Here is a 288,358-nt window from a genome sequence, read left to right on the forward strand (position 1 = left end):
CTGGCCTACAACTTCCATTATCACTGGCTACTGGTGATGGGAGTCCAACAACATCTGGAAGACCACAGGTTCCTATAAAATGGTTGACAGGCTAAAGAGTTATACCAATACCCATCTGGAAGACAAGAATGACAATTATTCAAAATTCTGGCAAGTATTTCATTTTAAGCATTGGCATTTGGATGCAGATATTTCTCATATCAAGTCTTCACTGTAGAACAGTTTAACCAGACAAAGTAATTATGGAAAGACTACAGTTAAAAATAAAAATTCTTTATTTACCAATTTTCTACAAAGCACGTAGTAAAAATAAGTCACATGACAAAAAACCAATATTGCACAGTAGACAGAAAACATTGTTTGAAGATGGAAAAGCCACACATTAATGAAGTTCTCTCATAGTGACCAAGTATTTGTAAGCTAAAATAATCTACAACAAATCCGGTTTCAGGGAGGCTTGCAATTTTAAAAAAATATAGGAAAATATTTTAGTACTATTCCTGTAAATAAAATAGTTTTTAAAATGATGTAGATATCTTTATGAAACCACCCATTAAAGGGTTTAACAACTTTTCTCCCCGGCATCTCAAAATCGTCGTGAAAATGACCACACATACATGCTGCAGATGTCTACAAAAATAAATTTGCACCCATAAGTCCTGTACTAAATACTAAACCACACTTGTCACACCAGTCAGCTTCAGAGAGGAATTGGCAGGTGTGGTGAACTCCCACCCCCAGCGCTTTAAAACATACCCTCAATGCCATTTCACGAGGCTGCTTTTGAAGCTCTCAGAGTAGTTTCATCCATGCAGTGGGTGGCTGCTATAAAAGAAGAAAGTCACAAGCCCAAGGTTCTGTGGAGTGTGGAATTAATCATATGACTCTCTGAATTTTGACACTTTTAAGCACTGAGAGTTTTCCATGTGATTTAAAAATTACATGTAAAGCCTGTGCATAAGTGACTGTAGAATCAGAATTTAAGTACATGCCATTAGATAAAGCTTCATTTCCTCAAAATGGCCCTCCTCGTGTTATGCTAAAAACGACCAATTTAAGTGCAACAGGATATGCACAACATGTTGATGTGTGAGCAGCATTAAAAAGTTCAATTACCTAGTTTATGATGAAGAAAAACTACATCAGGCAGGGTTCATAGCTACATGCACGAAATGCCACGAGTTGCTCTGAGAGAAGGTTGCAGATAAAGCAAGTATTATTTACCTCTTTCCCGAAATACAAAAATTAGAAGGCACCAGAGCAACAGAAGCAAACTGAAAATCAAGATACTGTACTTGGGGTATCCCGTGATGAAATCTGCTTGTACAAAGGGACTTATGGTTTCTTTCCCCTCTGTAATCACTTCCAATATACTCCCGAGTGTTCCCCAACCCTCTTGAGCAGTTTCTGGGGGTACTCAAGGGTAGGAGAAGCCCTGCTAATGCTGCGTTGGATTTCACCCTTATTTTATACAACTCACAATTAAGTTCTGCAATTTATTGGTTCAGATAAAGTTGATTGCTAGCCAATTGCAGAAGGCAGACTCATATTCAAAAACACCTACAAGCTTCTGACTTATCAGGAAAGCTTGGAAACAGCCACCATCACCACAGCAGCCACCCAGGAATAAATTAACCCATGATTATCCTGAGACGACTTCTCTTTGCTAAAGCATACGTTACAATATGCTGTCGGACTGTATCTTTGGCTCAGAGGCCAGATCTTGTCCGACAGTTCTTACGTGTTGGTATCAAGCACGGCATGACAAGTTTCTTGGACATATTGATTAGTATGCATATGTACATTTATGTCTATTTTATTTCACTTTTTAAATTTTTACACCACCCTTCATCCAAAGATTATAGGGCTGTTCCCAACATAAAAATGAGAACACAAATTACACATTAAAAGAAAAACAAACCAATACCCCCCCAATACATTTAAAAGGCCATAGAATGTTAATCAGCCCAAGGCCTGGACGTTGAGAAATGTTTTCGCCTGGTGCTTAAATATATGTAATGAAGGTGCTATGCCAAACTCCCTGGGAACTACTGCAGAAAAGGCCCATTCTTGTGTTGTCGCCCTCCAAACCTCTTATGGAGGGAGCACATGAAGAAGGATCTCAGATGATAAATGGAGGGTCTGGGTCAGTGCAAATGGGGTGAGGCAGTCCTAGTTAAATAAAAGTTATTTTTATCCCGTGACTAACTCCTGAAATCAGCTCTGCTATTCAGCAACAAACAGCATTTTCTATACAGTACTAACACTTCAATCTTCGGAAGTTAACTTTAGGGGCACAAATAACAAAAACGATAAATCTAAAAAAGCTTGAAAATTAACAGAATGCAGTTACGGATATCAGGTGTACATTAAGGCTCCAATTACAGATGGCTTTCTAATATAATTTTATACCATTCTCCACACCACAAGAGGCCACAATGTTAATGATATATAGTAGTATAGTTAAAGTGACTACTAGGTCAGTGGAGAGGAAATTGCCTGTAATTCAGCAGGTAAAAGAGTGCCAGTTGTTTGAGAAGGCAAAGAGGAGGGGCAATTAAAAGCTGAAATGTGTTCTGGTCATGTTGACCCAAGCTTCCTCAGTAGCAGACTCCTTCCTCTTATTTCAATACTGTAACTCAACATTCTATATGCAATCATTGCAACCCCCAGATTATTCTTCATTATGAAAATATTATAATGCCAGCTAAATCAGTCTTATGATTAGTTTCTCCCGTTTGGGAAGATAGCTCCTTGGTGCAGAATTCAAGGGGTAATTTTGTTTTTTGGATACTAGCAATTTTTTGTATGCTTCTCTGCAAGACTGTTTCTGAACTGACAATTACTGTTGGCTGATAAAATATGGGAATTTGTGGGAACAAACATCAATTAAAACATTTAACAAATAAGTCACTGATGCATATTTCAAGAATAATTTATTATAATTTTGGATCATAGATTATTGAAAAATAGGATAGGAATGGTTAGACACTGGCGCAGGGTGGGCGGGCCGCCAGGGATTTTTCATGCATACAACTTTTTTTAAAGAAGCTAAACAAATTACTGGATATCTTAGAAAGGTGAAATTACTTACTGTTGTTAAAAGCAACTCAAATATCAGAATACTGATGGGATTGGGTAAAGTCAGGTTTGGGAAACAGGCATAATTCTATCCACTAACCTGAAATTCATTCAAAATATTCCATACTAGAAAATATGCCATATATTTCAAAATTATGTGTCACTGAAAAAAAAGCAGTCTGAAAGTAATTTTTAGGATGGCACAATATTTTGTGAAATTCTTTGCTGTATCCATTCAGGCTCTGAGTATATCCTCCATAGTTTTAAATAATGAATATTATACTTCTTCAGCAGTGACTGGTTGAGGTATGCAGCCTCTCAAAGTGATTAATCACAAATGACTTTTTTCTAGAACAAAAAATCCATTTGCTTTATATAAAATTAGATCCATTTCACAAGAAACAAACTTAAAAACCCTGAAGATCTAATGATGTATTGCAATAGTTATAAAGCAGATCATGTTCGAAACGGATCTTCATGGATTAAACATTTTCACTGTTGACTTGGTTCAGGGTAGTCGAGCTATTCCCCCCCAATGGCTTCATTCATTTCATTAAGCTCCATTTTATGGATTTCTTCTTCATCTTGTGCATAAAATCTGCTGTTTACATTTTCTTCACAATAAATACACTCCTTCCAAAAAAAGAAAAGAAAAAAAGTAACTCATACGGTATTTCTTCCCTCAGTGGTATCTTGTAGTTTGACCTGTTACTAGAAATACACAACAGCATGAATTTCAAAAGCGTCTCCCATACTATGTCTGAAATCTTGTGCACACAAACCTGGGAGTAAGCCCAGTTAAAATACCATGTGACTTGATTATGCAAAAACATGGTTAGGGTTACACTGCAAAAATGGTTCTGAATGCTCCAACTCTGTGATTTGAGTACTCTTAAGTCTCAGATAGAAGTTAATGCTTTTATACTGAAAGAAGAAATAACCATTGAAACATACCGAATTAGTAACAGCCCCCGGTAGTCCACCCTTCTGAATCCATGGGTGTACTTCAAGTAGCTCTCTCGTTTGCTCCTCAGTAAATTTTGGCTGGAACTTCTGCATTTGTTTCAGTTTCAGTTTGTCGTCTTCTAAAACAGTTTCTAAGTTTCTGAAGTAAAATATACAAACAAACCCCTTTCAGGTCTTCAACTACCCGAACATGCAGACTTTATAAATAGTTGATTACTCTGGAGCTCAGGCTTCCTGCCATTGCAGGTATTATGCCAAGCACCCAAATGCCAATTTCCATTTTGTCTGAGAAGGTAAATTAAGTTGAGGGAACTAGGAGATCATCTTTAGCACATTTGCTAAGGCCACATCTACACTAGACATTTAAAGCACTATTATACCACTTAAACAGTTGTAGCTTCCCCAAAAGAATCCTGGGAGCTGTAGTTTGTTAAGACTGCTGAGAGTTGTTAGTTGACCCCTATTTCCATTAGAGAGCTATAGTTTCCAGAGTAGTTTAACAACCAACCCCTCTTCCCAGGGACTTCTGTCAATTGTGGCTCCTGAGTCTCTCCTAAACAACTCTCAGGACCCTAAACTGTACAAAGTCAGCCCCTACATTCATGTAACACAGATTCTGCATGTTTTGACCATTGGAAGACTGTTATATGCCAAGGCATAGGGAAGTATACGTAAATCAACAAAGCAAGGATATCCTTCAAAAAACAAAAAAAATGATTGTCAGCTATGTTGGGTGAATGGAGTTGATTATCAAGAATTAACACAGCTTACAATTGCTGAGTATGTAAAAAGAGAATTGAATATTTCAGGTGTTGGTGTGGACTACTTCATGTTATAAAAATACTTCAAGAAAAGGATGGTTATGAATGGAATATATATATATGAAACATTACTGGCATTTGAAATTTACACTAACTCACTTCATTGTAAAGAGAATGGTTTTCCTATTTTATTATATATCTGTATATTATCTTTTACTTGTTATTTAAGTTTGGTTAAATTGGAGGAAAGAGGCAACAGAAAGAAGTTCTAAGAAATGAAATCTTTTAGAGATATTTCTAGTATACATCTACTTGAAGTGGCAGTTCACAGTGAAAGCTGCTTCAAGTTTGAACTAATGTTGAATTACCGGGAGGGAATCTGGTAAGTCATCATAACAGTGTCATCTGTATTTGCCATCAACCGCCAGATGGGATCCTGGAGGACATATTTAATGAACTGCTCATTTACTTCCAGTTCTGATCGCTTTGTTTTCGGATTGTTTTCTGATGAGTCAATGCTCCCAAAATATTTGCTGGTATGACTTGTTTCACTATTTCCTTCAGAAACAAGAAGAAAAAATATGTGCTTTTAATTATGGAGAACAGATTTTTCATTGAAATAGCCTCATGATTTCTTAACTGTGCACATGATGTTACCTGTTCCACTGCCTGACATGCCACATCCATTTGAAACTGAGCCTAAGGACTCAGCAGCTGCTGAAACACCACTTCCTGACAAAGCAGAGAGAGTGCCTGAACTTGCATCTTCCTGGAGTAAAATATCAAGTAAATCACTAGATATAGAGAAGGCATCACTATTTTGAACTTCCATTGGCGATCCAACCTGAACAATGAAAGAACAAAACCACAAAAAACAAACTGTCAATTCAAAAGGTATTTTTTGTTGTTCATAACTCTCCAGTTCCTAATCTAAGATTATGCAACAAGATGATGATGATGTCTTACATTTGGATACCACCCTATATCCGCAGATCACAGGATAAAACAAGAGCTTGAGATTCATTTATAGTTGGCTGTTTTATTATGGTTTGTTGTTTATTAGTGTTTTTTTAAAAGCTTTAAATGATTTCACATTATATATTTTTGTCTGTACTGTAAAATGCCCAATATTTTCTTTACATTGGGCGACACATAAATTTAATAAATCTAATAGTGGCGCTGTGGTTAAACCACTGAGCTTAGGGCTTGCTGATCAGAAGGTCGGCGGTTCGAATCCCTGTGATGGGGTGAGCTCCCGTTGCTCGGTCCCAGCTCCTGCCAACCTAGCAGTTCGAAAGCACATCAAAGTGCAAGTAGATAAATAGGGACCGCTACAGCGGGAAGGTAAACGGCGTTTCCGTGCGCTGCTCTGGTTTGCCAGAAGCGGCTTTGTCATGCTGGCCACATGACCTGGAAGCTATACGCCGGCTCCCTCGGCCAATAATGCGAGATGAGCGCGCAACCCCAGAGTCGGTCACGACTGGACCTAATGGTCAGGGGTCCCTTTACCCTTTACCTAATATTAACTAGTACAAATCTTCCCAAGGAACATGCAAAATTTGAAATTGTTTTAAAATGGAATTGTTTAAAAATTGAGCTTATTGAAAGAGCTCTCCATGTGCATAATTAGATAAAAATGTTGTTTCCCCCCAGACAGATATTTTCCAGGAAGTTACAGACAATGCTTACAGGGGAAGATGCTTTTCTGTTGCAGTCATCTGAGCTCATGGGTTTGCTTGTCGCCCCTCCATCAGTTACAGTTCCATGGCTTCCTAGTGTACCAGCAGCACCACTTTCAGCCACTTTTTTGGGCATTTCTTCTAATTGCAGAAGGTTCAACTGTAGAGGAGAACTGCACCTGGACTGGAACAATGGTGGTGAGGCTTGACCTTGTGGGCCAGGAGACTGTGGAGTGCATGAACGGGATTGCTCATTTCGAGATTCTACAACAGCGGTCTTTTCACTCCCTGCCAGTGGATTATAATGGAACAGTTGAGGTGGGAATGTGTTCGAGGCAGTGAATGGAGGCTGTGCTGTAAACACTGCTTGGGAAGAGAAAGAAGGCTGAGCAGGAAAGCTAGGTGGATCAGGATAAAGTGCTTGAGGAATCCCATTGTTCACTGGAGGATACATGTAGTTGGGGAGTACAAGTGCTACCACTGGAGTCATCAGAGGGTTGGGAAACTGTGATAATGGCAAATGACAGGGATTTCCCGAGTCCTGCGATTCACTGAAAGCAGAAAGAGGCGCTTCAGGACCTGGTGGCACAGTTCCTGTTGGTGGAAAAACTGCAAGTGGGTATGTAGACATAGCTGTAGGAAAAGGCATTCCTGGATAACTTGCTTGAGAAGTATCTGATGGAGACCAGGCTGTGCTATTTGGGACAAGCCGGGGAAACCTGCGTGGAGGTTTGGTACCAGAGGTTGTGCTGTCTGAAGAATTGTGTAGCTTCTGTCGTTTTGGCTTAGATTTCCTGTTCTTCCCATTTTTCTTCCAAGACTGATCTACTCCAGAGCCATGTCGTGGTCCATGAACACCTGGAGAGAAAGGCAGAAAATCTATTCAACAATGCATCTAACATTTTTAAAGGGTGACATCAGGACTCAAGCACATCTTTGGACCCAAAAGCTATTTCCTGTAAATTCTAGATACATGGAAACTGGCTACTGCTTATAAGTAGACAAGAGACACTGTGCACATTTAGAGAGACATTCTTTTCTTCACAGTTACCAGGGCTGAACTGGTATTTAAATGAGGTTCTAGTTCTAAGCTGTGGGGAGCCCCAACTCAAATCATGTCACTTCCACCATCTCATTAATCCTCTGTGTTCCACATGTTATGGCAAACCTCTAATCTAGAAGAACAGCACAATCCTATGCATGCTTGCTCAGAAGTAAGCCTCACTGTACCCAGTGAGCCTTGTTCCCCAACATGTATGTTTAGGAAAGAAATCATGTTCATTCTTTTGCACACAGTAGCAAATCATGTGCTCTTTAAGTCATGGAAAAGGGGAAAAGTAAGCATCACTGACAATGTGAGTTTAATCCCACATCCACCTGCTTAATACTTCTAAGGTTGCATATTGAGTTTCTGGAGCAACTGATTGTCAGCCAACTACAATTTGGTTTGATAGTAAAACTGAACTAAGCACCCTGAACTGCCTATGCACATTTGCAACATGTCTAACTGACAATGGGTTTCTTTCATTCAGATGGTGATATGAGGCTATAAACAAAGAGAGCCGTACCACGGTTACCAGGATGTCCTTTGTGTCTTTCTTGAAAGTAGTAACTGCAATTATATTGAAAAATATGGAACCTTTTGATTTCTTTACATTTGGTCAGAAAGCTCTGCTCTTCTTTTTGTGTATGCACTGCAAGGACTTCCTTTGTAAGCCCCAATTTCTTAAATGACTCTTTTTCTTGATTCTTTTGAGTAGTAGTAGATTGTGGAGCAATAAGCTGACTCTCCATGGGTTCTGTTCCACTGGGACCATCTTCGATTATTTCTAAAAACAAACGAACAAACGAACATTTAGGGGAAACAAAGTGAAATGCTGATCTCATTTTCATCTGATCAGAATTTGTTCTTCCAAATTCCCAAATGTGTTCTTCCAAATCTGTATTCCCATGGTTCACTTCTACATAAAGGAGAGCACACAGTCATTCTTAAATCTGATTTATAAAAGTCTACATTCCTCTCAGAAACTGTAAAGCAGTACTGTACCTAATTCAGGCTGTGTTTTTTTGTCTCCAACATGAACTATGGTGCTGCTGTAGCTGCACTGACTGGTTAAAGATACAACACTCTCTGGCTTGCCAGGCAAAGTTAAAGAAGTTAAGTGAGCACCAACAACAGCAGAAGCATTCGATTTCTCAGCTATCTCCAACTCCACAGGGCCTATGTGGGATTTTGACAGCACACTTTCTTCTAAAATACCAACATATAACAACACAGAGATACACGCACACAAAGAAAAGAACAAGAAGCGTATAAATGTAAGTTTCTCAAGACAAAATAAATATGACGGCAAGTGAAGCATACAGCTCAGGTCTAACTAAATTGCTTTGAGGAGTCAAACACAGTTCCCACCCCTACTTAACATGACAAGTGATACTGACAAGTTTTTATACAGTGCATTATTAGTGGAAGCAGTGGAGGCTGGTCTGTTAGGCAAATGGGGCACTCCTCCACCAACCTCAGTCTGCCCTCAGCCAGCCCCCACCTGCCTGTCTTCTTACTTGTTTACAACCAGTCAGGGAATGACTGTGCCTGTCATTGGCTCTGGTGCCACCTGCTGTTGGTCTCATGCCTTCCACCCCATCAGTCACCAGCCACCACTGAGTGGGACTTACTTATGAAAAAACATGCATAGGATTGCATTACAAATTCGGTTAACAGTAAATACCTGTGGGTGTTTTAATGTCATGCCTTTTCTCTCTAAGCATATCAGAATTCAGTGAAGCAGCGTTTGAGGAAGGCTGTGATTTCTTCACTGCATCACCTGCACTGCAGCTTTCCAAATATCTACAAGTCAAAGCAAAAAACCCTTGGTTAAAAACACACACCCTGATCTTCTTAAAATATAGCCATTGCTTTACTGGAGTGGAATGTTGTTCACCTGATAACACTGTCTAAACAGCTGATCTGCTGATAGGAATAAACAGGTTGTTCTCCCCAAGCCAGTTCTTCTGCAGCCAAGCTCCTCTGACAAGCCATTCCAACACCATCATTTTCTGCTGGCTGAGTAGCACTTTCCATATGGTCACTGGATTTCTCTGTGCAACACAAAAATCCCAAGAATGTTTATATATGGACCTTTCAAAAGCCAGGGAGCTGCTGCTGAACACACTCCTGGGAACATAGGTGGGGGGCTTTAAGTATGAGCATGTGAGAGTTTCCAGTCTACAGCAAAGCTGTTTGTGCAAAATGACAACTACAAACAGGGATGGGTTGTGTGCACTTGACCACACACTGTAGGCAAGGTATTCTTGGTTAAAGCTAAACTATTGGAGTTATTCCGAAATTTGATTTCAGATTAACTTGGCTATCATACCTGCATATTTTTTCTCACTTTCAAGCTTCGATCTGGAATTGACGAAGACGTGCTCTTTATTTTTGGCCTCACGTCCATTGTTACATATACCTTGAGAAGACTTCTGGAGTGAAGATTTAAAACAAACAAACGAGTTACTGAAAAAGCTTACAGTAAGCCATACACGGTAATCGCTGATTGGGGTGAATGAAGAAGGTATTAGACTTCAGTGGCTCATGTTTTTAACAGATCTGTTAGAAAAAAAACCCAGGGTCAATTTCCCATTAGACTGAAACTATTAAGATAAGATAATGAAAATCTTACAGGCTTGGGTATCCGCTGGGTATCTTCATTATTGTTCCCATTGCTGTCACTGGATGAAGCCACACTCATTAGGTGCTCATGTGATCCATTGCTTCCCAAACTTCCATAGCCACTAGAGCCACTGTTATGTACAGGCTAAATATAAATACATATACACACACATTTTCAACAGAAAAGCAAATGACTAGCTGGAGTCTATATACATGCAAATATTCTGCATACTGTAACTAGTAAGAATCAACCAAGCAATCAAGCAGTTCAAGAATCAATCAAGGTATCAAGCAAGTCGAGTAGTTTTCCCTAATATTAAAGAAATAATTTTAGAATTGCACCTAGAATCATCTTCACAGACACAACCTCCTGTATAGGCAGACAATGATTGCAGGGATATATTTTCATGATAAAACAGGATAAGGCAACATTCTAGTTAAGAGAATGAATGTCATTTTGCAAATCACCCGCAGCATAGGTGGCATGGCACACCTGGGAAAATGCAAGTACTATTCGCATGTCCATGCTCCAGAACAGAAATGGGGCAAAGATTGAGTCAGCATACTCATAAAACCCGTTGTTCTAGTTTATGGTGATGTATTCCCACTAATTTCAAGGTGAGCAGTCCAGTTTAGTATCGCCTGAGCCTTCTTGTCCATAAACCTACAGTCAACAGAACTGCTGCAGTGGCTGAAGTAATGAGAAATTTCTTAAATAATTGAGAAAGGAAGCCCAATGTTAATTTCTAGGTCAGAATTCTAAGAGCAAGTATCTAAATACTTTGTAAGCCTACATTACTTTGGGACAAAAAGTTATGAACATTTTACCTTATAACAGTCTTCTATAGGAGACCCCAGAAGTTTAGGTAAATTTAGATTTAAAAGACAGTAAGCATAGTGTACCTGTAATAATAACCGATATATTTCCTCTGTAATTTCTTGGATGCTAGGGTGAAGGATTTTTTCTTCTGCGCACTGAGGTGTAAACACATCTTCGTTCAAGGGACCACTGTAAAAATCATTGATAACATCTGGAATATGACAACTGCATTCATTTCAGTTATATCAGCCCTTGTTTTTCTATTGCATCTACAAACTTTTAAACTAATAAAATATTCAGGCTTACTCACTCCAAACATGACTTCTTCATTCTGAAGTAATTCTTGACAAGATTGGAAAGATCTGCAGCACTTACAAGTTTCTTGTTAAAAACATTTACTTTATAGCACATATTTAAAAGAGCAATTTGAATTTTTTCATGTACCCTCCCCCCTCAACAAATCTATGTTCAGAAATATGGTTGCAAATAGATTCCATTTTTTTATGTTTGAACTTTCCATGCTCTACACATTTGACAAAAGTCTCCATAATTACCAGTACTAAATACACAGAAGCAAAAACACCAGAACTATCCCAAATGTAGTCAGATATTATCCAATTAGCCATAATGTATAGCAATTATTATCATATGAATGTTCTACATTGAATGGAGGTGGTTCTTGCTACTACTAATATGAAAGCCTGCAACTGTTAGTAGAAAGGTTTTCCAAAAGTTGTGAAATATCCACATCATAGGGGCACCCAGCAAAAACATCCCCGCACCGGCACGCTTCGGCTCCGGGTGACGGGGCCGAAGTGCGCCGATGCAGGGGTGTTTCGGCGGCTGCCTTCCCCTTGGCTTGGGGAAGGCAGCCAGTGAAAACGTCACCGCACCGGTGCGCTTCGGCTCCGGGTGACGGGGCCGAAGTGCGACGATGCAGGGGTGTTCCGCCGCCCCCCGCAAAAGCAGGCTTGCTAGCTGCCGTTCCAACGGCGCCTAGCCTAGCCTAGCAAGCCCGTCCAGGTGAGGGGGTGGGCGGCGGCGGGAGCAGCGCCCACTCCCTCACCTGGACGGGCTTGCTAGGCGCCATTGGAACGGCGGCTAGCAAGCCTGCTTTTGCAGGGGGGGCGGCGAAACACCCCCGCATTGGCGCACTTCGGCCCCGTCACCCGGAGCCGAAGCGCGCGGGTGTGGGGACGTTTTCGCTGGCTGCCTTCCCCATCCTCCGCTCCCTCCCCACTGCCCAAGGATCTGATGAGGCTGGAGAAGCCTTGTCCCATCCCCGCCTTGTCGGGCGGTGGGGGGGGGGGAAGCGGAGGATCCGAAAAGCCCCCGCCGCGGACTGGCTTGGCGGCGGCGGGAAGAATCCACTTCTCCCCCCCTTCTTCCCGCGCTACAGCCTTTGTGTTCCGCTGGTCTCTGCCGGTTGCCCCTCACCGGCAGAGACCAGCGGAACACAAAGGGGAACGAGCTGCAGCACAGGAAGAAGGCAAAGGAAGATCAGCTGAGAGGCAGTGACAGCTGTCAGCGCCTCTCAGCTGATCTTCCTTTGCCTTCTTCCTGTGCTGCAGCTCGTTCCCCTTTCGCTAGAGGAATGCCCTGTAGGTTTTGTGATCAGAGGTTTTTATGGCCACGCTTCGCAAGACGAAGCGCCGGCCATAGAAAACCTCGTCTTGCGAGGCAACCTCCGATCGCAAAACCTATTCGTATAGCAGAAAATTCATCTGACAGGGCATTCGTCTAGCGAGGCGCCACTGTAGCAGATGAGCCCATCCACCTCAGTTCAGGACTGCACTTGGAGTGGGGGGAAGGGTTAAAGTCCTCCTTATATCTGCCAGTGTCCTGATCCAGAATGGGCACTCCACACCTGTTATTTACTTTTTAAAAGCCATTCCCATAATTTCTGGTTATATAATGGAATCTCAGTTTCCAAAGATGTGTAGATCAGCTCTTAAAGGATTTTTGGGGGTGGGTAGCATTTCCAATAGGTTGTTGCTACTCAGGTAGTTGTGGAAATCAGGTTTCCACATTATTCTTTTCAGTATTTAACAGATCAATCTCAAATAATTCATGACACAATAACTTTCATTTTTATTAGCACTTAATTACTTACGTTCTAACTTTGTGTCTTCCAATTATAAAAGAAATCTTTCGACTCCAGGGATTGATGAAACTGGACCAGCTAGTATCCAGAGTTATGTATTCACCATTTCTGGTGCAGAACCTGATTGGTGAATAATCAAATGGCTGTCCACCGCACTGAAGAACTAACGAAAAAAATTGATTCAAATTTCAGCTTTATTGTAGAAATATTTACAATTTCTCATTTTAAATGATCCATGTATTTGTAATTCCCAAGATTTCACATTGAAAGGTTTAAATAAAGGTATCAAAATTAAATGTGCTTGAGACTGAACTGAAGACTACTGAAAATTCACAGCTAAGCATTACTCTATTTTAAAATGCTTCCCTGATTATTAATCTTATCTATTTCTGAGTGGGGTGGAGGAATTTGTGGTGGTCTTAACATCAACATGGAATCAAATGGGGCTGTGGGTATATAAGAGTCAGTGAATAATGTGAAAACACCAAATGTTATAAAAGTTTCAGAACTAAGCAGATGTAGACCTGGATGGGAGACCCATGTACAACCTAAAACAATAACAAATTTCAGAACAAAAACAAACAAAAAATATGGGTGCACTAATGACATATTATGCCTAATTTAATATGATCTAGCTCATGATACTTGAGTCTACAATTAACAGTTTGTGTATGTTTTTATGATCTAATAATCAGAAGAGCAATGAACTGATTAAAAGTTACCAAAAACTATATGAGGATCCCTTATTCTTTATTGCCCCCAACCTTCATGAAAAACACACTATGCAAAAGGAGTCACCTACTTTTTTTGTGAATTCCTATCATTAAAGGTCTGTCACTTGGATGAAGATGCACTAAGACAGGAGTTCCAATTAAGTCCTGAGGCAAGTATCCCAACAAAGGCACCGCTCTAACAACAACAAAAGGTTAAATAATCATGAAGCAAAATACATTTAAACACAGCCTTAAGTTCATTTACAGACTTTGTTGAAATAAAATCAGAATAAATGTTTGGACTTGTATCAGGTTTAGTTCTGCAAACCAATACGTGGAACCTAAATATTATTAGATTCAGGTAGGTAGCTGTGTTGGTCGGACATAGTCGAAATAAAAATCAAAAAATTGTCCAGTAGCACCTTATACACCAGGGGTGGCCAACTCCCAAGAGACTGCGATCGATCTACTTACAGAGTTAAAAACTTGCTGTGATCTACCCCCTTTTTTGGGGTTCAGGTCAAAGTTGTTGAGCTTTTTTGGGGAGGAGGAAGGCCCATTTTAAGGCATTCAGATCAAAAGTTGTTGTTGAGCTTTTTTAGGGAGAAGGAAAGTGCCATTTTTGGGAGGTGCAGGACAAAAAAAATTGAGCTTTTTTTTTAGGGGAGCCAAAGTTGTTGAGCTTCTTTGGGGGGAGCCAGTGATCTGCCATTGATCTACCACAGGCATCCAGTGATCTACTGGTAGATCACGATCTACCTGTTGGACGTGCCTGTTATACACCAACTAAGTTTGTTCTGGTATAAGCTTTTGTGTGCATGCACACTTCTTCAGATACAGATAAATATTATTGTGTAATATTTACGACACTCTTTTCTGTGCTAATTTTCAGGACGTAAGAGGCAATTATGAAGCATGCAACCTCCAAAAAGTCTAGTAACTCTAGCTGTTGTGGTCACCTGCGATAAACCAAAGTGGTTTGCCAGGTGGGGCAGAACTACTACATTGGCTTCATGGCAGGAGAGTCTCTCTTGCTTATCGGGGGGAAGGCGAGATGGCAGGGATGCCTAAAACAAAGCAAGATTCTAGGGGACTTATAGTGCAGACAAAAATATACTATACAAAACAGAAGCAGCTCACTGGGTGGGGTGGAGTCAGTATGCCAACTTCCTGGCAGGTGGGTTGCAGCTGCTTATCAGTAGCGGGTGAGGTGGTGGGGAGGTGGGCATGGTGAAAATGCACCACCAGGAGCGCCATATTGACTATACCAGTAGATTTACACCACACCAACCTTTTCCCTGCCTCACCTTTCTCCCTCCTGGTAAGCAAGAGTGACCCACCTACTGGGAAGATGGTGTAGTAGCTCTGTCCTACCCAGCAAGCTGCTATAGTGTCCATCTTCCCCCTTTTCCTACATAGAACAAGGTATCAAAATAAGATTAAGTTATGCAATTTTAGTATGAGTAAATAAAGAAAATAAAATAAAGGAGTTAAGAGGTCATCCTAGAAATGTATCCCATCACTGTTTTGAAGAACATTTCAAGAAAATGGGCAACAGAAAGACCTCTCCTGTCCATAATGCAATAAGGGTCAAACATGGATCAAATTCACAACTAGATTCACCAAGGTTTTGTTTTGTTTTTTTAAAAAATTAATATCCTCATTATTTAAACAACTGCAAAGGTATCCCACCAAGGACATTTCACCATAGTCACACATCAATATTTCCTACCTATTTTTGCATTTTAGTCAATACTACAGCGAAATACACAGCCATGCATATCATAGTTTTAGTAATTCACCTTTCATCTACATCTTGGAACAAACAACTTGGGGTGTGTGTAGTTGTAAATATCCTTTTATTAGAAGGAATTCTGGGTGCTGAAAGGAAAAAATAAGGACAAGGTTTGTAGAACTAGAGCATTTATATGAACAAGATGCTTTATTTCAAGCACACACAAAAATTGCTGTATTATTACCTTCATAACCAGAGTGGACCTTTTCTGCAAGCAACACACAACAAAGCTGATCATCTTCATCCTGTACTTTGATAAGGTATGGAGTCATACGAAATGGGTGGTAGCAGATCTCACCAGTATGCTCCTCTTTCCCTGCACTAAAAATTAAAAGAAACAACAGTTGAGTTCTTATAGTTTACATAGCCCCCAAGCAGAATAAGGTATTTGGTAGCTGAATCTAAGCGATGGGTTTCGGACTAAAGGGCTGCATGCTACTTCCATGCACATAGGGAGACTCTTAAACCCTCCTTCTTACTAAAGCATCCTCTGAAAAATCACCAGTGAAAAACAGAGACTCTCCAAGGTGACACTCTAGGAAGTGCAAGGAACATGGAATGTTTTCCATGACCATGTATGTGCAAGGGCCATTAGGCCTTATTATGTGAGAAGCAATACGTACAGTAGTGGCCAGTGAGGCAGTGAATCATAGAATCATAGAGTTGGAAGAGACCACAAGGGCCATCCAGTCCAACCCCCTGCCGAGCAGGAAACACCATCAAAGCATTCTTGAAGGTGGGACTATGTTGCTGTTCTCCTGGTTTCCCAACACAGGAGTCACTAATGCTTACCGAGAGGGGGAGGGGGAGGGGTAAGTCATGGGGAGAGAGACGTGGTGGAGTCAACCCCCCTCTTCACTCTCTTGGTAAGCAACCCACTGTGTTGGGAAGCTGGGAGAGCAACAGAGCCCACCTGTACCACCTCACTTGCCACTACTGAATATGCAACAGTCTAGAAACTGCTTTTTGTGGTGACTTCTTAAACTGTAAGGTCTATTCAGCTTATCGTGAGGATTCTGGAATTCATCTTCGTAAGTCGGCTAAGCCACTACCAATGAACATAAATAGATTGAAGCAAAACATCTGTTAGTCCCCAGGCTGACTTTAAAATTTGCCTCACCTGATGCGGCAAAAAAAAGACTTTTCCTCCATGCACTCCTGGGTGGTAGACTCTATAAAAATATAAAAGTATGAAAATGACTTTATAATCTACAGTAACAGAATGAAGTGTATACTCTGAAAGTCAGAAAGATGTCCTCTGCAATTACACAGCTGAAAACAATTCAAACACAGTAACTGGCAGAAAAAGGTGCCTTTATTCTTGTTATTTTAGTGCAGTTAAGAGAACTCTACATTGTGTTTGCACCAAACTAATTTATCTAATATCGGGTTGCGAACATGATCCGTGTGGGAGGCATGTCCGCAGCGCCATGTCTGCGTACGCACACTTCGGCATAAAGCGTGATTTAGTGTTTCTGCGCATGCGTGAGTGCCGAAACCCGGAAGTAACCCATTCCGGTACGTCTGGGTTCGCCGTGGTACGCAACCCAAAAACGCACAACCTGAAGCATCTGTAACCTGAGGTATGACTACTAGATGTAATTGTTAAAATAGGTTTTCAAAGCTATAAGAGAAAATCCGTATTTTAAAAATTGGAAGCTCCTCCCTGTTCAAAGTTGCTGTCTCTCACTATCTCTCAGGGCATCAGAAGACTGGGAAGTAACGACATGAAGGTTGTTGTTCTATTCTGAACAATACAGTTTTAAAAGCTGGACAGAGTATATTCACACCAACTGTATGATGTTCCAGTGAAGGGACTGGAATAATATCAAAAGTAAAGTTTTGTTTTGCCAAAGAACTGAATGGAAGTATGCACAAAACCAACAAAAATTCTTCCGGGACCTTAAAAACTAATATACAGTGGTACCTCTACTTACGAATAACTCTACTTACGAATGTTTCTACTTACGAATGGAGCTCCATCCGCCATCTTGGATGCAGTTTAGATAGGATTTTTTTCTACTTACGAATTTTTAGATAGGGTTGCTTCGACTTACGAATTTTTTCTCCCAATGCATTCCTATGGAATTCGACTTACAATTTTTTTTCGACTTACAAATGTGCGTTCGGAACGCCTTAAATTCGTAAGTAGAGGTACCACTGTACTTACTGTAACAAAAGCTTTCCTCACCTAGAGTCCACCTTATCAGACAAATAACTCAATTAAGTAAGCTCAGCCCCATGAAAGCTTCTGCCACAATATTTTTTTCCCTTTTTTTTAAAGGTACCACAAGGCTTTTTTTGTTGATTTTGCAGCAACAGGCGTACACAGTCACCTCTCTGGAGCATGTAAGTACAGTGCTTAATCATCCTATTAGCCAGATGAAATGAGCAAAAAAGATCAGAATATAAAAGATTTGTATCTAATAGTTACAAATGACTGTGCCAATTAAAAAGAGCAAAAAGCTAAAGAAACAGCAATTAAGCAAAGACATATCCTAGTGGCTCAAATGCAGATGTGCCTCCCCACTGCTCAACAATTTAAACACACTTACCAACTCCATTGCAAATAGTCCAGGATGGCAATCGGTATGGAGTAGTAGAGCTGTAGAACACACTGACATCCTGAGGTGCCAGAAACTCCACAAATTTGGCATTTTTAAATACATCTTTCTTACAGCGGAGAATAAAGGCAGCCTGATCGGAGATGTACAGAATTTTCCCAGTAGCCAAAGAAACAGCTACAGCAAACATATCCTTAAAAACAAAACAAAAAACACCACACAATAAAGCACCCAATACATAGCAAGTCAAAATTAGTTTAGTCAGGGAAAATATTAAACAGAAGTTTTGTGAGTTACAAATATTCTAAAGCAATGAGACATGGTAGGTTTACATTTTTTCCCTTGTTAAGAGTATTAGTATTTACCTGCATATTTATCAATGATTTTGTAATAAAAATCTGGCAGTTGTAATCTAAAGCATATTTTCTTAGATGCCACACCAGAAGAGTAACTACATATAAGATTGTGTGGGGTACTCCAAGCAGTCATCAATACACACTATTCTTTGCCTCTTCCCCTTCTTGCAGATTGCCTTTGCACTTGTTTGCGGCAGACTTCCCATTTACTTAGAAAGAATAGGTCCCCATGGCTTACTCTTGACTTTTAACTATGGTTACACAATTATGAATGTTGGATCAATTTAGCCCCAAGTGTTTTTCTAATGCTACTGAATTTCCTCTGGAAGCACTCAAAAGGCTGCAAAATTAGTGCAATATGGAAATTCACAGAGATCCCCCATATATCACTGAAACTAGACCGAGAGCATTTTCTGTTCACTTTGGAAGGCAGTAGTTTTCTAGATTTTATTTTTCATTTCTTACAATGTTATTCTGCCTTTCCTCCCAAAAGCTGAAAGCAGCATGGGGATCTGAGTTCCTTACCCCAATGTAACCTCACACAAACTGTGTGTAGAAGACAGCCTGCCCTGGGGTCATCAGTGATATTTACAGGCAAGAGGGAATTTGAACCTACATTTCATAGACCAGGTTTAACACTTTAACCACCACACCACACTGCCTGTCATGTAACATGGTGATGCTGTTATTTGATTTAGAAATATAGAAGCTGTGATTATTAACAACCGTGAATTTCTGCAACTCCCAGTTCAGTCTTTTAAAAAATCATTTGTGCATGTGTTCATGGGCAAGGATACTCACTGCATTCTTCATGATGTATTCTGTGGTAATGTTTTCAACATCTTCCACAGTATAGGACAATACATCAAGGCCACAAGGATAGCTTTCATTAGTCATCAACAACTGGTAATATTCTTCATTGGCTACAGGAGAACCAAGTTTATATTTTGAATAACACTGTTTAAAATAAATCATATTCTGTAAAGAATACATGGTAGTGTAATTAGAACAGAAATGTAGCTCAGGAGTGAGCATTCTACCATCAAGGTTTCCAGTGGCTTAAACAAACATTCAGAAAAGACAACCCCTTCTCAGGTTGCTAAGCAGGTAGAGGGTAAAACCCTCCCCCACCTCGGGTTATGACACCACCTCTCAGGTGGCAGGTAAGGCAAGAGAGAGTGAATGTGTCTAAACATGCAAGTGGTATCTTGTTTTACAGCAGTTAATCTGAAATTTTTACTCTGCAATGCTTTCACACTGTTCATGTGCAATATGTGTTCATACTGAATAGACATCAAACAAGTCCCACCCTAGTGTTTTAGTTGAAGAAAGTAAAGACCAAGAAGAGGAAGATTATGACAAATAAAATGCTCCAGGAATCCAACCAGCATACTAAGAGACAGTTATTAATTCAGCATCTCTCTTGCTGCTTGCTACTGTAGTTCGACAATGAAGTTTAAATTTCACTGATTCAACAGAAGGTTTGATATAGTTACCTCTAACTTGCTTAATGCTTCCAAGCGCATACTTCAGAGTTGCCAGGATACTAGGTTTGCCTTTGATCCTTTTATCAGGAGGAAGATGCCTTTTTAATTCCTGCAATGTTTTTATTACTTCCTTCTGGGTTTTAGATTTAGATGATAGTTCGCTGCTAGACAACCTGAACAAAAACAATTCTGGTTTAAATGTAGTTTGTATTCTGCAAAGCCCAAGTTCTTAATGTTTATTAATTAAAAGAGCAAAATGATTAATTGCATGTAGACTGGGTATACATTGCTCTTAAGACAACTGAGATTTATAATTATTTCTTCCTTATATGGACTGTTTGTTCATATAAGGATCTAAAAAATGTGTGGTATGATCATTCTTAATTTACTGTTATTTAATATAAAAGAGATTACTTGAGAGCAGACCCAATGAAATTAATGGACAAGACTAATGTAGGTCTCTTTTATTTCAGTGGGTGAGATCTAAATGCAGCAGCTGCTAGTGCAACACAATTCTCGTAGTAGAAGCCTTATTCTTAACGTAGTAGGGATGCCCTCATGGGATTTCACAGGTCTGTCTGACATCCTGTGAGATCTCATGACAGCATCTCTGCTGGTCCCAGAGCCAGCACATCAAACAGGCCTTGCCTGAGAAGCAAGGTAGAGAGCTTAAAAGTTATTTTGGTGCCTTGTAACCCAAGAGGACAAGGGACCCAGGTGGCGCTGTGGTTAAACCACTGAGCCTAGGGCTTGCTGATCAGAAGGTCGGCGGTTCGAATCCCTGTGACGGGGTGAGCTCCCGTTGCTTGGTCCCAGCTCCTGCCAACCTAGCAGTTCGAAAGCACGTCAAAATGCAAGTAGATAAATAGGAACCGCTACAGCGGGAAGGTAAACGGCGTTTCCATGTGCTGTTCTGGTTCTCCAGAAGCGGCTTTGTCATGCTGGCCACATGACCTGGAAGCTATACGCCGGCTCCCTCGGCCAATAATGCGAGATGAGCGCGCAACCCCAGAGTCGGTCACGACTGGACCTAATGGTCAGGGGTCACTTTACCTTTACCTAACCCAAGAGGACACAGAGTGAAAAGAGCATTCAAACTCTCGCCTTGCTTTCTGTTCAGCATGCTGGCTCTGGTCCCTCCTCAGTTTGCGGCAGCCCAGCTCCAAGGGAAACATGATTTTGACTATAGGTGACTTTTGCGTATACACTTTACCCTTGGAACCGAAACCCCCTCATAAGATGTGAGCATATTACATCTCAAGTTAGGACTTAAAAACCACTAACACTCTCAGTATCTCCATATAAATGACTGATGAGTGAAGCATATCCAAGGCACCATATTGGATGATTCTGTAGTTACATTAGTGCATGTTACATATACATACATACACACACTCATTCATACAACCAGAACTACTGTGTAGCATCATTACCTTTTATAACAGTCTAAAGATTCCATAATCATAGTTGCCTCTTTCCCATTTTCTTCACCCTCATTGCTATGTGAATCATGCCCACTGGAGTAATTTTCACTTGCATCATTTGCACTGGATCCACCATTCATTTCAATATCTTCCTGAAGGGCATCCAAATTCTGTTCATTCTTCATCTGAATATCCATGTTTTCTGCATTTGCCATTTCCAAATATTCACTCATTTTGAGCAAAGAACTTCAGGGCCAATGACTGTTATAAAATATTTTCAAAGAGTTCAAATTGTTTTATATAGTTCAGAATCCAGCTCCTCAGTTATAGAACAGAATACCTGTACTTAGCACAAGCTGCTGTACAGTTCTGATATTTTTAAAGCCATTTTTGTTATCAGTATTCAGCATTTTCAAATTTTACATTTGAGTTCACCTAGGAGGAAGAAAAACAGTTGTTGAATAAGCATGCAAAGAACTACTGGTTGAATCTAGATGAAGTTAGTCACACTTTGATCCCATTGAAGTCAGCAGATCTTAAGTGTATCCAACATAGTTTGCATCTAACCCCATAAATATTAATTGTGAAAAAATGAGTTCATATTTTGGTTGTATTAACAAAATTAGTATATTGTTGAAAGTCATATGGTACATCACCACTTTTGATTTCCTGATTCACCATTTCTATATAAATGATGGAAGGATAGAGAAATTATCCAAAAGCCCTTTTAGAGTGTAGTAGAGTCTCATTTAGGAGACTTAATATAACCGTGGTGAACCAAAGGTTTATATACCCTAACTGGATTTTCTAGACATTTTACATCTTGCCCCCAAGCTTTCACAATCATACACCACTCTTCTTCCCAACCATCTAGAGATGCATGCAAGATAATTTGCTTTTGGTTGAAAGAGGAATTGCAATTTATGGGCATTGCTAAACTACATTACTACGGTACTGCTAGCCATACTTGGATACTTTCTATTGTGAAACTTACTATTCCTCTTACACCAAGAAACAGCCTTGAACCAAATAGCAGCTAGTAACAAGAGGGAATAAGCAAATAATTAGATATATGTATTTGCATAAATCTATATTGAGAGAAATGGTAAGTTACTGGGATCACATCATGAAAGACAACTGTCAAAGCTATCAACAAATCTACTGATAGCTCTTTAACATAACATAACGCCTGCAAGCTGGATTTCGAAAGGGCAGAGGAACCAGACACCAAATAGCAAACATGCGCTGGATTATGGAGAAAGCTAGAGAGTTCCAGAAAAACGTCTACTTCTGCTTCATTGACTATGCAAAAGCCTTTGACTGTGTCGACCACAACAAACTATGGCAAGTTCTTAAAGAAATGGGAGTGCCTGATCACCTCATCTGTCTCCTGAGAAATCTCTATGTGGGACAAGAAGCTACAGTTAGAACTGGATATGGAACAGCCGATTGGTTCAAAATTGGGAAAGGAGTATGACAAGGTTGTATATTGTCTCCCTGCTTATTTAACTTATATGCAGAATTCATCATGCGAAAGGCTGGACTAGATGAACCCCAAGCCGGAATTAAGATTGTCGGAAGAAATATCAACAACCTCAGATATGCAGATGACACAACCTTGATGGCAGAAAGTGAGGAGGAATTAAAGAACCTTTTAATGAGGGTGAAAGAGGAGAGCGCAAAATATGGTCTGAAGCTCAACATCAAAAAAACCAAGATCATGGCCACTGGTCCCATCACCTCCTGGCAAATAGAAGGGGAAGAAATGGAGGCAGTGAGAGATTTAACTTTCTTGGGCTCCTTGATCACTGCATATGGTGACAGCAGTCATGAAATTAAAAGACGCCTGCTTCTTGGGAGAAAAGCAATGACAAACCTAGACAGCATCTTAAAAAGCAGAGACATCACCTTGCCTACAAAGGTCCGTATAGTTAAAGCTATGGTTTTCCCAGTAGTGATGTATGGAAGTGAGAGCTGGACCATAAAGAAGGCTGATCGCCGAAGAATTGATGCTTTTGAATTATGGTGCTGGAGGAGACTCTTGAGAGTCCCATGGACTGCAAGAAGATCAAACCTATCCATTCTTAAGGAAATCAGCCCTGAGTGCTCACTGGAAGGACAGATCGTGAAGCTGAGGCTCCAATACTTTGGCCACCTCATGAGAAGAGAAGAATCCTTGGAAAAGACCTTGATGTTGGGAAAGATGGAGGGCACTAGGAGAAGGGGACGACAGAGGACGAGATGGTTGGCAGTGTTCTCGAAGCTACGAACATGAGTTTGACCAAACTGCGGGAGGCAGTGCAAGACAGGAGTGCCTGGCCTGCTATGGTCCATGGGGTCACGAAGAGTCGGACACGACTAAACGACTAAACAACAACAACGCCTGCTTTATCAGGCCAATGGCCCATCTAGTCTAGCAACCTGTTCTCTCAGTGTCCAACCAAGTCCCTGTGGAAAACCCACAAGCAGGACCAAAGCACAGGAGCACTTTCTGAACTTCTGCAGTTTCCAGCAACTGGAAGCATACTGCCTCCAACTGTGGAGGAAGAGAATAGCCAACATGGCTAATAGCCATTAATAGCCTTATTCTCCACGAGTCTGTATAATCCTCTTTTAAATCTATTGAAGTTGATGGCCATCACTGCCTTCAAGATGTTGCAAATACTCTCATAGATCACAACAGCACGGCTGGTTATTTCAAAGCAGTAAGAGAGGGCATTACTGCCTCAGTTGTGCTGGGATTTAAAGGAGTGAGGACAGGCAGCACAAGTGGTCAGTTCAGCACACCATATTTGTGGATTGGACCCCACAAACTTCAAATTGACATGGAATTGGCTGGCAGTCATTAAAGTACTAGTGTGTGTATACAAAACTCATTTAAATAAATTCAGAGGCTAGAAAATTGTGGTTCAGGCACAAATGTTCATACTGATGGGCTCTAACAAGAAGGCACCAAATTAAGACATGCTCAAGATCTCAAATTAGCAGAATAACTCTGCTACTGAAAGAATGCCAAAATATATGGCAATAATTATAATACAATAAAGTTTGTGCCACCAATGATCTCAGAGCAATATTTTTAAAGATTTCTGTACACAAGATGAACTCTGTATTGAAAAAGTATGTGCAACAGACAGTTCAGCTATGACACAAAATAAAAGCATTCTGCAAAATCAAAATGCTACTGCTGCTACCAAACTATAGCTTTGCACAACATCCCAGCTTATTCTTACACATGAGTAATAATAATAATAATAATAATTTATTATTTATACCCCGCCCATCTGGCCGGGTTCCCCCAGCCACTCTGGGCGGCTTCCAACAAAACAGAAATTCTAAAATACAGAAATCCATCAAACATTAAAATACAGAAATCCATCAAACATTAAAAGCTTCCCTAAACAGGGCTGCCTTGAGATGCCTTCTAAATGTCTGGTAGTTGTTGTTCTCTTTGACCTCTAGTGGGAGGGCATTCCACAGGGTGGGTGCCACTACCGAGAAGGCCCTCTGCCTGGTTCCCTGTAACTTGGCTTCTCGTAGTGAGGGAACCGCCAGAAGGCCCTCGGAGCTGGACCTCAATGTCCGGGCAGAACGATGGGGGTGGAGACGCTCCTTCAGGTATACCGGACCGAGGGCGTTTAGGGCTTTAAAGGTCAACACCAACACTTTGAATTGTGCTCGGAAACGTACTGGGAGCCAATGTAGGTCTTTCAGGACCGGTGTTATGTGGTCTCGGCGGCCGCTCCCAGTCACCAGTCTAGCGGCCGCATTCTGGATTAGTTGTAGTTTCCGGGTACTAATATGCTCCTGTGTACCGGAGGCATAGCACACCAAAGTTATAGTACTAGTAGTTAAACCAGAGGTCTAACTTCCAGTAATGACATTTCTATTCATTGAATAGTACATTTCTTGGCCTCTCCATGTGAACCAGACCATTATCTCAGAGTGGTTCTAGATACCCTTCATTAAGCTATTTAGCCACCTAGAATTACATATATAATCGAGTATAAGCCTACTTTTTCAGCACCAAAAACGTGCTGAAAAAGCCGCCCTCGGCTTATATTCGAGTGAGGTGGGCGGCGAAGGAAAAAGGCACAGGACCAGGGGTTCAGATAAGTGCTGAACTGCGACTCTCCAGACCCCCGTCCTATGCCTGCTCTGTGTGAGGCGGCGGGGAGGAAGAAGCGGCGAGGAAGGGATCCTTCCTCGCCGCTTCTCCCCCCACCGTGCTGCCGACAGCTGGGAAAGGCATAGGATGGTATTTATTTTTATTTTTGAAATTTACCAGTAGCTGCTGCATTTCTCACCCTCGGCTTATACTCAAGTTAATAAATTTTCCCAGTTTTTTTGAGGTGAAATTAGGTGCCTCAGCTTATATTCAGGTCGGCTTATACTCGAGTAATAACTTTTGCCAATCAGACACACATTACTTGTGACCAGTGGCGGAGCTTCATGCTCTGGCACAGGGGGTGGTGGTGGAGAGCAGGCAGGGGTGGGGCTGGCGTGTGTCCTGGGAGCGGGGCACACAACCTGCAGAGGCAGGGCGCCCAGCTCGGGGGGGGGGGGGGAGGAGGAGATGCAATGGCACCCCACCGGGATCGCACTGCCGGGAGCAGTATGCTCCCCCCGCCAGTGCTTGTGACACATCCTACTTACTAATTTAGGAGATGTGTATTTGCAGCCTAACCCAGCAATCTCAAAAACAAAACAAAAAAGAAATTGTTAAAAGGACCAGTGAGTGAAACAGGAAGCCAATCAAATATGCATAAAGTTAGTGTTCAGGAACCATACAACCCCTTGAACTAAACACAAACTACAAAAATAATCCATGCTTTTCAGGCATTAAATACAAAGGCATATACAAGAAAGTGTACTACAGTTCCAAATATATCTTTTGCCCACACATCTAATTATAATTTTGAGACATTTATTTCCACTATGTCTCTACTACCATCACAATCCATTCTTTTTTTAAAAAAAGCAGCCAACATCTCCTAATGTGCCTAATTGACCCACATAGTCATAGTAGGAGAGCTAATAATAATGCCAATGTATTTCACATCTGGCCATGGGCATAGCCAAGGGGGGCAGAAGGGACAGCTGCCCCCCTCAATAACCCATCAAAATCAATACAAATCCAAGGTTCTGCCCTCCTAACAAAAGCCTGCCCCCCAACAAAAATCTTGGCTACGCCAATGTGCCCCTTTGTTTTCAGACAGTACAGTACAGTACATGGATTGATGAGTCTAAAAAGACCATGATGAGTCTAAAAAGACCAGGACACAAATTTTCATGGCCCTCTAGTGGCTATGGTGCCTCATTTACCAGAAGTAATGTATTTACCGGTAATGTTAACTCTGGAAGTGTATGCTTTATTCTAACCAAACTAAGCCTCCTAATGTATATTGTACTCTAACTAAGGACTTCTCACCCATACCACTCTGAGACCGTTACCTGGCTGACTGCATCAAGTTTGCTATGAGTGTTTTTGAATCTTGGTAAAGGCAAGGCCACTTATAATATAATCCATGATAAAAGTAAAAATGATTTATGCAACTAAGTTTGCAACCCTATGCACACTTGTTTGGGAGTAAGTCATGCTGATTGTAATGGTACTTACTTCACAGTAAACATGCAAAATATTGTACTGCAAGACAACAGTCTTGTGCACTTTTACAAGGGAGTAAGTCCCACTGAAACTGGGGGCGTTACTTGTTTACCAGCACATCTGAGGATGATGAGCTGAACTCCATAAACAAAACAACTAGAAACTGAAGGAAGCCAGAACTTAAACTGCCTTATATCAATTATTTGGCATCTGATGCAAGCAGACTGCTTACATATGTAGATCATCTTTTAGGAAAGCATTATTTTCTCTTGTGCATCAAGAAGCTCCACAGTGGAAACCACACAAGCTAAACTGAGTAAGACATTCAAACTTATATTAATATAACAGTGGTCATTCTGGACAGAAATGGTTGAGGCATACACTTTGTGAGGTCAGCAAAATTTGCACGATTCTGTCATTTTGGAATAAGAAAAGTAACAATTGTTTTTGCAATAAACACATTCTTGACACACTTTAGCTTCAAATACAGTATTTAAAATTACATTTTAAAGAAGTTTCATTGCCTTGTTAACAGCCCAGGAGATTAATGCAGAACAGAGATAGTGCTGTATTCCCCCCCCCCCCCCAGGATCAAATTTCAGAGTGCAAGAATAGTTGAAGAGCTTCTTTAAAAGGCTCTCAGATACCTTTTCCATACTGGTCAAGGGAGTAATTCTATACACAAGAAAGTGGCGTAAAGCAAACCAGCATAAATTAGGCGAGTATAAAGTGCACCAGATCTAAACCCATTCAGCAACAAGTCTACTGCTGGCTGAGCTAGCCTAACTCTGACACAAGCTTGAGTTACACCATTGCTTTTGCCAGCTTACACCAGGTTGTCAGGTCATGAACGACCCTGCGCCTTTCCCCCACCGCCGCCAAGCCAGTGCCAGAGCCGAAGTGCGGCGCTGCGGCTTTTCACTGTCTGCCTCCCCCTTGGCTCGGGGAAGGCAAACGACGAAAAGCCCCCGGCCGCAGCGCCGCACTTCGGCTCCGGGGGACGCTGTGTCGGTCAGGGTGGGGGGGGGAAGTGGACTCCGCTTTCCCCCCACCCCGACCACCACAGTGCAGATCTGATCTGAGAAGGTCTCCGAAGCGCCGTCTCATGCCGCCGGTACGCAGCGAGGCGATGGGGGGGGGGGGGAGAAGCGCTTAGCGCTTCTCTCCCCCGCCGCCTCCCGCCTGTCTTCCCCGGCTGTGCGCAGCGGTGCTGTGGCTCTGGGGGACAGAGCCGAATCGCGGCGGGCGCTGCTTGCCCCCACCTGTCTTCCCGGAGCCAAGGGGAAGACAGGCAGGGGCAGCCGCCGCACCGCCGCATTTCGGCTCCGTCCCCCCTGGCAAAGGAAGATCAGCTGTCAGCTTCCCGCGCTGAGAGCTGATCTTCCTTTGTCACTTTCTATGGCCGCGCTTCGTAAGACGAAGCGGCGGTCATAGAAAATTTTGTTGTCTTACAAATGCCTCGCGCAACGCAAAACTCTTTCGTCTAGCGAGTTTTTCGTTGTGTGAGGCACCACTGTATTTGTTTCAGTTACTGGGACAGGGACAGGGATTTAAATATGGAGGATTCATATTAGAAATTAATGCATCAACATTTGTTTTTTAGGAAGAACAGTGATCATGGAACATTCAGGCATGGCTAACATTTTAACATGCCACTTGTAGGAACTGTCCAAGCACCTCTCTCCTGAAAATCCAAATCTCCTACTCAGGTTTGCAACATCAAGCATTTAATGCAAGTTAATATTCTAATACCGTTTCCTGCTTAATCAAGAAAAACTAAACTTTTCTAAACTTCAAATGGCTCCACCATTTTTATTTGTACAGTGGTACCTCGGGTTACAAATGCTTCAGGTTAACTCCGCTAACCCAGTAATAGTACCTCAGGTTTAGAACTTTGCTTCAGGATGAGAACAGAAATCGTGCTCTGGCGGCGTGCCATTAGCTAAAGTGGTGCTTCAGGTTAAGAACAGTTTCAGGTTAAGAACGGACCTCCGGAACGAATTAAGTTCTTAACCAGAGGTACCACTGTATTCTTCAAGAGAAATAAAGTGGAGAAGTAACGGATATGTTAAATTGTGCCCAGTTATACCTAAGAGGATTGGAGAAGATCGGTCTACATCCCAATTCCAAAGAAGGGCAGTGCCAAAGAATGCTCCAACTACCGCACAATTGCGCTCATTTCACACGCTAGCAAGGTTATGCTTAAAATTCTACAAGGCAGGCTTAGGCAGTATGTGGACCGAGAACTCCCAGAAGTGCAAGCTGGATTTCGAAAGGGCAGAGGAACCAGAGACCAAATAGCAAACATGTGCTGGATTATGGAGAAAGCTAGAGAGTTCCAGAAAAACATCTACTTCTGCTTCATTGACTATGCAAAAGCCTTTGACTGTGTCGACCACAGCAAACTATGGCAAGTTCTTAAAGAAATGGGAGTGCCTGATCACCTCATCTGTCTCCTGAGAAATCTCTATGTGGGACAAGAAGCTACAGTTAGAACTGGATATGGAACAACTGATTGGTTCAAAATTGGGAAAGGAGTACGACAAGGTTGTATATTGTCTCCCTGCTTATTTAACTTATATGCAGAATTCATCATGCGAAAGGCTGGACTAGATGAATCCCAAACCGGAATTAAGATTGCCGGAAGAAATATCAACAACCTCAGATATGCAGATGACACAACCTTGATGGCAGAAAGCGAGGAGGAATTAAAGAACCTTTTAATGAGGGTGAAAGAGGAGAGTGCAAAATATGGTCTGAAGCTCAACATCAAAAAAACCAAGATCATGGCCACTGGTCCCATCACCTCCTGGCAAATAGAAGGGGAAGAAATGGAGGCAGTGAGAGATTTTACTTTCTTGGGCTCCTTGATCACTGCAGATGGTGACAGCAGTCACGAAATTAAAAGACGCCTGCTTCTTGGGAGGAAAGCAATGACAAACCTAGACAGCATCTTAAAAAGCAGAGACATCACCTTGCCTACAAAGGTCCGTATAGTTAAACCTATGGTTTTCCCAGTAGTGATGTATGGAAGTGAGAGCTGGACCATCAAGAAGGCTGATCGCCGAAGAATTGATGCTTTTGAATTATGGTGCTGGAGGAGACTCTTGAGAGTCCCATGGACTGCAAGAAGATCAAACCTATCAATTCTTAAGGAAATCAGCCCTGAGTGCTCCCTGGAAGGACAGATCGTGAAGCTGAGGCTCCAATACTTTGGCCACCTCATGAGAAGAGAAGACTCCCTGGAAAAGACCCTGATGTTGGGAAAGATTGAGGGCACTAGGAGAAGGGGACGACAGAGGACAAGATGGTTGGACAGTGTTCTCGAGGCTACGAACATGAGTTTGACCAAACTGTGGGAGGCAGTGCAGGACAGGAGTGCCTGGCGTGCTATGGTCCATGGGGTCACGAAGAGTCGGACACGACTAAACGACTAAACAACAACAACAAAATACCTAAGAACAAAGGTTGCATCCCTACCAGGTACAGTAGTACCTCCAGTTACGAACTTAATTCGTTTGGGAGGTCCGTTTGTAATCTGAAACCGTTCTTAACATGAGGCATGTTTCCACTAATGGTGCCTCCCACTGCTGCTGTGCCGCCGGCACACGACTTCCGCTCGCATCCCGGGGCAAAGTTCGCAACCGGGAGCATCTACTTCCAGGTTAGCGGAGCTACCGTAGTAACCCAAAGCATTTGTAAGAAGTATGGTACATAACATGAGGTTCCACTGTACTGTTCATCACAACCATCATTAACTGACAGTGCAAAGCTGTGCACATTTGCTCAGAAATAGGTCATATTGAGTTCAAAAGAGCTTTCTTCCAAGTAAGTGGGTATGGCAGCTTTTGCCAACCTGGACCCCTCCAGATGTTTTGTACTGCAACTCATGCACAACTTTACTAGCTGGGGAACCAGGTCAGCAAATGCTGGTATACAGAACCGCACTCACAGTTTGCCAATGGTCTTCAACAGCAGACACATCTTTCCATCTCATAACCATCTCCAGACGCTCACTACAGATACTACGGTATAAGAATTAATTGGCTTGTTGCTATGTTACTTAGTAACTAGGCCTTTTTGGCAATGAAAACCAGTCTGTCATAGGTATGTGCCATGAGTTTACATAATAGCTTAAGGACAAAACATTTTCACTGACTCAGCTATGAGCAAGCTACATTTGTTACTAAAATCATCTTTGCGCATAAAGAGGTCTATGACCAATCCTCTACCTGTCCTTTCCATCATATGCTTCTGTATGTTCAACATATGTTTAAATGAAAAGCTGTCAAGAAACACCAATACTGTAACATTTGTTTTCAAAAGAGAACCATTCTTACAAATGAAGTACCGTAAGGGTTTTCATAAAAGGAAGCTGAAAGGTTAAATTAAAGATGTTATTTGACCTGCCCCTAATTTGACACTTAGATTTCAGTGTAAAGCAGGATCTCCAAACTAAGGCCCAGGGGCCGGATCCGGCCCAATCGCCTTCTCAATCCGGCCAGCAGACGGTCTGGGAATCAGCATGTTTTTACCTGAGTAGAATATGTCCTTTTATTTAAAATGCATCTCTGGGTTATTTGTGGGGCATAGGAATTTGTTTATATATTTTTTCAAAATATAGTCCGGCCCCCCACAAGGTCTGAGGGACAGTGGACCGGCCCCCTGCTGAAAAAGTTTGCTGACCCCTGGTGTAAAGTCTTGTCGAAGTGACGAAACAAGAGGGCTCCACAAATTCTGACAAAACTGAGAAAGCAAGTGTTAGCCCCGTATGAAAATCCAACTCTGGTCAGAACAGCTTCAATTCCATCCTCAGAAAAAATAAAACAAGTGCAGGGCCAAGTACAGATATTCTCAAGTATTCTGCCACCTTGCTATGGGCCACTAGAATGGACCTCGTGGACCACAGCCTGAAAACCTCTATTGCAGAGCATGACATGATTGCCTCTTTTTTATTCAGGATATATGAATCCCGAAGTACAGTATAGGGGACAGGGAAAAAATAAGAGCACTGGGAGAAAGGAACAGAAGGATTGCCAACAAAAATGGATAAGATGTCATACAAGTTTACTGAAGTTGCTGAAAATATCACCTTTTAGTCTTTAACAGAATAAGTTTTGTTCAGCCCAAATGCCCATCATTTGCTCCCCATTTTGTACTAGAGCTGACCACCATCTTAAAGGTTTCCAGTTCCACATTTGTCTTTCTATTACTAAAGAGCTTTCAAAATTCCACTCCTGTGTTTCATAAAAAGCAGCAATGTTCTTCCTTGTAATTCCAGGCCACAAGTACATAAATGACTGTGTCAGAGGCACAAAAACAGTATGCATGCTTAAAGGAACACAGCAGAAACTTGAAATAACACTTCTGATAAGAATGTCTCACCTAGATTCAACTACTAATCTCAACTCCACTTATAAGCTGCTATAAATGATGTATCAATTAGAGCTCCAATTCTATGCATATCTACTTGGGGGAAAGGCTTATCAACAAAGTGAAAGTTACTTCTGTATAGGATTAGCCTACAGTAAAAGTTCTTAAACGTATTTTACATCACTGGGAAAGGCTGCAGCAGGTGTTTCCCTTGCAAATAACATTCTGAAATCCCAAACCAATGAGAATTACTCAATGCAGTATTTCTTGAAGTACTATACTGCTGCACATCTAGTATCAGGATGTTTTAATATTTTAAAGATGAGAGTGACATGAAAGTTTACTATCCAAACTAGTTTTAAAAAGCAAAATTATAAAGTCTTTTAGAAAGCAAAATATAATTTGCCATTCTCTTTCTCAACAATGCCCATACACTATCTATGAATATAACAGGTGTACTACTCTGAATTTACCAGAGGAGTACTAAAAGACGAAATACTGTATCACTTTTGTAATCTACAAAACTATTAAAAATCCAGACTAATTTAACCACTATCTAAAATGATAGCCATTCAGCATCAGCAAGCATTTGTAGAATCAATCATGAACCTAGGGACTTGTTGCTAAAGACACAACTACTATCAGTTACATCACATCATTCTGCAATGAATTTGGGGAGCGGGGGTGGGGGGGCGTCGTACAAAATTAACAAGGCATGCAGCCAGCCAACGGGGAGAGTTTACAGCACCTAGAATTAAAAACACATATTGGCTTACTGAAAGCGCAAGTGAAGCGTTTAGTGTAAACAATTATTCTATCCTACCACCTAACGCTAGGCTCAAAGGATTAGAGAAAGCCACCCTGGCAACCCCTGCGCAGCTTACCTGACAGCTCGCCTCTTCCCTCCTCCCGCCCCCAACAACGTACAAAGCGTGTAGTACTGCCTTCAACGGAGGCTATGCAGAGTTTGGCCACAACTGACACACGGAAAGCAGCCCAGTGACCCAGCAGTGGCCTAAGGCGATCCGGCAGTGTCAGTCACTTACAACCCCCTATAGGAACCAACTCCGAGGGGCCTTCGCACTCTCCACCCATAAAAATTTGACGGGACCGCCCCCTCCCCAACTTGATGGGTATAGCCATTCAAACATTGTTCGCGCACCACGTCACGTGATCGATTATGCGGGGCGGGGCTCACCCCTCCCCAATATTTTATTCAAGTTGGCACCTGAGGGGCTCGCTCCGGTGCGTGCGTTTCAGGAGCAGTGCAGCCTTATTATTTAGTAGCACACTTACACAACCCAGGGACGCGCGAGGCCACTTCTTAAAAACTTCCGCCGCTGCACCCCGATCCCCACGTGTCCTTCGACCGCCGCCACACACCCACCCACACGCCTTCACCGAAGGTCGCAAAAGCACCGCAGCTACATTATCTGCTACTTCAGACCGCCGCATTTAATGCCCAAGCACCTCGTTTCCTTGAATCCCATTTAAAAAGAGAAAAGAAAGACAACCTCCACCATCACCACACAACGAAACGCCTCAGAATAAGAGGAAACGTGGGAACCTCCTCCGCCTCCAGGTTCCTATTAGTTAAGTCCCTCCATCCCACCGATAGATAGGCAAGAGACACCCTCCCCGCCCCTGAAACCAAACCAACCCAAGCATTTTCTCCCGCGCACAAAAGCAGCCTTGGCTCCACCGGCGCTGCCCCCCGCCCCCTTCCCTCCCGCAGGAAGGGGGTGTGACGGGCGGGAAAAGGCCAGACCCCCCAAACACCACCAGCATCGCTTGCTTACCCTGACCGAGGCTCCCGCAGCCCCCGCTCCAGCCCCGGCGGTGGTGACGGGCGCGAGGAGCGGCTGACCCGGCTGGCGGCAGCCGCCGGTTATACAACGAGTGACGCTGCCTGCCTCGAAGGGGCTCCACGGGGGCGTAAACGGGGCGAGGAGGGAGAGGAACGGGAGCGGTCGGCAGTCCTTCCTTCGCCCACCCCCTCCGCTCTGCTGCTTCCCTCGTTTCTCCCCTCAACAGCTCACTCGGCGCCGCCTCCTTCCCCGGGAAGCTGCCCCCGCCTCCGCTTCCCCCTCACAGCCCGGCAAACTCCGGGCTTCATACTGTCAGAAACGTGACCGTGTCTGAGGGGGCCCGCTCGGGCGGGCGAGGATTGGCTGACGCGAAGCCACATCTGCATAGCGGGTGGGCCGCGCCGCCGCTCGGGGAGCCTCCATTGGCCGCGGCGGACGCCACTCGAGTTGCATAAGCCTCACGTGTGACTCCATGTTTCCTCGACAAGTGGGCTAGTAGAAGCGGCGGCGGATGGAGCGACGTTGTTTCTCGGTGCAGCGGCTGCTCGCCTTCTTCTGCTCGCTTCAATCTTCGCCCAAGGAAGGGCCGGCTTCCCGGAGGAGCCCGGGGAAGGGGACGGCCGGCCGGCGTCCTGAATTGCCGGCGCCCTTGGCTTAGGAGGACGTTTCTCGCGCGTGTCTGGAGGGTTAGCGGGGTGGGAAGGCTTCTGCAGGGCCAGCCCCGTTGTTGGGCCCGCAGGAGAAGCTACCCCAAGGAGGCAGCAAATCTGGGGTGTCATGAAAGGGCAGCTTGGGCTGGACCTGAGTGTCTGCCTTCTTTCTGTGCGAGGAAAACAGGGCAGATGGTGTTCCTTTGATAAGCAGTGGGGTGGCCCCGATTTAAATAGCCCCCATGACGCCACTGCTTTAAACATTAAAAAGCACCGTAGCGTGGTATGTTATTATTATATATTAATTTATACCCCTTATGTTCTTTCTGCCTTTTAGATTAGCTGATGCCTTCACACACTTTTACATCAATTAAATGAGCTGCTTTTGATGTTAACAATTTCAATAAGGAAATCCTCCAGGAGCAAGTGCTCTCCACCTCTGTGCAAAGGGCCAGATCGAGGGTAAAGCAAACTTAATTAAGGCAGAGGAGGGATGATGACGTAAAACTAGTAATTACAAATGTAGTTATTGCATCACACAAGTTGCTAACCCTGCAGAGCCATTCATTATTTCTGGCGTCAAGTACATTGGTTTGGTAATGAAGTTGCACCTAACTGGTTTTAAAGAATGGGCTCAGATGAGCCTGTTACCTTTCACGTCATCTGTCTTACAATTTTTTCAACATCAGGATGTAGAAAAGATTATAGTATGTTGGTTTCTACATGTATTTTGTTGTGCCTCAGAGTATTTCAAAGCGTGTTGGGGATTGCACAGTAACAATACCAGAGTTAGTGGACAGACATCCTTGAAAGACTATTGCCCATCATCACCAGGCTTCCTAAAATCCAGTTCCTGTGGAGTAACAGTGAAGCCCAACTAGCCATATCAGTGCCCCAACACCCCATGTAAATGCTACCCAGTGTGTCTCTAGTCATACAGACTTTTCCGCAGATAAGTTTGGACATCCCAATACGTACAATGTTTGAAAAATCTGCTTTTAAAGCAACCAATGGAGTGATTTGAAGCAAAGTCACAGTTCATACCCTCTATAGCAGTAAGTTGCTGGTGCTCTTTAACCAAAACAAGGTTGATAAGGCAGCTTTCAGTGATCAATAATAAAACAGGTTTCTGGTCCCACAGGAGGATGCTCCTATGTAAACAACACAGAGATAAAATTCCTTAGTCAACGACAGTATCCATGAAATCCAATTACAAAAGAGAGAATAGGTAGAGGATACCAGGAATGGACAGCCCAAATCTGCCTTGCCCACTTGACACATCACCAATGCCACATTTCCTTTTTTATATATAAAAAATGCAGAAGATACCCGATTACATTATTTCATATTATGAAATATATTCAGGGTTCCTGAACAGCAAATTTTAAAGTAACCCAGATATTTGTGGAATTGGTGCTTGTTGTTTGTTTTTAAAACCTGCCTGCCTTCTGTTTCTTTCACATTTTTTGTCTCCAGCTGTGGAATTGATTCTCCATTGATTCTCAGGAGGTCAGAAAAATTGCCTGACCTCTTTACACATACTTTCTGTGCCTTTTAAAAGAGGTAAAATGTTTACTCTGATATCAGCAATATAACACTTCGTTGAAGGCAATATATCTATTGCTATGTACTGATAATACTTTTATCCTGTCTCATTTAGTGGTGATTTTTGATGTTCATTGCCCAAGAACATTTAAAGAAATAATTATGCATTGGCTTTGTCTTGCACATCACACCTGTGACTACATGGCTGTGTGCTGATGTTTAGCTATGCTGGAGAAATCAGACAGGTGCAATGCCCATTTGCACTACTGTTGTTTCCTTGCCATGTAGGATCCCTTCCGTTTTTCAAAAAGAAGTTCTGTGCTCCTGATTTCTCTCTTAAAAGCTGCGACAACACCAGCAGATGCAGGTAAAGTGTAACATTCCAAAGAAAATACCACAATATAGTTCTAGCAATTGTTATTGCCAACATTTATGTCAAGGAATTGCTAGGAATGTCATTAAAAAGTGTTGGCACCAAAATTTTGTCCAAAGTAAAATTTAAAGCTAATGCAGGTGATTCATAGCAAACGTTATGAAGAAATATGCAGGAAGTCAGACGAATTTCAGTAAGGATAGGAAAAGATCTTAAAGGGATTTCATACATCCAGTAACTTTCCAAATCCTAAATGAGGTACATTTGGTTAAAAGCATTTATGTATTTCATTTTCCATGGGCGTGGGTACACATGCACTTGTATCATAAAAGTCCGTCTTTCTGACATACAAGCACTGCACAACTTACCTTAATCTTACTGCTTCACTGTCACCACCCTTCTAGGTTAATTCCACACTTGTTCAGAGAAGAGCATTTTGAACACTTAAGAGGATGAAAACTGTAAGGCTCCTCTTCCAAATCCCATTAGTTTACACTGACATTTCCTCTTAGTTCTAGGTCAGATTTTGTAGTGGAATGAGCCTGTCATTTGTGATGAAAGAGTTAGCACTTACTGGGCTATGTACTGTAAGTAGGGTGGTCCTCCTGTGTTTCTAAATGTCTTGTAGGAACTGAATCAGAGGTTAGCAAAGGAAAAATCACTCTGTCTAGCAGAGTGCTGTGTTCAGCAGAAAATTTTACTAAATTTAACTAAATGTCTTTCATATTCTTGCCAAGATTTTGAAATACAGACGTGGTAGATGGTGATGATGCTGATGATTATACCCCACCCATCCGGCTGGGTTTCCCCAACCACTCTGGGTGGCTCACAGCATATATCAGAACATACTAACACATCAAACATTTAAAACTTCCCTAAACAGGGCTGCCTTCAGATGTCTTCTAAAATTCAGATAATTGTTTATTTCCTTGACATCTGAAGGGAAGGTGTTTCACAGGGAGGGTGCTTCTACCAAGAAGGCCCTCTGCCTGGTTCTTTGTAACCTTGCTTCTCACAATGAGGGAACCAGCAGAAGATGCCTGAAGGAGAACCTCAGTGTTAGGGTTGAACAATGGGGGAGGAGATGCTCCTTCAGGTATGCTGGGTCAAGGCTGTTTAGGGTTTTAAAGGTCAGCACCAACACTTTGAATTGTGCTCAGAAATACACTGGGAACCAATGAAGATCCTTTAGGTCCTCTTCGCCGTCGCTATCGCCACTTGGTAGGCTCGACATTGAGCTCTTAACCCGTGTTCAGTCCAATTCAGAATGAGTTTTCCTCCACCGGTGCTCTAGCCGTCTCAGCGATTGTTTCATCACCCTCAGCTCTGGGGAAAACCATGGGGCCGTCTAGACTCCATGCAATTGGAGAGGGCATTTTGGAGCCAGATAACCCTGGTTAGCTCTGCATTCCAGAGGGCCACCAGGGAATCAACTGAAAGGCCATCAACATGGGATAAAACACCCCCTACCACTCTCTGGAAACCATTTGGATCCATTAAGTGGCGGGGGCAGATCATCCGAATCAGTCTCACCTACCTGCAGAGGGGAAGGATTGCGGAGAAGTCCAGTAGTAATAGGAAGTGATCCAACCATGGCACTTCTTTTGTTTTACTTTTACTTAGTTTCAGATCAACCACATCCATAGAGATGAACACCAGGTCTAAGGCATGTCTGTGGCTATGAGTTGGGCCAAACTTATTCAGGGACAGCCCCATGGAGGCCACACTTTCTTTCCACAATGTCCAGAGTGACCCTTTGTAAGGTTGTGTTGGCATGGATGTTAAAATCCCCTAGGACAACCAAGCTAGGTGTCTCCAAAAGGACATCCTCCATGACCTGAAGCAACTTGGGCAGGGAATCCTTGTTGCAGTGAGGAGGTTGGTACACCAGTAGGAATCCTGTACTGCCTCTATTGCCCAACTTCCAGAACATGCACTCAGGAAGCTGGGTCTTCCCAATAGGGTGCCTGGTGCTGGCTAATTACTTCCTAAAGAATTTGTCAACTTCTTTGGCTTCATGGTGGCATCTGTTTGTATGTCTCCACATATACTAGCACCAAAAAGCTTGTTATCTTGACTAGGACACCAAAAGCCATACATTGCTGTGTAAATTTCCACTTGTCCTCTTTTTGGAGTAGCTCCTTCCAAAGACACCTCTGAAATTGCATCCCATGAGATATGAGTTGCCACTTGAAAACTGGTATGCACATAAACACACCTAGTGAATGGGTGAAAGTAGTGGGCCTTTTGGATCCCGGCCCCAGTGTTTATGCAGTATAGCCCCCCCCCCTTTATATGCAATAAATAAATCTCTGAATTTATCAAAGTCACATAAAAATGCAATTATAGTAATCACCTTCTTAAAAGAAAAATTTATTGGTGCAAACATCCATATTACAAATGAGTACAGTAGCCTCGAAAAATACACCACCACTTCAAAATTCCACTATTCACAAAAGTATAATGCTATCAGATTCTGTAAATAGTGCACATCAAAAGAAGTCAAGATATTTACATGCAGAATTTCATTACTTAGATGTGCATTTTTGCTGACCTTCTTGAACAAAATTGCTGGACTCTTGACAGCTTTTCCCAGTGACTATATTAAGACATGGTGGCTGGAATGTATTGTAGAGGCATGTAAATCACAACAGTTTGTTCTGCATAATAAAATGTGCAGAATGAGAGGTGCTACCTAGCGCGATATTTGTTTCAGAAACACATTAGCACCAAACAGATGTTAAGTACAGTGGTTATATCTCTCCCATTGAGATCAATGAGATTTGAATGCAGTGACACTGACTTTTGAGTAAACCTACTTAAGACTGTGCTCTTGAATGGGCTCTTTGTGACCAGTGTTGGTCATTAAACCTGGAGTATATGTACCAGTTTAGTGCATAGAGGGGAGACCAATACTGTTTGGAGTAATTGGAAAGAAAGGATGGGGAATAGAATGAAAACTATTTTTCTTTGCAATTACAATTTCATCTTCTTTGATAATGAAAATTTCATATTCATTATCAAGTGCTAATGCGATCCAAATGCTCTGTTGAGCTACCAAAGGATGCGTCAGTAAAAAAGGAAGATGGATGATTGACAAAAGACCAGTCCCTCTGTCATTCTCTGTGCATATTAAACTCCTGCTAAATTCAACATATTCTTTGTTATCCTGAACCTGGTATGCAAAATAAATTTCACTTGAGTAAAAAAACACACACACACACCAAACTTTATCCAGATAAAGAGGAAGACACAGAAACTCTAAAGCGATGACTTGATTCGAAGCTCCAGAAAGTGTACTTTCAAAACAAGTGCTTAACATGTAACATCTGGGCATTTTTACTCAAAAGTAAATATATTTACTTGGTTCACATGAGCCAAGGCGAGCAACAGCTGGGGGAAAAGGTTTGAGGAAATAATGTATTGTACTGAATGGGTACTCTGTGTTTCAGACATTTCGCTTTTCCCCATTATGTATGAAATGGATTGTGGTTGCAAGCAATGCATATTTTGTTAGGTGAGCACTTGTGGGGGGTGAGGAATCTAAAAAAATAATACCCTATTGCAGTATATTTCTCATGGTTGATAATATATTCTCAGGGCAGTCTTTTGAGATTTCCAGATCCCATGAACTGGTTTTGCTAGAGATTATCTACTGCTGGTGTTGGGGCCAGCCCAACACATTTTGCTGCCTGAGGCAAAGCACAAGATACACCCCCTCTTTTATCTCCCAAAGCCAACTAAATTGGTGGCTGAATATTACTTCAGCACTGGTGACTGGACAGCATCCTCCTCCGCTATATCTGAAGCCATCAGTCTCGTTTAGGAGACAGAGAGCTGGCCACACACATTTCAGTTCTTCAGAACTTTACTGCTCTGCCTGCCCCCTAGCATTTGGACATAAGAAGAGCCCTGCAGGATTAGACCAAACACCCATCTAGTCCAGCACGTCATTCTCACATACCCACGGGAAGTCTGCAAACACAACCGAGAGCAAAAGCAACTCTCCCTGAGGGGGCTGCCTCTATTTACCTACAAGGCACAGTAAGCTATATAACTGCTTACAGATTGTTTTTCTTACCATCAAGCAGTATGTAAACTTTATGAAATAAATAAGATATCTTATTTTGACCTTCGGATTAACATTAAAAGGCAACAATACGGTCAGCTCTGTTATTTTATCTGCCACCAAAGGCGGAGGAAGGATTCTGAATTTCTGTCTCAGACATCCAAGTACCTTAGCTCATTTGGTTAATGTTTCCACTGTCTTCCCAGAACTTTCTACATGATCAAGTGTCACAGTTCTTAGTAACAATTGGTAACCATTATGGGATGTGAGAGGAGACACTCAAGAGTGTTCACATAGCATTTATTGGTTAAGACAATAAAATTAAATTCAGGACTACAAGTAGCTGACTGTGCCAGTGTCCAATCCATCAAATGGAGCTGCAGACAATAAATGATTTATTTCTATATTTTGGAAAGTGGTTTGTTTGCTGTGTATTTGGACACCTCTTAAGATGTTGTAACCAAATTTACATGACGGTTTCTGAGACCAAATGGCAGGTTTTCATCTATATTTGGATAAATGGACACCAATTTGAATCTTTCAAAGGGAAGCCTGTTTTCTTTTCCTTTTGCCTCGGTCCAGTATACCTGAAGGAGCGTCTCCACCCCCATTGTTCTACCCGGACACTGAGGTCCAGCGCCGAGGGCCTTCTGGCGGTTCCCTCGCTATGAGAAGCCAAGTTACAGGGAACCAGGCAGGGGGCCTTCTCAGTAGTGTCACCCACCCTGTGGAACGCCCTCCCACCAGAGGTCAAAAAGAACAACAATTTAGAAGGCATCTTACGGCAGCCCTGTTTAGGGAAGCTTTTAATGTTTGATGGATTTCTGTATTTTAATGTTTTGTTGGAAGCCGCCCAGAGTGGCTGTAGATAGATGGGCGGGGGTATAAATAAATTAATTAATAATTATTATTTTGAGTTATTCTTTTTTATTAACCCCGCCTTCATTCCAACAAGATGGTGGCTGCGTCAATAGCTCACTCCTTGCCCACAATTTTACCTGCTCAATAATCCTCTGAAGTACATTTGGCTGAGAGAAGGAGTTATTGACCCCCCCCCCCCGGTAAGACAACTTCATGACTAAGATCTGAACCTTGGCCTTCCCAGTCCTACTTTAACTATCATTCTACATTGTCTCTTCTGTTCTGCCTTGGCACATACTTGACTATTGTATGCAAATGTAGCTGTTAATCATGGTTCTTCGTCTTTTCCAACGAAGCCATGCTAGATGTTCGCTCAGTCTTATCTGGAGAAATGGTGCATGTTAACATTCATGACAGAATGAGGTTACTGCCTAAATGACTCACTGCTGCATAACTAGGTGTTTACACTCACAGAGCTACATGTAATTGGACCACCTCTGTGCTTCCTTTTCATTCACAGATGTAGCCTTTTAAATGCCACCTCAATGGGAAGCTGTAACTGTGGTGAGTGACTTGAGCCCCTATTGTTTGTGTACAGAGGTGCTTAATATAGTGGCCTTCCGGTTCACAAAGGGAACATCAAGCCCCTGAGATGAGCTGCATTGAAGTGCTGTAATGAATTGCAGGAGAGATATCCACAGAAAGAAAACACCGGAGGGGGAGAAATGGGAGGTGGGACTTCAGGAAGAGTCAGTTGGGGAAGAGAGAGAGAAGGTGCTTCCAGGTGTTGATGTTGCCCTTATGCCCTGTGCAGATCCCACTACATGAAACATTCTCAGCATCTCAAAACTTGGCTCTGTTGAAGTTGTGACAGAGGCACATATGATGAGTAAATCCATTCTGCAATACTTTTTATAGCTTTTTTAAAAAAAGAAATAGCAGGCTGCAGTTTGACGGAGGAGACAGGTGGATGCAGGGAGACAGAAAGAAAAACCAGCTCTTAAACTATTTTCCTGCTGAAAATCACCTTCCTCCACCAACCCGCTTTTACTAGTGAAATTACTGTCACTTCTACATTCGGTCCCCCCTCTGCTTTTCTTTAGGAAAGATGTCCAAGGGTTTACAGGGGAGAAGTGAATGGGAAAAGTGGTGCTTAAATGTTTCTTGGCCTCTTGCTTCACCCTCCACAGGTTCTGGATCTGAATTGGCTGGTTCTTGCAAAAATGTTGGCTGCTAAGAAGTGGAGAAGTCATTCTGCTCCTATGTTAAAAGAATCATTTAAAATATAAAAGGTGGTAGAAGTGTCAAAATTGATAGAACTGATGATATGAAGAGATAAACAGAAATTAGAGTAAGTTTCTGTTAGCATGTTCAGCTCTAGTTACTGCATGAAGGGGTTAAGACCATAGAATAAGCTGTTTTTCCTAGACTCAGCTAGGTCACACCCCTCACCCCTGATGACAGTTAAGGAAGATCTTTGTTTTCTTCCTACTGCTTGTCCTCTTCCACCATGTGAACCTGACCAGGGAGCACAGGGGGGGGGGGTCAATATACATATTTGAACAAACATGGTGGAAGTGCTGTCAATCACATTATAGTCTCTTCTTCACTATTCACTTTTGTGAACACTTTTGAAGTGTTAGAATGAACAGCTGTCAGTGACCCCATGTGTTTCATTAGAATGCATACCAATACCTGAATCTTCAAGAATGTGTGGAGAAATAAAGGGTATGAAAAGGCTGAAATGGTCTCACAGTTTGAGCAGCAATATTCAAGATACACTATATAGTAATCCTCTGATGAAAAAGCACCCATTTTTTATAAGCAAATCTCCAAGCCTTCCAGCCAATTGTCACAGAACTCAGGTCCTATTTGATAACTTGTACAATTAATAACTACACACAATCAACACACCTTGGTTGGTTTGACAGTCAATGCAAAATGGCTAAGAATTTTCTGGCTAAGGCAATTTGGGGTTTGCATAAGAACCCAAAAGAAGAGGTCATGGAAAATTTGATCAAATGTAGATTGGAATATGAAAGTCTGCTCAAAAACAAGAAAGCTGAATATACAAAAAAACAACCCAGTGTGACTAGCAGAGTGAAGACAAATTCTGGGAAGAAGAAGAAGAAGAAGAAGAAGAAGAAGAAGAAGAAGAAGAAGAAGAAGAAGAAGAAGAAGAAGAAGAGTAGTTTGGATTTGATATCCTGCTTTATCACTACCCGAAGGAGTCTCAAAGCGGCTAACAATCTCCTTTCCCTTCCTCTCCCGCAACAAACACTCTGTGAGGTGAGTGAGGCTGAGAGACTTCAGAGAAGTGTGACGAGCCCAAGGTCACCCAGCAGCTGCATGTGGAGGAGCAGGGAATCAGACCCGGTTCACCAGATTACGAGTGTCAGCTAAGGAATTGGCTCTTCTGGATAGAATCCAGAAAGGACCTACAACTAAGTAAAAACACCAAATTTCCCCCTTGGCATCCACTCTTGAGAACAGAGCATTTTAGAAATACTGGTAGTTATCTGACCAAACTCTCACCAGTTACCTTAAGAAATGCTTTTATTGAGCTGTGTTTCCAAGTGATGCCAACTGCAGTCTTGGATGGCCACTACAACAGGGTCTAGTATACAGAAAGACTTTGTATGTGTGGTCAACCTGGTGGAAGACATCACTCATTATGTTAGCCTGACCCTTATATAGAGACTCAAGAGATTGCTTTCTGAAACCTTTGTCCAGACAAACAATCAGGCACACCCCGGCAGAAATGGTTCAGCTTTTTTTGAGTGACAATAATAGCTTCATGACACACTTCATTTTTCACTGTCTGAAAAAAAAAATCAGGAAAAAGGAGCTAGATAAAAATCACTATAAATTGTTGTGGTGATTCAGAGGTTTAATCTGAAGCCGTATTTGTGTTTGTTGGTGTCTCTGGTAACTTCTCTCTCTTTTGCCATAAATACTGGCAACTGGATTTTAAAAAGGCAAAATAAGATTAGAATCGGAGCTGTCAGAGATGCACAAGGGAAACTGTGTTTAAATGCTCAGCAACTTGGCAAAGTCTTTGCAGATTTTTACATTATAGATGTATGTTTTGTATTATTTTTATTAATACTATTGCTTAGTGCAAGTTTGTAATGGTCTTTGGCTAGAACAATAAACTTGTGAACTGAATTGAATGAAAAATGGATACAGTTTAGATATTAGTTTAGATATTGACAAATATAGAAATTTGCTTCTGGCAAATAAAATTTGTCTATTTGTATTGGGTGATGTCCAGCACTGTGCAAGCAGACTTCCACTTGTGCAATGGGACTTTCCCATCCACTCCTCCCACATGAAGCTCCTTTATGTCCCCAAATTTGTTCCAGGGGATCCAGTCCCTCAGAATAGATTCTCCCCACATTGACCTTTCCCCTTTTTATTCCCCTTTATTTTTATGTGTGGTATTACAGGTTTTGCTTTTTATATTTTCTATATCCCTACACTTGATATTTTGTGTATATGTGTATATTATAATATGTACATCATAAGGGGTTGGGGAGCACAATGAAAATCGAGAAAACAGAATGAAGATTTCTGTGCCAGACTGAGTGAAAATAGACTCAGTTCCCATCTTGTAAAAGCACCAACCTGAAGGAGGAAAGTAGATTTAACATAGATGTGTAGAGTATTGAAAGGTGGCTGTGGAAAGTAAAGAAGAAGAGCTGGTAAACTATGTGGCAAACCTAGTTCTCATTTTTTTTTTTGCAATGAAAGAATCCAACATGCACCAAGAGGAGAAGGAAGAAGGTTTTGGTTAGAGGTGACAGGTTAAGAAGGCAGAGGAAGCCGTCTGCTGGTTGGGTTTAATATGCTGAACAATGTACAGTACTTTCTGCTTGGAGTCCAAACTGGAGACATGACTGTGAATGAACACTCCCTTCCTACTTCAAAGTCCTCGGTTCATCCTAAGCAAAGAATATAGTCATTGACCTTACGGTATGCACTGCATATCACACGTATAGGAAAACGCTATTTTTAGGAGTACGTGCATACATTGCTAATGAGATGTGTTTTCTTGATCTACGCTATATATTCAAGATATTTCCCTGTCCTGAAAGTAGAGTTTCTTAATAATAATAATAATAATAATAATAATAATAATAATAATAATATATTATTATTTATACCCCGCCCATCTGGCTGGGTTTCCCCAGCCACTCTGGGCGGCTTCCAACCTAATATTAAAAACAGTACAGCATCAAACATTAAAAACTTCCCTAAACAGGGCGGGTGCCACTACCGAGAAGGCCCTCTGTCTGGTTCCCTGCAACCTCACCTCTCGCAATGAGGGGACCACCAGAAGGCCTTTGATGCTGAATCTCAGTGTCCGGGCTGAATGATGGGGGTGGAGACGCTCCTTCAGGTATACAGGACCGAGGCCGTTTAGGGCTTTAAAGGTCAGTACCAACACTTTGATCTGTGCTTGGAAACGTACTGGGAGCCAGTGTAGATCTCTCAGGACTGGTGTTATGTGGTTAACTCAGGAGGAGACCATAAAGTGGCTTTTTTAGGCTGGACTGGATTTGATTTAAAAAAAAAATGTTTAAAAAGAAACAACAAACAGAATAGTGGGTTCCATTTTATCACCTGCTTGCCAAGTAGCCAATTACGTGGTGTTCTATCCTGCAAGGTGCAAGTCAGAAGTTACACGTGGTTTTCATCACAAAGAATCATACCCTTAAAAGTTTCAGAAAACTGAGGAGGAGGACAACAGAAGAGAACGAGAGAGCGAGGGTCTGGCCGAGGAAATTTAGTAGCAAGAGCACTGGAGAAGGCAGGCAGGCACCAAGAATGGTAGTTTTTCCATAGGAGGGAAAGAGAGAGAAGTAAGCTCTCAAATCTCCCCTGTGATGGTGAACTAGGACCCCCTCTGGGCCAAAGAGCAGAAGCCAGGAAGAGTCTCAAGCCCCCCACCCCTGCCTCCTGACATTGGAGGGAGCTGAAAACATCCTGAGGAACTGATAACTAAGACAGCTTCGGAAAAAGAGAAATATTCACTCACTGGTACATATACTCCCTGCAAACTTTTTCTATGCATTGCTTATTCTTTCCTAATATACATACATGTGTTATTTGTCCAGAAGTGTGCGTATCTATCTCTCTGTCTATTTCCCCCATGAGTAGTCATTTGAATACAAGGTTGAGAAACCTGCAACTCTCTACATGCTGTTGGACTACAAGTCCCATCATCCCTGGCCATGCTAGCTGGGGCAGATGGAAATGGGAGTCCAACAACACTTGGAGAGCCAGAGAACACTCCCCACCCCTGTTTTAATATACGTAATGCTCTTAGGGGTGGTGCACCATGGGCATAGCTGGGGGCGGTGCAGCTGTCCCCCCCAATCAAGTAAATAAATAAAAATACTTAACTGACCAATTGCATCACAGATAACTCGGTTCTGCCCCACCCCCAACATAAAGCCTGCCCCTCCTAAAATAAATCTTGGCTACGCCCATGTGGTAAACCTGTGTTAATAAAGTCATACCTTGGTTTTCAAACTCCTTGGGAGTTGAACGTTTTGGCTCCCGAACAATTGAAAACTGGAAGTGATTGTTCCAGTTTTCGAACATTCTTTGGAACCCGAACGTCTGATGCGGCTTACGATTGGCTGCAGGAGCTTCCGCCTTGGTTCCTGAACATTTGGGAAGTCGAACAGCCTTCCAGAAAGGATTCCATTCAACTTCCAAGGTACCACTGTATAGTATAATGCTTAGAGTGGTGGACAAAGCTGGCTTCAGGTTTGAGGGCGTCCTTAGTAAAATGTTTTCTGGTGGACTCCCTCTTTTGTTGGTGGTGTGGGATATTCAGCCTCATATAAGCAACATGTTGTTGTTGTTGTTGTTGTTTAGTCGTTTAGTCATGTCCGGCTCTTCGTGACCCCATGGACCATAGCAACGTGCTTGAGTCTAATTAATATATGAAGGGGTTAAGACCATAGAGTAAGCTGTCCTGCTGGGCTTCACTAGGTTACTGCCCCTCACCTTGGGAAGGAAGGGTTATCAAGCACTTGTTCTTCCCATTTCACCATGTGAACCCTACCAGTTAAGAGGTCTAAGCCGGATGCTCCAAGTGCTGCATGGCTTAAGCAAGCCATCTTTGCATTTCTATACAAATAATTTAGAAACTCTCATCACTTTGGAGCCCTACTCTTATTGGGATTGATCCCACCTTTTGATAGTAAAATTACACTTGCTGATAAAGTGCCCAGTAGATCTGAAGCTCTTGTTAACCTCAGCGTATTTAGTGGGCGCTCAGCTTTCACAACAATCATATCTCACTGAGACAGAGGTCTCCTAGGCACGTTTTGAAAATGATGGCCCCAATATCTAATCACACATACCTGTTTTGGAAGGCGCCTTTACATACAAGCTCCGAAATTGTTCTTGCTCAATGTAAAATATTATTTTTTTTAAAAAAAAAATGTTTCCAAAAATTAGTTTCTGAAGGTCAGCATGGACACATGTGAAGACACAGTGAGAGATCAATGAGTGGCATTGGTTGGCAGTATTTGCTGGAACACTATACAGTATATATATATACGTATATATACACACGTATATATTTATATACACACACACGTGTGTGTGTGTGTGTGTGTGTGTGTGTGTGTGTGTGTGTGTGACATAATACCAAAGGGAAACAAAATCAGACTACACTGAATCACTGAATTCTTACATACTGTTGCAGGCTAAGAGCCCCAAGACACAAGGAATTAAAAAGCAGGCTTCATTTGAGAGATTATCAGGAAACAAGCCATTTGCCACGAGTGGTTCAGCTGCAGAAATAGACTGGAAGAAAAGAAGAATGAAGAAGGTAAATATTTAATATTTCAGTCAGGGAAATGAGCATGCTTATCCAAACAAAACAGAAAGAGAAATTCAATGATAAAATTATATATGCGAATTTTAAAATGAAATTAAATAAAGTAAGCAAATAAAGGCATTCACGGATATGTCCAAGTTTTGTATTGGAGCTAGCAGGACTTGAGTAAAAAAAAATGGGGCAGTGGGGCAGGCCATTTTATCAGGAGGGATATTACATCTACCCACACCCCTCGCTCTTCATCTGAGGTTCAAAAAGTGGTTTACAATATAAAAACACAAACATACATAACAATACAACAAACAAAAACAATAACCCCACCAAACAATTTGAAAGACCATAAATTGTTTAATTACCCAAAGGTGTTTTTTCCATGCACAAAAATATATCCAAAGAAGGCACCAGGAGGTAAGTCTCCCTTGGGGACTGCATTCCACAAAGGCTTTATGGGTCAAAACCAGCACTTTGAATTGGGCCTGGAATGGCATTAAATGCTCAAATTGTATTGCCCCAGTGAGCAACCTGGCTGCTGAATTCTGCACCAGCTAAAGTCTCCAAATGACCTTCAGAGCAGCCCCACGTATAATGCATTGCAGTAATCTAACCTAGAGGATACCAGAGCATAGAGTACCAGCCCAAGCTGATGGGAGGCATTCCGTGCCGCTGAGGCCACCAGAGCCTCAAGCGACAGCAATGGATCCAGAAGTACCTGCAAGCTGAGTACAGTACCCGCTTTTGAAGTCCATCTGTCCATAGCTACCACAAGGTGATGAAATTATTGCCACATGCTTGTGTCTATGCTGCAATTTTAATGCAGCAAGTAGGTTTAAAAGCCGTATTTTCTTCTTCTGTTGCTCATAGCAAAACTGGTTAACTTAATGCAACTCTTTTGAAATGCTGGTAGTCATAGTGAAACATTGGTAGTGTTGATTATTTTTACCAAACCAGATCACTATTAATATATTACCTTCAAGGTGCTATCCTGTGCACAATGCATAGGTTTGCACTGTCATGAAACTGTACTGTACAAGATAAATCTATAATTTCAGGTGCAATGCCATATTCTAAATATACCAATGCTTGCCTTAACAGGACATTGAATGTGGGTTCACAGTATTAAAATAAATACATTACTGTCCTAGGAATACACCTTGTTATGATGAAATCTCAACACATCTCAAGCTTTCCAGGTTTCAGGTTTCCTAATCCACCCCTACCAAGCCACCAGAAGGGCTTTGTCCAGCCACTGAGCTAATTTAATGACCGACCCTGGATTCAGAAAGACTTTTGTTGTTGATTTTAAGACCACGATTAGAGCTTTTATAATTACGTAAGTGTTCTACTTCATCATGAAAAAGGTTTGTCCCTTTAGCAATGAGAAAATCAAGCAGTTATACAATGGATACTTAAGCAAAAACAAGCCAGCTATAAAGGAAGCATTACTTCGTGTGGCTCCTTATACAAGGGGCAGTGGTTTTTTCTGGGGGGATGTATGGGTACACGTACCCCTAAACATTTTGTGAATTTAATGGGAGAGAATATTCAGTTCCGTTGAATAGCATGGTGAATGATCAGTTCTGTTGCTACCCCCCAATGGCGGCCTCATTTCCTATCACGGTATTTTCCTGAGTCTCAGACAGAATGAGAGTACCCCTAAATACTTTTTAAAGAAAAAAGCACTGAGAAGGGGCATTGGTGATCTTTTTTGGGGGGGGGGTTGGTAAGAGAAGGGGACACTGGGAAATTCCAAACTTGTAACATTATTTGTTCACTCCCCCCCCCCCTCTTCAGAATGGTTTGTCAGTAGTCATGAAATGAAATGTGAAGGTAATTCAAAACAAAGAATTGAACCACTCACTTATAATTATGATGAGAATGACTGCACATACGATACCCAGAATGATCATCATCTAGATAGAGAGAGAGGGAGGGAGGGAGAGGGAGAATCAGTTCAGGGGAGGAAAACAGAGAAAGGTTAGCTTTGAATGTACATTTGGACAGGCTGTTTGCCTTCTTCTACAGCTAATACTTCAGCTTTTCCAGGCAACAAACATGTGATGTAAGAAAAGTAGATCATAATCTACTTGTAAGATGTCTGAGCAACTTGCAACAGATTGCCATGTGGTTTCTGACTCCCAGTCATTTAACAATAGCTAAAACAATTAGGCTCGTCTCCCACCAAAATCAGACTGGCTAAAGGCAGAAATGCAGACGTGAGGTTTGAACTGAATGTACTGAACTCAGTTCTGGTACAGTTCTGGTACTGAAAAGGTGCTCTCTTCCTTAATTTGAAGTGTACGACCTCCCATCTCTACCTATTTTGCACCTGACTTTTGTTGGTGGAACTTGGGGTTCAAATGAAGAAGAAGAAGAAGAATTTGGATTTGATATCCCGCTTTAGCACTACCCGAAGGAGTCTCAAAGCGGCTAACATTCTCTTTTCCCTTCCTCCCCCACAACAAACACTCTGTGAGGTGAGTGGGGCTGAGAGACTTCAAAGAAGTGTGACTAGCCCAAGGTTACCCAGCAGCTGCATGTAGAGGAGCAGGGAAGCGAACCTGGCTCACCAGATTACGAGCCTACCGCTCTTAACCACTACACCACACTGGCACAATGAAAACACAGCTGCTGCTGCTGCTGCAGGCTGAATGTTTGGCCACCCCTGGTTTAATCTTTGCACTCATTATTTTGGAACTATGTCCTGATTACACCCTTGCAGTAGTAACGTTTACCTTGCAGTTTTTCCACCAGTTTTTCCTCTTCAGTTTAGCTGCGCTAGTTTCAAACTGGGAGGCACCAGCTTGCAAGGCATCTGCCCGGTTATCCAACTCCGAAAGCTTCTGGTCTCTTTCTAGTACTTTGTCCACATTGACTCGCATTATATCCACCACCTGAAATGGGCATATCAATAGCTTGTAAATCACTGGGGTGGTGACCTATAGGCCTAGTCAGGTCTTTCCCCTCCATGCAGAGAAACAGAGAGCTATGCTCTTCATCCTTGCCCCTCCTCCCACTGCATTTTCACACTTATGCAATGTCCAAAAGGCTTACCTTCCAAGTCCCGGACTGCAGAATCCGGGGCCGGCAGCCGTGTGACACCGGAAGTTGCGTCGACGTAACTTCCGGTGTCGCTTTGCCCTTCTATGGGCACAAAAAATGGCCGCCGTCAGCTTCGAAAGTCGCTTGCTTGCATGTCAGGAAGTGCATCGACGCAACTTCCGGTGTCGCTCCGCCCATCTATGGGCACCAAAAATGGCCACTGCCGACACCGAAAGTTGCGTCTATGCACTTCCGGACATGCGTAGATGCGACTTTTGAAGCCGGTGGCGGCCATTTTTGGTGCCCATAGAAGGGCAAACCGGAAAGAAAAAAAATGGCCGCTGGCAGAAGATAATAATGGAGAAAAAAGGGAGACAAAGTGATATGGGGGACCACCGGGAAAAGGTAAGTTAAAACGGGGGTTTCCTGGGGAAAATGGGGTACTTGGCAGCTATGCCAAAAGGTGAAACTAAGCATGTTCAGACAATGGGCAAATTCATGGGCAGATGTCTGGGTATGGGGCTGGGGAAAGCAGTGATGTCCTACTGCCCGTCCCAATAACCCCTCTGTCTATTTGCTCTCTGCAGGAAAGAGCAACAACTGAATTAGCCAAATACAAGGTGGGGATTGATGGTTGAATGTCTTAGGCTGTGATGGAATATGCAGAAATGGCAAGACTAATGGGAAAGATCAGAAGCCAGGAAGAGCAAGGTTTTTTTTTTAAAAAAAGACTGGAATAACTTTATTGTATACTTAAAAGGCCACTGTAGACAGTTAAAATCATTGGCAGGGATACAATGACACTTGCAATGTGATATGAATTTTGGTTACTATGATTATATAATACATGGATAATGGTAAACGATGCAGAAAAAAGGAAAGAAAGAAACATTTAGAAATGGAACCCATGGGGAGGGGGGAGGAGGTCTGAAGGTTCAAAAGAACCTTGTTATTTTTATGATTTGGAATGGTTATAGTTATCGTGTATAACTTTATATAAAACCAACGAAAAATTTATTCAAGTAAATGTCTTCGGCTCCATTTCTAATTGCACTCGCCAGGAAATAAGCCCCTTAGTGATACTTTTTCTGAGGGAAAGGCTAGGGCTGTTTATTTCCATTTAGAAAGAGAAAAGAGTAGCTATGTTAAATGAATACCATTCTAATTTCAACTAGTTAATTTTAGCTAATGGTGAAGAAAGTGGAAACACTCAAGACTGAAAGGTTTCCTTAATGAAGTACTCCAGTGAATGCAAGCTGCAAATAATACCAAACTGATTCAACAGCTTGACATCTTTCCAGTGAGAAATCAAACGTTCTTAAATGTAGCAAATTACTGTTTGCTACATGGTTCTAGCCAGAACGGAATCACCAGATAACATGATCATGATGATCAACCCCATGATGTCATGGTACAGTCAATCAATATTGTTATGACGTTGCTCAACCATATTGCTGTCATTGCGGTATGTGCAGAGGGGGACTTTTAGTTGCTTTTGCTACAAGATATTGCAACAGACTAGCAGGTCACACACACACACACACACACACACACACACACACACACACACACACACACAAGCACACATAGAAACACAAAATTGTAATTGATTTTTATGGTGTGGATGTTTAGTGCCACCTTGAGGATATGTTTAATATGGCATCACACTTTAATGGACATTATCTAAGGATCTTTTCAGATGGACCCCCCCCCCCACTTCTCCAAATTACAGCAAATGGACAAGAACTGTTACGTGCTTGTTCTGTAAGATCCCAATGCAATCCCCAATGGAAATGATTCTTTTGTGGGAATATTGCATTTCCCCAATACCAATGCCAGTATTTTGTAGAGAACTGAGCACAGATTTTTCTGTTACTGCTGCTCCCCTCACACTGCCACTCAATACTGTCAACTGACTTGGAAGTAGAGGGGGAGGGGACACAACTGGCTTGGCTACAGGTTTGTTCTGGGACAGGAGGCAGCTGGTGGAATCTGGTGTTTGCTGTTAGCGTGTGTGTGTGTGTGTGTGTGTGTGTGTGTGTGTGTGTGTGTCTGAAATGCATATTGGCTCTCACCTCTCTCCTTGGTCTTTGATGGTGGCAAGAAGGTGGCAGGAGAAGAGAAGGTTGTCGATAAGCACAAGCACTGGCCTGATGGCTGGCTGGCTGGCCGACTGGCTCATTCATTTGTATGTGTGAAGGCAGATGCAAGGGCAGAGTACTGAGACAGAAGTGGTGACTCAAGCAGGCATGGGGGGAAAAGCAAGCAGCAGATTTGCAGAGGCTGGTGGGTGGCAGTGGCAGGCTGAGCTCTGAGCTCAGGCATAATAACAACAGTAGTGCAAAACGGTGGGTTGCCTGTTATGTATTCAGTAGCCTGTGTTGCCTGAGCTTGAGTCTGGACTAAGGATTCTGAGCTCCTGTGTTCTGATTCGATACATGGTGTCCAATCACAGAACATTTCAGGATTTGGGCCTCTGCCATTGGCCCTTGAACTCCGAGTTGTAATTTGCAGCTTGGAAGTTTAGACAGCCAATCACGTTGAGAGTGGGAGTGGCCCAGGCTTTCAGAAATGTATATAAGCAGTTGCTTTGCCCCATTACCCAGTTCTGTAGTCAATAAAGGTTTGTGCTGTTATCACTGTGTCTTGCCTTGTGGGAACCCACCTACACTTCATTGCCCACCCCAAGTGGGCCAAATGGGGAGGTCGCCTGTTGGGCCAGATTTGCTTCATGCGATAAAGGTTCCCCACCCCTGCTTTAGTGGATTTCTTCCCACAAACTCCCAGTGATGTTAGCTGTGTCCTGTGCATTGATGATAGACAGTGTTTGACTCTGCTTCTTGTGTCTGTCGATGCATGAAGGAGTGAGCGTTTGTGTGCCTGTCGCTTTCTTGAAGCTGTCTGTGTTGTCCAAAGCTACCCCAGCTATGCCCCGTTCCGTCTTCAGCTTCTGCCTTAAACATACAAGAGCTTTTAAGGCAGAAGAGAGACAAAAAAGACGATGCACAGAACCTGAGACACAAGAGCTACTCAGCTGGCTGTGACACATAGATTCCCAGTGCAATCCTAATTTGTTACATGAGTTTTCACCTCGGGACAATGACTGTGCACCCTAGGTGAGTGGCATATTCAACACTGAAACTCAACAGATGATCCAGATCACAATCCTGAAATCCACAGATCTCAACAAAGACAACGCAAGGTGCCTTGTGCTCAGCTCACCTCATTCACTTGAGCCTGTGTCTGCTGCAGCCTACGATTGCTGGTCACGTTGGTCTGGAGCGGAGGCCCTGCTGCACCTGGACTGGGGGCTCCTCCTGCACCTTGGGAAGGAGCTGCTGCTGACCTAAATCGGAAACCCAGCACATATTTATACCCTCGTATGATTTGGCTTACATCCTAACCCACGTTCCACTGGCAGGAGCATCACATCACGCAATGTTGTATTTTTCTCTGATTGCTGAGTTACAGTTCCGAGAAACTCTGAACAAGCTACAGTGCTCAGAATTCTTTGAGGGGAAAGGATGTACTTCAAAGGTGCTTTAAAGGCATAGAGTGCACCCAGCCAACCCCACTCTCTTCCCCCAGAATGCTGCCTATGGAAATATCGCCGCCTTTAGGACATGGTTCAGCAGATATTGTGTCATTAGCAACTTTCTGGGGGCCACACATACCCTCCAATATTTATCCGATGAAAATCAGGATGTCCTATTTCATCATCATCATCATCATCATCATACCCCGCCCACCTGACTGGGTTGCCCCAACATATAGATAAACATAATAAAACATTAAGCATTTTAAAACCTCCCTATACAGGGCTGCCATCCGATGCCTTCTAAAGGTTGTATCTTATCTCCTTGGCTCAGGGGTTGCATCACTCCATACCCTCCAACCATACCCGTCCTAAGGAAAAGTGGGACATTCCGGGATCAAATCAGAAACCAGGATGGCTTCTTTAAATCCAGGATTGTCCCTGGAAAACAGTGACACTTGGAGAGTCTGGCCACATGCCCCTCTAGCCACATGCCTCAAAAGTCGCAGATTGTGGCCTGGAAGCACCTGAGCTCACCATCTTGTTGAAGGGAACCTCATGCAGGCCACTTTGGATGTAAGGCAGGATATCAATGTAAAGGGGGGGGGATAGATAAATGTGGCTAGGGCCAGAGGCAAAAATATGGTGGTGCAATTAATTTGAGGCTCTGCCTGTGTATAGTAGGCTATGTTCGAGCCACACAAAAGTCTTAGGTTTCTATTCTTCTCCCCACAACATTCATATCTATCTCTCTATTCTCCAGGCAAGGAAGAGGCACCCTCACAGTTCAAGGGCACATTCCAGCCTGAAGAAGGAAAAAATCCCTCAAGGAAGGTGAGAAACAGGGTTGGGTTGGATGCCTGTGGTAGCCAGGGCCAGATTGAAAGTTTTTGTTGTTGTTTAGTCGTGTCCGACTCTTCGTGACCCCATGGACCAGAGGACGCCAAGCACTCCTGTCTTGCACTGCCTCCCGCAGTTTGGTCCAACTCATGTTTGTAGCTTCGAGAACACTGTCCAACCATCTCATCCTCTGTCGTCCCCTTCTCCTTGTGCCCTCCATCTTTCCCAACATCAGGGTCTTTTCCAAGGATTATTCTCTTCTCATGAGGTGGCCAAAGTATTGGAGCCTCAGCTTCAGGATCTGTCCTTCCAGTGAGCACTGAGGGTTGATTTCCTTCAGAATGGATAGGTTTGATCTTCTTGCAGTCCATGGGACTCTCAAGAGTCTCCTCCAGCACCATAATTCAAAAGCATCAATTCTTCGGCGATCAGCCTTCTTTATGGTCCAGCTCTCACTTCCATACATCACTACTGGGAAAACCATAGCTTTAACTATACGGATTGAAAGTAGGGGGACCAATAAAAGTGACTCTTACTTTTGCCTGATAAGGCTACATTTCAGCCACACCTAAGTCACAGGTTCTACATGCACACATTGTTTTCTATCCAGGCAAGTAAGAGGCATTTTCATAGTTCAAGGACAAATTCCAGCCAGAATTTTGCACACTGAGGAGGGGCCGAGGCACGTCACATTCCATCCCATTCCCCCTCTTGGGGTGCAATGGAAAGTGCTAGAAAGAGGTTCCTCAACTTTGTCCTAGGGCATCACTATCCCATGTATAAATCTAGGGACGCACAAGGCATCTATTTGCACAGTTCCAGGCCTGGAAGTTTAGTGCTTTAACCACTGATCTGCACCACCTCCCTTCATTGATCCGTATTTCACATTCGAGGTCAGCTTCCTAAGGTTTGTAAAGAATGAACAGAAAAAAACAACCCCTGATACATTGATATATGAATGAGAGGAAATTGGCATTTGTTTCTGTTCAAATTAATCCACAAGGCAAGTCTTTTCTCTCCAGGAGCCTGTTTTTTATTATTATTACCAATAACATCCCTTTGGAGGTTTCCTGACAGATTCAATCTGTACTGGTGGCTGAACATCGGCCAGCAAGTCTTCCTCACGCCCACTGGCCTGACAGTTCCTAATGATTCCTTCCTCCCACACTCCTGTGACTCACTGTCCTTTCTGAAAGGTCCCTCGTCATTTAATCCCGTAGGGGGACAGCCAATCTCCTCTAGAAGTGCCAAAGAAATCCATGGGAATGAAGCAAAATGCAAAAATCAAACACCCCACACAAATCTTCTCCCAACAGTGCTGATATCTCCGCACACACACTCTCTCTCACACACACATCCTGCCCCGCCCCCAATACCAGGCCAAGGGATTGCAAGATCAGAATCACTCCAGATCCTCCAACCAGAGTACAGTAATGGGGAAAGAATGGTGACCCAGGTTTGAACATCTCTGTAACAGCAAATGATTAGGGATGGGGTGAAAACTGATTCAGGTTGCATGAATCAAGAAGGGGGCTGCATGGAATTCTGCCAAGCTGAGCAGGATTCCTCCCCCTGCTGCCACAATTATTTTGAGGAAGGAATGTGCTTTAAATATGTGGTGTGTGCACAGCTTAATAGTGTGTTATTAGGGTATGTTACACGGCATCCAGTGAGTGGCTCTAGAGCTCCTGGGATCTTTCACATCTCACTTTGAAAACTATAGGCACAGAGCAGGAAAAATCCCTAGGAAAGTGCAAAGGGGCAAGGAAGTGTGTGGTTTGCGTGGACAGGCGGAGACCCCCCAACCCCAGGTGACACCCGAGCGGAATAATGACGCAAGACAACGTGCTATGGGATTAAAATTGGCCACAACTTTATTAAGTTTATTAAGGTTGTAGGGAGACCTTGGCTTAGGCATTGGGCATTTATCCTTCGCAGTCCCCAGCCGGGGATGTGAGAGACTTCAGGGTTATCCAGAATGTGTGGGGATTGGGCTGGCTCTGGAGAACATATGTTCAAGCAGAGAGCCCGCCCCCCATTTCGCCACAGTCACAGGGGAGAGCAATGACAACCTATTGGCATATGGCCAATACCTCCCCTCAAAACAGCCCCTTTAATGGGGAACCCTGGGATCGCTGCCGCGGGATGGTGGTGGGTCACCATTTCACACGCACACACAACCCACATTTAGGGAAGATAGACTAAAGGATTCTGCCCAAGGCCTGAAACCGCCAAAGTTGAGACGTTTTGCTATAGGGAAGGCAAAACCTGCCAATGCAGGAAAATTATTTTCCGGCCCTTCAACAGCGGCCATAACATAGCAGCGCCTGCGTACCTGTGAAGAAGGGGTTAACCTGCAAAAGAAGGCTTAACTGAGGGAGGGCAAGGTGGGAGAAGTTCTGGAGCCGACTGAGAATTCCCAGGTAAGTTCCACCCTCTATTCATAGCTGCCAAGTTATCCCTTTTTAAAAGGGATTTTCCATTATGCTGAATAGGCTTCCTCGCGAGAAAAGGGAAAACTTGGCAGCTATGCCTCTATTGTGTGGGCAGGGCGGTCCCTCCCCTTACCTGGCCAACTCTCTCCTGGCAACGCCTCCCCAGCTGGGATTGAATAACTGGTAGAGGTAGGTGGCAACCTCCAGTTGTCCAGCCTGGCGGGGGGGGGGCAAATCCAGGCTGTGCTGCCGGGAGCCACATGGGATCGTGGCGGCTGTGCGCAACCAGGCAAAAGGCACCCCCCATTTGATGTGGGGAGCGGTCATTATCACCCTCTGTTTATTTGTGTGCTGCTGTTACAATCTATTGTTTTAACTATGAATTAATTGTTCTGCTGCATGCCTATAACTCATTACTGACAGTGGTTGCTATCTATGGTAGCGCAGAGTCTATCAGTTGGCTGCCAACCTTGCAATGATTGATCATACAACATATAATGACATTAATAACACTGCCTACTACCAAAGACACATTGCCATGCTGCGAGAAATGAAGATCTGTTTGTAAGAGGCTTTGCAGTGGGTTTATATGCAAGCTGAGATGCTTGTGAATGCCTACAGTAAAAGGAAAAGGTAAAGGACCCCTGGACAGTTAAGTCCAGTCAAAGGCGACTATGGGGTGCAGTGCTCATCTCACTTCAGGTCGAGGGAGTCGGCATTTGTCTACAGACAGCTTTCTGGGTCATGTGGCCAGCATGACTAAGCTGCTTCTGGCACAACAGAACACTGTGACAAGTGCCAGAGTGCACAGAAACACCCTTTAACTTCCCGCCACAGTGGTACCTATTTATCTGCTTGCACTGCCGTGCTTTCAAACTGCTAGGTTGGCAGGAGCTGGGACAGAGCAATGGGAGCTCACCCCGTTGTGTGGATTTGAACCGCCAACCTTCTGATTGGAAAGCCCAAGAGGCTCAGTGGTTTAGACCACAGCGCCACCCGCGTCCCTGCAATTGTGAATGCCTACATGCTGCAGAATGTCTACAATTAATGCCAGCAGATAACTTATCAAGAAAAAAATATTCTAAATAGAGTGGTGGAGCAAAGAATAAGTGATGTTCTGAGATGTGACTTCTAAAGCCGATCTGAATATTCCTCACAACGTCTACAGTGGTACCTCGACTTATGAACGACTTGACAACTGATTTTTTCGACTTACGAATGGGGCTAATGGCCGCACGCTTACGAATGTCTTGACATCCGAAAGGAAACTGTGGCGGTTTTAGATAGGGATTTTTCGACTTACGAATTTTTAGATAGGGTTGCTTCGACTTACGAATTTTTCCGTTTCCAATGCATTCCTATGGGAAATCGCATTTCCAATTGCATTTTTCGACTTACAAATTTTTCGACCTAGGAAGGTGCCTTCGGAACGGATTAAATTCGTAAGTCAAGGCACCACTATTAATTTATGACTTGCTTCCAAATAGGTGCCTCATTAGGGCAGCTCCATGCATTAGGATTGTTTCTAATGTTTGACATTTCCTGTGTTTTTATTATGTTTGAAGTCTGATGGGCAGGGTATTAATAAATAATGTTGTTGTTGATGATGATAAAATATAAAGGGTCTTCTCAGTGGTGGCACCCCAATTTACTGCTCTCCACGGGTAGGATAGGATTGGTGGTGGTGGTGGGGGCTCTCACAGCATTAACACTCCTATAGATCTTGCTTCCCCAGTAGGTTTCCAGGGGATCTCTAAGCCAAGCACAGAGCACCACATGTGTCCCCAGCTTCCAACATGAGCCCAGATCCCATTGTTCTTCATCTTACAATGATGGGCATCCAGCCAGGAGAGGTGGAGAAAATTGTCTTTAAGGCAACAGAGCTCACTCTTTCAAAATGTGAATAATGGAAACTTAGCTGAGCAGCTAAGGCCATCATCTTGATAAAAGAAACGGTCTGGCAGATTTCCTCTTATAGACTCTACTCTCACAGATACGGGATCACAGGTTTGGAAGATTCCTATTGTATCATCCAGACCCAACTCCCTAAACTAGTGGATTTATTACCTGTCATCACACCTACCAGATCTTTCTTCAAGCCAGACTGAGTCAGAAGGTAGCATTTGCTCACCTTGAATCCACAATGAACACATCTGACAAGCACCAAGATGAATCACTTCTGTGGTTAGCACTTTGTAATACTCACATAGCAGAAGGAAGACCTATTGTGGTATAAGGTCCACAGATTTGTTTCCTTTTTTAAGTTGCATAGTTTTGATGATGGAATATATTCCTCAGACGGGATCTTCTTGGACCCCGTGTGAGGAACACATCTGTTTTGCCACTAGCCTAAGTCTCCTTGAAACATTTTCCACAGGTCAGTAAATTTTGGCTACCTCATAAGCATGGGAACTCTTTTTCTACCTCACGATCAAAGAGACCACACCATCATAATAAATGCTAAATAATACTGTCACATGCCACCCAAATCTCTGAACAGTGAGAGATACCAGGCGTACCAGGGACTTAGCAAGCTCTGTGTTTCCCTTTGGACAGCGAGAGAGTGTCTTCATAATATATGGTTTATTTACACATATATACAACCTGAGCCTACGATGGAGGAGTTATAGCATTACACTGCAAGCGGGTCCCGTCTCTCTTGTAGCTGCCACATAGGATCCAAAACTGCCAGCCCCCATTGTGCTCTGGCCCCACTTTCTCCAGTTCGCAAGCAAAAAGCCATTCTCCTCTGCAGGTGCCCTCACTGCGCTGCTGAGAAGGATTTATTTCCCTCCAAGGAAACAGACCACTCCACCAAAAACGTTTCACAGTATTTTACAAATTGATTGCGCTTTTAATAAAAACAGGGTCCCAAATGAGCACAAGCAATGTGCAAAAATATTGCAACATGTGCTGGATAAGACTGATTGCTGTTGTCAGCTGATCAGCACTGAGCACTGCTGTCTCTACAGCAAAACGACAAAACCCATAAAGGTGGGGAAAGCTGGATTTGCCTAGACCGGGGATGAGACTGAACGATGTTGTTGGACTCCAGTCCTCGTGAGTAAGGGCTGGCCTACCCATGAGGCAAGGTGAGGTTTCAGTCTGCAGGATCCACAGGGGCAGCAGAGCCAGCCTCCAAACAACGCATTGCCCACTGCTGGGCTGTGGCACACTCCTTGGAGGCCAGATGTCAAAGTCACTCCACACTCAAAGGAACGCACACAGCAGGCAGTTAACTCTTTATTGTCAAGCTGGCACTTACAGTCATTCTATGACTCCAAATACCCACACACACACCAGTCTAGCATCTAGGCCAGTGGTTGGCAAGGCTTACTGGGCATGGGCTGGATCACTCCCGTGGAGATCCTCTGTGGGCTGGACCGGCACAGTGTGACACTGGAAATCGCTTCTGCGCATGCCCAGACACCAAAAATCACACCTGCGCAGAAGCGATTTGAGGCGTCTGGGCATGAGCAAAAGTGATTTCCGGTGCCACGGACATGTGCAGAAGCAATTTCTGGAGCCGCGGAAGAGAGGCCCCATGCCATGCTGTGCTGGATTAGCGCAGGACACGGGGACTAGCCGAGTGAGTGGCTCAGTTCGGGGGCGCCTCATGGGCCGGTTAAGTGACCCTCATGGGCTGCTTCTGGCCCATGGGCCTTAGGTTACCACCCTCTTATCTAGACAGCTATTCTCAGGCCTGCACTCCTTGGAGCATTTGCAGCAATGGGCCACCCCCCTCCACCAGTTTAGGTAGCTCCCCCCGATGGGCTGTGTGCGTACAACCAGAGACTACGCCTGTGTGGAAGTCGTCTCTGCTCTTCCCACTTCAATTTTCTCCTGGTTCTGGATGACAGTGGTGCAGGAGTGGATGGGGAAGCACCTAGCCCAGGGGTCTGCAACCTTTAAGACAAAAAGAGCCACTTGGACCCGTTTCCGAAGAAAAAAAATAAACTGGGAGCCGCAAAACAGGGACATAATTAGAAATCAGAGGGCCCCATAGCAAAATTTGCTATGCCCAATAATAAATGCCCCAAAATGCCATAGAAAATTATTCAGGGCCCCAGTGTACCATAAATCCTAATCAGTGCCTGATGTAAATAATAATTAATAATGAGTGCCCAATGTCATCCTTGTCATTATAAAAATAACTGAGTTTGGGCTGCCTTGATTACTGGGAATGGGCAAAACTCTGACTCCCTTATTAGGACACCTGTATGGTTTCATGTGTGTTGCTCCCATCAAGTGAACTTATAAAAATTTCCTCATATTGAATCAACCCATTGATTAATACATCTACCTCAATCTCCTGACCAGGCCGGCAGGAGGCCACAGGCAGGCCGCAGGCAGGAGCAGCAGCAGCAAACACGCGATCCAAGCCCGCAAGCCTTTTCTGCTGCTGGGCGGAAAGAAGCGCGCCCGTTTAAAAAAATAAATAACTCCGCCCCCGCCCCCCGTGAGCCTATTGGCTGCAGAAATGCGGCAGGGAGGGGCTGATGCAGGGAGGGGGCCGACCACGCTCCCCGGGCTGCTAACGTCACCTTGCGTCCTTTTTGCACAGCGCACGCGCACAGCGGAGTTGTGGACTCCGGCGGGCGCCATGTGGGGCGCAGGCGCACAGCACGCCGCCGCAGCAGTGTGCTCTGGCGGCGGTGGGCACCGCGCGAGTGTCTGGCGGGCGTGGCGGGCGCCGCCGCATGGCTCCGGCGGCGCATGGCTCGGGCGCCTCCTCCCCTCGTATCCGCTCCAGAGCCGCAGCAAAGGTGTAAAAGAGCCACATGCGGCTCCGGAGCCGCAGGTTGCAGACCCCTGACCTAGCCCTTCACTTGCCTGACCCACCACCTCCTCCTCTTCTTCCAGCGCATCCTGTGCTCCACCCTCCAGCTCTGAAGCTTCCCTTGCCTCTGACTCTTGCATCCTGATTGGTACAGGTCGCCACAAATCACTGGCCAGAACTCACCATGAGTACCTCCCTTGTTCTCTCTTACAAAGGCCATTTGAGAGGTGCCAGAACTGAGTTCTAGTGAGTTCCAGCTGAAAAAAAGAAAAGTCCCAGGACTTTCCATGACTGTTAAAGTGATATGAGTGCTTTAAATATATGGTGTCAATATGCCCATAGAGCACACAGTCTAGTCAAGCTATGTAAACCCTATTTATTTATTAAATTTCTACACCACCGTTACCATCCAAGGTTTTTTCCTAATAAAGGTGAGTGGAACAAAATTTAAAGGGTGGGTTTTCGAGGGGTTGAAAATGTGGGCAGTTTTCAATATGTACTTGACAAAATTACTTTTTGCATCAACGACTTCTAGATTTATTCTCCAGGGCATGCACGGAAGCTAAGAATAATCAAGTGCAAATTGTTCGGAGAAAAAGCATTCAGATGCCATTTAAAACAGCAACAAGGAAGCATGCAGTAGCTTGTTATAACTATATCTTTATGCACATGCAGCCATCAAAAACTGTGTGATACGAAGACTTCCTGTCCCTGTGAAGCAAAAGTGTTGGTACAAGCAGTGAATATATTTACACCAAGGGTTATCACACATTTTGCACGTAAAAACGTTTTCATCTGTGATACGTACTTGCTGATTTTTCTTCCTTAAAAATGATTATTCACACCATTAACCATTGACCAACCACAATCCCAGGAAAGTACCAATAAAACCAGATACTTGCTTCTCACTCCCAGCCATACCCAATCCCTAAACTTGGCATACTTTTAGTAAACACTGCCAATTAAGGATGTGTGAAAACACACAGGAGGAATTCTATTTCTATGCCTGTTTCCCCAAGTCTAACAAATCTTAACATACGGTGCATATCTGGAGGTGAAAAGAGAGAGGAGAGGACACAAAAATACTACCGTAGGAAAGGAAGAAGAAGAAAGAAAAAACACAGGCTAGGAACTTCTGGAGGCCAAAGATTGCTGTCAGCGGCAGTAATGCTTCTGAATACCAGTTGCTGGAAACCACAGAAGGGGAGAATGATCTTGTGCTCAGGTACACTTTGCAGGTTTTCCCCAGGACACCTGGTTGGCCACAGTCAGAACAGGATGCTGAACTAGATGGGCCACTGAATTGATTCAGCAGGCTCATTGTATGTTCCCCACTGCTAGTGTATAGGATTGTAGCCTTAGTGTTACTTGTTTTGCTCATCCATCCTGCATCATAGGTTTACCATTAAAAGTTGCAAGCATTAATACTCCCAAAGAGGCATTGGGAAAGGAAATCGCTATCACTTCTCCATTTGTGGTGCATAGATCTACCTTTCAGAGACTGATGGGGCAAGGGAGGGCCTGGTAAAGTCTTCCCCTCTCCACAGCCTTATGATTTTATGAAGTGAATGATGAGTAGCAAGCCTTGCCAGCTATATCCTTGTTGGTCTGCCCAAGACATTCCATTGCCTGAGACAAAGTACCACCCCCATTTCCCATTCGGCACATCCTCCGCATTCAACCCAAACTGGTAATTGAATCTTACATGCTTCAATGCACCTGAGAGCAGCAGGGTGACTTAGGGGGCACTGGGCAGCCCCCTGTATGGAATCCGCAGCTGTGCCCTCCAATGCTTATGCTTCATCACTGGCTTCCCACCCTCCAGTATCTGCTGCCTGAGGCAGCTGTGTTGCTTAGCCTAATGGTAGGGGTGTGTGTGTGTGTGTGTGTGTGTGAGGTATAATAAGCCTCCTGCAAAGCTGAGGGCTGAATAATCTTCTGCACTGTCCACGATCTTTTGCAAACTACTTAACAGACATCCAGGAATGGAAGAGTAGTGAACAGTAAGTGTTGAATCAGTAGTGTTGACTCATCATCCGCTACAGGTAGAAAAAACAAAGGGAGGAGGCTAAATCATTTCCTGGGATGAAACTATAACAACAGAACGTTCCATTTTATCTATATGCTGCCATTAAAACCTGCTTTACCCCTGCAATCAGGCAATGTGCAAAAGCTAAAAGCTCATGAAACCCACACCAGTGAAACCGATTGTTGTTATCCAGGTGTAACAATGGAAGACAATGCATTTGCAGGGTGACAGAAGGCCAGGATGCCAGGAACAGAAGGTCATTCAATCAGTGACTCATTCCCTGGGAAGCACTTACAACAGAGATGACTGTGACCAGTGATGCTGTCAAGTGAGACAAGGGACTGGTGTGACGCACTGAGTCAGGTCCCAGCACACCCATCTTTGACTCCCACTCACCCATGACATTTCCAATATGATCCTTTGATGGTAACATTTCCAGTTGGTGGCTGGCTTACGGAAGACCTAAAGGCTTCTGAATGTTTCTTCATCTAATTTTAAAAGATTGCAAACATGCTTTGATGTTATCAAGGCATCTGATGATGTGAGACTTGCCCTTTCATACATAACAACCCCATAAGCAACATGTGGTGGTGCAGGGAGATGGTCACCCTTTCTATTTACCATGTTCAAAGGCAAGTGTTGGTGCTTCTGTAGCCAAAATGGCCATTCTAACTTTCTCCCCCTCGAAGCAATGTTTGGATGAGAAACACATTTTGACATCTCTTCAAAACGGGAGCACCAATCAACATTCTGGTAGCTGCAAATTGAAACAATTCAGGTTATTAAAGTGTCTTCAGAGGTGTTTCATACAGGGTGTGTGTGCTTACCGCATGAATGACCAAAGCCAGGTCCATCTTGTCTAGGAAAGTGTGCAGCTGGTGCACCAATTGAAGGCAGTAAAAAATGTTCCTAGTCACTATGACCAAGGCTGACATCAAGGGTCACCATGGCTGGACATCTAAAAATCAACTAGAGGTTCAAGCTTGGTTCTCGCTTGAGCCAAATTGGGGATTAAACTGAAGAACTGCTTCATGCAATGCTAATGTTCTACCAAAGAGTAATGTCTCCTATCTAATATCTTGTTGGAACTTCCTAGTTCCTACAGGCTTTTAGAGACTGTTTGTAAGGAAAAGGGCTGGTGCTGTGATGTTTTCATTGCAATGATCTGTTTGTTTTAATAGCTCATATATATGCATGTGTTCTATTAATGTTTAATTGATCTCCCCCCCCCAACATTTTTGGCTGCTTCTATTTTAGCTGTAAGCTGCCCTGAGTCGCCTGTCAGGTTTTTGTGCATGACTTTGTTTTGAATAAATATGGAAGTACTAGAAAACACACAAAGCAAGATAAATATAGAAGGTCTATTAGTACAGTTTATGTAATGTGGCAACAGGAAATAGTTGCATTAATCACCAAAGCCCACACAAATAAAGGTATTTGACGTCATCCTACCTACTTGCATACACACAGCTAGGCAACACAGCAGCAATAGCATGAACTGCAGGGCAAGTTTATAAATGCTGGAAAGATACAAGGTGCCACATCAAACCAAGCAGTGTCTGAAAGAATAGCTACACAGTTAAATGAGTTTTATTTTAAATCAAAGAAAAAGATCTTAAGTTATGTGTTTGTTTAATAAGAATTGTTTAATAAGAATTATCCTATAGGGTGCATAGGATGAATGATTAAGAAACTGATTGACTGAAGGAGCTGATAGCCAACATCAAATTTTGTTTGGGTGCTGTCAGTGGGCTTTACTCTTCAATAATCTAGGCAATAAATTTTTGCCTTAGCTCCTCGGGGACAGATCAGTGACATACAGTACATAATGTTGTTAATGCTTTTTTCCTTATGAGACATACAGAGCAAGCTTACACATGTCTACTGAGAAGTCCTGTTGTGTTCAGTGGAGCTTCCTCTAAGGTATGGGTGCACAGGAGTGAAGCTTCAGGCATGACTACCGTATCTTTAGATGAATCATGTCCAATGTCTTGCCATGGAAGAAGGAAAGCATTTCTAATGGTATGTAAATGTGAAGCAATTAAATTATGATGTACATATTCAGAACGGCAGGATCTGTGAATCTCTTAAAATGCAAGCATAAGTATTTACTACATGCCACGATTTTAGGAGGCTGGGTGTTGAAAGCCAGACTGTGCAAACATATGTACAATTAGCTTTGTAAAATCTACAGCCCTGTGAGAATTAGCATGGTATCCAAACTTGATATTTGCTTGTGTGTGTAGAAATGAGCCGACTGTAGGTATTTTTTGGTTTGCTCAGTTATCTCTGGTCCCACCCACAATTGGCAAGTGGCCCTTGGAAGGCTGCCTGGAAGGTTTCGTGTGGCCCTCAGAATTAAAAATGTTCCCCATCTTGGTTCTAAAGTAAATCTAACAGGGCTATAGCTTCTGGGAGCAGCTTACCTGGGGGTAGCTGCTATTCATGTAAGAACAGGGGACAAGTACAGTCTGGTGGCTTGTCTTGGGTAAGGTGTTCCCTATCCAATTCACTCTGCAACAGAGCAGGGTGGGGGGACGGACTTCATTTTCTTCATATAATCTGTTAGGAGCCACATCCCAGTGGAGGCTGGGCAGAAGGCAGAGGTGGGCAGAACCAGTGCAGAAAACATTTTCCCTCCCTCCCTCCGACACTCCTCCTGTCTATCTCAATCACCCTTCCCCATCAGTCAATGGACTGCTGGAAGAGCACAGGTCAGTGCTGTCATATGCTTGACCTGCTCATTTTCTGAGGACCTTTGAAATCAGGGCAGGGTTGCCAACCCCTGCACGGGAGACCTTGCAAATGTTCCAGAGCCTTTGCTTGCTCCTTGCCTGGTGGGCACACCCAGTGATGAATGGGTTCTCTTGTATCTGCTTGGCTCCAAGCACTGATCTATGTTTCCATGGGAAGGCTATGCTTGCCTTGGCTTGGCACCAGATGAATCTCTGGAGCCTGGAGGTATCTGGGAATAAAAAGCTGGCATCGTGCAGCCACATTCTATTTTCAAGTGAGCCAGACCTAGAGAAAAACCAGCTCATATTTATCCCATAGCTTCAGAATGTGCCTAACTGGTAATGTATCTCATATTTACAGTGCCAAACTGGCTTCTCATCCTTTCATATTTTTTTGTAGTGGTTTGATAAGTGCAACTGAGTGGCATGTTGCCCATGTTCTGGAGCAATCAACACAACTGTGTCCATATGGGCTAGCTTTGCACAGATTCACTGGCCTTAATAATTTCATTCCAGTTTATATCTGCCTATAAATATTGATGTCAATAATATGAATGAAATATGTGAAAACCAGAAAATAGATTTAACAACTGTCATCATTCAGAAAAGTGCTCTGCCATGGGTGCCTATCTTTCCAAAACATTTCAATACATATTAAATAGAGGATGTTCTGATAGGAGGTGGAACTTAACACCTGGAAGGCCACAGGCTTCACATCCCTGCTGTAACATTGCTTAGATAAGAATGTTAGAAACACAACTCTGCAAGCTATTGAAAATTTAGAGACCTGAGCAGATCATAAAGTCTTGTTTCTGTAATAGTAATGAGTATCCTACTCTGTGTCTTAGCAGAAGTGTGAGCACATTATTCAGCACAAATGACCATCTAGGGCAGGGATGGGTAATCTCAGGCTTGTGGATTGAATGCCATCCTCCAGACCTTACAATGTAGTCCTTGGGACTCTTCCCAGCCCAGCTGTCCTGCTTGAGTGACTCTGCATGGCTGGAATGTACCTTGAACTCTAGTAATTCTTCTTGCTTGCCTGGATGGAGAGGGAATGTGAGCATGTATAGAAACTAGCCTACTGCATAAAGGTAAAAGTCACACTTGTGGCTCCACCCACTTTTAGGTCGATTCACAGGAGGCCAGTGGATATAGAAACACAAAATATATTAAGTCCCTGAGTCCATCTGCAATTCCTTTCCCTCCTCCTCCTTGTGAGAAACACACCAACTCCCATGGTCTGAAGACTCTGCAGGTCAGCAGACAGACTGCTTGTGAACTGGCATCTTCAATATCAGCCACCACCACCTATGTCTTTTTGTCCTTTCTCTCTGGTGAAAAAGCCTGGAACATAAAGTGTATCACCCTCTGCCAGGAGCCCAAAGCTACTGCCCCCAGCCTTGGTACCCTTAATTATATTACAGTGTGGCTTTTAATTATAAGCTGCTTTGGGAGACAATCTTGACTGAAAAGCAGTGTGTAAATATAATAAATAATATAATATAAAGAAAGGACCTATATCAAGTCGGGCTAATAGTCTGTCTGTCTAGTACTGCCTGCCCTGCATGGTTGCAGTTTTCTTTGTTTTTGTTTGCCAGGGTTCACTGAAGTTCTTTGTTGAATATGCCAGAGACCAGGATGAAGCCAAGCTATTGTACAGGTAAAGTATGTGTTAGACCACTTCATTGCAGCTCTCCCTAGAGAGGAAGGTTCTGGGTAAATTATAGTCAGCGGCAAAGCAAGATGGTCATCTGATTGCTCCTTCCTACTGCTAGCTTAAAGCTTTCAGCCCACAAGGAGGCAGGTAAGAAATTTTCGCACACCTCAGTGTGGACTACTTGGCCCACCCATTGCTAAAACAAAGGCATCAGATCACTATTTTGCTCTACATCAAGCTGAAATATGTATTGGAGATGTGTCTTAATCAGAATACTGAGTATTTCCAGCCCTCTCTTTACCAACATATATCTTGTAATGTAATCTCAGAAAAGTATATTACCTACTGAACTGCCAGTTATTACTACCTTTAAGTGCCTATAGGTCCAATGCTAAATCAAGGGTGAGCTCCTCCTTTACTTTAGTGGAGTTTCTATTACAGCCTCATTCACCACTCAGCTATACCCCATAAAGCACAAATGGAGGTTTTCTGTTCCACGGTAATCCCCTTCTGCAATTCAGAACAAAATACAGAACAAAAAGCCATCGCACAAAAGCTCAAATAGCAACTTTTCATGGTTCCTAAGCAGGCATGAACTTTCAGGGGACTGTGTGGGCTTTCCTAAATAGAAACCCTTCCGAGGTCTAAGTTCCCCCACTTTCTACTGAAAGCAGAAGCCTATCTGGGGCTTGGAGTGTCCCCGCAAAAGAATCTCGACCCCTCGAAGCCTTGTAGCCCTCCTGTAGTTGTATAGGAAGGAACACGCCCATAGCTCAAGCTGAGTAGTCGGAGTTTTTCAGCACCACAGCTGCCGGACAGCGCCCGAACACCGCTTCGACATCACCCGCGTTCCGTTCGGGAGCCCCCATAGTAAACCCATCGGCGCTGGTAGGGCGAACCTTTTAAAGGCAAAACCAAATAGGCGATACTCACATTGTTTCCCTTTTTATAGTCTCTGCTTTCCCTTTCTCACTCTCAGTCGCCAGCAAAGATGGCTTTCCAGTTCTCCTTCTGATGCAAACAGCCTCTTAGGATTGTAGGCACTGTTGCTGAGGCGAAGGCACTAGCTACTGAGCATGTCTGCACCTCATCGCTCCCACCCGCGAAGACGAAGTGCGCTGCTTTCCACCTTCTGTATCAGCGGCAGTCCCAGGGCAGCCGGCAGGGGTGGAGTTCTGAGTCCCCCTCCTGCCTGGGAAAAAAGAACGAAATCCCAAGCAGCTGCGTTGGTAAAGAGGGCTAAGCAGTGAAACGCCAACATTGTTTTTATTTCTTATATTTGAACCCATCTTTCCTCCAATGAGTTCAGGGCTCCTCCTTTCCTCTCTCACAACAACCCTGTGAGGTTAGGGTGAGAGAGACAGTGACTGGCCCTAGATCACTCAGTGAGCGGACTTGAACTTGAGTCTCCCCAGTCCTTAACAATGCTCTAATGGTTAGAGTCTAGCTAGTAGAGCACCCTGGCATGACAAAGTTACACTTTGTAAACTCCAGCTATTTGACCCAGACTACAATAATGTCCTGTGCAACAAGCACATGGCTGTCATATGATGTTGCCAACTTTTGGGACAGTCCCTGGTTGCTGTGTCTTTAACAGCAGCAACTAGTGGTGTTCATGCTGTGAAAAGCTTCACCTTTGGAAGATGCAGAAAAGCCCTTGCAACATAGGCTTCAAAGGAAGGGTCAGCCCATCAAAGCAAGGGAGTTTTACACCATCATTCTACTTGGATGCCTAGAGAGTGTAGGGTCCAGTTTTGAATGGGGTTTTGTTAAAGGACTGAAATGTGTTCATTTCAGAACATGTCCCTTTGATGCACTCTCAGGTACCATAGGATGTAAGCTCCCAGTATATAACAAGAAGCATCATCCATTTTATCCTCCTACAAAGCAGTTTCCTAGTAACACGAAGAAGAGAATGAAAATGCTTAAACCTTCATGTTACATCGAACACACTGAAATGGCTCTGAGTGACAATCATTTCCCTGTCCTTCGTGCATATATATATATATATTGTTTTAGGTACTCAATAAACACTGTCCCTATATAAGTGTGCATTATTGAATCAATCTGCCAAGATATGTTATTTCCATGGTTCAAGGATTCTAATACATGTGACTCTTAGAAAGGGGATAAGTGAAACATGTGTCTACTAGGGAGGCTTGCTGACCATGCTAGCTGGATTGATGGAATTTGCAGTCCAACAGCAACTGGAGGGCCACAGGTTTCCTCTTCCTACAGATCCACCTCCAGAGTAGAATGCAAATATAAACCATGGCCACACCTCTTGGATAGATCATGAGTTTGACAGGCAGCATGGCCTATTGGATAAAGTAAACGTTTGAATTGTAAAAACAAAACAAACAAAAATTAGTCATGTGGCTATGCCCTTGGGATGGAATTCTGTAAGTCGCCTCCCCCCCTCTCCACGCTTTGCTCAGGTGAGTTTTCCTCCTCTATCCCTCCCATCCCCATTTTATTTAACATCTGCATTGAGAACTTGAAAGCTTGCTCACAATTTTGTTAATTTTTGGTTGCTCCTAATGTGTTTTTATATTTTGTTGGAAACTCCTAGAGTGGCTGGGGGGGCAACCCAGTCAAATGGTCAGGAGTACAAATAATGACATCATCATCATCATCATCATTCCACAGTGACTGCTACCCATCTCCTCCAGCTACACAGAAAGGAATGTAAAAAGAGTAATAAAAGCCCCCTCTCCATCTCTTATCATATATAACTCAAGGGTCAAACTTGAGTTCTCATTGCAGGTTTTGGATCTCTGGTGACCAAGTGCAAAGGAGTATAGGTTCCTATGCCTTTAAATGGTTGTCTAGAAGAAAGAATTTTGGCAGGTGTAGCTCATTGTGCAGGGATAAGAAAAGCTGCAACTGAACCCTCCATTTTCTCCCACACAGTTAAAGGAACAGGGAACCCAATCTCCTATGCATAAGTGCAGGCATCCCCAAACTTTGGCCCTCCAGATGTTTTGGTCTACAATTCCCATCATCCCTGACCACTGGTCCTGTTAGCTAGGGATCGTGGGAGTTGTAGGCCAAAACATCTGGAGGGCCACAGTTTGGGGATGCCTGCATAAGTGCCTAGGAATTTACTTTGACCAACAAATATTTTCAGAAACTGCATACTTTACAGTATGAGGCCTAGAGAAAATATTATTTTTTACTTGCAGTAAAGCAGTGTGCTAAGTGTACTGGACTCCCTGTGTTGAATGTCCAAGTATGATTAAACCCAATGATATTATTCCCAAAAGTATCAAAGCTCTGTAGTAAAATACTGTTATAAGAAGTCAGGAATTCCCCAGATACCTGTAACAGTCAATCTAAGCTACATTGTAGCTTTAAGAAGTGATGCCTGAGTTGGCTTGTTCTCTCTTCCATTTTGTGTCATGTCTTTCAGAATGCTACCCTGTGGTCAGGGTATCTCTTGGTATTATTGATCTTAGAATCATAGATTTGTAGAGTTGGAAGGGACCTCTAGGATCACCTTGTCCAACCCCTTGCAATGCTGGAATCTTTTTCTCAATGTGGCATAGCTGCCAAGTTTTCCCTTTTCTCGCGAGGAAGCCTATTCAGCATAATGGAAAATCCCTTTAAAAAAGGGATAACTTGGCAGCTATGATGTGGGGCTTGAACTCACAGCCCTGAGATTCCCATGCTCTGCCAACTAAGCTATCCCAGAGCTCCACCCACCCACCCACAAAGCATTTCATTGCTGAAGAGAAAGGAAAAAAAATACTACAAATAAACAAATTATCATAATTATAAATAAGAATATGCAGATAAATTTGATTGAGGTACCACAGGTATAAAAGATAATACATTCAATAATTAATATTGAGATATGAAGCCTGTCTACATTTACACAGATGCAAGTCTCAATGAATTAAATGAATTTACTCTCTAGTAAATGTGGATAGGTTTTAAACATGCAGTTGATGCCCTACAGCAGTTATTTTACCTTATGAAAAAGGAGATTGTTACTGGAAGAGAAGGGTGTCACTTGCTGCATTTGGATCACATTCCTTCCCTTGGCGAATTCTGAGCACTGCAATTTACCCCTCAAAATGTTAGCATTCTGAGAAAACTACAGTGCCCAGAATTCTTTGAGGAAAAGAACGTGCTTTAAAGGTATAGTGCATACACAGTGCCTCCAAACCAACAAACCAACAGAGGACAGCTTCGATTCCATGAACAATCGCAACAATTCTTTTTGCCTCATTCACTGCTCTGTGTTAGATCCATTGGAGGTAGGATTCATAGCTGATCAAGCCAAGCCACTGGTCCATCTAGTTAGTTCAGCATCTACAATGACTGGGAACAACTCTTCATGAATTCAGGCAGGGATCTCTGTTGGTTTGACTTGGAGATTGAACCCGCACCCTTAGGCATCCATGTGTTCTGCTACTGAGCTATAGTTTTTCTTATTCATGATCCACCAGGTCAGAAAGCATAGAGCCTTTCTCTCATTTGCAGAGGTGATGTCACAAAGGGGTGGGACTTAATTACTGCTGGTAAAATCTGGACATTTGGCAGGTGATGGGAATAGTAAGGTGAGGAAGTCTCTAGGGTGAATTGAAAATGGGACTATCTTCCCCTGTTTCTGAAAAGGGATTTCAGTCTGGATTTTGGGTAAATATATTTCTTAATGTTAGAAAGAGAGAGAGAGAGAATCTGCCCAAAGACCCCAAGCCTATAAGACTATGAATTTTACTGTCAGACTGGGCCCCCTTATGCAATTCTATAATTTGATAGCTTCTTAAACAGACTATAATTAAGGAATAGTCAGTATGATGTAGTTTGGGACTGCAGTTTAGTGCAGGAATAGAAATACTTTGCAACTACTCTTCAAAATTAGTTTTAATTATCTGTTCTTAGAAGTAATTATTGGGAAGTGGTTCCAGATCTGACAAATTACCAGGATGAGCCAGAGGTACTTACCGGAGACCAAGAGCAAGTGTAAACTGTGGGGCAAGTCCATCAGCTAAAAGTAAATACAATTACTAAAATATTAACTGAAGAGCAGAGAGACTAACGCAATTAGAGTAGGCAAAAGGATCTGTCTTGGAGATGCAGTGACACGTCGCGGAAATGAAGACTAATCAGTTGATTTACCAAAAGGAGAAAGAAATTGTTTATATGCTGTGCCCTGAGCAACATTTCGCTTTCTGGCTTTGCGCTTGCTTCATAATAAGAACTGAATTCTCCTTCCCATGCTCTGCATACACAGGAGACTCTTGTTGCTTCTACCACTGCTCTGTAAGGGTCATTTGGAAAGGAAGAGAGGCAATTTTTAAACTTGGCAACCACTGCTGCTTCTGATTTGTTGTGTTAAGAAGTAGGCGCACCTGGCCATCTCTTCTTTCTTAGGGCTCCCTGAAGCTGGAGTTTTCATTGCCTGAGACACGCTGCTTTCCAAAGATGCCTGCAGGTTAGTATGCAACTTGGACTTATGGCCATCCCACCTTCCTTTGGGGAGTAAGCTCCTTATGTGCAAACATGATGATCAGAGAGCATACTTTTACATTCTGCTCCGCCATTGAGACAGGTCGGAGTTTGAAGAAGTCAAGAAGGGAAGAGGGTATCGATGATGCAAAACACTGCAGGAAAAAGGATGGGCATCTCTTTAAGAAGAGGCTTTCAACACTCAGTCTCTTTTCTGGACCTTCACGGAATGTGATGTAAGTGTTTCTCTTTTTAATATTTTATTTCTAATGAAAATTTAAAATGCTATGGGTTGAACTAAAATTGTACACTGGAGCCATTGTGAACATTGAATAATCATGAAAGCCAAAAGAAGGTTGATCAACTAAACAGCTGAGACAGACAAAGGGCGGCAAGATCAAAGAGTGCCATATTTTCAGGGGGCTCCATTGCCTTGAGCAGCAGCTTGCTATGCAGGCACCAGCAATTAATAATATTAATTAATAATATCTTGGGGGTTCTTTCAGACCGTTGCTATTTTCGAGGGGGGATTCATTTACTAATTGGCGAATTCAGTTTGCAAAATTACAGCTAATTAGAGGGTTTGCACAATAAAGGCACTTCCCCCCAAATACTGGAAGTTCTGTGATAAGGAAAGCGATGGGAGAATTGAACCGGAAAGAGGGGAGTATTACTTCTTTGATGCGGCTTCATCTAACCTGCAAGCAAATTGGAATAATGCTTGTTAACTAGCCAGTGTCCTTGAATCTCCCTGGGAATAAATTGGGCTGAATGCTTCATAAGCGGCTCATCTGGAAGTGCTGTAGGTTTATCTGCTGTTTGCTTATTAAGGTGCTGTTAAAGGTACAAGGGGAGGTACAACCATCCCTCTGCTGACCAGCTGGCAACCCTAGTCAAAATCGCCATCTTCACTGGCTCAGTTCAAGGTTCTGCTGATTACCTTTAAAGCCATAAATGTTTTACAACCATCTGCTTCCATATTGTCCCTCCCATGAACTATGATCAACTGTGTTCTATTTCATGTGTAATCTGAAAAATGTAGATTTTTTTTGCACTGTGCACCGAAGGAAGAGCAATGGTAAGAAAACTCTGGACCAGAATATTATATGTAGAAATAATGGGGAATAAACAGAATATGCTTGATTGTAACACAAATATGCTTGGTTTACAAAAAGAATACAACAATAGAATTATTGGGCCGGGGGGGGCGCCTATTAAAACAACAATTAAAAACATTCACAAAAATTAAACCAGCAAAAATTAAAAACACATCATTCTAGATATCTGGGTAGGCTTGTCTAAACCAAACTGTATAGCTTACTGGTTACTTTTGTAAGGCACAACACTTTGTTTCATACAAACACTCTTTACAGAGATATTTAAGATTATGCTTAACTTCATATTTTAAACCTAACTTTGGAAAGAGATTTTCTTTCTAGGATGGTTATTGTCTTACACTACCCAGTCCCTTCTAGAATCCTAAACTTCCCCTCAGCTAGTTAGAATCTGTTCCCACTGACAGATATACCCTACCCGAGTCCACTGAAATAGTCAGATTCCAGTTGCCCAACCTGTATCCAATCCCAGGGTTCCTGTCTAACCCATAGACAATCTCTGACAGTCCCAGCTGACTATTAACTTAAATTCCCCTCGCTCCCACCGAGGCAAACCCAGGGCCTATCCCTCCCAGGGCCCTTCTGCTTTGGTGGCAGGATATTAGACTGAGGAGGTAATAAATCCCTTTAAATCTTCCAAAAATAAATAAATACTCAAATGGCTTGTTTCCTTTTTTGGTAGTTCACCAGTGCGATGCCTCTTTCTGCTATGCAACGCTAAAATTCTATGATTCATCATACATGCAGTGAAAAGTGGTGATAATACTAATAATTTATTTAATTATGCCCAGCCACTCTGAGCGGCTCCGAGTCCCAACAGAATTAAAAGCACAATAAACTATCAAACATTAAAAACTTCCCTAGACAGGGCTGCCTTCAGATGTCTTCTAAAAGTTAGATAGTTGTTTATTTCCTTGACATCTGGTGGGAGGGCATTCCACAAGGTGGTCGCCACTACCCAGAAGGCCATTTGCCCTGATGCACTTTGGGAAATGGTAGCTGCCGCTGACTGTTCAGATCACTATTTTGTCTTGGCTTTTCAGTCCTCAGGAAAAAAATGGGCACCTTGAAGACAAGAAGAGAGGTGTGCAAAGAATAGAGTCTATGCAGCTGAAAGGCCAGAAGGGGATGTGTTCCTTGGGGAAGGCTCACTCTGGGAAAATGTGCCCCAAATGCGAAATTGTCATCTGCAGGGTGTGCCACATGCTACATACTGAAAGCAGCTTCATTGCTCACAGTTTGCTAGATCACTATGACAGAGGAAGGCACTCATCCTGCTGCTTGGATTCTGAATTTCCCGAAGACCACCATGTATGTAAGCACTGCACAGAATCATCCTTCTCTCATGGCAGGTCTTGTAACCTGACTACATTGGAAACCCAATCTCTACTGTGACTTTCTCTATCCTGACTTTGTAGAGACAAAGTGAAGAAATTTCCTTGCCCTGCATAGCAGGCATTCACTAGCCAGATCAATTCTTTTCAAATTGCTCAGTAGTGTGCACATTGCCGAGTTTGTGTGCAAGGTTAGTATGTGAAATTGCCAACAAAGCACAGGAATCTATATTCCCTCTGCTGCATGAAACACAATTGGTTTCACTTCTTTGCCAAGAAAAGAATAGGATTGCATTGATGCAGATCTTGGTCAGGCTAGTTCAGAAAAATATATTGTCTGATCTAGGACCTGTTGTCAGAAAAATGTTCATTGATGTTCTAGTATATTAAAGTTTTATTGAAGTTTTAAACAGTGTTTGTATGTGGCTTATACAGAAGACTGGGACTACTTAAAAGCCACTGGACAAGGGCATTCTCTGGGTGAATCCAGACAACCAGGAGTTGTTCTGGAGACTTTCCATCTCTAGCCACAGCGGAACAGAAAATGAGCAAAGTCTGAGATAATACTCTGTTTCAGCACTCAAAAGTATTGGCCGGCTCATGTGGCTACAGGTGCTAATCCAGCAAGCTTTTTCATAGCTGGATTCACACAATGAGCCATTGTCTGGACACTTGGAAACAAAATGGCCTTTCTGGGTAAGTCCAGAAATCTATTTTAGGTCAGTGGCTTCTGGAAGTTCACTAGCCATTTTGGGGGGTGTCCCCCACCCCCTTATTTTTTTCTTTCACATCTTGACATGGTAGTCATAAATCCAATATAGGTAACCAGCTACCCAATGTTAAGGTTTGGTTTTGACCACAGATTTGCATAGTCTGCACTGAGGAAAGGCTACTGGTGCTAGAGCATTTGCCTTACATGCAGAAGGTTCTAGGTTTTATCCTTGGTATGCCCAGGTAGGACTGGCAATATCCCCTGCCTAAAACCCTGGAGATCAACTTCCAGTCTGTGGCAACAATACTGAGCTGGATGGACCCATTGTCTGACCTGATATGGCAGCTTCCTGGGGTGTGACTCCCACCCCCCAACCAACAACCTACTGTTTGCTAAAGACCGGGGTCCTTATGAAGTGGTAAGAGACTCCCACATTAACCATTTGGTAAATTGATTGCATTCCCTTTCAGAAGTTATAGAGCTGTGTTTGGTCGACCTGGCTCTGCATCCTCCCCCCCCCTCTACCATGGGACACAATTTAAAACATTTGGGGCAGCCCACATCTCTAGGTCAGGATCCACCCCCTTCAGAGCTATTCCCCACCCACCCCACATGGATGGGGTGCAGAGAATGCTGTAGGTGGGGCAGAGCCAATAAACGTGCCTCAACTTCCCCTCATGCAATTGTATTCATGTGAGGGAAGAATGTTTGAAAAGGGCTTGTTTGTATTAATAACCCAAAGCAGGTGATATCAAAGTGGGGAACTATTCTCCGGGGCTACTATGTCCCAGCAAGAGCTACTTTTAAAGAAACATCGTCATCTTTGCTTTTTCTCCATGTTTTTCAGAATTTCAGATTTCTGTTCCTAGAGGTGTTTATATATTCTGAAATAGTTAAATATCTGTGGGCTTTTGGCAGTTCTCCAAAATATCTGCTGTGTTTTCAGAGGAGTTCTTTTTCAAAAAATATCTCAGACTTTCACCACTGCAGGCTAAGAAAAGTGGCGGTTTCTTACTGGAAAACAATGGGTAGAGGGGAACAAAAGCCCAAGGGTGGAATCTTGATCTATCCCATAACAAGATGGTCAGATCACCGGTGTTTGAGAGATTCTGTGATTATGGAAGGTATTGTTATCGCTGTGTGTTGTGCAATGAAGAGTTTGGAGGGCGTGTGAGAGTTAACTGTGAAATTACACACAGTAATGGGTGCCATGAGCTAAACAGCAGCACAACCTTTTTTAAAAAAGTAATTCCTGAGATCAACTCCAAACGGGGGGGAATATTTTATTGACCTCTTTGAAACAACACTGTTATCACTATGCATCTACTTTTCAGAGTGTGAGAATGTGTGTTAACCATCAGCTTCCCAAGGCAGAGAACCAGCAAGTACAGAAGTGATAAAACACTGCAGCAAGGCATGGAGAGAAATGTCTCTTCACTCCATAGCAATAGAACAAGCCAGTAACTAGGGGTGGAGCAATGACAACCACAGCAAACACAAAGCCAGCCAAGGTCATCTGTTTTCCTTTTAGCACATTTTAATGCCCATGCAAGCAGCAGGCAAACTCCCAACTTAGCCATGTGGTAAATTGGTCTGTTTTCACCCAGAGCCCGTCAGCTTGGAGGATCGACATAGTTATCATAGATAACACCTGCTAATCGGCATCATCCATAAGAGCTGGGGAGGGAGAAGAAATACCTGCATTTTTCTTTAAGCAGCACATTCCTAAAGTGATACCATAAAGGAGATGGGCTAGTCCTAGGATATATTCACAAGCTGTATTCCATAGCCTAAAGATGTTATAAGGAATAGGATAGTGATGGAAGGAATGTGATGGAATGTTTAAAAAAATCCTCTAGCTACCACTTCATTCCACCAGCAGCTGCTAGAAATCTCTGTGAGCAGGCCATATTAATTCGTCCTTCCTCAGCAGGGAGCAGTTGACTCTTTCAGACTAAAGCTCCACAGAAAATGGTCTGACCATGACAACAGGGTTATCTCAAGCCCAACCCCTCTCTAATATCCAGACCTACACACATCCCTCCTCCAATCCATCACAACTTTTACATGAATAATAAACAAGTTTCCCCGGGTGTCACTTGCATTCTGAACCATTCCCATCCTGAGTGGGGTTTGAACACAGAACTACAATGAGGCCAGAGACTTCTCGGATTGGAAGCCATTTCCAGTCACACATTGAAGAAGCAAATTATTTGGACTGGCAGAGGCATAGGAGAGCCATCCAAGAGTAAAGGCAGCCAAAGCCCTTAACAATATCTTCCAACATTACCTCAGCAGCACAGAAACCACAGGAGCATGTCTCCTTTCCTGGACTGCTTTGGTAATGTTGGCAGGCCAGGAATGTACATTCTTTCCATTTCAGCATTACGTCTCTTGGAGCTGCTATAACGCTGGCACAAAAAAACCTTGCACTATGAATTCCTTCCGTACGATCTAGGGCACTATCATACTGGGGCATCTCCTACATTCTGAAATAACATGAGATGGGGCTCTCAACGTGGCCTATCAAGTAAATTGGCATTTGATCTATTTCTGAGAATGTCAGCTAATTGTCAATGATGGGATGAAGGTCTTACAGGCCAGGGGAAACCTGAGTAGCCTGCAAGATGTGCAAGTGGCTGAATAGAGGATGGAAATGATGGCCTTAATTATTACAAGTATCTCAGCTGGAGGTATGGCTGGTAACAAAGAGAGCAAGACTAAGCTTCTTGCCAAATTTTCTGCCCATGGTAAATATTGCACCCATAAGGTGCCTGGTTCTGAGGCAGCAGCAGATCTTCAGGCACCTCATCTAGATCTGCTGGCTAGGCCGCCTTCATGCCAGCATGTCGTATGTTCAACTCCTTACTAGGATATGCATTCAGATCAACAGCACACTCTCTTATTTATGCACCACCTTTCTGCCAAGGCACCCAAGGTGCCTCGCAACTTAGAACCTCAACACAAATGGTAATGAATGTTATCAGACTAACTTCAGGAGCAGATGCCACAAGCTCCATGGGCCTGGGCTTCCTCACTTCCGTCTTCCCTCAGGAACCCACAGGTCTATGTGAAGATGCCTCAGGAAAGGGGGCGGTCTATCTGATATTTCTATTGATGGTCTCTTCAGGAACTGGTGAATCCCAGCCTCCCTCATCCCCCCCTTACACGGGTCTTAGCTCCAGTGAAGGTGGGAGTGGGGCTGCAGCAGAACAGAAGGGCGTTACCTTTCTGTAAATGACCATAGTAATGACTCCCTTATGTGCAATGGATCCCAGCAATGCTTTTCCATCTGTAGCAGAACTGTTTTATACCTCGTGCTAAAGTGCTGCAGGGCAACAGTGAAACTGAATGCAAAATTTTTCTTGTGTGACATCTTCAGCCAGCGAAAGCACAATAACTGATGTACAACTCTTGCAAGGGCTTGCCCACAGTGTTGGCATCCGTTTCTCTTCCACTCACAGTGTAAGGGTTATCATTGGCTTGAAAGGTAAACAAGGGACAGGATTCAGAAGAAAACTGTGATCACAGGCGTCCTATGACAAAAGGAAAGTGCATTCATTTGAACAACTAATGAAAAACTAAAAGACTGAGCCCCGCTTGTTTGTTAGAAAAACTAATGGGAATTCAAGTGAATAAATTATAAATGAAAAGCAATTAGGTATTCATTTGTTTTTCATTGGTTTCTATTGCAAAGAAAAATCACAACACTCTTCCAACAGCCTTAACGGGTACAAAAACAATGCATGAAAAAAACGGGAGGCGGGGGGGGGGAAGAGAGAACATAGTGCCACATATAAATTGGCATCTATAAAAGGGGGATCTTTTATCCTGTTGGAGATTCGGCAAGTCTGATTCTTGGAGGCGGCTTGAAATTTTTATGCCAAAAGGATATAAACACAGAGAAATTACAAGCGGGAAAAATGGAGCTGGGCCTCACCAACAAAATCAAATCTGAAGAGTATAGGGCAGCGGATAGTTGACCTTTCTAGACTACAAACTCCATCACCCCTGACAACTGGTCATGCAGTTGGGAGTCCAGCAACAGCTGGAGAGCCACAAGTTGCGCACACCTGGTGTGAGGTGCACCTCTTAGAATTACATATAAAACTGAAACTGTCCAATCTGCCTGAAAAGCACTATATCTGATGCAGAGGGTACGTGTCGTGTAGTGGTTAGAGTGCTGAGACCAGGGTTCAAATATCCACGCAGCCACAAAGTTTACTGGGTGACCTAGGTGTAGCCACACACTCTCCCAACCTAACACCTCACTGGGTTATTAGTGCGGATAAAATTGAGAACCATGTGCACCATGCTTGGAGAAAAGGTGGAAGATGATAGATTAGATTAGATAGATAGATAGATAGATAGATAGATAGATGATAGATTCATGCCACTTAGATGGGATGTTTCACTGTCATAGCACCAGAATACAAGCTGGATCTCCCATTGAAACACAAACATGGGAATAATTAAGCAGCTGGATTCCAGATTGATGATACAGAATAGTAAATGACAATACTGAAATAAATGAAATTTTAATAATGGAAAGAGTAATTGAGAGCTTCGCAGTGCTACTGTGCGTATGCTCACATACTTGTGCATGATTATTGCAATTAGTGTAATTTCACATTTATGACATATTTCTCATTAAGCTTTGGCCTCTTAGCATATTCACAAATTGTGAATCCCCAACATGATTGCAGCTTAATATTAACACAGAGCTCTGTCCAACTGAATATAGTATACTTTAGAGAAACACAAACACATTTGACAAAGTAAAATAGACTTTAATGCAATTCCTATTTAAAATCATTGTTCTGATTCAACAACAACTTTATATATAATTACTTTCATTCAATCAATCAATCATCACCAAAGTTAAGAACTACCAGTGTTCTTTGGCGAGTAAGCAGTAGTTAGAAGTCCACCTCGCCACTGTTTCAAAACATTTTATGTTTACATCTTTAAACAAGCAGTTCCTATTGCACTTTTAACTTGAATTACTCTTTTGTTATAAGCACCTTAAAGTATGGTACCTCATTGGATAAATTAAAATAAATCCAGTTTCTCCCATGTATCAACTTAGGCAAAACACAATCTTCCTTGACAAAACAAACTGCTGTAGGCATTTAAGTAGTAAAGAACAGGTCTGACTCCCTTCTGGAGTACTGTTTAAAAATGCTATAATAATATAGCATTTTTAAAAATGACAATCTCTTGGTTTTGAAAGTACATTTCCCTTAGTTTGAGCTACATATACAAAACCTGACTATGATGCATAATGCTTTCTGTTTTGTGATTTACACAAATGTGTGCAAATAATATACGGTAGTTGTGATGGGTGGCCTGTTAGTTTTCCAGTGACAAACTCTTTATTGAAGTATCTTCAAAAGCTTAGATGTTGTAGGCCTTCGCTGAATGCTCAATAAAATTCAAAAAGGCAGTAAACGTTGAGGTGGAATTTCCAAGAGCAAAAGGTTGTCCCAAACATGTATGCTCTACATACATTCCAATACATTTATATCAACACAGAGCACTTGGGGCAAAAGGGTCTCTTTAAATATTTTTTTTTCATTATTAAATGTAGAAACCTCTCTTCTTCTGGCAGTAGTTCAAGACAATAAAGCAGCACCCTGCTGTACAATGAATGATCTGGCAGTTATTTACAGCAGAACAAATATGTTTGTGCCAGAAAAAAAGTATATATACATACAGCAATGTTCAGTTGCAGCAGAATTAAAGACATCTGAAACATCTCTGATGCCGTTTAGCAATCAGATCTTCAAAAAGTCTCTACCCATCTAGATCAAGTTAGAGAACACTGTCCAAACATTAAAAAATCTCAAATATTTACAGCTTCTCAATGTATCAAAATAATAATAATAATATAAAAGCTTAGTAGTAGCTTCCAGCGTGCAAAGTCAGCAGAAGCGTTTGAGGAATCTGCTAATGTTACAAAATCCTGAATCTTGTTGAAGCATTCCAAAGCAGAGTGCAAAATAAAATCAGGAATCGTTCAGGCAATTTCCTTGGGTCTGTTTTGAGAAAGGGTCTGTTGTTTCCCTTTTAATACTTTATTGTCAGGGTAACATTAAGCTTAGTGCAATTTCATGAACCACCTAGGATCGGTAATCTTTCCGGACCGTGTGTGCCATCCAGTTCACTTTAGTAGTCCAGCTTTCTCTGAGCGCCTCGTCAAATTTCTGCTTAAATTGCTTTAGTGCCTCTTCATCATTCTTTCCTAAGGCAAGGGAGTCCTAAGAACAAAAAGTAGTATTAAGAAGATTGCTATTTGCCTTGAATACCCAACCCTTGAGATTCCTTTACCAGCCAATACTGTTATTCCATGGCAAACTGCCACTGTTTTGCTGCACACAGTAAGAATGTGCTTCTTATACTCTATGAACAGTATTGTTTCTTCAGTCTGATACAAAAATAAAGCTGCCCAGTTTGAGGACTAAATAGCAGTGGTTTTCAACCAATGTGCTGTGGCACCCTAGGGTGCCACAGGCAACACTGGTCTCTGCCCCTGTTTCCTTCCATCCTCTAATGCCCTCTCGTATCTCTGCCTCCCAAAAGCTTGCACAGCTGTTTGTTGCAGCAGCCCTAGCTCTGCAGGAAAGTGGTGCCTCTGGGGCTGGCCAGGGGGTGCTTCCCTGCCTCCTGTGGGGCAGTGTGAGAAGGCACCTCTCTTGGGGGCAGGGGGGCAGCTCAGAGATCAGGAGCAGCAGCTGTGGCTGCCCAGAGGACTCCCAACGAGAGGGGAGAAGAAAAGAGGCTGATGTAATCCTCCACAAGGAAGGGGTGAGGGGCTGCCAGCTCTGCAGGCAAGGGGTGACATAACTGGGCTCCTAAGCCCCACAGGGGTGCCGCAGAAAGAATGTAGTTGGTTAAGGGAGCCATGGACTCAAAAAGGTTGACAACCTCTGCTATGTAGTATAGACTTATTTAGTATTCAGATGAAAGAAAACAAACAATGTAGTTTGAGGTCTTGGACAGCCACTGTCCTTTGAAGTAGACAGAACGAGACTAGAGGGAACAATGATCACAGCTTTTTATGTTCACAGCGTATGCGGAAGACCACAACAGTTACATTAGGATCATCACAGTGGACAAACTTTGAACATGATTAGGAAAAAGCACAAATATCACCTAAGGTGCCTATCAGAGTTTTACCTTTAGATACTGGATGTCTTTAACAGAGGTTAACTCTGGAAGCCCAGCTGTTAACATCAGTGCAAAGAGAGTGATAAATAGGTTTCCATGTTTTCGCAGAATCAAGTACGCTTCTTCACAACATTGGCGGAACCTTTAACATGCACAAACAAATACACACTGTAAAGCAGGGCAACGAAAAGTAGGCCAGACCCCAGGCAGCCTGATCTGGTTCAAGAGACATTTGTTTGAACAGGATTGACTCATTGCTGTCATCTAAGGTAACTGAACTTGCTAACCCATCACCTGCACCCATCTTGCAACACTTTGCAAATCGACGTGGACAAACCAAGGGCTGTTCCCTCTTTAGGTGAAAAAAGGGATCCCTTGCAAATCACTTGTTTTTCCTCCTGCATAGCAACAGAAAATACAAGAGCAGCACAACTCCAGTTGCTAGAAGGAAGGAAGCCAAATATAGTAATTTGTACTGCAGCGCCAAAGCAAATTAATGTAGCCAAGGAACAGGTGGTGACTGTATGGTTTATGGGGCGTTGTTCTACGGCATGCAGGAGGGAGAGGGAGGGAGAGATGCATGGAGGGATTCACACATATTGCAGCCCACGTGAAAGTACCAGGTTAACTAGTTTGCAAGATTTGCAAAGGATTGTGATGGATTATGGTGCAGCAGCAATGTAAAGGCCCTCCAAGACAGACTTGACTGTAGCAGAAACGGTTTCTTAGTTTAGGGAAAGTCATACCAGGGTGATTCCACAAAGGAGGATCAGAAAACTGGACATTATTGTAGATATGCTGTTATTGGAAGCAAACTTGTCTGAACTGCTCCCTAATGATAGGAATACATATCCTAAAGATACCATTTCTTACACTTAATTCCACACATTTCTGAGTGTGTTTGTACCTTAATATGTCTTCCGAAATTAAATTCTCCAGTGTGTTTACTATGCCTAGTTTTTTTTTAGCCTACTAACAGGAAGATTAAGAAATTAGACTTGATACAATGGGAGTGTTATATATTCCTTCTAAGTGCTTTTTATACCATCCTTCAATTATATTTCCCAGGGAGGTTTACAAAAAATAGCAAGTAATTTTCTTTTTTTTCCAACAAGGAGAATGAATGAAAGGAAACCTTCAACTCTATAATTCTAAGTACATTGCAAAGGGGTTGTATATAAAGCTGTCTTTCTACTTGTATAACAGATTCTACTTGTGCAATGAGATATTCCTGTTCTTTCCTCTGCAGTCCCCTGCAAAAACTCAAAATCTTCTACAAAGGGTTGGAGTCCCTCCAGAGCAGGTTTGGGTGGTGTGCAGGAGAGAAGAATGGGAAGTTTGTTGCTCCACATGTGCAGCACTGGATACAACTCAAAGATTCCACAATTTCTGAGTGGGGCCTGGTAGCCAACCAATTTCTAGCAGCCAATGAAGCTTATCATTCTCCCCCTTTGCTCTACAGTGGCAAAAGATGTGCATCCCTTTGTACCAGCTGTCAAATGAGAGAGTGTGTATTTCATATTACGACAGAAAAACAGAAAGAGTTTACAAGGGAAAAGAGATCAGCTGTGTGAATGTATAGGTGGTAGTCCACTAAATTTTACTCAGAGCAGACCCATTGAAATGAATGAATTGCTTTAAAAAAAATATCAGTTTCAACACTGAGATTATATCGCGTGATTTTGTTCATAATTATGGCTTTGTTTTTATTTTACTGTTTGATGACTTCATTTTGTGGCCCACTATGATATCTTAGGAAATTATTTTGAGAATTTAGGACTCACCGGCCAAATTTTTCAGTGTTTCCAGTTTTCCCCTGCTGAATGACATGTATAAAATCATAGGTAAGGATGAAAGGCACTCGCTCCCTTTTAATTCCAAATTTGGATTTGAAGTTTCCAAGAATATGGCCAAAATCAATGTGGAAGAGCTGCGAAAAGGAATAGGAAGAGAAGTTAGTGAATAAACCAATAATTTCATAATTCTGTTGCTCTAATTTTTAAAGCATTATTACATGCATTTTCTCCAAAATGCAACATGAATAATTTTTCTTCCAGCCTCAATGCTCAGAAATGTTTTGTGACTTAAAGTTACTTTATTAGCAAGTAAATCAGCACAGCACCAGACATATGGCCCTGGGGAGAAGCCACTGTTACATATTAATGAAATGCAAAACAGAGCAGGTTTCATAGCCCCAAACACAAAGTTATTTTCTACATTTAATACCTGTGTAGGAAAACACCATGTAGAAAGTGGTTCTTCGTATTTATAGAATGGTACATGATTAGAAGGGTTACACTCCTGCCAACCTAGCAGTTCGAAAGCACATCAAAGTGCAAGTAGGCACCGCTCTGGCGGGAAGGCACCGCTCCGGCGGGAAGGTAAACAGCATTTCGATGCACTGCTCTGGTTCGCCAGAAGCAGCTTAGTCATGCTGGCCACATGACCTGGAAGCTGTACAGAAGCTTCCTCAGCCAATAACGCGAGATGAGCGGCGCAACCCCAGAGTCTGGACCCATCTTAGATTTGCAAATGTGCTAGCAGTTTTCTTTGTAGGAGGGACAAAGGGTGGGATATAAATAAAATCAATACTAGGTTCCAAGCAAAACATTCCCCCCAAAAGATCATGTACTGCGTTGTTTGCCTACCATGACCTTACCTGGCCATTCTTCCTGACCATAATATTGTCACTATGTCTGTCTCCTATGCCCAGCACGTAAGTAGCTACACAGTAGCCAGCGCAAGATAGAGTAAATGTCTCAATGGCTCGATCCAAATCATCTCTGAATTGAAAAGAAAAAATGGATTTTATTGGTATATTAATGCATTTTGTACAAATCCATGCTGCTTAAAATTAAAGAAGAGAAACTGGTGTTTACTGAATTGCCCCTTGCATAGCATCAGGAAAGGATCTTCCTAGATCAGGCATCCCCAAACTTCGGCCCTCCAGATGTTTTGGACTACAATTCCCATCATCCCTGACCACTGGTCCTGTTAGCGAGGGATGATGGGAATTGTAGGCCAAAATATCTGGAGGGCCGCAGTTTGGGGGTGCCTGTCCTAGATAGAAGGCAAACACAAAATCCACCTTAGAGTCTCTTTGAATATAACCAGATAATGAAACATTGTGAGCTTTGTTTTTATGGGGGCCTTCTAATATGTGAAATTGCTGTGCATGTTTACTGTACTTTTCCATGTATAAGACAAGGTTTTCTTTTTACTCTAAAATAATGTTCAAAATGTGTCTCCTCTTATACATGGATAGTGAATGGGGTGGACGGGTGATTGGCCGCAGCCGCGTGCAGGAGCTTGTCAGCAACGATTTGGTGGGTGATTGTTGTCTGCTAGAAGGGCTTCTTTGGATTAGGTGCTGCTGCTCTAACTGGGTTGGTGTTTGGTTTCTGCAGCAAGGACTGCTCTGGATTGGCTGTTGCTGCTGCGATTGGCGGCTGCTGTTCTGGGATGTGTGCGATTGTCAGTGGACAGCTTTTCTCAGGCGGGTTTGTGATTTTCAGCTGTGGAAGGGTCTGTTGTTGATTGGCTGTTGCTGTGGGAAGTGGGCGGTCGATTGGCGACTGCCAGCGATAATCAGCATCGGAGCTGCAGGTAAGCAATTTTCGGCAACAACTTTGTGCAACCCCCTCCAAAAGCTCAACAACAGAGCCATCTCTCTCTCCCCCCCATTTTCTTAAATTTGAGTCCTCCAAAATAGGGGGATTTTTATACAGTGGTACCTCGGATTACAAACGCTTCAGGTTACAAACTCCACTAACCCAGAAATAGTACCTCAGGTTAAAAACTTTGCTTCAGGATGAGAACAGAAATCGTGCTCTGGTGGCGCAGCGGCAGCAGGAGGCCCCATTAGCTAAAGTGGTGCTTCAGGTTAAGAACAGTTTCAGGTTAAGAACGGACCTCTGGAATGAATTAAGTTATTAACCAGAAGTACCATTGTACATGGGGGCATCTTATAGACTGAAAAGTGTGATAATTCATGGAAAGAACACAGTAGAGAGCTACACTTGTACTTTAAGAGATTTATTGTGAAAGCATACAATGAACAGGCAAGATTGTTTGGCAATGGGAACGCATCAAGCACCTCGCTGACAACATGGAACATGCCTCTTACAATTATTGCCTGCAACTTTCAAAACTCAGCTCAGAAACACAGTGCTGAGGATCAGTTAAACTGGATCTAAATGACTGCCTGGTTTGAAAAGACTGACTGCAAGTTCAAGCAAGGACACTGAAAGGAACGGTGACAGGAGACACTTAAAGCATCAGTGGCCAATATTTTTGGAAACTATGGGTGGAATAAACAAAGCCATCCATTTAATAAAATGGATGGGTGAGGGGAGGAATTTCTCAAGGGGAACATTACTGAAGAATGTTGGTTTTGATTACAATTTTAGGTGAACACTATACAGGTAGAAATGATCTCTCCCGGGACTTCCTGGTTGGTTGCGAGCGCCGGCGGCTGTGGGAGAGATTCCTCCCAGTCCTTTGAGGGGTTCTGGGGGGTCTGCAGAGCGCGCAGCCCCCCGAAACTTCGGATAGAGAGTTCCGAAGGCTTGGGGAACCCGGCAGTTGTCTTTTTTTTGCCTCCCTTCCCCCCCGAAGAGCTCTAATAAGAGTCCGAGAGCGGGAAGGTGGAAGGCACGGCACAGCGGGTACAGCGCTTTCCCTTAAAGGAGAAGCTCCGTTTACTGGCGGCGGAACAGCAACCAATCTCCTTCAAAATCTACAATATCAACATGGAACCATCTGGCCATCGTGAGTAATGAATCTAAAAAGCTTTTAAAGTCTCTAATCTGGACGGATTTGGTCAAAGGGGAACCTAAAATTTATGGAGGTCGGGTTCTTCCCTCCCCCCTGTGGAAGATTGAAAGCAAAGACAGTCTCCGCAGCACTTTAACCATAAAGCTTTGTAACTTTATTTCTTGGACTTTGAACTATCTAAAAGAGAGCAGGGCTCTGGAAAATACCCTGCAGTGGACAGCAATATTTACATTTGAGATTGCTTGCTCAAACTGGAAGCGGGACTTCGTTCTGATCTCTCTAGCCGTTCGCCATTGTGACGGCACAAAAGAAATTTCCATATGAACTTCTGTTTACCCCTTGACAGGCTTTGATCTGCCTGCAACTTTCCTTGGAGGATTTAAGGATGTTTTTCCCCCCTATTTTATAGACTATGCGACGTATCGACTTTTGAGCTATAAAGTGACTGTGTGAAATATTGTTCCTTTGCCTTGTTCCTTTGTCTTGAATTATTTTAATGAGCCAGTTTCAGTTTCAACATACAGGCAAGCATACAGAGACTGTGTTATAAGTTAGCAGTTTGGAACTCTCGTGCCAGCATTGACCTTGAAAAGACTGCCAGCTTCCACTTGTTTATACTATTTCACTGATAAAAAGACATCTGGACTACTGGCGGTGAAAGAGCTCTTACTGACTGACTTGAAGCAATCTATTGAGTGGAATTTTCCGCTGAACGGCTTGCTCTTTCACTAGACTGAATGGTTTATATTCTATTTTGTTGCTTTGATTAAAAGACATCTGAACTACTGGCTGAGACAGAGGGCTTAAGGCCTAAGTTGGGATTACTATCTGAGTGGAAATTTTTATTGAACTGTGTGCTTTGAGATTGGATTGATTGGAAGTATGGCTGGAACAGAGACTGGCAAAGAGACTGGCAAAGGAAAGAAAAAACCATCCATCTCTGCTACTTTGGAGGAGCAAATCTTAAGTGCTCTTGATCGAAATTCGAGAGAACAACAACGGACTACTGAGGAACTTCGAAAATTGCGGGAGGAAGTGGGTGCAATTTCTAAGGATATTGCGCAGGTGAGAGCACAGGTGACTGGTGTGGAGAAGAGACTGGACCATCTCGAGGAGGAAAAGGTACCTGACTTGGAGAAGCAAGCCTACAAGACCAAAGTGGACTTAGCTTTTGTACAACTACGTCAAAAAGAAGGGAATCTCAGGATAAGAGCGTTCCCAAATATTGAGAAGAGTGATCTGAAAGAGGCAATAATTGAAGAATTTGTGAAGGCCTGGAACCTATCAAAGGAAGAGCTAGAAGGACAAATGATAAAAGCATTTAGGTTTGGAGCAAAATCAAAAGGAGACAAGAAACTGATTAGTGATTGCTTGGTGTCATTTCAAACAAGAGAACAAAGAGATAGAATTCTGGGCCTACACTACGAGAAGACCTTAAAGGTGCAAGGAGCGCCAATAATAATTTTTAAAGACCTTCCAAAATTATTTTTGGACCTGAGATCCCAATATTCGGATTTGGTAGCCATCTTGAAGAGACAAGGGATCAATTATAAGTGGGAATTGCCGGAGGGCTTGAATTTTCAATTTCAACAGAAAAAGATAAAGATCAGGTCAGAACAGCAGAAGAGAGAATTTCTTCAGCAACACGAGAGAGAGTTGTCAAGAGTTGGGTTAGCAACCTCCACCCCGGGCCAACCAGGACACCCGATTGAGTTGGATTCAGATTCCTTCTTGGGAGCAGGAGCTGCGGCAGCAATTTAGAGATGTCACTGAGGATTTTGTCGTGGAATTCGAATGGCTTGAATTTAAAACGGAAAAGGAATGAAGTTTACCATACCTTAGCAAAACAAAGATTGGACATAATATGCCTTCAGGAAACTCATATTACAAGAGCACATCAAAGACTTTTAAAGAATAATAAATTTGGAGAAGAATTTATTTCTTCGGATGATGTCAAAAAGAGAGGTGTGGTGATTTACGTGAAAGAAAAATTAAAGCCAAAGTTAATATTTAAAGATGAAGAAGGGAGATACGTAGCAGTGGAAATCTCATCGCAAGGCGAAAAATTGTTGATTCTGGGAGTTTATGCACCAAATGATGGAAAATCGGAGTTTTTTAAGAAATTGCATAACAAACTCTTGGACTATTTGGATTACAAATTATGCTTAATGGGAGACATGAATGGAGTGGTCTCTACATTAATGGACAGATCACAAAGACAGTCTTGCACCAAAGAAGGAAGACTACTAAAGTCTTTCTTTGATTTGATTGAAAATTTTGATCTGATTGATACTTGGAGATTGAAAAATCCATTGGAAAAAGACCAGACTTTTTTCTCAAATTCTCAACAATCGTGGAGTCGTCTCGATTACATATGGATTACAAGAGAGTTAGGACCAAAAATAAACAATGTTGAGATCTGCCCAAGAACTTGCTCCGACCATAATGCTGTACTATTAGATCTAAGGGTATCTCTCCAGGGAACTTTCAGATGGAGAATGAACGACGCGTTAACAAGAAATGAGAAAGTAGTGGAGAAAGCCCAAAAAGTATTGAAAGATTATTTTGAGATAAATTTAAGGTCTACAACGGAGAAAAAAATTGTATGGGATGCCAGCAAAGCTGTGATGAGAGGATTTCTAATCCAACAAAATGCTATAAAGAAAAAAGAAGCCAATGCAAATAAAGAAAAGATTCTAAATCAAATGAAAGAAAAAGAAAAGAAATTGAGGGAAAATCCTAAAAATCAACAGGTGCAGAAAGAGATTAAGGCATTGCAAGTTCAATTTTCTAAATTGATGAATCAAGAAATTGAATCTAAAATTAAATGGATGAAACAGAAAGCCTTTGAGTCAGCAAATAAATGTGGAAAGTTACTGGCATGGCAATTGAAGAAGAGGCAGAAATTGAACACTATTGTAAGTTTAGTGCAAGATGGAAAGCATCTGGAGCACCCGACAGAGATACAAAAAGCTTTTCAGAAGTATTTTAAACAATTGTATAAACAGGAAAATCAAAATAAAGAGGAAGTGGAGCAATTCTTGGACAAATTTGGGCTGCATAAAATCCCAGAAGAGAACAAATCCCTACTGTCTCAACAGATATCAACGCAAGAAGTGGAATATGCTATACAACAAATGCAGTCGGGCAAGACCCCAGGACCGGATGGTTTGACAGATGCATATTATAAGACAATGAAAGATTGGTTAGTTCAACCTTTGAAGGATTTATGCAATGAAATTTTGAATGGAGGAGAGGCCCCTGAATCTTGGAAAGAGGCTTACATTACTCTGATACCAAAACCGGACACGGATAGAACGCAAGTTAAGAATTATCGCCCAATATCCCTACTTAATGTGGATTATAAAATATTTGCTAACATTTTAGCCTCCAGATTGAAAAAGGTTTTGAAAGACTTTATACATCAAGATCAAGCTGGCTTCCTTCTGGGGAGGCATTTGAAAGATAATATTAGGAATATAGTTGACATTTTGGAAATGCTGGAGCAGAAGATAAACAAAAAAGCCATTCTTATGTTTATAGATGCGGAAAAGGCGTTTGACAATATTTCTTGGCTATTTCTAAAAAGAAATTTAGAAAAAATGGGAATGGGCAATGGTTTTCTGAATGGAGTAAAAGCAATCTATTCAGAGCAAAAAGCTAAGATAATCGTGAATAATATGGTGTCAGATGAGATTAGAATTGAGAAAGGTACAAGACAAGGGTGCCCTCTCTCTCCTTTGCTTTTTATATCGGTCCTGGAAGTCCTGCTTGACAGGATTAGAAAAGATGATGAAATAAAAGGTGTAACTGTAGGGAAGAGACAATATAAACTTAAAGCCTTTGCGGATGATTTGGTGTTAACTTTACAAGAGCCAGAGTCCAGTGTACAGAGGGCTCTGGAAGTTATTCAAGAGTTTGGAAGGGTAGCAGGTTTCAAATTGAATAAATCCAAAACTAAAGTACTAGATAAAAATTTGAATAAGGAAGAGAGAGAGAAATTGCAAGAAACAACTGGTTTATCTTTTGTTAAAAAAGTGAAATACCTTGGAGTGTATATGACTGCAAAAAATTTAAATTTGTTTAAAGATAATTATGTGAAATTATGGAATGAAGTTAAGAAGGATTTAGAAACGTGGACCAACCTGAAATTGTCTTTATTGGGCCGTATAGCAACGATTAAGATGAATGTATTGCCAAAGATGTTGTTTTTATTTCAATCATTACCAATAATTGAAAAGCTGAGTTGTTTTAAAGAATGGCAAAAGGTGCTATCAAAATTTATATGGCAAGGGAAGAAGCCAAGAATCAAATATAAGATATTGACTGATGATAAACAAAGAGGAGGCTTCTCTCTACCTGATTTTAAAATTTACTATGAAGCAGCTGCCTTTTGCTGGTTGAAAGAGTGGTTTACATTGGAAAACGCTGATATTTTGGACTTAGAAGGTTATGATAATGTTCATGGTTGGCATGCATATGTGTGGTACGATAAGGTTAAGGCCCATGGAAGTTTTAAAAGGCACATTGTTAGAAATTCACTGTTCAAGGTTTGGTCCAGATATAAAGATTTATTAGAAAGAAAAACGCCAAATTGGCTCTCGCCTTTGGAGGCCAAGGTTCGCAAAAGATTAAATATGGAGACCGGTTGGTTGAAATATAGAGATTTGTTGATTCAAGATGGAGACCAATTTAAATTAAAAACATATGAGGAGTTGAAAGGTAAATTGGATGATTGGCTCCAATACCATCAGATAAATGAAGCGTTTAAAATGGATAGAGTAATTGGCTTTCAAATTGAGAGGTCAAAGGTGGAAACAGAATTGTTAGAACCTAAGACGAAAATACTTTCGAGAATGTATAAATTGCTGCTAGAATGGCATACAAAAGATGAACAAACTAAAAATGCTATGATTTTGTGGGCAAAGGATGTGGGACATAATATTATGATAGAGGATTGGGAAAAGTTGTGGAAGGAAAATATTAGATTTACTGCGTGTAGTTTATTAAAGGAGAATATAATGAAAATGATGTACAGATGGTACCTTACACCAGAAAAGCTAGCAAAGATTTACCACAACAATGACAATAAATGTTGGAAATGTAAGAAAGAAATAGGTTCATTTTACCACATGTGGTGGACATGTCCACTGGTGAATGACTTCTGGAATAAGATTTATAATGAACTTAAGAAAGTGCTAAAAGGCACATTGGTGAAGAGACCAGAGGCATTCCTAGTGGGCATTGTAGGGAAGGAGATTCCCAAGAGAAAGGTATCCTTTTTCATGTATGCCACTGCAGCTGCGAGACTGTTGATCGCTAAATACTGGAAGCAGCAAACGTTACCAACGATTGATGAATGGCAGATGAAGATGATGGAATTTATGGAATTGGCAGAGATGACCGGACGAATCCGTAACCAGGGAGAACAAGCAATTGAAGAAGAGTGGAAAGATTTTAAATTGTATTTTAAAAAATACGCTAAAGTAATATTTTAAGAATAGAAATTAAGTGGTAAATAAATCTGTGGATTAGGTAAAAGAGGTTATTTTAGAATAGAAAATAAGAATTTAGTATTAAAAAGTGAATATTTAGAGGTAGAATTTGCTAAATTGGAAGTGTGTTTGAGAAACACAGGGACGGGAACCCGAGGAGGTCCCAATATACACTGTGATAAAGATAAGTTATATAGTTTTCTATTTTTTCTTTTTTATTTTCTGGTTTTTTCTGTTTTTCCTGACTTTTGTATTTTTGCTTTTTTGTATTTCCCCCATCCCTTCTAAACCTTTGTAAATCACTTTTCTATTGTGAAAATCAATAAATATCTATCTAAAAAAAAAAAGAAATGATCTCTCCCTCCCTCCCTGGATGTCATGAAAGATCAGAGCATCCTTTATGCCTGATAGACCAGATTCCAACATGGAATTCTGGATGTGTTGAAAAGTTTCACAAGGGTGGAAGTCAGGAGTCCCACAGAGCCTGACACAATGAGGATCTTTTGGGATTTATTTTCCTGGGAAATAATGTCAGGGAGGTGCTGCTTTTTAATTAGAAGAAAGGCAGGGAGGTGTGTGTGTGTGTTTCCAGCTTTAATCTTTATGAGTTAAATCACCCTTTGTAATCTTGTTCAGCTGAATTTAGTTCCATTCACTAACTTGCATTAGTTTATGGCTTCTGTTAAATATCTTGTTTTGCAATATGCTTCTTGGAGAAAGTACTCAGGACCTGTGCTAACAGATCGCAACACCAACATACAAATTATGATAGCTCACCTCTAATGCACTGTAAAGGTCATTTGTGTGAACTGTGAGATGTCAATGTTTTATGAAAAATCCAATATTGTAAAAATAAAGTTACAGCTTACCCGGAATTGTATTCTTTAAGCCAATTTAAGAGAGCATCTTTGTTGAATGCAGCAGCAGCAGCAACATTGCTACTATTTAGCTGAATGTCTGCAATTGTCTCAGAAGTAGAAACAACCTCAATTAAGCCAGAATGATCTCCTGTTGCTAAACATCCATAAGGCAATATTCTGAGGGAAACAGAGAAATTATAAACAAATCAGAAACATGCTTAAAAATATTTCTCGGGACAAATATATAGGTTAATTAAAAAAGAAACAACTATTGGAAACTCAACACAACATGCTGTCCAAGTTCTAGCATTTCAAAGCAGAAGGAGAAAAATCATAGACTTGAAGTTCTAATATTCTGACAACAGATGGTGCTATTTCTTTTATTTATTCCTTCCAAGCTGCTACAATGGTATGTTGGCCTTACGGACCAGGTGGAAGCAGCAGCATGCAGACTTCACCTGCACAAAAGAGAAACTCTTTGCAGTGTACGCAGAAGCAAGAGCCTAACCCTTATTGATTTTGTAGGGAAATTCAGTCACTTTAATGTATAGGCCCCATTCGCATCTCACAAGTGGATCTTGCCAATTTGTACTTAAAAGTACTTTTGTACTTAAAAGGCATGAAATAGCTTCCGGTGCAGCAGCCACTTGGAGAGTCATTTGGGGAGCTTCATGAGATGAGGTTACTTACTTTAGCAAGGAATACAATGGTGGAAGGATAAAGCATCTGGATTCTGAAAAATGGATTCACAGGATGGGGCAGTTGAATGAAGAAGTTCTCCAGGCTTTAGGGGCTGGATAGTTCCATGTTGTGAATGGCACTGGAATGGATTTTTATTTGGTATTTGTGGTATAAATTTGATTTTCTGTTAAAGGGACGGGATAAAGGATGGCAGAATTGCCTGAAGTGGAATGAAGTTTGGTTGTTGTTTTTTATAAAAAAAATAATAATCAATTACCCGGAGCCTACAGAGTAGGATATACAATGCAACTTTTGGGGAGGATTAGAACATTATACGCAGGTGGCACTGTAGGTTAAACCACTGAGCCTAGGGTTTGCCGATCAGAAGGTCGGCAGTTCGAATCCCCCCAACGGAGTGGGCTCCCGTTGATCGGTCCCAGCTCCTGCCAACCTACCGTGTTTCCCCCTTTTTAAGGCGTAGTCATAAAATAAGCCATAGCAGCATTTCTAAGCATTTGAGAAATATAAACCGTACCCCGAAAATAAGCCATAGTGATAGGCGCTGTGCGGAAGAGATCACTGAGCTCCCCGAGTCAGCAGCAGCAACGCCGGCCGCAGCAGTGTTTGCTGAGTCCTTTCTTGCTTTTGGGACTTGGTTACTGTGCTGGCTTGGGATGGTGTGTGTGCAATTGCTGTTGCTGCTTCGTGTTTTTCAGCTGGATTCTCTGGGTTCTAAGCACTTTCCCCCGTTTGTTTGTGAAGCAGCACTCGGCTGCAGCCCCTGCCTCTCCCGACGGCTGCATGAATGCGAGGCTGGATTTGATCGCTATCTCCTTTTCCATTTCTTTTGTCTTTGAGCACCCGGCCCCGCCCCCTCTCCCCTTCGTGGAATGAAGAACGGAGTTTTAGCAGCATTTCCTCATTATAAAAAAAAGGTCAGGAACTTTTACTTTAACCTCAAAAATGGGATATTTCCTCTCTCTAAAAACAACTCTGACCTGAACACCAATATAACGGGGGTAGATCACCTCCAGTTTATAAATCCGCAAGTAGATCGCAGTCTCCTAGAAGTTGGGCTCTATACTTTGGCTGATTGCAAGCCTTTGCATCTTTAAAAAACAAAAACCATGCGCTTCTCAGTCTTAATTTTCCTTTAATTCATCCCCCTATACCCTCCTCCAACCATTGCCTCCTTCCATTCCTTACCCCCCTCCCTCTCTCCCCACTTCCCTCACTCCTGTGCGATCTCATTTAGTCATATACTTGCTTTTTCTGTTGTGTTGTCTATTTTATATTTAATATTATTACCCTTTATGATGTTATTTTTTCCCTTGCGATAATTATTTATTTTTTATCTTTAACTAACTTTCCTTTCCATATTTTTCCATATATAACTCAACACTTTCCCATTCCTTCTTAACTCTTTGGATAGAGTGCCCCCCCATTATTGTTGTTAATTTTACAATTCCTGGATTTTTTATGGAACCGAACAGCTCGGGTGCTTCAGAATGTGCCTTCTGTTGCTACAGGGCTATGGGGCTTCACTATTTGACCCCCCCCCCCAGGTTGGGATTTTTAAAGTAGTTCTGTGGGTCCCAGGGCACAGAATCACCCCCGATCCTTTCCTTTGTCTAAACAGACCTATTCCCCCCTGACTTTGGAAGGCTGTGCTTCAAGGGTGATACCAGGGGTTTTTTAAGACCTGCGCCTCTTAAGGATTGTTACAGTCCATAACTTCCATTGCTTTCTACAGGGTTGGGGGTTTAAAGCACTGCCACCCCCACCCCACCCTGCAGGCGCTCGGAACTGGCAGCGCCAACAACGCGCCCAGCAATGTGCAGAAGAGAGCACCGAGCATCCTGAGCCAGTGGGTCCCAGTTGTACCAGCACTTTTTTTTTTAAAAAAAGACACCCCCTGAAAATAAGCCACTGTGTGTTTTTTTGAGGGAAAAAAGTTATAAGACGGTGTCTTAAAAAAGGGGAAACACGGTAGCAGTTCAAAAGCACATCAAAGTGCAAGTAGATAAACAGGTAGCGGGAAGGTAAGCGTGTGCTGCTCTGGTTCGCCAGAAGCGGCTTAGTCATGCTGGCCACATGACCTGGAAGCTGTACGCCGGCTCTCTCGGCCAATAACGCAAGATAAGCGCCACAACCCTGGAGTCGGTCACGACTGGACCTAATGGTCAGGGGTCCCTTTACCTTTAGAACATTATAAGATAATTAAACAGATAAAAGCTCAATCTCAGCTTGATTTTCAAATAAACAACCTTTTACAGATTGTAAGCATTCCTTTTGTAGAACATTCCCCACAAAGTTCAATTCATTGTCTTTAAAACTAATGATCAATGCAGAGTTAAACAATGAGAAGCTGTTACTCCATCACTTAGGAAGCTGAATGTTAATGCAAACACAGCCAAGCCATGTTCATTGGACAGTTCCATTTTCAAAAATGCTCAGAGTAGAAGTCCAGCTATCCTCCTCCCCACTTGCTCTAAGTTTCCTACACTGCAGGGCTGGCAAACCTCTGGCTATTCAGATGTTCTTTTGTCTCCACTTCCCATCACGTCTACAAACACAGCAAACAACATCTGGAGGGACACCCTTTCCCAATCTGTGCCATCATGCTCAATTCAACATTTCCCCACATTATAATAATAATAATAATAATAATAATAATAATAATAATAATAATAATAATGCTGAATCCCACCACCAACTCTAGGCGATCACACAGCAGCTGCACTTCTGAAACTCCTGCTGCTGCGATCTAAGGAAGTGCATTTGAGCCCTTATCACGACCTGGGCGGGTATTGTGAGGTTAAAGTGTGACGCTTGCTGCCTCCTGCACTTCGTGACATTTCAACCCACCCTTACTTGCAGTTTTCGCTGGGCACGCTTCCAACAACTTCCCCTTCAAAAGCAGGCAATGATGAAAGCTGCTCAGCCCCCCTGAGGATGGTAAGCTCACAACCAGAGGAAAAAACATCCTCGTCAGAGAGACAGCTTGACAGGAGTCAAGCTGGGGACAAATCCTCAGGGCCCTGGTCCACCTCATCCTTGCCTTCAACATCTGTCAGGGGGATTCTTTCGTCCCTATAAAAGAACTATATAAAGATAGCCTACTGACAGATCTATAAGCCACCCTGAGAAATGACTGCTATTTTCCTTCTGCAATGTCCCCCTAAGGTCCCCCGTCAGTTCAAGCCCTGACTCTTTCAAATAAATTTGATGTGGTTTGGTGCTTTTCTTACATCAGAATTAATCTTTGAATTTATAACCTTCTTTGTAACAAAGACAAGATTTTACCACAGGCTTGTTGCCATATGTTGAAGAGCAAAAAAGAGGGCACATTTGCCGACTTCTACTTTTAACTATGGATCGCTATGACGACTCTCATTATATACACACCCATCAAAAAGAGGACATGTCCTGGAAAAAGAGGACACATGGCAACTCTAAGTTTGCTACATGTTTTGTTTATCAGCCTCCACAATGCATAACTTTATTCTTCCCTTCTTGGATTGTTGGGAGTGTGGAGTAGAGAGGATGGGTCAGCTCAGGAATAAATTGCTTGCATTACACAGAACTTCATGATGCTGATCTTGCCATTTCCCAAAGGCCTGGTTATTGGAGCACCCTAGAACCCATTAAATGTATTATATTTACCACTGTCTGTATCATTATTCCCTGATTTGGTGTCCTTTTGCCTGCTTTTATTTGTTCCATATATATTTCCTTTCCATGCCACATTTTTAACAATAAAAAGGAAACTTATTGCTCATTATTAGTGTTGTTCCTTTTTCTTTAACAGAAGATCAATCCTTTAATGGTTACATGGCAGGCAGAAATTCAACAGGTGAGGCTTTAACCTGCCACTTCCACCTCCATGCTAACAGAATAATATGTGCTGAATTTCTGCCAATATAAAAAGGGAAAAAGTTGTCAACCCTATTAATTAAAGGTAAAGGTAAAGGTCCCCTGGATGCTTAAGCCCAGTCAAAAGTGACTATGGGGTTGCGGTCTGTCTATGGACAGCATTTGTCCACAGACAGCTTTCTGGGTTATGTGGCCAGCATGACTAAACTACTTCTGGCACAACGGAACACCGTGATGGAAGCCAGAGCGCACGGAAACACCATTTAGCTTCCTGCTGCAGTGGTACATATTTATCTACTTGCACTGGTGTGCTTTCAGACTGCTAGGTTGGCAGAAGGTGGGATAAAGCAACAGGAGCTCACCCTGTTGCGCAGATTTGAATCGCCAACCTTCTGATCAACAAAGCCCAAGAGGCTCAGTGGTTTAGACCACAGTGCCACCCTGTCCCCTTTACCTTTTACCCTATTAATTAGAATTAGTCTGTTGACACACATCTGTACCCACTTTGTAGACATCATTGTCAAAACTGGACCAAAAGCAGATATGGTAGTGCCAGACCAAGGAACTGAAGGCAGGGAAAGCCAGGTAAGATCACCTTCTCTCCATTTGTCTGAAAGGGTGCATAGCCATCACCAATGCTCTGGAGGTGTTAGCAATGTGAGCCCCAAGCATTTGGAGACTGAGTCACAAGAATCCTGTTCCTCCTTGCAGTGACCTCTTTTGGTAATGAAGCAGGATACTGAACAAAAGTATGAGAATGAGAATATACATTGACCTTATTCGGCAGACTCTTTAGTTTCATAATTTTTGAGGTTTTTTTTCCCTTGGAGGGGAATACTTAAGCACCAGAACCTTCCCAGGCAGAGAATTCTTAGAGTGTGCCACTTTCTCAGCAGATTGTAAAACTCCGTAGTTCCAATCTTCAGAGGCTGGCCTGGTCATTCTGCTTTCTGCTTCCCTCTCTATGGAGAACAGGGCTTCAATGCAGTCATTGTCTTAGACCAGGCACCCCCAAACTCGGCCCTCCAGATGTTTTGGGACTACAATTCCCATCATCCCTAACTACTGGTCATGTTAGCTAGGAATGATGATGGGAGTTGTAGTCCCAAAACATCTGGAGGGCTGAGTTTGGGGGTGCCTGCCTTAGACCAACCTTCTCCAACCTGGGCCCTTCAGATATTCTCAGAGTACAACTACCACCATCCCCAAACATTAGGGTATGTTGGCTGGCTGGCTGATGGCAGCTATAGTAAAAAATATCTGGAGGATATTGATATAATGTAGATGTATTGTTAATGAGGACCACCCTTCCCAACTCCCCCCCCCAAGAAAAGCCTGGACAAACATCTGCTGGGGTGGCAAGCAGAGAAATCCAGCAGAAGGCTCTATGGCTGGGTGACATTGGTCTGAGCAGAAGCAGACTGTGCCCCATTTTCTCCAACCTAGATAAAAAGGTATTCAGTAGCTCCTGTAGGTTTTGGCTAACCTAAACTCCTCTTACAGACCCCAACATTGCAATTAAAAGGGGGTATAAAAATAAGCACAAGGATTTCTGATGGAGTTTATCTCAGTTCATTTAGCCTACCATTCCTTTTAAAACAAAACAAAACAAAAACCCTAACATTTGGAAAAAAGATTGACATATAAGACACTTAGTATAACAGCTGGTCAATCATTTCCTGAAAGATTTAAAAAGCAACCTTTGCATTGCCTCATCCTACTCCATTTCCTTAAGACGGCCTCAGATAAGAGTGAATCAGAGAAATCATTTCAAATAACTCTTACAAACTCAGTGCTGATTGCCAACAAAGTATGTGGGCAAGATTTATAAGCTCCACCCTACATTTAGGGAGGCAGCAAATGCAAAACAACTGCTCAACATTCTCATTTTTATTGTTTGACATATGCCAGATAGGGAGACCTTACCCTAACTAACTCTTAGTAAAAGTCAAGCTGCTTATTTGGAAGAAAAATATCTCCAAATATTTTTCCAGTTACCAAAAGAGATGGTAAATCAATATATGACTTCAGAGAAAATAAACACTCATTTGTTTACCCTGAAGGAAGCAAATAAATTTCCTGCAATAATCTATATTTAAATTCTTCTGATACCAGAGACATAATTAAAGAGAACCTCCTTGTGAATAGCATATTTGCCTGATGGGTCACTGTTTTACAACTGCCGCTCTTATCTGCGTGGGCTATTGCTGTTTGTCTGAAGCTCATTCTGTTCGTTCAACTCCTACAAAAAATATTTCAGATATGAGCTCAAGATCACCATCTGGTGTGTCAGGAATACACTTCCTAGCCTTGTTAAACAATGTGCACAGTAGCAAGTAAAATAAGCAAATAGAGTATTAACTTACGGCACAATAATACTCCTATGTAAGACACTCTGGTCCAGGAGACAAGAGACCAAGCATGTGACAAACGGCCAACAGAAGCACTTCAGAGGGTTTGGAAGCCACATTGTTTATTCTCATGTAATGTTAAGAACCACAGTTTAGTGCAGGAGCAGGGAGCCAAATAGACTTCTCATCTGCCTCTCCCGCCCTATTCTCTGGTCCACACCCGTTTAGACTGCTGCCCATTTTTACAATGGCACTGAAGCTCTGAATTTCCCTTCTGGGAGATGCTTATTCAGGACTCTTTTCTGTTGGGGCTATTCTGAAGTCAAGCAAAGTTGACTTCAGGGTTATCTTTGCAGTTTCAGGGTATGTTTAGGGTCCTTTCTGAAAGTTGCAGGGCTCTTTCCCAAAGCTCATATATTGGGTTCTTTATGTGTGTGTTTTTAATGTTAATTTGATTAGTTTGGGTTTTATGTTTTAAAACAGAATGCAACTATTTTAGTAAGTAAAATAAAACTGTGATTTGGAGAGGGAAGTGACTGCAGGTGGAAAAAGTGGAAACCACCAAATTTCAAGAGCAGGATTCAAGATGTGCACACACATTTTGTTTAAACTTTTGTATGTAATCTGACATTTACTTATTTAGTTAGTTTATTTAGATGAATCTTAAGGAAATCAGCCCTGAGTGCTCCCTGGAAGGACAGATCGTGAAGCTGAGGCTCCAATACTTTGGCCACGTCATGAGAAGAGAAGAATCCTTGGAAAAGACCCTGATGTTGGGAAAGATTGAGGGCACTAGGAGAAGGGGACGACAGAGGACAAGATGGTTGGACAGTGTTCTCGAAGCTACCAACATGAGTTTGACCAAACTGCGGGAGGCAGTGGAAGACAGGAGTGCCTGGCGTGCTATGGTCCATGGGGTCACGAAGAGTCGAACACAACTAAACGACTAAACAACAACAACAAAAGGTGAATCAAGTTGACTTGTATTTGCAGTTGCTCCATTTATCAGGGTTAGCATCTTCCCCCATTTTGTTGCTAAGTGTGCTTTTTTTTTTTGCAACTGTGGCCCAGCTCTCACTTACAGAGATCCTGGAGAGGTCTAGAACTTGTTACTGTGCAGAGAGATGTACTGCCTCCTAGATATCTTTGCTAGCGATTGAATTTTGCTAGCGATTGAATATTACACAAAAAATTGTAGAAGGCAAGAACTCTGGCCACGAAAGTAAAATTGTGTTGGACTAATAGTTCGAATGATTCAAAATATTTAACACCAGTAAAATTATCCAAGATGTATTGGACAAGTAGTAGAGTATGCTGGAAATGTAAAGAGAAAGATGGACAAAATTTTGTCATATGTGGTGGTCATGTGAGATAGTGAAAAGATTTTGGGAAAACTTATATAATGAGTTGAAAAAATGTTTAAATATACTTTCACCAAAAAACCCGAGGCATTTTTGTTGGGACTAATGGGAGACGAGATTGCTAAGGGGGACCAGAGACTCTTTATGTATGCCACAACTGCGGCGAGAACTTTATTAGCCCAAAAATGGAAAACACAAGAGGTTCCAACTATTGAGGAGTGGCAGACAAAAATGATGGACTATGCTGAACTGGCAAAGTTGACTTGTGCGATCCGAAATCAGGGAGAGACAAAGTTCCAGAGAAAGTGGAGTAAATTTACTGACTATATTGAGAAAAACTGTACAATCATAAAGACACTTGCAGGACTAAAATAAATCCTACGAACTGAGATCAAAGTTATAAGGAACTGCGAGATAAGCCTAAAAGAACAAAGCTCATGAGAGCAAAAAAGAGATGAGATGAAAAGGTTATGATGAGGATAATTGGTTTAATTGTTGTGTGTGTTTGTATGATGTTTTGTTTTGTTTTTTGTAATGTGTAATTGGAAAATGAATAAAAATTACCTTAAAAAAATAAAAATGAATAATATAAAAAGTGCAGTCATCTTTGCCATTTGTATGTAGTGCCCAACATGTTCATAGTCTAATTATACATCTCTAAAAAGCAAGAGCTTGGCAAGAACACAGAAAATCTAGTAACTGCAGGCACTCTCACCGAAGATCTAGACCAGCCTCTTTCCAAAGTAAATCCATCAGGCGTAACATCTGAAGTGTTAACATGTCTTGCCGTAGATCTGCAAAATAGGAAGGCATGATTTTATCAAATAGCTGCCACTAAGACATTTGAATTAAAGACCAACAGTGTTATGTGGATTGCAACGAACACAAATTAATTCAAGGAAATTTGTTCAAACCTCTACTTCAGGGATGGAGAACCTTTGGCTTCTGGATGTTACATCAGCCACACCCACCATGGTTAATGGTGAAGAATAATGGGAGCTATATGATGGAAGCTGTAGTCCAGAAATATCTAGAAAGCCACAAGTCCCCCGCCCCCTGCCTTAATTACAGTGGTGAAGTTAAATGGAGCCATGAATAAACCCTCTTCTTCCCACACTGCATTGTGGTACAAACAGCACCAAAACGATAGAATTTATCCAGTGCTCTTAACAAAACTAAGGGATTGCAGTGTCAAAATTATGTGGTAACAGTAGCACAATTATGATAATAGCAGTAAAGGGGGGGAGCTGTTTTGTTTACTCACCATCTCCATTTTTAAAGATGATCCCTACCAGATCGCCACCAAACACTTTGTTGTTGTATACAATCCATAAGGGCTTCATTTTAGAGTCCATGTATTTACATTTCTCCACACTAGGCCAAAGTGTAATAAATAATGTTAGTGACTTAAAAAGGGAAATGAACAATCCCCCTAAATGTAGCAGGGTAAAAATAACTCTGAAGGTAACTCAGTAATAGAACACTGCAACTTGGACAAATGCCTTTAAAAACTTTCATTTTGCAGCTACAGTATAAGGTACACTGGCAAGTTGGCATGCTATGTTACATATATAGGGTATATGGGGACTCAACTAACCTGCTCCACTAGTGGAAGCCAGCACAAGGGCTCCTGCTATCATCCCCCACTTTCTCAAATCAAGTCTAGAGGGCTGGGAGAACCCCCAGAATGGCATGTCGGGGAGGAGACATGAGTTTGTTCCGTCACGCAAGCAGAAAAGCTTGCATGTATGGAATAACCTCCTTAGTGATAAATTGAATTCCACACTGAAACCCATAGATCTTGGATCTCTATCTGGCAGCTACCAAGGCAAGAAAATAAGTGTCCATATTAACTTAAAAAACGTATTTCATTTTTTACACACACATATTCTCCCTATCTGGATTAGGGTCTGAAAGCCCAAGGAAAAGTGTGGGTGTGAAAGAAAATGTGTGACATTGCAGAACGCAGAGAACATCTGTCAAGGCATCAGCCTTAGCTTCGTATTTTCAGGCTTGGTGGAGCTTGTGCCAACATGAGATAGCCTTAAACTGGTAGGTTTTCTGATAGTTTAATATATCTTTGGTCAGTCACTGATTGCTGACATGATGATTCAAGATGATTCAAGATATTGTAATAATAATAATTTATTATTTATACCCCGCCCATCTGGTTGGGTTTCCCCAGCCACTCTGGGCAGCTTCCAAGAAATATTGGAAGAACACGTTTTAAGTATGAAAGGTCAATCACAAAAATCTTTAGTCCAAACCAAAACAGGCATCTTAACCTTAGGAAGCCAGAGATTTGCTTACATAGCCAGGTCAAAGCAGGAGGGAGTTGTCAGCCACATGCCGGCTTGTGTGCCAACGCTTCTGCTGAGCAATGCAGCCAACAGAAGTCAAAGAGCAAGAGCCTTCTGCCTGTCTGCTTCCACCTAAGAGCTACAGCGTACATAAAAGCAAGAGACCACTTCACTTACTACAGTTCTGAAAGCAAAACGGAAGGATTCAGAGGGGACTGGAGATTGGAAAGGGCTTCTTTGTAGGTCCTTTGTTTTAAACAGGTGTGCATTGCATCTTTTCCTTTGGCTCTGCTTTGCTTCACAGCGTTCAGTTTTATTATACTATTCAAAGTCTTCATCTTATTCAATGCTTCAACCTGAAATAAATTTGCAAAATAGATTTTAATTTCTAAATCTCTGTAAGGTCAAAGTCTAAGTCAATCGAAATGGAAGGGATTGATCTTGCAGAAAACACTGCATTATCTGACTGTCACCCTCGATTCTGACTGGGCAGCAATGACATCGAAAGGACGCCCATCATCTGCATTGCCCATCTGGAACAAAGTTAGCACCCTGGGATATAGCTGTGAAAAAGCAGCTTCCACACAGATGCTTTTTTTAATGTGAAAAGGATCCTTAACTACCTAGATCCGAAAAAAGCTTAATGTTTCTGTCATCTCGTGTGTCAGGGTCACCAGAAAAATATTTTGCTCATTCCATTTATTCAGATGCATGCCTGATTGTTTCAATGTGATCACAAGACTCCCCAACCTTAGCTATTTCTCTCTGCCCTTGTGCCTTCAAAACCCAGATGAAAGCTTACGTGCTAAATCCAAGCCAAAATAGAGGCTCTGTTTTTGGCAAACGTCGGTCACAAACACAGATCCCACTGCAACTTCTGCTTTGCCGTTTCTCCCAATTATCTTCAACTGTTATCTGCTTACTGTTGGGAGTTTCTAGGAGGAAGCAGTGGGACGCCTTGAAAATAATTAAGTGTTAACACTGCAAAAGTGTTGTGCACCTCTCTGCAGCTCCAACATAGATAAATTCCCCTATTATTAAGCGAACTAAGTTTGGGATAGGAGGCTGCGTAGGTTTCTCCCCACCAGCACTGATTCACTTTCAAATTTACAGTTGTTTCTTTGCTGTAAAAATTACCTTAATGCATCAGGCACAGTTTAAGGGCTGGAACTTTCTTACAGATAAGCTGATTTATGCCTGGCAGGATGCTGTGGAAGCTGTATGGAGTTTGATTACAGAAGAGAGGCAGTGGAGACCTGTCAGGTCAGCCATCTGTCAAAACCCAAAGCTCCCTAATTTCCACAATTCCAGGAGCTGTGCAAACATCAGCAACAAGGGAACAAAATGCAACCTGTGCTGTACAAACAGGAACTTTTTGAAGTATTTCTACTTTGTATTTCTTCCGTGTTTGCACAGTTGGGATTTTTTTTCGCCCATTCTTTGATTGCACTGACATGCACTTCCTCCTCTAAAGTGCACAGAAATGTCACAGTCCCAAAGCCTATCATTGCTGAAATGTGCTTAAGACTCCCATTCCCTTTTAGTTCATTCAAACACATTTGTAAGAAAGAAAACATTTTCAGTACTCCAAAGCTAAATGGTTTTCTTTAAAAAAAAAATTCCTTCAGTAGCACCTTAAAGACCAACTAAGTTTTTATTTTGGTATGAGCTTTCGTGTGCATGCACACTTCTTCAGATACAGTGAAATGGAAGTTTCCAGGCACTTATGTAGAGAAGGGGTGGGGAGGGGTGGGGATGGGGAGGGGGGATCAATCAGAAGGGTGGTGGAAATGGGTGATTGACTGACTGATAGCTGTTGATGACCGCAAACGACTGCAAATGGTTTTGCATGAAAAAGCAAGGGTTGAGATGGTTTTCTTTTGCAATGCAGATTCCATTAGAGCTGCTGAATTCAAGTAACTGTGGTTGCACAGGGAAAAACCACACACATCTAAAATTTTGCCAACCTACAAATCAACTATAAATAGCACCATTTTCAAAATTATTTCATTAGCAAAGACCAGTGCTTTTTTAAAATTGCATGCATGCAAAGATGCACTGCTATGCTAGGTGGTGTTTAAGCCTAACACAAAAGGGCAGAATCAGATTTATCAGATTAACTGCTAAAATTCCAGATTATGTCCAGGACACCTGCTTATACATCATAGTACCCATCTATCCTCTCTCTATCATCTCATTCCTATTCACAGGCAGCATTTGCATGTCTCAGTAAACCATTGTTAATGGTTTACCATGAACATGGAGATGGCTCCTCTCCTAGGATGAGCAGACACAACAAACCATAATCCCTGGTCTTAGTGTTATGCCCTGAAACCACAATATTAAGCCATACTTTGTTCTTGGCTTCATATCATGGTTTGTCTGAGCCAGGATAGGGGAACAGTGAAGTGGGAGCATTCTCCATGTACATAATAAACTGTTTCTGCGATGTGCGATGTGCAACCTGGACCATCACCGCATCTCCAGGAGTGACTTAAAGGTAAGGATTTAAAATAAGCAATACCTGTCTGGAAAGTACTTTCATGTGAGCAATGCTTCCACGGCAGTAAGCTTCAAGTATCACACCAAACTGCACTGAAATGGCAGGTATGTGCACTTCTGATCTACAAGATAAAAAAAACAAAAACCTCCATGTACAAATACATCTCTCACAGTCATTCTACATAATTAGGGAGTTGTATGAGGGATGTAACAATATCACGTCAGTGTTTTAAAAATAAAGAAATTTAAAGTCAGGTGGGCATGTACCCTTTCATTTGGGGTAGCATGGTACAACTGTGACCTCAACTCCTTTGCAAAACAGCTGTCTATCCCATGCTCCAAGTTAAGCATTCTGAACTCTCAAATCATACCTTGCTAAAAGGAATAAAAATGAGTGGACATGAGTCTTGTCATGAAGTCAGTCAAAAATACAGGAAACAGTGTGGGAGTCAAAGATTTTGGCAGGCACCTTCCTATATGGGAGGGTTTCCCCTGACTTCTACATTGTTAGCTTATTTAGCAATCTTCTACATTGTTAGCTTATTTTGTAGTAGGAGAAATGCATGCTGTAGCCTTGCTGGAGAGATGGGTTTCTGATGGGTTACAGTGCCGCAGCAGCATCTACCATCTTTCTGAAGTCCTTCCTCACTGCTGTTCAACGTGGCAGTGAGATGACTGGGGAAGAGCATAGCTGGAAGGGAAATCTCAAGCACTCTCCCTCTGGGCATGGCAGACTGTATCCTTCTCCCTAATAGCGCCTCTTATTTTACATAGACAGGCTACGACTGTTTCTTCTTTGAAGGCAGAGAAACTGTCTCAGAACAGGAGATTCTTCATTTTCCAGTTTTTCTGACAGAACATATAAATGAAGGGAGGATGCGACTAGTCTCAAGGACACCAAAATCATGGTATCAGTAAATTGCTTCAGGATTTCTGTGGAAGAGAGATAATTTATATGTGTGCATGTTAATAGGTGAGCAAGCCTTACCTCAAATGCCAAAACAGCACCTGTCCTATCCTCCTATTTGCCAGAGCTTTCTCTAGCAGGAACCTGGAGAGAGCACAGTCGAGAAAAGGTTCATATTTCAATACTTGCACAAGCTGCAGAAGATACTGAGAAAGTTCTTCATCACTGGAAAAAGATAAAGAAAACCCAAGAAACTAGCTTAGTAGTGGGAAGATGCATTAAATGAACAGGAGGGAAATTCTCAACATGAAATGCATCACTTTAGAAACATGTTCATGATATATAAAGCAAAGGGATGATGTGCAATGAATAAAAGCAAAGGATAGGAACCAGAAGGATTTCAACAGCAGCAACATTTATTACCATTTATCATGGGCGTACCCAGCATGGGGCAGGGGGGCAGCTGCCCTCCCCTAGAAGCAGGGCAGCTGGAGAGGACAGGCAGGGGTGCTGCCTGCTGTGCTCCACCTCAGCCTGCTTGGCTGAAGCGAAACGGCAGTGGCAGCAAAGCTGCCTCCGTCAAAAAAAACCTGGACTTGGACCTGGGCTAACTTCAGCCCACACTCCTTCAAGTCACAGCGAGCACAGCACAGAAAGTGCTGCCCCACAATGCTCCGCGGCACCTCATTTGCATACATGAAGTGCTGTGGAGCATTGTGGGGCAGCACTTTCTGTGCTGTGCTCACTGTGACTTGAAAGAGTGTGGGCTGAAGTTAGCCCAGATCCAGGTTTCCTTCGACGGAGGCAGCTTTGCTGCTGCTGCATCTTTTTAGTCACTGCTGCCATTAAAGGAGCGGGCGAGGCAGGAGTGCAAGTGCGGGTGGCTCCATGCAAACGGCCCCCTTTTCTCTGGGGTGTGTGCATGTTGACCATGCCTCCTGGGGGGATCCTGGCCACGTCATTGCCAGCTAGTCAATCGGGTGGCTGGGGGGCATGGCTGGTGTGCCCCCCCAGCTTTGATCCTGGGTACGCCCATGATAGCAGATATCTCTGATAGATGTACAAAGTATTCAATATCGGTCATATGAATTTGTCTTAAAGATCATCAGGCAAGTTCAGTAACTGCTTTTTGGCTCTCCTGTGCTTACCACATCTTTTTTTTTTAATTAAAAAAAGCTGGTTTGCAGCTGTTTGGGTTTGAAATGAAATTTGAAGTAATGGGTTTTTGTTTTTGTTTTAACCTAAGGAGGAAACATTATTCATTCATTTATTTGTGAAAAAGAATAACTATTACAGGTGACAAAATAAAACACTGCTGAACTACCAAATAGTTCACTGTAATTTAAGGGTTTCTTCTCATCTACTTACAGCCCAACCAAAAAATAATAATAATGTCCAAACAAATTAACATGTTGTACAGTGACTAAAACTGCTCTCCTGAAAAGTATGTCAAACGAAAAGTCACCCCCCCCAAAAAAAAATCACATAGGCATTCAAATATTTGATCACATCAAGGAGTTAATAATGAATATACCTAGAATGAATTCAAAGAAAACTAAGAACAACTCTATCAGATGTACTGGTTTATTACACAAGTCTAGACCAGCCTGACAGAGCAAATCACCTTGTTTACATTTTACTGAAGTCAAAATATGTTGTTAACAATTTAGCCTTGAAAATAATACAAAAATGCTGTACATCACATCCAGTACTCTTGAGAAGTCAAGGAAAATAGGAGCATAGCAGCATTGCAACTGATAATAACCCATTTCTTTCCTGGAGCAAAAATGGCATTAAGCCCATGAATATTTGAAGTAGATAATTAAAAAACAACAACTGAGAAGCTTCTTGAAAATACAGAGTTTTTACATCCACGAGCAAATTGGATGTACGCATGGCAAACTTGAGCATGCTTACTCAAAAGTACATTTCACGATTTTCAGTGAAGCTTATTCCCAGATGTTTGGATAGGACTGTAAACAGAGGACATAAGTGACATACATAGGTATGGAGGGAAAATGGATTCAATTCACATTTAAAGATGAACCTACCAAATCCACACTTTCTGAAACAATGCACAAACTGAAGCTTTGTCCTCCTTCAAAATCTGCACTTCTCTGAGTTTTGCAAAGCAGTTCTCCAGTTAAGTAATGTGTGAAAGCATTGTATTCTAGGCAAACCTTTAAAAACCCATCAGCTTTCCTTAAGGCTTTTGACCCAGATACCAAAGGAAGCCTTCTTCTGTCTCAACTGGACAACACTTCCCAAAGGAGGACCACCCACTCCAGTTCCACTGATACGATCAGTAAACTGGGATCGCAGCCTAGCCCACAGCTGGACACTGAAGAGGCTGCCTGCTCCTTAATTTGTAGGATTTATTTCATGCAGGGTGAAAGTCACTGAGTCTTTTCATTGTTGTTGCATTTTAATTCTATGAGTCAGTTGTTGAAATAAAACTTGCCAGCAAACTCACCTCATCTGCCTTAAACAGCCCACTGCGTATTCTCTTACATATTGATCTGGATAATTGAAATCCAATAACTCTAATGCTTCTCTGGGAGGCAGCTTGGACCATATCTGGAGAAGAGCCTGAAGCTGTTAAGGAAAATAAACACACACATAACTAAGCAAGGCTAAATAGATACATGTTTAAGAATATTCATAGGCAGATTTCCTGAGGAAGGAAGGTGAACTGTGTTCAACAACTACATAGCATAAATCACAGGTACCCTTCCCCACCTCCACCCCCAACTTTAGAGAACTTTCTGTTTTCATCTAGGTGGAAATGCCTTCCTCCATAATTGGAAAAAAAGGTCTGGGAATAGCTGGCATTGCTTTTCTAGCAGCAGCAGCAGCACAACCACCCACCAGAGGGCAGAACACAACAAGCACAAAGATCCGAGTATGGCTAATGAAGCACCAGAGGAAAAATGGGCGAAGGAGGTGTTTGTGGAGAGGGCAACAAATTGGATGTGGCATCAGATAAAACAATTAGGATTATCTGGAACTCCTTCTATGATGTGTTGGCACTTGACAGAATCATTCATTTAGTAAAGTCGTCTTGACTATGACGGAGGCAGGCAGTTTAGTTCAACCCTGAAGAATTAATTACAGATTCTAGAAAGCCTAGGGTACTGGCTAGTTTTATATGGCAAACTCTCATATGCATCAACCTGCTGTCCACATGTGGAACATGAGGGTCATTGATCCAGGTTATCTGCTTAGGACGAATTAATTGTGGACATTAGGCCTGGCCCAGGTAATACCTGGTTTTCAACATTGTGATGTATCAACACCTAAATACTGTGATATGCTGATATATCATGATGTCTGACTCTGGAATGTATCTCAGCTGTTTCTTCCTTCCCACCTTAGGGGAGTCGGAGGGGTAGGGGGCTTCCTCAAAGGCAGGCAGGCAGGCGGAGCCTGAGAAGCTTCTGTTTAGTGTCAGAAAGATGCTAGTCCTCCTAGATTTCATAAGCGGAGTCAGGAATAGTCACTGCTACTTGTGTGCAATGCTTGTGCATCTTCTAGGACAGGCATCCCCAAACTGCGGCCCTCCAGATGTTTTGGCCTACAACTCCCATGATCCCTAGCTAACAGGACCAGTGGTCGGGGAAGATGGGAATTGTAGTCCAAAACATCTGGAGGGCCGAAGTTTGGGGATACCTGTTCTAGGAAGTGGCACAATTAATATATGTAGGAATACCAGACAGGTGATAAAGGTAAAGGGACCCCTGACCGTTAGGTCCAGTCGCGGACGACTGGAGTTGCGATGCTCATCTAGCTTTACTGGCTGAGGGAGCCGGCATACAGCTTCCGGGTCATGTGGCCAGCATGACTAAGCCGCTTCTGGCGAACCAAAGCAGTGCACGGAAATGCGGTTTACCTTCCCGCCGGAGTGGTACCTATTTATTTACTTGCACTTTGACGTGCTTTTGAACTGCTAGGTTGGCAGGAGCAGGGACCGAGCAATGGGATTCAAACCACCGACCTTCTGATCGGCAAAAGCCCTAGGCTCTGTGGTTTAACCCACAGCGCCACCCACGTCCCAGGTGATACTAACCCACAAAATGCATGCTTATTTGGAAATACGTATATGGGAAATTAGTATGTGTGTAGTATTTCCATAGGAGCTGGCAAGCCTAAATTGGCAAAATGCAAGATTTAGCGTTAAGAGCAGGGATGGAGAACTTGTAGTCCTCCAGAGTTGGTGGATTGCTACTCTGATCACCCCTGATGGTTGGATCAAGCTGACTTGGGCTGGTGTGAGTTCAGCAATCAGGAAACCCATCCCTGAGTCAGTGCCTTGTTCACATTAGGTTGACCTTATCTATAACAGTAAGTAAACAATCTCTTCTTTTTCAGATCAAGCACTGCTGACAAAGAGGGTGCAGAGAAGTAGCCATGCAAAGTCCACTAAAAACAAAGAAGGATGTTGTGGCACCTTAGAAGATTTAAGAAAAAACCAAGATCCATTTAATGGCAGTTGGTTTCACTGATGAGCAGTTAATGGCAATTAAAATAAAACCTCCCACATTGCTACGCAAATAAAATCGCTCACATTCTGCCCCTGGCATTACTATTATTGCTGCACAGGTATTTCTTTTTCCTCTTACCTGAGCCACATCTTCAAGTTTGTTCCATTTGACAGAGAGCAACAGCTTTGGTAGGGATTGTGGGAAGTTTTCACGACAGTCATACCGTAAAGTCCAAATGAGATCCATTTCATTTTCACACAGCTGAGACAAGGGGTCCCTTTCCATGATCTCCTTTAGCTCAATGTAGAACTTTTTGCCACCACGACCCTTTGGTTAAAGGTTGAGAACCACAGTTTACAAGTTATGTGCATAACATCAAGACTACTGTGCCTGTTTCTATACTGCATGTCCAAATGGCATGAAGCTAGAACAGCATGAACTTTCCTTGCTAGCAACTAAGGTGCATTATACGTATATATTTTAATACTCAACTTTAGCAAGTTCAACACTAGAGGGGGCACTACTGCTATTTCCCTGTTTAATCTGGGAAATACTTCTGCTGAGCCATGCTGGAGGTTTACACTGCACAGGCACTGTAGATGTCTCTAGACCCACACAACGGATGAAAATTGAGCATTTCTAGCAACTTAAATGCTAGTATGCAAATGATGAAAAAGAGCACATGAAGTCAAAACTGAGGAACAAGTCACTAATACTTTAAAGCAGTTTTGCAGGTGATGCTAAAAACTGACTTTTGCATTTCCAACATCTGTTATTGAACTGTAACAACCACCACCAAAAACCTAACATTTAAAAACAACTATACATGCTATTTCTTCCGACTTTCTATTCCACATTAATTAAACATGCGTACAGAAGATGTTTCAGTGAGTTTCAAATGGAGCTACAGTATATATATCATGAGTGGCAAAAATTGTTTATAAAGTCTCTACATTCAAGAGGCTATTAGCATGTGAATTTATTATCTACACTCAAGTTATTCAGATGAAATATTTTGTTGATATAATTAATTCTTATTATTTTACACATTAGTAAGGAATTTGTGCACTATGCTGAATGGCATATTATTTAAGCTATAATTTCACAACATTAAAATTATGGGCTATGACAACCAAGCTGTTCACATTTTTTTAGGATTCCAAATTTGCAATCATTTTAAAATTATGGCCATATTGGCCTTCAGTGGTTTGTAGGGAAATGAACAGGTTTTGTGTGTTTACCCTGACCTTTAAAAATACAATTTTGAAAGTACAGAACAACTTTACTACAGCTTGAAGAGATGCTTTCTGGACAAGCAACAGGAGGGTAATAAAAATACATCTTGTTCTAAGTCTTAAATGGGGGAAGGATAATTGTTTCACCTTTGATACTTACTGCCATACCAGAGCTATCATTATTTCTTGCAATTTCAGCTGCCTTTTCAAGTATCTGCAACAACAAACACCAGACAATGACAATGTTGGAGAACAATGAAATTAAAGATGATCAAACGGTATGATCTCTATAGTTTGAAAAGTCATGTAAGTAAATAAAATATTTATGCTCTTCTTTCCCAATCCCTTTTGCTAAGTGCAGTATATAAATGCATGTACATTATGCCACAATACTCCTACATAAACAAAGTTCATAATTCAACAGGGACTGGATTAGTGCACTGCATCTTCTAACGCACAACAACAGAACTGAAAACAGCCTCATGTACGGAAAGAATTAGCCCAGGAGCACGTAGACTCTGAAACACTATGGTCCCCAAAAGGTCAGATTTATTTTGGCTAGAGTTGTGCACTCTGTGATCGCCCAAGTTTAAAACATATCTCTTACACTTTTCCATTTGGCAGAACTGTAATCAAAAATCATTGGGTTCAACAGCCTTGATACATTTGCAGTAGAAGTAGGAAAATGGACATGGGTCATCAGCTTGGCTCAGATTATACTCTGGTCTCCAAGATGGGTAGGTTTGTTGACTGTTTCTTAAGATGGAGTTATATATCACCCTTGGTTTAAAATTAGCACTAATAGGAGAAGGGTGGTTATGCTGAAACAGTGGAAAGCCCCAAAATGGGGTACTCTGAGGAGGGAGCTAAGCCAGCCCAAGATGTGCTGGATCCTGAGATGCTCTTATAGCTGGTACTGGTTGGCACAAAGCTTGATCACTGCAGCTGCCTGGAGCTGGTACAGGGATCAGGGTTTATCTGCCTGTCCCCCCACCCTGCCACCATGATATGGCTCTGCTGCTCTGCAGAGCCTTGGTGCCAGCAGCAGGGAACTGGGATTGTTCTGTTTGTGAATTACACTTAGTCATAACCAAGGGAAATGTTAGTCAATGACCAACTTCATTCCCATTGATTTTTTTGTGACTAACTTGCAGGGTAATCATATACATTTCTGCTTAGAAGCAGAAGTGTATAGAATTGAATCCTTTGTGAGCAGTGTGTGTATGTGTGCGTGTGCATGTACATGTGCATGTGCGTACATGCAGTTAGCCAAAACGTTTTCCAAGTTTAGTCAACTTTTTGTAGACACATATTCATATGCTTGAGTGTCGTTACAACAGCAAGAGCTGAGGAGCAACTCTGTAAAGTTAGAGAGAATGGATTTAGTATCATGCATGGAGGAAAAGAAAATACAAGAACCCATAACAACCTTACCTTATCAAAGGGAGGGTAATAAATAGGAAATTTGGAATACTCTTGAAATTTGATCTGCAAAGCTGTTGCATTTTCAGTGTATGGATTTGTCTGTACAGTTCCCATTGGATTCAACATTTCTTCAAGTTCATCTAGGCAACCAGAATATACATTTTGTGTTTATGTTTAAAAGCATCCAATCTGTAGCATAGCTAAACTAAATTCAAGTCTGTGTTAAATGTATACTAACAAGGCAGGCAGGCCACATTAGCAGACAAGTTCCCAGAGCCACAGTAAGAGAGACAAATAAAATCATCATCGTCAAGTAAGCAGAGCCCACTTTTCCCCCTATATAATTTTAACTTTAGAGGTTGGGTTTTAAAAGTCACAAGGCAAGCTGGGAGAGGTGGTCAACTTCCACTGATGACTTTCATAGAAATCCAACACACATTCTACCCATCCATGGCTCCCACTCTAAAACGAAGTGCAATAATTTCATCACACTGTGATGCACAGAAGTGTTCTTCTACTCCTGGGCCATTCCCATCTGGGCGTAAGAGATACCTTCTAATTCAATGTTTTCAAATCCCAGAGGTTGGAAAAGTCTACAGTGGTCTATTTCTATTTTAAACCCATAATAAACATGTAGCAGGCTTGCTATAACAGAAGTGAAAAGGACATGAATTAGGCTCCATTCAGGATTATCATTACTGTGTTGGATTTCAAGTTCTGATATCCTGCTTCAGTGGTAGATGCTGGACATGTCATTAGCTTCATATCGAACATGGTGACTGCTGTACAGTCATACCTCATGTTACGTTTGCTCAGGGTGGATTTGATTTAAATCAAACTGATTTTAATCACGATTTTAATCACGATTTAAATCACTAGTCAGTGAGGCTTGATTTAAATCATAGTTTTCTACATAAAGACTAATTCTTGCTGGTATAACTTTAATATGCAAGTAGATGAAGATTTTTAGAATAACAACTTTTCATATTAGTTTTTTATCCCCAGTTTAATAGGATATTCATATTTGGACAACTTTACTGTTGTACTTAGGAAGGAGAAAAATAATCATTACCTTAATATTAACAATTTAAATAGATTTATTCAACTGAAACAATAACATTACAGCATATGTTATTTGCTTAAACAAACATCCATGTTTGTTAACTAATTTGGCTAAACAAAAACAATATATATATATATATATATATATATATATATATATATATATATATATATATATGTATGTAAAGAAACTTAGACTGTCAGCCCAGCCTACACATGAAAAACTTAAATACTGTCCACTCCAAACAATCAGAAAAATATTGTTTCTATTCTATTCACTGAACTTCTTGAAACTTAGCACTGAAGGGGTTGTTTCTGTATTCATAGGTTTGTAGAACAATAGGATTAAGGTCTTTTTCTCAACTCTGTTCATGTTATAACATTTTTGCTGTGAAGAAGAGGCATGTGATCTCTGTTGAGTCAAATTCACTTTTGAGAACTGCAAAAGTAAACCAAGCATTTGTGATAATATCTTGTAGGCAGAGAAACTGCCCAATAAGCTTACAAAAACCTCTGGAAGAGCATGACATTGTGAATGGATTAATGGAATTTATTTACCCCCAAAATTAAACATATACAACCTTATTCTACATAATAAAAAAACTAATCTTTATTTCATGATGGAATAACCGTTGGATGGTAATATATTTTCCTCAAAAAGCATTTTATTTAAAAAAAAATCTGATTTAAATCAAAAAAATCGATTTAAATCAAAAAAATCCGATTTAAATCAAAAAAATCCGATTTTTTTGATTTTTTTAAAAAAATCATTGATTTTTATCCACCCTGCGTTTGCTTCAGGTTACGTGCTTTTGGGTTGCATTCCGTGGGAAACCTGGAAGTACCAGAACAGGTTACTTCTGAGTTTCACCACTTGTGCAGAAGCGCTAAATCATGCTTCGAGCATGTGTAGAAGTGCCAAATCATGCTGGCGCCTGCGTAGATGCAGCGCTTCAGCTTGTGAACACTGCAGGTTGTGGACGTGCCTCCGTCACAGATTACATCCGCAACTCGAGGTTCCACTATAGTTATAAAGCTATTGCCAAATGTATGGTACAACAGGCCTTGCTCCCAGTTAAGTGTATGTGGCAAGTGTAGCCAATGGGGCCCTCCAGATGTTGCTAGATGTGGTTAGGGATGCGGTCCAACATCTGAAGGGCACAGTGCTGGCTACCCTTTCTGTGCAGAAGACTGCAGCCTTCATGGACTTGTGGACCAGTGAGGTTTGGAATAATGTACTGGCAGCTAACTCTTTCCTTTAAACCAAGGAGCACACACAAGTCAATGAAGTGGTTTGGCACTATTTTACCAGGAATTTCTGTTAAAACTTTGATGTGAGGGTGGGGATTACTTTTGGGGCTGGATTTGTTTCTTTTTCTAAAGAGAGAGAAAGCTAGCAATTCCATTCCTGAGATATGATATCTCTTATAAAAATACCAAGATTCACTTTTTGCTATGTTCTGCATTTTAATAGAACCTCAAATTGCAAAAAAGGGCAAAATGTTTAGTCAGCAGGAACTGGTAAGGATCCATTGAATTAATAATGCCAATTCAGTCTGTAGTCATGCAGCGATTATCCTATAGAATGCCTACTATTCCAGACCAAGTTATTTCATGCATTCAGCCAAAGCTGCACCTTAGCTCCAAGCCCATTTCAGAGGAGTTAAGTGAAAAACATTGGAGTCAAAATTTTCCATAATAGCGCTTTTCCTGCACTAAGAAATTTATTTATTTTACCTCAGGGTAACAATTGCATTTTTTATATTACGAGACATATTTCATTATCCATATTCTATCTGTGTTTTATAACCATAATCATTATCTTCATGTGCTGAGGAGACACTGAACTCTGTATTACAGGAAGTACTGAATGGATTGTGATCTGATGTTACGAAGTCTTCATTCAATTTCAGAGGGGCTTAGGTGGAAGCCTAAGCAAGACAGCCTCTCTGAAAAGGACAAAGGCTGTGCAATAGCACAGCATAGCTGATGGCACAAGCAGCTTCTTATCACAAATTAAGCCTTACCAGGAAATGACGACCAGCTGTACAGTATGAGGTCTCCAGTTTTCAATTGTCCTTTAAAATCAAACACCATAGTATTGACCCATGCGACAGGGTAGTGCTGCAATGAAAAATCATACTGTTTGAAGATGAGGCCATAGTGGATTCAAAACCTTAAGACAATAGAACAACACACACACACAACATACACAGAGAAAAAGAAGTTGTGATGTGGATTTGGAAAAAAATCCTAAATGCAATGCGCAAAGAGTTTTGTATAATAAGAAACTACTAGTCTGAACTATTCTTGAAGCTGAATGTCTACAAGCGTAAATTAATATATGCATTTCAAGCTAATTGCTGTAGTATAACAGGCATGTCCAACAGGCAAATCGTGATCTACCGGTAGTTCACGTCTGTGGTAGATCAGTGGTAGATCAGTAGCTCCCCCCAAAGAAGCACAACAACCTTGGTCCCCCTAAAAAAAGCTCAATAACCTGAACCTCCAAGAAACTGGCCTTGCTCATTCCTAAGAAAAAGCTCAACTTTGACCTGAACCTCCCAAAACAGGGCTTTCCTAAAAAAAAGCTCAACAACTTTGACCTGACCCCCCCCCCAAGTGGGTAGATCACTGCCAGTTTTTAACTCTGAGTAGATCGCAGTCTCTTGGGAGTTGGCCACCCCTGTAGTATAAGATGCTGGAACTAGATGACGGATGGGGTGCATCATATTAGGTGAATTATTTCTGCTGGAGCAGGGTTTCCCAAACAGGGGGGGGGGTCCCTCCAGTTGTTTTTGGACTACAATTCCTATAATCCCTAACCACTGGTGCTGCTACGGATGATGGAAATTGTAGTCCAAAAACAGCTGAAGACTCAAGTTTCGGAAACCCTGCTCTGGGTCATGAAAATAGTTTAGTGCAGGGGTTGGCAATGTTTTGGGGGCATGGGCTGGAGTGTGTGTGTGTGTGTGTGTGTGTGTGTGCACATGCACAAACTCCATTTCCAGTGCTCCCTGCAGTGTGGAGGAGGCGTGTGCAGCTTCCCATTGGCTGTAGGAGCTTTCTGCAGCCAATGGGAAACCGCCCAGCGTCGCGGAAGGTGGCACCCGCTCTGCTCCGCACCGGTTTAGCGCGGCGCAAGGAGCCGACCATGCGGCCGAAGGGGGTCCATGGGCCGGTGGTTGCCTATGCCTGGTTTAGTGCGTACAACACACATACACAACAACGTTGAGTGCAATTGTGTTTGTTATGAGAAACACTATGGAAAAGCAAGCAAAGCCTCAGCAAACCTGACTTCTATGCACAGTGTGGAAAAACTCTTGAGAACTAGGCTGGACACAATTTGTGCAATATAGAATGCCAGCAGAACTACAGCAAATTGAATGTATGCTTTTTAATGTTTTCCCAACATGGCATTTATTATCCTCTGGCAGAAAGCAATATGTGAGAATATATATATATATATATGCAAATAGTAGAAGTGAGAATGAAGTAGAAAAAACAGTGAGGCAAGTCCTATCCCCCTGTTTAAAAATGAATAGCACATACTCAAGTATGTGTGTGTGTGTGTGTGTGTGTGTGTGTGTGTGTGTGTAAATCTCTCTCTCTCTCTCTCTCTTTGTGTGTGTGTGTGTATGTATGTGTATATATATATATGTATATGTGTGTATATATATCAGCATATATCCTGACTTTCAGTCTGAAGTTTAGAATTTTAAAAAGCTATGGAAATGAAAAGTATGCAAAACACATGCAGAGACTTCCCAGTACAACGAACAGGAATGTAAAGAAACGAATCCATTACCACTTTGCCAGCTTTCCTAATGGTCTGGTATTTGGACGGATTAAGTGTCTTGCTTGGATTATTTTTTTTCTTTTTATCCATCACAGCGTAGACCACAAAGCACAGCCTAGCCATTCTTGGCAAATCACAGACGTTGATATCGAATTCCAAGGGTTCGTTCCAAACATGGTCATTTCTCCCAGATATTTCTGAGCTTACGATAGGTTTACAAAGGAGCTCAGTTCCATGGAAGAGACCAGCCCTGACATGAACCTGCAAGAGAGACATGACAGGGAAGTATCCAAACACATTCCAGAGAGTAAGGATTATTAACCTAGAAGTATTTCCTGCTTAGAAAGAAGGCAAGGCAGCTTTGGAACATTTGCCCTAATTAGTGTTCTTATGCTATGTGCTAGAGTATTAGCTACACTGAAGATCTAAGCAATCTGTGGGTATTGCCAAGGAAAAATGATGGTAATTATTTTGCTTTTCAGGACTGGGCACAAAGTTTGCCAATTAGGAGAGTGGATGGTGTCAAGAAGCATAACTAACCTCACACATATATTTTTGCTTATATTTCTAGAACAGGAATGATAATGACGATTCAGGATGCCTTTGAATCTTTGGAGGCAATCATTACAACTGGGAAATGGTTCGGATTTGTTTTTGAATTGCAAATTTGTATGCACGTGATTATTTTCAAGTTCATATAATTGGCACATGCCTTAATATTCTATACTGTGTCCTAATGGAGTGGTATTCCTATGTAAACATAACTTTTTTAAAACAACAACAACATATTTCTAAAGCTGGAGTCCTTTCTCTTTAATATATTAGTGAACTTTTGGGGGCTGTCTAAGGTACCTTTGCCGAAAAGCACTTTTCAAAATAGTAATACAAGCAAAAAAGTTAGTCACTCACAGATTTCCTTCAGAGCTTATGGAATGGGTTTTAGCCAGAATTAATGCTAAATGTGTTTTATTTCTGACAAATCTTTGTGGCAAAACCTTAAATAGCAGTTTAAATGAAGCATTGAACACTGTTTTTTTCTGAAAATGTAGACAAAAACTTGCTGCACACATCATTGTCCCATTTTTTAAACAGATCATTGCACAGTCTCTCTTTCTCTCTCTCTCTTCTGTTTTCAAGAAGAAAAGGATTACTAGGATTATAGATATGCATAATTTCTGCAATATTCATCCAAAATAACAAACATGGAAACAATATTATATATTAATTAATTGATTGATTGATTAGCTTTGTATACCACCCTTCATCTGTAGATCTCAGGGCAGTTCACAATATAAAAATACAATATAAAAACACAGATTACATAAAACGCAAAATGGTAAAACATGTTTCTTAAAAATAGCTTTGTGGCATTCTGCTCCTTAGCAATTACTGCGTTTGTCTCCCTTTCAGTATATAAAAACTTGAACTGATTTTTGTTCAAAACAATTTGCCCTGAAAGGTCAGTGAATTGTTTTAAACACCATGCCAGTCATGCCACACTATGAGCCCATTCATATTTTTTTTGGTCTTCTCCAGCTGAAAATTCATTCATTCACTTAATTGTATGCCAAACAAACAAGGGAAAATGCATGCCATTCTATTTCACAGGCAAAATGCATAGGAAGGGGTTTGTGCAGTAAGCTCTTACATGTTACAACCTTGGTTTAAAATGCATTCTTTTTACAGGAAATACCATTTCATTTGCTTCTACGTTCAGCATCTTCAGTGAACTAAGTACAGAGCAAAATGCTTAGTGGAACCAGATTATACTTGCAAATCATTTAAAAGTTGGAAATTCATCTGAACATTTACAAAAACATTTACATATTAATGCCATAAAATTAGGAATATATTTCAGTTTCAGTTAAATTTGCAGATTGAGTAAGAGTTCACATATCACCTTACGTCATGATATTTCTGTCTACATAAACATTTTTCAAGACAAGTATCATTTAGCGTCGCTCTGTAGCTTTTGATTTACAGCTCAGCCAGAGATTCAAGCCAATTCCCAATTGTAATCATGTAGTCATTTAGACTACTGGTATTTAAATTAGGCACTTGTTTATTAAATAAGCAAATCACATACAGCCTTGACAAACAAAGGAAATTTGTTAAGACGACCAGCAGAAACATCTCTTGTATTGGGGAATAATTTAGTTACCTTAGCTGTCTCTTCTGTGTTCAACTTGTTGCCATTCACTAGGACTACCTTGAAAGGATTGTTAATATCCCACACACTTTGAGTCAACTGTTGTAGAAAGGAAACAGCCATGAGAGATTTCCAGGCTTTGTGAGAAACACATACAATTCAAGATCATGCTGCTTAAAAAATAGCCCTGCACTAAATCAAATCTAATGTCTCTCTTCTGCAAAGAATGTTTCTCTTTTGCCAAGAATGGCTTATGGAGGTAACAATACAAACATTAACTGTCAACTTTAAGCTGCATTTTTAAATGATTTGCTTGTACCTTCCAGACATGAATGCAACAATTCTTAAAATGAATGAGAAAACTCACACGTGTTTTTTTGGGTGGTAGAGGAACAGGAGGGTTGCCTGGTTTTCGGTTTATGGCAGCTTCTATAGCGACCATTTCCTGATCACACATTTTTTTTATGGTGCTGCATTCAACAAGAGTGAGCTGAGGAAGGGCTCTGCTCATCACACAACGATGGATATACTGAGAAAGGAAGAGAGGCAATGAATCTGTTATTTGCATGCTGAAAATTAAACATGAAGTCCTTAAAGCATGTTCTATTTAGGTCCATATATATACTTCAAAAAAGCAATGAACCAGTCAAGCACATCCACACTTAAAAGATTTGCTGCAACTCTTGCTTCAATTTCAAAAATGTTTCATATTTTTGGGTGCTTGGGCAACAAAGCACCTAGAACAGGTATAGTAGAGCAAACCACAGAGTTCACATCTGAATTGCCCAATTATATATTTCTTCATGTATGACATTACCAAAGAAGTAAAAAAACAGACATCTTGGAAGAAAACACCAACGTTCCACCCACTCAATAGCAGATTATTTTTTAAAGTCACACCTCCTAAACAATCATATCGCTTTAAAAGAAAAAAGAAAAGAAAAGAATACCTGGAACTGAATTAACGGATGGTCCCCAAAAACATATTCCAGTCTTCCACTAACTTGCAGAACATAGTCAGAAGGATCAACTTCTTCATCTTCTCTTCCATGGATAGTCAAACGTTTACGAATTGCTAGTTCATTCAGCTTGATAGGGTTTATATTAGGAGACACCTGAAAACTAAATACGTCCTGTTAAAAAGAAGAAGTAATAGCTATTACTTTCAAGTACAAATGAATATAAATAATTCATTTTACTTTAGAGAATTAAAACCCGTCTATCAGCCATATAACTTTAAATAAGAATATTTCCTGGTTTATATAAAAAAAGAAACCTAGTAGGTGTAGGTACCCATTGTACTATTTAATACGCAATTGTGCAAGATAAAATACATTTCTTTACATGAATCCTCATCACAGGGTCTATTATGTTGTGCACAAATGCTTTTATAAGAGTACATACAGAACTTATTTTTTCGAACACACTGAGAAGATGCAGGAATTCAAAAGCAATTATTTACAAATGCCTGCTTTCATTTTACATTTTATGATGAATATTATTTTTTTGTCTAGAGGCCTATTTATATAGCAGCCTTCTGGTAGCAAGCCAAACCTAGCAATGGAAAAATCGTAACCATAATGAAGAAGTCTGTCAAAATCAATTCAGTATTTTCTCTGTTTCAAAAGTTATCTGTTTCAAAACAGCTACTTTCCCTGAAGTTAACTGTCAGATACAGAGGCCCTCACAATTCAATTTTTTTAAAAGGAGACCTTCTTAAAACACAGTGTTTCTATAGGGAAAAAGACATTTATAAAATGTTCTAAACACTAATGTATGAAGGTCAAAATAGTCTTTAGATTAATGGCATACATTAAATCTCATGCTTTGGAACCCTTCATGAAGATGACTCAGAAACTTCAACTGGCCAAAAAAGCAGCAGTCAGATTACTGACTGAGGTTCAATTTAGAGCTCATATAACCGACTTTAAAACTGCTGCCACTAGTGGACAGATCATTTCTGGGTCCATTAAAGGTGCTCAAGGTAGTGTTTAAAGCCCATAACAACTCAGGCCTACAGCCATCAAAACCTATGCAAGATGTCTATTATCTCTGTTTGGACTCTGTTTAAGGCCCAACGAAAGAATTGTTGCCATTGTACCACATGGCTAACTAAGTGTTACAAATACAGTTTGCCACTGTATAAAGTTAATTTTTTATTGACAGCTGGATTAGACTTGATTTTAACAGTGTATTTATTTTATATACTGTTTACTTGTATATCTGTACTGAATATTTATTGTATTTGTATATTTGTACTGAAATGATTGCATGGCAGACAGTATATAAATAGGTTAATAAAGAAAGCAAACAGTACTGCAAATAGGGCAGAGACCACTGGACATAGATGTTACACACAGAGGCGTTTATATAGGGTACATAGCCCCCTCACCCTCTGCACTATACATCTAAAGCAGTATCATACTGCTTTAAACAGCCATGGCTTTTACCAAAGAATCCTGGGAGCTGTAGTTAGTTAAGAGCTATTAGAAGACACCTATTCATCTCACGGCTACAACTTCCTGAGTGTTTGACAATGTACATTTTGCGACTTGCAAGCAAGAATTACTTGAGGCAGTTGTGGAAGTGTTTTCTAACTATGGCCAATAATCCTACCCGGCAGTTGTCAAAATGAACAGCCACAACTAGATTGCCACCATAAAGTTTATCTTGGAGGTTTTCCTGTGTTGCTGGCTCTAGGTGCGGTGGGTAAGTGTACTTCAACCAGCCCATCCAAGACAGCCCCACAAGTGACTGCATCTTCTCTTCACTGATTAGCCGCATTTTAATCCGGAATTCTTTGACTTCTGGGTCTTGTAGAGCATCGAACTCATGGAGGCCTGAAATGATTTAATTAAACAATACATATTTTTAAAAGTGTCAGAGGAAAAGAATCACAATGCACCACATGGCCAACTGAGGTTTACTCCGAGTAGACCTATTGAAATTAATGGGCCTAATTCTGTTATAGACAGACACTAATTTCAATGGGGCTACTCTGAGTAAAATTTAGCTGAACTTAGCTAAGTTAGCCCCAAAACTTAGCCCCAAAAGTTGTTTCTTCTTTTAGTGTTATTACATGAACCAATTCAATGCCACATTTTCCATTAAAAACCCTAACTCCATTAAATAAATTGTGTGTGTGTGTGTGTGTGTGTGTGTGTGTGTGTGTGTGCGCACGCGCGCATTCACAGCTGTCATTTTGAACTTTCCGTGTAGAATATTCTGCTGAGGAAGCCTGATAATTTATTTTTATTTTATTTATTGATGTAGGCTGCTCATTCAAAAGGTTATGAATTGTTCCTTACGTATGCATAGTACAGTACTGGAGGTGTGGGAAGAGGAGCATTACATTTTCCAGAAATACTTTAGTAATAACTTCAGTTGTATTTGCCATTGTCTAAGGTGTTTTAAACATAAGCCTTCACTGAGGAGCACGTGGCATAAAGTGCAGGTCAAGCAGGTTTGAAGAGGAATAACAAATTCTACCCAGAGAAGTACAAAGAACCAGAGAACTTGCTTTGTTCAAAACGAGGAAAATTGCCCAGTCATTCTTTTTCAAAATAATCAGTTACAAAAATCTAAAAAAGAACTCTGTGCGTCAGTAGAAGCCATTGTCAGCGCAGACAAGTTAGGGTTCAGTTTGCTGTTGAAAGCTAAACAGAACTTGTAGATATTGTGCCAGGAACTAACAACTGCCCATTGTTTCTGATGGGAAGCATGGCCTGCCTATTGATTATTTTTAATTTCAACATAAAATACATCATTCCCTTTGCAAATTGCGAGCATGAAAAAAATGATTGTGTTAAAAATTCAGCAGCAGCTGACTGCATTATGTCTCTGGGTACCAGCTGCTGGGAATTGCAGGTGGGCAGAGTGCTGTTGTGATTATGTCCACCTTGCAGCCTTCCCACCAGGCATCTGGTCGGCCTGTGAGAACAGGATGCTGGACCAGATTGGTCACTGGCATGATCCAGCAGGGTCACCTTATATTCTTATGACTTGTAGATTCTGATGGTGAAAATAATTAAAATGGGTTTTTAAGGAAAGCATATCCGGTTACTAGGAGTTCTTTACAGTCCAATTACTGGGTAGTGTACATCCATCATACCTTGTATGCACATCATTAATAGAACATTATCACTATCCAACATTTGTAACATCCTAACACTGAAACACATATAATTGATTTCTGAATGCCTTCTTCCATATGGTATTTACTCTTAATTATGATGCTATGTAAAACTATTAAAATTTGGGTGGTTTTTTTCATAGTTAATTAGAACGAGGGATACACATTCAAGGACAGAAAATGGTCATGTTAGATTTTATTTGGGGTTAATCTTAGTATAGTTAAGCCCAGTCCTTTTAATGCTTTTGGGCTAACTTTAATCCACCTCAATGCTCTTTTGGTGCTGTATCTCCCTATCCACAGCCAAGAACACCAATATTTACCTTTTCCTATGAGGACACCTATTTTAGAGTCCAATTTTTCCCCTGGGTTGCAGCTTCTTGTAATTAGTTGAAGGACAGGAAGGAACGGTCTAACGTCACAGAGCCTGCGTGTCTCATCTTCCAGTTCTTCACGTACCGCTGTTTGGTTCACACAAGAGAACATATAGGAGTCGATCTCCATAAGAAGATGAAACAGAGGGTAACTCTGTGCTTCCTTCCATAATAGCTGCAAATAAGCACAGAGACTTTAACAGTAGAATGCTTTGTTCACAAAACCCACTCACTGGAAAGTAAGACCTCTGTCAACTGTACGCACAGCATTAGGTAGGTGTTTCTGTATCACTCATGCAAGCCCTTACTTCAGCTTAAACAAACTTCCTTCAATCAAACACAGCTGACTCAAGCCTCCAGAGAATAGTGGTGGGTCATTCATCTATTTTAAATTAATACAGCCATTGTTTTTTAAAACTAAAAATCCTAAAAATCACTGGTCCTGAAAGAAAACTAGTTCTCTCTGCTGTAAAGACTGTCCTGGAACAAAGTGTCAGGAGTAAAAAGGTACACTTGTCACTGTATTTATTCATGTTTTAGTAATGAAAACAAGTGCTAAGGGCTGGGGTGGAACTTCTGTCCCAAGGTGGTTCTTCTGCATTGTTTTTTTGACTGCTGGTTTGGCAAGATTATTGTAGAGTTTTGGCCACAAAGCATCTGAAAAAGGACATCAATTTCAGGCCAGTTGTAGAACTTATGGACCACTAAGATTTCTGCATCTATCAGCCAGTAAACTAGTTAAACAGATGCCATCTCAGCAGAAAAGAATCTGCCTGACTATCTTCTATGTCTACTAGTAAGAGAATATGTACCAAGCAGATTCCAGGGTTCCCAGGGCCCCATAACACACTACTGGTGGTGACCGTTTTCCATGGGGGTTCTGTTCCTGCCCCCCCCCCACATTGGCGGAGCACAAAGAAATGTGATCTTCCCCATTGTACCCCCATTATGCCCTGCCCCACTCCCATTATGTGCCATTACATTCCTGTCCTTTCCTCTTCTGGGTCCAAAAGGACCCGCACATTGGCAGTCACACATCAATTGGATGGGTGCAAAATGGTCACCTGCTGTACTTGTGAATGCTTTCCTGTAAAGTCCATGGGGGTGACAAGAACTGCATTTAGACATAAAGATTATTGCATTAACTTTCCTGGTTATAATGCTAGCACTTCTGTCCTGCTTTCTAAAGTTCCATTTACACTGCAATACTTGCTGTGGTTCGCATGAGTGGGTTTGATGTTACATCGAATTGTGCCATCATATGTGTGTGTGTTTCCAGGGCCGTCCTTACCTGGGGGTGCAGGGCACCTGGGCGCCAAATTCTGGGGGGCGCCAAATATTTTCTGGAGGGGCACCAAATGTATACCTACTATATACTGGTCCCTCTTGATCAGCGGCAATGAAAAGCAATGGAGCAAAGATCTCCCCCCCCTCGTTGCTCTGTTACACTGTAGCGGCAAATATTCCCGACTAGTCAGGAAACAAAAGCTCAACAACTTTGAGTCCCCCCCCAAAAAATGGGGGGGGGATAAATTAATTTGGGGGCAGTGGGTGGATCTTTGCACCCCAGTGGCACATATGAAGAAGAAGAAGAAGAGTTTGGATTTGATATCCCGCTTTATCACTACCCGAAGGAGTCTCAAAGCGGCTAGCAATCTCCTTTCCCCTCCTCCCCCACAACAGACACCCTGTGAGGTGGGTGGGGCTGAGAGACTTCAAAGAAGTGTGACTAGCCCAAGGTCACCCAGCAGCTGCATGTGGGGGAGCAGAGACACGAACCCGGTTCCCCAGATTATGAGTCTACCGCTCTTAACCACTACACCACACTGGCTCTCTATGCTAAAGATGGCCCTGTGTGTTTCTGTTCCCCCATGATTCCACCATGAAAACTATGGGAAAGAATTGTATGCTGGAATACCACCCCAAATTTCATCACATGGCATGACCCATGAAAACCATGGGGAAATTACACCACAAGATTTTCCAGGTAACTAGGGTTGCATTTCTCTGGAAGCGATTAACACAGAAATGAACGCTAAAATTTCCATAGATTTCCATAAATGTCCCTTAATCCATGTGAAAGATCACAAAAAGTGCAGAGATAATCAGGTAAGGAACCATTGGGAAAATTGAATAAAGTACTATCTGAATGCAGCCTACTTCTAACATACTTACAAGAATCTAAGTGATGTGCACACTTGCATGAAAACAACAATGAGATGATGCTCATGCAGAAGCTAATGTTTTATAGGGATCTGTCCTTCCAACCAGACCGCTAAGTCATGTTTCACAAAATTAAGTAAGGTTACATACTCAGGAATATTATTGTAAACACTTAAATTATATGAGAAGCAAAATGCACTTCAATGAGATGTAGGTAATAGACACTTTAAGAGCAAGCCAGTTTTACCTGTTCTATATTACCTGTTTTATAAGACCGATAGTGGCATCACGTGGGACATCTAGACTGATGTAAATTCCAGTAGGAAGCAGGAAGTCCACAGATATTAAGCCATCAGCTGCTATCTGTGAATCTACTGCCCAGATGTCTAGGGCATCTGCCATGGCAGGAGGCATAATGGACTTTAAATCTCATAACCATGTGGTCCTACAAGAAAAAATAAGTTAGAATAATTTACTATGTTTACTTCCATGGGACTGCTTTTAAATCAGAATCAAATACTATACAAACATCAAAGTGTACCAAACAGTGGCACCAACACTCACACAGACAAAGTTTATGAGAAGACGCTGCCTTTTTAGGCATGACTTCTGGTCAGAGCTTTACTTAAGTTTGTCTAATGTAGGGTAAGGGAGGAATAGGGAAAGAAAGAACTGCAATATTCTGAAGGGTGTTTTTCGCATTTAAAAAACTTCCAGTCTAGCAGGCATTTGGAAATGAGTTCTAGAAGGCAAAAAAACAACACACACAATAGATTGCTATGCTAGTTCTGAGCTGTGATTAGAAATATTTGTAATGGAGAGACTTGTCCAACTGTGAAATTAGAAGAAAATACAAATTTTAAGTTAGAATATTTTGCTCAGACATTGGGGGGGGGGGGAACAGGCACAAAAGTGTGATTACGAGATGTGCAACTAGTAAATAATAATCCCAGAAGGTCAATTTTTTTCTGCCATTGAATCAATAGTTTAAAGATAGCCCATCCCCAACTCCCATTTTGCAATGTCTGGGTGCACAAAATACATCTTATAATTCATGTTCTAGCCCAAGGTGGGAATTTACATTTACAAAGCTCAAGTACAAAGCCCTCTTGGACACATATTTACATGGTCCACTGGATTCCAGCATGTATGAAACAATGGGTAGAAAAGGGAGAATATCATAGTAGCTCTCAAATACCTAAAATCCTGCTATTTTTTATATATAGGAGTCGGAAAAGCAGAGCAGCAATTGGGTGCTCTAGAGATACTTGCAGAAGCACGAAAGGAAATAGGTTTCAATAGGAACAGATCAATTAACAGTTTAGCAATGTGTACAGGGCTAAGTTTACACATGCAATAAAGAGGTATGGAAGTGGCTTCAAACTGCCAGAGAGCGTAAGGCTGTGTACACAATACCAACTTAAAATACAGCAGTGGGAGCACAGTGGATGCACAGGACATGGGAGTGTAAGCCCAAATTTCCCTACAAAGTAAGCCATTCATGTCAGAAGCTTACCCTCATCCCAGGAGTTTTCACCTCATTCTTGCAAAGATGTCACAATGGACATGGCGAAAATCATTGAAGCCTTGTGGGAAGTGAATCCCATGAACAACATACCACACAATCTCTCTTCCATTTAATGGCTTTTTTCAAGTGGTGATCATGTCATAATGTCGTGTATGGATTAGATGTAATCCTATAAGCAATCCCACTCTCACCATGTGACATTTGATGCCTGCAGTTTTAGGACTTGGGAACTGTTTCAGGGGGTTAAATGTTTTTCAGATGTCAGGGCCACTAAATTAGTACACAGGCTGAAAATCACAGGTTTGGGAAAGGAAGAAGTCCCTAAAGAGCAACAAAAGCCTGAACCAAATATATTCCTCTTTTTTGTGAGGATACCATTTTATAAACTTCTGGTTTATTATTATATTGTGCATTCGATAGGAAGCTGCCAGGACGGAGGAAGTGTCCCAGGTGAATATCAATTTGCAAGCGTTCAAATCAAACTAGCATTCGGGTGTGTGTGTGTGTGTGTGTGTTTCAATATGCAAATACTGTACAACAACTGCACAGTAGAAAGGAATGAGTGAGCATTTTGTTTATCAACGAAACAGATTAGCTTATTTCAGAAATGACATCCAGTCACCATTCTAATTTGTGCCACTTGCGGACAACATAAAGGTCAGAGAAGTGCAAAGTATTTATACAGAAAATGGCACTTGTCACAGCCATGAGACTGCTATGAGAATGAATCACAGGCCAAACTGTATAATGCAAGGCGATGCCTGTGAATGACTAACACTCTCACATCCAGCAGTTGAAATAATGCCAAGGATCCATCTGTGGCAAATAGTTACATGAGAGGAATTTTAAACAGCCCCCAGCAAAAGGGGGGGAAAGTTTGTATGCAACTATTTATACCTAATGAGCCAGTTCAGACATCATGATGAACTATAGTTCACTGTGATGGGAATGAATGTTAGTGTGCCTTTGGATCTCACACTCTCCTCCACCACCACCAAGTGCAAGAAGATAGGCAGGTTTTGCTTCCATTATGCTTCCATTAAAAATAATAATAATTTAACTGCAGCTTGTTGTTTTGTTATCTTTAACTATTGTTTGTTTGAAACAGTACAACTTCTAAATCATTTTGATGAAGGAGAGTATAAAAATATTTTAAATAAGAAAGTTGAAATCTGTAGAGTTGATTTAAATCTGTAGAGTAGAACTGTAGAGTTGGAAGGGACCCCATGGGTCATCTAGTCCAACCCCCTGCAATGCAGGAATCTCAGCTAAAGCATCCAAGACAGATGGCCATCCAACCTCTGCTTAAAAACCTCCAAGGAAGGAGAGTCCACAACCTCTGGAGGGAGACCATTTCACTGTCAAACAGCTTCTACTGTCAGAAAGTTCTTCCTGATGTTTAGTCAGAATCACCTTTGTTGTAACTTGAAGCCATTGGTCTGGGTCCTACCCTCCAGAGCAGGAGAAAACAGGCTTGTTCCCTCTTCCACATGACAGCCCTTGAGATATCTGAAGATGGCTGTCATATCATATGTAATAGGTAAATGTGACAGGCAAATTTAAAAGTGTTGGTAGAAACACACTTTTTGTTTTGTTTGTTTTTATGTTTGTAGTTTCTGCAAGTACATTTTCTTGCGTGTTTATGCATTTATATACAAAATAGTATACAGTTTATATATAAAACAGTAGCTTGGAACTTTGCTATTTTAACTTTTGCTTGAGTTGCTGCACTTGATGATGTAAACTCACCTCACATTTTAATGTAGTAGAGAATTATTCTACATGACGCTGCATTGAAAAACTGCCAACTATTCCTATTAAACTGTGTATTTCTTTTTTAAAAAAAGTGTGTTACTTTTTTCTGAAGATACCATAATACATAATAATCACATTTTCTACATAATTTGTGCTTGTGAGTTGCAGTATTTGGTAGGGGTGTCTATCATCTCCATGTACAGTTCAAATTACGAAGCAAATAGGAGTGACTGCATTATTAAGAAGGTATCTCAAGCTGGATCAGGGACTTGCTAAAGTTGTTCTGTGAACTCAGGTGCCCCCAAACCACTGCCTTTTTCCATTTAAAGTGACCAAGCTGACTAGAGAAACACCCTAAAATTGAGTAGGGGTGTGTGTGTGTGGTCAGGGTGGGGTGTGTGTGTACTCTTTCATTTTGTTGAACAGGTCTATGTTTTAACCACAGTGATCGATTTTCACAGGGCACTCCAAACACAGTGATTTGAGGGAAGAGTGTTGGTGCCCTTATGTATCACTGTCTCTTTCATAACAGTTTAAAAATCAATACTTCTATCAATTTGTGTTCATTCTTTGTTTGTAAACCTTTAAGAGAGCTCAGTATAGGATCGTTCCAGGTTCCTTTAGTTCTGTTTCCGTTTTCACGTGATTTATTCGTTCCTTTTTATTTCAATCCCTTTCTGTTTTCCAACAAATACTTAAATTATTTTTCATTCCATTCTTTTTTTTCTTTAGGCTTCTGCAAACTTTTAATAGTCTCCATCCCACACAAAATGCCTTGTGTATTGCTTTTTATTCATTTTTATTCATTTAAAATGTTATTTCTTCCAGTTTTAGTTTGCTAGTTCAAGGCTTCATTCTCATGCCTCCGGTTTTAGGATGCCTGCTATTCCATTACATTGAGACCTTCCTGGTGAGTATTATTAATTTCTATTAAAGTTTTCTCCTCCCTTTTCTAGGTCTAGTATCTTCACATACACAGAGACATACTCAGCTACGGCAGCTTGTCCCTGAAGTACAATCCCAGCTGTGCTGCTCATTGCCAACCCATCATTACCCAATTATCCAGGGGCACCACCTTGTTGCCACTATTTTCCAGACTGATTTCTATTTAACCCACCACCACAAGATAAAGTCTGCCCTTGCAGGAAAACCACCACACCTATTCTACTGAAAGTGTCAGACTTTGGGATGTAGCCAATGCTTCAGCTCTTTGCATACAACATAATTTCCCCACCTGCCCCCTCCAGTCCCCTCTGTACCCTCAAAATCAGCACTGGAGGGCTGGGGAGAGCAGGGACATAAGAGGAAACAAAAGTCCTGCATTGGATACAACTCTTTATCCCTTCAGAGGGGCCAATAAATTGCCTGCAATTCTGTGAAAAAAATTAAGGGTTAGAAAAATATGTCAAGATTCCCTGCACACACATTTTTTTAAAAAAACCTGCAGTTTGGCTTGTTCGGGAAGAGCTCTGTTGCCTTTTCAGATTACCTGTTTTAGTCAATAGGAGGGGAGAAACAGGCTTTTGGATTTAACAGATATGAGGCAGACTTGAATAACAAGCCAAATCAGAAAGACAGTGGATTCAACACAGTTCAAGTTGTTTTGTAACGCTACAGATACAACGTGAATATTGTGGCTGGTGCACACCACCAGTTAACAGAATGCCATTTTAAGACAGATAGTGAACTGAATAATCTCTGGCCCCTGCCGGGTCTAAGGCTTAGATCACAAGGCCACAATCCCACGTACGCTCACCTTGAAGTAAGCCCCACTGAACACAGTGGGACTTTCTTCTGAATAAACATGCACAGAACTGTGTCATATGTACTATGGCCTAGTTCCTGGGGTGTTAAGTCCCATCCAGTTCAACAGAAGTTCCTAGTTAGGTATAGGAAGCAGACTTATTATGCCAAGCCATTGGGCCATCTAGCTCAGTACTGTTTATTGTTGATTGGCAGCAGCACTCTGGGATTTCAGGCAGGAGTCTCTACCAGCCCTAACTGGAGATTCCAGATATTGACTCTATGACCTTCTGCATGCAATGCACATGCTCTCCTATTGAGCTATGGGCCTTTCCCAAGTGATCAGGCTTGTAAGAGGCTGTTACTCCAGCATGGCTCAACAATGCACTGTGTTTACCGGAAGGCATTCTGAGTTTCACAGTGGAAGAGCTATACACTGTTTCTCTGAAGGAGGGTATAAATAATTAAAAACAAAATGGCTTAACATTGAGCGGAAGCTCCTGCCTTTGTTCTGCACATCCCTTTTAAAGTACTCTTTAGTTGGCTTCCTAATTATTCTATTAAGAGTATGCATGGCATGCTCAGTAATTCGTAGCGCCTCTCATTTGCTCTAATATAATAGAAAGAGATGCTGTAATGCCTTTTGGAACAGCATGCATCTGTATAGGTCAACTGCAGTTCAGGGGGTCAAGTTGTCAATGAATCAGTGTTCACAATACTTATCCCAAAAACTCACATGCTCCATTGTAAAGTTGATCTTAATAAGAGTTTCTTTTCCTGGCACTTTGTACCAATTTTCAACATGACTACCTGACTCAGTCAGTACTGTAGTCTCAGCACTTTTCTAGCAAGTTGTAACTGTAATTAAATTTAAGCCATAATAGAATCTGGGAATAAAAATGGGGTAGAACTGGGGGTGGGGCGCTCACCCCTATTGATGTACATTTGGGGATAAAAGTGGACTCGGAAAGGTTGGAACGGGAAAGTCGGAATTGGTTATAATTATGGGATATTAATTAGATTGAGTATTTTTCTTCTTTCTTTTCTTTTTTGTTCTGAATTTTCTTTTATTTTTCATTTTTGTATTTTTCTTCTTTTTTTCCTTTTTGCAATATTGGCAATATAAAAAATTGTTTTTTTCATTCTGTATTTCAAAAATCTTTCAATAAATATATTTTTAAAAAAAGTAATTAGGAGGAATTCTTCTTCAACCCTTATCAATGCTTTCAAGTATGTTTCATTACAAACCCTGATATTTCAATAAATGATCACGGACTTTAACAACCACCCTGGAGAAACTAACATACATAACATTAAACATACTGTATATTCTTGGTAAATGAAATGAAGTGACTAGCTATTTAATACTTCAAGACCCTGAAGCAGTTTTGTTGCGCTGATGAAATTGGCGGATGAAATTTAGAACTATTAATAAATATTCTCACCGTTGCTTTGCTGTCATTTGGGAAAACTCTATTGCTCCCTCAATTTCCAAATAGTATTTTCAGGATTAAACACATTTATTGAAGAAGTGCATTTGTTATATTCTGGAACAGGAAATTTCTGGACAAGGTGCACCTTTGTTATTTCTTCTCTATGTTACAGTGTTTTCCTACATTGTGCCTCTTTTGTATTTTTCTAATATTAAAAACATTACACCACACATTCACACTCCTTCTATAAGCAAACACTAATGAAGAGTAGAAACAGTAATATAGACATTCAATACTTTTAAATGAAATATTTTCATTCTTGCTACATTTCATAAGCTTTACACAGCTGCTTAGAAGAATGACAGTGTGATTTTGTGGTCAGAGCTGAATTCTGCAGGGCAACTTGATCCTATACATGCTTACTTCGATGTTAATTCCCACAGAGTTCAATGGGACTTACCGGCACTCTCAAAGTAGTATGCATAGTACTGCAGACTCAGTCTGATCACTGAATTGTTCAATATTAGCAAAGCTTGCTGTAGTCAAGAGAATATTTGCTTTCCTGAGCTATGAAAGACAGCCGCTAACAGGCCCTTCTGCACCATTACACAGAATATCCCCTTCCTGGAGAGCAGTGAAGTTAGCTGGCAAGAAATCATTGTTTGAATGTCTGTGGCCACTCTGTCTTTCTCCCTTTATTTGGAGCTTCTGTGATACACGAAACCTCGCTCAGGAGCAAAATACAGTGGAAGCTGTACCACAAGTATGTTTTTCAAGACTTGTAATATTTGGACAGGATAATTCTTATTGAAGAACATATTTATTATACGGAAGAACTGTGAAAGTACAATGTTTGGAGATGTTAAAACAACCACTAGGAATGGTTTTTATTCCATCCAGAAACTTAGATTTCGCACTAACCAACACTGAAGAACTTATTGTGTAAGCCTGTCTTTGACCACATGCATTTATAGAATGTATTTAAAAGATTTTTATCCTCCCTAACAAAGATTAAGCTGGTGTGGCATAGTAGCCAAGAATGCAAGCTGGGGGATTGTCTCTCAAATCCCACCGCAACTCCTAGGTAGAATGAAGTAATAGTCAATGTTTCTCATCTATAAAATGGGGCAGTGATATTTACCTACGTTATAGGAGAGCCCCCCACAATCTAGTGCCCTCCAGATGTTTTGGACTACTACTAGCCACAGAATGGCCAATAGCCATGCTAGCTGAGGCTGATAGGAGTTGCAGTTCAAAACATCTGGATCCCCCAGGCTGGGGGTGGTGGTGTATGGATTTCTGAGTACATTAAGAGTACTCAACACCCCAAGTAATATAAATATGCTGGGCTTCCGGGTTCAGCGCCAGCGCCGATCGGCGGGGTTTCGTCTCGTCTCCGAGACGGCCCGTCCCTGCTAGGAGTGGGGAGGGCAGCGAGAGCGACGCTGCGCCCCTTAGAACCTCGGGAAGGGCGTCCCGGGGGCAATTTGCTCGGCACAGCCCCAATCCGGACTCCCCAACTCTTCGGTTAGCTCTAATAAGAGCTCCGGAGCGAGGAGGGTAGAAGTCGTGGGGGCCATTTTGAGCGGCAACGTTATTCTAGCAGGGAGAAGCTTCAAGCCGAAGGCGGAGAGCGCTGGATTCTTCCGAAAATAAAACGATTGGAAAAGACTGTAAGTAACCTCACGATTTGGATTATAAAACAATTTGGATCTGGGAGAGAGGGGAGAAAAGAGGAAGCCACCCCCCCCACGGCAACAAAAGAGACAGTAAATAGAAACCCGAAGCCATAAACAGAAGATTTGCAATTCAAAAGGATCCCTCAAAGGCATCAAAGAGAATCTCCCCTTTGATGCAGGGTGAGAAGGGGAGAGAGACTGTGGTTTATGACTGCCCTGCTGCAAGAGGTAAAGACTGAGAAAAATCTTTCTTTTCCTCGGGAGCCGGCAGCCCAGACAACCCAGTGAGTTGATCAGGATTTATGAGTCAACTTTTATTTCACTTTGTATTTCTGGATTTTGTAGAATTTCTTCTTTGGTTTAAATGTTTGTGAAATGTGAGTTCGAACTTTATTGTTAATAAGACTTGAAGAATGCAGCCAGCTTGTTAAAATGGAGTCGAGAAAATAAACTGTGATCATATTCCACCCCACGTGACAAGTTTTGACCTTGGCAGGATTGAATTATGTCAACAAAAAAGTGTTCCCCTGAGTTCCAGCGGTCTGTTTTGACCTTAATGTGGGAAACAAGAATAGAGCTATGTCAAGAGGAGACACAACGGCAAGAGTTACAGCAAAAATTTCAGATGGTGATGGCAGAATATGATTTTTTAGGAGATGAAGCTTTTGACACTGAAAAAGATGAATGTGAGAATGACAATGATGATGACTGTGATTTGGAAGGAAAGGATGAAGATGAGGACTGTGATGATTCAACACAAAATGAAGCACACCACGAAAAAAATGATGACTTTACTCTACAAAAAGTTGGATGGAGTGCCCTGCTTTTGAGGGGGGCACAATTGGTATTATTGGAACTCCAGAACGCCCACAGGGAAGAAGGAAAAAATATGCAGAGAAGAGAAGAAATTCAGGGGTCCTGTATGGTGGCCTGTATGGCAAAAGACTGTAAACAGGGGGTGGGGTGAAGGGAAAGTGATGTTGTGATTATATGGATGGATTAACAGGTTTATAACTGGTCTGCTGATTATGGAATTTGCTGGATTGGGGGGGTGGAGCCGGTAATCGGGGATGTAAGGTTAAATTGAGAATAGTTATAGTTTTAAAAGTGAATGGATTTTGGAAAATGTGAAAATATGGAGGCTTATAGAGGGAGAAAAAATTAGGCACGGGAAGATAAAATGGGAGTTTGATTTTTCAGTGATTTGAATATTAGATGAAAATGTTAACAATTGATTTATAAGTTGTATAAGATACAAAGGCGTATTTTTATAAAGTAAGAAACTGTTGCAGATGATAAAAAAGGGATGAAAACCGGGGAAGGGGGGGAGGGGAAGCCCACAAAATATGGTTTTACAATCATGAATGTAAGAAAAATTTTTCTGTTTTGTATTGTTTTTTTCTCTTTTTTTGCCCTTTCTTTTTTTTTCTTTTTTCCTATTTCTATTTTTCTCTTTTTTTGGTATGACAATAGATGGTTGGATGGATGGCCTCCTGCGTACTGCCCTGGTTTGCTGGAGCTCCCTGGTGGCAGGGGGGGGGCTTTGGGGTCAGGGGAGGGGGAGGAGGACAGAAATCCAAGCATAAAATGGACCATCTCTGACTGTTCACATACATGGGATACTTCTGTGGCAGGGGAGGACCCATGTGGGTGGGTAGGAAGGAGGTGGAAAAGGTGTTTATATATGTACCGTTTTTTTTGTCTTTTTTGTATTCTGTAAAATTAATAAAAAGTATGTTTAAAAAAAAGTAATATAAATATGCTGAGTATTACTATTATTGAAAACATGAATGGCTTATAAATGATTTTCATGAAGTCTATTCTGTTCTCATACCATCCACTGAAAAATAAACAGGAATTTGACAGTTGCGATCAATATCTCAACATTTAGTTCAGGCATCCCCAAACTTTGGCCCTCCAGATGTTTTGGCCTACAACTCCCATGATCCCTAGCTAACAGGACCAGTGGTCAGGGATCATGGGAATTGTAGGCCAAAACATCTGGAGGGCCAAAGTTTGGGGATGCCTGATTTAGTTCTAACTACCATGAATACCAAGAACATTCCTATTTCTTTGTTCCTTTATGTGCCTAGTATTAGGTCCCAAGTTTCACTTTAGCGTATACTCTCTGACATCTATCCCCGGTGTTACACACACACACACACACACATTTCCTGGTTCTTTCAGTTTTTCAGGGGAGGAAACCCTGGGAAACAGCCCGTTTTCCCTTAAGTATTAACCAAGTTTTCAGGAAAAAACTGGGGGGGGGAATAGGGGGGTGTAGTGTTTACCCCTCTAATTTTCTCCCTGGAGCTTCACATCTCTCCCACAGGCATGTTATAACTGCAAGCATCTTCAAACAGGAACACAAGCAATTGCTATCGACAAATACCACTGCACAGCAAGGTCAAGCGTTGGGTTAAGACCAGCAAGACCCAGGCACAAATCTACACTTGCTCATTAGGTGATGTTGGGCTAGTCACATATAGCCCTCCAAACAGGGTCACTGGTAGCAGAAAATTGGGAAAGGAGCAGAACTATGTACCGGTATGCTATCTAGAGCTTCCTGAGGTTCAGGTAGAGGCAGAAAAAAAATATTTCATTTTAAAGGGGGGGGGTAGTCACAGAATGCTACTAAGTTCTCCTAAGAGTTGATCGACTGAAATAAATGACTCCAAGTTAGTTCATCTACGTCAATGGTTTCACACTGAGTAGGTTTAGCATTTAGCATTGGTGCAACCCACTGTTTACCAGTATCTAATTTGTTTTTGTAATTCACACAAGTAACAAGTTTGTTGTTTGTGATCTTTCTTTCTATAACTTTAAAGGCTTTTTAAAAAAAAACCTTGACCACTCCTTTTTGACTTATCAAATGCCCAATCACTGACCTTCAAGAAGCAAATCAAGAAGGGATTTTTTTAAAAAAGGAAATAGATAGTATTTTCTTGATTTTGCTTATCAACACCTACATTTACTGGATTGGAAAGGTATCCAATATGCCAACTGATTGAATGGGGGTCCTCAGTAATTAAGAGCCACATAATTCTATTCTATTCAGGCTCTTTAAGTGCCATAAACAGATAAGAACAATGTGCCCCATAAGATAAATCAATGCTGAATGAGGAAAATGCATTAAAACAAAAACAAAAATGGGTAAATGGAGAATTCAAACCAAAAAAAGCAAACAAGCTGCAATTCATTACTCAGATGCAGAAAAGTATGAGCAGTAGTTATAAGACAACACAGAAAACTTATTTTATCCTTTAGCAGCTTGCCTGAAGTAGAAGAAAACCATTCCGCTATGTATCTTTTATATACCTTGTGAGTTTTGTTTTGTTTCAACTGAAGGGTGACATTAAAATAAAACAAAAACAAAAACAATTTAATCATAATCTCTTCCCCCTCCAAGATTCCCATTTACAGATGCCATACAAGAATAATCAGGCCTGATAAATATCAAGTTCCTTTAATGACTAATAGGATGAAGGGGTAGGTGGAACTATGACTGTCCAGAACACTTCCTGTTTACAATTACTCACAAAATCTCAGGAGCCTAGATTGGAACAGCTGCTTAGCTAGGTCTGAAGAATGAAGGTATCCAGTATGAGATTTCCTGCATTGTGCAGTGGCCTTACAATGGGTCTTACAATGGGAAATCCAGGTTCATTTCTGCAATCAAACATCTATCCACACAAACCCAGATGCTACATGGCAGACACATAACTGTCTCATTTTTGTTTACTGGGAACATTAGTGGGAAATCAACTTTAGCCGGGTGAGGTCTGTAGCCCCCTGCAGTTATTTTTTCTTCTCAAAGTATTGGGAGAGTTTTGCAATGTGACACCTAAGCCTTCCCCAGATGTTGTTGGGCTACAACTCACATCAGACCCAGTGAGAAAGGCCAATAATCAAGGATGATGGGAGTTGTAGTCCAACAACATCTGGGGAGCCGGATCCCTCATTCTTGATGCAACCTCTATTTTGTCTAAGATCTACTGAACTCGGGCAAATTGTTTCAGTGCAGACAAATGTTTAAGATAATTAACACAATGGTGTTTTGCCTTAAACAGAGTTAAATTTACAAAACATGTAATAAATTCATGGTTTTGCTTGCCAGAATAAGACCTGTCCCCATGGGACGAGAGTAGTAAGCAAGGCCAGCATGCCACATTTAAAACAGTGACGCTAGAGAAGACCTTACACATGACACAGAGGTAAACCATGGTTAGCAAATACACTTTAAACCATTATTCCACATCATCGTTTGTGGTTAATGATAATTGTTGAGGACTTATTCTTACCTACATGAACTGCATAGGGTTTTCTAGATCTGAGCGAGAATTTTAATATAACAGAAATATGCCCAGTATCCAAAGTCTTAAGTTTTTAAAATGACAGACACAAAAGTCCTTTATGCGCATTTGTTCTACGCGTGTGAAGGAAAAGCCAACCCTGTCTCCTGAGTGTTCAAAGATGAAAACAGGGCTCTATGAACATATACCTGCATGCACAAAGACACCTATACAATCAGGGGATCTTATCACAAAGGGTCTGTGTTCAAGGAGCCTCATTCCCACCCACGTCTTAACATACAAAAGAAAGGTTTCACCTGCTGATGCAAACCTGCTCCCCTCCCTGTGTGTCTGGAGAGGAAACACTGAGTTTAGGGTTAAACACTCTACTTTTTCCAACAGAGCGTGCATTAAGAGCTGATCTATAATGACAGCTACCTAGACTTTTCCTCTAAGCATGTTATTAAGAGATAAATAAGTAGCATAAGTATGGAATGGTACCTTGAAAAAGGAAGAGCTTAAATTTTTGCTTTTTCCCAGTGAACTCTTCTAATTTCATGTTGGCTATGTAAGCTTATTTGTACAAACCATCTTTTCTCCTGGTTTCCTTGGAAGGCTCTATCAGATGATCAAAAGTTAGCCTTTAAGAAAAGAAGAAAAAGAAAGGGGAATTGGCATATTTTTAAAATAATTACATGAAATGAAATTTTAAATTATTAAAACTCCAAATTAGCCCTTAATAAACACACATCCAGCCAAAATATTCTCCCTGCACATTCCACAGCACAACATCATGTGAAATCTACACAATTTTACTGTTAATAACAAAACAACAACAACAATATATTCACTAATTTATAGGCTTAGATTCAGGAAAGCCAACATAGTGCTCTTCAGATGTTTCTGGAACCCAGCTCCCCTTAGGCTTGCTCTGGCATAGACAGTAAGTGGCGCTGCAGTAAACTATTCAACACAGAGAACTGAGTGCTACAAAACAACCTGAATGACAGCTCTGGCATGTCATGCTCCTGAAGGAAAAGGACTGCTAAGTTCTTACCTAGAGCATGTCCATATACAGTACATTCAAAGCAACAGTGGAGAACCTCTAGCCTTCCATATGTTGTTCAGCTACAACCCCCGTCATCTCTGACCATTGGCCATGCTGACTGGAGCTCTGCTGAGGGGAGTTAGAGTAAAACAACATCTAGAGGTCTACAGAGGTTCTCCATCTCTGTTCTAAAGGCTCTAAAACACAAAGCCTCTGTGCCTCCTGCCCTCGTATTTCATGGATGCTTTCGCCCACCTGCTATGACTGTCATGGCTCTACATGGTTCTACTACAGCAATCTGCAGTGGGATGGATGAGGAGATGACCAGCTGAAAAGAGCAAAAGATGCAGCAGCTGCACACCCTCTTACAGTATTAGAAGTACAGACACTGTATCAGTCCAAAGCTTTGCAATCCCAGGAAGGAAGGGACTGTACTTTGCCTTAGGTTTGTGGTCAACTGCAAGCCTAGTACAGTGGTACCTCTGGTTAAGAATTTAATTCGTTCCGGAGGTCCGTTCTTAACCTGAAACTGTTCTTAACCTGAAGCACCACTTTAGCTAATGTTAAGAACTTCCTTATGACCTTTTAGCCTATGCTAATAACATTAAATACACAGGATCAGTTAACAGGAAAGGAAGGATATTTCCCCTCTGTTTTTTGGCAGTCTGGCTCAAATATTGGGTTATTATCATCAGCGAGGGTACAAGAACTAGGGTACAAATCACTGCTTCAGCTGTAATCCATTACCTCCGAGTCTACTTATAAGTGCCACCACCAAAATCTCCAGTGATGGCAATGGTAGACAGCAGGTAACTTATTGATCCACTAACAATGAAGAACATTTATTTATTGTTAAATATATAGTCAGTGACGATTTCAAATGGTGGCCAAGTAGATATAAAATCTACAGAAGAATCCTACCAAAAACAAGTTTCAACAAGTTCAATGCGCTTTCTCTCAGAGTACAAGACTGCAGCCCTAATTCTTTGCATAACAGGTGCTCAGACTGCAATTGCACTTGTGTCTGCACTGTTGCAAAGCAAACTGTTCCACCACAGACCGGACCTGCATCAATAGGAATTATATAGCATCACACCACCTGTACAGGGGATAATTCATCTGATAATTATATAGCATTTTCCCAATCAATGTAGCGCAGACACCGACATTACAATTTATACCTCAGGATTACCAATTTATATGGGTCAGTTTTCCACTGACTTGAAGCACTATGCAGATCGCACAAGTTGGTTGTGCAATTGTAGGCATGCAACATGAAACCCCCACAGATTTGTACTACTGAACAAACAACCTAACTAGTAGCAGACTTTACTAGTTACAGCAGATGGGGAAACCTGTGGCCCTCCAGGTGCTGTTGTACTACAATTCCCATCATCCCCAACCGCTGGCCATGCTGGCTAAGCCTGATGGGATTTGAATCCAGGACATCTAGACAGCCATGGATTCCCCATCCCTGAATTACAATATGTGGAAGAGTGGTGCAAGATTCCCAGTCCTGCCATCTCTCACCGCCACTGCGAATACAAGTCCAGTATGAGTCAAAGATTTTAGACAGAGGGGCTGTGACCACATGTAGCAAATGATACTCCACAAATCTTCTCTGTGCTTGTTTGTTTGGAAATACATGTTGCTGTTTCCATCCTCCACCACACTGGCATGCACATAAAAGCACTCGCATGCGCGCGCACACACACACACACATCCTCAAACACTCAAAATATGTCTGAATAATCCATTCAACACAGAACACTCCAGCAAGTCAAAAAAATCTCAAGTACGAAAGAGGAAACAAACACCTATGGTAAAATCAGTTCTCAATTTCCTACATTCCTTCCCAAAAGAAAAGAGAGAGAAAACCCTATATAAGTAAACACATCATATCATGGAACACAGTAGCATGCTATTAATATTACACTTGTATTGCAGGATAAAATGTAAGCATTGCTGAAATCTAGCAAGAACTGGCATTATTTTTCATTACCTTCCACAGGGATAAAAAGCTTCCAGTCCATAAAAACCATTTTAGACTAGTGCAGCAAAAGCTTCCGCAAATAGGTTCTGCTGCAATCCAACACAGCGGATGAATTCACAGCTACCGTAGCTTCTCCTTGCCAAAGGAGAAAGCACTGCAGTCTCTTCTCTACCTTACAAAACCATCCTGGAAGTTAAACTGAAAATACATCTGAAAGAGCCAGTGGGGGAGATGAGGGACTAAGCATTAAGGGCTGAAATTCTAGCTCTCAGCACAAACTCCACCAATTTCCATGAGGCTTACATAACAACTAAAAAAAAAAAGAAGTCCAGGAAAGATAAGGGGCTGAAACTCAAGCTTTAAAGCAGCAACAGTTTCTTTTTCCGTGTTCCAGGGAATGTATTTCCTTACCAGCCAATGAGATCACATAATTAGAATATGAAGGGATTATTTCTGTAAGCAACAATAAACATTTCACAAGAGTAGGAAAAATGAAATACCATTTAAAATGGAGGCACTCAGACACAACTATTTCACATATGCCAATAATGTTTTCGTAATTATTTTACATTCAAAAAAGAAAGGAATACCTAGCTTTCTGGCTGCACATACCAACTGTACAGCGGAAAGATTTGATATTTTACTACATTATATAGTTAAGACACATCACTGGTTTTGTTTTAACCACCTTTAGCATTTCTTTACTGATTACTATATATGCAGCACACACACACACACACACACACACACACAGAGAGAGAGAGAGACAGACAGACAGACAGACAGACAGACAGACAGACAGACAGACAGACACAGATGCAAACATGCATCACTACAGCTAAAAAGAACTCTATAGTTTATCCAGAAATAATCCAAAATTACCCCTACACCCCATAACCAGAATCAATTTACCATCTTCACCTGCAGTTTTGCAAAGACTACAAATTCTAATAACATTTTCAGAATGAAACTTCTATTTTCTGTTCTCTGTGAGATCTTTCATAGAGCCTTAATTCACTGCTACATTTCCGTTAACATTTTGAAATCGTTTGTGGGCAACGTACCGTAGTTTTCCCTAGTTCCCTATTTATTTCCTGCACTATTTTAGTTTGTGTTTAAATAAGTAACAGACAGACTTGGGGAGTCAAATATATTGCCCTTCCAATTCCATATACCGTAGCTATACTAATAACAGTGTGGCTTTTTGGCCATAGATAGCCCATACTAGACAGAGGCCAAAGACAGATTAGCAAGCGGAAACTCACATTGGTGACCAAAGAAATACGATGGGAGTCATGTGCCACATGGTATGAAGAACTCTATCAATATTCTACCTCCTCAGATTGCTGATCAGTTAAGGTCACATTCACACCATATATTTAAAGCATTATTATACCATGTTAACATTCATGGCTTTCCCCCAAAGAATCCTGGGAACTGTAGTTTGTTAAGGTTACTGAGAGTTGATAGGAGTCCATTGTTCCCCTCACAAAGCTACAATTCCCAGAGTGGTTTAACAAGCAATTCCTCTTCCCAGGACCCTGGGAATTAGAGCTCTGCAAGAGCACCAGAGGTCTCATATCAACTTTCAGTAAGCAGCCTTAACAAACTAGAGTTGCCAGGATTCTTGTGGGAGAAGCCATGGCTGTTAAAGAGATATACAGTAATAGTGCTTTAAATGTATGGTGTGGATGTGGCCTTAAGTTGCATTCACTTAAAGGCTTGTGCACCAGTGATAGCAACAGCCACAGTAGCACCTTTATCCCTTTCAGCAGATATAGAACAAGATCTGCCTCCTAAGCAGATGTGAGGAGGGAGACTGTTGTGCTTATATTATGAGTACAGTCATACTTCGGGTTGTGAACGCTGCGGGTTGTGAGTTTTCGGGTTGAGCTCTGTGCCGAACATGAAAGTACTGGGATGGGTTACCTCCGGGTTTCGGCGCTTGCGCACGTGCAGATCCACAAAATGACGTCACCGCATGTGCCGAATCATGTCAAACGTTTGCTGACCTAAAATCTCCACTTTTGGGATAAAGCTGTCTCCCTCAGGAACAGTTCTGCCACAAGCTGCCTTTCAAAGTAGCCCACTATGCAAATCAACTGACATCTCCATCTATTTGCAGCATAGGGCTGCTGGAAGGGATGAGGAATGGCAGCAGAATCAGGGCAGAGGGTCTATCTAAGGTGGGCAGTGTCCACCTCCAATTCAGCTTGGAACAATTAGAGAAGTGATGTGCACATGTCAAGCACCCTTGTTCTGAATTCTCATCCCATTCCTAGTAAAGCAAACTGTGGCTTTTCTTCTTCAAGCAACACATATCACTGTGAATGTTCTTTTATGTTTCCAGTTAGGATCATGATGTGTTTAATGAGTGCATACAACTTCTGAACTGGAACTTTCTCCTTTCCTTTCCAAACAAAAGTAAAGTAAAGGAACATACAGAGTGAACTTACCAGGGAATATAAAGAGTGCTTACTCAGGTACTTACCAGAAAGCTGAATAGCAGATGTCAAATGAATTTACTCTACTTACTTGCATGGTGCTGAAACAGTATTGTGAAATATAATGAGCACAAAGCAAGTAATTAAACTGAGAAAGGGATTTTATTCACTCTTATTTCTATGAAAGCTGTTTCAGATTTTAACCTTTGTGGAACATCACAAAGATAAAGGCAGGACTTCGATGTAAAGGGGTATGGGTGAGGCTCCAGATACCAAAAAATGGGTGAGGCTCCAGATACCAAAAAATTCCTTTAAACCGAACAAATATCAAATGTTGCCCAAATACATTTGCGCTTCAGGTTGAGTACTGTTCAGGTTGCGAACAGGGCTCTGGAACGGATCCCGTTCGCATCCAGAGGTACCACTATATCATCTTCTCCCACTTTTCTGCGCTTAAAGGTAACACACAAGAGACTAGTGACTCATTGTAATTATGTTACTTCTATCTATTCTTTTTGACTGACTTCTGTCACGACTTCATTTTTGTATTCAGATTAAACTGATTTTTCAATCTGACATTACCTTAACCTATTCTTACAGCTCCTCTTTGATGTACCATTGTATTGGAAGGCTGGGCTCTTCACTTGACTGATTCCCTTTCTTCTTATTAGGTGCAAAATTTCTTGTTCCATCAGACATCCAACATCCACTAGTTTTCTCTTGTTTCCTACCAGGCCCAGGACATTGTCTTGGAACATTATTCCTTACTGTTCCTTCCTTCTTTTAAGAACATCTAAAAAGTCTTTTTTTATCTCTATGTTAACTTCTTAATATTTTAAACATGAGTTAGAATACATGTTTGTACCTTCTCTGCATTTGCCATCACATCTTTGAGATTAGGGTGGCTGCACTTTCAACTATGCAGTTCCCCTCTTCTATCTTGCTTTATTTAAAAAAAAAGTCCAGTAAACAACTTTGCACAGAGATCAGCTCATTCGATTCTTATATAATGCAGTGAGCACAGTTTTAGGGCATACAGGAAAAAATGTGCTCTTGGGCAAAAATAGTGTACAAAAAAACCACATTTTTATTCAATTTGGTATTTAAATATATGTAGGAATGCTAGAGTGATATGTTTTCTTAAAGCTAACTTCAGTAACACAGGAATTCCATCTGTGCTTTCAGACACAAAATGGTATTTCATAAAACTTGCGTAATAATTGTATCATAACTCTGTATTTTGGCTAAAAGCTGGTTTTTCCTGGAACTTTCCATGCTGTATCAGTTCTCAAGGTATAAGAAGAAGAAGAGTTTGGATTTGATATCCCGCTTTATCACTACCCGAAGGAGTCTCAAAGCCATAGCTGCCAAGTTTTCCCTTTTCTCGCGAGGAAGCCTATTCAGCATAAGGGAAAATCCCTTAAAAAAAGGGATAACTTGGCAGCTATGCTCAAAGCGGCTAACAAACTCCTTTCCCCTCCTCCCCTACAACAGACACCCTGTGAGGTGGGTGGGGCTGAGAGACTTCAAAGAAGTGTGACTAGCCCAAGGTCACCCAGCAGCTGCATGTGGAGGAGCGGAGACACGAACCCGGTTGCCCAGATTACAAGTCTACCGCTCTTAACCACTACACCACACTGGCTCTCAGAAACTAAGAAGTTTCTGTCTATTAAAAGTTCCTGTTTCTCCCTGCTGGGTTGCAGCAGTAACAACACACATACACACTACTTTAGAGACTAGTGATCTGAACTTTGGAAAGCCAGGCTTGTAACGCCTCCTCATCACCACTCACTCACGACTACAAATTGCCCTAGGTGACCAGGTGGTGTCTCACACTCCCTGACACCAACATAAGTCTAACCCCACTTTTAAAAAAGAAAAGAAAGAAACCAAAAACATGCTCAGTTCAGCGCCAATTTGCAGTGCAAGACTATGCATATTTAACTAAGAAGCAAGTCCCATTTCCCCCCCAGAAGGACTTGCTCCCAGAAAAGCATGCACAGGACCACAGCCTTAAGCATGTATTCACGTACCAGAATTGCTGCTTTGCTTTACAACAGCCTCCACCAACCAAGTCCTGGCTAGGGCTAATGTGACTTGTAATCCGAAACATCTGCAAGGCACCAGACTGATTAACAGTGTTAATGAAGAGCTGTGCCATTGTATCTTTTCTCCATAATTTAAGTAAATTGTCATAAAGAATAATAGAAATCCCATTTTGAATTCTGTCTTTGGAAATAGATTCCTTTAGATCTATGTAAGACCTTCTTGTGTATTTATTTATAGGCCATCTTTCTGGTGAAATACAGAAGACAGCAAACAACAACAGTGAAAAAGGAACACATTTACAACTGGCTACAGGTTATAAATCAAGCTTATACACAACTCAAAAGCCCACGACCATGATTTAAATTAGCAGTAGGCAGATCCCATCCTAAATAGCTGCATCCAAAATGCCTGTCTGCAAGAGATTACCATTCCTCAGTGAGAGTAAGATACAATTCGTCAATGGGAAACAGCAATTTATCAGTGTTCAGAAAACACATTACATCATGTATTTAGGGGCTGAGCCCAAGTAGTAGAAGCAAGTCTGGCCTGCATTCTAACAAGCCCTTACCCAAATAGGAGGCTGTGGGACATGTAAAGTACAGATTTCACCTGCAGAGCCTTGGATGGTTTTGTTGTAAATACTGTAGGTGCCAGTTTGAGCAAAAATGATTTGTTTCAACTTTTATCAGTCAGAAAAGCGAAAGGCAGCCCCTTTGCACCTGCAGCCATTTTTATATGTCCCTTTATACTCTTTTACAGTTACATTAAAAATAAAAACTAGAATTCATAAATTTGTTGTTCAGTTGTGTAACCCTCCAAACAGCTGGGTTATTTAAACCCACGTTTCTACAGGTGGAGGTAAAATGTAAACAGGTAGAGCAAATGCATTTGAAATGCACTAAGCAAACCTCATTTATCTGTGTAACCTTCATGTTAAAGAAACCACATTAAAGAAACCACATGTAACACTTAGCAAAGTTTTCATGAGTTTCAGTTTCATATCAAACCCTTCGTGTTTGATAAAGGAAAAATCTTCTTCTCAAGCCTATAGCTTGAAAATCTAAAGTGCTTTCTTATTTTTTTGTTCATTTCTGGGACATAAACAAAGTGAAGCAAATGAACAAATCCCCTGCCCCAACTGTTTTTTTAAAATTCACATATGGGTTGGTAGGCAGCCAACTAAGATCTATTGTAGGGGTGGGGATATTATTAACTTCTGAGGACCTATTTGCATACCCAGGTACCATGAGACTGCTGCCCAAGAAGCTAAGTGTGGGTAGTAGAAGCAGTGCTATTATTCTAGAAAAAGAGGTGCCAGAACTCACAGTGAAACCCTCCCTTGTACTTATAACAGGAATGCCACCCACCTGAGAGGTGCTGAAATGGAGTTCCAGTGAGTTCCTACTGGGAAAAAAGCCCAGAGGAGAAGTAACCACAGGTCACTGATCATGGATCAAAATAGGCCACAAATTTATTGATCACAGATGTAAGCAGGTTTCGGGATAGTCATTGGGTGTATACAGAATCACCCAGCCTTACTGCTGGCTGATTGTTGTTAGGCAGGCATAGGCAACCCTGGCTCTCCAGATGTTTTGGAACTACCACTCCCATGATCCCTGACCACTGTTAGCTAGGGATCATGGGAGTTATAGTTCCAAAACATCTAGAGAGCCAAGGTTGCCTATGCCTGTTGTTAGGGGTCAATCCTTGATGAGGATTGCCCTATGACGTACATCATCAAATCTGTGCAACCCCTCAGAATTGCAGCATTGGAGGAATGCTATGCCCCTAATTCCCTTTCTGGACATTGGACACAAGCACCTTCCCTTGGATCCCTTTAGTGGGATAACCTGTTTTCCTGGAGAGGGTGGAATGAGTGGCTTCCATCCTGTCCCCGCCACAGGTTCTGGTTCCTGTGGCGGCTGGGATTTAAGGCTGGGAAGTGAACCTGAGTGAAGCCTTTGCATTTGACATTCAGTAACACGGGTGGTGCTGTGGGTTAAACCACAGAGCCTAGGGCTTGCTGATCAAAAGGTCGGCGGTTCGAATCCCCGCGATGGAGTGAACTCCCATTGCTTGGTCCCGGCTCCTGCCCACCTAGCAGTTCGAAAGCACATCAAGTACAAGTAGATAAATAGGTACCACTCTGGTGGCAAGGTAAACGGCATTTCCGTGCGCTGCTCTGGTTCACCAGAAGCGGCTTAGTCATGCTGGCCACATGACCCAGAAGCTGTACGCCGGCTCCCTCAGCCAGTAAAGAGAGATGAGCGCCGCAACCCCAGAGTCGTCTGCGACTGGACCTAATGGTCGGGGTACCTTTACCTTTAACATCTGGTGGTGCTGTGGGTTAAACCACAGAGCCTAGGGCTTGCCGATTAGAAGGTCGGTGGTTCGAATCCCCGCAATGGAGTGAACTCCCATTGCTCGGTCCCAGCTCCTGCCAACCTAGCAGTTCGAAAGCACATCAAAGTGCAAGTAGATAAATAAGTACCGCTACAGCGGGAAGTTAAACGGCGTTTCCGTGTGCTGCTCTGGTTCGCCAGAAGTGGCTTTGTCATGCTGGCCACATGACCTGGAAACTGTATGCCGGCTCCCTCGGCCAATAGAGCGAGATGAGCACCGCAACCCCAGTCTCGTTCACGACTGGACCTAATGGCCAGGGGTCCCTTTACCCTTAACTTTTATAGAAGTACTTCCTCTGACACCCAAAAGAACAACCAGTTCAGCCAAATTTACCACAGTGCTATGTATTTTTTTTAAAAAAAAAATTAAATCTAAATGGTATTTTAATCTGCATTTTAATCATTTGTTTTTTCTTTCACGTTTTATTGTAATTGTAATTTTATTGATGTCAGCCACCCTGAGCCTGGCTCTCACTGGGGAGGGTGGGGTATAAATAAAATTTATTATTATTATTATTATTATTATTATTATTATTAATGAGCAGTAATAGCCTGGGAGTATCAAAACAAACACTCCCATGCACACAATAGGGAACTGGCATCTTATGAGCTGGAAAAGTAAAAAGAATAATTGCTACTCATGAAGATTAAGCAGATAACTACTCTGTCTCCACAAGTAATTCAGAGCAAGGAGATATTTATACAAATAAGAAAACTGACCTGAAGGAGCTCCTGATATTCAATCCTTGGACTGTCTGATAAGGGAGAGGCATTCAAAGGTCCTGCCACCTGGTCACCCATGGTAACTCAATAAACACGAGTGCTGCTACCAAGGTTTTAATAGCAGCAGAATTTTGCTTGAACAATAAAGTTCAGTCCATCTCCAAAGAGTACAGTACTTCAACATTTGTGGCATACTTATTGAAAACTACAATATTTAAACTTCATGTCCATCCAAGATGCTTCAAGTATTTTCATGCTACAGCAACAAGCATTCTATATTGTGATGTGAAAATTTCACAAAAAATATAGATATCAGCCACCTAGAACTTTGTTTCCCCAACTCAGTTCTCCCCAGATGTTTTAGGTTACAACTCCCAACAGTTCTGAGCACCAATCATGTTTGTTGGTGCTAATGGGAGGGCAATGGATTTGGGAATCCAGGTCAGACCTCCCAGAGTGTAAATATACCATACATTCTACAAATCCCATGTCATAAGGCAATAATCCCAAGGTTACATACTTCTTAATTGCCACAGATCCTATACTGACCTAACTCAGATGGTATGATTCATGAGTTAATGAACTGAGTTTATCAGACCCAAAACAAGCACTGTGCTTTCATCTCTTCTATTGTGCACATCAATGCAATACTTCTAGGACAATGGAGCACATCCTTTCCCTGTTACATTAACTTAGAGCGAGTAATAGTCACTTGCAAATGTCTGTAGCTAAAACATCTCACTTGTCTATCTTGGCAACTGTTCACACCTCCTACAGATGTTGCTATATAGTTCACCTTGTAATAGGCTAAAATTCCCTATTTGTAGTATTTTATTTACAGTAATCAAGATGGCTGAACTCATAACACTATTCTATCCCTAACCTGGGTTCTTTATTCCTCCATATGTACTCAACCATTCAGCCATTTCCCATTTTCATTTTCATGTCCTGTCCCACCTCATATAGCTTGAACCTTGTCCCAAAAGACTTGCTACTTCTATTCAAATCCATCCTTCAACCTACCTGCCTCTTTTGTGAAATCTTTTGCCGAATCCTCTAGTCCTTACTCCCAACTGAAACAAAGCTTGAGTATATGCAACTATATTTGCACATACTCCTCTGCACCCTTACTTCTGCACCCTCTGTTTGATGATGTTTGGAATGCAAGCTGCCCATCTTTATAAAAAACTGACATTTACCGGTAATAATAAATGTATCCAGTTCCCTACATCACCATGGTCCACTTGTGAGGAAGAAAGACATCTAAACTTAAAGATTCAAAATCAGTTCATACTCAAGTCTGCACCTAAAAATGCCCAGGAATCCCAGGTCATTCATATTTTAATATTTTTCAAAAATTACCTTTGATAGATGTGATTCAAAAGAGGTGCTTGGACTTGAACCGAAGCTACCAGTGTCATTCAGATCCACAAACTGGATTTTGGGGGCTTATTTGTTTTTTAGGATCAAAGCTTGAACCTGGCTATAATGAATTCCCTGTACATCACCACTAGTATCTATAAAACAGCTCCAATGTTTGTTTGTTATTTATTGCTATTATTGGGGGAGCAGGGCCATTGTGAGTCACTGAACAGCTAGCGTACTTTCACTGAAGTGACTACAGAAGATCCAAAATATTGTTGGTAATTATGTGGGAGGACCCAAGCTATAAATAAGATTTTATTTTCTGAAGAGTCATAGAGAAGATGGGGGAAACAGAATAAAGAATGTATCAGTTCAAACAATTAATGCAAAGGCACTCACAATTGCAGCTCCTTACATGTTAGACCAGGCATCCCCAAACTTCGGCCCTCCAGATGTTTTGGACTACAATTCCCATCTTCCCCGACCACTGGTCCTGCTAGCTAGGGATCATGGGAGTTGTAGGCCAAAACATCTGGAGGGCCGCAGTTTGGGGATGCCTGTGTTAGACTCTCCCTGACTACTAATGCAACCAGTACAGTATGCAAGAGACTATGTAAATGCTGTCAGCTGCATAAGCAAACAACAAATGCTATCTGCCTGAGGTCAGAAACTGTTCATTTCAAGTCTTATTGCTCATCACAAGGCTCTGAAAAAGCTTCAGTGAATTGTACCAAGGCAGGAGCACTCAATTGTAATAGTCTGTCCTGTAGGTAATGGATTAATTTTCAAAATTGCACTTCGTCACAAAACAGCTGGACAGATGTGAGGGGTGTCTCAACCTCCCCTCATTGTCCTCGGTTAGCTCTGATGGTCAGATCACAGATGGACTGCATGAATGACCTAGGCCAGGCATCCTCAAACTTCGGCCCTCCAGATGTTTTGGACTACAATTCCCATCTTCCCCGACCACTAGTCCTGTTAGCTAGGGATCATGGGAGTTGTAGGCCAAAACACCTGGAGGGCCGCAGTTTGGGGATGCCTGATCTAGGCTTAAGCACTCAAGTAATAAAGGAGACTGGTGATATAATTTAGTTTCCAAGGTCTGTGAGCAGCATCATAAAAGACCTGGGAATTTTTGAACGACACTTTCTCAGTGCAAATTTGTATCAGGCATTCATCTGTATCCATCTGTACCAAGCATTTATTGACTGCAGAGCTAAAGGCAACACCTGCCTAGAAATAAGCACACATAAAATAAGCAATGACATTCTTTATCAATCCAATGGGTTTTTTAGTATCCAAAGTTGCCAATGCCAGCTACAACCAACTTTAAAGTAAATATTTTTGTTACACAAACTATAAGCCAGTAATGCTTTGACTTCACAAATAAAGAGCATCAATGTAAATGGCTAACAAGCCAATGTTGTCAGCTTGACCAATTCTTAAGGACCTAATCCTACCACATGCCTAATGGGAGAGGTACCTTCTTCTATACAAAAACATACACTGAATACACTGGAACTTGCTTCAAAACAGGTAGCACTTCTGGAAGACCAGTTTGCTGCTATGACCAAGGCAAAAAAGTGTTTTTGCACAACCTGAGTCTGCATCTGTTTCTGGAGAAAACTAATCTTGCCACTGTTACATCTGCTTTGGTGACATCCAGTTCAGTTTTGCCTGGAGCTGCCTTTGATATGGGCCAAAAAAAGTCAGCTGGTACAAAACGGAGCCACACTGCTGACAGGAGCCCACATGTCAGATCACCTAACACCAACATATATTTCACTGGCTCCCAAGCTGTTTCTGGGCCCATTCAAAGTTTTCATGTTTAATTATGCTTGGGGACTGAATATTCTGAAACAGAAGATTTGATTTTTCCCTATATGAACTTACCCACACATTTTGCTCATCAAGAAAGGTCTTGGGCAACATCCCTCTGACTAGATTTACTAGCAATGGCAAGCGGGGTGCACAAAATAATCAATCCAAGCATTCATATTTAACTGGACTGTGGAACATCTTGTACATGTGCTGTAGATTTTCCTTCGATTAATTAGGACCCCCCCCCCTCTTTCACAGCACAGAAATAGTTTCTTTTTTTAATAGTTGGACTAAAACTTATTTAAAAAGCCAGATTAATACTGCTTTCTTATACTTCCTATGGGACCCAGGTGGCGCTGTGGTTAAACCACTGAGCCTAGGGCTTGCTGATCAGAAGGTCGGCAGTTCGAATCCCTGTGACGGGGTGAGCTCCCGTTGCTTGGTCCCAGCTCCTGCCAACCTAGCAGTTCGAAAGCACGTCAAAGTGCAAGTAGATAAATAGGAACCGCTACAGCGGGATGGTAAACAGCGTTTCCGTGTGCTGCTCTGGTTTGCCAGAAGCGGCTTTGTCATGCTGGCCACATGACCTGGAAGCTATACGCCGGCTCCCTCGGCCAATAATGCGAGATGAGCGCGCAACCCCAGAGTCGGTCACGACTGGACCTAATTGTCAGGGGTCCCTTTACCTTTATACTTCCTATAATGCCACTAAGAACCTGCCCAAATTAGGGTTTCCAAGAAAGGAGCTACCAGTGTCTTACTTGTCTAGGATCATATGCTGTAGTTCAGTTTGTTTCACTTCCATCAACTAAATTTGCCTTGCTAGGTTCTATGACAATGGTGAATGGAACCAGGAACTCCACAGCAAATGCATCCTGTCGAACAATGCAAGTTTGTAGACAAAAGTCATTATATGCACACCTGAACCAATATAAATTCGCCCAGGCAGGGAAAAGTTCACACAAATAAAACCTCTAATAGCTGCATAATACTCTTTTGCCTATGGCCAACAGCTCACTCACTACCAGAAGAATTTTTTAGAAGTCACATTTAATGCCTTTAAAGCGATATACTTTATCACACCTCTAGTTGAAGTTACTGCTATTGCTAAACATTAATTTAGCACCAGTGCAGTTGAGAACAGAGAAATGAGACTGTTCCTTCCCAGAGGGCAACCTTGACCTTCTAAGGATTGCTTTGAAAAATAAGCTACATCTTTCATGCAGTCCATGATTCTATACTTTGCTCCAAATTGAGACAAGCTCTGAGAAAGATGCAGTTGGATTATTATAAAGCAATTCATGGAAGTTTAATCAGAGCATGAATTTTAAATTTTAGGAGAGAAGAAGAGGAAGAGTTTGGATTTGATATCCCACTTTATCACTACCCGAAGGAGTCTCAAAGCGGCTAACAATCTCCTTTCCCCTCCTCCCCCACAACAGACACCCTGTGAGGTGAGTGGGGCTGAGAGACTTCAAAGAAGTGTGACTAGCCCAAGGTCACCCAGCAGCTGCATGTGGAGGAGCAGAGACATGAACCCGGCTTCCCAGATTACGAGTCTACCGCTCTTAACCACTACACCACACTGGCTCTCTGCAAATTTTACAAATTGCAAAGCTGAAAACAGCAGCCCACCCAAGCAACCTCTCTCTATATATATATAATAGAGGAGTAGTTCTTCCATTTCCCACTCTAATAATGCACCACATGTTTAGCAAGTAGTTTGTGTTGTATAAGGCAGGGGTAGCCAACATGGTGCCATCCAGACATTGCAGACTACAACTCCCGTCATTCCCAACCATTCATGCTGCAAGCTAGGGCTGATGTAAGTTGTAGTCCACAACATCTGAAGGGACTGTCTACCTCGATTTCAGATGAAAAAACAATAGAAATCTCATTGAAATATTAAGAACAGTCACATACTCAAGGGAATATAAGCCCACTGCCCCAGTAGTGGCCTCTTTTTTGAGTTACTGGCCCAATATATGGAAAGCAAGGAACCATTCAACCAGTTTCTTCATACCTGCTTCCATTACTACAGGGATATGCACAGACTCAACCAATACAGAAGACAGGGTTAACTAACACCCCAAATTTAAATGACATCAGGAACATAGGAAGCTGCCTTATACCAAATCACTGGTCCATGAAGCTCAGCAACATCCACACAGAGTGGCAGTGACTTTCCAAGGTTTCAAGCAGGAGTATCTCTCCTAGGCCTACCTGAAGAATTGTCTCTCCAAGAACAAAGTCTTTCCAAACTCTCCCTGGAGATGCTAGGAACTAAACTTGGGAAATGTAGGGACCATCTATACCACTGAACCAGCTCTGGAATGTGGAAGGGTCCATTTGTGAATGGGGCTCTTCTATAGCTATCCGAGATGGAACAATAATAAATGAGAAAGCATGGAAATTAAGATGAGGCGTGGCATTTTGAAACACTAGTAAAATTTAGGCATTGACAAATGCATTGTAGTTTGCTTGGAACCTCTGGATATAGACCGATCCAAATAAAACACAAAGTTTATTCAAGTGTTGGTCCAGCTCATTTCAACAGAATTTCCTTCCATTAACATAACTTTGATGTCAGTTAGATCGAAAGCAAGATTGATTTCTATCAAACAACAACAACTTTGGTTACTTCACATATTGACCCAACTGCAAAACAGCATAGTCAGTAGACATTTACAAACTCTCAGAACACAATCCTAAGGCTACATCTCCCCACATGAGTGGAGTTATGATCCACCAGCTCTCTGGCTAAGCTTAGAGCTTTGCAGATCTGACAGGCTACGCCAAGTCCAGAACCCTGGTTGAGATGAGCCCAGAGAATCTTAAGCTGGTTTAAGCCCTGAAAAGGGGACAGGGGAGTGTAACAGAAAGGAAGGAGACTTAGGCTTGATCCTAAACCCATTCACCATGCTCATGTGACCTTGTAACCTGGCATAAATTAAGATGACCAAATGGGTGGTGTAATTCAAAGTCTATTTTTAAAAGGTTTGTTTTCCCTATGCCAGCCTTATGCTGGTTCTGACAGCATTAGCCCTGCTCCTGAACTGAGTCTGAATTTGGCATAATTTATTATGACTTCCCATACTTGTATTGCTCCCTTAGGATCATTTCAATTGTCCATATTGGATTTCTGGATCACTACATTGTTTTACCTTGCTAGAGATCAATGCATGTGCATTTCAACTTTGAGAGCAGGTTATCAGGTTGCTATCTAATATATTGTTATGGGACTCTACACTTCTCCAGGAGCTGAGATATTCTAGAGGCAGTGCTACCCAGGCTTGCTTTCCTTTGGAAACTGGAGACTTAAACCAAGTGCTGCAAAGTCAGTGTATTTACAACAGAACATAAGCGGAAACACATGGCTCTCTCAGGCGGCACCTGCATTTCAAGGTGTGTCTAAGCATCAGCTAACTTTCCAGCTCTCTACTTTGGTTTTTCCCTGTCATACCAAAACTTATTTGTTTCATTACATGCATCCCTTTTCTAAACTCTGATCATTTTCTCATTCCACATCAATCTCAGAAGATTAGCACACATAAAGTGGGAACCTACCAGCCACCCTGGGCCATTATGAAATACGTTTAGCGGCATGGAACCCTCAAGGGGTCAATCCTCAGACATCTCAGGCTGATATGTTGTGAGCCCCTTTGGGCACAGTTTCGTAGAAAAGTAGCATAGACACAAACAGATGACAATGATGATGGAGCTATCACAGGGGGGCGGGGGAATCACAAAACCTCCCCACCCCGTCAACCACCCCATCAGGTTTTTAGTGGGAGTTGATTGCTCTGTAAATAAATATATCTATGGAGGGTTTTTTTTCCCTTCCTCTCCTTGATTTGTGAGCCACTTTTGAGACCTTTTTGGCTAAAGAGTGGGATAAATATGCTTTAAACAAGTCAGATCCCAGACTATGAAGCAAAACCTGAGCACAGTATGGGATCTGATGAAAGATGCTTAAGTGATGGTCCACCTACAATAATCAGGCAGAAATCTTATAATGTGTTGGCAATATGGTAATAAAACAGAGGACATGGTTAACTGGGTGATGGCCCTCCCCCCGCCAGTAACCAATTCAAACTCAATTTCATTTTGTTCATGTAATTCTTTCAAAATATGAGGCAACAGAAGATTTTCAAAAGCTTCTACATGTTGTTGCCAGTTCAGTGCCACAGATTAAAGTCAATATCTCTAGCCTTCCCCCATTAAAGAAACAGGATCAATAAATGGTGATAATTAATGTTTAGCTTTAATTCTTAAAGCCAACTTTTATCTGATTTTATGTTGTAACCGCCCTGAGACCTGTGGGTATAGGGCGGCATACAAATTTAATAAATAGTAATAATAATCTGTTCCTATGAGGTGTTTCATATTCAACTGCTTCTGCATAGTAATAAGACACACCTCCCTCTTGCATTAATGGGCCAATCACTTCGCAATAACACCTGCCTTCTTCGGTCTGTGCTTATCAGATTTCCAGAGAGACACCTTGCACCGCAAGTTGCTTCCAGCCTTCAGCTCTCTGTCTCTCTCCCTGTTTCCATCCCACACCAAAACTGCTTCTTTTATTATTGCTGACACTCATAAACAGATTATCTGTCTCAACCAATCTATGCATCATGCATCTTAGAAAATCAGTTCTGGGCCAGGGAAGCCCATTTGTAAGTCATTTCAAAATATCTCTGTTGGTTTTTCTGCAACAACCTAACTTAACCCTGTGGAATCTGCAAATGGGATGTTTCCTACAGCTTACAAGTGTCCTGATGTTTCCAAGCCATGAAACTTCCCAACCACCAGACTTCATCCTACAAAGATCTGGCTCCTGTGAGAGATGGGATTTCCAAGCAATTGTGTGGCTGTGTTCAGATGCAGCATTAAACCATGGCTTAGTGCAGGGGTTGGGAACCTCAGGCCATACTTGGCCTGCCAGGTCATTTTGACCAAGCCACACCCACCTGTCCTACACCTGCCATCATATATGATGCTGGATGTGGGGCAGGTAAAGATAGGGCTTGGCCAAAAGGGGCAATGCCTGGAAAGTCCCTTTCATATCGCTTCCCAAGCATCCAATAAGCAGCTGACTGTGAGGCATCTGGGAAGTACTGTGCACTTTGTAATTCCTGTGCTCAGCGCTTTCCAAGCACCACACATAGTGCTTGAAGAGCCCCTTACACAGCTGGATGTCGGGTGTTAAGGAAGCGCTGTGCTTTGAGAGGTATCACTTTTAGAGGTATGTCGTCAGATCAGTGGCGTAGCGTGGGGGTGCAAGGGGGGCCGGCTGCACCGGGCGCAACATCTGGGGGTGCACGCTCGCACTCGCAGCTCTCTGCCCCTGCCTGCAGGGCCGGAGCGTCCACAAAGGCAAGCTCGCCGCCCACCGCCTGCCGCTTTCCCTCCTGTTTCCCTTGCTGCTGAGGCGCTTCCCTGCAATGCCCTGCACGGGGTGCAGGGCCGCGCCCCACAATGGGGAGGTGGGGGAACTTGAGCGCGTGTGCGCCCAGCGCATCAGTGACGGCACCGGCCGGCCGAGCGCCATGATCCCAGTGGGGGCAAGGCTTCAGCGCTCTCCAGCCAGCCAGCCGGCCACCACCAGCGCGCCTCAGAGCCTCTGCACCGATTCGAGGGGCTGCTTCGCTGCAGCTGCTCACACAAGCCAGAGGCGCAAAGCGAGGTGTGCGCCTTCCTTCCCCTCAGTAGCGCCCACATGCCCTCATGCATAAAACATGGCATGGGAGGAGGGGGAGGCGGCGGCGGGCGCCCAGCAGAGCCACTTGCCCTGCGTCACCGGGCTTCCCCAGAGCCGCCGCCGCCGTTGCTGCTGCTGGTGGCCATACACCCCACTGGCCAGAGAGGAAACTGGGTGTCCTTGCTTCCTGCTGGGCCCGCATCATTTCGAGCTGCAGCCTCTCATGGCCATGGAGCTCCCTCCGCGCTTGAACTGTCACTGCCTGCTGAGGAACTGGCCTTGGAGGCGCAGGGCCAAGTGCGGGCCTTTCAGGAGTAAGTGCGCCTGCGAGGTGGGCGCTTTGGGTTTGGCCCCTAAGAAAGAGTGTGTGCCCAATTTCTCCTTTCATTTCTGCTGCTTTCCCTCCCTCCCTCTGCCTCCCTCTCTACCAAAGACCTGTAAACCACTGTGGGTTTGCTCCAAGAAAGATCACATTTATTTATTTAAAAATAGCTACTACATCTTAGATTTTGCTTAAAATTTCTGTACAGTACTGGAATGTCACTGGCGTGAATGAACATTTCCAATGCCCTATAGTTTTTGAGTTATAGCTTGGTTGGTAGCGCAAGAGACTCTTAATCTCAGGGTCATGGGTTCAAGTCCCATGTGGGGTGAAATATTTGATGACCCTTGTGGTCCCTTCAGACTATTCTGTAATGAAAATTAGAGAAATGCCATATACATGCATAATGCACTTTTTAAAGCAATTTTTTAAAAAGCAATGTGGGATAAAGTTGCTTGTGACTGGGCCCCTTCTGGAGCTATCACAGCCCTGATAGCTATCACAGCCCTGATCCAACATTGTTGGATACTGGAAAATATGATTTTATTAAGAAACAAATTCAGCACACGTGTGCTCAGTACACAGAATTGAATGCGGCATCTAGGGGGTGCTTAGGGGGTAAGGGTTTCTTTAACTAATCTAGTGGAAGAGACTCGAGTGCTAAAATCAATGGGTTAGGGGGCACAAATTACTTGCCTTGCCCCGGGTGCTGACAACCCATGCTACGCCACTGTGTCAGATGATTGACTGGTGGGTAGCCACACCCACCTGTCAAAGTTGGCTTGTGAGGGTAGGAGAGATATATATCTGGCCAGCTGGGCAAAAACATTTCCTCACCCCTGACTTACTGTTACATGAATGAGCTGCACCTTGGCCTTATATGCTCCTTATATATCTTATCTTATCTTATCTTATCTTATCTTATCTTATCTTATCTTATCTTATCTTATCTTATCTTATCTTATCTTATCCCTGTTTCCCTTCCCATGCATCAAGGAGAACTTCCACATTTAATTTCAGTTTCCTTTAAAATCAGCTTGTTCTTATTCATTCAAATTGTTGATCATTGTTCACATTTGCATTCAAACAACCATGCATATGCTCCGCGCGCCTACATACTGTACAGCCTTTTTGCTCCTGCTTTTTCACCACACATACCGTGTTTCTCCAAAAATAAGACACCGTCTTATATTTATTTTTCCTCAAAAAACACACACTATGGCTTATTTTCAGGGGGTGTCTTATTTTTTTCCTCCTCCTGCTGTCACGGCCGGCATTGCTGCTGCGCCTATCACTATGTCTTATTTTCGGGGTATGGCTTATATTCCTTGAATGCTTAAAAATCCTGCTATGGCTTATTTTATGGGTATGTCTTAAAATATGAGAAACAGGGTACGTCACAAAAGATTTCCAAAACCCACAATTAGCCATTGCTTCCTATTTTTTTCTGAGCTGCCAGAATATAATTAATGCCAAGGTTTAAACTTAACCATGGTTTTGCCAATCAGACAATACATGAAGCCATGCACAGGTACATTAAGCTCATCTGGACCTCATCTTATTAAGCCTCAATTTGATTGTGCGAACATGGCCACTAACTACAGCTGATTTAAACAAGCCTGCTTCAGAAATCATGGTTTGAAGCTGATTTGTTTTGAAAGTGACAACAGTTAGTGATATTCCATGATCAGGTTTAGCTGACTGAAGAACATGTCAAGTTTAATAGAAATTGGAAGTAATAGCTGTCAAATGCAGCCACATGAGCAAAGAGAGACTGTGCAGGTCTAAAGCTCGATGGGACTGCAATTATTCTTTATGATTTATTTATGTATTTATTAAATTTGTAGCTTGACCTTCCTCCCAAAGCAGTCCAAGATCAGTTTTTGCAATCAGGTAACTGACCTTCCAAACCGCAAGTCAGAAGCCCTCCACTACAGTTGGCATTTGCTGCTACAATTTATACCAGTTAGTCTCCATTAACCCCTGAAATGAAAACTCTTTTCTCCTAATCAATTCATAGGAAGTGTTTCTCCAACAACTGAAACATGGGCAGCACCCCCCCTACAACAAAAACCCCTATCACTTCCAGCAGTTGCCCTGGAAAGTTAGTATTCCTTACTGAATTTCAGGCAGTGAGCTACAATGTGTGCTTTACATTCAACTATACATCACACAGAAGTATATTATAAAAAGAAAACAAAGTTGGCAACCTCATGCTTAGACTACAGAAAGTGCTCTACACAGACTTCCCATCAGACTGGTTTTGAGTGGTGGACATGCACGCATTATGCTGCACTGACTGAGGGAAACACACTGACTGTAGATTACTTAACAGGTCATGTTCAAGGTAGCAGATTATTAACATATAAAAAGCTCTGAATAGCTCAGAAGCAGGTTATCTGTCCCTGTAAGACTAGCAGCTGATACAATTTCTTGTGGCACCACATGCTACAGAATATGACCAGGAAACCAGCATTTTCTGCTACTGACTAACTTTGAAATGCCCTCCCCCTCTGTTAAAGATGAAGCATCACATCCACTATTTGCTTCAGATGTATTGCAGACATCTTTTTCTGCAGGCTTCCCCAAATCATTGGATTTCCCACCACCACCACTGAATTCCTGTGTGGTATTTTAACCTCAGCTTTTAGTGTAATGCTTTTGTGTTTTTATGTTGATTTGTGCACTACTTAGACATTTCAAAAACTAAATGGTTTAGAAATAAGTTATTATGATTATTTATTTATCTTGGTTAATGCTTTGTCTTTCAGGCCAACATTTCAGAATACAGTAGTACCTTGGTTCTCAAATGCCTTGGTACTCAAACAACTTGGAACCCAAACACTGCAAACCCGGAAGTAAGTTTATGAACTTTTTTCGGAAGCTGAACGTGTTCCATTTTGAGTGTTATGCTTCCGTTTTGAGTGCCACACTTCTGTTTTGAGTGTTACACTGAGGTCTGTCTGTTTTTGCTATTTATTTTGTGTTTTTGCGGCTCTTTTTTGTTTTTGTGACTGTGTGGAACCCAGTTCAGCTGCTGATTGACTGTGTGACTGGAGTACATTATTTATTGCTTTCATTTTATGGATCAATGGTCTCGTTAGATAGGAAAATTCATGTTAAATGGCTGTTTTAGGGGTTGTTTTTAACAGTCTGGAACGGATTAATCCATTTTGCATTACTTTCTATAGGAAAGCGCACCTTGGTTTTGGAATGCTTTGGTTTTGGAACGAACTTCCAGAACGGATTAAGTTTGAGAACCAAGGTACCACTGTACTGACACACTCCTTTTTGACTGCAGGCAGAAGTGTCTCTCCCCCTGGCTCAGCCAGTCTGCCAACAGTGACACAAACGTCACTTTGTCAGCACCAACCTCCCCTTTATGCCCATCGAAAATGCAGAAGGCACAATGGTCAGTTCCCCACCAGCAGAAATCCCCAACACAGAGTGTTCAGGGAGAGGGGAGGCCCAAGCCAGTCTGTGCTGGATCCCAAGCTGGTCTCACAGTCATCATGCAACAACACTGGGCTACAGATCAGGCCCAATTATTCTGCCATCCCACACTCCCTGCTGGGACCACCTTGAGCATCAGAGCTGTGGCTCTGCCTCTCCACGTAGCCCCTCTTGCAAGTAGGTGCAGCTATGTGCACCTACAAGCAGTAACGAAAGACAACACTATTATTAACACAGCATGCATTACAGGCACTCAGGTGAGCTCCGGCCCTATATCATACCAAAGTCAGTGACTGCCCATTAAAGCTGTCCGAAATGAAGTTGTGAACTTGCTAAGAGAAGTCTCATAATGAGCTCGTAGGAGGATTTGGAAACAGAGAACACAACTGACCCAAGCAACTTCCCCTTCCTCATTTAAGTTTTTGAAACGGATCAACTTTGCTTAGAAATACGGATCCAATGTGAAGAAAGATCTCTAGTGTCAGTCAACAAGAGAGGCCAGGAGTGAAGTACAGTATGTTGTACAGTTCATCAAAGCAAGGCTCCCAGAAAGTGTTAAATCTTTAACAGTGCAACACTAGGAATGGCCATTTAACTCCATTCTCAAGACTAGTGAGGTTCTGGAAATTATTATGCAACATTTGAACATGTTTTAAAACAACAGCAAGGAGCTGTTGAATGAGAGAGACAGAAATGGAAAGGGGGAAAAACTTGAAACGGGGCTGGTGGGAAGTAGCTTTTTGCCAGAGCAATCGAAGGCACCCTAGAAGTTTATAGGCAACAAAATAAAAGCTGTATTTAAATGCAAGAACACCAAATGTTAAACAGAACCTTGTTTTCAAAAATCAATTCTTACTCTCAGTCGCTTATCTGTAAAATGGGAGGAGCTGTGCCTCGCAGTATGAAGTCAAGCAAGATTAGCCTTGCATTCAGAAAAGGAGAGATACAAGTGAGGGATAACATCTTAAGTTTAAACATTCACAGCTCAAGCGCTTATCGTTCCCTTTCGGAGGCGTCCGCAGCCCCTCTGTCTGAAGCCTTCACTCCAACCCGGCCGATAAAAAGAGCGAGAAGTGACTAAATTTCACATGACCGCTAAAAGGAAGGCAGAAGCAGACGGCGGACTCCGCTGCCTGTTGAGCAAGTCGGTGTTGCAACCGAAAGGGAGAAAACGAAGATAAATACCTTTGCCGCCTTTACTACGATGAAACACCAACAGAAACAACAACAACACACTGCCATGTCCCACACAAGAGTGAACTGTTCCCGGAGAGGGGCGGGGGGCGTAGGTCTCGGTTGGGGACGACGGCCCCAGAATCCATGTCAGGCTACAATCCCGGATCAGCACAGTCGCGAAGGAGGAAGAAGCCCCACAGAAGCCAGCGGGACTTGACTGCCAAATAAACACGCCCGGGTCGTAAAAGTCCGCGCGGGGAAGGTTTCGACCGGAGCTGGGCAGGCACGCACTCGCGCGCAGGCGCCGCCGCAATCAGGGGCTGCTTCAAACACCCGATTTCCAGCTGCTTCCGCGCCACATTCCCCACCAGGAGCTTCCACAGCCCGGCGGCTCGCTGCGTCAGCAGACACGGCGATTCCAACCACCCACCCCTTCTCACATCCCCTCGCGCTCGGGTGGCGGGGCAGGGGAGCCGGGCAGCCCGCAAGTTCCCGTCCGACCCTTCCTCCTCTCTCTCTCTCCTTACCTCAGCAGCCCAGGTAACGCCAGTGGTTTCCCACCTCAGAAGCCAAGCGCAACCCGCGTCTCACACACTCACCTGGACGAGCAAGGGCGGCGGCGGCAGCCACAGCAGCTCCTGCTTTCCCTCAGCCGCCACAGGCTCTTTCTTCCTCCTCTGGTCGCTCTTCTTCGTAGCCAACGCGGCGGCGGCGGCGGCGGCTTTCCCTGGCCTGCCCCTGTCACCGGCAACTCCTGCTCGTACGGTACCTTCCGGGGCCCAGGTCGCTCCGGCGCCAGCCCCCTTGCGGCGAGTGTGCCTGTCTGGCGAAAGGCTGCCGGGCGCGCGCACTCTCCCCGGCGCGCGGGGTTGGGGGAGGGCGAGCGTATCACCTAGGCAACAGCTTCCCTCCCTCTTCTCCTCCTGCTCCTCCGCCCTCCCAATTCGTTCCGCCAATCTCCTGGGAGCTCGTGGCAGAAGGGCCAATTAAAAAACGCCCAGGGCCCCGCAGTAGTGCTTTCGCTTTCCTCCTCTGGCTTTGGCCAAAGGGAGGTGGTTGGAATCTCCCTTCGGTTGGTACGAGCCGCCGCAAACAGACGTGCCTCCCTAGCAATGCGGAGTCGGTTGCGCGCGGCGCAGATAGCCCGGGAGACGACTCCGGAGACCCTTTTTCTGGGGGTGGACGCGTCCTGGGCAGGAGGGATCGCTTAGCTTTCGGGTTATTCCATGGAAGGGAGAGAGGGTGGAGAAGGGAAGAGGTGAGTGTGCGGTGGGCAAGATCAGAAGAGCTAGCTGGATCAGCCCGGTGGCCCATCTTGTCTAGCATCCTGTCCTCAGAGTGCTCGATAAGATGCCGACGGAAGCCTGCAAGCAGGACCCGAGCGCAAGAGCACCCAGTTGGGTTGGGTAGGCAACTCCGGTCTTGGTTAAATACGCCCGCGCAGTCGGATTCCGCGCATGTCTGCTCGGAGTACGTCCCGTCTGTGGTCACTGGGTCTGACTTGCGACTAAGTACGTTTGCACTGGACTGCAGTCTTCAACCTCGATGCGCATTTAAACTCAGCGGCAAAATTTCCAGTCCGGTGGCTGTCATTGCTTGCAGGGTATTCTTGATTATTTGGTTACTGCTTGCTGCTGGGCAACGTTGAGATTCTGCCCTCTTTCGAACGGGTGACCCATCTACTGTATACATTTCTGATGATGTACTTCATTGGATAGAAAATAAAAAAATTCCTTTCAGTAGCCCTTTAAAAGACCAACTAAGTTTGTCATTGGTATGAGCTTTCGTGTGCATGCACACTTCTTCATTGGATAGATTTATTTATTTTAAAAACTGCAGCGTTATTGGCTTCTGCTTTACTCGTTCTGCTCACTGGTTGTTGTTTTTTTAATTATTGGACTGTTTTTTATTATGTTTTCCATTTGATGGTTTTATTGCTGTATTAGATCACAAAGTGTTACACAGTGGGTTACACAGTTTCTAAATAAAGAGTGAATTCCATCCCTACTACTCCCCCCCCCCCACAGTTTTAATGCATGCTTAGTCGGGAACTGATAAGCCTCAAGCTGTGGGAACAGAGCTAAGAGGTGGTGGTTATTCTCAACTGAAGCAGAGGCAGATAACAGCACAGCTATCAAAACACCACTATCATATACATGTTTTACTCAGAAGTAAATGTTCTTTGGGGCTTGCTCTCTACTACTTAAGACTGGATCAGTAACTTTTAACAAGGATTTTTGTGCCTTCTTCCAAATTCCAGGATTTTGTAGGATAACCAGGCTCATATAATAAATATGCTTAAGTCTAATCAATCCATGAAACCGTTAAGACCACAGAGTAAGCTGTCCTGCCAGACTTATCTCAGTTTCGGAGGGACTAAGTACGGTAATCAAGCCTTTGTTTCCCCACCCCTCCACCTGAGAAGCTCATGTGTGAAGCCTCTTCCTACTCCAATAAGTTAGAAACTTCCACCACTTTACAACTGTGCAACTTTGTCTTAATGCTGTATGAAAAAGCACATGACTCTGACCTTTTGAGAGTTTGTAAGTAAACCATTTTTAACTTGCCAAACGTGTGGCCCTTTTCTATGCTTTTCTCATGAACCTTCAGAGTCTTGCCCAGAGCACAGATTCAGGCCTTCTGGATTGCCCAAGTAGTTTGGGCTGCTTATGAGAAATAGATTCATAAAGAGTAACCCCTTACTTCCAGGGAGCTTTGTTCTTCAGGCAGGCACTTTGGACTTCTGGCAGCTGACTGGAACTGCACCTTTAGGAGCCAGTGCTTCCATAGACTCAATGACAGCTCACCCTCTGCCTCCAATCCTGTGACTCTTGAAGGCCTGGGATATCCCATACATACACTGTATTTCTCTCTGGTCACTGACACAGCCTTCTTCTCTGTAACATTTGTTTTGGGGTTGTACCAGGTTCTTCTCTGAGCAGGATTCATCCAGCAGAGGCGTAGCAGTTGAGATATCTTAAGTGATGTCAAGATCAGTGTGATTTTGAAAGATTCAATCCACCATCTGGATTCAAAGTGGTGTCTGAAAATCAAAGACCTGGTCCTCAATCTCGGGAACCACCATGCCAAATTTGGTGCTATCTCAAGAAGTGTCCAACTGCATAGAGAACAGATGGAAAACTTTTCAAAATATATAGTAGAGGTAGATATAGCGATGATCTAATAGACTAAGTGATTGCTGTAGTTACCCAGTGCTGAAGGAGAGAAAAACACCCTGCATATGATTCAAAGAACTACCTGTGGAGGAATCCCAAGTGGGGGACAAGGAGGAATAGGGCAGAAGATGTACCACCACATCCCAGCCCCAAGTAGAGGAAGTGGGTGGATAGTGGCAGTGATGCAGTTCTTTCTTCTCTGGCATTACACTTCCAACTGGCTTCTTGGTTTGTACAGGGTTTGTAATCCAGCATGCTGCTAGTGCTTTCTGCTTTCTGCTGCCAGTGGTTGCTTTCTCGCCACCTGCGGCAGGTGGGGCCTCCATCACTGCGCTGGTTGATGCCTCCAACATCAATTGGAAAAGATAGGACTGTGAACTACCCTGAGACCCCCAGGTATAGGGCTGTATATAAATTCAATTCATAATAATAATAATTAGTAGGACTATACTATTAATTAGAGACCCAGGTGGCGCTGTGGGTTAAACCACTGAGCCTAGGGCTTGCTGATCAGAAGGTCAGCGGTTCGAATCCCTGTGACGGGGTAAGCTCCCGTTGCTCGGTCCCAGCTCCTGCCCACCTAGCAGTTCGAAAACACGTCAAAATGCAAGTAGATAAATAGGAACCGCTACAGCGGGAAGGTAAACGGCGTTTCCGTGTGCTGCTCTGGTTCGCCAGAAGTGGCTTTGTCATGCTGGCCGCATGACCTGGAAGCTATACACCGGCTCCCTCGGCCAATAATGCGAGATGAGTGCGCAACCCTAGAGTCGGTCACGACTGGACCTAATGGTCAGGGGTCCCTTTACCTTTACCTATACTATTAATTAAGGCAAACAAAGTAATCTTTTAGTTTTAATTTAGGGCTGTCCCAGTTAATGAATTCTTAATGAATCATCTGTTTTAATAGTTTATTAAATTTACATACAAGTAAAAACAAGTTTTGAAATGATGCCAATTAACTGGTCAACTACATCAGTTTTGTTTGTAAGACTTTTTCAAAGCTTGATACATTTTCTTGTTGGTTCTGCTTCTTGGTTTCTCTCCTTTCCCGTTACTACGTAATGGAAAATGTGAAGCATGTTGGTGTACCCCTCTCAGACTTTCCTGGAAAGGCTGGGCCCAGAGCCACGCTGAACTTTGAGAAAGAGATTTAATGCCATTTTCAAGCAGCGACCTAACGGGAACTTTGCATTGTGTTTTAAGAGAATGTACACTACCTCAAAAGGAGAAATACTGCAGACTGAGGATGAATGTTAAGAGTTGTCCTACACAGAATGTTTTTACTAGATAATACAGACAAGTCTGTATAAATGGGCACAAACTTAGCTTCAGAAACAACAATATGCAGGAACTAGTAGGAGAACATTTCCACTCCCAGAAAACTTGGTTGTGCAACTGATCTTGGGACTCATCTGCACCAAATGGACACTCAAGTTGGACTATCCTTTCCCTCTCTCCAGGATCATCTTACCACCAACTGCCTCTGGGAAGGGAAGCCTGCAAACATGACATCGAGTTCCTTCTGTCCCAGCCCACTTCCACCCTACAGCAGTGGCAGCTACTACCAATTGCAGGAGAGCAACGGAGGCACACAGAGACAACATCAAACTCCAGTTGGGCTGGGTTTTCTTTCATTTTGAATGTGTGATTCATAGTCTATTGTCATCATAAGGAAGTTTGAGGACCTCAGTGGAAAGGGGAATAAGGTGCTGCATAAATGAGATGGTTTCTATAACCACATATCTGGAACTATGGAATAGGAGGCTCAGTATGACACAATTTTATTAATTGTTGCTACTATTATATTATTGTTATTTATTTATTAATTTTCTATCCAACCCCCCCCCCATCTGGTTGGGTTTCCCTAGAAACTCTGGGCAGCTCCCAACCGAATATTAAAAACACAATACAGCATTAAGCTTACCTCCTCATAGGATTCTTTTGAGGATAAAAAATGTGGAGGGAGGAAACCATGTATGCCAATCTGAGCTCCTTGGAGGAAAGGTGGGATAGATATCAAATAATAATAAACATTGTTTTAAACCGATTAAGAATATCTAATGTTATTTAGAACAAAGGTTTTGTGGAATATTATAGGCAGTGCCATAGGACGAAAACCTTCCTATTATTGGGGTGTGGGTGTGTGCTTCTTTTATGGGAATCCTTTTTTTAATCCAGTGGTTTTGTTTTAATTTGCTGTGCTTGACTCATTGCTGTATTGTAGCTGATCTGAAATTGTATTGCATTTTTATGGCTGGTTCTGAGTGTTGCCAGCCACCATGATGTGCACAAGCACCGAAAGGTCAGGATATAAATTTTAAAAGGAAGCATCGTTTAAATAGCAAAATTGGCGAATTGGCCACTGGCAATCTGAAGGAAGATTTATTGTGAAAGCTATTTTTCCTTAGAAGAGCCTATTAGTTCTTCAGTAAATCCTGAACCTTAAATGAATTGGGATTTTTTTAAAACAAAAACAATCCTATGGCAATTGCCAGTTGCAGCACAAAACCTTTAATAACAAGAGCAACAATCAAAGTCTATTTTTAAATCACCAGCAGCCAAATAAAGGAATGCTGCCAATTTCCTGCTATAGTGAAGTAATTTTTTATTTCTTTATGTGTTTTTTTAAATTGATGAGTAGAAACAGATGGTTACTTTGTTCCATAAGTGAGCATAGCTTTGTGTTACTATTTATAAATATAAATAGCATTCATAAAAATATTATTTATAAATAATAATCCAACTGGAGGCTCCAGCATGAAACTGCTGAATTGCAACACATCACATTTTGATACTATTAATCTGAGTCTGAATGGAAACAATGGTTTCCTGTCCCACTACAGGTGTTAGTACAATTGATTTAGCAAAGTTGATTAAGTGAGCAATTCTACAGCAAGATGAAAGGGATCCATCAGGTCTCCAGCTGAGCTCTACAGTGGCTTAACTGTCTCATGGTTGGCTCAGCCAGAGATACGCCAATGTATCTTCCTGACCCTTGCTGAGCCCAATCCTGGTGAATCTTAAACTGGCATAAACCCTGGAAAAATGGGTGTTCTGGGGTGCATTGTGGTGTTGGGAGCAGAGAGGGGGAACTTAGGCTGGATCCTAAGCCCCTTCAGTTTATGTCACATGGTGGTCTGACATAAATTAATCTGGCAAAAAGGATGCTGCAACTCAAACATTATTTTAAAGGCCTGCTTTCTCTCTGCTAAATATAGGCTGATGAATGGAATTTGGATCTCAGGTTTAACTTGTTCCTTGCATTATTTCAACTGTTGTGTTTTGAATTCAGGGCTGGTCCACCCATTATGCCAAGTGCTCTGTGTCTTATTGAGCTTTTCAAGACCAAAATAAACTCCTCGGTTCTTTCCATTGATAACTAATACCCAACAAAGACACCATAAACACAGAAGAAACTGCTCTGTGCGATATAAATCTCTGGGGAAGGGACACCAAATAACAGTACGGTATATTAGATAAGACCATGTTGACTTGGTTCTCTGCACTATGAATATGAAGGTGCAGAGAATAAGAAGTGCACTCTGCCTCTAGTCCTAACCAAAGCCTTGTATGAAAACCAACATGGTGCAGGAAGCTGTCCTTGGTTCTGGGGTGGGGAGGCAAGAAATCCTAGAATCATAGAATCATAGAGTTGGAAGAGACCACAAGGGCCATCCAGTCCAACCCCCTGCCAAGCAGGGTGATGTTCTCTTCCGGTGATGTTCCTCTTCCGGTGATGTTCCTTTCCTGTTCCGTTCCATGTAGAATTGTACTAACAAGACCACTGAAAGTTCGCGTTCCTTAAAATAGAACTCAGGTGTAGCTTGTACATTTGACTCAAGGAATCCTTTTCATGTTCTGATCGGAAACTGTAGTAGAAAACTTGAAGTGCTTAACTGGCTTTGCTCAATACCTCTGTCAGGTGGCTTAATCATAGTAGCCAGGTGCTATTACAGGCATCCTCAAACAGGTGTTTTTGACTACAATTCTCATCATCCCTGACCACTGGTCCTGTTAGCTGGGGATCATGGGAGTTGTAGGCCAAAACATCTGGAGGGCTGCAGTTTGGGGATGCCTGTGCTATTATATACAATCATGGTTGAAGACATGACTTGCTGTGTGCCTTCTAGGATTCATGATGGAAATGGCTCATGGGGTGAAGAGGTTTCTCAGCCTGTTCAATTCCTGGTACTGCAAGTAAGTTTTGGGGTTTCTTTAATTGGCAAAATTACAGGTAAAATGCACAATAAATTCTGCTGGAATTTTGTTGTTTAGTCATCTAGTTGTGTCCGACTCTTCGTGACCCCGTGGACCAGAGCACGCCAGGAACTCCTGTCACTGGAATTTTATGAGGACTTTTATTTTACAATTGCAATGTGGTGTGGAAATGTGTTGAACTGAAGATTTGAACAAGTATCTGAAATTTGACAGATGTGTCCATCTTTAATCAGTGTTAGCATGTGCTCCCTAGTTGATTCTTAATGGGGTCAGATATTTTTTCACTGTGATTCTTCTGAAGGACCATGAGCTCTTAGAAAAGCACTTTGCTGCTGCAGGTATTACATTTGTATACTGCCCTTCCTCTGAAGATCCCAGGGTGAATCACAACAGAAAAATACAAAATGAGAACACAAAATACATAATAAAACAAAAACAAACCAATAACCCTGCTCCCATTCTACTTTTGCATCTTATTACCATTCAACTTACTTCTGAGTAAGCATGCACTGGATGGTGCTGCTAAACCAACTTGACAGCAATAGTTCTTGCATAGGAACTCTGGAAATTTCATTTATGAGAAGGGGAAGCTAGAGCTCACTAGCAGGCAATTCACTGAAACTTGCAGTAGAAAGATCTATTCTCTGTGGCTTCCCAGCCTGCTCCTGTAAGTGAGCAGGAAGCCAGAGGGAGGCTGGCTGTGTCAGCAAGAGCATGGCTCCTCCTCTCATTCATCTGTTTTGGTCAGAAAAGAAGGCAGGAAGCAAAATTTGCTTACACTGTGCCTTGGTGGAAGCTCCCTCCTCTTACACATGCTTTGGTCTTTGCCTTTCCTCTAGGGAAAACTTGAAGAATGGAACACTGAAGGCCAAAGGTGATGCTAATGATATCTTCAGCAATCACCATCTGTGCTTTTAAAAGGCACAGGGAAGGGTGGTTGGAGTCAAACCTTTCCTACGCACCACAGCCCCAATGAAAATTTGGAGGAAGGAATGGAGTCTGCAATTATTTATATTTGCTGATTATGTGTTCAGGGGCATGTGTAGCTTGGCCCAAAGACTGCAGGTCACCACTGAGAAAAATAAATTTCCTTTGGGTGGGTTCCTTCCTGCTTAGAGGAGAGAAGCAGAAGAGAGGCAGAAGCCAAGGTGTACCATCAAAGGAGGATTCCTGCTCCAGTGGGGGTGGTGTGCATACATTTACACCTCACATTTTTTGATAGGAGAGTTCATTTTTCAATATGGTTGCCAATAGATTAAGAGGGCATATCATCCCATTGCAATAGACATGGTAACTCCAAAGCTCATGGAACTTTCTACGCCAACAGTGACCAAATTGCATATAATGTTTGCATTTGGTTCCAGGAACGGTCTGGAGGCATATGAGGCCATCACAAATCTGTGGATTTGTACACTTGGAATATTGTGTACAGTTGTGGTTGCATCCCCTCAAGAAGGACATTGTAGAGCAAGAAAAGGTTCAGAAAGGACAACTAAAAGGAGAGATGCCTGAACCAAGGGGTTCAGGCATCTCCCTTCTAAGGAAAGGTTGAAACATTTGGGGCTTTTTAGTTTAGAAAATGGAGAATAAGGAATGACAGAGGTGTATAACGTTCTGCATGATGAGGAGTAGGATTTTTTTCCCTTCCCTCTTATAATACTAGAACTGGAACACTCCACTTTAAGCTCAAGGTTGGAAGATTTAGGCAGCCAAAAAAGCCACTTTGGCTTCACACAGTACATAGTTAAACTATCGTATATGTAGCAATGACCACTAGGTTGGCTGGCTTTAAAAGAAGGTTAGTCAAACCAATGGAGGATACGACTATCAGTGGCTACTCTGCATTCTGTTCTGCCTCATTATTTGAGGCAGTATGTCTGAGTATCAGTTGGTAGCAATTGCAGGTATAGGGAGTGCTCTTGCACCCGGGTCCTGCTCACAGCCTTCCCATAGAAACATGCCTAGAGCAGGAAACTGGTCTGCATGGGCAGGATGATGTTCATATGAGGGGCTGTAGGCTGCTTTTAATCTGCCTTCATTCTATCAACTGCACACCAAAAATCTTTGACGAGAAGCAGAATAATGGATATAGATGCAAACTAACTCCTTTGCACATGAAGGGCATGTTCTTCAAACCACTTAAGTGTACCAGGTTTGAGCATGTTGACTGTGGCTGCCCCATACAGGACAGAATGAAATCTGTATGTCAGGGTGGATTAGAAGGTCATATTTGGTTCCAAGATGCAGTTAACATAATGTGGGTGAATGGAGGAGGGACAGGTTGGCTTTCATGCTTCAAAAGTGCACCAGCATCACCATGTCATTTCTGAAGCATTGAAGAGACTGTTGAATGAAGTGTAGTTGGCTTTGAAACTGTTCATTAGTAACGTGGATGTTACTTGGGTTCTCCCAGGCCCTTAGTCTTTCAACAAATGGTAGCTACAGACAAAGTGTCTCTTGTATTAAAATCAAGGAGACCATCGCTTTCTTTATGAACAAGCTGCATGGCAGAAGCATCTCCTCTTGATTTCTGCCTGGTGCAGAGAGAGGGTCCACTTCTAATGTAAAGATGTGGAGGGAAATACATTACCCAAACTCCAGAAACTGAAACATGTGGAAGTTCTCCTTTTTAGTAAAAGCATTAGTCATTACCTTGTATTACTCATGACCCTTTTGCCATAAAAATATCCTCAGTATTTTCAGCCTGCCCAGAATGCCACGTGATTTCTTGCACAATGTGCTGAGAACAGAGTGGAAGTGCTGAGAACAATAGTCCGTTAGGGAATCACCTGAAGGAAGTTTATTAATGCGGAGGAACAAATGTTACATTTGAAACACCAAACCTAATTCACAGAAAGTGCCCCATGTCCCCAGAAGACGAAATAGGTTATTGCACAAATCATGTGAACTCAATCATATACTCATAGTGGCTATCACATAGAAATGATAATTTGTAAATGCATTTATTGTGCTTTATGCTGGAAGTGCAATGGCAGGGGCTATCAGTTTGTTACTTAAGGTTAATTTTTTTCCTGTGATAGTCAGCTGGAGGGGTTGCTTAGCAACCAGGCAGAATGAAATGATCTCTAGTGAGGTAGCCCATTGTCTGCCAGCTGTGTAGTTCTGAGGGATTTTTTCCCCCTGTGTGTGTTTGGCGGAATGTTTCCCTGCTATGTACAAAGTCGGAACTAAGAAAGGCAAAACCCTTTCTCCTCAAATTATATACTATGTTTGTGCAGTTTTCTCAGTAAAGTGCTATCAAGACATTCCCATCTGGACTCCATCTACATCATTTAGTTGACTTTGCTAACACTTTTCTCTCATTGCAAATTAGAGGCATGGGAAGGGCCGCTTACCTTCTTGCTGGTGAGTGGCGGATATGGCCCGATGTGGCGCCACCTCTCTCCCTTGGATGCGCAGTGCCATTTTAGATTGTTTCCCTGTCTCCTCTGGCCACCGCGGGGGCTCACAGGTTCCCGCCTAACCCGTCCTTCAAATGAGCCAATCCGTGGTAGCACGGGGGGGGGGGCAGGGCATGGCCATCTACTTGCCCGACTGACCACTCAGTACAACATCCAGTCAGATGGGAGCACATCTCCCTTGATGCTCAATCCGGACCAGTGCAGGGACAAAGGGTTAAATCCCACTAACCCCAAATCATGCTCCAAATCCAGCCCATCTATTAGAATCTTGCATGCCAGGGTAAGTTACATGACAAACATCATGTTTCATTTGGCCAGAGCAACAGCGCATAGAATATACCATTTTTGTATGTTGTTCTCATGAATATCTGCATTTTTATGCACACACTACCTAACGCCTGCATTTTGAAAACTTTACCTGGCTGGGGAACTGCATTGCAAAATTTGGAGAAGCGTGAATTGCAAAGGATGGCTGTGTTTCAGTTTGCAGATTGTTTTGGAAAGTGGGAATTGGGCAGATTTTATGTTACTTCAAAGCCAATGAAGCTCATTTCTTAAAGCATACAAACACAAACCAAACAATTCTCCTGCCCCAACCCAACCCACCTAGTAGGGTATGTACTGCTCTTTTATCTGAAAAATGCCAGGAATGACAATTTGTCTGGAAGGCTTATTGGATGACTGAGGAGACGCATATTCATTCTCACACCCTAACTTGCTTGGACTACTAACAGCAAAGATAATCCTTCTAAAAATACACAGACGGCCCAATCCACAATCCTGTTAACCTAATTACAAATAATGGTACTGAGGTTTCCCCCTTTCCCATCATGTTCTGATTGAGTGAGTTTTCAATCTGTTCTCTATGTGTTTTTAAAATCACCCAGAGATCACACCCCATTCCTTCAGTCCAACAGTTATAATGTTTAGCAAATAGACAAAAGCTGAGCCTAAGAACGCTTGTCATTCCATTCCACTTGGACACACTGACCCTAATAGTAATGCATTCTGATCCATATTTCTGGAATTTGTACAAGAGAAGATAAACCAGCTCACTCAAGTATACCTGTATGCTTTGCATTCCCCATATTTCAACAACCAGAAACCCAGCCGGCCCAGAACCCCAATCCCAGCACCAAATTATATTGGATTTTCACAATGAGATGAACAGGATCTGTTCATGTTAGATGCTTGTAATTTACATGTTTTGTTTTCACAGAGCGCTATGAGATATCAAGACAGGGCCCTTCCATTGTCAGTCTGCAAGAAGCTCAGCTGTCTTCCAAGATTTCACCAACCAAGGTTGCTTACGGCTCTGAAATTTCTGCAGCTGATCCTTTTAGTGCTTAAGGGTGTTGTTAGTTTGCATTGTTTCTCTTTCCTGTGGCTTTATGCATTTTTATTCTTATTATCTAATCTCTGAGAGCCTTTATGAATTTGCGCTGGTAAGTGCCCCTCCCCCCAAACAAGTATCAGGTCAGTTTTCTTTTGAGAAACTTGAAGCAAAGCAGTTTGTTTTGTATTCTAGCCAGATGGGTTATAAAAGGTTAAGGCACAGATGAGTAGCAAGTCCAGTGCTACCAGGGACGTACCTAGGATCAAAACTAGGGGGGCGGGCAAACCATGGTCGTTCAGGTTGTGACAACTCAGTATGGAAAAGGCGAATGAAACCAAAATTTTAAGAAAATTATATATAATTATAGCAGTGCTTTATTATGGTAGTTATTACAATTATTTGCTGGGGGGGATTAATTTTTATTCTAGTTACATGTCTTATACTAATATCATTTTTCTTGGGTTTGAAGAAAACTTGTTCAAAACTTTCGTTTCAATCCAGTCCTGATTTTCCTTGAAGAATTTCCGATGGGCACTCATCAAACACAACCCAGTCAGTCTGTCCTCTCCCATTGTACTTCTGAGCCAGGTCTTTACCCTTTAAAATTAAATTTTCTACAGAAATTACTTACCTTTTTGGAACCAGTTTCTTATATCCATTTAGGCAGCCTTGATGTCTTCTAAATGTAAATAAGAAGGTAAACTAATAGCGGGCGGCTCAGTTTAGTGGCAGGCGGCTCAGTTTAGTGACGCAGAACTCACTAGACCCCTCTAGAAGATTCCCTCTTCTCTCTGCTAGAGCCCGCTAGAGACCTCCCCCTCCTTTGAATCCCAATGGCTGGCTGACATAGATTCCTCTACCAGTCACTAGGTGACTCTAGATCAGTGTTTCCCAACCAGTGTGCCTCCAGATGTTTTGGGACTACAACTCCCATCATCCCTAGCTAACAAGACCAGTGGTCAGGAATGATGGGAGTTGTAGTCCCAAAACATCTGGAGGCACACTGGTTGGGAAACACTGCTCTAGATACTTCTCGGTTTTTACACATTTCAGTGTGGTAAACAACTGATTATTCGCCATCGCCCTACCTAATTTTATTTCGTTTCATCACTTTATAACCATTTATTTATTTTTTTGCTTCTAGTCCCTCGCTGGGTACGCCCATGAGTGCTACTGCTATGCTTTGGGGGGGGGGTGCTATGGCATGGCTACAGCTGGCATAATATGGATCCTATGCATTCTGTGCTGCAAGCAGAAAAGCAAAACTGCCATGAGAACAAGAGCAACACTGGTGCCCAAGGTGCCCCTGTGCTGGTCAGTGTTAGAGTGTTTGACTAGGACCCTGGAAGACCAGGGTTTAAATCCCCATGCTGAAATGATCCTCACAGGGTAACCATGGGTCACTCACCATCTCTTAGCCTAACCTACCTCACAGGGTTGTTGTGGGGGGAAATGAGGTGGGGGAGAATCACACGCACCGCCTTGAGCTCCTTGGAGGAAAGGTAGGGTATGGACGTAGTAACAGAAACTCCACAAGCGCCAACCAATCTCACACTGCAGGGAGAACAGGATTTGAACAAAGCTCTACTCCTTTCCTCCTAAGACTCTGTCCAACTTTTCCTTTTGCACTCTTGGAGTTCCACAGAGGTAGGGTTGCCATACGTCCGGAATTTCCCAGACATAGCCAAAAAACTGCAGTCAGAAGCAGTGTCCGGGCAGAAATCACTAAAGATGTCCGGAAAAATCTGGCCATATGGCAACCCATGTTGGCATATTGTTTTTGGCTTTCCTTAAAAACAATAACCCTGTTCGAAAAGAAAGAAAAGAAGAAGAAGAAAAGCTCAACAACTTTTGTGTCCGAATTGTCACTTTTTGAAATAAGGCAACCCTATGCAGAGGATAAAGTGTCTTAAGAGATTAGGGTGTGTCGTCCCCTGTCCCCCTGTCCCTCAGTTATATCAAAGCTCTGTTTCTGTCAGTGACCTCTGTAGAGTGAAAAGGCTAACCTGCTGTTCTGAAGCATATTTTGGAGAGAGAGAGAATAGGAGGAGGAGGTATAGTGGGCGAACCAACCAGTGACATGCAGTCTCTACCTCCAATGGTTAGCCAGGAGAGAATGCAGCCCCTGGGCTGGAAAAGGTTCTGTACTCTTAGCCTAGCCTCCCCTGGTACTGGGACCTTGCTACTCAGTCCTATGATCAGGGAACCTGGCATCTGATCCTATGAGCTGCTGTCTCATGATGCCAGAGATGACCACAAGCCATTCTTCCCCAGGATGGAGAGCTAAAATTATCATACAGCAGTACAGTGAGCACTTTGTTGTTGCTAGAGCAGCGAGAGGAATAGACTATTGAGGTGTTTGGGGCAGCTGTTCTTTCGTTGCAGCCTTTTCCTGCTTTCTGTTCTCTGTGATAAACTTCCCTTTGTTTCTTCTGGAGCAACTGAGGGAGAGGGACACCAGAAAAGAACAGCTCAACTGACATCAGTACCAGACTGTAAATGCAGGTGTCGGACAAAGGAGTTGCAGGCTTTGATTACCGAGAGCAGATGATGTCCCTAGGGATTAGCAGCTCTTAGCAGTATTGGTTCTTTGCTAACACAGTTAACTGCAAAGTTTGCTGCAAAGTATCTGGTGGAACAACATTGCAATAGGCAGTTTTAATACCTGCATAAGAACATATTGATTTAAAATCAATAATCAAATAAGTAGAGATGAAAAGCTTCATCTCTTTGTTCAACTGGGATGCCTGTTCGAAATAATAATGTTAAAATTCAAATGAACTTGCTCGTCTATTACAGTGTGGCTACATAAGCTCCATCAATATCAGCATCTGCCTTAATTCAGAGGGAGGTGATTGCAAAGAGAAGATGCCACTACCCACAGTGGACATGATAGGGCATATTAGATCACTCTAATATACAACCACCAGCTGTGGAGTGTAGGTTTTTTTAAAACCTTGCAAAGCATTACCGGTAGTTTGCTTACCTGCATGGACCACTCTTCTTAGATATATTATCTTAACTGCCCTGGTAACTGGTTGAAGAGCAAGGGCTAAATTTGTAAAATGAAATAATCCCTAGCACAGAGTACAGAAATAAGATACAAACCTCTTTCTTGCACATGGTCACTTATTTCTCTCCTTCTGCTACTGCCTTGATATAGTGCTGCTTTGAAGTATTAATGAACTAAGGTTAAGTAGGAAGGGAAGCAGAATCAATAATAATTGCATAACATTGATTTAAGAATTATTTAATATCACCAGGGAGCATTTAGTTCTGTTCAGTAGTTTCCTCATTAGATTAAGTGCTGTTACTGGGATGTCTTGCTGGATCTCATCCCCTGTCTTAGAAGTATTAAATACTGTACCTTGCTTGTGGGTCCAGCACTGGATCCCCTGCTATCAGAACTCCCAAGGTTTCCAGTAATGCTCTCATCTAGTCCAGCCACTCTTACTAGGTATATATATGCAATGTCCAATATATTGATGTTCAGCTACGAAAAAAGCTTCTTTTTGCATTGAACTAAGTAGCACCACAACAGCTGTAGCAGCTTAAACAAGGAGGAAAGCTATTATTGCCTTTAAAAAGTGCCAGTCAATAATGTTATTACTTTTCTCCCACTTTCCTGCATCTATTTTTAAAGCTGCTATGCCGATCTCCCTTCCAGTTACTGATTGATCTCATTAAAATATGGAACACTCTTACCTACTCTCTTTGGCAATGTATCAGAGACAACTTGGATGTCTCGATTTCTCCATCTCCCTCCTTTCAACTTTTACATTAGCTCTGCTAACAAAACAAACTGCCTAACAGGTGAATCATTCCAATGGGAGTGCTTTCAAATGTCGGAGAAGCGATATTCAGGAAGCTGAACCAATCCCTCACTTCCTAACCCATCACTTTCACGTTTCCTCCCCATGATTTATTGTATAGGCTGGATATGAATTCCCCTTGTTGCTTTTACAACACAGTGCATTCATCCCAGCACTTGTGATGATTCTGACCATTAATGTACACAAGCACACCCTTAAATATTGTCATGAACGCCTAACAGTAATTGCTATTTTAAGTATACATGGTTGCTATTGTTATACTAGCTGCTTTGAAAAAATACATTGCTTTTATTTTCCATGTAAGACTACGCACAGGTTTCCACTGGAATTTGTTGCCTCCCATTACTAGTATTTTCTGTGGGAGTGTTCAATTAGGTGCCAAGTTCCTGCTGTGTTTTTAAATAGAGCATTTTGCTGTTCTGACATGCAGAGAGCATTATGCAATGACACACCCTCCCACTCATCACATCTGCTCAGAGTCATAGTATCTGTATATGTAGGAGGAACAACAGTCTGTGTTTACTGCTATTTATTTCTGGGTAGTCTTCTAAAAGGCAGCATGATTAAATTTCCCTCTTTCCTGGGCAACAACCAAACTGTAATATGTAACTTCCTTACATATTCGGGATACCGAATTGTTGGGAGGGGATGAGCAGTCAAAGGTACATAGTTCCATATGTGGTGTTGTTGTAACATCATCAAAACCTTCTGGAATGCTGTCTTCAAAGAAATAAGCTTGATATACAACAAAACGATTGAAATGTATCCTGCACTGGCATTACTTGGGCTTAGGATCCTGTCTGCTCATGATTATCCTAAAGATGACCTCTTAGCCTTTCTATTGACTGCTGCACATATGTAGATAGCCAGATGTTGGAAAACTGGTGATGGGCTGAACTTTGATTCTTGGTATAAGTAATTTTATCATGACAAGTTACTTGTTTACTGTTGTAACAATTGTTTTCTCAAAATTTATATTCTGTACCATGAAAATAAATAAAAACAGTATTATTATTATTATTATTATTATTATTTTTAAAAAATGAGTAAATTAACACTTCCAAGGCTGGGAGTAAACACTGGCCTTGGCCCAATATACCTAAAGGAGTGTCTTCCCCCCCATCGTTCAGCCTGGACACTGAGGTCCAGCTCCAAGGACCTCCTCTCACTGCAAGAAGTGAGGTTACAGAGAACCAGGCAGAGGGCCTTCTTGGTAGTGGTGCCCACCCTGTGGAACGCCCTCCCATCAGATGTCAAGGAAATAAACAACTATCTGACTTTTAGAAGACATCTGAAAGCAGCCCTGTTTAGGGAAGTTTATAATGTTTGATGTTTTATTGTGTTTTTAATATTCTGTTGGGAGCCGCCCAGAGTGGCTAGGGAAATAAACTACTACCGGTATTATTATTATTATTATTATTATTATTATTATTACTTCAGCATTTCATAAAGCACCTTGATTTGGCTTGGACCAATTTAAGGGCTGTTAGATTGGGTTCAGAAGTCTGGGTGTGCTTGGTTCCACCACCCCCATTCACTATCAAGAAATTTAAAAAATGCTGTAGTCATTGCAATGTCCTGCGTTACATGCTGTATGTTTTTAATGGACGAACCACAGTTTAGGAACCCCTGCTCTGAAGCATTTGCAACTGCTTCTCCAATTTTGTAAACCTAAGTAATTAATGACAGTGCTAAACAGCGCTAGATGCTGAATGACCCTCTGAGTAACCTACGGGACAAAAGGTTAACAAATCTTATTGTAAGACAAGACATGGTACATTTGCTACCAGCAGATGAGGAAGTAGCCACCAAGTTAGAAAGCTTCAAACGGGGACTGGACAAATTCACGGAGGATAAGGCCATCAATGGCTACTAGTCATGGTGGTTGCATATTGCTTCCAAAATCACAGACACCATGCCTCTGAAATTACCAGCCTCCGGGAAACAACAACAGAAGAGGCCTATTGAGGTGCTGCTCGACGGCTTTCATGGACAAGAATGCTGGACTGGATAAACCTAGGGTCTGATCCTGCAGGCAGTCTCTTCCTATGTTCACCAAGAACCTAGGGTCACCCACCTAAGAGATCTGGAAATCTCCAGAACCATTTCAAAAGCACAAGTAATTTCATTGTTATCGCTGCCGGTTAGGGTCTCTGCCAAAGCTGCAGTGTTTCCTCAGATTTGTTCCAATTTAGAGTATGTTGTTTTGTATGTGTCTTACCTGCAGTAACATCAGCCAAGTGGCAAAGCAAGCCAATTCAAAGCTGCAGCATTCCACTCTATAACCAATGCAAGCAAAGCTACTAGACCGAAGCACTGATGTAACTCCACTAAAGCAGAACAGGAACTGCCCTAAAGTATTCCACTGAGTTCTAACTCTTAATGCACTTTGCAACAGGAGTGTTATTGGTTAAATCCATATTTAAATATTACATTTTAAACCCACACTAACTTTGCCCTTCTTCTGTGACTTTAAAAATGGGTTGCTTTCAGCAACAGCCATTCTCGCTTTCCTTTAAATCAGTACCAATCTGAAGCTAAGGAGAGATGTTCCAACTGGTCTTCAGTTAAAGAAAAAGCACTGAGACATCCAGCTCTTTCCACTTCCCCCTTACCGGTACATCTCTTTGCCTGAATTCTGCTGGTAGCTGTCATCATAGTTAATGTTCTGAAGCTGAGGTTTAAAAAGGCTGAGCTTATTCAGCAGTAATTTTGCTACCCACATCCCCTTTGTTTTGTGAGCCTCAAGTGTGAGGAAAGGGGAACCTTTCATGTGTAGGCAACAAGATATAATAGGAGAGACATCCTTGAAGATAACCTGGAAGAAATAGGAGAATTTGCTTGCATTGGACCACAACATTATCTATTTAGAGAGCCAATGAGGTGCAATTGTTAGAATGTTGGGTGATGCTCCTGGATAACAGGATTTTAATAACCACACAGCCAAGAAGCTCATTGGGTGACCTTGGGCCAGTCCCTGTCTCTCAGCCTGGCCTACCTCACAGGGCTGTTGTGAGGTGATAGCCATATACACCATCTTGAGCTCCTTGGCGGGAGGAGGTGGTAGATAAATGTAATAAATAAAGACATATGAATTCATGGTATGAGTGAGAACATAACAACCTTTGTGCCCCCCCCCTGAAGCAAACTCCACACCAAGCATAACAATGTCCCAAAGCTATACTAGTCCTTGATCTCTTCCCCTCTACCACCTGTGATTAACCCAGGGTAGAAATGAGGTGAGATGGAGAAGGAAAGACATTAGGGGGTTGGGGAGGAAGGTAAGGTGCCAGATATCTTTAAAAGATGACCTTGAACGCATGTCATCTACAAGTATCAATAGTGGGGCAGCATATTAAAGTTTTCTACCATAATCACCACCACCACATTATTGTATGTGTTGTTCTTTAAAACCTATACTGGGATGCAAATATGCCTAGAACTGAAAACTACAATACTTTAAATGTTGGTTCTGCTCAAGGAGGAAACACAGTGATAGGTTGATGTCATCAAGCTGCTCTCTAATTCAGCATAATAGGCATGTGGTAAAAGTCTGCATGCTGTTATTTACTAAAACCACAGAGGTCACAAAAGGGATAAGCATCCCCATCAAATACTGGGGGAGGGAGGAGAGGAGAGGTGAAGCCAAAGAAGGTACATTTATGAGCATACAAGTGGGTTTCAAAAATCATTTATCACTGCACACTGCTGCTCGTTGTACAGCACGCAGTCAGGTATTTCCAGCATTGCTGCCTTGTACATTAAGATGATGGTAGCTGTTTTTAAACATGTTCCAGGCTATGAAGGATGTGGGAAAGGATTGGATGGAACCTAAATAAACAGTGAAAATAGGATAGCAGGAAGATCAAAATGGGAGGCACATCAATTCAACCTTACAAGGTGAGAGTCAATCACATTCCAGCAAATTCAGGTTGCACAATCAAAACTGATTTGGAGTTCTTGTACAGCAACACCCCTACCCAAACTATCAGACTTTTTGATATAAGGAAAGCGACAGGAAAATGCAATGGAAAGTGAAGGGTAACAGTTTCTTGATGCAACATAGTATAATCTCCCTGCAAACAAACCAGAATGAATGCTCAATAAACACCTAATTGCCCTTCAAACAAATCAAGGTGAATATCCATTCCATCTTGTTGCCTGGAAGGACCCTTTGGTATTCAATATTTCTTGAAACATCAGTGTGCACCATGCCAAGTATTTACCAGAGCCATACACTAAAGATAGTAAGCAATAAACTCAAAATAGCCGGTCAGCCCAAGAAGACACAGCCCAGAAATGTGGCTTATAAATGCATAAAATGCATAAATGAAATATTCACCAGTTGACAAATGGAATGCCACAATCAAAGATAGAATGAGTAAGGCAGTCATATGGAAAAGTCATTGAAGTGGGTGGTTGTGACTGAGATGATGCCTTGGTCTTCCCTGTACCTGTTGCACTACCAATATTATTATAGGTATTTCCAGTTTTATTATTGCAATCTAAATGCAGTAAAAAAAAATAGTCCAGGAGGTTGGTAGGAGGGAATCTGCTGAAGCAGGAGACAGTGCGCCCTGTGCATATTTTCCAACTCTATGTAGGTGTGGACAGTACTTGTAGCAGGAAGCTAGTCTTACCAGGAAAGACAGGGATCTGCCACTTTCTCTACTCCCACACAGAAAATGATGCAGAGGGGCAGAACGTGTACTAGTAGACATAACAAAGAGGAGGTAGAGTTTTAAGAGCTGTGTCACGTCTGCTGTTTCTTTCCTCCTGTCAAAACTCCTACGTGTGTGTGTGTGTGTGTGTGTGGACAAACACCAATACAGTACCCACATCCCAAGAATAAAGGTAAAGGTAAAGGGACCCCTGACCATTAGGTCCAGTCGTGACCGACTCTGGGGTTGCGCGCTCATCTCACATTATAGGCCGAGGGAGCCAGCGTACAGCTTCCAGGTCATGTGGCCAGCATGACAAAGCTGCTTCTGGCAAACCAGAGCAGCACATGGAAACGCCGTTTACCTTCCTGCTGTAGCGGTTCCTATTTATCTACTTGCATTTTGACGTGCTTTCGAACTGCTAGGTTGGCAGGAGCTGGGACCAAGCAACGGGAGCTCACTCCGTCACAGGGATTCGAACCGCCGACCTTCTGATCAGCAAGCCCTAGGCTCAGTGGTTTAACCCACAGCGCCACCTGGGTCCTGCTGGGTGGGAACGTGGCACGCGGGTCGGAGCCTCGCCTGGGTGTGTCTGCCCGGGCCCTCGCGCTCGCGTCCGCGGCCTGACCGTTAATGATCCTTCCGCAGGTTCACCTACGGAAACCTTGTTACGACTTTTACTTCCTCTAGATAGTCAAGTTCGACCGTCTTCTCTGCGCTCCGCCAGGGCCGTGGCTGACCCCGGCGGGGTCGATCCGAGGACCTCACTAAACCATCCAATCGGTAGTAGCGATGGGCGTTGTGTACAAAGGGCAGAGACACTGACATTTATCAAGTGCTTTTAATACCCTTCTATTTTAATCTAGGACTCCTCACCAAAATATAGTATAGAGCTACTCTGATTCCTTGCAGGGATCTTTACTTCGCAGTGTGATATCCCGCAAGCCCCCCAAACAATCTGGATAAATACTGGCGGTATAGCCTGTTGGGTCCCCAGATATTGTTGGACTAGAACTGGCACAATCCCTGACTGTCGGCTAAGATGGCTGCAGAGCATGGGAGTTGTACTTAAACAACATCTTGGGACCCAAGGCTGAAGAACATTGATCTAGAAAGCCGCTGAGTTTCCCCATTTTAACTCTGTGGAATTGAATGGGGAGTTTAATAGGGTATGGGTTATCCAAGCAGTATTTATTTACTGCTTTTTAATTTTTGACTTTCATCCAAAGCAGGCACCCCCAAACTTCAGCCCTCCAGATGTTTTGGACTACAATTCCCATCTTCCCCGACCACTGGTCCTGTTAGGTAGGGATCATGGGAGTTGTAGGCCAAAACATCTGGAGGGCCGCAGTTTGGGGATATCTGATCCAAAGGCTCCTGAGGCGGTTTACAGTTCCCATATTAAAACAGTGAAACCATTCATAAAACCAAAAATCAATAGACTGGTAACAGCAACAGACAAAACAATTTCAGCTGAACCACCATGCATCGTAAGTGATATGGCTATAAGGTAAAAAGGTAAAGGTAAAGGACCCCTGGATGGTTAAGTCCTGTCAAAGGCAACTATGGAGTGCGGTGCTCATCTCGTTTTTAGGTCGAGGGAGCCACTGTTTGTCCACAGACAGCTTTCCGGATCATGTGACCAGCATGACTAAACAGCTTCTGGCACAACGGAACACTGTGATGGAAGCCAGAGTGCACAGAAACACAATTTACCTTCCCACCACAGCGGTACCTATTTATCCCACTGGAAACAAACAGTGGGAACTGGACAGGATTTCCTGATAAACAGAAACCATCGAAGGGAAATTCCAGTCTCTCCACAGGGAGGATGCGTAAAATGTGACAGGTATGTGATGATTCATATGAATGAGGAAGACAGGAACATTGTGCCAGGTACACCAGGACTTTTAAAGAGATAGCATTTTGGGCTTTCTGTACAGGTGGGTCATGAGGTCTTGTGAACAGAGAACAATAGTAACGTGATTCAAAGAGAGGCAGAGAGAGAGAGAGTGAGCTGCAGACTGGAAGGCACCTTTGGGATTTCACATCTCTCTCTCCCTCTCTCTGGGAACCTGAATGCAATGTACTGTCCATCTTCACCTATACTCCAATGGTATATTTATAAACTCAAATATTACAGAATCAATCAATAAAAAAAATACAGAAATGCTATTATGTCCATAGCAATTTTTGCTCCAGAAGGAAGCCAGACCAGTTAGCACTTCCCTTGGAGGCTGTTATTGCATGGAGAGGCAGAGAGTGCATTAACAGTATGAAGGGCACCTTAGAATACATTTGCATGCAGACCAGAATGGCTTACATAAAAATTATGCATGAAGTTTTATTTATTTATAATAAGATTAATCTATTGCTTGATTGCAAAAAGAAGCAAACCTCCAAGTAGTTTACAACAATATACAGTAACATCACCAACATTAAAAGTTTTGTGGGATATATGTCCTACTGAACCCAATACAGCAGGCATCCCCAAACTTTGGCCCTCCAGATGTTTTGGACTACAATTCCCATCATCCCTGACCACTGGTCCTGTTAGCTAGGGATCATGGGAGTTGTAGGCCAAAACATCTGGAGGGCCGCAGTTTGGGGGTGCCTGCAATACAGTATGTGAGATTCAAGGCAATAGGGACGTTTGGGGATTTTCCAGATGCTGCAACTGACTTAATGGGGAACTGTGCAGCTGTTACTAAAACCACACCATTTCACCCATCAAGCATTTTCATGGCAGGAAAAATCACAGATTTCTCAGCTATCGAACTACTGAGCCAAGTTGCTGGTAAACTGCAGCAAGTCGTTCCTCTAGTATTGTAAACATTGAGCTATAACATCACTGCAAGTCCCTGCCATGGTCATTTTTAAACTGCTTTTCTCCCTCCCCCTTTGGAGAGTGTGCATTCACATTTTCAGTATCCAAAATGCACACTTCCTACAATTAAAAACAAAACAAAAACACAAGGCTGCTAGTGTTGCCACAATGTCCCTTATAGCAAGAGTGTCCCATGTACTTTTCATGAAGATTCAGCAGCTATTTGTGACTAGTGTCCCCAGCACTCTTTCAAAATTCAAAATGTGCTCACTGGACAAAAAAGTTGGCTACCCCTGAGATACACTATCCCAGAAGGTCTTGTACGGCAAGACTAGCAACAAGAAAAACATTGAATTAGGTGACTCAACCACTAAGTTGTGCATCAATGGCCTAGTTTGCAATTCACACTAAGGCTGCATTCAGGCAATACTTTATTCCATTTTCCTGAAATTTCCTTACTGAGTCATTTCCACATTTTGTCTGACCTTTCACACAATGTGAAACCCACTTCTGGAAACCCAATGGAAGTTTTCATGTTAATTGTTTCTGGGGGGGAATGCATTTGCAACCCTGTTGACACAGAAAATCACGGGAGTTTTGCTTTGTAATTTCACATGATGGAATTTGGAACAGTAGCCTGGCATACAGTTCTTTCCCACCACTTAAAATTTACCATGCCATGGCACTATTTCAGTCAAAAGCCGCAGGTACTGCAGTGTAATAGGAATGTTAGAAATTGGGACAGAAGCCAGTGAACCTAACAGGATAAAACCCATGTCTGAATGCAGCCTTAGTCAAACCTCGGCTTAGAGAGAATGCATAAGAACAAACCTTGGTTACAATTTACAGTTAGTCTGGAGAGAGCTCAGTCACAAGCCTGGGTTCAGGGGGGCAACTGGCTATCAATGCCCAATCGTTGAACTGCACCCCTCCTAAAGCAAAAGTAACACAGCTGTTTGATACCTAATGGTTATCCAAAGTGTAACTTTCTCTCTAATCTTTAACAGATATTTTGTTAGGATTCTGATTAACGATTTGATCAGGTATAACCTTCTGTATAGAAATGTCACAGTGTACCTCTTGCATTTTTTAGCTTTCACTGTTTACTACAAGTGTCCCCCCCCTCTCAGAGTGTGTGCATCCACACCTACCAACTAGTCATACATCTGTTGTGTGTGCCACAGTCCACGAAAAATAAAACTGGTTAGTCTTTAAAGTGCCACAAAACTATTATTAGCTCATCCTCACTGAGTTTGCCTTGTTCTTTTCTCTGTGTTATTCTTCCTCTTCCTCATTAATACTATGAAGAACACTATTCTTCATAGTATTAATATCTTTGCCCACCTTATTTCTCTTATAGAAATATGTAATCTGTCTCTAAATTTCACCTGTGCAAGTTTGTAATTTCCAATAGAAGCAGCTGAAAAGGGACAAGGGCACAGAGTACCACAAACAGAACACAATACTTCATAAAGAGAGGGACAGTTGTTAATGAATGGCATTGGTCTGTTAATAAAGAAAAAGCAATAAAGAATTTAAGTTCCTACCTTTGTCCAGGTTCTAATTCTGTAGGTTTCTTCTTCTGGGTTCTCTGGTTAGGTTTTCATTAACACAAGTAAGTCACAGAGAGGCATGCCATTCTTCCTATAAAGTCATGATTGCTGTATTTTATTTTATTTTCAGCTCTTTTGCTGTATGTCTATTTGGAATACAGAAGAAGAAAATGGGGGGTGGGGCTTCACCATATAGTTCTGTGTGAAATAGACCCCAAAGTGCTGTTAGAAACCCTGAATCCCTGAAACAAACAGTAAAAACAGTCATCAATCGGAGACTGGACAGGAGTAGAAAACCCCACCTCTTTCCCTGCCTGGAGGAGGGCAGTGGCAAAGGACAGCAAAGAAATAGTTTAGCTGCTTTGAAAGGTAAGAATGCTGGATGAATAGTTTTTAGCAACTGAGCTGTGCCTGAAAGATATGCAGAGATCTATGAGCGCAGCCATCCGTTTGAAGATTGCCCTAAAGGCACAGAAGCAAAATAAAGCTGTAGCATTACTTTAGACCAAAACACGCTCTCTAAAAATAACTGCTCAGGACCTCTGGATGTAAACAACGGATTATGGGATGCTTACTCATGGACAAGTGCCATTCACACAGACACACAAAAAAAGTTTATTTAGAGTGCAAGAGCAGAAGGCTATAGTCATCCTACAATACCACACTGACTCACTCCTTCTATTATTACCTCAGCTTGGACAGGGAGATCTTAGGCAAATGTATGTACATTTGTACTCCATCCTTCAATACATCTGTTTCAATGCACGGCGGCTAACAGAGCTACAATACAGTAAGAACTTTAAAGCAACAATGAAAACAGAAAACAGAACAAAATGGCAGATGTAAAAGCATCACAGACTTTAAGAGTGAGAAACCCTGAGGCGGCGGGGGGGGGGAGGGGGAGGCAGAATCTTTGCTTAGCTTGTATCAAGGTATTCTATTGCATTTTGTCTTCCATTTTATTTATTTAAGCCATTTATATTCTGCTGCTCCTCAAAAGACCTCAAGGCAGATACAAAGCTACAGAATGCAAAGATCAAAACCATGGAAGTCACAATACATAAATCAGTCTAAATATGCTTTTCAAAAGAACTCCACCGTACTACATAGATCAAAGGTCTCATTATCAAGAGGACTGAAAGAAGAGGACAAGCTTCAGCCAATGCCAAAAGGTAGACAATGTTGATACCAGCCAAACTTTGGGGTGGGGGGTTGGGAGTGGAAGGTAGAATAATGTTCCAAATCTGAAGCACCATTGCCTAGCCCTTGAATATCAGGTGCTATATCTCACCTTGGGACCCCAGGCTTCATATCCTGCCTTTCTGGAGAATTAGGCTCCAAGTCTTTTTTTAATAATCTATTTTTATTAATTTTCCAATTAAAACACAATTATATCACATCCATTATTTCGAATTATACAAATACATATCAATTAAACCGAATGTTATGCCAAATCATATAAAATTTTCGGAGTTCCCATGCTTCAAAAATTGGGGATTCCTCGCAACTGTCCACTGCCGTCTTTTTCTAAAGTCCAAATCGTCACTCAAAGTCCATAATAATCCCGATCTTTCCCCTACAGTCACTAAGATGTTTTCTTCTTTCATCCAATTTTCCACAGCTACTGAGATAAGTATCAAACGAGATTTCACATATATTATTTCTCCTGTGTGAGTTTTAATCAGTCCGGCCTCCCCATAAATCTTCTTTGTCTGGAGTGTCCCCTGTTGCGTCGGTCTTTCAACACGGAGCAGCGCCATCTTAGAAAGCTCAGATCACTTTCGCTTTCTCTCAAAACTTTTTTAGATTAACGATCCTTGTAAAATTTACAGCTTTTTCAGGCAAAAGACACAGCCATCACATTATGCATACACTCTTGATAAATTTGTGGCTCTCCTTGCCCTATAGCTGAACTTAGCTTCAGATCGCTGTTCAAATTCAAGTCTTCAGGAAAATCTTCAGCCAAAAGATTGCTGGTGCGAGCCAAACCTCTGGGTAGTGGCGGTGGAGTATGTCGCAAAGTTGAGGTGCCATTGCCAAGAATGTTGCCTTGCGTCCTCAGACTTCTACACAATTAGCCTTCTGAAGACCCTTCCCTCAAGCTGCAGAAGTTCTAGTCACACCACAGCTGTGTTTCAAAGCAGCTAGGTCCCTTATTTCCATATCATCCCCACTTTGTCACACCCTCCATCAGCTATTGGTTTGTTGGCTGGAGGGGTAGAGCCACAGTAGGAAATCTAAAGGTTCAGATTCAGTCACAACATGAAATTATATTATTTTTCAAGACAGGAAAAATGAGGGTAGAGTTACTAAATGATTGAATGAGTAGACCTGGAGTTGTAATTAGTTGATTGTCCAACAGCTGATGGTGGTCCTAGAGCCTATTTAGAAATTGTTGTCCTATAAAATTTCCAGCAGCATAAGAAAGTAGAGCAGGCAGCTAATTAACTTCTTTTTGTTCCCTCATCTAGAAGTCTGATAGCAAACTATCATATGTTGGGCTTATAGGTATGTTTCACTTATATGCATTCTTCTCAAGCCTCAGAAAAGACTATTTTCTTGGTTTATGTCAGATGAAACCAACCCAGGAAAGATGCATTCTAGTTGCTAGGAAAAGGGGAAATTAGAAATTCCAAGGGTTAGGAAATGAGACAGAAGCAGGGAAAGTGCACTGAAGGGGAGGGGGAAATAGCAGCTCTTTAGGACCCCAGGGATTCCTAACCCCTAGGTGTCCAAACAACTGACTCACCCGTCACAACTCTGACTTCACTCATTCACTAAAAACACTGAAAGGCAGGAGTAGTCAGGCTGACTCATCTCTCAGAAATCACTTAGCATGGTACTTGCACCTTTTGTTCCATAACTTCCTTTCTAGGAGAGCTGAAGTATTGCTTCTTTTAAAAAGGAAAGCTCAGAGTCTGAGATCCCTGTAGGCTGCGGACTGGGTGCATCAGTACCAACAGTACACATCTCTTGGTGGCACTGGACATGATAGCACTCTTCAAATGCCAGAAAGGCTGCCATGGAGAAGAGGGCAAAGATGACGTGTTCTCAGCCCAGAGACCAGCACTAATTCCAAAAGGCTTAAGTTACAGGAGGGTAGATTTTGTCAAACATTATGGACAAACCTAGAGGGGTGGTACAGACACGGGTGGTGCTGTGGTCTAAACCACACAGCCTAGGGCTTGCTGTTCAGAAGGTTGGAAATTCAAATCCCCGCAACAGGGTGAGCTCCTGTTGTTCGGTCCCAGCTCCTGCCAACCTAGCAGTTCGAAAGCATGCCAGTGCAAGTAGATAAATAGGTACCACTGTGGCAGGAAGGTAAATGGCAATTCTGTGCACTGCTCTGGTTTCGCCAGAAGCGGCTGGAAACTGTCTACGGACAAACGCTGGCTCCCTCGGCTAGTAAAGCAAGATGAGCGCTGCAACCCCAGAGTCGTCCGCGACTGGACCTAATGGTCAGGGGTACCTTTACCTTTACCTAGGGGGTGGTGGACTCCTACTTAGTGGAGATCTTCAACCAGAGGCTTGGCAGCTAAGTGTTGGGGGTGTCCCACCTCATGTGCAGGATTGTAACTGGTTTTGTGATGGTAGAAAGAGTCGTAAACAATCTCTTTTTCAACAGGCCAATGAAGCTATGTATTGTACTGTCAGATATGGGCAAGCAATATCATTTAAAAAGAACAACAACAACAACAAAGAATGCAGCATAGCACTGATGTGTTAAATCACCCAAACCTTTCCGGTTCCGGAATTTAAAATCTTATGTCCCCTTCTTTATTCGTAGGTTCAGAACCTGCTGTGTTATGCATACCTTTCAGGTATGTGCTCTTCATGTTGTGACATCATTTGCCCCAAGGTGAATTAGTTTCATCCTGCAGTAGTTGACATCATGTCTGCATTCCACCTCTCTGCATTTCTAGTTCAGTTCAGATCAGAAGCGATTGCTCATCTGAATATGAGACACTCAAGGCAAACTCAAGGAGCAGAGATACTGCAGTAGATAAGAGGGCTGTGGTGGCTGGCATTGTGACATACCGGTACATCTGTCATCAAGTTATTGGGCTGAGCTTAAATACTGTAATTTCCAATGGTTATTGTCAGAGTGGGGGTGGGGTGGGGAGTAAACGTTTGTTGATGGGTAAAAATATTTTTCCAGTCATGCTGTTCTTCTGTGTTGACTGCCCCACCAAGTCTGGCATAGCTTGTTCCTTGACACACCCTGTGAGTGGAACCTCTTGTCTAAGATAAACTTCCCTTTACAGCATTTTAGATGCAGTGCATTCAAACACAACATTTTATGTACATTATAAATTTAACTTTATCAATCAGGACAAGGTTTGGCTCCTATTGGCATGAAATAGGAACCTGAGCAAAGGAAAGAAGTATCCGGCTCCTTCTTGGTTATTTTCCCTCATCTTCCAAGTTCCTCTATGTATTGTTACAAAAGACACTTGAAAGCCTTAAAATCCCCTAATACACTTGCCAGAGCAAGGAAAATCCATCAATCACTCTGGTGTTCCATGATGATGTAATCACCCCTTCTCTTTAAAAAATCATAGAACTGTGCTCCCTCATGTCTTATTCAGTCTTATTCAACATCTTTATCAATGACGTGGATGATGGGCTTGAGGGCATCCTGATCAAGTTTGCAGATGACACCAAATTGGGAGGGGTGGCTAATACCCCAGAGGACAGGATCACACTTCAAAATGACCTTAACAGATTAGACAACTGGGCCAAAGCAAACAAGATGAACTTTAACAAGGAGAAATGTAAAGTACTACACTTGGGCAAAAAAAATGAAAGGCACAAATACAGGATGGGAGACACCTGGCTTGAGAGCAGTACATGTGAAAAGGATCTAGGAGTCTTGGTAGACCACAAACTTGACATGAGTCAACAGTGTGATGCAGCAGCTAAAAAAGCCAATGCAATTCTGGGCTGCATCAATAGGAGTATAGCATCTAGATCAAGGGAAGTACCACTGTATTCTGCTCTGGTCAGACCTCACCTGGAGTACTGTGTCCAGTTCTGGGCACCACAGTTCAAGAAGGATACTGACAAGCTGGAACATGTCCAGAAGAGGGCAACCAAAATGGTCAAAGGCCTGGAAACGATGTCTTATGAGGAACGGCTTTGGGAGCTGGGTATGTTTAGCCTGGAGAAGAGAAGGTTAAGGGGTGATATGATAGCCATGTTCAGATATATAAAAGGATGTCATATGGAAGAGGGTGAAAGGTTGTTTTCTGCTGCTCCAGAGAAGCGGAAACGGAGCAATGGATTCAAGCTACAAGAATGAAGATTCCACCTAAACATTAGAAAGAACTTCCTGACAGTAAGAGCTGTTTGGCAATGGAATTTGCTGCCAAGGAGTGTGGTGGAGTCTCCTTCTTTGGAGGTCTTTAAGTGGAGGCTTGACAAACATCTGTCAGGAATGCTTTGATGGTGTTTCCTGCTTGGCAGGGGGTTGGACTGGATGGCCCTTGTGGTCTCTTCCAACTATGATTCTATGTTTCCCCTTAACTGAAGTGAATTGAATAGTACTTGCAACAATTCAAGTGTCTGGGATATCTTTCTATTTGATGCCAAGGGTGCCATAACAGTTATCATGACTAAAGTTACTACAAAACAGCAAGCGATTCTGTAAATAAAATAGAACATCATTTGAATGCTAGCTGCAGCAAATCCAGGCACTCTTTTTATAAGTGCATTGGTTTATTTCCTGTGATCATTTTGTATGATCCCAATGTAGATTAAATTCCTTAAAATGAGAAAACTCCTTTGTAAGATAAGGAATGTATATTTCATAGATGTCTTCTAATCTTGGGACTAGCATTCGGTACTGTGGTTCAGTATTTATAGAATCAGGTAATCAGATAGTCTTCCTTACAAATCTTAAAGCTATCTTCCAGTTTGTTGGCAAAATATATTCAATGGCTAAACTAACCTCATTGGTTCCTTAAAAGAGCTATTAGCTCCACCTAGTGGCCAAAATAGAATTCCAAATAGTCAGTCAATGCATTTATTCTTGGATATACAGTATGGATAGTTTTGTGCTGCTCTCAATCATTTCATTGAACGTATGCAAGATAAGTTGCTCTAATTCTGCTATGCTGCTTCATGCAGATTTGCTTTGTGGGTTTGTTTCCCCTTCCATGTTACACTGAGAGTACAAAAAGATAATACACAGCTGTTCACATGCCTGCAGTTAGAACGTCGGTCTTTATAATGGCCCATATCTAACAAAAGGATTTTGCAAAGTTGTGTGGAGCTTACTATATTTAACAGCGCAATATAATTCATGTTTACTTGGAAGGAAACCCTACTGTGTTCAAAGGAGCAGACTCTCAGGTGAATGCGCATACATTGTTGCCAAAATGTATTAAATAGTAAGACATACTAAATATACCCATTTTCCATGGTTTGTAGGCAGAAACAGATAATCAGGGAGTCTCTGTACAGTGATACCTTGGGTGACAGACGCTTTGGGTTACAAACTCCGTTAACCAGGAAGTGGTTGCTCCAGGTTAATAAATTATTATTATTATTATTTTATTATTATTATTATTATTATTATTATTATTAAGAACTTTGCTCCAGGATAAGAACGGAAATCACATGCCAGCAGCGCAGCGGCAGCAGGAGGCCCCATTAGCGAAAGCGCGCCTCAGGTTAAGAACGGTGTCTTATTTTTGGAGAAACACGGTATATTGACATGTTCAGCATTTTGCACTTAACTTAGTTGCTTCTCATAAGTGGTTTTAAGAACAGAAGAAGAGTTCTTTCCACTGAGTCTGATCAGAGGTCCAGCATTCTGCATCCCACTGTGATCAACCAGACATCTATTAGAAGTCCTCAAACCTTCTTCCACTGTTGGTTCCCAGCAACTGGTATTTGGTAGTACGCTGCCTCTGAAACTGGTGGGGGGGTGTTGTTTCATCACAGGGATATCCAACGTTGTGCCTCATTGGACTCCAACTCCCACCATCCCTGAGCATTAGCCCTGCTGGCTGCAGCTGATGGGAATTGTATCCTAATCTGGAGGCTACCTTAGTGGCTACTTCTGCAGCATGTGAGTTTGTATAACTGGCTAGAACGCCCTGCATTAATTGGGTAGTGTATGAATAATATTAGGGTTGCCAGACTCAATAGAGGACAGGACTTCTGTGCCTTTAATTGCCCTGCCCTCTTTTGAGTCTGGAAACCTTAAAGAGAAACCAGCACACCCTTTGTTTAATTTCCAAGCAAAGGGTCTGCTGGTTTCTCTTTAAGGTTTCCAGACTCAAAAGAGAGCAGGGCAATTAAAGGCACAGAAGTCCTGCCCTCTATTGAGTCTGGCAACCCTAAATAATATTCTCATTTGAATAATTTGCTGCCATTTACAAGTTTGGATATTTCACTACTTACCCTGCCTCCACAACTTTTACAATCTGCTTAATATTCATTAAAGAGCATTGGTCCCATAATATATCCACTCTGTCCCTTTTGAAAACAATCTCTTTTTTGGCCACCATTTCCTTTCCCTTAATCCTTTCCTCTATTTTTGAACTTCAGAAGCAAATGGCAGTCCTAATGCAGTCGAAATAGAACCATTAATGCCAAAGTGGGAGGTATCAACAGGTTTGGGAGAACCCCAAAGTTTTCAGAAGTACAAAAAAAAGCTTTAGAATTTTTTTAAAGGAAATTCCCAAAACAGCCCAGTAACAACTAAGGATGCTCAGTGGTTGCAGAATTCTCATTCATTCATTCATATGCTGCTTTTGTATGAAATTGTCCCCAGAGTGGCTCACAACATGTCAAATAGGCAATGCATGCACACACACCACAAATAATCATATCAATAAGTAAATGCACACAGACTGGGATGCGGGTGGCACTGTGGTCTAAACCACTGAGCCTCTTGGGCTTGCCTATCAGAAGGTCGGTGGTTCAAATCCCCACGATGGGGTGAGCACCCATTGTTCTGTCCCAGCTCCTGCCAAGTAGATAAATAGATGCAAGTAGATAAATAGGTATTGCTGTGGCGGGAAAGTAAATGGCATTCCGTCATGGTGTTCCATTGTGAAGTGGTTTAGTCATGCTGGCCACATGACCTGGAAAGCTGTCTGTAGACAAACACTGGTTCCCTCAGCCTGAAGCGAGATGAGTGTCACAACCCCATAGTTGTCTTAGACTGGACTTAACCATCTAGGAGTCCTTTACCTTTACCTTTTTACCTTTATATGCTAACTAACTGTTGTGGCTGAGTAGGATGGGGGATGCAATGAAGATGTATGGGCATAAGGAGATATACAAATTTAATAATTAAATGGATAATTAATGGTGGAAGATATGACTAATTAACTGGTTGTAGCACTGAACTAGAAAATTCCACACTGCAACATTTTGTTGCAGGTCTGACTTGCTCAATCACTAACCTTTGAATTTTGCGTTCCTGCATTCTTATCTACCCCATGACTGCTTACTAAGTTTCCTTAGGAGACTTGGCTGAGTGATTTGTTAATAGGAAAAGTGAACATCCAAGCTTATAGTGTCTACATGTTCATCCTATCTGCATGCTTACTGACATTCCTGTAGAACACAAAGATAATAGAGGCAAATTTCACTTTGCAGAAGTCATGCTGACATTGTGACCTTTGGCGGTAGAAATATTCTCAGCTACACGCTCAGGTTTTCTCAGGGCCTTCGCTTTCGATTTTAGCGCTGCATTTTATGTCACAAAGTGCCTGGTTCTCTGCTACAAAATTTCATTTTCAGTCCCGGTTGCTTCCTGGTGCTGTTGAGCATTGCACTGAAATTTTCCTTTGAAGCTCTGCCTGAAGGGGAGTAGCAAGAGAACTTCAAAGCAAAGCTGACCCCATCTTTGTGCAGTCTGGCCATGATGCTTGGCAGCCCTCGAGAAGCAAGCAGGGGAGTTAAAAAGAAATATCCATGTAATTAGCTGAGTGACTGAGTGTGAAACTTCCAAACTCAGCGCCAGCGAGTGCCAAATAATGGGAACAAGGAATGGCAGCGGAAAATGTTGCTAGGCAAAGATTCCTGATGCTTTGGTAAAACTGAAGGTCCAAAATGGAAGAGGAATGTTGGCACATTTCAGAATCATACTGAAGAAATTGGCAGAAGCTTCTGCCATAGAGAGGTGCTTGTAGAGAATAACACTTCCTATTCCTAAACACCTGCACTCAAAAATACCTGTATCTAAGAAGCTCTGCTGAGCAAGGGTAGAGATTGCCTGCCATATAAGAGGTAAGATGGATGTCCTCAGGGCTGTTGCATTATGTCACATCAGATTTTCTTGGATACTTCATGCAAAATGGAAATGTAGCATTTTTGATTCTTGGGACAGAGGACCCTCTGTTTCTCTCAGGGCCCTAGTAATAATAATAATAATAATAATAATAATAATAATAATAATAATAATAATTTATTATTTATACCCCACCCATCTGGCCGGGTTCCCCCAGCCACTCTGGGTGGCTTCCAACAAAATATTAAAATACAGAAATCCATCAAACATTAAAAGCTTCCCTAAACAGGGTTGCCTTAAGATGCCTTCTAAAGGCCTGGTAATTGTTATTCTCTTTGACCTCTGGTGGGAGGGCATTCCACAGGGTGGGTGCCACTACCGAGAAGGCCCTCTGCCTGGTTCCCTGTAACATGGCTTCTCGTAGCGAGGGAACCGCCAGAAGGCCCTCGGCGCTGGACCTCAGTGTCTGGGCAGAACGATGGGGGTGGAGACGCTCCTTCAGGTATACTGGACCGAGGCCATTTAGGGCTTTAAAGGTCAGCACCAACACTTTGAACTGTGCTCAGAAACGTACTGGGAGCCAATGTAGGTCTTTCAGGACCGGTGTTGTGTGGTCTCGGCGGCCGCTCCCAGTCACTAGTCTAGCTGCTGCATTCTGGATTAGTTGTAGTTTCCGGGTCACCTTCAAAGGTAGCCGCACATAGAGTGCATTGCAGTAGTCCAAGTGAGAGATAACCAGAGCATGCACCACTCTGACGATACAGTCCGCGGGCAAGTAGGGACTCAGCCTGCGTACCAGATGGAGCTGGTAGACAGCTGCCCTGGACACAGAATTGACCTGCGCCTCCATGGACAGCTACAGGTAGGTAGCCGTGTTGGTCTGACGTAGTCAAAACAAAATAAAAAAATTCGTTCCAGCAGCACCTTAAAGACCAACTAAGTTTTTATTTTGGTATGAGCTTTCATGTTGGTCTTTAAGGTGCTGCTGGAAGGAATTTTTTAATTTTGTTTCCATGGACAGCTGTGAGTCCAAAATGACTCCCAGGCTGCTCACCTGGTCCTTCAGGTGCACAGTTACCCCATTCAGGATCAGGGAGTCCCCCACACCTGCCCGCCTCCTGTCCCCCACAAACAGTACTTCTGTCTCGTCAGGATTCAACCTTAAAGGTCAGCACCAACACTTTGAATTGTGCCCAGCCTTGCCACCCTCCCGAGCCAGCCATGCCTGTCAATAATTGCAGTGCCCCACCTAAAGAATATATGCTGCTCATGGGCTGAGTCCATCGATCCCTGGAAAGCTTCAGGAAAAGAGGTAGACAAGGAACTAAGTGTTTTCCCTTGGCATAGGAATGTCTAGTTCTCCACTGATCCACAGTCTGTCCACATCCAACGATTCTTTGGTTGCTTTTTGGTGCTTCCTTCATTTGAAATGAGTTTTGGAGCTGCTTAGTCTGTTTCTGACATTCTGATTTCAGTCGTTCTTCTTCCTAAGCGGAAACAATCCAGAGCGGGGCATACATTTAAATCAAGAGATTTCCCTTTCAAAGACCTCATAATCCATCTTGATCCCATTCGTTTAAAACAACAGTTGTATGTTTTCGTAACTTATGCATTACTTTATATAGAGGAAGAAAGATTTCCCCCTCCCCCTTTTCCTATTCCCACATACCAGGCTTGGTTCCTGATATTTATTTACTTTCTGTCATTTAATCCTGTGCCCCTTAAGAGGGTGTTTAGATTGAAACCAGTTTCTTCCCAATGAACTCCAGGCAGTTAAACTGGTTTAACTTCCAATTAGCGGTGAGTAAAGATTACTAGAGGCTTTAGCTATTGTGTACATGCAGTGACTGGTGGTGGCAGAAGTCAGAAATAGCAAAGCCTGGAAGCGTAATCCACTACGAAGATTAGTCATTAGGTGCTACCTCCAGGTACAGAGGGGGACTACTTCTGAAGACCAATTACGGCTGACCATGAGCACACTGAGACTAAAAAGGTAAAAGGTAAAGGACCCCTGGGCGGTTAAGTCCAGTCAAAGGTGACTATGAGGTTGTGGTGCTCATCTCGCTTTCAGGCCGTTTGTCCACAGACAGCTTTACGGGTCATGTGGCCAGCATGACTAAACCGCTTCTGGCGCAACGGAACACCGTGACGGAAACCAGAGCACACGGAAATGCTGTTTACCTTCCTGCTGTAGCGGTACCTATTTATCTACTTGCACTGGTGTGCTTTGAAACTGCCAGGTTGGCATGAGCTGGGATGGAGCAACAGGAGCTCACTCCGTCGCAGGGATTCAAACTGCCATCCTTCTGATCGGGAAGCCCAAGAGGCTGAATGGTTTAGACCACTGTGCCAGCCGCTGAGACTATTGCCCTCCTGACCTGCTTGTGGGTTTCCCATAGGATGCTGTAATAGATAGGTCTTGATCCGGCAGGATTCTTCTTAAGTTCTTAAGATCTCCTGCACTTGTCATATCAGAAGTAATAGAATGTATGCCCTTTTTGCAAAGCTGTGCAGAAGAAAATATGGCTACAAAAGTCTCAATGTTCAACCAACTGAACATCCATCTACAGCAGATGGGATCCTTTGCATGGTTTAAAATACTTTTAATATTTCAAAAGTGATCCTCAGACTTTGCATGATTACTTAGAGGACTTCCAGTATTTTTTCAGGTTCATGCCATGCTGAAGAAAGACTGACGAGACAGAAGTATTGATTCTGGGGGACAGGGGACGGGCGGGGGGGGGGGGCACTCCCTGGACTTGGGGAAACTGTGCCACTAAAGGACCAGGGTCCTTTTGGACTCACTGATGTCCATGAAAGCACAGGTTAATTCCACCTGGTAAAATGGCCGAAACCCTACCTGCCTATGCCTTATCTCACCAGAGTGGTAGATGCCCTGGTTATCTCCTGCTTGAACTACTGCAATGTGCTCTATATGGGGCAGCCTTTGAAGGTGGCTTGGAAATGGATGGGGTATAAATAATGGAATTATTATTAATTATTATTTCAAGAAAGCTTAGCCTGAGTCTACACCTGTTTACTTCAGACCCAGCAAGCACAACTTCCTCCCAAGTAAATGCACGGACCATGTCAATCTTCCAGCATGCTTACTCACAAGTAAATCTTGCTGTGTGTTCAGTGGGCTTACTCCCAGGTAAGCATGACATAGGATCATACTCCACAGCTGATTGTAACGGATGCAAGTGGCTTGGACTTCATTCTTGAGGTTTATTCCAAGTAACTTAACTCTGAGCGCAGCTCCCTTGGGGGCAAATTCTTTGGAGGGGATGGCAGAGGGATGTGGTGTCATCTTTAGCTGTTAGAAATACTGAGGGAAAACATGAAACCCCAAAGGGGCCGACATCCCATACAGTTCCCTTTGTATCAAGTGTCTGGGCTTCCAGAGGGAATAGGCAGAGGCTGCTAATGCTGCAGACTGAGAGGAAGGGGGGCAGGAGAAAGGCGGACACTCATTCCTTATTTTTAACAGTTAAATTCTTGAGGGAAATAATAGATATCAAAGGTGGCAGGGGTGTCCTTTTCTATTAACTGTCTGTCTTTCCGGGAGATGGGGTGGGAGCGGGATGGACAAGGACTTGCAGTGATTTAACTTTGGGGGGTGAGGCGGGGGGGGGAGCTCTCACACTGTTTCAATTAGGGCAGTCTATGTTGTCATATAGCTCCAAGGGATAACTGAAACTTTTTGGAGAACGCTTCTTAATTCATTGGCCCCCTCTTTTTTTATTGGCTGCTGCCACATGGAGTTCATTTCACATTTCTGCTATAATGTAAGTGATATAGAAAAAATAGTTCTCACATTGTGTCAGGTCCACTGGTGCTGGTTTCATTCCAGGCAGATGATTGCACTTGCTCCCTAAGGCTGCTACCTCCACCCACCCACACCAGTCTTGGAGGAAGGGGATGGAATGGTCTGTGTGTACACACACATCATTTTGCCTCACTTGATCGTCTTTGCGCAAGGCCTGCTTACTCGCAACAGATGAACGTGTGAACGGATGCAAGGTGATATTAAACGGTCTGTAATGTTTCACTTTCGAGTACAAGTGATCACTGGAGGTTGGCCCTCATCAAGTGATGGACAAGCATGGATGGGCCAGCCCTTACTTGAGAGGCGTTATTGGTGGCATAGCATGGGTTGCCAGCATCCAGGGCCATGTGGAGGGAAGGTAGGAAGGAGAGAAATGGACGGAGTACGCCTGCACATTCAGTGTCACCCAGGAGATCGCAGCCACAGAGATAAGAAAAGAAGAGTCACTCCATTGTCTGGAGAGGTCACTTCCTGGTTCACATGGACAGGCCGTTTTCAACAGAGCCCACCGATGGAAGTGCACAGCTATATTGAGGCAGCACAGGGTGTTGAAATGTTGTGCCCCTATCAATTTTTGCATCCGTGGCAACCACCCCTGCTATGCCACTGGGAGTTGTCAAGTGCTGTGTGACTGCAGCATTGTAGATCATGGCATACACAGCCCTATCATATGCATGCTAGTATTTTTTTAAATCTTTTTTTAATTATTTCATCCCAAAATCCACAGGAGGGCAATATCTTTACCAGGCCAACCAAAATGTGTGTGTGTGTGTGTGTGTGTGTGTGTGTGTGTGTGCAAGCTTTTGAATTCTTCGGAAGGCTTCATCAGGCTAGACAGCAAACTAAACAGGGAGTAGGGGGGGGGAATAAAAATTAGCTAATGTTGGAGGCATTGATGTATACGCTCCAACATCTCCGATGAAAATAGGGATGTCCTATTCCATAATGATAATGTCACTATTTATACCCCACACGTATTCCTGGGTTGCTCCAACCACTCAGGGCAGCTTCCAACATACATAAAAACGTAATAAAGCATTAAACATTTTTTAAAAAAACTCCCTATACAGGATTGCCTTCAGATAGCTCAGGGGTCGTATAACTCCATACCCTCCAACATTTCTCATCCTAAGGAAAAATGGGACATTCCAAGATGAAATCAGAAACCAGGGCGGCTTCTCTAAATGAGGGACGTCCCTGAAAAACAGCAACACTTGGAGGGTCTGTTGATGGTGTCTAGTTTCAGTCTTAAGATGTAATGTGGAAGGAGGAAGCAGGCAGCCAAATGAGACTTTGCTGTGTATACCAAACTCTCAAAGCACAAACCCTCCAGGATGCTGGGAATTGTACCCACCACAGAACTACAATTCCCAGCACCCTTAAATGACAGTTCTCGGGATTCTTTGAGGGAGGGTATGTGCTCTAAATATGCTTTAAATCTCTTGCTGTGTTTTGTTAGGTGCTTTGCAGGGTTTAAGTTGCACCTGGGACTTCTGGGAAGGAGGTACATACAATGCTTGATACCCCCTCCCCATTTTGGAAAAATAAAATCCAGCTGTTACCCAGATCTGTTGCCTAAAAGAGTATTACACGATAAGCCATTTTGGATTTGTGTGCCTGAATGAAGTAGGGTATAATTTTAAAATTAAATAAATAAGCAAGCTTAGAAATAAATTCCACTCAGCTCAAAACCCCAAGTATGAATAAGCTTTACCTGAAAGCAAATCCCATAGATTCCCATTGGAACTTACTCCCCAAATAAGTGTGTCTATGATTGCAGTCTAAAATAATCTCTCTCTGTGTATGTGTGCATGGAATCCAAATTTCTGAAGCCAATGTTTGGTCCTGATCTAAACTCCTCAAACAATATATTAGTGACCCTTTCTAGCAATCACAAACATAACTCACAATTGAGTGCCATTCCAAGGGAGTTCCATACAATTCAGTACATTGGAAGAAATCATGTTGTGAAAAGTAGATTTTTAAAATAATGTTCCATTTCCCCCCCCCAGTTAGCTTAAGACACACCCACTGTAATTCTGCATAGAATCAGGCTGTCAGTTGAAATTGTGTCTGTTCACACAACCTATAGCAAACATTTAGGATTTTCTGGGGGTGGTTTTCTTTCTTTTTGTCAGAAACCTGAGGTCATCTGTTGAACTCTGCAGGGATCATTTTTGGCAACTAGTGTTGATTGCAACTTCCATTTTCTGAATGTGATTAGAATCAAGATCCCACCGTGTCCCTAAAAGTTGCTTGCAAGTACCGGTAACTGTTCTTAAGTCTTCTAATCTGGCCTTTCTGTTAACTGCTTATGACATCCTGTTGTAGGTAGAGTTTTAAGAGAGTGGGGGCTGCCCTTTTAGGGAGCCATTCAGAAAATCTGTCAGTAGGACAATTGTGAGATAAGCTAAAGGTTTAGAGTGCTGAGAAAACAAAATTTGTCCCAGTGATTGGAAGGTGTGAGGAGTTGCAATCAAAACAACTCTCTAGTATTTGGACTCTTCTTTCCACACTGAACTCAGAAAGATAAAGTAATCAGGAGTTTGCACTTCAGGCCAACTGCAGCTAGTTAGTTTGTACTTCTGCACTGAGCTCCAAAATGTGTAACAGTGAATATCAGAAAGACACGTTGGAAAACTCTCCCCCTCTAAAAGGAAACAGTTGAGGTTTTTCTACCAAATCTGTCAATTTTGAAAATGAAAACATGAGAGAGGCTAAGAGAGAGCGTCCTCCCCCCCCAAAAAAGTTGGGAAAGTGCACTTTGGTGCAGATACTCGAAAATCACTCCTCAAGAAATGGCAATGCTGATGCAAAAAAATTAATGACCTCCCTTATGGTGCATAGAGAAGTACTTTTCTTCTCTCTCCCATCTATTCCCGTTGTGTCCAGAAAATCCAAGATTAAAAAAAAGGCATTAAGGTTTTGTGGGGCTGGGAGGTTTTCCAGGCATCCCCAAACTTCGGCCCTCCAGATGTTTTGGACTACAATTCCCATCTTCCCCGACCACTGGTCCTGTTAACTAGGGATCATGGGAGTTGTAGGCCAAAACATCTGGAGGGCCGTAGTTTGGGGATGCCTATTAACGAACAGTTCACATATCCATTTAGGGGGAGTTTGTGGCACGTTCATAGATAACTTTATTTATATTAACCAGTAGCTTCTAAAACAGTGTTTCCCAACCTTGTGCCTCCAGATGTTTTGGGACTGCAACTCCCATCATCCCTAGCTAGCAAGACCAGTGGTCAGGAATGATGGGAATTGTAGTCCGAAAACAGCTGGAGGCACAAGGTTGGGAAACACTGTTCTAAAATATGACACATGGTGGGCTGATACACTCCAGAGTCAAACCCAAAGTGGTTCTGCAGAGATCCTGGAGCATCCAAACTGAGGCTCATCAACATGAGCAACTGAGTAGACACAATACCTCCTCTCTGCTGCCCTTTTATACTATGCATGCTGATTGCAGCATCTGGGCTTGATGAGGCAGGTGACCCTCACCTGCTCTGAGCCTAACTCCAGATGAGGAATCACACCCTTCCTCCCAGAGCCAGCGAGCCCCACCTGGCCAGCCAGGGAGCTGGGTTGTGGGCAGGGCCGGGTTTAATTTTGATGAAGCCCTAAGCCAGGCATCCCCAAAATGCGGCCCTCCAGATGTTTTGGCCTACAACTCCCATGATCCCTAGCTAACAGGACCAGTGGTCGGGGAAGACGGGGATTGTAGTCCAAAACATCTGGAGGGCCGAAGTTTGGGGATGCCTGCCCTAAGCTACTGAAGGAAGGTAACGGGGCCCTTTATATGTCCAGCTGTCCTTTGTCAACAACAAATTGTCGCTGTTTTTTGTGTTGAATATATGCTATGTGGTAATTTATGGACCTAATAGGTCTCTAAAGCCATTTGCACATAACAAAATACGTATTTTATCAAAGTAATTGTTTATCAAAACACTGTTGCTGTATGTAGGTTTTATTTTATTTGTTTTTTTCTCTTGGGGCGACAGAGGGTGAGATGGTTGGACAGTGTTCTCGAAGCTACCAACATGAGTTTGACCAAACTACGGGAGGCAGTGCAAGACAGGAGTGCCTGGCGTGCTATGGTCCATGGGGTCACGAAGAGTCGGACACGACTAAACGACTAAACAACAACAATCTTATATTTTGGAAATGTACATCCACTTTTTTCCTTTGATTTTTTTTGGGGGGCCCAAGAGAGTGGGGCCCTAAGCTATAGCTTGTTTAGCTTATACGTAAATCCGGCACTGGTTGTGGGTCCTGGCCTGCTTCAGCCTCCTGGAGCGCCCCACCCGCTGCTCTCTACGCCTCAGAGCCTGCTGTGTTTGGGGAAACAGGGGCTCATATGGCTCTGGTGATGGGTCCTGCTGCTCTGGTTCCTGTGCATCCTCCATCACCTTGTGAGTACTTCCTACACCAACCTCTCCTTCCACATGCCCACCTTTCCACTGTGTGTCTCAGTCCCAGCTACACCCCTTGCCAGAATCCTCTTCCTCCTCCCTGCTGTCCTGCCAGTTCATGACAATATTTTGCTTAAGCCCCACTGAAAAGTACAGTATGGGATCCACATAAGGTCTCTGCTGCCCCCATTAATTCCAATGGGACTTAAGCCGAAGAACATCCTGCTCTATTGCGCCCAGAATCTTTATTGCCAATAGCATGTCATGTGGTCTTCAAAACAAAGGATTACCGCAGTCCCTGCCTGCAATTTACAATAATTGCATAAGAAAACAGAAGAGCAGGTATAGACACATAAGCAAAGCAGATGGGATGTGGGGAAATTATGAGGACATAGAGGAACAATAGCAGTTAGAAATCTCAGTTTAAAAAAGAAATGCCATGCAGCTTATCCAAAATGATGTAGAGCACAGTATGCTTAAACTAACAAAATATCATATAGTAGTGATTTAAGTAGTAATATCTTACAAAACTTTAAAATGTTACAAAGTGCCTAACTGGATTAAACCAAGATGCATCTACTCATATCCTTTATTTCCCACATTTGAGAAGTGAGTGTCATTTCTTAGGTAGCCAAAACAGCATCACCCACACACATCAGCAAGTTTGAGGGAATCCTAAGGTTTGTCCATAAAGAAAAACTTTATGGGAACAAAACTCTAAGTGGGGCGAACATTCCTAGAATCAGCCCAATGCAGACTATCCTCAATAGCCACAGAACACTGTTTGAGAGTTATGGGAGGAAAAACAGAAAAATTGGGGCGGGACTGACTGGAATGGAGTGGATGACATCCCGAAAAAGGAGCACTCCACATTGCAATATTTTATTGCAGGTCTCACTCACCTAGGTTTCAAAATCCAACAGCAGTCAGGCAAATAGATGCCTCTGGGAGCCCACAGGCAGAACATGAAAGCTTTCCCTCTAGCATATTTTATTAGGAGATGTCTTTAAAACATTTACAGCAAGAATGTAGAACCCGTGGTACTCCAGTTGTTCTTGAACTCCAACTCCTATCAACCACAACCATCATGGTCAGTTGTCAGAAAAGATGAGAGTTAAGAGTCCCATTTAATACCCAGAGGACCACAGGTTCCTTATCCCTAATTTTCAGGGTATCTAAATTGACATATACATATGTGCAGAGCTTTTTTTGCCGGAACTCTCCTCTCAGGTGGGCACCATCAATGGCTATTATAAGAGAACAAGGGAAGCATTCATGGTGAGTTCTGCACCTCTTTTTCTAGAAAAATAGCACTGCAAAAGTGTCTGTACCAGCAATGCCCTATCTCCCCAGGTCCTTCCTTTGCACCTGGTGTACTTCGAAACTACACGGAAAGTGCCCATATAACGATTAATCTCTATGGCCACCCTATTCAAAGGAATTCAAAGCAAAATCTAACTTTGTTCAAATTGTGGTCCCAATTCTATTCTTGCTTACTTGAGAGAATGGCTTATTGAAGTCACTAAGACTTACTTCTGAGTAGACATGCAAAGGATTGTGCTGTCAGGAATTTAAATGTTAGGGCCGACTCTTTCCCCTGCCCTCTGCTGGTTGATAGAGTCAACATTTACTGACAGCAGAGCCCTGGAGACCAGGAAAAACACCTCAGTCAAGGGGCACTCCTTGACTGCTGCTAAGTTTTAACACTCTCCCAGTGTAACTTAATTAAGCTTGCCCTGCTTTACAAAAATATTGAGCTGAAAAGAAAAATAAGGCGTCTGGTTTCTTTATAATTGCTCTAGGTAAACATCTGAATTTGTTTATCAAGGGTCTTCTAGAACAGGGGTTGCCAACCTTTTGGGGGCCTATGGGTGCTTTTGCAAACCAAAGAAACTGTTGTGGGCACCGCAGACATACCACAACCCCACACACACTGCAGCCGTTTCTATAGAATGCATCTTCCAAGCAAAATTTCAGCAGGGAGTGGGGACACGTTTCTGGAGATGCCACACTGGTGACTCCCACACACACTTAAAGCACCTTGATGCTACTACAGAAACAGTCAAGTCTTCTCCCCAAGAATTCTGGGAGCTGTAGTTTGTTAAGGATGCTGAGAGTTGTTAGGCGACCCCTATTCCCCACCCAGAACTACAATTGTCAGAGTGGTTTAACAATCAATAGTTCTTCATGTGGAACTTTGGGAACTGTAGCTTCTGGGGACGGAGAAATAGAGGTCTCCTAACATTTCCCAGCACCCTGAACAAACTACAGCTCCAACAATTATTTGCGGAAAGCCATGACTGTTTAAAGTGGTATCATAGTGCTTTCAATATACAGTGGTACCTCGGTTTTTGAACGTAATCCATTCCGGAAGACCGTCCAAGTTCTGAAATGTTCGAAAACCAAAAACTCAATAGCCAACAGCCAGGCGTGGCATGTTCGACTTCTGAGGCGTGTTCAAAAACCGAAGCTTTTACTTCCGGGTTTACGGTGTTTGAAAACCGAAATGTTCATCAACGGAGACATTGAAAAACCGAGGTACTACTGTATGGTGTGAATGTGCCCCTAATGTAGAATATTTGCATTGACTCTAGCCATGTTTAGTTTGATAAGGGAAACAGGACAAAATATAAATAAGCTTATTCATCTTATGCCTGACCAAAGGTTTGACCCAAATAAAGGGAAGCTGCCCAGAAGCCTGATGCTGTACTGTTGGGCAGCTCCCATTTATTTCAATGGGGCTTGAAGAGGAACATTTCCCAATGGCTTGTGTCCAAAAGGTATTACATGCCCACTTGGAAGTAATAACCAGTGGGCCTTACTCCCTAGGAAAGTGAGTATAGGATTGTAGCCCCAATGAGCCTCTTCTTTCCACTGAATTTAACTGTGAATTTCTCTACAACAAAAAGCTGGTTATTGTGTTGCTTGCAAGGGTGGCTTTTGGTGAATGCATTTTTCTTATTTTCTTGTAACAAACTTTGGCTGACTTCTCTGGACTTTTGGACAGCCTTCTCTCCCCTCCCCCCCCCCGCTTCCTCCAGCACTGGAGTGAAGGCTTATGCAAAGGGCCTGGGAGTTGTCTGTAGGCAGCAGAAAAAAATTAACTTAAGTGTAAAATCCCCAATAATGAGATTTCCTAGAAGGGATCTGATGTACACGTCGAGCTGGACAGCCTCAAGGAAAATGTGTCAGTGATTTCTTCACAGTGTGCTGGGGTTATTGTTTTCTCTTTTTTATATTAACCCTTTCCCACCAGCCACAGTAAGTATCCAGACATAAAGATGCATGCAAAAAGGGGCTATTTGCGGATCCTGAGCATTAGAACCTTTGAATGCCCAGCTCCAGAGCAAACAATGAAGTGGACTCTGAACATGTACAGAGTATATTTCCTTCTCACTTGCACAGCAGCATTACAATTAGGTAGTGTGCTAAGTCCCTTTGCTTTCTTCTCTCAGTCAACCCCAACTCCATCCCTTAAACCTAATGCATAGCTGCCAAGTTTTCCCTTTTCTCGCGAGGAAGCCTATTCAGCATGAGAAAATCCCTTTACAAAAGGGATAACTTGGCAGCTATGCTAATGCAATGTTCACATACAGTTTCATTTGATTGCCATTAGAAGTGCCTTGCAGTCCAGATGTTCTGTTCAACCTTTTAGGTGACATAGAGCATGTGAGGCTTTGTTAGTCTCCTATACGTATTTCAGCTGAACGTTAGAAGTATCCACTCTTGATGGTAAGAAGACTTTGACACTGGGATCAATTACCCGGGGGGGGGGTTAGGTGGATTCACTGGTGGCTGGTCCATTAGGGCTAATGGAGCATTGCCTCACCAACCTTGGTCAGCCTTAGCCAGACCCCACCTGCCTCCCTTCTTAATGAAATCCAGTCTCCCGGTTGACCTTGTAGAACTCAGAAAGGACTCAAATTAACATCCCTTGGATCTGCCTGTCATTAGCTCTGGCCCCACCTACTGTTGAGCTCTCTGCTTTCTGCCCCACCATTCCTGATGCTCACCAGCCACCACTGGGTGGGCTCTCTTTTCACTGAGGGTCTCTGTTGCAGACTTTCCGGCATTAAGCAAGGGGTTGGACTAGAAGATGGCTTACAGGCCCCCCTCTCCAACTCTCCAACTCTACAATTTGACATTCTCGCACTATTATTATTAATCATAATCATAAATTATTATTTATGGCCGACCCAGCCACTCTAGGTGGCTCCCAACAGAATATTAAAAACACGGTAAAAGATCAAACATTTAAAACTTCCCTGAACAGGGCTGCTTTCAGATGTCTTCTAAAAGTCAGATAGTTGTTTATTTCCTTGACATCTGATGGGAAGGCATTCCACAGGGTGGGTGCCACTACCGAGAAGGCCCTCTGCCTGGATCTCTGTAACCTCACTTCTTGCAGTGAGGGAACCACCAGAAGGCCCTTGGAGCTGGACCTCAGTGTCCGGGCAGAACGATGGGGGTGGAGACGCTCCTTCAGGTATACTGGGCTGAGGCCGTTTAGGGCTTTAAAGGTCAGCACCAACACTTTGAATTGTGCTCAAAAACATACTGGGAGCCAATGTAGGTCTTTCACGACCAGTGTTGTATGGTCTCAGTGGCCACTCATGATCCATTTTGTGAAATTCTTTATGCAAAATCTCATTAAGGAGGTTCAAACCTTTGTATGGTTGCCTTGGACTGGTCCCATCACAGCTCCTCCTTAGATAGTAAAGGCTTTGATGTCTGCCTTCCCCACCAGATGTTTAGGATTACAGCTTCCAGCTGTCTTCAAACACCTAAGGATATGCAGAAGTGGGTCTCTATAGTACAGGGAAGCATAGTTAGATTTAACACCAGGAGGCATTTCCTAATTGTATTGCTGTGTGCACCTCAATCTCTGAGCAGTGAGAAACTTCAGGGGTCCCCACACTTACCCAGGGGTTGGTCTCTTTGGAATGAAGACTCCAGTGTCTTTAGGGTGTATTATTTTATTTACACATATGTACACATGGGTGGCGCTGTGGGTTAAACCACAAAGCCTAGGGCTTGCCAATAAGAAGGTCGGCGGTTTGAATCCCTGTGACAGGGTGAGCTCCCATTGCTCGGTCCCAGCTCCTGCCAACCTAGCAGTTCAAAAGCACGTTAAAGTGCAAGTAGATAAATAGGTACTGCTACAGCAGGAAGGTAAATAGCGTTTCCATGTGCTGCTCTGGTTCGCGAGAAGCGGCTTTGTCATGCTGGCCACATGACCTGGAAGCTATACGCCGGCTCCCTCAGCCAATAACGCGAGATGAGTGCCGCAACCCCAGAGTCGGTGACAGTGGCGTAGGAAGATAGGGGCGGTGGGGGCAGTGCGCCCTGAACGACGCGATCCCAGGGGCCCCGCCCCCAAAACGCACGCCCTGCCCCTGCGTGCGGTGCGCCACGTCACTGCGCACGGCGCGCCCTGCCCCCAGAACGCGTGCCACGTCACTGTGCATGGCGCACCCCACCCCCAAAACGCACGCCACGCCCCCAGAACGTGCGCCACATCACTGGGGGCAGCGTGCCTGCTCTCCGCCCCCAGTGGCAGAGCATGAAGCTCCGCCGGTGGTCGGTTACGACTGGACCTAATGGTCAGGGGTCCCTTTACATAAGGTGGTAGGGCTCACAACATTAACACTCCCAGAGATCTTGCTTCACCATCTGCCAGGGACACTGTAGGTAGCTGCTTCCTGTATTGTAGATTCTATATACTTAAGGGGGGTATGTATGCTTAAGACAATCTTCTCACCTGAAGGCAAGCAACAATGCTGAGGTCCATGAAGGTATTCCCTGTCTCCTGTCTGAACTGAGTGTGTCCCATACAAGAATAGAATTATGGAGCGGGGTACAAGGAATAGCCAGCTTCATAATTCTATTATTGCATAGCACACATTCAGTTTGGGCAGGGTACAGGGAATAGGTTCCTGGATCTCATTGTTGTTGCCTGGCTTCAACCGAGAATATAGTCTCAAGCATATCAAAGACCCAAACATTTTCCTCCAGCTACATGCAGCAGAGGAAGTTTGGTCATAAGGTGCAAGCTGCTTTTCAGGGAAATTGGTGCGTCATTTATCATTCTAGAACTTTTGAAATGCTTTTGGGAAATAGTAAATTTCCATGTAACTATGGCTGGTAGGCACAGGCGTATCTGAAGTCAAGTGTGTCTTGACTTCAGGAGAAATAATAGCAAGAATGACAGAAATAAAAATAAAACGAGAACTCGGTTTGGTTCCAAGACGTTCTATTCACCATTCCATGTTACACTTCCAGGAATCACTTTACAATGACCACTTTGGTGTCTACTCCCAAAACACAACACAATGTGTGAAACACAAGAGACAGAAATACCATATTACAGATGCAGGCAAACAGCAAAATTCTGTAAAGTAAACCAATGCCCTTTTTTAATTTTAGAAACAAAAATGTGATTTTGGTTTTAACAATACCCGGATCTCAGTGAATGAAGGCTTTGCATATTTTCCTGTTTTAATCGGTTGTATTATAAACAGAACTGACCCCACACTTGCTTTTCAATGAGGTTAAGGTGAAGCCCAGAGCATGGGACTGGAAATTGCTTCTTTGACACTTAAAACACAAACTAGAATGCCAGGAATCACACTGAGTCAAACATCAACATTGGCCAAAGGGAAAGGTGTACAGCACCTTGAATGATACTTTGGGCCTCCTTTGTTCATGGGGCCCCAAGATGAATAGGAGAGGATGTGACCTCAGTCCCAGGAGTGCTGAGAACTTTCTTGCAACACCCAGAGATACAAAGGGCCTCTTTGACACATTGCATTTTTCTTAAGGGCAAATAAGTTCCATGGAGAAATTCCATGTGGTTTAAAGTGTGACATTAGGGTAGATGGTAAGGAACATTTTGGGGGGCTTGAGAGTAACAGGTCAGTGGAGAGCAGGGCCAGAGGCAAAAGTAGATGGAGAAACAAATGTAAATTTTACAGTAAGCTTGTTTCTACACATTCGCACATGACCCTCTCTAGTCTCCATGCAGACAAGCAAGAAGCATTATCAGAGTTCAAGGGCAGTGGCTGGTGAAGAGCCATAGGTGTCTCCCCCTCCTGCTGCAACAATCTCCCCTTCCTTCTTGTCTCCCAGAACCAGGAGAAGCATGAAAGGGGGAGGGGGAGAGATTGGCTGCACGCAGTGTGGTGCAGGCAAAGTTTCCACTTGCTTGGGGAAAGCCCTGAGGAGGCAGGGACTTTCAGTCTCAGCAACTGATGTTCATGAAGGAAGACCTCTGGGAATGCCTTCTCATTGGCCTGACATTCAGTCAAGACCGTGGAGATTGTGTTTGTTTGTTTCTTGGTTTGCGAATAAAGAGTTAACGCCATCTTTGAACCATGTGATTACTCACAAGCAGGCTTCTGTGACACCCAGACTGAGAGGCTCGAGGAGCTGTACTTTGCTTCTAGGCCTGAGATTCCCCGCCCCCCCCCCCGCATTAGCGGATGTCATTTATTGGATCAGACAAATATCTAGCATAGGGGTGGGGAACCTCAGGGGTGGTCCTCCAAAGCATCTCTATCTGAACCACACCACACTCTTCCCCCAGGCCACACCCTCATTGGCCCCGCTTTGCAACGTCCTCAAATGTTTCGCCTGGCTGAAACAGTTCCTTGATTTCTGAGAGTGTCCCTTGCGTGCCCAGATGGAGGAGACAGGGGTGTGTGCATGTATATAGAAACTAGCCTGCCCACTGGTGCCTCTAGCCCAGGGGTGTCAAACTCAAATTCATCGGGGGCCGCATCAGCAGTTTGGTCACCCTCAAAGGGCCGGTTGTGTCTGTAGGACTATGTGTCCACTCTTTATTATCATAAATTATTGTCACTGCATTCAATTATTACTGTTTTTTGTAATAATGTAAGCTCATTCCCGCCCCCACGCAGATCACATTCCTGCGTCGTGGTGCGTGTGTGGGAGGGGATGTAAACGAGGGAAATTTGAACAAAAGGTGGGGATCGACGGCTTCCGGGGGGGGGGGCTCAACTAAACCTTCGGCAGGAAGGAGAAAGCCACTGCTGAGATTAAAAACCTGCAGATGGAAAGAGGGCTTCCCTCTCCCGCCCTGCGCACACCCAAACCCCGCTAGGCAGGATGCCACACGCTGCAACCCACCCCATGCTTTGGAGAGGGGCAGGAACATGCGGTGCAGCGCCAACTCCCTGCTTTGCTTTTGCATCCTCCCTCCTCAGCGCCACAGTCCCTTCCCCTCGCGCTGAGGGAGGGCAGCGGATTTCCCGAGGAGGAAGGCAGCGGCAGCCCCAGCGGATGTGCATCTTCGCCTCAGAGCTGCTCTTCCCCCCACCCGCGCTGTTGTCGTCTTTGCCGCCGCCTCTCCCTACCGGGACTGCAGGCAGAGGAGGCTTGAAAACCTCCCCCCCCCCCAAAAAAAATTCCCCTCCCACCTACTCAAACCGCGAGGCAACTCCATCTGGAGCCCTACATCACGAGGGGCTGAGAGAAGGTGGCGGCAGAGCGGGAAGAGCAGGAACCCGTGCCGTCGTTGCCGCCTCCCTCCCGGCCGCCCCCCGGGGAGCAGCTCTGCCGGAACTGAGAAGCCAAAGGGCGGCTCGGGGGTGGGGGCAGAGCAAAAGCCAGGCACCCTCCCGAGTGTCTATGAGGAGAAAACGGGGGAAGAGGGAAGAGAAACCCGGCTCCATCAAGAGAGCGACTGTTGCGCTTCGCCTACTTCCCCCTCAAGCTCACTCCGCGTCCCTTTCGCCTACTCGCTCGCCCACCTCCCGGATGCAGCCGAGGAGAGGAAGGGAAGCGGTGGGCGGCGGCTCCCCAGTGCCGCCTCACTCGCTCTCGGAGACAACAGCAAAGCCCGCCAAAAAAAAATCCAGCGCTGCTCCGTCCCTGCACCAACTTTGCCGGCGGCGCCTGTAGGGCTTTCCTACCTCCTCGGCGGGCTTCCTCCTCCTCCTCCTGCATCTCACTTCCCCGTCTGGCCGCTGTGCCACCGCCTCCCTCAGCCTCATTCGAAATTGAAATTCCCTGGCCAAGGCCGTCAGCGCAGCTCCAGCGCCCCAGCCTCCGCCTGCAGCCCCGCCCCTGGTTTTGACCCTCGAGCAATCGCAGGCTCCAGAACTACTGTCAGCGGCCATTGTCGGCGGCGGCTACGCGGGCCACATGACGAGGTCTGGCGGGCCGGATTAGGCCCCCGGGCCTTGTGTTTGACACCCGTGCTCTAGCCCCACCTGCCACTGGAGGGTGGTCCCTGGAAGGCTGGCCAGAAGAGAATGCAGCCTTCTGATCCAGCACCACCATATACATGATTCTCCAAAAGCTCAAGCAGAAACTTATCTCATGGGTGGCCATGACATCTGTGGCTGTTCTTGTATGCAATCGGGTGGAAGTGGTAGTATGACATAACATTGTGATCTCAGTTTTGTATTATTTCACGCCACCCCAATATCCAAGCGGTGCAAGAATCCAGGGGTTCTAGATACCTCCACAGGGTTTGGTTTCCTTGGAATGAGGGACAGTGGAGACTGTGGTATATTTAGGATAAGTGGCTTATTTACATCTGAGACTGCGATGGAGAGGCTCAGAGCAGTAACACCCCAGAAGGTATCTCTTCTCCCATAGCCACAGCCACATTCAAGCAGAAATCAAGCATGGCTCTCCCTCTCTGGTTTCTGCCACCTCCTAGCCCAGCTCTCTCTCTCATTCATCACCAGCCAGGTAAGGGGGGGGGCCACACATTTTGCCTTTGGCACAGAGCATCTTCCTTTTTTTATACCAATAATCCGTACAGTACTTGGGGGGCATTATGGCCCTTGCCTGGCTACTTAATGCAATCCTCCATTAGATTTTAACCTTTGCTGGATCCAGGAATTAAAAGGGACTCAGGCATCATATAGCCTAACCCCCACCCAAAATTCACAACGGGATTGTTCCATAGCCTTAGCCAACTGGTTGGCTCCAACTGCTTGTGACAAAATCCCTTCTTAGTTCTATTGTACTTCATTCACTTGGATATGGAAAGAGAATAAGTAGAATTAGAAAGTGCTGAGTGAGAAAAGATGACTGCTCTTCCCCCATTCCAGAAGCTAGGCAGAAAAAGATTTTCCCTACTGAAGGTGTTCACTTACTTGCAAAAGCCACTTTTTTGAAAGACTACTTCCAGCCCTGTCCAAAAGGCTTATTGTGCAATGGAGTACCTGGGTTATTTTAGACTCTGAACTTAATGCATACATCCTTCATGAGATAATAATGTTGCACATCACCCTGATCTCAGAGCAGTGTGAGATTCCAAGCCTACCAGGCACTTACCTGGGGTTTGGTTTGAATGTTAGGGTGGGTTTGGTTTCCTTGGAATGAGGGACAGCAGAGACTGTGGTGAATAAAAGGATGTAAAAAGATAAAACTGAAGTTAATAAATGTTGACTCGGGTTTTTATGTATACTTATTTTATTAAAAAGTTGTTCCATTGCAAATGGCTGAATTAGCTGCGTTTTGGGGATGCAGAAAACAAAATCACACTGGAGCCCCCCTCCCCGATATTTGCATAGAGGAAAGTACAATATCCACTAGATTGTGCCCATTTACTGATAGAATAAACTGACCATATTGGATTCATCCTCTCAAGAAGCTATGGCTAATTGCAACACTTTCACAATGTAACTAAGGATGTAGGGTGGGATTTAAGCAAAAGCACTTCCACTTGCACAATGGGCCTTCCCACCCACCCCATGCCTTCCAAAATTGGCTCAAGGAAGTGGGAGAACCTCAAGAACAGAGGGCTTGTTTCATCCAGCAATGTTTGTGAAGATGGACTGTTCATCATAGGATGATGCTAAATTCCACCCATAGTCAGCATCTAGGGAAAGGGTGACTTAATTTGCGGAATTCTTCTCATGCCATCCCTCAGTCCTGATGGTCCTCAACAGAGGACCTGGCTTTAAATAATGGTGGTGGTGAGAGTTTTTATTAAAGGATAGAAGAAGAAAAAACAAGTTCAGACTGATGGCAAATAAATGAATGCAATTGACATAGGGAAAGCTGCACAGCAGTGTAAGTTTAGGGAGGGAACCCAAACAAGAGAATCTCCACAAATTATGGGTATTATGTAGTAAGTACATCCTACCAGAACGACATGTGTGGCTTGGCATCGTGTCTAACAAAAGAGTCTTTGTTTGCATGCAGTACAAATGGGAACCAACTTTTTATAAGAGGATAAGGATTCAGAATGAGGCAGACAAATCTGTAAGACAGCAGACAGGTGATGCCTTTCCTATCAATGCAACTCCATGCTGGGACAAGCTTTAACCCTGTTGGGTTCTGTCCATTAAAGGTTCTGTTTTTCCTCGTGGAAAGGTTGGATGCATCCAGAGTGAAACAGTTCATTTAATGAGAAAGGAATCAGTTTTTAAATTCAGAATTAGGAGTCTCTAAATAAGATTAGATTTATATGTATATACAGTGTATATATATATATATATAAACAGACCAATTAATTCAGAATAGCACACTTCATTCCTTAATCCAGAATAATTAGCACCCCCTGATTTACAAGCACACTCACTAAAATGGTCTAAAATGGTCTGGATTTTTTTTTCTACCAAGAAATGTGCATGAAAAGGAAGAGGGAAGCTATTCTTTTGTTTATTTGGAACTTTAAAACATATAAACAAATGACTCCACAATAAACTGATACTAATACCAAGGGAAAAAACAATGTACAACTTATCAAAACAACATTTCAACTCAAATTCAAAATGCACAATAAGATTACAATCTTTCATTTACAGTCTCTAGCTTTACAAAAACAAATAACCTTTTGGTTACAAAAACCATTGGCCATTTCCAGTTGAGCTCTTTATGCAGTGAACCCAATATCTCTTCTGAACCCATTTTAAAATGACCTCCCCTCAACTACCTTTAAAGCCATATAATGAAAAAAAATGTATAAATGGAAACCACCAACTACATGCTAAAAAGCAAATATTTAAAGATAAAAATAGCTGTGCTTTCTTGCTGATTAATCTGTATTTTCTGGCTTCTAGGGGGGAAATATGTATTATGGTTTCATAATTCATATCTTTAATGACCTGATTTCAGTCTAAAGCAGAAATGGGGAATTCCTCCAGATGTTGCTGGGCTACAACTTTCATTCCTGCCAGGCCTGTTGGGGATGATGCGTCTAACTGCATCAGGAGAACCATGAACTGCCATCACGAATCTAAAGACACATCAAATCCTAGACTTGTCCTCTGATAATTCCAGTAAAACATCAAGCCATGTTTCTGTAAACCTAATATCTTCCCTTCTGACCCTTCAGGTAACCTCTCCACATAATATTATTTTTAAATGACCTCATTCTTCTTCCTGTCTATCTAAATCTACTTAAAATTGCCCATAAGAGTTTGAAACACCTCCTTCCAGCATTCATGACCAGCAATTTCAAAAGCATTGTTAGAATTATTTTATCTGCTACCTCAGTTTGCTATTGATCTATACTCTTTAAACATGGATAGGATTGTTGCTCCTTCAGAAGACACATTGTGCAATCCTATATATAAATTCTCAGAAGTAAGCCTCATTGAGTTCAGCAGTATAGGATTGCAGTCTTAATAGTTATAGGATCCAGCTAAAGTAAAGGTAAAGGGACCCCTGACCATTAGGTCCAGTCATGACCAACTCTGGGGTTGCGACACTCATCTCGCATTATTGGCCAAGGGAGCCAGCGTACAGCTTCCAGGTCATGTGGCCAGCATGACAAAGCCGCTTCTGGTGAACCAGAGCAGCACACAGAAACGCCCTTTACCTTCCCACTTGGAGTGGTACCTATTTATCTACCTGCACTTTGACGTGCTTTCGAACTGCTAGGTTGGCAGGAGCTGGGACCGAGCAATGGGAGCTCACCCCGTCGCGGGGATTCAAACTGCCAACCTTCTGATCAGCAAGCCCTAGGCTCTGTGATTTAACCCACAGCGCCACCTGCGTCCCTAGGATCCAGCTAAGGATTGGTACTACCGTATTTTTCTACTTTTTTTATTCCATGAGAGCCTGAACATCAAATATATTAAATGATGGATAAAGGTGGGTTATTGTCATCCTTGGGATGGAACTGGCCATTTAACTGCTTTAAATACTTTTATTGTTGGATTATATGAATATATATTTGTATGTAGTTGTGAATGCTTCCTGGAGGAAATTTTGCCAAGAAATTGGTGTAAAAGACCTTTTTTCAGACTGAGGGCCACCTTTTCTCAAGAGCAACCTTCCAGGGGCTTCATGCATGGCAATCGTTGGTGAAGCAATGAATATGATTCTTACTTTTGTCCAGTAGCCTATGTTCCAGCAACACACCAATCAGAACTTTCTACATGGTTCAAAATAAGGTCCAGTCAAGCAAATGCACTCAAGGAGAGCACAGAGCAGGGCAGATGAAGGGGATGACCTGGGGAGATGGCATGGTCAATTGAGAGTCCCAAGGGCCAGATAGAGAGGGCTACATTGGCCTCCAGTTCTAAGGTTCCTCATCCCTGCTTTAAGAGTTAGTGAGAATCAGAGTGCTAGGCTACATGGACAAGGCATCTGAAATGATACAATAAGGAAGCTCTCTAGTATTTCCAGACACCTCATTCCTGTCAGTGAAATTAGTTGCCCTTGGGCTATAGGTAACAGCTCCAATCCGACACAATGAACTTGACAAACGAGAAGCCCTCCCCTATCAACCCGGCTGTTTACAAAATATCTCACATGGGTGTGGTTACTGTCACTCACAGCCCCTCCCCATCCTTCCTTACAAAACAAGCTTCTGTCAGCTCTCTACAAATTTTTGCAGAGGAAAACATCTCACTAGAAACATTATTTCCAGCCAGGCTCAATGCAGTGACAGCCAGCTTGGGCTGGAGGCGGAAGAGGCTTGTCCAGGCATATAGATTAGGATGGTTGAAAATTCAAGAGTTACACATACAGAGGCCTGATCTGGAGCAGATGTATAGGGAACCAGCAAATGTTCCTGTCTGTAATAAAGAATGTAAAGAACAGTGTGGTTAAGAGTGGTAGACTTGTAATCTGGGGAACTGGGGTTCGAGTCTCTGCTCCTCCACATGCAGCTGCTGGGTGACCTTGGGCAAGTCACACTTCTCTGAAGTCTCTCAGCCCCACCCACCTCACAGGGTGTCTGTTGTGGGGGAGGTGGGGAAAGGAGATTGTTAGCTGCTTTGAGACTCCTTTGGGTAGTGATAAAGTGGGATACAATCCAAACTCCTCCTCCTCCTCCTCCTCCTCCTCCTCCTCCTCCTCCTCCTCCTCCTCCTCCTCCTCCTCCTCCTCCTCTTCTTCTTCTTCTTCTTCTTCTTCTTCTATATCTGATCGAGATAGTTTAATAATCTAAATCCACTTATACTGGAGTCCTGGGATTTGCCCACTGGGATCCCAGTTTTAACAAAACAAATTTTCAAGGCACTGTACTTAGAACTCCACAAACTGATATGGTTCAGATTGGGGTGGGTAAGAGGAAAATAGGATAAAACATGGGAATTGCTAGGTTGTGGTTCTTCCCATTACACAAGTGACTAACCTGTGGTCCTACACATGTTGTTGGACTACAATTCCCATCATCCCTGCCCACTGGCCATGCCAGCTGTGGGTGATCTGAGCTGAAGCAATAACATTGAGAGGGCCAAACTTTCCCCATTCCAGACCTAAGCTCAACAAGCAGTTAGTGAAAACATAGAGGGAAAACATTGTTTGGCCTACTGAAACTTATTTTCATTGAACCAATGGACATACCGTATAGTCTCCACAATTCCAATATGCATTTTTAGTATTAATACGTCCATGATTTCTCCCTCCATGTGTTTTTAAATCTTAAACACAAGTTTAAGAGCACAATGTAATATTTATGGGAGAGAAGTTTACAGTAATTAAGGCCATGATACCCAAATCACTTATGTGAAATAATCTCATGGGTATAAATTGAATTGCAGAAGAAGTCAGTGAAAGACTCTTCATTCCAATGGCTAAAGTCAATAGAAACCCTGGCCCTAAATATGTTTATTGAAGGAACTGGATTGTGGGTTTAAGATCACAGTCTACAAGAGTTGTAATTGGAAGATTGTAGTTTTGAAGATCAGGTCGAGGAAAAGCCTTGTTCTTCAGCAGTCTGCAACCCACAAATCCGTGAGCCCAAATCCTAAATTTATTGATTGAGATTTCAGTGACTTGCTAAGACATGTAATAATATTTATTCCAGATCTCATCTTAAAAACATGAAGTTACCAACCTGTCGATACTTCTGGAATGGCCTGTTTGCCACATTGCTCCTTACTTTTTCCACGCAGGACACTAACAAGGGCTTTTTGTACCTGTAATGAAGTCTGGTCCACCCATGAGGCCAGATGAGGCACTGCTTCAGGCAGCAAAGTCCACTGGGGTAGCAAATCCTGATGTTTATCTTTCTTCCACCCTTGTTCCTGATGCAGATCTTCACTCACCCCTTCTTCCCTTTTTGGGGTTTGCCTCTGGTGGCAAAATGTATTCGGCCAGCCCTGTCATGTAACATACACCCCCTGTGCATTTTTCATTTGCATTTTTTTAGACCAAAATGCCACTTTTCTGCTTCCAATCCACCACCCCCAACATTCTCACATGGGGGAAAAAAGCAGGCAGTGGGAAAGAGGCTTCAGTGAGTCCTTTGGAGAAAGGCCTGTCACCTCAATCCTAAACAGAGTTACTTGGGAGTTGCACACAAATCAATGAGATAGTCTTTGAGGATAGAAAATCGGCTTCCATCCAAATCTCCATACATGCATCCTTTAATGGTCAGCTGTCCGAAGATCCCCTCCCCAGACCCTGTGTTATTCTGTGCTGTTGCCAAGAGCTGAGGGACACAGCGAGGGGGAAACACTACTACCGTATTTACATGTTAAAGGGCTACCATGAATAAGAAAGGGTGCTGTTCAAACAAAGAAGCAACATCGTGAGGTTTTCTTTTTAACACGCTGAAAGTAATAGTTTACATTCAGCTGCGGCCTCTGTTTATAAAATAATGAAAATATCCTATTGCATATACCGTATATATATGGAGCAAAAAGCCTTCCGAATAAGATCGCCCGGTTTTGTTTTGTTTTTAAATCCTCCCCTAGAATGGCTATTTACCTTTAAGAACCTGTGATAAAGAGAAATTTAACTGAAGTTTTCATGCAGCACCCCTACCAGAAGGAGAGTGTTGGCAACCCAGTCCCTGATGCGAGCAGTGGGGGATAGTGGTTAACGACCCGAACCTATGCATGTTTTCTCGGGGGGAAGAAGTGCTCCTGTTGAGCTCAACGCAACTCACTCCCCAGAAAGCAAGACTCAAAGCTGCAATCCTAGATCCACTTACTTAGGAGTAGCTACCACTGAATTTAGTAGTGCTTCCTCCCGAGTAAACGTGCCTCGGATTGAGCAGCATGTGTGCGAGTCCGGAGTCTCATCATGGCGATTGGAAATGCGCAACTGCAACTGCTGGTGCGAACGCTGCAGCAATTAAGAATCGAATCCGGCTTGACTCTGAACTGAGTAGCTTTTGACTGCTGATAGGACTAGGCATGTCAACAGAACTCGTGGGACTTACCTCCCAGAGAACACACAGTTAGGATTCGACTTCTGCGTAGATGCGCATAGGATCGCTCTGCGCTGTAAAGGACCTCAGCAGTTTTCCCATACTATTTGAAGAAAGAGTGCGGGAAGGCGTCGGAGACTTAAGAGTGTGTGATAGAAGCGCAAAATGAAACCCTTTCCGAAAGGTGGGAACTATTAGCCGGGTGACTTTTAAAACAAAGTAAAAGTACGGAAGCCAAAACGTGCGCAGCCCCTTCCAGAGCCTCAGCATCATCAGTCGTGGTTTATCTTAATCCGCTGCAGATGGGCCCTTGCGCTCCGCTGGCACCTCCAGGACGGGCCACCGAAGGGACCTGCATGGAGCTGGGCCGAGCGTGTTTTGCTTTCCAAACCGCACAGAAGTCCCAAGAAAATCGAGGCTGAGGCTGACACTCTATCCGGATCGTGCAGAAACAGCCCTCAAGGACGAGGCTTGGCTTCCCCTTCGGCTTCCTTGGTTTTTAATTCAGTTCCAACCCCTCAGCTCTAAATATCACATTGTTTAAAATTATGGTGATGTTCTCTCTCTCTCTCTCTCTCTCTCTCTCTCTCTCTCTCTCTCTCTCTCTCTCTCTCTCTCTCTCTCTCTCTCTCTCATTTTAGAAACTCAGTCCCTACAAGAGCTGGTCGACTACATCCAACTTTCCTGGCAAAGTTAGAGGGTCGGGCTAGGACTTGGGAGACGAAGTTGACTGGAGCACCTTGGACCAGTCACTCACTCTCAGCCCGGCCTACCTCGCAGGGATGTTGGGGAGGATAAAATGGGAAGGAAAATAACCATGCACACCACTATGAACTCCTTGGAGGAAAAATGGGGTATACATCCAATAAATAAAAAGTCAAGTAACTGCCCCCACCCCCTACCTAAGCGGTGGAGCCATCTGGTTAGGGCTTTCGGGCAGAGGTTGAATGAGGTTGAACTAAGCAGAATGAGCAGGAGGACCCTCAATCGCAGCAGGACTGGATGACCGTGTTTTGTAGGAACTGAGCAGACCATCCGAACTAGACGCCCTAAACAAGAGCATGACCTCCAAAATTTTCTCATTGAACCACTGATGCGGAAATAAGTGATCGCCAGTGAAGATACCCAGGGGGAAATATCGGAGCCAGGACGCCCCTGAATATGAGCTACTGTGAGAATCACCAAGTGAGCGGTGCTGCGTTGCGTACATCATGTCTTCCTAAACGAGGGCACTTTAAAATAGGTATTAACGCCGAGAGAAATCGATTCCTTCGAAGGGAGGAGGGCGCAGGATCGATCCCTTGGCTTGCTCTCCAAACTGACAAACCTGGCAGATCTAGCAGATGGTTCTGGGCACTTCCCACATGAATAATAATAATAAATATATTTATTACATTTATATGCGGCTTTTTCTTCCAAGGAACTCTAGGTGGCGTGCATGGTTCTCCTCCTCCGCATTAAATCCGCACAACAACCCTGTGAGGTCTTAATAATAATAATAATAAACACCAAACCTGGCACAGAGCGCTACAAAACTTCAAAGATAGGAAGGAGGCTGTTTCCTTCCGTTCGTTTCCCCCCAAGCCTATAAAGACTTTGCTATCCCACAAAATTAATGTTTTGCGGTAGATCTGAAGTGACCGAAATGTCAGCCTTTTACTTGTACCGCCTTCTCTTCTGTAGGTTTGCACGGAAGTAAGTCCGGTTCAATTCAGTGGGACTTTCAGGCTTCGCTATAGTGTGTGTGTGTGTGTGTGTGTGTGTGTGTGTGTGTGTGTGTGTGTGTGTGAATATTGGGGTGGAGGTGGGGATTTTTTTAACGCTCGCTCAACTATCCCACTGATATTTTCAGTGGCGTTTATTATCCCCAAGCAAACGGCTCCGTTTTGTAGCCACTCGATCAGGGCACCCCAGAAATGCCCCCGTGCTTGTTCCCTTGTTGTCCTCCTTGAAATGCGCGTCCCATGGTTGTTTTCACATGGGTAATCGCATTGACATATTTCAAAAGGAACAATCATGCAAGATTTTCGAGGATCTAGCGAGGACCTGATTGGGACCAGCTGAAGCCTCCTTGGAACATTTTAGAGAAATATCAAGCCAGCCAGCCGCTCCCCTTTTCCCCCCTGATGCGCCTGTCCTGTTTTAATAATAATAATGCCCCGGAATGAATAATGCAAACGGGGCCTTCCTTGCATTTCTCCAGTTCTGGCTCCACTGCAGAATAGAGGAATCAATCAAGCAGATGGAGGGAATTTGAATATAAAAGGACATTACGGTTCACAGCATTGAAGCAATGCTCAGGAACAGATCAGCCGTTTGATTCTACCCCGCCGTAATCTGTCCCACAGTTATCACGCAAGGATGCCAGACGACAGAGATGCCACCAAGAGGACATCATCTGGGCAGGCCGCTCCTCTCTCCGCCACACACCCCTCCTCGCGATCTGCGGCATAGCAGAAGGGGAACTGCCTGGTATCATATCATGAAGTCTTTTTTCTGCTTGAAAAGCACAGTCCAGGAAAGTCGACGGAGCTTTTAGCCAGCTGGCGCAGCCGCATTTGAACTCTGCGCTGCGGTTCTTGCGCAATTCCTTCAATTCCGCGGGGTTGTTGTTTCGCTTGAGGGTCGGCTGGGTGCTTGATTCACATGTATGTGTGCCCCTTTGTGCATGTATGGGTTGCATTTAGCCAAGTCTTACTCAAGGTAGACATACTGGAATTAATTGACCTCAGGGAGCCATGCCCATTGATTTCAATCTTTGTTATTTATAACCCACCCTTTTTCTCTCCAAAGAGCTCAAGGTGGCGTACTTAGTTCTCCCCTCCTCACCAAGGTCACCCAGAGAGCTTCATCATGGGGATATGCACCCTGGTCTCCCAGGTCTTAGTGCCACACTCTAATCACCACACTACCCTGGCTCTTCAAATGGGTTCCTTTCAATGGATTTGCTCAATGTTAGTCTACCTAACCAATGACTAACATTGGCTACAGCTATGCGTCTTTATGTCTCTTTACTTGGAAGTACGTCCCACAATGTTTAAGGGGGCAAAGGATTGCAGTCTTTGCAGGTGTGCGTGTGTGGGTGAAATATTGCACACGCTTCTCTCTCATAGGGCGTCCAAGCAGCTCTTGTGTCCTAATACAACTACTGGGTAATTTTATATAAGGTATTATTTACCAGTACGTAATTGTGTTTGATATGCAAGAGCTGATTTGAAATACTATGGAGGGACAGATGCGCGTGTCTAAGCACCCCCACCCCCACACTCCTGCAATCTTTTGTCCCATTGGACATCGTGGGACACGCTTCCAAGTACAGATACAAGTATAATTCTTATTCTTCAGCAAGAGGTATAGAAATCGCTCTAATGAGGTGGCCCACTAACAAAGACCAAGTTTTAGCCCTCTGCAGCCTTCCAGTTTTGCTTTTAAAAATACTGGGGACTTCTTAAGGCAGGCGGGTGTCTAGCAAGCAGCTCAAAAATCTCCACTCAGTTCCATGGAGGAGTATTTGTGTACACACTAAAGTCACGAAGTGACCTGAGACTTGGGGGCGGGAGGCAAGGAAGCCACCGGAAAGCTCCCGTGGAATAATAAACAATAATGAGGATTGAAAGCATCTGATTCAGAGCAGCAGTGCCCTTCGCACATCAATACAGAGAGGAAACAATTGGTCTGCTTCTTTTTCCACCATCTTTCATCTCGCTGGAGGAGGAGATGCGTTTTCCTTTGATCGATAAAGGAGCGCTCCTGTCCTGTGTCCTCCCATTCACACAACGCCAGGAACCCAAAATACCTGGGATTCGGATCATACATACCCCTATCACGAAGAAAACACGTCTACGGGATCAAGCACTATTTCAAATGCAGGGGTCGAATTCTGTGGGATTTCAAATGTTGTGAAGAGTGGGGTGTCCCTGTTCTTAGTTGTGCTGACAGCTGGATCCATAGCCCACTGAAACAGAATGACCACGTTTTAAATCGAGTCAACCCCAAATTATATGTACAGTATTCCTTTTCAAACCTCCTTGCAGGACGACGGATTTCTTACCTCCGAGTAAAAAAGCTTAAATGCCATTAACTTCAGCAGAGGTTCACAGTGTTCCATACAGGTCTGCTCAGAAGAAAGCCTCACAGACTTCAGTGGAGCTTCTTCCCAGGAAAGGGGGCATAGCATCACTGGCTAAATTTACTGAATGTGTGGCTCTGGAACCACATTGCTGAGGATTTTAATTCCGTTGAGATTAATGCGTTTTGGTATCACTGGATGTAAAGAAGTATTTCAGTTTTGGAGGACCAAAACGTCTGAATTTAGAAGTAAAGAACCGAGTTAGGTAGTGCGAGCCTATGCAAATGGCCTTACAAATAAATAACAATTCTTCAACAACAACAACTTGGAAATTAGTTCCACTGACTTCAATAGGATGTTGTGCACATTAAAGTTACACAGTGCAGGGAAAAATAGGAAAGCCTGTGGATCATGAGGCGAGCTTAATCTCCGCTTTCGGGGAGGGCTGATCCCAGGTTAATTAATGCCAGTCAGTTTCCGCTGGGTTCAGTGAGCCCTTATCGGGCCCTTCCGGACAACAGGGGAAACTGGTGCTATAATTTCTTAAAAACAACAAACCACCCCCCCCCCCACGCACAAGATTCAATTCTGAAAAGTAAAACTCAGAAGAACAGCAATAGCATGTGCTACAAAACCAGATGGATGCAATCCCAAATACACTTCCTGGGTTGCAGAATCTGTGCCCCACCCCCCACCCCACCCCGATTCCGATGTGCTACAACTCCCATTATCCCTAACCACTGGCCACTCTGGCTGGGCTGATGGGAGTTGGAGTCCAACAACATCTATAGAGCTACAGATTTCCCCGTCCCTTACTAGAGAGTAAGACCCAGCAACTAGCCAATGGCACGTGCTTAGGAGCAGGTCTCTGTCCCTGCTACGCATTAGCGCTAGAGCCTGGGCAGGAGTAATCGCATGGGGTGGTATTCAACTAAATTTTAATCTGAATAGGCCCAATGAAATTAATAGGCCTATTTAGTCACATTCAGTCGGTGTACTCTGCGTCAAACGTAGCTGACTACACCCTAGTTGTTAGCATGTTTTAACCCAATATCTATGAAAAAGGCTATTTTTTTCCATACTTCTTCACTGAGGCTAGTACCATATGGCTGCAATCAATGCCCGGTTAATGCAAAAAGCGCAACTGAAAGGAAAAGCAGCGGAACCTACACAAGTCAATTTCAAATTGTTTACTTTTAGGTTGTGTTTCCATCCTGACTCTTAGAGAGGCTTTTCCTTTGGACTCAGGATGTTCAAAGACTGACTAGGAGTTAGATCCAGACTTAATAATGTTTAGACGAGATCCGTTGAAATCAATGGGACTTAAATTAGTCTACCTTAAATTCCATTGATCACACTGGGTCTAAGCGTAACTAAATCTGGCTCTAATCCCAGGAATTTGTTTTAAAATCTTTGGTTTCTTTTTAAAAGAAGAAGAAGAAGAAGAAGGCGTGCTAGAACAAGACATTTCTAGAGTTCCGGGTAACCCTGTTAAGTCTCTTGCAGAAAAAAAAAACCAATAGAAAATCTTGTGGTACCTTCAAGACTCACCAATTTATTATGGCATAAACTTTCGTGGACTGCTGTTCCACGTAGACATTCTGATCGGTGTTAGACCCGGCTACGAAGCATCTGAGCCACAATCTGGTACAGTCATGCACCCACACAGAACTGGATGAAATTTAAATACACCTTCTCTCTATATATGGGATTTTGCATAAAGAAGATGGGCGTATTTAGCAATATAATTTCTGCTCCACGGATTGCATTCAACTAATTGTTACTCAGAGTACACCCATTTAAATTAATGGTCATGGCTAATTTAGGCCTGTTTCTTTCAATGGGTGTACTCTGCGTAAAACTAGGTAGAATACAACCCTATGTGTTTTGGACTTGGGTCTCAATCTCACACCATATACTTGAAATCAGTAGGTTTAAGCAAACCTAACTCTAGTCTTTGGCTGTGACCTCGGTATTTATATTTAAGGTACCTATCCAGCCAGAGTTAAAAGAATTTTAAAATAACATTCATTTCCCTGGGTTTGCAGCCCAATCCTATGCAGTTTATAGGGAAATAGCCGTCTCAAATGTTTTAAACTGGGCTTATTTTCCTAGCCAGTGTGCATAGGATTTCGGAGTCAAGCACATACATTACCAGTTGATATCAGACGTACCCCTAGCCAGATGTAGTTACAGGAGAGTAAGTCCCAATGAACACAGTGAAAGTTACTTCCGAGTAAATAATAGGAAGGATTTCATGTTGGCTGATCCTCCCCACAGATATTGTAGCACACTTAGAATAGTTCGGGTAAAAAATAAAAACTTTCTCTCTCACCAGGGTTCACGAAGAACCCAGCTAATTTCGAAATTACCTTTCACCGTTATGAATCGATATAGCTTGGAACTCAGCTTACACAACATCAGCCTAATAATTATGTACTTGATTGTTGCCGTACCTCCCTTCCTCTTCCTCTTCCTCACTCCTTGCGTTGTGCTGACGTCTTCCCTGCAGAAGAGCTCTGGAGATGTCTGTAGCTCGCCACACTTTTGTGACATCTTGCCTGGTCTCAATAAAGCTATTGCCCAACTGAGGATTTTGGAAGGTTTGCATCTTATGTACTATCACGGCTACATCTGTTTCTTACAAGTGATACCTGTTTCCAATGAATATAGTATTTGAGAACGGGGGACTCGATCATTTTAATAAAGCCATATTAAATATGCCTCCTGCCCTAAGTGGCTTTACCCCAAAGGCCCATCTGGTCCAGCATCCTGTTCTCAACGTGGCCAACCGGATGCCTATAGGAAGCCCACCTGAGATTCTCCGCAACTGGTAGCCAGAGCTACCAGTACGCTGTCTCGACCAGCGGGGATTCGCTCGGAAACAAGTCCCGTGGGGTCCAGTGGCGCTTAAAGGTAAAGGTAAAGGGGACCCCTGACCATTGGGTCCAGTCGTGACCGACTCTGGGGTTGCGGCGCTCATCTCGCGTTATTGGCCGAAATGCGCTATAAATTGCAGACTTAAAGCACACGCCTGTCTACGTCTACTCAGAAGCAATTCCCAGTGAATTAGCCGGGGCTTACTACCAGGAAAACACCGGTCCAGGATTGCAGCCTTCATTTCTAAATGTTTACACATACACACAGGGGGAGAGCGAAAGAGAAATAAATACATTTCAGAAAATTAATGTGCACAATCTTGCCAAAGTGCAGCATTATAATATATATATATATATATTTACAAAAGTCCGATTGACTTAATTCTCTCTCCCCCCCACCCACGCCCACCCCCGCATTCAAAATATGCCGAACTGTGCTGGAATCCTGCCTAAGGGTCAAGGTTTTAAAAATTAAGTTCTGGAAGCAGGCATTATCGCTGCAGCCACTCCAGCCCTCCCTCCACTCCCCGCTCCTCCAAAAAGCTCTAGAGAAGTCCTAGAAGTTGGAGGTTGCGCGCAAACCGAAGAACAGTCAGCAGGGTGTAGAAAAACATAAAATGAAGTAAGTCAGCCTCAGAGCCGAAACGCAAGAGTTTCTATTCCCATACAGCGTAAATAAAGTCTCCTAGTGTTTCCTACACCAGACTCCCCCTGACATTAAGAAGACATGTATTGATTTTCCCAAGACATTTATGAATGTGATTAGTCCTCCCTATGCGATAAATCATAACCCGTCAGTTTTATTTATTTTTCTGTTTGCTTTTTGCTTGAGGTTTTTTCCTTCTATACCAAGCCAGGAGAAAATCCACACGGAATCTATAGAGATGCTTTGAGAACGTAACCAATTGAACTGAACTGGCACAGAATCGTTCGCAAGCTGGCCGGTGTTATATTTTCGCTTGGTTTTAAGGGCTGCGGTATCAAGCCCTCAGCTCGAGCATTTAGCTCCGCACACCTAGCCCCAGAGTCGTCCCCCGCTCCCGCGTTGGGATATAAGTCGGCGGAGGAGTTTATATGGAGAGGGGGTAATTTGTAAACGCACAAACCGCGGCTTGCTGAAGCCAGTTTCATTTGCAAGTGAGTACAAGCTATTCCCGACCTCTGCTCCTCTGAGGGATTGCCTCGGCTCGATTTTCATCCCGACCTTCTAACTACAGTCTATGTTTACGGTTTTCCGTAAGACTTGCTTCTTAATAAGCCTGCTTGGGATTTCATGCCTAATTTGAGGTGCAAGGGAGAGTAATTTCCTGTGAATTTGCCTTCGTTTTTACAGAGACAGCCCCAAAACTGTCCGGCCACTGTCCATAGTCAAGGTGCGTGGTTGTCCCCAAAGATAGCTGATTTTTGGTACTCGAGGCAGAAGGTCCTCCTCCTACCAGAGCCTCTCACCTTATCCGGCAATTTTCCGAAAACGCAACAATAATAGTCATCATCATCATCAATTAGCTATTTCCTGCCCTTTCATTGCATTCGCAAGGAGCTACTTTGAGGCAGTCAACTCACTCTGCTTAAAACAATGGCGGACAAATCGGACAAAAGAAAAGTGCTCAGGATCTGGGTGTCTAAAAGCGCGCACCTTATGCAAGTCTCCCTAACCATTATTCTGCTTCCCTCATCCCCCAGGCAAAGGCGTCGGGACCCGGAAGCAGTTAAGTAACTGTCCTAGCGCTCTCTCTCTCTCTCTCTCTCTCTCTCTCTCTCTCTCTCTCTCTCTCTCTCTCTCTCTCTCTGTGTGTGTGTGTGTGTGTGTGTGTTTTGGAGGGATGAGTTCGAAAGCGGGTCACTGATTCAAATGAGCCGAAGGCAATTCCCGCTTACACAGAACTCATTGGCAACATTCCGGTGTGGAGCGCTAAACTCCACAATTCACCCAAAATATATTCTCAGTGCGCAATCCTATCCATGCCCATTTAGAAAGTGAGTACAGAACAGCTTTCTATCAAGCAAGCAGCCTAGGTAGGTTACAGATCTGCAGTGTCCAACGCGGGTTAGAATCGGTTTTGGAACCGGTGCTGTGGGAAGGAGGGGTTGCACAGAGGCGCAAACTCCCCGCCAATTCCAAAAGTAACTTAGAGGATACCCGGCCTTCGTTTCAATGTCCATGCCCCCACCGAAAGCTCCCATTATACACAACCCCCACGGCCAAATTCAAAAGAAGCCGGCAGAAAGAGGGATTGCAAACCCTTCAAGTTCAGTTTAGGGAGCGAAGGGTTTGCTGGGAAATAAGGTTTTAAAATGTAGGCACCACCACCATTATTGCATTTACAGTCTGATTCCATGCATGCTTATTTTATTTGTCGTTTTCCTATTCCGCGCTCGCTCTCCTAAGAGATCGCAGAGCTGCATAGAACAATACATTCCTACTTAAAACAATAAAAATCACGTAAAACCTCGAACAGATCATTCCTCATTAATAAAAATAGAAGCAGATAAGCAAGGAAACACGCTCCGCAAGGGTCAGGATTACTCTGAAGAAACTGTCCTGCGTATAACCCTAGGCATTCTTACATTGGGAGTGAAGTCCCCTCTAACTCAGGGGGACTTCCTTCCCAGGAAACAAGCAAAGGAATGTCTAGAATAGTTAAAGTAAATCAGAATGAATTCAGGAGGAAGCGCGCAGAGGATCAGGCTAGCCAGGGACAATCTGGGCGGAAGGGCAACGGGGAGCCCGCTAGGCGGACTGAATACAGCCTTGCGGCGAGCCTTGCTAGAGCCGCAGTGTCCCACCCAAAGCAGTGCTAGCCGCCGGGCAGCAGATCATAGAATTGTGAACTTGGAAAAGTCCCAAAGGGTCATCTATCCCAACCCCCTGCAATGCGATAGATGGTGGGAGCCTCCACGTGCTCCGAAGAGGTGGATCGGGTCCAGCGCGTCAGCAGAGACTCAGGGCTCAACTTCCCTGCCTCGGAACAGATCGTATCGATGTCCCTCCGAGTGTTGTGCGATGACATCTACCTGCATATGTCTGCATGTTGTGGCGAGGGCCGGGAGGAAGCTTGGGAACGGGCTTTTTCATTCCGTTCTGCAAAGGCCACTCTCTCCCCTAACATTATTTTTTTCTCTCGGGGTCGGGGTCCTAGATCTCTCCTGCCCCTTCCTCTCAGTTTTTACAAAAAAAGGTGGTGGTTTTTCTTAAAGGATGGCTGAGTGCTTTGCAAAACATCATGCGGGTCCGGCCCCCAACCACCTACCATCTTAATTTACTCAAAGGCATATATACTTATAAAATTAGCATATGCAAACGCTGTGTACATGTATATTTTTGGCCGGTGCCAAGTATGGAGCAGAGTCCATCGTGCAAAGGTTATCTAAAGGTTGTTTTCCTGCTTTTCTGCACACTTCGATCTTTACCACATCTCTTCTGGCCTACACATACACACACGTATGTACGTAGGGGAAAGAATAGGGCGACCACCTTTAGCACTCCCCGTCAGCGAGAGGAGCCTTACAGAGCCGGCTTAACTATGACTAATCAGAAATAAGTTCTATTGAATTCAATGGGGTTAACTTTCAGGTAAACGGGGGGGTTAATATTACAGCCTTAATTGACTATTCCAGTCACGCACTTCCGAAGGACTCGGATGGATGAATCCGCCTTCCATCCGAGGGCCTCGGCTTTAACTGGGTTCAGGATCCGGCGGGCCGGTCCTCCTGGGCTTTCCTTTTTGGTAGTGACTGAGGGACTACAGATTCTCCGGGCTTCCTCGGTCAGCGGAATTGTTCTTTCCCTTCAAAAACCAGCAAACAGCCTTCTGCGCTGTGAAATTCCTCTCCACTCCCCAATTAGTTTTGCTCGCGGTCCTGTCAGCCTATTTTCTTAATCTTACACATGCAAAACTGGACTGAGATCAAAAGTTTGCAGGTAGCCCTGACGGTGTCTTGACCGGGGGTGGGGGTGGGGAGAGTTCCCAAATATTACAGCTTGATAAAACTGTCACAAGGACAGTATTAAACGTTACAGAATAGTTTAAAAAAAGTCTGGAGAATTCGAAACCTTGCCCACTGCTCAGTTGAAATGGATGGGACTTGCTACCAAGTTTAGGATCCCTGGTCAAGGAAAGGCCTCTTGGCAAAAGAACAAGCCCAAGGCCTGAAAGAGGCGGGACCTCCCATAGCAGCAACAATGAGTGACAATTAAAATACTCGAACAGGGATCACTGAAAAGGAGAGTCTCCTCTAAATAGGATAATTATGAAGGGGGCATTCACATCTCTGCACATTTGTTTGGAAGTAAGCCTTCGTCATCCTCGCAGAATTTGCCTCCAAATAAGGCTGCAATTCTTAAGCCTAATCACCAGGAAGTCAGTCCCCACTGAACCACGCTGGAATTTACTTCAGAGTAGCCATGCTAAGGATCAGGCTACTGTTGCAAGCGATCTTAAGAATAGCACGGTACTTGTGTCAAGAAGGAAGCATTCCCCCCAAATGACCTCGCTCTCCGAAATTAAAAAGAACAGCGCGAGCATCTGATATTTCTTCGCACTTGCAAACTTCTCCCGCCCGCCTCTGATCTCTATCATCTGTGCCTTCCACGATATCGACAAGCCGCAATTCTGCATGCATCCCTGTTCTCTTGTGAACAAAAATGTGTAAGGAAACTCATACCACTACACATAAAAAAGTATTTAAAGCGCCACGGGCATCTTCTTCAACTCACAAACACGCCAGAATGGAAAGAGCATTAAAAGCGTGCAAGCAACCATCACACTAAGCAAGGAGTTTGATGAGACCTGGCTCCAAATACTCTCTTTCTACTTTACCTTTACTTTACCTTTTTACTCTCTTTCTAAAGGCAGCCTCGCCAGGTAAGGTGCTTCAGCAGCCATATCTCCTGGGGATAGCGCCCTGTTGTTTTCATTGGGATATAGATCTCCCAATGAACACCGCTAGCATTGAACTGTTGGCCAGCGCTCATAATAAGCACAGTGGTTTAGCGGTAAATTCCGCCGCAATCAATGGGATTTAGGCTACTTCTGACCAAACGTGGTCGAGAAGGCCAGGCTGTTAGGTACTGCAGCCCCAAAACGCATTGACTTGGAAATAAATCCCAGTGATTTCAGCAGAACTTACCGAGAAGGAAATATCACTGATACTCCAAATAAAGGTGCTTAAGATCAAACAGCTGTGGTTATAATTTTTTCAAAACAAGGAAGCCTTAATACAATTGAATCGTGCCTAACAGAAAGTAAATTATTTCCATTGTATTTTCAGGTGACCAAAAACCGGGGCGAGGAGAGACCTTTTAGGATACTGTATTTTAAAGTCTTCCTATTGCCGAATTATGTCGTTTTTTAACGATTGGAGTGGGTGGGGGAGCGTTGCGGGGAGAAAGAATAAATAATCTAACCAGCGACTGTTGGCCTGACAATTCTACACACGACCATAAAAACCTTATATATGCTGTTAGCAGCCGTTCCACCAAAATCCACACGTTAATTATCAAAGCGTCACTTTTTAAGGTGTGCCAGAAAGAGGATAAGCCAATATTTAATATTAAATATTTGACAAAAGGAAAATCAAACTCTAGTAAAAGAGAACAAAACCACATTTTATTGGAGACTATACAATGCTATGATATACAATAAAAGTGCTAGGTTATTCTAGAAAAGTTGGTCCCGGGGTGGCAGAATACCAAAATATCTATTTGTTTACACAGACACTGAGGAAATCATTATTACCTGCCCCCTCCCCCAATTAAACACATTTTTTTTCTACATTAGCTCTCTCAGGGTTTAGGATTGCAACTCTGTTCAAAAAAGAAGATGATAAGAATCTAACTGAGATTCGTCTGGGTCAAAAAATATTTAAAAAATCACTCATCATCCATTGAATAATAATAATAATATAACAATTGCATTTGGGAAAATAGTCTCCATTATTATTACTATTAACAATAATTTCGGGAAACAGTCTTGTTTTGTCCGAATAATTATAGTCTTGTATAAAATTACTCTATTTTGAGAGAACGCTTAAAAAAAATACATATACATATATACCTATTGTTCCCACAACTCTTCTCAAATCTCCTCCGCGTTTCAACAATCAAATCAACATGGCTACTAGATACTGTATAAAAGGCTGTTCTTGCTCAAATACAGTCTCCAAATAAGTACTACTTTGGATAGAAACATAAATCTTTGAAGAAGTGCAATATTCCCCTTAGGAAATTATAATAAAAATAATCGGTTATCACCGTGGATAAGATCAGACTGGCAAAGAGTGAGTGCCTTCCACTTGTTTAATTCCGCATCAGCGGAATTTCAAAATACAGGGATCACCCCAAGGCAGTTTTTTTAAAGGAGTTTTTCCTCAGCTTTAATCTGAACGTTTGGACCCCAATCCTAAATTAATTCCCTAGGAATTAAACCGGTTTTCCTCGCTCATCCCCACATATATTTGGAGCTAAATCTTGTTGAAACTGTTTTGGGTCGAACTACCTGACCAAGTGTATCCTAGGTGTGAATTAAACTGACAAGGAATAACTGCTGAGTCTTTGGCATCTCTAAAAATACACTTGGAATTAAATTAAATTCCAAGTACCTGTATGCAGTGTGCGTGATTTGGGTTTTTCTTCATCCTTTCAAAGGACATTTTGCAGGGCTATGCTTAAAATAGCCATCTCACCTGGAAAAATATTCTAGTAAAATTATTCCATTTAAGGTTGGCAGATGCCATCAAATGCAATCCCATCTCATTATCATTAATCAGATGGCTGTGGATTGCAAAATTAGTCGTGCTTAAACCCTGCCGCAGTTAATGGGATGTAAACGCTGGAGCATATTGTTAAATTAATTTATTTCAATGGGGTTTTCCCTGCCTTCTCCATTTGCTGGACGGCTGAAGCCCCATCTTAACTTTAATAGGATGTACTTCGCAATAAACCTAGCTGACTTTTTCTGGATAGAGCCAGGAATTCTGCAAAAAACAAAACCGGAATTATTTTTCAGTGCTTTTGTTCAACCCGGCGGCAGATCAGCTTATTGCTTCGGCACGTTCCCTCCCTAACTAAACAAACCTCTTCTAGTTTATAATTCTGTCCCTAAACCACTAAGCGCTTTCCTCTCTTCTATTTTTCCTCTCCCCCACCAAAAATAAAACCCCCCACCTTCACTCTTTTTAAACTCCCTGCGAAAACAATGAGACCAATACCTCGATCATAAAGAGATTTACGTACCAGTGAACCTTCCAACAACACTTCTAACCAAACAGTGCTTATGATCGGGATATTAATTTCAAGAAAATGCAAAAAGGAAAGAGAAACAAAAGGCCGAGACAGACGTCTCTTCAGGCAAATACTGTTCGGCCACCTTTACGTGTGCGCGCTAACCCTAAAACCCAGTGAAAAAAGAAACGCAGAACCAAAGGACCCACGGAGCTCCTGCAGCAATGAGGATGAGCGTGGAAGTCCTCTGAACTTACGCTGCCTTCACGGGCACCTGGAGAGGATCTGTATGATTTCAGGCACACAGGACTTGGGCGAAGGGGGGGGGGTTGTGCGCGTGTGGTTCTCGTTTTGGCACTCAAAGTCACTGTCCCATTTCAGCAGCGGGTGGGGGAAAAGGGGGAATTACAAGAGGGAGAGAAATCCAACATGGTGAAGAGGAAGGGGATGCCGAGGATGAGGGCGCTTCTTCTTCTTCTGCCTGCCGCCGTCTCTCTTCCGGACGGGCCCCCTCCGCCCGCTCAGATGTCTATCCGGGAGTGCAAGGCGCTGTGCTTGCTCTCGTGGTCCCAGTAGGAGCAGTGCATCATGGCCAGCTCGGGCGGCTGGCGCGCGGCGCACGCGAACTGCAGGCCCGCCGGCCCGTTGGGCGAGCCCTGCGGGGAGCCGCTCCCTGCCGAGGCGGCCGCCGCAGCAGCAGCCGCCGCCGCCGCTACTGCCGCCGCTCCGAGCTGCTGGGCCGCCGCGGCCGCGTGGTGATGGTGCTGGTGGTGGTGGTGAGGGTGGTGGTGGTGCGCGTGGTGCGGGTGGTGCGGGTGGTGGTGGTGGTGGTGGCCCCCCATGCCGTTGTACGAGTTCACCATGGCCGGCAGGCGGGAGTAAGGCCCGTACGCTGAGGCGGCGGCGCCTCCAGGCCCGGCCGCCAGGCCTACTCCCTTGACGCCGCCGACGGGGCTGAGGGAACTGCCTCCTCCGCCGCCTCCCCCCACCGAGCCGCCTCCTCCGCTCCCGGCGCCTCCGCTCCCTGCTCCCTCAGCCACGGCGGCCATGGTGCAGGCGGCGTAGGCTCCCGCCTGGGGCGCCTGAGGCGGCGGCGGAGGCGCGGGCTGCGCCAGGGACCAAGACGCTGCGGCCGCGTTGAGGAAAGGCGCCTGCAGGTACTTGGCGGGCGGCGCCGTGAGGTAACCGTAGCCGGCCGCCTCGGCCGCGGCGCCGAAGAGGCTCTTGCCGGGCTGGAAGTGTCCCGCGGGCGGGCGGAACGGCCTCTTCATGCGGCGCCGCCGCCGGTAGTTGCCCTTCTCGAACATGTCCTCGCAGGCCGGGTCGAGCGTCCAGTAGTTGCCTTTGCGCTCCCCGCCGCCCTCTCGCGGCACCTTGATGAAGCACTCGTTGAGGCTCAGGTTGTGGCGGATGCTGTTCTGCCAGCCCTTCTTGTTCTTCTCGTAGAAGGGGAACTTGCCGATGATGTACTGGTAGATGCCCGACAGCGTCAGGCGCTTCTCGGCGCTCTCGCGGATGGCCATGGCGATCAGCGCCACGTACGAGTAAGGGGGCTTCTGAGACGGGTCGCCCTTCTCCAGAGGCGCCGAAGGAGCCGAGGCGGACGCCGATCCAGCTGGGGACGCCTTGGCTGTGGCAGCCGGGCTCAGCTCGCTCTTGGCAGCCGCCGACTCTCCGCCGAGGCAGGGCTCCTTGGCGGCCTGGTGCTGCTGCTGCTGCAGGAGAGACACGGCGTCCTCGGGCCCCGCGGGGTCTGGGTAGCCGGTGGCCATCATGGCACCACCTGCGGCGGCTGCGGTGTCTGTGCCCCTCGGAGGCGCCTTCTTCTTCTTCAGGGGGTCTCCGGCGGATCCCGGAGAAGGCTCCCCTCGATCTCTCAGGGTGATCTGCTGGGAGCGCCTGTCCCGCCTGCTTGCTTTAAGTCCTGCCTGAGCCTGGTGGGCTTTTTGGTTCTCTCTGTCCCCCACCCACTTCTCCTCCTCCTCCTCTTCGCTTCTGTCTCCCTTGCAGCCTCTGATCAGCGGGCTCAGATATCCACTCAACTTCTGGACGAGCTCTGCTCTGATTTGTATGGGCTCCGGCGAGTTCCGCTTTCGTCAGGATCCCTTTTCTCCCATCGCACCCCCCGTTTCTCTCTCTCTCTCTCTGCCACCCCCCCTCCCCGTCCCACAAGCCTGGGAGCCAGCTGGGCACGGGCGAGTTCATGGCGAAGTCAAACCGCGCAAGTCCACCCCAGCGAGGAATCCGGAGGCTGGAGCCCCAGGGGGGTCCCAGAGCAGAGGGAAGGGCGGGGGTGGGAAGAGGCGAGGGCAAGAATCTACGGCAGGAGAAAAGGAAAGAAGCTGCGTCTCTGCGACTTCTGCACGAGGCCGCTTAGGAGCAAAACAAGTGAGGTGAAGTGGGGGGTGGGTGGGTTGGGGAAAAACATTTCTCTTCTTTCCACGCTGCAAAGAGATTGCTAGTTTGCAAGGGCGATCTCTCGACTGGGGAGGTAGGGGCTCCTCAGTGAGCCGGGATGGCTGGCTGGCTGGGGGGCCGCTGATGGAAGCCGGGAAGAATCGGCCACCATCGCAGGGATGTCCAGCGAGGTTGCTCTGGAAAACGTAGGCAGGGAACGCAAGGCAGTCTGAAGGATCTCGGCTTGCAAAGGTGGCAACGTCTTGCTGGAACGCCTGTTTTCCAAAGAAGTGTTGCTGTTATTGTCACCTTGTTTGAGAGTACAAAGTTGCACGCCCTGCTCATATATTTTAAGGAAGCTAATACATAGGAGGGGAGTCACAGTCCTCTCACTCTCTTTCTTGCCTATCTATCTTGTCCATCTAGAGACAGAACGAGCAGCGTGATTTCTACTTAGAATCGAGTTCGGGCGCCCTTCCCACTTGACACATTAAATATAAATATCCCACGTATATTGGGGCTGTGTCCTTGCAACCTTTTAGTTCACCTTAGGCGTGCACAAAAGCAAACAAACCCTCTCACAGCTCGCTTCGCTGCTGGCTCCGGACAAGATGTTTTTCAAAAACATGTCATTCAGGTATCACTTGTTTGTTTCTAGATTTCAGAGACATCCCCCAGGTCTGAGGGGTGGGGGGAAGGCAGCGAGACAAATAAATAAATCAGCGAATGAATGAGGAGGGTGGGGAGCTGGGGGAAAGGAAGAGAATTGTTATGTTTTCCGCGAGAGTTCTGCGGAGCTTTCCTTCAGGTGCTCCAGTGCCTTCGGGCAAATCCCACGTTCAGGCCGGCCTTGAAGCCACGATCTCTGCGAGGCCTTGGACCAAAGCCTATCAACCAAGTTAGCTGCCGGGCCTTCGATCTTCTGATGTTTCCCCAAGATGGGTCACTTCCACGTTCCCGTGACCTGTAAACAACTGCTCATCTTGTTCTCAACAGCCACGGGCCCGTGAGGCTCCTTTTACTGTCCAAGGACGAACGATCCCTCTTTGCCATTCATTTGGTATGGCCACTTGTGACCATCAGGTCTTGCACTTCCGCTTCGAATGTACATAATTCCATTCATTCTGGGCGGGACAGTCCTCGCCGCCCCCACTTCCAGAAGAGAAAGGAGCTCTGTCAAGGCAGTTCTTGCGCACTCTGTAATTTTCTCGCTTGGAAAGGGCTCTTGTGACTGTTCAGCCATTCAGCTGCGGGGCTTTGTAGAGATTTTAACCTTGGGTGGGTAGGCCCTTCAATCAAGGTAACTTGCCCGCCATGGTTTGTGTAGCCTGTTCGGAAATTATGCACGCTTGATTTGGGGGAGTGGAGCATAGACCTAAATACAATGGGAAATATCACTACGCTGGTTCTGCCCCCATATATAATATTTGTAAAAGAAGAAGAAAAACCCACTGATGTCAATGGTTCTCAACAGGCACCTGATGATCTCTCTCTGTGTGTGCTTGTGTGTGTGTGTGATTTATGATTATCTTTTTGCCTTCACACAACTGGATTTCTTTGTATTTGTACGTGATGCTTTTTGTAAAAAAAATGGAATGTTTGACAATTAGTTTCTAATAAATGCACATGGCAATAAATAGTTCCGTTCCCTTTGTCGGAATCAATAAAATCAGGTTTATTTGAGATCTTCCTGATTTAAAATGTTAAAGACTGAGGTGACCAAATTGTGGTAGGTCACTAACAATCCCAAACGCATTTACCTCCAAATTTCATCATTTTCACTAAAAACTTACTTTCCAAGTTAAGTGTGACTGTTTCTCGCAGCTTAAAAGGTCACATGTTCAAATATATGCTGTTTCCTATTGGACGCGTAAAAAAAACAAAACAAGTTTTTACGACTTGTTCAGCCATCGAAAAAGAAAAGAAGAAGCTTACTTAGAAGTAAGCCCAAATGTATTTAATGGGATTTACTTCCAATTAAGTATGCTTAGGACTGAAACAATGAAACAGGAATCTTCTACCGTAAGAGCATATTGTCTGTACAATGTATCTCCCAACATCAACCGGGGAAAGTGCTGCTCTCTTTTCCGTTAAGACCTGTATCTTTGTATATTTACATACGCTGATAACACTATTACAGCCTAGAAGCAAAATAAAGCCAAAAGTTTTATTGAACAGAATGAGACTGTCGTTAAAGATCAGGAAGCCCCTGAGTTAATGTTTCAACTAAGACGAGGTACATAAAGGGACAGAATATTTTTTTTTAAGTGCATTATTTTTGGTTTGCTACCGAGGTGCTAAGGATCTATCTTTGTGTGCTTCTAATTGAGTGCATATTTCTATTGGAGTCATCTCTGTTGCAATCCCTTCTGTTGCTTTCCTGGAGCTTGGGTGTTTAAAGTCAGCTTTCCGATTTAGATCAGCCCCTTCCTGAAATCTTAAGCCCAGAAACCTCTTTCCCACGTAGGACGCCAAGCACGCACCCAAAGGCTCTGTGGATCCGAATAAGCTGCGAGGCTCTGCCATCCTGTGCGCATTTACTGGGAAGTAAGCACCACCGAACTCAAGAGGGTCTGATTCCCGAGGGCCAGCTGGGCTGCCCTGGAGCAAACCAGCCCGAGGGTTTTGCAGCAGCCTGGCTTCCCTTTTGCTAAGCAAGCGGGCTCCCTGCCTCTGGATCCGACGGAAACCGAGCGCTCGGCCGCCTGCTGGGATTCAGAGCCGCGCCTGCTCTTTCTTTCGGAGGCCGGTGGCGTGAGCTAGTGAGGGCCAGTTCCTTCCCCCTGACCACCCAGGCTGGCCGGGGCTGCTTTCCCCACCTAGCCCCGCTCGCAGGCATTTCCTTCCGCAGGTGTAGCGGCAGCATTGTGCTGTGTGTCATCACCTCCGCCAGACTGCAGAGCCCTCCCTTCCCAAGCCTGGAAAGGCGGCGGCAACAGAGGCAAGCGCGCTCGGCCAAAGGGTGGCTTTCTGGGGAGTCTCTCTTTCTCTCTCCTCACATGCTTCAGTGGAATCTGACAGGAAATCAGAAACTCAGGAGGAGGAGGGCAAAAATGGCGAATAAGGTGAGGGGACAGCCGTGGGTGTCTCTTGCCCAGCGCGCAGGGCTGACACGGAATGACTGGCGAGGGTCACTGTTTTGCTCAAGGAAAATCTCTCCTTGCTCCCTCTCCTCTTCCTGCACACTGGCAGCCAACCCCTGCTTGGCAAGCCTTCCTGAGGATATTGATATTATTATTTTTTAAAAAAAATAATGGTAGGATCCACCCAGCTTAGCTTTTCCAGAAGCAATCTAGCTGTTTATAGAATAGGTTGGATCCGAAGGAAGTGACAGCGCATATCTACTCAGGAGCAAGCCCCGCTGAAGCCAATTAGACTTACTCCCAGGTCAGTGCGCAGCAAGGTCTGCAGCTGAACTCGAGACTGACAAGACTTTCTCCTCAGGTTTCTTGGGGAACTAAGCGTCGCTTCCAGCACAATCTACTGAGCATGCCTACTGAAGAGTAAGCCACACTGAGGTCAATAGGACTTACTCCCAGGTAAGTTTATATAGGTTGGTACCTAATTTGCTCTGGCTCCAGCCTGTAAATATTAAGCTTCCAGGGATTCGGATGTTATTTCCCTGGCGTTGACTTCGAGGTCACTCTTATCAGGGCTAAGAGATAACTGTGTACATCAGCAGGTTTAGCATCTTCCGCAGATAAATACATAAATTTCTTGAAGGGGTGATTTGTGAAACCTCTCTCATTGAACCGGAGAGTTTCACCTCCCACCCCGCAAAAAAAAGGGAAAAGGGGTACAACCAGTTTTTTCTTGTAGATGCCCTTAGATTCTTAGGGATGCAAGGCTTCCATCCCTTTCTCCCCAAACTCAGTGCTAAAACGTCGTGCAATTAGAAACGGCGTGCAATGTACAGAGGCGAAGGTATATCTACGTTCAGCCAAAGTGGATTCAGGTTCACAACGTCCAGTTCTAAAATTCATAAGCAATCGGGAGTGAAGTTGAATTCCTGCAGAAAAGGCTGCGCACGCTGCAACTCATAACGCAGTTTAACAGTGAGTAAGTCCCAATGGCAGCAAGTTCCATTGGAGAGGTCAGCAAACACGGTCAGGATCGCATTGCCAGGCATATGTTTGTATCTGGATATTAACCTGGAGCTACTGAAATGCACAGGGAGGGTTTAGCCTTGGCATTTCCATCAGATTACGACCTGCTCCCTATCCAAATTACGGTAAATCGACGCACCGGGATCCGAGAAATAACTGGATCTAGATCCAGTCGGTTGAAATCCAACATATTCAGGGTCAAATAGAGCGACAGGTTTAGCGGGGTTTGAAATGTAAACTTGGAGATAAATCACAGAATCACAAGGATATCAAAAGGACACGCCCAACAAGACTTCAGCACCTGAAATACTTCGGCTGCCGATACTACAGTTTGTTGGCAATCGGGATAACAGCAAGAAGGGATAAGCCTAAGGAACAGATTATAGGTTTCCCAGGGGATCATATCTTTCTTTTGTCTAAACGATAGGATTCCTATTCCCCGAAAAATAGGTTCTGCCGCAATAAACCGGGCTTTACTTCTAAGTAAACCGTTTAGGATTCGGGTTTAACTTGGAAGTAAGGCCCACACGGCGTTTTCTTCAAAGTCACAGTTTAGGATCGAGGTCTCCGTGGCGCAGACTCCATCCATCTGAAACGAATAGCCAGTCTTCCGCGGGTGAATCCTGTCTGCGCTTAAGAGGGAAGAGCAGATGAACGAAAAGCACCCTGAGTTGGCCTGTTAGCTATAGAAAGCTGGAAAACCATATTGCCTGGATGCTCCTGGGCAATTCAGGAAGTAGCCAAGGGGGGAAATCACAATCATTTCATTTTAATGACCCCGGCTCAGGAAATATTAATTGCTTTCAATCACACAGATTGACTCAGGGTGATGAGTAAAATGGTTGGCTTGGATCAGGGTATTCCCAGAAACAATATTTTGAAAGGGAAGAAAACCACGGAATACAAAGCATAATAATGATAATGGTGATTATGATGTTTTCATTGGGTTTTTTAAATCCCAAATATCACAACAGTTCTTTTTCTTTTACAAAAATGGTGCTCATTTAGTGCCTTGCTTCTGTTGACTAGGGAATTATCCAATCAACAATTTCTAAGCCCCACTGAATGCAGTGGGTTTTACCTCCGAGTAAACACGCGATGGTTCCCTCTGTTTAAGTGGCATTAGTCTCAGAAAGAGAGTTAAGCGCACAATTAATTCTTCAATTGACAGCAATGGAAAATACGACTAACTTCGGCTGGATCTTGCGTCAGGGTTGCAAGGTGGTGCGCGCGTTTTAAACAAGATACTGAGGATATAATTTTTTGTTCTTGTTCTTGCAGACAAGACTCAAGAAATGCAAGGCAAAGTGAAGCGGCTACAATACCAAAAGCGTAAAGGATCCTGAAAGCCTATTAAGATCAATTCCTCATTGAACGGAGGCTATTGCCCTTAAAAAAACAAAAACAAAAAAAAACCCACGTTTCCAGGGGTGTCTCCGAGGATAACCAGCGAATTTGGACCATTCAGATTAAATTTCTCACACATTGACGGCTACAGCACAATGGAAGTTCTTCACTATATCTCATTTCTTTCATCTCATGTTTTTGTTAAAAGATGGCATGGCCGGTTAAATGACATAAAACACGAACATAGTAGAAATTACCGAAAAGAACAAGCCCGCTTTGAACATCCTCAAAATTCCTCGACAGGTAAAGAAATGAAATCTTATGATGGTAATGAATTCACCTTGTGGTGAAATCAATGATTTTTATAAACTCATTTTAAACAATTTTTAATTTATGAAGGATAAGACACTGAGAGTATAACAAACAGATCGTCGACACGACTGTAATGTAACCTATATCTGAATTCAGAGGGTACAACAGCAACTACCGGTAGCTTGGCAATTGGATCTATTAATATTTCATCCTGAGTCAAGAAGTCCCATCTTTTAAGCACTTGAACGTTTGAGTTTGTGGTTAAAGTTAGTCAGTCTTTCCCGGGCTTACCAACTCTTGCGTGGTTTGTCATAGGTATGAGCTTTCGTGTGCATGCACACTTCTTCAGATACTACTCTTGCGTGGTAAGGCGAAATATACCAGAGCAAAACTCAGCAGGGAAATATTCCTTTACATTTAAATTCTTTGTTTTATTTTTTTCTTAAAAGATAATTTTGATTTATTTTTGTCTTTTAAAAATACATGCCAATCAGAGCTGACCGGTGTCTTTGTTACATATTATCATCATTATCAACTGAACAGTTTCGATTCTAGGCTGAAAAAAACATTTTTATTTTTATTTTAACCTTTTAACGCTGGTGGATGTTGTACCTATGCCCCCCTCCCGCCCTAAACGGACTATCTGCCGGTTCCTCTCTCTCTATTCCACATAAAGGTTATTCTGACTCCAACGGAATAAATATGAATGGAAGTACAGAGGTCGCCTCCCCGAAACCTATAGAGCTCTCTTCACAATGGCCCGCTTCCCCAAAGCCTCTTTGTTTAATTTTCGGAAGCTCCTACAGAAGCCATTTGTCTCGTCCTCAAGCGGCCCGACTCGAAGAAAAACAGAATACTTCAATTTCAACTTTTGCCTGGCACACACAAGCGTGTAAACATACTGTACTTCTCTCTCTCTTTTTCTTTTGGAGAGATACTGCGAAAGGGCGGCTACAAATTACACAACACAAGATCCTCTCGGAAAATTTCAAAAGAGGTGGGCTAGAAGAAGACGCTGACTGTGGGGGAACTGGATCTCTTCCCCTCCCCCCCCTTCACCAAGGGAAACGTGTTTGCGGATCCCTTCGACCACCTACTTCTCCTTTGCCACTTTCCGGCCTGGTTTCATGCAACTTGTCAATTTCACACCAATTCCAAGGGAGGAGAGGAACCCTGCCCTTCTGAAGCCCTCGTTCCCTACCTCAATCTGTTAAGAATGAACCGAGCCTTGCACAGATTGACCCCCAGCAAGATGAAACGGCGGAGAATGTGATCTCCTTCGTTCCCAAGAAGAAAAGCCGTGGGGTTGCTGTTTGTGGGTACCTACCTCCTCCCCTCCCCTATTTCCTATTTCCAGCAGGCTTGCGGCATCAACAGTTTCGAGAATTGATTATCTTAAAACAGTCTTTACAGAAGTCTGTCTCTCACATCCGCCCCTTATAAACTTGTCATGCTTTATTTAAAGATCCTGGATTATTTGTTCCAATAACAATTGGGGAAGGAAACAGGGCATACACATAAACATGACATTTTAGGCACTGTTCTTTACTCTAAAAGTAATGAGACCAAAGGAAATAAAGTGTGGGAAATGGAAGGGACAGCTTTTCTTGAAGGAGAGATTTTGCATCAGGTTCAGATTGGTTTGTCACAGGATCAATAATAATAATAATAATAATATTTTTACCCCACACTTTTAGGTTTCTCCTAAAGAGACCAAGCTTGATTATAACCCACACATATGCACACACATTTATGTAGCCTTCGCATTGCATGCAAAACAATAAATTGTACATGTTTGCCCATGTAGGGGGAAAAACAGGAAGTATATGCATGTAGAAGTATAGCTGGAGCATTGCAAAGACAGATCCACAAATAGGAACACCAAAAAGGAATATACGGCCCCACTGAAAATGGTATTTTGAGTGTTCAAATTGAGTTACTGACATACAAATTATGCTCAGGCTTGACTCTTTCTGCACAGATATTTGGAAATAAGTTCCCTTCAACTTAAGGATTCAACAATCTACACAAGGCTATTTACGGTGCGGTCCTGCACATGTCTGCTCAGCAGTTCCATTGAATTCAATGAATGGGACTTATTTCCAGGTAAGTGAGTATAAGCATTGCAGCTGGAGTAAATATATTCCCGATGCAAGTTAGCTCTCTCTGCCTAGCAGATGTTTGAAATGGCAACTTATTTCCTACTGAAGGGAACACAATAGTCACCTCTCAGAGGCCTCAGATGAGTCATTTAATTGAGGATTTTCATTGTGTGCATTTATTTAATCAGCCAGGCATCTAATCAGCCAAAATCAAAAATCACTTGAGATGCCTGCATATCATGTGCATCTAGGTGTCATTATTACCTACCTAAACAGGCCTCCCAAACATATAATGATACATCCTTATTTATGCAAATTGCCTGATGGCTTACTTTTTGTTCTTTCATTAGTTAACAAAAAATGGTAGAAATGGAAAAGCTGTTCATTTGAAAATCCTTTTCAGAATATAGTATTTGTTTGATTAATTGCAGTTCTGTAGTACACTATGGTATTGTGTGAATTGCTTCATATGTGTCTATACACATACCATAAAATCACACAGTAGAAAGAAGTCCAGTCACCCAGTCCTGGCCACAGTTCAGTCTATGCAACCAAAACTTACAACGTGCCATGAACAAAGAACAGGGGGACCACACAAAGATGCTCCAAGACCATGCACCCTAAATTACTCAGAGCTGCTTCCCATCCAAAACAAGAACAGAACAAACATTGCAATCCTATGTATGTCTACTCAGAAGGAAACCTCACTGAGTTGAATGGGACTTACTGCCTGGTAAACGTATATATGATTGCTGCCTATGGATTTCAGGATATCCTGGAGCAGTAATCTATAACTCTCTTGAAGCCCTTGAATCATCTTTGAACTCGCTCAAACAAACATTACTCTCTAGTTGTGTCATTCATAAATTGTTGCATTACATGAGGGGACTAGTCAGCTGAGCACAAAAAGAAACCCAAATAAACTTTAATATATCTGCATGGTTTTGTTGGCAAAATCAGGGATTGATATCCTGTGGCTCCAAATGTTGTTGGACTACAGCTCCCATCATCCCTAACCATTAGCTATGCTGGCTGTGGCTGAATGAGAGTTGGAGCCCAACATCTGGAGAGCCACACTTAGTTAGGCCTGCCTGGTCAAAATGTTCAACCCCCCCAGAAACCAAATCAAACATCACAGGTGAACCCATATATCTGCCTTCAGGTTGATTAGCTCTTGGGGGAGCAAGTCCTGTTAATTCATAGGCAGCAGCAGAAACGAATGGGATTGGCACTGTGGACTAAACCACAGAGCCTAGGGCTAGCCGATAAGAAGGTTGGCGGTTCGAATCCCCACAACGGGGTGAGCTCCCGTTACTCGGTCCCAGGTCCTGCCAACCTAGCAGTTTGAAAGCACGTCAAAGTGCAAGTAGATAAATAGGTACCGCTACAGTGGGAAGGTAAACAGTGTTTCCGTGCGCTGCTCTGGTTCGCCAGAAGCGGCTTTGTCATGCTGGCCACACGACCTGGAAGCTGTATGCCGGCTCTCTCGGCCAATAACGTGAGATGAGTGCCACAACCCCAGAGTTGGTCACGACTGGACCTAATGCTCAGGGGTCCCTTTACCTTACTGTATTACTGTAGTCATGCTGCACATTTAAAGCTCACATAAAGCACATGGCTTTGGGAACTGCAGCATCTTCAGCAGATTACAATTTCCCAGAATTCTTTGGGAAAAGCCATGTGCTTTACATGTAGGGTGTGATTGTTGTATGGGGCTAACTAGAATCTCAGGTGGAAATGCACATACCAACACTAATCTGATTCAGTTGGAGCCCAGATTATTGTCATTGGTTCAGGGCAAAAATGCTTAGGGATGGGATGCTTTTGCTATCAACTTCATAATGGAATTAAACAGGCTCCAGGAGTCTAAGCGCTTGGCTTAATTGCATTGCAGATCACACTGTTGGAATGCTGGGGTATTTTAAAACACCTAATGCATGTCTTCCAGCTAGTATAAGCTGTATGCTTCCCCATGTACACCGAGATGAAATAAGAACTGTTCAGCTCTCCGAGTTTTGCATTGGAGACTATCCTAGTATAGCGGATCCATTGAAGTCCATGAGTATTTTGCTATTAAAGTCAAAGAGCTGTGCGTTGTGCACTAAGGCTCATGCTTTTAACAAATTCCCCACAGTCTTTTTGCAAAGGTTGTTGTTTCCCACTGTTAATCCCCGATAAAGTTCTCCTGATCTATAAATATAATTTGTGAAAGTGACATGAAAGTCATTGAGTCTCATTTCTTGTCTATGAAACCTTTAAGGTGCCTCAAGACTATACAGTATTGTTTTTGCTCTAACAAACTAACATGTCTATCTATCCCTGTGGAAATCCTCTAACATTTCTCAAGAACGATTAACCCTGAAATCCTATATACATTCAGAAGTAACCCGAGTGAGTTTAATGGGACTTTTTTTACAGAAAAGTATGGCTGGACTGGCAGCCTAACAGAGAAGGGGATGCGTTACCTACATTCATCCGGATTTTAGTATGGCACAAGCAGGAGAACGGCCAAGGAATCCCATAGCAGAGAACAAGAACTATGCTTTATTAAATAAACACAGATTATTCAAGAAAACAAGAACTTGTTACTTGCTACACAGGAAAGGTAGTAGCACAGTTTCTACACTATAATTTTCTGCATCATAGTTATTCATTTTTGCCAGGAAACAGTGTGCAGAGATCAGGGAGCTGTAGAACAGAACCCGGAGAATGTCACTAAACTAAATTAGTTGGATGCCCCAGAAACAAAAACACAACCCAGGAGGGAGGGGATCCATCTTAAACCTTGGGTTGTATCCAACTAAGTTTCATCTAGAGTAGATCCACTGAAATTAATGAAGCAAAGTTAGTCATGTCCATTAAATTCAATGGGTCTACACTGAGTATGACTGGCATTGGTAGAAAGCCAAGAAATTAAAGTGTCAAAAGAAGTACCAGTTTTCTGGAGGCAAAATGTTAATTGATATCCATATTAACCCTTGCCTTGTTGTAAAAGGCTCTCATCTCCAATGGTGTCCATCCCATATTCCTCAGGGCAGGGGCAAATCCAATCCCCAACCAATAGCATCTTCCTCCACACAGTATTCTCCCCTGTGTGAATGTCTTTTACCGCAGACAAGAACAAATGAGTGATGTGTGTGAAGATCAAAATTCTAAACTCTAACCTATTTTCACAAGCCTCAAAATACAAAAAAGTACTCCTGCATTCATTCAAAAATAGAGATATTCTGAAGGAGCATGCTGATTAAAATCACAAGGTGGCGGCGGGGAGACCTTTATTCTCAAATCCTTACTGAATTTACACAATTGGTCATGTGATAAAATGTAAACAGTGTTGTTGTTGTTTCTTGGTGCATGTGTTAGATTGGCAATCCAGTTGGCTGTTACAGGATTACTGGCTGCTGTGATTATCCTGTGTTGCTGCTGTCCTGCAGTCACTGGCCTACAGCAAGGCTGCTGAACATTGTAAATGAAAACAAACAGGCCAGCCTCCCCATTTGGAACAAAAGAGAACTGATGTCCCTTTAGGAAGCTGTAAACATAGACAGCCTGGCTCAGCTTCAAAGGCAAGAAACAGGAATTATGCTCAGCCACGGCCATCTTCTAGAGCAGAAAATGAAATTTTGCATAAATGAAAGTTTGGCTACATTTTAAGAATTCAGATAAATGTCATTGCCTGTGTCAGCATTTTGCTTGTCAGTGATACTGAGCTGAACTTATTTGACAAACAGGAATTCTTTCCACTTTGAAGGAGAGCCCCTAGCCATCACTGAAACAGCAAACACATTTTACAGAATATCTGTCTGTGGCAATGTGTAAATAAGGTAACAATGATTTCATAGGGCTCAGCGATCTACCTTAAAACAAACAGCATGCCTAACTAACTGCTGATTGTCCAGATGCTGAGGAATCCCATGGCAGATAAACTATATAAATAATAGAATCATAGACTTGTTAGAGGTGGAGGATCATCTCATGGAATGACTTAGTATATGGCCTCGGTCCAGTATACCTGAAGGAGCGTCTCCACCTCCATCATTCTGCCCGGACACTGAGGTCCAGCACCGAGGGCCTTCTGGCGGTTCCCTCGTTGCGAGAAGCCAAGTTGCAGGAAACTAGGCAGAGGGCCTTCTCGGTGGTGGCGCCTGCCCTGTGGAACGCCCTCCCAACAGATGTCAAAGAGGAAAACAACTACCAGACTTTTGGAAGACATCTGAAGGCAGCCCTGTTCAGGGAGGCTTTCAATGTTTAATAGATTACTGTGTTTTATTTTTCTGTTGGAAGCCACCCAGAGTGGCTGGGGAAACCCAGCCAGATGGGCGGGGTATAAATATATTATTATTATTATTATTATTATTATTATTATTATTATTATTATTATTATTATTAGTGAAACATAGCTTGGTTCGTTTCCCTGAGTAAGCTATGTGTTACAGGAAAGGCTGAAAAAGCCTTAGGATATATCTATATCTACATTGGTTTCACCCAACTTGGTGCCCTCCATATACAGTATATTGGATGACAATTCCCAACAGCCACAATGGTCAGGGAGGAAAGTAGTTTGGAATTCAAAGCATCCTGAGAGCATCATGTTGGAGGAATCTGATTCACAACACAAATTTGAGTTGTTTAACAATAATTTCCTCTTGCCTTGGTACTCTGGGAATTGTTTTGTGTGAAGAGATTACCACAATAGCTCAGGGTAGAGCACCTGCTCAAGACCTAGCATTTTTAGGTGGGGCTGGGAAAGTTTCCCTGCCTGAATTTTTCTGGACAGCAGCTGCACTGATGGTCTGCTTTGGTATAAGGCAGATCCCTATGTCCCTGTGATACCAAACAGGTCCTTCTCTGCAACTGACCACACTATAATTCCCAGTGTTCTTTGCACAGGACAGTTTAAATGGTTATATAGCCATGCATCAGAGGTTTTTTAAGGTTCTGCTCATGACTATCAATCTTAGAGTAGCATCTTAGCAGCATTTCTAAGAAGGTAAATTATCTAATGCAATGAACAAGGCTTGACTCTGGGCAGCATCCAGAATCATGAAGTGGAAGTATGTTTATGCAGTGGGTCTCATGCCTTCTCCCTGCTGCCCCCACTGTATCCCAAAAGCCTCCCTGAAGATCTGGGAATCCTTAGGGAGGTATGGGAATGGGGGCTGCAGCAGTCGGGAACAATTACTAGAAATCAGGTAGGGGCTGACTTGCAATAGCAGAAGTGCCTTTCTGCTTGCGAAACTTGAAATTGGCATTTTAAGATCAAGTATGGTACTTTTTCTGTTATAATCAGTTTCTGAGTAAAGAGGTCAACAGAAATGATTATGGTGCAAGTTGTATGTATCTCCTTTTGAGGTTCCTAAAAAGCCTTCCTGCTTGGCAGGGGGTTGAACTGGATGGCCCTTGTGGTCTCTTCCAACTCTATGATTCTATGTGTGGCTAAATTTAGCTTTCAGATTATACCTAGCAGGTGATATAAAAAGTGATTTCTTTATCTCTAAAAAGTTGCACTGGTGTGGTCTCTACTTAACCCATCTTTCTGGATGCATGCTTGCATATATTCAAGTGCGCTGTCACACAAAGAGACTGAACTGGTAAAGGCTGAAAACACAACTAGTCTTAAAACATATTTTACAAGATTTTGAGTGCCATGCTGTGCAATGCTATGCATGTAAACCCCGCTTGTTCAATAGTGCTTACTCCCAGGGAAATATACAAAGGATTACAGCCACAAGGTCCCATCTGCCACAACTCTTCAAAAGTAAAACACATTGATTTCTCGTCTTCAGTATTTGTCTATCAAACGGGATATGACCCTGGAGTAGGTTATGTTAATTGGATTAGAGTCCAAGTTGGTTTGCTTGGGGAAGGAATTACTTATGGCTGAGGTTAGAAACAGTGTTGTGCTGAAATCGGTCTTCCAATTTCTCATAAGTTTCCCTTCCATCCAAAAGAAGCTTCCATTTCCTTGCCTCATTCTCAGGGAACTTTAAACATTCTTTATCTGAGTTCACACTATCATTGCAAGGTGGGCGAAGGGATGTGTGTTTCTATTCAGGAAACATTTATCCAGCACTCTGCAGCCTTCCTGGCTTCCCACACTTACTTGTCAGAAACAGCCCCAATGATGTTACCTAATGATGCCTCACCCCTGGGTTTTAATTGAGGATAAGGCACCTGGGAAGGCTGCAGAGTGCACACCACTGTAAATAATCTCATTTATAGAATGAAAGAAAAGGCACTCCCCTCCAAAGTAACGAAAGTGGGACAAAAATCCTATACCCCAACTATGAAAATTTCACAGAATTCTTCTCTCCCCGTTGATTACTTCCAAATACAATTTATTTTATCATTAAAAACTTGGGAGAAAATTTTGGTCCAGGACTAATAAGAACTCACATTTGCAACATTATTTTGGAATGACATTGTAAAGAAAGCATCTCTTGAAACTCTCCAGTCCCTAAATGAATTTATTCCATCAAAAGTTATTTCAGTGGAATTACACTTATTTTTTGAAACTTACTTTTATGTTAGAATGCTGAAGGTACTGTGGGTTGTAAAGGGAAACTCAAATTCCACTTGGCTATTATAGAACCTTTCAAAGACTTAGTGAATAGACAATGGTAATAAATGAGGTTTTTTTTAAATTGTTCAGGGTAACATATCTCTCCAAAAAGAAAATTGAACATGAAGTGGTCTAGCTTCTTCTGGTAAAGAATTAATGAAAGAAACGAAGAGAGACCAGTTATCATATAATTTATCACTAGTAATGTCACTTCTGACTATTCTGCAATGTTGTGCTAATTTGTCTACAAATGCAACCTTCCAAACTCTATCATACCAGTTTTGCATAAGTTTTAAAGTTTGAATGCTATGTTTGCTCTGAACACTTGCTCTAAAAAGAACCTGTATAGTTCAAACGACCCACTGAAGTCAATAGAGCTTATCTCTCTGTAGGCCTGCATGGAATTGGGCCACATGTTTCCATTATACAGCACTGAAAGGATTTGTCAGAAGGACAACACCATACTATGCAAATTGTAAGGCAGCAACCCTTGTTAAGGTAAAACCCATAAAATGTAACTAAAAGATATGCTTATTTTGTCTGTTCACCTACCAAAATATACCTCACTAGAATCTGAAAATGACAGGATTATGGTTTCTTCCAATGGAATAATCACAATTAGATTGTAAGGTCCTCGGGGCAGAGAGTCTGTTTTTAATTTGTACTTTAAAACAGTATCTCCTCTAAGCAATCATAACAGCCTAATGCATGCTGGCAACAAGCAGCCTACCAACCAAATTGTAAATACATGTTTCATACCTTTGAATCTTAGTGCTGTATTAGTCAAGCACACAGCAGATGTCAGTACACCACACATCTTAGGGAGGCTGCAATATAGATTACAGTATAAATAGAAAAGCACCAATAGCATGAGTTAGGTGCTGCAAAGTGCAACACAGTGACAATAATGAGTAAAGTACCTCTCTCATCCATGTGTTTTTACCATATGGAATCTCACACCTCAACTACTTTTGAAACTCTCCTTATGAAAATTTTGCCTTGCTAAAATGCAGCACCTCTCCAGGCAAGGACTGGCATCCTTTTAAGCAAATGGATGCGGGAGGGAAAACAGCCTCTTGATCACATTTAGCTATTAATTAAAAGTGATTCTTCATGTAGCTTGACTGGTGTGTGTGTGTGTGTATGTGTGTGTGTGTTTGCATATACTTGCGTGCATGTGTGTGTCTGCTGCTTAATCTTCCTAGGTTGGGGGACATCAACCTAAAGCAAACACTTTCCTGACTAGGATGCCATTGTTGATTCATAGCTGCTTCATCAAATGTTAAGTAATAATAATAATAATAATAACAACAACAAATATTTTATTATTTATATCCTGCCCATCTGGATGGGTTTCCCCAGCCACTCTGGGTGGCTCCCAACAAAGGACTAAAAACAGAATAAAGCATCAGTCATTATAAACTTCCCTAACCAGGGCTGCTTTCAGATGTCTTCTAAAAGTCAGATAGTTGTTTATTTCCTTGACATCTGATGGGAGGGTGTTCCACAGGGTGAGTGCCACTACTGAGAAGGCCCTTTCCCTGGTTCCCTGCAACCTCAATTCTCGCAGTGAGGGAACTGCCAGAAGGCCCTCGGTGCTGGACCACAGTGTCCTGGATGAATGATGGGGGTGGAGACACTCCTTCAAGTATACCGAGCTGAGGCCATTTAGGGCTTTAAAGGTCAGCACCTTTAAAGTTATACATTGCTGTTGTTTAGTTGTTTAGTCATGTCTGACTCTTCGTGACCCCATGGACCAGAGCACGCCAGGCACTCCTGTCATTCCTGTCTTTCTACTGCTTAAAGTTATACATATATGTACCTAAATGAAGAAATAGTTCTTAATCTTACTGAAGTCTGACCCTGAGGTACCATAAACACCCACTCACTCTCACCCCTCTTCCGTCCTTAAGGTAAAGGGACCCCTGACCATTAGGTCCAGTCGTGACCGACTCTGGGGTTGCGGCACTCATCTTGCATTATTGGACAAGGGAGCCGACGTACAGCTTCCAGGTCATGTGGCCAGCATGACAAAGCCGCTTCTGGCAAACCAGAGGAGCACACAGAAACGCCGTTTACCTTCCCGCCGGAGTGGCACCTATTTATCTACTTGCACTTTGACGTGCTTTCGAACTGCTAGGTTGGCAGGAGCTGGGACCAAGCAATGGGAGCTCACCCATCGCGGGGATTCGATCCGCCGACCTTCTGTTCAGCAAGCCCTAGGCTCTGTGGTTTAACCCACAGCGTCCCCTGCATCCCTTCTTCCTTCCTTAGACACACCCATTTGGTGCTGCCCCTCCCATCTTTGACCAGATCTCCGTTTGTTATGCTTCTGATGCTTATTCCTGCCCTGTAAGTCAGGATGCACAACAAAGAATCTATCAAGACCACCAAAATAACTTTGTGGAGGAGCAGGGCTTCAAACTCAGGTGCTCCTCCCAGCCCAAGTCTGGCACCTGCTCCACTTCACAATCCTGTTAGAGAAATGCTGAGCATTAAGTTGCCACCTCCCCAGCTTTTCTGTGCAGCATTTTGAGGACACAGTACACATTCTCTTTTGAGTTGATTGCTGCTAAACAATGTCAATTTCCCCGTTTCTAGAAACATAGGAAGATGCCTTACACTGAGTCAGACCACTGGCTCATCTGGCTCATTATTGTCTACACACTGACTCGACAGAGGACATTCCCAGCTCTACCTGAAGATGCTTGGAATTGAACATGGGACCTTCTGCATCTGTGGGGAGATCGCAACAAAGAGCACAGCGGGAGACAGAATGTGGATCCGGAAGGTCGCCCAGAATGAAAGCAGGCGCCCCCTTTTATTGAAAATTTTAAGAACTGTCAATGTTTAACCAGAGGTGCATCCTTCATCCAATGACAATTGGTCAAGCCCCAAAGAGGTGGTGTTCTTGCATAGGTCACATCCTGCCAACACCCCAAAAACCCACCATAAGGGAAGTCCCTGTTTCTCACGTTCACCATGATCATGCCTCTGTCACCTGCCCACTCCTCAAACATCTCCCTCCTCTCTAACTCATGATCCTTGGGGGTTTTCCACCACTCTGCCACTTTCTCATTGTCTTTCTCCTCACCTGGGTCTGACCCTTCAGGTTTGGACTAGCCTCCCCTGTTCTAACCGGTTCCATCAGGATCCTCCCAACTCTGGCCAGTAGTGACCTGCTGCCCTCTAATGTCCCCCTGACCCAACTTGCAGATGCGTGTTTGTGCATACTGACGTACAGGAAGGTTTGCCAGCACTGTATGTTGTGTTTGATAGCTGAGGGTTTTGACAGCTAGCTTTCTATCTGATGCGGTTTGCCGACATCAATCTAAAATCACTGCTACATGCATTGGCGGCAGAGGCTTGCTACAGCCCAGCTCCATGCCTTCCTGCTCACTATAACTGGCAACACTATAAGCCTCACTGAAAAAGCATCCTCTCTTTTGTCCATAGAACAAGAGAACTCCTCACAAAAACAAACAGCCTCCCCTTTTGTTTCACTCCATGATCTGTGCTGATAATGTAGTGTGGAAGCCCAAGGAGTGTTTTCGGATAAAGGTCAGGAAGCATAGGACATGGACCTCAATCCAGGGGGTTTCCTTACTTTGTGCACCCAATTTCCCCATACGCCAGAGATCATTGTCTGGACACTTAAAGGACAAGAGTTACAAAGATCACCCAACATTCAGTTGCTTCTCAGGAAACTGCAGAGGGACTTAAAAAAAGAGGCTGTTGTGAAGCTAAGCAGAATGTTTATCTTTCTTATCTGGAAAAGGAAACCTATGGGAAACTGTATGCCATATTCTCTCCTGGTCCCCTGTCATATAATTATAATGCATTACATAAAGCAGACAGCTTTTGGGAAGCAGTAGGTCTAAGGAAGGGACAATCCCTTATTAAATGTGGCTTTGGCTTCCTTTCCAAATGTTTCAGTGCTCAATTGAGTAGTCCTCAGTGTAAAACAATACATGAGCTAAGTGTTTGGATTAGGACAACACAATGTGCCCTAAGTGTCCCATGGTGTTATGGGAACAATTGCTGCACACAGCAAAACTCGTTTTCCCCAAGTAAATGAACGAAGGCCAGATTTCCCCCCCCCCCAGACTTCAAAGAAAGAACAGGCCTTTTAGATGGCCAAATTGCTTAAGGGGGTGGGTGAGGAAGACTGATTGTAATTTTGCCATTACATATTTGATGTAACTTCAAGTTTTCCACCCCACTATTAATTTATTTCTAGACCAAGTTAAATCAGAAACTCAGTGGATCCAAGTCATTATTTTGGAGAAGTTAAAACTACAACATTGCAGTATTATGGAGCACTACGCTTCTAACTGTGGGGGGAAAGTGATATTTATAGAACTCCTTAACAGCTGTGAATAAATATCAGTTGGCAGAAGGTATACTGAAGAAATCTTGACCACGAAAAGCCAATTCCTGTCTGTCTGTCTATCTGTCTGTCTGTCTGTCTGTCTGTCTGTCTGTCTGTCTGTCTGTCTGTCTATCTTTACACAGAAACCCAGCTTTCAATAACAAATCCTACTGCAATGAAGGTAGTAACAAACCACATCCATAAAAACATAATCTTAAAATGAATAAAATAAAAACTACAAACATTGAATGCTCTTCCGAACTACAAATATTATGGCAGCCTGATAATAAAACGACTAACAAAATAAAACATCACTGTGTGTGTCTACTAGCAATGTTCTCTCTTATAGTTCTCCCAGACAAAGGTTGCTGCTGTGTTTCTGCAGGGGAACCTCAAGCACATTTTTACTAGGAATTTGGTTCCATTAGTTTAAATGGGACTTTCTTCAAATATGTAGCCATTTCCAACAATTAAAAAAAAAGAGAGAGAGAGAGATAGCAGCCATTGGAGACTTCAACTACCCCAATATCTTTTGGAACTCAAACCAATAATGTAAGGTCCGACAAATACCTGCATTGCCTCACTGATCATTTTATTTCCCAGGAGGAAGAAACAACAAGGAGATAATATCTCTTGAACCTGGTCCTCACTAACAAGGAGGAACTGAGGAATGAAGTAGAAGTACTGGGAAATTTGGGAGAAAATGATCATGTCCTCCTGGGTTTCATGTTACAGAGGCAAGGGAAAAAGTGAGTGTAGTCCAGGGGTCAGCAACCTTTTTCAGCCTTGGGCCGGTCCACCATGACGGGCCAGACTATTTTTTGGGGGGTGGGGGGAATGAACAAATTCCTATGCCCTACAAATAACCCAGAGATGCATTTTAAATAAAAGGATACATTCTACTCATGTAAAAACACGCGAATTCCTGGACCGTCCGTGGGCTGGATTTAGAAGGCGATTGGGCTGGATCTGGCCCCCGAGCCTTAGGCTGATTTCAGAAAAAATTGTGTCCTCCCTCAAAGAGGGAGATCTGGAGATTGACCTCCTGTGTTGTGGGTGGATAAGATTGGTCAGCCACAACACCCGACTGGTACACCCCTTGATGTTGGGTTCAATCTGGCCAATGGGGTACAGTCCAAATGGATTGAGGGACCTATGCACATGACCCAGAGCTTCCTCTTTCGGCGCATGCATTTGGAACACCCACCCACCTCTCCCTACTTTTAGGGCATTTTTGCACTTGACCTTGCTATGCCGTAGTGTGTCGTCTGTCATTGGGACAGGGGCATGGCAGGAATTTTCCCCACTTGGCTGATTGGCTGTTGCCATTTGAGTTTTGCCTGCCTTGTAGCAAATCGTCACAACCTGTAAGGTTGTGGATAGGCACTGGTACAGATGATAGGGATGGGGGAGTGCTCTCGCCATCCGTATGTGAAGGGTATTCCATTAAAGGAATCCAGGCACTCAATGGTTTGGTCAACCCCTGTGAGGGGGTTGTGCCCGTGCCTGAGTCCAGGGGGGACATCTGGGTGGTGCACATAGCCTGTTCCCGGCTTCCCACCATTCCAGGTGTTCACCCTTGGCTGACCTATGCTGGTGCCCTGGGTCAGCACCACCCGCAAGCGTGCAGGGAGCTAGACGAACCAGAGCCTATGCAACCACTCACTTTCCGTAATCAATAAAGTTGTGGCCTAAATTCTGTGAAAAACCAAACCAAAATTTGAGTCAAGTGTGAATTTATTTAGGGGGGAGGTCTCTGGGTATGAACATGCAACTTAAAGAACTATTGGGAGAGATTCCATCATCAGAAATACTCAAAGAGAAGCGAGTCCAAGATGAATGGGAACTTACTAAAGGTGAAATATTGAAGGCACAAATCCAGACAACTCAAACAATAAAGGAAAGTGGGAGGCATCTAAATAAACCGGTGTGGCTACAAAAGGAGTTTACAGATGAGCTGAAATTTAAAAAGGGCATATATAAGAAATGGAAGAATGGAGAAATCATGGAAGAAGAGCATACACGAGTAGCCAACAGTTGAAGGGAGAAGGTAAGGCACAGCAAAGCTCAGAATGAACTGAGGCTTGCAAGAGAGGTTAAAAATAATAAAACAGTTTCTTTGGCAATGTCCAAAGCAAGAGGAAGAACAAGCAAGTAGTAGATTGTCTGTGTGGAGAAGATGGAGAAATGCTATTGGGTGACAGAGAGAAGGAACTGCTCAACACGTACTTTGCCTCTGTCTTCACCCAAAAGGAAAGTGAGGGTGAACCAGGTGATAATAGAATAAATAATGCCAGGGGAGAGCTACATCCCAAGATAGGAAAAGAGGTGGTAAGGGAACACCTAGCTGCTTTAAATGAATTCAGATCTCCAGGGCCTGATGCTCTGCACCCAAGGGAGCTTGTGGATGTAATCTGTCTATGTGGAATGCCCTCCCACCAGATGTCAAAAAGAAAAATAACTACCAGACTTTTAGAGGACATCTGAAGGCAGCCCTGTTTAAGGAAGCTTTTAATCTTTAAGCAATTAGTGTATTCTAATATTTCTGTTGGAAGCTGCCCAGAGTGGCTGGGGAAACCCAGCCAGATAGGCGGGGTATTAATAATATATTATTATTATTATTATTATTATTATTATTATTATTATTATTATTATTATCTTGGAAAATCTGGGAGAACAGGGACGGTCCCTGCAGACTGGAGGGAGGCAAATGTTGTCCCCGTCTTCAAAATGTTGATGTGTGTGTGCAGCATCTATTTTTGGGTTTTCTTCTTTTAATAGTCTTGCAACAGTTTCCTTTTAATTGAGTATCTTATTATTTAAAAATATTTACACTAGTCAAATAGAAATAATATAACATAATTCTTTCCTCTTCCAGCCATCCAGCCAGAGACCGAATGCTGACTCATTCTCATTTACACACTGACCCTTTACACTGACCCTTGTTGATCACATTCCCTTAACAAAGTCTCCTGTTGCTAGGTAGATTTTTTCTGTTGCCTAGCAACCTGTTCAAGACCAATTCTCAAGTTCTTTCTAGAATATTCCAACACAAAGGGGGGGGGGAGAAGACCCTGGTAACTACTGACCTGTCAGCTTGATGTCAATACTAGGAAAGGTCATAGAGCAGATAATTCAACAGTTGGTATGTGAACACATAGTAAAGGACTCTGTAACTACTAAGACCCAGTATAGGTTTCTCAAAAACTCATGCCAGACAAATCTCCTCTCTTTTTCTGATGGAGTTACAAGTTTGATGGATCATGGGAATATGGTGGACATAGTGTATCTTGATTTCAGTAAGGCTTTCGACAAAGTCCTCCATGATATTCTTGCAGAGAAGCTGGTAACATGTGGGCTTGATGAGGCAACAGTTAGGTGGCTTTGTAGCTGGTTGACTGACGAAATCCAGAGTGTTCACAAATAATTCTTCATCATCCTGGAAAAAAGTGACAAGTGGGGTGCTGCAGGGTTCAGTCCTGGGCCCATTGTTTTGGATGAAGGAACTGAGGGGATGTGCAGATGACACCAAACTGGAAGAGATAGCTAATATTGCAGAAGACAGAATCAGGATTCAAAATGACCTTTACAGATTGGAGAATTGGACTAAGGCTACCAAAATGAATTTCAATACAGTGGAACCTCGGTTTACGACTACCTCCGTTTACAAAAACCTCCGTTTACGAACGCCGCGGACCCGGAAGTGTTTACATCCGGGTTCCACTGCGTCGGATGCACAGACACGATCTGCGCAGCTCACGCATGCATGTGCAGAAGGAATCTGTGCAGTGCACGCGCAGAAGCGTGCCTTCGGCAAGTGAATACCTCGGCGAGCCAACGCCTCCGCGGAACGGATTGCGTTCGCAAACCGAGGTACCACTGTAGAGACAAATGTAAGGTTCCACACTTAGGCAGGAAGAACCAGCTGCACAGATCTAAGATGGGGAACACCTGGCTTGCCTGTAGTACATGCAAAAAGAATCTAGGGGTCTTAGTGGACCACAAGTTTAACATGATAATAATAATAATAATAATAATAATAATAATAATAATAATAATAATAAATTATTTGTACCCTGCCCATCCGACTGGGTTTCCCCAGCCACTCTGGGCGGCTTCCAACAAAGATTAAAATACATTAAAATGTCACACATTAAAAACTTCCCTAAACAGGGCTGCCTTCAGATGTTTTCTAAATGTCAGGTAGTTGTTTATCTCTTTGACATATGATGGGAGGGCATTCCACAGTGTCAACAGTGTGATGCAGGAACAAAAAAGCCATTGCTATTACGTATAGGCTGTGTTAACACAAGTATAGAGTCCTGACCAAGTCATAATATCACTCTATTCTGCCTTGGTCAAACAACACCTGGAATACTGTGTCCAGTTCTGGGGGACTATAATTTAAGAAGAGTATTTACAAGCCATATGAGGAGTGGTCGAAAGACCTGGGTATGTTTATGCTTCAAGTTACAAGAAAGGAGATGCTGACTAAACATCAGGAAGAACTTTCTGATGGTAAGAGCTGTTTCACAGTGTAACGGGCTTCCTCAGAAGATGGTGCACTATTCTTCCTTGGAGGTTTCAAAGCAGAGGTTGGATGGTCATCTGTCATGGATGTTTTAGTTAAGTTTTAAGATTTCTGCACTGCATGGGGTTGCACTAGATGACCCTTGGGGTCCATTCCAACTCTACAAAATCTACGATTCTGTGTCTAGGAAAATATCTTAAACATATTTGCTGCTTTCCTAAGCATACATACTAGGAAACAAGTAGTAAATGATTTTGACACAAATGGCATGGATTTATAAGAAAAATTGTTAAAGATGTGTCTGAAAGATGGGTTAAAACACAAAACCAGTTAATGCCAACATTTTTGGGAAGAATTTAAAGACTGGTTGTAAAGAGATCAAGCTGTGAACACATTACTAACAAACTGTTTTTAAAGTTACAAATTATTGGCTTGTCTACAAAGTCCATATTGAAAGAATTTGATGTATAGGCATTTAGGCAACCTTCAAGATCTCATGACACATAATTAGTGCCACATTTTCCCTGTGAGCATCCTAGCAGCACCTCACATGCAGAGACTATGGGGTCACTCATACTAGATTTTCTTTGAGCACCAGCTGGGATTACTGCCATTATCCTGCCTTTTATGGGATTCTCCTCCAGCAAAGTCACCCACAGTTACGGTAGTTACCCTTCACAATGTTCTTTGTGACTTTATCATTTCCACTTGGAATCTCCAAATAAATTGTTCTTATTCCCTTCGAACAGGGGTGGGTGGGCGGAAGGTAGACGTGGGAGATATGCAAGGGCTTCTGACTCCCATTTGTTTAACTATAGCAGCAAAGACTTAAGTTCTAACTCTGTGGCTTTTGATCTTGGCTTTGGTTGGTAGATCTTGGTAATCATAATTTATTACTTATACCCTGCCTATCTGACTGGGTTACTCCAGCCACTCAGGCGGGGGGAGGGGGGGACTCTGTCCAACCCAGTGTAGAAAGACAAGCTACAATTCCTGCTACCTTCTGCAATTCTCAGGCCCGGAAAACAGGCAAGCAGTCTTCACTGAGGGAGGTGGTGCGTATTAATTTGACCAAGTTAAAGAGGTAGAGGTAAAATGGCATTTACTTCCTGATTTACATCATAGTTTACTGCAGAGCTGGCCCAGAATTGTGAAGAACCTTTACAGCAGAGTTGGTGAAGTCCTTCCAGGTTTCCATCCCTGTGCTTGTCTTATGTTGATCACCGTTGTTACCCTGCCCTCCAAGGACTAGATCAGGCATCCTCAAACTTCAGCCCTCCAGATGTTTTGGATTACAATTCCCATCTTCCCCGACCACTGGTCTTGTTAGCTAGGGATCATGGGAGTTGTAGGCCAAAACATCTGGAGGGCCGCAGTTTGGGGATGCCTGTACTACCGTGTTTCCCCTTTTTTAAGACACCGTCTTATAACATTTTTTCATCAAAAAAACACACGGTGTCTTATTTTCAGGGGATGTCTTAATTTTTTAATTATGTTTTTATGGTACCTTAAGGCCTCCTTGGCCGGGCCGGGCCGAGGGCTCGGGGTGCTGCTGGGTGCTCTGCATGGTGCTGCTGGGCGCTCTGCGCAGCAGCAGCAGGTTCCAGGCACCGAGGTGACAGGTCGCTGGCTCTTTGCTCTGCCCAGCGCTGCCGGGCGCTCGGCGCTGCGGAGCGCTCCGCCCTGCAGCCGCCGATTCCAGCGGCGGGGCGGCAGGTCTCCTTGGCCGGGCCAGGAAGAGGCCAGGCCGCTGGCTCGGCGCTCCGCCCGCTGCAAGACGCTCCGAGCGCTCGGCGCTGCAGAGCGCTCCGCCCTGCAGAGCGCTCCGCCCTGCAGCCGCCGATTCCAATGGCGGGGTGGCAGGTCTCCTCGGCCGGGCCAGGAAGAGGCCAGGCCGCTGGCTCGGCGCTCCGCCAGCTGCAGGGCGCTCCGCGCACTCGGCGCTGCGGAGCGCTCCGCGCACTCGGCGCTGCGGAGCGCTCCGCTCTGCAGCCGCCGATTCTGACGGCGGGGCGGCAGACCACCTCGGCTGGGGCAGGAAGAGGCCAGGCTGTTGGCTCGGCGCTCCGCCCGCTGCAGGACGCTCCGAGCGCTCGGCGCTGCGGAGCGCTCCGCGCACTCGGCGCTGCGGAGCGCTCCGCTCTGCAGCCGCCGATTCTGACGGCGGGGCGGCAGACCACCTCGGCTGGGGCAGGAAGAGGCCAGGCCGCTGGCTCGGCGCTCCGCCCGCTGCAAGACGCTCCGAGCGCTCGGCGCTGCAGAGCGCTCCGCCCTGCAGAGCGCTCCGCCCTGCAGCCGCCGATTCCAATGGCGGGGTGGCAGGTCTCCTCGGCCGGGCCAGGAAGAGGCCAGGCCGCTGGCTCGGCGCTCCGCCAGCTGCAGGGCGCTCCGCGCACTCGGCGCTGCGGAGCGCTCCGCGCACTCGGCGCTGCGGAGCGCTCCGCTCTGCAGCCGCCGATTCTGACGGCGGGGCGGCAGGTCTCCTTGGCCGGGCCAGGAAGAGGCCAGGCCGCTGGCTCGGCGCTCCGCCCGCTGCAGGACGCTCCGAGCGCTCGGCGCTGCGGAGCGCTCCGCCCTGCAGCCGCCGATTCCAATGGCGGGGCGGCAGGTCTCCTCGGCCGGGCCAGGAAGAGGCCAGGCCGCTGGCTCGGCGCTCCGCGCACTCGGCGCTGCGGAGCGCTCCGCTCTGCAGCCGCCGATTCTGACGGCGGGGCGGCAGACCACCTCGGCTGGGGCAGGAAGAGGCCAGGCTGTTGGCTCGGCGCTCCGCCCGCTGCAAGGCTCTCCCAGCGCTCGGCGCTGCGGAGCGCTCCGCCCTGCAGCCGCCGATTCCGGCGGCGGGGCTGCAGGCCTCCTCAGCTGGGCAAAAAAAGAGAAAGAGGCTAGGCCGCTGGCTCGGTGCTCCGGTCTGCAGCCGCGGCAGGCCGATCCTATGCGGAGCGAACCTTTATCTGCCCGCGCTTCAGCATGCGGGACCCGGGAGACGCTGCAGCGGGGAGAAACTAACTAAAACAACAACAGGGGGACGAAGAGCGTGCGGGGTGGCAGCAGTAGCGGAGGTGGCGATAGCGAGGCTGGCCACCCTCAGGAGCTCTATCCAGGGCCGTCTTAGGTATGGCTTATTTTCGGGGTGTGGCTTATATTTCTCAAATGCTTGAAAATCCTGCTACGTCTTATATTATGACTACGTCTTAAAAAGGGGGAAACACGGTAGATGGTGTTTTTAGTCCCTTCCAACTATATGATTCTATCTAGAGTCAGCAGGGTCGTGTTGGGCTACCAAAGGATTTATTCTATTGCTAGGCTACAGTCATTACAGTCACCAACCCTCATAGTCCTTCCATCTTGTACATTCTGCCACTCACTTATGTGCAGTGGAGAAAACTTCTCCCTTCTTCCTTTTTCTCATGGGGTAGTGGCTTAACTATCTCTGTATAACCCAGAAATCACAAAGGAATGCTCCTATGTATTAGGGCTGTTCCTCTGCTTTAGATGAAGTCTGAATACTGGGTCTGAAGCAAAGAGGACCCTGCACATGACAAATGTCCAGTTGTACAGAAGAGTGCTTCACCCACATAGGTGATGAAGAGAAGTGGATATAGTAAGGAGAGGGAAGACGCTTAAAATAAGAGGTCTTCCATCAATAAAGAGAGCACTCAAGCAGAAAACAAGGTTCATTAACACAGGGAGCTTCCAGATCACCCGGCCGATTTGTTTGAAAGGTAGTTGGACAATGTTAGATATTTATTAAGCATCCATTCTGATTTGCTTAAGGGAAGGTTAGACAATCTTGCACCATTTGTTTCCCTACACTTTTGAGTGTATTTCCCCATCATTTCCTGATTGGACTTGTTGATTTGTTCAGCAAAACCTCTAAATCCCCTGTAAGTACACAACCATAATTTATCAGGATGTGATTGTATCTCACCCAAAATTGTCAACAGCCTGGAAGTTCTCGGAAGTTGATGTTTCAACAGAAAACAATGGATTCTGCTGGTTTGGATAATTACATTTTTAATTTGTGTGAAATGAAAAATAATAAATTTGTTAAAATAGCCTGGCAGAAGTGGCTGATGAGAGGAAAGACCCAGCAGAAGAATGAATTAAAATAGTGGACTGCTGTTGCCATTATTATTATTATTATTATTATTATTATTATTATTATTATTAACAGTACCCAATCAATATCATGAGGGCCCCAACAGATGGATGAAAACAAACAGTCAAGTAGCTCAGGCTTTATAAGCACCAGACAGGAAGATCCAGTGATTCAGAAGCGTAGGGCAGCTTTTATTTGCCATTTGTATCTTAGCGAGCTTTCAGACTCCCTGCAATCACTGTGAAACAGTAAAAATAAATACCGGACAAGTGGTCAGTATAGCTTGTTACACTATAACAACGTACTGTTACAAGCCATTTCCCCACTAGAAATGCCATTCATCATGATGGATGTGTCACTTGGCCTGCTGAAAATGTTTTGGTTTAGGTGGAAATCACCAGGGATACCAATGCTTCTTACTATTTCTCTTTGCTAGGTGACTAGAGATGCTCAGCCACATAAGCATCGAGTTAAATGGCAGAAAGCCTTGCTATTCAGAAACTATTGCACTGTCAACAAAAATGAAATGTCTGAAAGGCAAGTTCATACGCTAGATTGTTTGCCTTTCAGGGTTATGGCCAAAGAGCCAATCAAACTCTGCAGCAGTGTTTTGCTGTTTCTTTAACTTCTGACTTCATCAGCGTAAGACAAACATGCCACCTTGAGCCCCTTCTGACCTATAATCTATACACAGTTTAGGAGACCAAGTCTGTTATGGACTACCAATTAAAGAAATGCTTGCTAGGAGCTGAATGAAAAATGGACACTTAAGGCCTTAACAACATTTACTTGGATATATGGCATATCCAAGGTAATATTTGGAAGTAAAAACAAAAACTGTTGAGCTTTATTTTATTTTATTTACAAAAATGCCAAAAAAACCCAAAATTTCTATTGACAAAGCGGAAATCCTCCCCCCCCCAAGACATCAGTTCCGCCTTTGAAACCCACATTTGAAATATAGGACCCACTTATTCTCTCTCCTCTACTGCGCAAAAGGGTACCCTCCAGGAAAGGTTAAGCCTATTTATGCCTGGTGTATTTCAAGCTGAGGCTCCAATACTTTGGCCACATCATGAGAAGAGAAGACTCCCTGGAAAAGACCCTGATGTTGGGAAAGATGGAGGGCACAAGGAGAAGGGGACGACAGAGGACGAGATGGCTGGACAGTGTTCTTGAAGCTACAAACATGAGTTTGACCAAACTGCGGGAGGCAGTGGAAAACAGGAGTGCCTGGCGTGCTCTGGTCCATGGGGTCATGAAGAGTCGGACATGACTAAACGACTAAACAAAATTTCATGATGACAAGCCTGGTTAACTTTCTCTGGACTGCAAACTCCACAAAAGGCCCATAGGGTGCTAATGAACACATAGAGTTCTGAGTGTGCAACAAGGGTCCGGGGGAAACAAGGCTGTCCTATTGTTTTCTGCAATCCACAGAACACCTTGTCATAGAACTGGACACTGAAGCTGTATATTGAGCATGGGATAGGTGCCAACACATCTACCCAAGGTTGCATCTAAGGTAGCACTAAGTGAGCATTCCATCAGTGCTAGGATTTCTGCACAATAGAATGTACATCACGTAAATCTGCTCTAGGGCTTCCCCAACCTTCTGGAGCAGATTTTGGGGAGGACATAAGGTAACGCAGGCTGAGACCCTACCTGCCCGCAGACTGTCTCGCCAGAGTGGTGCATGCTCCAGTTATCTCCCGCTTGGACTACTGCAATGCGCTCTATGTGGGGCTACCTTTGAAGGTGACCCGAAAACTACAACTAATCCAGAATGCGGCAGCTAGACTGGTGACTGGGAGCGGCCGCCGAGACCACATAACACCGGGCCTGAAATACCTACATTGGCTCCCAGTTCGTTTCCGAGCACAATTCCAAGTGTTGGTGCTGACCTTTAAAGCCCTAAACGGCCTCGGTCCAGTATACCTGAAGGAGTGTCTCCACCTCCATCGCTCTGCCCAGACACTGAGATCAAGCGCCAAGGGCCTTCTGGCGGTTCCCTCATTGTGAGAAGCAAAGCTACAGGGAACCAGGCAGAGGGCCTTCTCGGTAGTGGCGCCCACCCTGTGGAATGCCCTCCCACCAGAGGTCAAAGAGATGAGCAACTACCTGACATTTAGAAAACATCTGAAGGCAGCCCTGTTTAGGGAAGTTTTTAATGTGTGACTTTTTAATGTATTTTAATCTTGTTGGAAGCCACCCAGAGTGGCTGGGGAGGCCCAGCCAGATGGGCGGGGTACAAATATTAAATTATTATTATTATCATTATAAGGGACGTGGGAGGGAGGGAGGAGAGTTTTTATATATGTTGGAAGCTGCCCAGAGTGGCTGGGGCAACCCAGTCAGATGGGTGAAGTACAAATGAAATCATCATCATCACACAATCCTTGGCGCTGGCAGGTCACATGAGTTGAATACTGGCCGTGGTATCCTAATGCCATTTTGGCTTATGATGGAGCCAGCTATGTCAGCACCTGCATTACTTGGTGTGATTAAGGGCTGTATCACATGCCGTAAAAATCCTGCATAGAAGCCACTCTGTTCTGTATAGGAAGTTGTGCATCATTATATGAAATAATCTTCATATGAAATACTATTACGCATCTGCAGGATCCTCACAGGGAATGGTTTGTGTATATAATGAAGACTTCTTGCAGCTTTCCACATGGACGTTGTTTCCATACAGTACAGGGATTCTACAATGTGTGAAGCAGCCCTATGGGGTTGAAGCTGATAAGCAGTAGCACAGAATCCTGTTCCCGTTCTGTCCGAAGAACTCACTCTGGGAACAACACTGTGTTTTAACAATAGATGGTGTGTGAGAGAGAGGTGGGTTAGGGTTAGGGGGAGAGGTATTATTGTTGCCATTAAAATAGTCCCCAAATTACCAGTTTCTTCCAGGGTTGCAAGCTTTAATTGGTTTTAATCACATGGAAGATGGAACAAGCTTGTTTTCTCCTGCTCTGGAGGGTAGGATCTGAACCAAAAGCTTCAAGTTACAAGAAAGGCTCAACAACAGGAAGAACTTCCTGACATTAAGAGCTGTTTGACAGTGGAATGGACTCCCTTGGGAGGTGGTAGACTCTTCTTTACTGGAGGTTTTTAATCAGAGATTGGATAGCCATCTCTCATGGATGCTTTAATTGAGATCCCTGCATTGCAGGGGTTGGACTAGATGACCCTTGGGGGTCCTTCCAACTCTACAATTCTATGATTCTACAGTGGTACCTCTGGTTGTGAACGGGATCCATTCCGGAGGCCTGTCCGCGACATGAAAAGGCCACATCCTGAAGCGCAGCGTCTGTGCAGGCGCGTGATATAATTTGGCGCTTCTGTGCATGCGCAAAGCGTGATTTAGTGCTTCTGTGCATGTGCAAAGAGCAATTTAGCATTTCTGCGCATGCATGTGCACGTAACCCATTCTGGGACTTCTGAGTTCGGCACATCCGTATCCTGAAAAGACGCATCCTGAAGCAGACGTAACACGAGGTATGACTGTATAGTCATTAGTTTTACTCATTTCTGGGGAGAAATTGCAATCATTGAGGCTGCAAGTTACAGGCGTACTTAAAAAAACAAGCTGTTCTGTTACTGGTGTGTTACTGTAACAGAATGAAAAGACAATGCTAAAGATGCCTTTTTCAAAGAGATTTTTCTGGTTAGTGTGCCAATTTCTAGAGGAATGGCCCTGCTAGCTTGTTGCAGCAAAAACAATGAAGCACCTTGTGGTACTTTATTGTGCCATAAGCTTTTGCAAATCACAGTCCACTTATGCTCCAATACAGTGGTCCCCTCACTCTCCCCTTCCTTGGACCACTGAAGCATTGCTGAGGGTTCTAGCAGCCATTAAATTATTTTTTCTGCTTACTGTAGCCAAAGCAGGGTGCTGTGCTAGGTGCTGTATGGGTTTTTTAAATTGATTTTTTTCATCTTTTATTTTATTTCTTTAGTCTGTCACATTACAATTTGAATTCCATAGAATATTTAATGTGATAGATGTCCTGCCTCCCTTCTTCAACCACAAATCCATAGATGATGCACTGAATGCACAAATCCATAGGTGCACATGAATGAAGCTTGCAGACCACCTGTGATCTGTGGGCCCCAATACATTTGTTAAGTTGTTTGGGTGCCACAGTACTCTTTATTAAATGGTATGCTAGCTTACACTTCCTTGAATATTTCGAAAGCAAACTCTACAGAAATATTGTTAATATGCACATAAATTTGAATAACAGATTAATTTTTCTAAAAGGTAGGTGATTAAACTATATTTTGTACCGGTACACATTTGACAATTTTTCCACCAAATCTCATGTACGCTTGCTCAGCAGTAATTCCTTGCCCCACACTCCAGTCCAGTTCCATTAACGCCAGTCAGAGTTTTGCTACTAACTTCAATAGGATGTGGATCATATCCAAGATGCATGTAATTTCCATAATTTTGAAAATCCATGAAAAGTAGAAAAAGCTGTCAAAATAAACCGACAATGTTTTGTTTCATCTGCGATACTCACCCAGGTAGGAAAGAATATGTCAATTTCTTTACAAAATACTAAAGCTGTCACTGGTTTTAGGTTTCCTTGCACATTAAATCCAGCTGCCTCCTTTGAGCTCTAGTGTTTCTTGGAGAGAGACCCAATTATCATCACCTAATTAGTTTTATAGGAAAGAGAGGACTGCGGTCAGAGAGGAATCTTTACACTGTTAATCACTTAGCAGTAAAGACAGGAATAATTCACAATATTACTGACAATTGATGGTTTCACATTAGTTTGCCTTTAATAAATTGTTTTTCAAACATACTGTTATTTGATTGGGCACTGCCACAAATGTCAACAACTAGGTGCACTGTTTCTACTAATGACTACTAGCCAAAATGGTCATGGAATAAATATTGATCTTGATGTTTTCTCACAAACTTAGGCCACAGTCATACCATACATTTAAAGCACTATGATACCACTTTAAGCAGTCATGGCTCCCACCAAAGAATTCTGGGAGCTGTAGTTTGTTAAGGGAACTATTCCCCTCACAGAGCTACAATTCCCAGAGTGGCTGAACAATAAATCCCTCTTCTATGGGAACTCTAAGCAGTCTGCATCTTGTACACTTTTCTTAGACTACACATGTTATTACTAGAGAAGTTGTTGTTGTCGTTTAGTCGTGTCCGACTCTTCGTGACCCCATGGACCAGAGCACGCCAGGCACTCCTGTCTTCCACTGCCTCCCGCAGTTTAGAGAAGAACACCCTAGAAATATCACCAACTCCTTTTGCATTCAGTGTTCGACTCCTCATTTAGAAAACTAGGTCTGATTTATCATAAGTTGACCTTTAAACAGTTACGAACATGCTGATCATGTGCTTTGCAGTGTCTCAGCTCATAAGCAGCAACCATACGGGAAGCAGATGCTTCAGATTAAATGGTTTTGTAAGTAGGTATGTTGTGTGCAAAACAATATGTCTCATATCTGACAATGTTCTATGCGAGTGGAATGCAACAGACCTTCTTGCTTTCTTCCTCACACGAGACCCCTGTGGACCCCCCCCCAAATCTGGATTGGGGGACTCTCTGGAGCAGATCTGAGGGGTGACCCAGGGATAGGAGAGGAAGGAGAAAGTTCTGATGTGTGAGCAGAAAGCCACTTGCCTACTTTTTAAAATAAAACAGAATCTCTTGTCCCAGTCTCCACAGGGCATTAGTATGGACATATTTTCAGACAATACCGGTATTAGTTAGCGAGAGCTTGGTGCAGCTGTTCCAACATTTCTCCTTTAAAACCCCAATACCGGGAGTGGGTTGAAGTTACTATTATTCCTATTATTATTATTGACCATGGGCAATGCCTGTGGCTGGCATTCATGAGAGCTGGATTTCAACGCCAACCAAAGGACCACTGGTCTCTAGTATAAGCCTTTTTGGACTACATTGCACTTCATCAGATGCATATTCAAAAGACGAGTAGATCTGAAAGGTCTAGGTAAGCTTGGTGAAATATTTCTGTAAGCACCTTCTTCCAATCCTGTTCTGCCCTTTTGTCCCCATCTAGTGGCTTCTGCTCCAGCACACTCTGTTCACGTACATGCTATCATCTGCTTGGTCTACGGTGCTCCCAGTCAAGGGTCTCACTGTCCTTCCTTCTCATTATTGTGTTGTCATGTGTCCCATATGTTGTCATCATGAAGATACTCACACAAGTCTGAGTGCTCTGGCGTTTGTTCTTGTTTAGCAGGAAGGTGGGATAGAAATAAATAAGTAGCCCTGGTTGCACTTGATTCCCAATGTTCCAGCCTGCATGTCCTGGTCTGGAAAGGCACACTGCTTGCTAATCCAATTTGACTCGTTGGGGATTCTTAGCAGTAGTTATTAATTAATCGTGCTTTCCATTAGTTCCTTCTTTCTATTACTCACAATTATGTCCTGTTGTTCCAGATTGTAAACCAAGCAGACTCACATCTGTTTCATATTTTGTATACTGCCTTGTACAAGATAGTCACTTAATAAATGTTACATGCTATTATCACAATCACCACAATTGCATACTTTGTGGACAAAGTTTCAAGCAGAGCTGAAGCCAATTTAGACTGCAATCCTTTATGCATTTACCTGGGAGTTAAATGCCATAGAAGTTAACTTCTGAGCAGATTTGCAGAGATTGTACTGTTAGGGATATTTACAAAAATCTTCCTAGCCTGCATACAGCAGTATGAAATTTATTTCTATTAGGCAATTAATTAACCGCAAGCAATTGTGTATACTGTTAAACCTGGAATGCAGAAGAATCAGATGGAAGGATAGATTTTGAATATTTTCTTACATAAAAAGAAATCCTTGTATATAAGAAAACTAGCACATTAGTCCTATGTGCTAATTTTCCACTTGCAGGGAGGCTGAATTTTTAGAGGGTGGGGCTTGCTTTTATAGGGGAACATTCAACAATTTGATTCCTCCTCCTGCAAGCTATGGAACTCTTAGAACTTTTCCTACACTTCCTTCCACTTCATATGTAGATCAGGCGTCACATATAGGGATTTTAGAGGGAGAACTGTAAAAATATTGATTTTGTCAAGTTGGTATTCTTTGAACATTGTCTTTACCTCCATCAACTAGATTCAAGGCTTAATTCCTTCAAAAGCATGTCACAATGTCAAATTTCAACAGCACAGTTTGGAAATGGTTCCGCTAAACAAAAAACAAAAAAAGTCGCATCCTAAATGTGATTTTCAAAATTCAAAGATGCTTTGTTTCCGCTCCCCATGTTCAATTCATCTTCTCCCTCTGGCTTTGCTCTACACCTAAGGAGCAATGTGGACTGCCTGTCTGTCCATTGACCAGATAAAAATAACAAAGCTTTGTATTTGAGGGCAATGCACAAAACTGTGCTTTATTTGTGGTAAAGAATGTGGCGTGGCGTGCCCTCTCCAGGGGAGCCCAAACTTGTAAAGCATTGCGCAAAGTGCTTCCTGAAGCCTGCAGATTCTCAAGGGAGAGGATTAGGATCAGGGACCTAATTTCATTGAAAGTTCTGTGTTTTCTTTAGCCATCTGTGACTTTCCTAGAAAGGACCGCCATCTAATTACGTGAAACCACTAGCACCATTTACTCAAGTCTGATACAGATGCGTGAGGGCATGTTTTCATACAGCATAGCTGAGTTGTCCTTCTCGGCAGTATCACCGGGTAACATCACTGTGAGCAATATGTTTTGTTGCAGGCCGGCTGCCAAAACCCTACACCAGTTTCCGGACACTTCACGGATCCTTTACAGTATCTGCCTTGCAAAGAACGAGCCCATGCTATGGTTTCAATCACCAGCTGTGCAACCTTACAAAATAGGAGTGCTTGGACCTCCCTTCGGTATTTGCATTTTTTGACCCCCAAGGAGAAAAGAATTTGCCATATATAGCGTGGAAAAACAGATTGCTAATTTCACTCAGGGAAGGAACTCATGCTGATCAGCCTGCCACTAATAACGCGTCGGACAGCATCCCAAAAGCAAAACATGCATTATTACATTTCAGGACATCCCGACATGACCTGAATAGATGCCAGTATTTTTGCAATGTAATTTAGGACTGCTTCCAGCTATTATGACATCACACTATGAGCTCAGTGTAATTCAGTTTTCTGCTGTGTTTGATATAAAAGCACTCTCTCTCTCTCACTCTATAAATGAAATGAAACTTAAATGTTGCATTAGTCAAAGGGTCCTATGAAATTAAAAATGCCACTCAAAAATGCTGAAGTTTAGAGTGGAACCATATTACCACCTGTGCCTTACTATTTAAACAATTGAGGCATAAATGGCATAAAACTGCTTTTCAAATTAAATTTCAGGCTTAATCCCAAATCATGAGAAATTGCAGAAGTGTAGCCGCACAGCCACTGTCAAGAGAAGTTTGGAAATGCATGTTTGGAAAAGTTATTCCTTTACATGCTCATTTGAGATTTATCTGAGTCCTTTACCAGTTAAACAGCATCATTTCCTTTAGCATAAATCCAATTTATGAAAGAGCGAGGGAAGCCTAGCTTTAAAACTGCAATCGTACGCATGCCTACTTTGGCATGTAAGTGCCATTCAATTTAATGAGGTTTAATGAGGGCAGCCGAAGAGTGTTGTGCTGTGCCATGTTACATCCAGCATATACATAAACAGAAAAAAAACAAGCACAGATCACATGCTTTAAAAAAAATCTGGGCCACATTTCAAACTTTCTTGACCCTGCACTTTGTGGGCTGGAGCTTATCAGTGGCTTCTAGGGGTCAGAAGTGTTAGTGCGAGTAAAATTACTTGGACAAAGCCAGGACCAGGTCAGATCGCTATGGGATAGTCCCACAAGGCCTTCTGCCGGCTGCTACCACCAAGGAGTTCTAAGGGAAGGAAAGGAAAGACCATGAACCAAACATCCCAGAAAATTCACCAGCAAATGTGTTATTAATCAAGGCAAATACAAACAAAGTTTATTAAAATGCCTTGTAATAGTACGTTTCAAAACAACGCAGAGACATCTTATGGGATGACCATTTTAACACCAACACTCGTGCCAACTGAGCTACATTTTTCAAACCCGAACAGCCACAAGTATACCAGAAAGGAAAATAAACACTGGAGTGATGTGTGTAGGAACATTTCCACTTTGACGATGGATCGTCTAATTTACATAGATGTTTGAAATACCAAATAAATGTATTTATTAAAAGTATTTATGAATTGCCATTCTGCCTCTGAGGTAATCCTTTTTTAAAAAAAGAATTCATATGAAAATAGCAATTAAATAGGGAATCATAATTAAAACAAAAGAGGCAAGGTCAAATGGAAGGAGGTCTGGATGCCTTTAAGGACTTGCTTAAATGTGAAAAAGGAAGAATGATATTAGTGAACAGTTTTCAAGAACTATCAGTCTGGTTCATTCATTTTCATTTAAGTAGGGCTAATAATAGCTTGTGCCATCTGGAAAGTGGGGCAGAACCAGACAATGTTTTCCTTTCTTCCCCCAATAGAATCCTGAAAGATGTCATTTATCCCTTACAGAACTACAATTCCCAGCGCTCTTAACAAAGCTACAGTTCCCAGGCTTCTTTGAGGAAAAACGTGTGATTTTAAAGCTATGCAGGCCTCTGTCCTGTATACCTGAAGGAGCGTCTCCACCCCCATCGTTCAGCCTGGACACTGAGATCCAGCAGTGAGGACCTTCTGGCGGTTCCCTCACTGAGAGAAGCAAAGCTACAGGGAACCAGGCACAGGGCCTTCTCGGTAGTGGCACCCGCCCTGTGGAACGCCCTCCCATCAGAGGTCAGAGAGATAAACAACTACCTGACATTTAGAAAATACCTAAAGGCAGCCCTGTTTAGGGAAGTTTTTAATGTGTGATATTTTAATGTATTTTAATCTTTGTTGTAAGCCGCCCAGAGTGGCGGGGGGGGGGGACCCGGCCAGATGGGCGGGATATAAATAATAAATTATTCTTATTCTTATTATTACTATTAAAACTTAGTTATAGATGTGGACTGTTTGAAGATTGCTAAATGACACTGCAAGTCTCCCTCAATCTCCAGTTGGCAAATCATCTATTATTTCACCTGTAATTGAGACAACTCATTGCTCAGTCAGGTCTCATACCTTATACAGACTGTGTCATTTTTTATTGTTTCTGGGTGTTACTGTAGTTTTTTTTAAAAAAAATGTTTGCTTGTTTTGAAGATGGATTTTGTTGCTTTCATTTTTATGACTACTTTGTCCATCGATAGGGGGAAAAGCAGTATGCATACATATATACACGTGTAGTAAGCCAGTAAGAATTAAATAAAATGAGTTTACTCACACGAGCTAAGCATGGGTTGACTCTGAAATAAGTGTTTGAAGCGTTGTAACCAAAGTGGCAGAAGCAGCTATTGAAATATTCCTCATTCTTTTAAAAACAACTTTATTTTATTTTCTGTGTTTATTGTTTTAATTTGCAATTATGTAAACTGTCGTGGAAATAAAACACACAGAAAGGCAGGATACAAATGTATTAAATCAACAAACAAGCAAACAACCTTTGGGTACTACTAGCGAGATCTGTCGGTAGCTAGATCAAGATTAGATCTTCAGTACAGACATAACACCACAAATCTTGATGTTGCTCTTGCTCTCCACAGATATGTGCAGCTGTCATTTCAAGCAAATGAGATGTTCGGAAGCTTTCCCATTGAAGAAACCAGAATAATTTACTGAGCACTTATGGGAAAATAATAATAATAATAATAATAATAATAATAATAATAATAATAATAATAAATCTGGGGAGCCTGTCCAAATTGTTCCATTGACTTAACTGAAGTTCACAGTCTATTGTTTCACTGGCAGATTCTTTCACAACCCCCAGTTTATTTCTGGCTGCAGATTTTTGCAAACTGGGGTAGTTCTTCTAAATTCTTGAAAGGAAATGATATGCAGAGACCAGCCTCTGCTTCAGCAATAATAAGCCTAATATTCATAGACAGCATTTGAACTGTGTCTCGTTTGAGCTGACATGAAGGTCAAAGATACAATTTTATCAGTTTCATTTGGGAGGCCTTTACTTGATCATGACAGCACCTTGTTTCTAACACAATTATTGTAATCATATTTCCTATGCTGTTTGACTACAGTGGACCCAGATAGCATTACAGTAAAAAGCCACCAAAATGGGGTGCAAGTTTCAAAGTTAAAGGTTAGAGAGCAAGAGTTACAAATTCTTGTTCAAGGCCTAATCAAAGCATATTCCCAATGGAAATTTGACTTGAGGTTTTGTGAACTCTGGCATTTGTGTTCAATATAGTGTGTATGGGTTGGATGAAGAGCAGTTTAACAATTATAATGATTAAACAATAATAAATTTTTTTGTTTCGTAACCTTTGGTATGTGTTTAAATGTTTAGAAGTTTGCATCCAGAAAACTTCTAAAAGGTACACATTTTTTTCCATGATTTAAAAAAGAAAACCTGCATAGAATTAATGCATCTAATTAATTCTACACTACGAAAGGGCTCACTTAATTTCATTTAAATGGTACAGGACTGGCATTCTCACGACTGAAATGCTGTGTACACACTTAACCATTTATAGTGCAAAAATGTCATCTTTTCTCAATACAGAATTGTGCATGCTTGCCCTTGGCTATGTACACAGAACATTTTATTCTAGAATCAATGTAGACAGAGTACTTGTTTTTCTTACACAGTCCAGCCACAATCTGCATCAACTGTATAACTTTTGTCCCTGAAAAGCACTTCTTGAGAAACTGGTTTCACTCTGAAAATAAAAGCTCATTGCAAATTGATTCTGCGTTACCCTGTTGTGACAAAATAAAAAAATTCCTTCCAGTAGCACCTTAGAGACCAACTAAGTTTGTCATTGGTATGAGCTTTCGTGTGCATGCACACTTCCTCAGATACACTGAAACAGAAGTCTCCAGACCCTTATATATAGTGAGGGGTATTACTCAGAATTGATGCTTTTGAATTATGGTGCTGGAGGAGACTCTTGAGAGTCCCATGGACTGCTAGAAGATCAAACCTATCCATTCTTAAGGAAATCAGCCCTGAGTGCTCCCTGGAAGGACAGATCGTGAAGCTGAGGCTCCAATACTTTGGCCACCTCATGAGAAGAGAAGAATCCTTGGAAAATACCCTGATGTTGGGAAAGATTGAGGGCACTAGGAGAAGGGGACGACAGAGGACAAGATGGTTGGACAGTGTTCTCGAAGCTACGAACATGAGTTTGACCAAACTGCGGGAGGCAGTGCAAGACAGGAGTGCCTGGCGTGCTCTGGTCCATGGGGTCACGAAGAGTCGGACACGACTAAACGACTAAACAACAACAATTACTCAGAAGGGTGGTGGGAATGGGTGTTTGACTGATAGGTGTGGAAACTCGCTGTTGACTGTTAACGACTGCAATTGGTCCTACAGGAAAAAGCATTTATTTTATTTTGTTTCAACTACGCCAGACCAACACGGCCACCTATCTGTAACCCTGTCGTGAGTTCATTTGAAAACAGATTAAAACAGATGTACGTAATCCTGGTAATGGTCATGTATCACCTGCAGAACAATTAATAAAGTGGAGCGAGGTGTGACTGTTAGGAACCTAGGAAGCTGAGCCAGGCCAGTCTAGACCAGACCACTGGTCCATTCTACTCAGTATTGTCTACACTGACTGGTAGCAGCTCTTCAGTGTTTCAGGGAGGGGACATTCCCAGACGTACCTGGAGATGCCAGAGACTGAACCCGGGTCCTTTTTCATGTAATGCAGATGTTCTACCACTGAGCCATGGCCCTTCCACCATCAAGTATTCCATCACTAATGCACTCTTATTGCTTCAATGACATGCTGCAGAATATGCCCATCAAAAAGCAACCAGTCTGAAGAGGCCCTAAATCATGCATGGGCTGCAAAGATTTAACAAAAGCCTTAAAATAACAACAACCATGCATAGCTGATCGTATTTATAGTATTCAAAGAGAAACATGCAATTATTAGCTTATTGTTCTTGCAGACTGCAAGACCGATCTCTTATTCATAAACAAGATCAGCTGTCCATGCTCCACCCTACCTTCCAGCAACGCTTAAGCAAAACAAAGCAAAAACGGACTGGGAGGGGAAATGATTTTGAATGATTTGACAGAACCACAAGTAATACCAGCAACCACAAATAAGTGTTTGGTTTTATCTGCCCAATCTGAAGAATGCTGATGCAGGGAGGACAGGCGTAATTAGGCTCAAACAGTAAATATTTGCCACACATGCACTAGATTGAACTGAGTGGCAGCTTTAACTGGAACCTGAGCTCCACTAAGTAAACTGAAAATAGTTACTTCTTTGAAAAAGCAATGATGGTTAAATCTAAAATTTATAACAACTGATTTGCAGTTGCAGTAGAATAATTCCTCATTAGGTTCTGAGGTGGTGATGAGTGATAAAGTCTAGCTTTTCTGGTAACAGCAGTCTGAATTTGGGTTGGGGAGAGATCTGGCCCAGGGTAACTTTAGTGAACTTGAAGGCCACGATCTAATTCAGATTGGGTGTGCTTAAACATTATTGCAGGCTTCCTCAACCTCGGCCCTCCAGATGTTTTTGGCCTACAACTCCCATCATCCCTAGCTAGCAGGACCAGTGGTAAGGGATGATGGGAACTGTAGTCTCAAAACATTTGGAGACCCAAGGTTGAGGAAGCCTGCACTATTGCCTTCAATGGGATTTATGAAGGCATCATGATGTGTTTGACTGTGACCAAAATGTAGTGTGCATTGCATAACAGTTTTGAAAACTGGTGGTTGGTCCTGCATTGCTTTTCCTATGATGACAAAAGGAGAAGATGTGTTATGGGGAAGGATATCACGCTATTTGTGTAGAAAAAGGCTTTGTGGAAATTTTAGAGCTATTTTTAGACTAAATTTTAGACTAAATTTTAGACTAATATTTAGACTAAAGTCTAAATTTTAGACTTTGAAGAGCCCCCTCACCCCAAAAAATTGGAACTAATTTTTCAGTGATGCTGCCTTTAACGCAGCTCTGTGTAAAGAATTGTCCAATTTGGGCTGTGCTTCTTTACAATAAAAGCTAGTTCAACCAGACTCACAAAACCCTACTTGCCCAGTCCTATGCATGTTTTCTCCACTGAGTTCAATGGGACTATTTTAAGGCTGAACATTTACACACACTTGAGAATAAGACCCATTGACAGCCGCTGGGTTTGCTTCCAAATGAGCATGCATAAATTTGAGTTGCACATCCGCCTTGATTGTTGTTGTCATATGGTTGGTTGCTACATACTGATTTCACTCTGCCGATACCAATCTCAGTCAAGACATCTTTGATACTATTTATTTACTGGGAATTAGAAGGGGGTTGAACAGAGGATGAAATATCCTTCGGGTCTTAGTCTTATGTTGCTCATGCACCTATGCATTTCCATGCAGCAATATCACACTATTTGGCAAAGGCTGGAGATAATTTGCTAAGCTTTGTTTCCACCTAACTGACCCATAGGATTGAAAATAATCAGTGTGTTCCCATTTGTGTGGGGCCTTTTTCTTTCTTTGTTTTAAATGGGCAACCTTTATACTTTGGGGCAGTTACCGAAATAGGTTATTGAACCCTCTTTGTGTAACCAGCGGAGCTTGTTTTCCTTGGACTTCTCCAGACATGGTTGAAAATACACATTTTCAGATGGGGCTTGAAAAATAGATGGCAAACGGGACAGGAGAGAAGGCTTCTCTAGAGGGAAAGAACAGGGTCATGGTGAGATGAGTTTGAGAGGCAGGCTGTTAAGGAAGATGAGAGCACCAGGCATGTCATTAAGGGAGTGAAATTTAATTTTTGCAAATTTCTTCATTGATGGGGAGGGGTCTTAAAATTATGTTTTTTGGGGCGAGGAATTCAAATCTGCCGTTATTTTTGTCATTGGACAATATTTAGCTTGGGAATATGTTTGATTAAAAAGCATGTAAACTGATTTTGGGAAACGAAATAATTTTAATTTTACCTTCTGAAAATGTCTGCAAGTACCTGGCAGTCATTTATAATAAGTATACTAATTTAACCAAAATACCTTTTGAATTCCCAAGTCATGTTACAACTTTTTAGCACCCCTCATTGGATACCTCAGTTGGTAGAGCAGGAGTCTCTTAATCTCAGGGTCGTGGGTTCAAGCCCCACCTTGGGCAAAAAAAATTCCTGCATCGCAGGGGGTTGGACTAGATGACCCTTGTGGTCCCTTTCGACTCTACAATTCTATGATTCATTGGGGGAGTTTGAAAGTTGAAAAATTCAACACACCCTACTGCTACACTCACCCAATTCTCTGAGTGTTGACTTCAGGGATGTTGTCTGTACCCTTTGGAATGAGGTCACTGGAGGCTTATACATTTTTGTGATATTATTTTTATTTCCACATATGTACAGGTTGAGCAGAGGGGAAAGTACAGCATAACTGTAACTGATCCCCTACATACAGTCCTTCTTATCAGATTTCTTGGGGTACAAAGCCACCCTCTGAAATGCTTTTAAGTTTCCAGATACTAAAACATAGCCCCCCATCTCTTCAAAGCCCCATACACACCCTACAGTAGTTGCAAAGCACATGGCTTCCACTAAAGAAAATGGGGGAGAAGATGGGGAAAGTCATGTGTTTTAAATGACCTTTGAATGTATGCTGTGTGAAGCCTGACCATAGCTGCCAAGTCTCCCGTATTCCCCGGGAAACCCCCATTTTTCCAGCTGTCCCCAGCCGAAAAAACGGATTTTTTTGTTTTTCCCCAGTTTATTCTGGTGCGGCGGCCATTTTGGAACTGGGCGGAGCATGCTCAGAAGTGACTTTTGATGCTGCTTTGCCCAGTTCCAAAATGGCTGCAGCGCGACTTCAGTGCGGCGGCCATTTTGGAACAGGGCAGACCAGCATCAAAAGTAGCTTCTGAGCATGCTCCGACCAGTTCCTAAATGGCGGCAGCGCTACTTCCGGTCTGCTACTTCCGGTCCAGTCCCTTATTTCTCAGGCCGGAACTTGGCAGCTATGAGCCTGACTCTGGGTGTGTCTTGGTCTCTTTCACACATGGAGACACCTGGATGATATCATCTGCCAGCCAGGAGAGAAGGAAGAAAGACACGCCCCCAGTAGTATGACTACATGGCCTGCAAGCTATTTCTGTTGTTTGGGAAGCATCTCTGTTGTCCTTTTATGCCGGCCCCCCTCCTTCTGCCGTCTCTTTCAAGCTCTTTGGGTTATGGGCAAAGCTGTGTTCCCCCTTGGTTTCCATAAAGTGCCCTGAATAGAAAATGGAATGGGTTCAAGCCCTCTCACAATAGCTGTGGAAGGATTTCCATTTTCAGGCCTTTTCTATTATTCCCAGGACATGTTGTTAGACACTGTGGCAAACGGGTTAGAAACCATTTTAGCCGGCTGGGAAAAACAAATGGCTTTCAAGGACTATTGCAAAAGCACATGTTTGAGTAGTTTATAGGGCTTTGGCTGAATAATGGGATTAATCTGTATTTTAGAGATTGATAAAAATGATAAATATGCGGCTACTTCCATCAACTGACATTTAAGATGCGTATTTCATTAGCAGATGTCTCGTTAACTGTACAGACAGCAGGAACCAAATCCCATGTTTATGTAATTTGGTAAGTCTAAGAGCCTATGTTCAGGTTCAGACATTTTGCAGAAAGATACTCGGCTAGCACTAAGTTACTGGATTCCCACAAAACAATATTCAGATAGCTCTAAGGCTGTGTGTACACATTATCATTTACTCTGGCTTCGGTGCATTCCTACTGCTGGTGTTTGAAGCTGTGTTCACCTGATGTTAGCCACAACCCACATCTATCCTGTAGTTTTGTGAGAAATTCTACTGTTTGATGTGTTTCCCCACGAACCAGCTTCCATTTAATTTAGGCATGTGCAGTAAAGCTGATGTGTGCACATTTGAGACAATGACTACACATGC

The 288,358-nt window shown here is 43.0% G+C and overlaps 4 protein-coding genes and 2 long non-coding RNA genes across 11 annotated transcripts; 2 read left to right on the forward strand and 4 right to left on the reverse strand.

Annotated features, from left to right (window-relative positions):
• Nucleotides 1–257: 257 nt before the first annotated feature.
• On the reverse strand, nucleotides 258–34,425 carry PER2 (period circadian regulator 2). Of its 3 annotated transcripts, none has more exons than XM_088670812.1 (22): nucleotides 34,201–34,425; nucleotides 21,430–21,855; nucleotides 20,006–20,160; nucleotides 19,311–19,432; nucleotides 18,145–18,346; nucleotides 16,710–16,761; nucleotides 15,774–15,910; nucleotides 15,597–15,675; nucleotides 13,884–13,990; nucleotides 13,091–13,244; nucleotides 11,061–11,166; nucleotides 10,168–10,302; nucleotides 9,865–9,967; nucleotides 9,430–9,586; nucleotides 9,217–9,335; nucleotides 8,535–8,738; nucleotides 8,056–8,316; nucleotides 6,498–7,345; nucleotides 5,466–5,652; nucleotides 5,177–5,366; nucleotides 4,036–4,186; nucleotides 258–3,714 (listed from the first exon to the last, which is right to left on the reverse strand). In XM_088670812.1, exons 2-22 carry the CDS (start codon nucleotides 21,651–21,653, stop codon nucleotides 3,604–3,606), a joined length of 3,804 nt encoding a protein of 1,267 aa, XP_088526938.1. In that variant the 5' UTR covers nucleotides 21,654–21,855; nucleotides 34,201–34,425; the 3' UTR covers nucleotides 258–3,603. The 3 variants fall into 3 exon arrangements, with proteins under 3 accessions (XP_088526938.1, XP_034989426.2, XP_088526939.1); XM_035133535.3 differs by having other exon boundaries at nucleotides 20,006–20,169; XM_088670813.1 differs by having other exon boundaries at nucleotides 258–3,792; nucleotides 20,006–20,169.
• Nucleotides 34,426–51,274: 16,849 nt separating this feature from the next.
• On the reverse strand, nucleotides 51,275–66,081 carry LOC118093784 (vesicle-associated membrane protein 2-like). The gene is made up of 4 exons (XM_060274227.2): nucleotides 66,055–66,081; nucleotides 65,624–65,715; nucleotides 54,831–54,954; nucleotides 51,275–51,460 (listed from the first exon to the last, which is right to left on the reverse strand). Exons 1-4 carry the CDS (start codon nucleotides 66,079–66,081, stop codon nucleotides 51,275–51,277), a joined length of 429 nt encoding a protein of 142 aa, XP_060130210.2.
• A 16,928-nt stretch (nucleotides 66,082–83,009) lies between these two features.
• PIK3CB (phosphatidylinositol-4,5-bisphosphate 3-kinase catalytic subunit beta) lies at nucleotides 83,010–169,134 on the reverse strand. 4 transcript variants are annotated; one of them, XM_035132808.3, is made up of 24 exons: nucleotides 168,866–169,134; nucleotides 144,271–144,410; nucleotides 131,601–131,784; nucleotides 129,126–129,351; nucleotides 127,287–127,510; nucleotides 125,621–125,803; nucleotides 125,038–125,199; nucleotides 124,683–124,769; nucleotides 122,531–122,782; nucleotides 120,750–120,846; nucleotides 117,670–117,800; nucleotides 116,396–116,449; nucleotides 115,139–115,327; nucleotides 112,993–113,114; nucleotides 110,601–110,744; nucleotides 109,635–109,734; nucleotides 107,288–107,466; nucleotides 106,075–106,184; nucleotides 105,526–105,604; nucleotides 96,551–96,718; nucleotides 88,070–88,193; nucleotides 87,195–87,340; nucleotides 85,420–85,552; nucleotides 83,010–84,500 (listed from the first exon to the last, which is right to left on the reverse strand). In XM_035132808.3, exons 3-24 carry the CDS (start codon nucleotides 131,751–131,753, stop codon nucleotides 84,363–84,365), a joined length of 3,201 nt encoding a protein of 1,066 aa, XP_034988699.1. In that variant the 5' UTR covers nucleotides 131,754–131,784; nucleotides 144,271–144,410; nucleotides 168,866–169,134; the 3' UTR covers nucleotides 83,010–84,362. The 4 variants fall into 4 exon arrangements, with proteins under 4 accessions (XP_034988699.1, XP_034988700.1, XP_088526940.1 ...); XM_035132809.3 differs by lacking the exon at nucleotides 168,866–169,134 and adding an exon at nucleotides 168,276–168,570; XM_088670814.1 differs by lacking the exon at nucleotides 144,271–144,410 and having other exon boundaries at nucleotides 168,866–169,091.
• A 3,794-nt stretch (nucleotides 169,135–172,928) lies between these two features.
• LOC148685709 (uncharacterized) lies at nucleotides 172,929–180,583 on the forward strand. The gene is made up of 4 exons (XR_015950277.1): nucleotides 172,929–173,055; nucleotides 175,573–175,639; nucleotides 176,500–176,534; nucleotides 180,302–180,583. It is a non-coding gene; the product is annotated as an uncharacterized LOC148685709 (long non-coding RNA).
• A 59,329-nt stretch (nucleotides 180,584–239,912) lies between these two features.
• On the reverse strand, nucleotides 239,913–245,569 carry FOXL2 (forkhead box L2). Its single transcript, XM_060274565.2, has one exon. It carries the CDS (start codon nucleotides 243,320–243,322, stop codon nucleotides 242,069–242,071), a length of 1,254 nt encoding a protein of 417 aa, XP_060130548.1. The 5' UTR covers nucleotides 243,323–245,569; the 3' UTR covers nucleotides 239,913–242,068.
• A 1,816-nt stretch (nucleotides 245,570–247,385) lies between these two features.
• On the forward strand, nucleotides 247,386–251,173 carry LOC148685710 (uncharacterized). The gene is made up of 2 exons (XR_015950279.1): nucleotides 247,386–247,483; nucleotides 249,332–251,173. It is a non-coding gene; the product is annotated as an uncharacterized LOC148685710 (long non-coding RNA).
• The last annotated feature ends 37,185 nt before the right edge of the window (nucleotides 251,174–288,358 follow it).

Source organism: Zootoca vivipara, chromosome 5 (assembly GCF_965207765.1).
Source record: "Zootoca vivipara chromosome 5, rZooViv2.hap1.1, whole genome shotgun sequence".
Classification (NCBI taxonomy): domain Eukaryota; kingdom Metazoa; phylum Chordata; class Lepidosauria; order Squamata; family Lacertidae; genus Zootoca; species Zootoca vivipara.

Bases quoted from the DNA above. Each gene is read 5' to 3' on its own strand.
- PER2 (XM_035133535.3), bottom strand. From the start codon at position 21,653: ATGAGTGAATATTTGGAAATGGCAAATGCAGAAAACATGGATATTCAG. The intron at 5,653-6,497 runs GTAAGCATTGTC...TTCATTGTTCAG, and splicing joins ACAGAAAAGCATCTTCCCCT to GTTGGATCGCCAATGGAAGT. The intron at 3,715-4,035 runs GTATGTTTCAAT...TTTTTTTGGAAG, and splicing joins CGGGGGCTGTTACTAATTCG to GAGTGTATTTATTGTGAAGA.
- LOC118093784 (XM_060274227.2), bottom strand. From the start codon at position 66,081: ATGGACCTGGCTTTGGTCATTCATGCG. The intron at 65,716-66,054 runs GTAAGCACACAC...TTTTAAAATTAG, and splicing joins TGGCTTTGGTCATTCATGCG to ATGAAGAAACATTCAGAAGC. The intron at 51,461-54,830 runs GTGAGCTGAGCA...TGCCCATTTCAG, and splicing joins CACAGGCTCAAGTGAATGAG to GTGGTGGATATAATGCGAGT.
- PIK3CB (XM_035132808.3), bottom strand. From the start codon at position 131,753: ATGCCTCCTGCCATGGCAGATGCCCTAGACATCTGGGCAGTAGATTCA. The intron at 125,804-127,286 runs GTAGGATTATTG...TCTTTTTAACAG, and splicing joins TTCATTTTGACAACTGCCGG to GACGTATTTAGTTTTCAGGT. The intron at 105,605-106,074 runs GTGAGTAAACAA...CCTATTTTGCAG, and splicing joins CATCTTTAAAAATGGAGATG to ATCTACGGCAAGACATGTTA.
- FOXL2 (XM_060274565.2), bottom strand. From the start codon at position 243,322: ATGATGGCCACCGGCTACCCAGACCCCGCGGGGCCCGAGGACGCCGTG.